At 36.5% G+C, this 270,858-nt stretch overlaps 7 protein-coding genes and 3 long non-coding RNA genes across 11 annotated transcripts; 5 read left to right on the top strand and 5 right to left on the bottom strand.

The window, feature by feature from the left end:
* The first annotated feature begins 38,055 nt into the window (after positions 1 to 38,055).
* LOC140749611 (putative fatty acyl-CoA reductase CG5065) lies at positions 38,056 to 42,719 on the top strand. Its single transcript, XM_073082717.1, has 7 exons — positions 38,056 to 38,157; positions 38,629 to 38,745; positions 40,057 to 40,179; positions 40,859 to 40,984; positions 41,353 to 41,500; positions 41,752 to 41,853; positions 42,436 to 42,719. The coding sequence occupies exons 1-7, from the start codon at positions 38,056 to 38,058 to the stop codon at positions 42,717 to 42,719; spliced, it is 1,002 nt and encodes a 333-aa protein (XP_072938818.1).
* A 5,286-nt stretch (positions 42,720 to 48,005) lies between these two features.
* Positions 48,006 to 174,378, bottom strand: LOC140749484 (putative fatty acyl-CoA reductase CG5065). 2 transcript variants are annotated; one of them, XM_073082548.1, is made up of 11 exons: positions 174,322 to 174,378; positions 81,875 to 81,983; positions 81,393 to 81,509; positions 79,851 to 79,973; positions 78,495 to 78,620; positions 78,081 to 78,228; positions 76,798 to 76,905; positions 76,228 to 76,414; positions 75,765 to 75,871; positions 48,557 to 48,686; positions 48,006 to 48,374 (listed from the first exon to the last, which is right to left on the bottom strand). In XM_073082548.1, exons 2-11 carry the CDS (start codon positions 81,974 to 81,976, stop codon positions 48,146 to 48,148), a joined length of 1,377 nt encoding a protein of 458 aa, XP_072938649.1. In that variant the 5' UTR covers positions 81,977 to 81,983; positions 174,322 to 174,378; the 3' UTR covers positions 48,006 to 48,145. The 2 variants fall into 2 exon arrangements, with proteins under 2 accessions (XP_072938649.1, XP_072938650.1); XM_073082549.1 differs by lacking the exons at positions 48,006 to 48,374; positions 48,557 to 48,686 and adding exons at positions 74,285 to 75,112; positions 75,255 to 75,384.
* On the top strand, positions 49,671 to 51,030 carry LOC140749486 (uncharacterized). Its single transcript, XR_012103103.1, has 3 exons — positions 49,671 to 49,765; positions 50,226 to 50,340; positions 50,879 to 51,030. It is a non-coding gene; the product is annotated as an uncharacterized LOC140749486 (long non-coding RNA).
* Positions 67,178 to 68,175, bottom strand: LOC140749487 (uncharacterized). The gene is made up of 3 exons (XR_012103104.1): positions 68,140 to 68,175; positions 67,736 to 67,792; positions 67,178 to 67,318 (listed from the first exon to the last, which is right to left on the bottom strand). It is a non-coding gene; the product is annotated as an uncharacterized LOC140749487 (long non-coding RNA).
* On the top strand, positions 93,526 to 249,682 carry GABA-B-R3 (gamma-aminobutyric acid type B receptor subunit 3). The gene is made up of 17 exons (XM_073082550.1): positions 93,526 to 93,784; positions 202,958 to 203,946; positions 229,548 to 229,732; positions 230,200 to 230,343; positions 235,024 to 235,136; positions 235,291 to 235,453; positions 238,901 to 238,966; positions 239,452 to 239,628; positions 240,961 to 241,200; positions 242,998 to 243,058; positions 243,370 to 243,598; positions 244,017 to 244,152; positions 244,466 to 244,554; positions 245,129 to 245,318; positions 245,683 to 246,001; positions 246,269 to 246,498; positions 246,668 to 249,682. Exons 2-17 carry the CDS (start codon positions 202,986 to 202,988, stop codon positions 247,574 to 247,576), a joined length of 4,212 nt encoding a protein of 1,403 aa, XP_072938651.1. The 5' UTR covers positions 93,526 to 93,784; positions 202,958 to 202,985; the 3' UTR covers positions 247,577 to 249,682.
* On the bottom strand, positions 100,700 to 105,439 carry LOC140749738 (uncharacterized). The gene is made up of 2 exons (XR_012103118.1): positions 101,228 to 105,439; positions 100,700 to 101,141 (listed from the first exon to the last, which is right to left on the bottom strand). It is a non-coding gene; the product is annotated as an uncharacterized LOC140749738 (long non-coding RNA).
* Positions 141,996 to 143,036, bottom strand: LOC140749609 (uncharacterized). The gene has a single exon (XM_073082716.1). The coding sequence runs from the start codon at positions 143,034 to 143,036 to the stop codon at positions 141,996 to 141,998; it is 1,041 nt and encodes a 346-aa protein (XP_072938817.1).
* Positions 153,804 to 154,916, top strand: LOC140749608 (uncharacterized). Its single transcript, XM_073082715.1, has one exon. The coding sequence runs from the start codon at positions 153,804 to 153,806 to the stop codon at positions 154,914 to 154,916; it is 1,113 nt and encodes a 370-aa protein (XP_072938816.1).
* A 175-nt stretch (positions 249,683 to 249,857) lies between the features above and the next one.
* On the bottom strand, positions 249,858 to 254,767 carry Dbp21E2 (putative ATP-dependent RNA helicase Dbp21E2). The gene is made up of 5 exons (XM_073082547.1): positions 254,160 to 254,767; positions 253,507 to 253,778; positions 252,849 to 253,021; positions 251,874 to 252,150; positions 249,858 to 250,215 (listed from the first exon to the last, which is right to left on the bottom strand). Exons 1-5 carry the CDS (start codon positions 254,668 to 254,670, stop codon positions 249,976 to 249,978), a joined length of 1,473 nt encoding a protein of 490 aa, XP_072938648.1. The 5' UTR covers positions 254,671 to 254,767; the 3' UTR covers positions 249,858 to 249,975.
* A 5,237-nt stretch (positions 254,768 to 260,004) lies between these two features.
* Positions 260,005 to 265,889, top strand: LOC140749606 (ecdysone oxidase). The gene is made up of 3 exons (XM_073082712.1): positions 260,005 to 260,143; positions 263,373 to 263,506; positions 264,351 to 265,889. Exons 1-3 carry the CDS (start codon positions 260,005 to 260,007, stop codon positions 265,887 to 265,889), a joined length of 1,812 nt encoding a protein of 603 aa, XP_072938813.1.
* The last annotated feature ends 4,969 nt before the right edge of the window (positions 265,890 to 270,858 follow it).

The raw sequence follows: 270,858 nt of genomic DNA, 5'->3' as shown, positions 1-270,858 counted from the left end.
CAGCAGTGGGACTGTTGATAGCTAACAACAACTGTTGTTGTAGCGACACATTGAGGACTTCCTACATTGATACAATGACGATTAAATGTGTGTCAAATTGTAAAATACATATACTCTAATATTGTTGTTCTTATATAAGGGTTAAAATAAACGAAAGTTAAGGTGAATTTCGTGTAAATCTAAAATATTTTGTTTTATTATTTTTTTGTGTTTCGTCCATTTCCATGTAGCTAGTACTATTATAATGAACACTTATTTCCAATAAATAAAATAAATTAGTCACTTATTAAAGAAAGATAAAGAAAAGTTTAAAATCGCCAAAAATGGGAGTCGCCATACAAGAAACCGCTATTTTTCGACGTTTTTCTCTTTATTTATTAAACGGATTACGGTTCTAGGCAGACATTCAAATTTTCACAATACATGTACCTACTTCAATGGCTGCTATAATAACAAATACTAAAAATAATAAATAAATGAAAAGTTTGGTGGTACGGAACCTTCCCTATGGGAGTTCGACTTGCACTTGGCAAGTTTTTAATTTGATTTTTAGTTTAATTATCTACTACGTTACACATGAAACAGTTACTGTTATACTATCAAAATATTGTGTCTATAGCGTAGATAAGTATAGATATCTCACCGCCTTGTAATTGAAGGAAGCCATTAAAAGACTTAAACGGCTGGCAATTCTGTCAGCCGTTTAATGGCTGTCATGTAATTTACACGGAATAATGCGCGGAATATGCGACATGCGCAGTTAAGACACGAAATCGAAGAAATATCGTTTCATTCGTAAATGATCTAAAAACTACATTTTTTTATATTTTTCAAACATGAAAGTAATTGACAGTGACAATTGTCAAAAGGTTACATTTTCTTGTTAGAAGCGAGTAATATTTACTAATCTATGGTATATAGTGATTCCTACTTACATGTTATGTTTAAACCATACCTAAATATTACTGACACATCACACTGATTCATGTACAATCCACATAATCGCAAAGTTTTTATAACTTATATCACTATAATAATAATAATAATAATATCTTTATTTGTGAATATAGGTATACAGGTTTTTTAAAGTATTACAAAAAGGTGCTCTACATTCAACCCTTATGGGCATACAAATATTTATCGTCATAACCTAAGATTAAATGCTACATAATTATTCATTTATTTAAGTCTAATAACAAAATAATAATAATAACAATAATATTCTCCAATGCAACACCGAATTAAATATTTATGTCAGTTAAAAATTCATTTATAGAGTAATAACATTTGTCAATTAGAAATTTCTTAAATTCTTTTTTAAATTTAGTAATATCATTTATATTTCGGAGCTCAGAAGGAACTTTATTGTAAATTTTAGGAGCCAGGCTAAACACACTTTTTCTTAGCAAGGCAGTCTTGCAGGGTACGGTACATAATTTTGATTTATGTCTTTTGTTTATTAAATAATTATTGAATATGTCAGAATTGTTTTTTATAAAAATCATTATTTCGTAAATGTATAAGGCAGGAAATGTCAATATTTTCAGATTTCTGAAATAGGTTTGGCAACTTTCAGTTCTTGGAATCCTCATGATAGCACGAATACATTTCTTTTGGGCTTTAAATATATCTTCTCGCCTTGTACAATTACCCCAAAACATTATGCCGTAGCGTAGATTTGAAGACACATATCCATGATACACAGTCAAAAGAGCTTTTTCGTTAACGACCTTAGATAATATGTGCAAAGCATACGATATTTGATTTAACTTTTTGCAAATATATTCAGAATGCGTTTTCCAACTTAAATCGTAATCAATGTTTAGGCCCAAAAATTTTGTTGCTTTAGTTTCTTATTAACATATTCACCGTTATGTTCAATGCTAAATGAGGGAATTAAAGGCTTACGTAGCTGAAAATTAACAAATTGAGTCTTTTTTAAATTTATTACTAGATTATTACATTTAAGCCATTTAATTATTACATTCAGAGTTTCATTAATTTCAGTCTCATAATTATTAATATCCCTGCTAGTAAATACCACTGAGCTGTCATCGGCAAAAAGAGTCATAGGAAAGTTTATGCTCTTTGGCAAGTCATTAATATGTATATATTAAAAATAGCAAAGGACCTAGTACGCTCCCTTGTGGGACGCCAAAATTTGTTTTTCGAGGGACCGATGAATAGACATATTCCTTTTTTGTTTTTGGACAAATTCTAGATATCTCAGTGATTTGAGTTCTATTTTCAAGATATGATTTTAGTAAATCTAACGTTTTGCCTCTAATACCATATTTGTACAATTTATTTATGAGCAGATCATGCCTTACAAAATCAAATGCCTTCGTAATATCCATGAAAAGGGCTGTTATTGGTTCTCTTTTATCAACGCTATGATATACTTTATGTAGAAATTCATATATTGCTATATTTATAGAGTTATTTTTACGAAAACCTTTTTGTTCTTTAGTAAAAATATTAAATTCCTCAAAATAAGTATAAAGTTTCTTGTAAATTACTTTCTCTATAATTTTTGAGAAAACTGATGTCATAGCAATAGGACGGTAGCAGCTAACGTCTTCTCTATTATCTTTTTTAAACAGTGGTTTTATAATCGTGGTTTTCAGAGCGTTTGGAAACATTCCATCTTGAGCACAAAGATTTGTCACGCAACCTAGAACAGGAGCTATTACGTCGGCAACTTTTTTTGACTTTTGTTGAAACGTCATCAAATCCAGTGCTATTAGTGTTTTTTAATTGTTTAATAATAGATATAATGTCATGGGATGTAATATAATTGAAAAAGAATGAATTGTAATTGTTATATGTCAATGTATTCGGATATGTCATGTCATTATCATTATTTATTAAGTAAACTTGGTCAATGAAGTAATTATTAAATGTTTGCGCTATGTCATTTGGATCAGTAATAAATTCATTACCTTTTTTGATTCGCGTTATGAAATTATTAGGCTTTGTGTATTTATAATTATTAACGATTTTCCAAGTTGCTCTGGACTTATTCTGCGAAATATTTATATAGTAATCATTTTGAGCTCTCTGTGTTAATTTTATAATCTTCTTTAATCTTATCGAATAAGTTTTTAGTATGTTTTTATTGATAGTGGTGGGGTTTTTTCTATAATTCCACAATAAATTTCTCTTGCGCTTAGAGCAAACCCTAATACCCTTTGTAATCCATTTTTGTTTTTTTTTCAAGTTGTATTCTTTTCTTAATGAGAGGAAAACACAAGTTGTAGAATAGTTTAAATTCATTATAAAAAGTCTGAAATGCCTCATCACATGTACTACTTGTATAAACCTCATTAAATTTTAAACTTTTTATGTAGTATTTAAATTTATCTAGATTTTCTGCGGAATAATCGCGTTGCATTACATACCAGTATTTTATTGTGGAGATTGTTTTAGTAACAAATCTAAACGTCTGGGCTGTGTGATCAGAAAGACCTAAATCCAATATATTGCTGTTGCCCTTCTTAACATTATGAATAATAGTATCTATGCACGTAGCACTACTTAATCTTGTCGGTTGATTGATTTCGAATTTCAAATTAAAGCTTTGCATTAGTTGCTTAAACTGAAAGGAAAACTTATTGCTTTTGATGGTGTCAATGTTGAAATCACCACATATTATTATTTTTTGTTAGTATTATAGCATATTTGATTCAATAGGATGTCAATTTTGTTAAAAAATAACTCGTAATATTGTGCGCTATTTTTGGGGCTTCTGTAAATACACACTATTATGATTTGATGATCATCAAGCTCAATAGCACAACATTCAAAAATGTTTGCTGTCGACAATTTATTTATTTGAGTTAATTCAATATATGATAAACTGTTTTTAATTAAAATACAGCATCCGCCACTCCGAGTATTTCTGGCATAATAAGACGCTAATTTATATGAGGGTATATTCAAGGCTTTAGTATCCAAGCTTATGAAGTTATGCTCTGTTATACATAACACATCAATTGATATATTAGTTTTCAACAAGTCATTCAGGTGAACAGTTAACAGATCTATTTTACTTATAAGTCCATTAATGTTTTGATGAAAAATTGTCAAATAATTATACACGAAAAAGCTCGTTTTGATTTACAATGTCAGTACCATTATTTGAATTATTAGAGCTATTTATAACAAAAGTGTCGTCCGTTTGGGTCGACTTGTCAAAACATGTTTTAGATACCTTTTGTAAAACTCTGTATTTTGTTATTGAGTGGTATTCCTGTAGTTTTCGTTGATATTCATTTCGCAATATTTCTCTGAGGAGAGAGCGGCTAATAAAAGTTGCGTAAAAATATTTATTGGGTAGAAATTGGTCAAAACCTATCTCTGCAAATATAGAGTTTTTATGGCGTTTACAAATGAATTTTAATTCGTAATTTAGTTTTTTCTCGATAAGAAGCTTATTATAAGGAATCTCGCATAATATAACATTAGTATTTGTTATACAGCTCAACCATGACTCTGTGTTACATATGATTTCTCTTGGATTTTTGTCATTTATCCCTCCTAACACTATAACATAATCCGTGCTTGTTAATGACATTAACTCTTGCTTATAAGAAGACAAAATATCACCGATTTTTGCACCCGGCTTCCATAAACATGTTACTAGAAACTCCTCTCCTATTAGATTTTGAAGGCAATGTCGCACTCCTCTGCCTTGCTGGTCTGCAATAATAAATATGTTCTTTTTTCTTCTCGGTACAGGTGTAATATTTATGTTAACTTTATTGGTGCTATATATCTATTGGTGCCATAGACGCCTTTTGCATGGGAATTAGTAACGGTAAAGGATTTTCTTGTGATAAACGGTTTTCTTGTGAGTTCCCAACAACTACCAAATCTTTTTCTTTTATAATACAATTAGAACTTTCTTGCAAAATATTAATGTCGTTGTTTAACTTTTTTATAGTACTTTTTGCTTCTCTCAATTCTTCTTCTAGTTTTTTTATTGTTTTCTCTAAATTAAATATTTGTGATAATTGTTGAGTAAGGTTGCTGGAGCTGGGTTTTACTGGAGAATTATCAGTTGAATAAGCATATCTAATTTTTTTTTATAGCCGGAGAGTTAATTTGTGGAATTTTCGGTAATGCCCAATTTTTTAAAAAGTTTTAAACTTTTTCCTTGCTGTTCTAAGGTCTGTTTTAGATCAGTATTTTCTAACAAAAGTCTTTCAATTTCTTCATTTGCTGATTCTACTTGTAATGCTTGAGTGCTAATTTTTTCTAGCAGGCTCTGCGTGTATTCATTGTCATTAATAGATGTGTTTGGTAGACTTTGTGTGGAACCGTTGAAACTGCTCGAGTTATGCGATATACTCGTATTGTGGTGTTCCAGTAAAGAAATATTTGTAATTGATTTCGATTTTCGCTTTCGTAAAGTAATGTTTGAGATCTCCATTATAATTTATTTTTTAAAATGTTCACGAAAAAATCTTTTAAAATATTTTTTTTCTGGATGGTGGGATTTGAACCTCGGATCTAACGTGCGTAGTTTCTTACGTATTACCGTTGGACCAAACAAGAGGTAACAATAATTATCGAATTTAGTGTTTATATTTTTCTATCGTAGTGTAGAGCAACTTTTTCTTTAACTTCTACCCTCTGTATGTTAAGAATTTAAAACGACTATCAACACTAATACACTTTGTCACAATCTTTTTTGGCCAATTAAAACGTTTAAAAGATGAAATTCATTTGATTTTCACTGCACTTTTATTGTCACTTGATAAGGTCACTGTTATTCTTTGAAGTTGTATAGGTATTAAGTCCATCAGATTGGTTATTCTTTACTAATTTAATTTAAAACTGAGGAGCACTTAACATACGTCTTTACATCTTTATGCAAGTACGGCGAAAAAAAATGTAAATACTTTTTTTTATTTTTATATTTTTGGACATTCAGTCTTGCTTTGCGTTATTGTTAGCTAATTTTGCAACAAAGATATTATAACCGCTACGGTTTATTTTGCAATGTCTTTGGTTTTTTTTTAATATATATAATATAGAAGTAGCAGACGAGCATGCAGTCCACCTGATGGTAAGTGGCTCCTACCGCCCATGGACATCTGTAATCAACCCCCAGATAGGACTAGATATTCCTACCTGAGGTCGGCCACAGATGCGCCGCTACCCCTGAAGACTGAGCTAGAACGCCTCGGAAAAATCTGTATCCCTTACCACACCCATCAAAACGGAACACAGCAGCGGCTAACACTGCTGTTATTAGGTAGAAATAGGTGTGGCGGTGGTGCCGCCGGAATCCAAACACAAAGAGTTCTACCGCCTTCCAAATTGGTAATGGAAGTGTGATAAATTATTATAGTGGATAAAGATTATTGTAAATGTTGATGATTATGAAAGTATATATTGTTTTTCTAGAATGAGAATTATTATAAGGTGATCTTCGTGACTTTATTTATAAATTAAACAAATTGATACAAAAACAGAAAATCCGACAGCTTAGACATAATTAACTGAAACGAGGAAATAAGTTTTATAATAATTGTTAATTAATAAATAATTAAATATTATTAGTGTTGCCAAAATTACCTCAATGACCAAGTCATTGAGGTAATTTTGGTAATCCTTATTTAAAAAAACCAAACTTAGGTGAATTTCGAAATTGATTCAAATCCAACCATACCTCAAATGCTTCTACCCATTTACCTTGAAACCCGTTAGGTCTTGTTTTTTAGATATACTTGTATTATATAGTAGTAATAGTAGTAGTAAAAGAGCATCCAGTACACCTAAGTAAGCGGCCACTGCAACCCATGGGTATCTATATTTACTTAAAGCATTCTACACTCACAGCCCCACACTAGGATTACCTGTCTCGTGGGTGCTATGGACACACACAGAGACAAATACACAAACACCTAGACCCAGAAACAGATATCTAAATTTAATATTTAGAAATCTGAGTGGCCGGGGAATCGAACCTGGTACCCTCTGCGCGTCAGACCAGCATGGTGACCGCTCCGCCACGCGGGTCGTCAACTCAATTCATTCATTCAACCTCAGATAAAATTATGAAGATTAACATGAAGGTGGTAGAACTTTGTGGTTCGGCTCCGGCGGCACCACCGCCACACCTTTTTCTGCCTCATAACAGCAGTGTTAAGCGCTGCTGTGTTCTGGTTTGAAGGGTGTGGTAAGGGAGACATACTTTTCCGAGGCGATCCACCATAGCCCCCAGGAGTAACGGCGCATTTGTGACCGACCTAATGTAGGAATATCTAATCCTATCTGGAGTTGATTACAGATGTCCAAGGGCGGCAATAGCCACTTACCATCAGGTGGAGTCCATACTCGTCTGCTACTCCTATATTATAAAAAAAGATTAGAGACCTATATGATTGGGTCGTGAGCTTACCCCATAAAAAGTTAAGTGCAATAAAAATCGTGATAAATAAAAAATAACAGTGATAAGAATAATATTTTTTTCATAAAAATAATACAGGTATAGGATGTAACTTCACCGGTACAACAAGTGATAATTAATATCTATTATGTAAATCACTTACAAAAATCAGTAGTGCGAGCTTGGTATCCCAACCTTAGACCCCTCGATTGAAGTGATGGACTCTTTTGTGGTCCGAAGTAGCTCCAGCTCCACATGTACAATTAGGTTGAGTTTGCCACTGTTTAAAACATTAGTTTTTAAAAAAGATGTGTGTTATGGAGTTTCTTTCGTCGCTTCTCTTCCAAAACGAAATACCTTGTGAAGTGGGGGTAGTTGTATTGACATTCAAAAAGTGTTCTGCAAAGGACCTATTTTAACCAAAAAAAATGATTTGAAGCCTTTCAACAACTAAGGCCTTTCAGCAACTAACTTGCGCCACAATATAAATAGTCAATACATTTACAAAGATATTACAAAGAAAAATACATTTCAAAGAAAGAGTTCACATATCATATTTTGATACTTAATGATTTTCTAGTATATTTTGTATTCTATGGTATTTAAAATAAGTTAAATGAATTATTGTAAATGACCTGTCTGTTTATACCTTATCTATGGTATCATAGATAGTTATAAAAGTAAGTAGTTATAAGTACGATATACGCAGCCCGGACTGCATTGTGTCTCAGAGTTTAACTTTTAGTGAAATTTGTGTTTAGTGACTAAAATGTTACGATTATTAAAATTCACTGTTGTATTCAATTCAAAATATAATCATTGTAACATGTTAAGTACGTATAGGTATAATTCCTCTTCGATTTTGTATAAGTAAGTATAATTCTGCCAATTAATTTAATAATTTATTTCACTCGAACTTTAGTACATACGAGTATTTTATTGTTACAACTGAAATAAGGGGTCAATCAAGAATCATTTAGTTTTTTTAATCCATCTCTCCTCCCCTGTCAGATTTAATCCACCTGTCAGATAAATTAAGCAATACTCTCCCTTCCTCTTATGCTTACCTTAACTAATTAATACTTAACTAATTAATTTTGCACTCATAGCCCATTTTTGACTGATTGAGATATTTTAAGTTCGTTTATCATTATTTAAAAAAAGAGCCCCAATATCGACCCTTGACTTACTCCTGAATGCGTGCGGTATCATAACACAGGAGGGCTCATAAATTATCTGATAAATATGCGCATAAGTAGTATCAGCTACAGTTTCATCAGAACTGGAGAAACTATATTACTAAGTTTCACTCCTAAAATAATATCGACAACTCAATCGAATGTTTTGCTTAAGGCAAAGCAGTAAAGTTTTTTTAATAATCAAAATAGTAGTGATTATATTTCAGCATCATAATAACTGTACTAAGTGATCCTTTGGTTGGTTACTTTGAGAACTAAGATGTAAAATTTCATGTAAGTTGCATGAATAAAATATATCTATAACCTTCGAACCAAAAGCAAGCAGCGCCTATTAAGCCGAAAATAGGCAGTAACGTCTTCACCATTGAACCAAGATGAGTTTAGCAATGTTGACTAAATTTAATTTATCTTTTTATTAGAGACAAAGTCCAATCTGATAAAACGAATCAAGGCACCGCATACCAGCCTGTTGCAGATTTCTATGCGGGGAAGTCTGTCTTTTTGACAGGAGGCACTGGATTCTTAGGAAAGGTACTTACTTGTCATTTGAGTTACCTGTTATTATTTTTTTCATAATGTTACTTCTTTAAGGCACATTAAATATATGTATAATTACAACTATAAATTATATGAAAAATATAAAATTATATTTAACAAAACTTAAATATTGTAATGATTATGTCGTTATATAAATGTTAATTATTTTATTACTTTAACTAATCACCGTTTTATTTAAATAAATTTAATTTTATAATTACATAATTATGCGTTTGCAAAGGATTTCTGTGCTAAGATAATTATGGTTTAGATATTATTTACTTTTAGGTTTTGATAGAAAAACTTCTATCGAACTGTTCAGAGATTAACAAAATCTACGTTCTAATACGAGGAAACAAAAATGCATCTGTAGAACAGAGATTGCAACATTTGCTTCAGAGTCCAGTGAGTAAAAAACTAGGAGAATCATCTCCAGTACATATTTTGAAACATTTAGGTAAAAACCTTTTAGAATTTTCCTCCTGAAGTACAAAAAGAGCTTTATTAATTTAGAACACCAAAGTTTCATCCAAATCAATCATTTTCTTCCCAAAATGTATCTTTATACGAAGTCCGTGGATCCATCCATAGGAAGTAATCACGATATACACGTCACTAAATATATACATATCTTGCAGGTCTTCACCAATTTGAGAAATACAAAACCAAAATATTTCAGTAAAGTTGTCGCGGTCGCTGGTGACGTAAGTGAACCCAAATTGGGACTTAAACCGGAAGACGAGCAAACTCTTATCGATCAGGTTAGTCATCTCAACCGTTAATGTCATGACGACAACATAGCAGTTCCATTATGTTTCTACTAGAAATTAGTAGAACGCTCTGCGAATCGACTCCACTGGCACCACCGCCTTACCTACTTCTACCTTACAATAGCAATAATCAGCGCTGCTGTGTTCTGGTTTGAAAAGTATGTAAGGAAGGAACACGTACATGAGCCAATTCAACTTATTCAACGCAGCCCAACTGGCGATCGCAATTATGCATTTCATAACTTGTATTCTTTAAATAATAAAATTGATAAGGTTTCAGTGGTCATGCATGCAGCAGCAAGAATAAATTTCACGGCATCATTACAAGACATCCTTGCAGTAAACCTCGAAGGAACAAGAAAAGTACTATGTTTGAGTCAACGGATGAATAAATTGGAAGTAAGTGAATCAAATGAGCACACACCAGTGTATACCAATATACACCTATTTCTGACTCATAACAGCAGTGTTAAGCGCCGCTTTGTTCTGGTTTGAAGGGTGTGGTAGGGTTGACATACTTTTATGAGGCGTTCCAGCTTAGTCCTCAGGAGTAGCGGCGCATCTGCTGCCGACCTCAGGTAATTAGTAGGTATAGAAATAGGAATATCTAATCCTATCTGGGGTTGATTACAGATGTCCATAGGCGGCAGTAGCCACTTACTATCAGGTGGACTGCATGCTCATCTGCTACTCCTATATTATAAAAAGGTACGAGCGACAGAATGTGATAGGCCAGATGGATCGTGTGGCGTGCTACGACTTGTTTCTCCAGACCATGACGCGAACAACGGTCGGGGGCGAGAAATCCACCACCAAGCTACTCGTACTACGCGCAATACCAATAAAAAACGCTGTGCTTCACACTTAATGCAACGTATTGGGCTAGTTGCGTTGAGACAGTTTTCGCAGTGGTGGCTCCTGGTTCATCCTGAGATGAACTCCCGAAACCAAGTCCCGAGAGCACTACTCAACGATTCAGAGGATTCAGAGGAACTACTCAACGACCGAACATATAACATAAGCTAGATAAGTTTTATCTACTTCGCATAATTATAGGTTACAAGTACTGTGTTATTTTATGTCACAAATTTTCCAGATTTTAGTTCATATATCATCAGCGTTGTCAAACTGCGATAAACTACTTATTGATGAGTTGGTATACCCTCCGCCTAAGAAATTAGAGGACGTGTACTATTTCGTCAAAAATCATGGAAATAATAAGCAGGAAGTTGCAAAATTTATCAGTAAGTAGACAGTGTTCTTCTGTCATTAGTAATTGGTCAATGTTATTCGGTTTATTTATTTATTTAATTAAGGCTCACCAACGCAGAAAACGCAATAACAATTCACAAAGATAACAGTAAAGAATAATAGGTCGTGTCCCCACAATTATAGGTGAGCACGGCATACGTAATAAATAGACGCCTAAAAAAATATACAATACTACATCAATTTACAAATATTTAGAATAATTCCATTTAAGTTTAAATTTACAAAAAATATTGAATAAACTTAAATTTCTCTATACAAGATTATATAATACAAAATATTAAAACAACAAAACAATTAAAACAAAAACACAGGTTTAGGTTAGGTCATTAAATTCAAGAACTGTTTCAGTAATAAATTATTATTAGGGTTCCGTAGCCAGAGGTTAAAAACGGAATCCTATTACTAAGCCTCCGCTGACACATACAATTAGTTGTCAACGTACATAGATCACACATCAGTATTATACAGAACTTCCAATAGATGGCGTTACTTGCTACATTTATATCGATACGGTGTATATTTCGTACGAATAATATTTTAAGAAAGAATGAAATAAATAAGCCAAAAAGTAGCGATAGCCTAGTGGTTAAGGAACACGGCCTCTCGATCGAGGGGTCCAAGGTTCAAATCCCAGGCACGCACCTCTGATTTTCAAATTTATGTGCGTATTAGAAATAAATTATCACTTGCTTAACGGTGAAGGAAAACATCGTGAGAAAACCTGCATACCTGAGAGATTTATAAAAAAAAATCTTAAAGGTATGTGAAGTCGTCCAATACGCACTTGGCCAGCGCGGTGAACTATGGCCTAATCCTTCTCATTCTGAGAGGAGACCCGTGCCCAGCAGTGGGACAGTAATGGGTTGATGATGATGATGATGACGGAAGGCTCCATGTGCGAGTTAGACTCGTACTTGGCCAATTATTATTGATATGCCTTAGTGTTCTCTTTAGTGTGCTAAGGGGCTGAGTAACGCATTTTTATTGGTTTTAGTTCTCAAATAGCAGTTCTTGTCCTGTTCTGCTACTAAGACTCAATAATTAATATAACAACCATAATTAATCTAATGTATTCCCTAACACGCCTCATATAATCAAGAAATTCTGATATAAAAATATAAATATAAATTAAAAAATATATATGACTGAGAATAACTGAGCACTATAATTTCACAGAAGATATATGATTTTAGACTAAAATGAAATGAAAACCCGTATATCATATCATAGAAATGAAAAACCGCATAATCTTGAGTACCCGTTACGTAAAATGTTCACAGAAGATGTCTTAATTTTTTAATTAACCATGTTATTTATCATTACAGATGGACATGCAAACACTTATACATTTTCAAAAGCACTCGCAGAAGCGCTCGTCAAGGAAAACCACGGAAATGTTCCTGCCATCATTGTCAGGCCATCAATTGGTAAGAAATTGTTTTGAATGATTTCTCTCCAAATCTATTATTTAAATATAGATTACAATTACAATAAGTTACATACAATCACTTATATGTCCGTCGGTGCCCAGAATAGCTATTTTTCGAAATCGATGGTTTACGGGAAATACTTTAAACATCTCATCTGTCATGTCGCTAGATTTACTTAATAGGAGTAGCAGACGAGCATGCATTCCACATGATGGTAAGTTACTGCCGCCCATGGACATCTGCAATCTACCCCAGATATGATTAGATATTCCTACCTGAGGTCGGCCACAGATGCGCCGCTACCCCTAAGGACTAAGCTGGAACGGCTCGGAAAAGTATGTCCCCCTTACCACACCCTTCAAACCAGAACACAGCAGCGCTTAGCACTGCTGTTATAAAGCAGAAATAGGTGTGGCGGTGGTGCCGCCACCTTCGAACTTATACAACGAACGAACGAATGATAAACAAACTTTATAAAAACTTTTTTCCTTATAGTAATACCAGCCCTCAAAGAACCATTGACTGGATGGGTGGACGGCTGGATGGGCTGCACGGCTATGTTCACCGACGTGGCCCAGGGTCTCACTCGGGTTGTATACGGGAACAAACATTCAGTACTGGACATGATTCCAGTGGACTACACCTGCAATTTTACTATTGCTGCTGCTGCTAAGTGTCCGAAGTATGTTTATGAAAGTTTCTGGAAGTAGAAAATGTTATAAAACAAAAAACACTACTGCTTTAAATTAGCATGTTACTTCAACAATTGGGACGAATACAACGAAATTTCGTCAGTACCTACCTTTAGTACGAGTTTTTACGTTTGCTCGAAAACGTCCATCGTTTACGAATTCGCCCATACAGCGCCCACGTGGATCGTATCAGAACTAAAATTCCACATAAGTTTCAAAAACCGAATTATAACGCTATCAAAATTAAATTAAAAATGTAAAAATAAATGCATTCTTATATTTGTAAAATTAAATGTCGTTGACTATTCAGTTTTTTTAATTCATAATGCAAAGTTTCCGTTCCGATACCGTTGAACGTTTTCGAGGTAACGTAAAACTCATACTGAGGGTACTGTTAAAACCTGTCAACCCATTTGAGCTGCAGTGGTTACTAAAGAATGAGACACACATAGATTCACTCGAAATATTAAATTCTGCAATCGGGTTAAAATATTCGTATATATAAATTACAATTTTTAGGGTTTCATGCGTAAAAAAAATAGAATCCTCATAAATTAGCAAATAAAACAATTTTGACTATAATATCATCTGACTTAATAAATTACGCTATGCTATGTTTTTGCCGTTGGAATGTACCTATTCTATAACTTTTTACATTATTTTACGTATTTTATAAGACGTACGGAATCACTCGTCTACGGTGCCAACTTGCACTTGATTGTTTAAAAAAATAGTTACAAAAATATTGTTTTGGTCTTACAACAAGAAAATTTTTTGATGACGATAATTCTTTACCTGTAATCACGTAATACGAGTATATGTAAAATTGAACATAAAATATGATAATTCAAGGATTTTAACATAATGTGTTGAAATCAGAGTTTCAATAAAAAAATAATTTATTTTGACCTAAATGACATTTATGTGTATTTTTCGATTTATATAATACACTAAGTACCTTCCAACTTTTAGTTACAAGAAACCTTACAATATAATGCGTTACTTTTATTTCTAAAATTTCGGGTCATTTTCAAATCCGTAGTATAAGAAAATATATAACGGTAATTTAGAACAGCCTCCGTGCATATACAAAATACATTACATTACATTTTATTTCAGATCAAAGGATGTTTTAGTTTACAACTCCTGTAGTAGCTCTGTAAACCCTATTACATTTAAGGACGCTGTGGATATGTACGTTGAGGAAAGCCTTAAGTCTGGATATAGTAAGTCATTATAATAATAATGAAGGATGTAAGGGAGAGATACGTATTCGAGACGTTCTGACTTAATCAAGAAGTCGTCGTCTCGGTTGACCTCAGGTAGGAATGTAATCTTATCTGTGGTTTATTACGAAGGCGGAAGAAAGCACTTACCATCAGGGGGCGTTCAATGCTCGTTTACTACTTCTACATTATAAAAAACCGACTGAAGTGTTTACAATACGGAAGTTCTTGAAGTTAATTGGTTTGATAGACCTACGACCAGCATGGTAGCAGTTCTATATGGTCGGTTACGGACGGCGGTATATGTCTCCGCATACCGTCGTACACACTAGATGGTTTGGCGAGTTTTATGCTCACCAGGGTAAAGCCCGACGAGGTAATACGCTTTGAGGACTCCGGTTGCGTTCCTTTGGAGAGCCCGGAGTCCTCAACGCAGCGTCGAGGACGGTCACAGGAGGGTTTTAGTACGGTAAGAATCCCACATAAGCCCCTGTCGCTCTCACGGCACCGGGTACCTTTGCAAGGTATCCCCCTCGTGAAAAAAAAAGAAAACAGAAAGTTACTTAGCATTGACTTGAAATCTACAGAAAAATTAGATCAAATTTAATATAACTTACCCTATTTCTTTCAGGAGAATTTCCTTGGCCAAAAATATTCGTGACGCACTCTCCCTTCGTGATGTCAACATTAACGTTCCTATTACAAACAATACCGTCCTTTACAGCCGATTTGTGGTTAAGAGCAACGGGCAGGAAACCAAAGCAAGTGTTTATTTTATACTTTATATGAATAGATTATTGTAATGTATACGTAAATAAATTCTTCTGTCTCAGGTATGATGAAGGTACATCGGACTCCTATCGACTTAAACTCGATAATATTTCTCAGGCTTTATTTTGTCGGCTCTAAGCTTTATTTCTTTAATCCTTTCAGAGGTAGCTTCAAAGCTCTCGGTATTGGAAATTTAGGGATATTTTTGCTAGTAATTATTACTATTAATATCATCAACAGTTGCGGTTGTTTCATTATTACCATGCTCAGTCAGCATTATAATGGTTGCGTATGGTTCGATTTGTTCCATACAAATTAAAGATACAGACTAATATAATATAAATGTTGTTCATGCCTATAATTGGCACTCATACGAACCTTATATTATTATTAATACTACTATAGTGTACTTCTAAGTACTATATAATGTATTGTGTGTGTTGCTGTTGGCATGTAAATAAATAAATAAATAAATAAAAATCTGAGTACAAAAAAGTGGTCGCTAAAAGCATTTGACATAATTAACCCATCTAATTAGATAGAGATAGTATCTCCGTAAAATAAGTCCGTGAAATATAAGATTAGCCACTGATTTTACTATGTGATGACCAGTGGCCGTAACAATTTGAAGTGGTGCGACATCTCGGGGCGACGTTTTTATTTTTTAGTTTGCACCCTATAGTTACAAGTTATATAATAGTTACAAGCCACACATTATGTATGTTGCAGCCAAGTAGCTTAAGTAGCCGTTTAATGAACAGCCTTTTTTTTGTTGACGAGGGGGAAACCTTCAAAAGGACCATGGGTTATGTGGGACTTTTACCGCACTAAAACCCGGTATGCGGTCACACATACCATCGTTCTTCCCGGGGTCGTTAGCCAGGCGGTTGGAGCTCCCACTCTTGCCGCCCGCAACCCCGAAAGCCCCCTTTTAGTCGCCTCTTACGACAGGCAGAGGATACCGTAGCCCTACTCTGATCCCGGAACTACAGGGACATCAATTAACAGCCTAGCCTCTTTACTAAACAGTGACGCCGGGTGTTTTCGGAGTCCCTCATACGACGGCGTCCAGTCGCACCGGCCTTTGGCCGCCTCTGGTGATGACCACGACAGACCAATTTGAAACGACCTTAATTAAAACTAAAGCAGTCTGATTTCGTCATAATGTCAGCATCTTAATAATTAAAAATAATTTAATTTAAATTTTCAGGTATATTCAAATACAACAGCGAACAGTTTTGCTGCGTAAAGTGGTAGAAAAATTTACAACAACGTCTTATTACATAAAAACAAACAATGCGGATTCGATAATATCGTCCATGGATGACGATGATCGCCAACGCTTCGCATGTGATCCCAGGACTATAAACTGGAAAGAGTGCATGTCTGTATACTGGTACGGTGTAAAAAAACATCTATTGTCTGATAAAAAAAGTTAATAGGATTTAATTTTTGTATTTTATTTCCAATCCTTATGATGTAACCCTCTTGATACACGGTTCTTTATAAGTCTTTAGTCGTCAGGGGTAGCGGTGCATCTGTGGCCGATCTCAATTACGAATCTAATCTTTTCTGGGATTGATTACAGATGTCCATGGGCGGTAGTAGCCACTTACTATTAGTTGGACTGCATGCTTGTGTGCTGCTCCTAAGTATATTATAAAAAATATTTAATATATAATAAATATAAAAATATATAATAATAAAAATATTTCAGTCTACATTTGGTAATCGTGTACTTACTTTTAATTTTTATTAATTATCGACGCCATGTTAGTCACTTTTAAGCCTTAATAGAATATAACAAATACTAAAAATAAAGAAGATGAAATATGAATGATGGTATTTCAACATTTTTTCATAGCTGATAGAAATTGAACTGAGTGCGTTTTTTATTCTTTAAATTTGTTTGTTTAAATTTGGAAATCACCAGGGGACATACAGACACAACCCACACTCACGAATGATACTAACACATAGCTATGAAACGTGTACTCTGATAACGTTAAAAATAAACAAATAAAACCGATTTCGCTAGAACAAAGTAGCTGAAATAAAAGTTGATTATGTACCTGCATACTCTTAGTTCTGAAGTCATTAATATAATTATTTTAAACACACGCTTTTAAATATTTTTAGGGTTCAATACATTAAAACCTTAAAACACCCTCATACGGTCACTCGAATGTCTCTCTGTCTATATATCGGTCACAACTGACTCGCTCCGAATATTTGTATTGAATAGTAGAAGGAATTTGGTTTAACGTGTAAATATTGAAAATAAAGGCAGCTTTAAGGTTTCAATGGTAAATTTAGGGATTTTTTGTTTAAGATTTGTAGTGAAGTGATTTTGAGAATTTCGTGTAATACTATGTTTAAATAAAAATATTTTAAAAAGGACTGAAATTGATTATACATGAAAAAAACGTTATAATATAAATCATAACATAACATATTTTAGTTTGAAAACTTTAATTTCAGCTTGAAGTGTTTATTATTTTAAATTTGGAACATCTTGGTGCGAAACCGACTTACGCTTGGCCAGTTTACTTTTATTATATTACGTCAACTAATTTTGTAATATTAATTTATAATAACTTAATAAGCAATGATTATAATTATTTGTCCATTATCGTTATAATACTTTTTTTTTACTCTTTAATTACCTTGTTTTCATAAAATATGTATACTTTGGAACTCTATGATTATCTAGCATTTTTTATATTCTGTGATGTTTAGCTCTATTGGTGGATTCATCTATGATTTTATGACGTTTCAGTCAGTGGCGGTCCTACCAAAAATTTTAGGTGATGCGACATCACATAGTGGTCCTGGCGACGTTTCTTTTAGGTCGCACCCTATTTTTACGCCACATAATATGTATATTGAAGCCAAATAGCTGAAGAAGCCGTTCTATTAAGATCCTCTTAGAAGGAGATCCCGATATAAGTCGAAAAAATTGTCCACCTAACGTTTGCCATTATAAGTCTTCATACTTTCGATTAGTATGTAGTTTTTCTATTAATGAAAAAAGTGAAATGTTTCAGAAAAAAAAACTATTCTGGACTGGAAATTTTTAGACAACCCATTTGCACTATACTTTTTGACATATTCAATTTGATATAAAAAATGCTTCATCCATTAAGCAGCTTGTGAAGGTCGTCTTTATCAGGATCTTAGTGCAATTTAACTAAACAGTGACGCTCAGGTTTTTTCGGCGCCCCCCTTGTGACAGCACCCGGTTCCGTCGCACCGCTCGCACCACCCTAGGACCGCCGCTGCATTTGGTTCATTTTTTTCAGGTTCCAAATACGCCCTTTATAATTTACACTCGTTTGCGCTAACTCTCTAGTTGCTAGTCCCCCAAAAAGTCCTAAGTTCCAAGATGACATAATTAAAAAAAATACAGACTTGTTTGGGGTGGTGATGTAAAGTGCCGTGGAGGCACTATTAACCAAATTAACTATCACGACGAGCTAAATAAGTTTCTACCTGTCTTCGTTATCCACGGGTGTACCGTTACAAAATATACAACTTCCGTGATAATATTAGTCTTAAATTATATTAGTGCTGCTAAAATTCGTAACACACATACTCTAGCACTCACAAATACACACACACACACACACACAAACACGCTCACGACACAAACGACAGACACAAGACACACACACACACGCTAATAACAGTTGGACACTGTTTTTAATAGTTATAATTCTTAAAACAACATGATGAGCGGGACACGGCGTTGTTTTTACAATTGTACTTTAATAAAAAGAACAATTTCTTTTTATAAAATAAAGTACATGTCTGTTTATAACTACTCTATGGCAAAATATTTATAAATGTTGTATGCGGACCGACTCGTTTAGTCTTCCTGAGTTTACGATCTTGTAGTGAAAAATATATTTAGTGATAAAATGTTACGATTATTGAAATGCAGTGTTTTATTTAATTCAAAATATATAAATAACCAATATAATGTGTTTAGAACTTGTGGTTATCATTCCTCTACAATTCTTTATGGGTAAGTAATTTTATTATTTAATATTTATCAGTACTTATTAATTATTAGTATTTCATTGAATTTAATTTGAACTTAATATGTTTTGTTTTTATTATATCGATTTTAATTTGTAATTCATTTAAATTAATATATCGGAGAATTAAAACTCATTAAGATATTAGGTCAAGTACACTAACGCATTAGGTTAGATGTATGATGTGAGTAAACAAATAAATAAATAATTTAATTGTTATAATTATTATGACACAATTCTGTTATTACACATAACAGTAAAGGCGGTAGAACCCTTTGTGGTTCGACTCAGGCGGCTTCACTACCACGTATCTTTCAGCCTAATAACAGCAATTTTAAGCGCTGCTGTGTTCTAGTTTGAAGGGTGTGGTAAGGGAGACATACTTTTCCGAGGCATTCCAGCTTAGTCCTTAGGAGTAGCGAGGCATCTGTGGCGGACCTCAGGTAATCTAATCTTATCTAGGGTTATTTATCACCTGATAAATTTACTATAGACCTAATATAAATGGTCTGCATACGCATCCACTACTTTTGTATTAAAAATACCTATTGTTTTATTTTTAGAGACAAAGTTCAATCTAATAAAATCAATCAAGGTACGGCATACCAGCCAGTTGCGGATTTTTACGCGGGAAAATCTGTCTTTCTGACTGGAGGCACTGGATTTTTAGGAAAGGTAGGTGATAAATTGGTTTGTACTTGAATTTATAACGATTATTGTGTGGTGCTCGTTTTAAGTACTTTTAAGGCATGTAAAATACACCTTAAGAGCCTATCAAATAATAATAATATGTATATTTTTAATATATATATTGACAAGTTAATTTTTTATACGGAGTTTTATTTGTAATTAATTGTTTAATTAATATATAATATTTTTTCTTTTTAGGTTTTTATAGAAAAACTACTATCAAATTGTTCTGAAATTGACAAAATTTACGTTTTAATACGTGGAAATAAAAAAGGCTCTGCGGAACAAAGGTTGCAACAGTTGCTACAGAATCCAGTGAGTAACTAGGAGATGCATCTCCAGTAATTCTGAAAAAAATCTGTGTTTGAAAAATCTTTGAAACTCCCATCTTTGTGGAACCTATGCATTAAGTTAAGTGGGTTAAGTTGGTATTGTGGCGCTCTTACCTAAAGATGCAAGTAGTACGACATGTAGCCTATGTCTGTATCATATGCCTTTTTCAAATTCAAATTCAAATATATTTATTTGCAAGAACATGGGTAAGACATAAAATAACAGTAATAGTATATAAGTTCGCCAAGTTCCACCTGTCAAGGCATGCAAATTTAGAAATTGTGATTACAAATAAACTCGAATAAATTATGTTTATAATTATGTCATTAATTATTATCAATTGTCAAAATTTACATTTCTAATTAGTCATCATAAAAATACCAGTCGTTTATTATTAGCGTTAATTATAATCGTTTATTACAACAGTCTTCAAAAAAATCTTTAATAGAATAAAAGGCTTTTTGTGTCAAAAATGTTTTTACTGATTTTTTAAAGTCAAAATCACTTTTACTTTTGATATAAATAGGTAGAGCATTATATATTCTAGGGCCTACGAAATATACTGTCGTGGAACAGCTTAGTCCTTGAGTACAAATTTAGTAATTTATTATTATGCCTATTAGATGTCAGTTTATCGTAATGTTGAATGTCATGTTTTACCATCAGGGCGACTTCATAAATATATAACGAAGGGAGAGTCATAATGTTTAATTGTTGAAAGTAAGTCTTGCATGATTCGGTTGATGATAGTTTACACATTTTTTTGGGCTTTGAACACGCCATCTACTTCCACAGCGTTGCCCCAAAAGATAACTCCGTATCTTAGTGTACTTGTAACATAATAATATGCATGATACGCAGTGAGAGTCGCATCAATATTGACAACCTTAGACAACATGTGAAGAGCAAACGAGTTTTTTTTATGTTTTTTTAATTTTTTGCCTGTATCATAAATGAGGTTTCATCCACATCTACTGGACCCGTGGCGGTCCTCTGCGTTTCGACGTACCTACACGTTCTTTTCCACGTGTAAGAGACCGAATTAGCTTCCTTGCGAGATATTCCCGGAATGTTATGAAGCTCTTCAAAAGGTGCAAATGAAGCTCAATTAATTTAGTCAACTAAAGTTTAATCCAAAACAATTATTTAGTTTCCAAAATCAGTCCATCCGTCCGAAGTATAACAACTACGACATACAAGTTATTATTTAAATTAATATTTTACAGATCTTCACCAATTTGAGAAACAAAAAACCGGAATACTTCAGCAAAGTTGTTTCTATCCCTGGTGATGTAACTGAAGCTAAATTGGGAATCAAACCGGAAGACGAACAAACTCTTATTAATGAGGTAAGTTTTACTGATCTGGACCTAATGACAAGACCACAACGGCCATTTAACTATGATTTCGTTATTATTTTACTTGATATTATAAGGTAGTAGAAGTTGCAGAACTCTTTACGGTTCGGTACCGGGGGCACCATCACATCTGCTTCTGGTCTGCTTAATAACAGCAACAAGGGAAAAACATTTACATGAGCCATTCTGACTTATTCAAGGACGGCCAAGCATCTGCTTATCTCAGTTATCCCTTCAATCCATCCATTTAGCATCAGATGAGCTCCATACGATCTTTAAAACAAAGTTCTCTAAGGTATGTGAAGTCTACAAAGTCGCCATCGCGTGGACTATGGCCTAATCGTTCTCATTCTGAGAGGAGATCCGTGCCCAGTAGTGAGACAGTAAAGGGTTGACGACAAGCTCCATACAACTTTGCTTGGCATTTTTGTGCAAATTTACTAACTGCAGTTGACTGATTTTTTCAAATCTGAAAATTGCTTAGGTTTCAGTGGTTATTCATGGTGCGGCGAGAATAAACTTCACGGATTCATTACGAGACGTCCTTGAAGTAAACCTCGAAGGTATAAAAAAAGTACTAAATTTGAGTCAACGCATGAACAAATTGGAAGTAAGTGAAATAAATTAGCAATAATAATATTTTTTCGTTGGAAGTAAAAGTTTAAGGTTTGAATCTGATTTTGTGTGGTCGAAATAGTTCAAAAGGTAGTGGAATTTTCTGGGGATCGTCACATCTGTCATTACAAGACAAGCTGTGTTTTTTATGATTTCTAAGGAGCTAATGACCATACAGTCCCCTCATGGTAAGTGGCTTCTGCCGCTCATGGAAATCAGTAATCAACTCCAGATAAGATAAGAGTCCTACCTGAGGTTCACATATCTACAATGTGGCCTATACTTACCACATTTTTTATAAAATAGGAATAGCAGACGAGCATTCAGTCCACCTGATTGGAAGTGGCTACTGCCGCCCACGGACATTTGTAATTAAACCCAGATAAGATTAGATTTCCTGAGGCCGGTCACAGATGCGCCATTGCCCATGAGGACTATGCTAGAACGTCTCGAAAAAGTATGTCTCCCTTACCACACAATACAATGTAAATAAAATGTTATTTTACAGATATTAGCGCACATATCAACAGCATACTCAAACCCAGATAAGCTGCGTGTTGATGAGATCGTATACTCGCCTCCTAGGAAATTAGAGGAGGTGTACTATTTTCTTAAAAATCATGGAGATGATAAGGAGGAAGTTGGAAAATTTATAAGTAAGTATGTCATCCGCAACTGTCCCACTGCTGGGCACGGGTCTCCTCTCATAATGAGAAGGATTCAGACCATAGTTCACCGTGCTAACCAAGTGCGTATTGGTAGACTTTATATACCTTTGATAACTATTACGGACGACAACGGCCTAAGAATTTAAATGTAAATGTTGATTAATGTAACTTGTGTATGTAATTAAGACTATGTAAATAAGACATTTTATTGCAATAGATATAAGTCCTACGTAATAAGAATAGATATGTAAGAGTAGGATAGCAATAGAGTGTAAGCATAGAATTGTAAGAGTAAGACAGGCTATGTTAGAAAGGGACGGCAATAGGACGCGGTTGCTGACTGAGCCTGCGCCTGTTGCGGTACCCAAAATAAGTACTTAAGCTCGCCTTTTTGTATGGAAAGGTGTGTACGCCTCGGAATAAAAACAAGAAGAAAAGAACTGAAGATTCAAGTTGGAGTTTTATTTGAAAACCCATAATCTACATTGGTCCTTCGAGAAGCCGGATTTAAAGAAGACTCAAGATGAATACGCCGATCGCAATGAACACAAGGGGTCGTGTTCGCTCCGAATCGGGGTACAGCGAGTCAGAAGCAGCCCCGGGCGCTAAGGGTGCGCCAGGGCCATCGCTACACCGAATTTATGAAGATTCTCCGCAGTCGCCGTCGACGGTCGCAGGAAATTCCCAAGAAAAAAGGATGGAGCACTCTCCGCCAGAAGGGGCGAGAGAGACAGCACCAGCGACGTCAACGCGGACGTCCGTCATGGGGCCACCTGCACGACCAGCTAGCACGCCACCAAGGCGTGAAACTTCATCGCCGGTGCGGAGACCTACATCGCCGGTGCGGAGACCTACGTCGCCGGCACACACCGCTCGCAGTAACACTTCAAAGCGAAGCATCGACGCACGTATGAAGATGGCACAATACGAAGCGGAGAAAGAACTCGCGGCTATAGAAGAGAAGCGGCTACTTATGAAAGAAAAGCTAATCAAATCGAGATTAGCCGCCGAAATGACTGCAATCGAAGCCGAATCTGAATATGCGGCGAGCTCATGCAACGAAAGGGTACAAGACTGGGTGGATAGAAGCATGGAACAACCAACGGCGACGAAATACAGGGAAGAACCGGAAGAGGTTCGCCCTCCCGTTAGTAAGCAACGGGGGGAGAACGCGAAATTCCAAGGCATTCAACGGCTAGCCGACACCTTAGAAAAACTAGTCGCCTCAAGACCGTTGCCTCGCCAAACAGCGGAACTACCTATATTCACGGGAGCCGTCGCCGAGTGGCTACCGTATAAGGCCGCCATGGAAGATTCTACAAGACTCTTTAAGTTCTCTCCAACGGAAAATCTCCTTCGACTGCGAAACAGCCTGCGAGGGGAAGCGAGAGAAACCGTGCTGTCACAGCTATTCACCGCATCTAACCCAGATATCATCATGCGCACATTAGAGATGAAATATGGAAGACCGGAATTCATAATAGATCGGGCCATGGAAGAGCTCAAAAAGATCCCGAAATTAGGGAGCGCGAGCACCGATCTGTATGAGTTCGCGGTGAAGATTCAAAATATTGTCTATACGATAAAAAGTATAGATAGAAGAGGCTACCTACGAAACCCGCTACTCGTTCGAGACGTAATGGACAAACTGAGTCCTCATCTCATAAGCAAATGGGCGGAGTACGCAGCCAATAACGAAGCACGCATCATGGAAGATAATGAAATGATAGTACTCTCCGAGTTTTTAATGGCCGAAGCGAACCTTATGATAAGGTACACCCACACAACGAAGCGAAGCGTTCCGGTACCCGTCAGAAGAGAAGTAGCACCAAAGCGGGTTGCTACCAAGGGCGTATACACTGCGGGGGAAAGTCAACCGGAAGAAAGAAAATGCTTCATGTGTCCAACTGGGGGACACTACACTACTGAGTGCGATAAACTCAAAGCACTCGACGTCAACGAGCGATGGAAGTGGGCAAAGGACAACAAGATGTGCTTCAAATGCATGAAAAGGAAGCACAGCAGGTTCACATGCAAAGCCAAGGCCTGCGGAGTCCACGGATGTACCTACCAACATCACGCGCTACTACATAAAGAAAAAGTAACGGAGTCTACGACTACAGTGAGCACTCCGGACGACGGCAGGGAAGACGAAGCAGCCGCGCTAGTAATGAGCGTCACGACAAGGAGGTCGCCTATTACATCAGTACTGCTCAAAACCTGCGAGGTGAAACTCAGCGGTCCACGGGGGGAGGTAAATACGTACGCCCTCCTAGACGAAGGGTCTACTGTGACGCTAATAGACGAAGAATTAGCGAAGCAACTCACTAACGGCGGACCGAATCGACCTCTGAACATAAGGGGTATTAACGATCAGAGAAGGATCGACAGCGAAGCGGTCAAGGTTCGTGTCAAAGGGGTACACGAACAAGAAGCCTACTTAGTGACAGCCCGCACAGTAAAAGGACTACAGCTACATCACCAACGCGTACCGCACAACTTAGAACGGTACAAGCACCTGCGAGTTGTACAAGATAGCATCAGTAAGGGAGAAGCTCGACCTCGCATATTGATAGGTGCCGACAACTGGCATCTAATAATATCGCGACAGCTGCGCGCCGGCAAGAGAAATGAACCCGCCGCGTCGAGAACGAAGTTGGGATGGGTACTGCACGGGTCGGTACCCAGGAAATCGATTTATCAAGACCAGGCGGCCGTACTTCACATCTGCGCGAGCGACGTCCAACTACAGAAGCTCGTCGAGTCACATTTCGACGTGGACTCGCTTGGCGTATCGACTAAAGAAAAAATTAATAAGCATGAGAAGAGAGCCAACGACATTTTCGAAGCGACCGCCACAAGAAAGGACGGCCACTTCGAAGTGGGTCTGCCCTGGAAGATAGATAACCTCACGTTCCCAGATAGCTACGAGTCTGCCCTTAAGAGACTACACACGCTCGAGAAGAGGATGACTAAGGAGCCGGCGTTTAAAAAGGAATACGCGGCTCAGATCGCTAACCTTATACAAAAGGGTTACGCGGTGCAATGCGACGGCAGCGAAAGGGATAGCAACGTAAAATGGTTCCTGCCGCACTTCGCCGTCACCAATCACAACAAGCCGGGAAAAGTTAGAATGGTCTTCGACGCGGCGGCTAAGGTGAAGGGAGTCTGTCTCAATGACTTCCTACTAGAAGGACCCGACCTACTAGCTTCACTCACAAGAATATTGTTCGGGTTCAGAGAAAAGAGAATCGCCGTCACAGCGGACATCGAAGAAATGTTCCTTAGGGTTAAAATCAGACCCGAGGACCAACCGGCACAGATGTTTTTATGGAGGGACAAGCCTACGGACCCTCCGAGAAGATTTAAAATGGTCTCCATGATATTCGGAGCCAGCAGTTCGCCATACCTCGCTCACAGCGTAAGAAACCGCAACGCCGTCGACTATGAAAGTAAATACCCAGAGGCGGCCACGGCGGTCAAGGAGCGACACTACATGGACGATTACCTAGACAGTTTCCCATCTGAAGAGGAGGCTATTAAAATGGTGAACGAAGTTACCTACATCCATCAACAAGCGGACTTCAACTTAAGAAGATGGAACTCAAATAGCAAGAGAGTTTTAGCTAGCATACCCGAAGATAAGAAGTCTGAAAGCGCGAATGTAAAGTTAGCAGCACACCAGAAGGAAAAGACATTGGGGCTGCGCTGGGACCCGAGCTCCGACACCCTCACCTTCAACACTGACATCAAGAGGGTTCCCGATGAGGTCAGACTGCGGTTGAGAGCACCGACTAAACGCGAAACCCTAAGCGCGGTTATGTCGGTGTACGACCCACTGGGGCTTATCAGTCAATATACGATCGTCGGCAAGATGATATTACAACGCTTGTGGCTCAAGAAGGTTGATTGGGACCAGGAATTGCCATCTGAAGACGCTAACCTATTCGACGAGTGGATAAGGCGACTCCCAGATGTCTCAGCACTAGCAATACCGCGGTGCTATAGCTACAACGTAACGCCGGAAACTCACATCGAGTTACACGTGTTTGTCGACGCAAGCGAGCAAGCCTACGCTACGGTGGCCTACTGGAGGATCGCACACGGCGATCACATAGAAACAATACAAGTAATGGCCAAGGCGAAGGTGGCTCCACTGAAGTTACTAACCATTCCGAGACTGGAGCTCCAAGCTGCGTTAATCGGGGCACGAATGGCTAACACTATAGTCAGGGAGCACAGCTGTTGGAAACCCAAACGAGTCATATACTGGAGTGACTCCCGCACCGTCCTTCAGTGGATAAGAAACGAGACGAAAAAATACACGCCGTTCGTCTCACATCGCCTAGCTGAGATCGCCGAGCTCACACATACAGAGGATTGGCGATGGGTGCCTACAACACTCAACGTAGCCGACGATGCGACCAGGCTTCAAACCGACGGGATCGACAGCCGGGACCGGTGGTTCACGGGACCGCAATTCCTACGAGCCACAGAAGAGCACTGGCCTACGGAGAACGGGGAAGGTGAAGAGACCGGGGAGACGTGTTACACCGTCTCAGAAGAGGACTCGGACCGCAACGACTCATTACCCGACATTAGAAGGTTCTCCAGTTACCTGAAGCTTATAAGGGCGACGGCACTTACTCAGCTATTCGTCGAGAAGCTTCGATCTAGAGACAAGACTCTACACTTAGAAGTGTCACACTTAGAAGCGGCCGAACGACGGTGGTTTCAACGCGCGCAGCGGGACTCCTTCAGCGAAGACTTAGCGCGGTTAAGTCACAACCAGCCGCTACAACGACACAGCAAATTTAAAAGGCTCGACGCAGTATTGAACGACGGGCTAATAACCGCAAGAGGCCGTATAGGTGCGCTCTATTCTACAACGCACTCTAATGAGCCGGTAATACTCGACGGGCAGCATCCCTTTACTCACCTGCTTGTCGAGCATTATCATCGCCGGGCGGGACACGCGAATAACGAACGAGTCGTCAACGAGCTTCGTCAACGATTCATCATACTGCGCTTGAGGCCTACAGTCAAGAAAGTAGCACGAGCGTGTCAATACTGTCGCGTGTACAAGGCGACTCCGACGACACCACCGAAAGGAGACCTACCTAAAGTGAGGTTGGACTCGGGGCACCGCGCCTTCACCTATTGTGGCGTGGACTATTTCGGGCCCCTAACGGTGACTATCGGACGAAGACACGAAAAGAAGTGGTGTGCACTATTTACCTGTCTCACCACAAGGGCCATTCATTTAGAGATCGTCCAGTCGCTCTCTACGGACTCAGCTGTTATGACGCTGCGAAGGATGGCCGCCAGAAGGGGTTGGCCGCGCGTCATATACTCCGACAACGCCACTAACTTTAGAGGGGCCGACGTCGAACTGAGAAATACATACGGAGCATGGATCGCAGCACTACGGGACTACGGTCTGCAGTACAACACCGACTGGCGTTTCATACCGCCGGGGGCGCCACACATGGGAGGAGCCTGGGAGCGCTTAGTGCGTTCAGTAAAAACCGCACTAAGCACCACGCTCAAAGAAAAGTCGCCAGAAGAAGAGGTACTGCAGACGTTAATCACCGAGGCCGAGTACAGCGTGAACGCGCGACCGCTCACGCACGTCTCCGTGGACCCCGAGGACGAGGAAGCACTAACGCCGAATCACTTCCTCATCGGCTCATCGACGGGGCTACCGCGGACGGGGCCATGCACCGAGGCGGACCGCAGCACGTGGAGAAGGGCGCAGGCACTGGCGGACCAGTTCTGGCAGCGATGGCTGCGAGAGTACCTGCCTACGCTCATTCCGCGGGGGCCGTCCAACGCACAGGCGTCACAACTGCGGGAAGGCGATCTCGTAATTGTGGTCGACTACGCCTTACCCCGCAATACCTGGCCGAGAGGAGTCGTCGAGCGAGTTCACCCGGGACCTGATGGCATCGTCCGGTCTGCAGACGTCCGCACAAAGGGAGGTGTGTTCCAGAGGCCAGCGACGAAGCTTGCCGTCCTTCAGATGGAGGAGGCTTCGAAGAATCTACGCCGGGGGGAGAATATTACGGACGACAACGGCCTAAGAATTTAAATGTAAATGTTGATTAATGTAACTTGTGTATGTAATTAAGACTATGTAAATAAGACATTTTATTGCAATAGATATAAGTCCTACGTAATAAGAATAGATATGTAAGAGTAGGATAGCAATAGAGTGTAAGCATAGAATTGTAAGAGTAAGACAGGCTATGTTAGAAAGGGACGGCAATAGGACGCGGTTGCTGAGCCTGCGCCTGTTGCGGTACCCAAAATAAGTACTTAAGCTCGCCTTTTTGTATGGAAAGGTGTGTACGCCTCGGAATAAAAACAAGAAGAAAAGAACTGAAGATTCAAGTTGGAGTTTTATTTGAAAACCCATAATCTACAATAACTTTTGATCTGATTTGAAAGGTTTAGAAAAGCTTAATTTTCTTCGAGAGAGTAATTATTGAAAAAGATAATCATAATATGACGCATTGTGACTTAGGGTGATAACACACGAATGACTAACACGCGTCGACAGTCTTCGTTGACCGTGGTCGACATTTAGTTTCGCTCGTATATTATTTGCCTTAGTCCTTAACATTATGTACATTTATTTTTTTATGAGCAATTTCTAATACATATTAAGAACATACGCATGCACATAATAAAAAAACAAACATGCATAAAACATTTAATTCAATAACGCCTAATAAACAACAAGAGCGCCTACATATAAATTAAAGCAATAGAATTTACCTCAGCATAAATGGAGATAATTTTACAGAATGACACTGTTTGTCCACCGCACACTCGTCACCGGAGCGTCGTCATCCCGGCGTGCCGATATTCCGAGTAGATCGGTGTGACCGCTAGATCGGCACCGAGATTTTGACGGGTCGATGTGCCGGCAATATAAAACACGTTAGAACTCGTCCGTACAGTGCTATCACATACGTGGCAGCTGGAACAAAATAAACCGCCGATATCGGTCGCGGTGGACAAACTATAGCCGTCACGACATATTAACGTCGGCCCGAAATAATATCGTTCTCGGTATCGACTCGCTGACGGTGCGGTGGACAAAAGAGCCTGACATTTGTTTTTACCCAACTACGGATGGTAATGTCGTTCAAGCGTACGTATGTATGTATGTATGTATCATTCTTTGGCCCTACAGCCCAAACGGCTTGATAGATTTTTAACCGACTTCAAAAAGGAGGTGGTTATCAATTCGGCCGGTATCTTTTTTTTTTATGTATGTACACGAATTACTCCGCCGTTAGTGGACCGATTTTAATAAATCTTTTTTTATTGTGTAGGGACGAGCTGGAAATTGGTCCCATTTAAATATGGTTAGAATTCATCGATGGGTTCTGGAGAAAATGGGAACTCCTCCACCCATGTAAATATAACAGCCATAACTTCGCCGTTTATGAACCTATTTTAATGCCTTTAATTTCGTGTGTGGACAATTGCTACAAGTTGGTCCCATTTAAATATGATGAGGATCAGAGAGGGTTCTGGAGACAAAATATGTAACTCCTCAACCGATGGGTATAATTGAGTTTTGTTTGACGATATTTGGTGTAGGTTCTAATGAAATTGCAAAACCAGTTTATCATTGACTATTAAAGGGTCTGATAATGTGGCTCGGAGTCAAAATATGTAACTCCTCAACCGATGCGAATAATTGAGTTGTATTTAAAGATATTTGGTGTAGGTTCTAATGAAATTACAAAGCCAGTTCATCATTGACTATTTAAGGGTCTGATAATGTGGCTCGGAGACAAAATATGTAACTCCTCAACCGATGGGAATAATTGAGTTGTGTTTGAAGATATTTGGCGTAGGTTCTAATGAAATTGCAAAGCCAGTTCATCATTGACTATTTAAGGGTCTGATAATGTGGCTCGGAGTCAAAATATGTAACTCCTCAACCGATGGGAATAATTGAGTTGTGTTTAAAGATATTTGGTGTAGGTTCTAATTAAATTGCAAAGCCAGTTCATCATTGACTATTTAAGGGTCTGATAATGTGGCTCGGAGACAAAATATGTAACTCCTCAACCGATGGGAATAATTGAGTTGTGTTTGAAGATATTTGGTGTAGGTTCGAATGGAATTGCAAAGTCAGTTCATCATTGACTATTTAGTTAGGTTAGGTTGGAACATATAAGATAATATAAAACTAAGCGAGCAGGGCGCGGTAGCGCCCTGCGAGCGGGCGGTTCCAATCAATGTAAATTCAGACCTTACCTTTATTCATGATCACGTTTTTGCAATTTTATATTGAATTAATATAAATGTTAGTATGTCATCACTAAAAAGGGTGAAAAAAAAATAAAAAAAAAATACAACCGACTTCTATGTCACTACAAAGTAAAAAATAATTGAAATAAATGTAGGTTTAGTACATATTTCTGAAGTCGGCGCTCAATATATTTAGTTGGATAACGATGTAAACAGCGTGTCTAATATGAGCGCCGTCTTCAGAAATATGTACTAAACCAACATTTATTTCAATAATTTTTTACTTTGTAGTGACATAGAAGTCGGTTGTATTTTTTGTTAATTTTTTTTTAACATATATTATTGATATCATTGGATTCCATAGACATTTTATTTAATTATTATTAGTTTAATCATGTTAATTATCTTTACAGAGAATTATCCGAATACCTATTCGTTCACAAAGGCGCTCACAGAAACCTATTTAATGGAAAACCATGGAAACGTTCCTACTATCATTATCAGGCCATCTTCTGGTAAGTTTTATATGATTTATCTTTAAATCTATAAGGTTTAATTTCTTTAACATATATTTTTTGTTAATTAAAGGTGGTAGAACCCTCTGTGGTTCGACTCCTGCGGCACAACTGCCACACCTATTTCTCTCTAATAATAGCAGTGTTATGCTCTGCTGTTTACCGGTTTGAAGGGTGTGGTGAGGAGGTGCGGGAAAAATACTTATCCTAGGCATTTCAGTTTAGTCCTCAGAGGTAGCGGCGCATCTGTGATCGACCTCAGATAGCAATCTAATCTTATTTGGGGTTTATTGCAGATGCCCATGGGCAGAAATAGCCACTTACTTTCCGGTGAAAAAAATATGTTGTGTAATATCATATCCTACTAGTTGATATAAATAAATAATTAATTTTAATTCTAAATAATTATAACAATTTAAATGATCAATTGTATTTTATTTACAAAAACAACTCTTAATTTTAAGTAATCTCCAAAAGTATGAACCCATGTATGGTTAAGTGCAAATTGGACTGATTTTAAATTTAAATAAATATTGGGGTCTTCATTTCCATTACGAAACAAAGATTATCAAATTTCACTACTATTAATGTATTGACAGTAATAGCAGCCCTTGAAGAACCCTTGACTGGATGGGTGGACGGCTGGATGGGCTGCACGGCTATCTTCACCGACGTGGCCCGGGGTCAAACTCGGATTGTATACGGGCACAAAGATGCAGTACTGGACATGATTCCGGTGGACTACACCTGCAATCTTACTATAGCTGCAGCCGCTAAGTGTCCGAAGTAAGTTTATGAAAGTTTCTGGAGTTAGAATTTAAAAAGAAAAAAATCACCACTACTTAAAATAAAGCCGATCTCACTTTAACAATTGTGACGAGGCCAACGACACCTCCTTCGACAAAATCTGTCATATGTCATCATCAAGGCATTATTATACCGTTGCTGGGCACGGGTCTCCTCTCAAAATGAGAAGGATTAGGCCATAGCGCTGGCCAAGTGTGTATGGGTAGACTTCACATACGTTTGAAAACTTTTTTTTAAGTTTTCTCAAGTATGCCGGTATCCTCACGATGTTTTCCTTCGCCGTTTAAACAAGTGACAATTAATTTCTAATACGCTCATAACATTGAAAAATTAGAAGAGCGTGGGATTTGAAGCTCGGACCCCTAGATCAAGAGGCCTAATTCCTTAACCACAAGGCTATCACTACTTTATATTGCTGTTTTCTCTGTCATATATTAATATGCATAACTCTTATTCCTTAAATTTCAGATCAAAGGAGCTTATAGTATACAACTCTGGTAGTAGCTCTGTAAACCCTATTACATTTAAGGACGCTGTGGATATGTACGTTGAGGAAGGCGTTAAATCTGGATACAGTAAGTCATTGTGATTATCATGAAAGGTATCGTAAGGGAGAGATACGCATGTGACGTTCTGACTTAGTCCTTAGTAGCAACGCATTTGTGACCAACCTCGGGTAGTCTTATTTGGAATTGATTCCAAATGTCCTTGAGCAGAAGCCATTTTCCATCAATTGGATTGCTTTCTTTATATTTTTGCTAATTCCTTATATAATAAATAAGATTTTCAAATAAGGAAGCACATGAATAAGCCAGTGGGACACCGTTGGTTTGACAAGGTAAAGGAACGGGGGAAAAGCTAATCAGATGCGGCATATGTCCAGCAGTAGCATTCTATAAAAAGCTGGTTACAGATGTCCAATTTTCCATGGACGGTAGTATTATCTATTATCAGATGGACTACATTTTTATTTACTACTCTAATCTTTCAAGGTGGTAGAACCCTTTGTGGTTCGACTCCGGCGGCACCACCGCCACACCTATTTCTACCTAATAACAGCAGTGTTAGGCGCTGCTGTGTTCCGTTTTGTAGGGTGCGGTAAGGGAGACATACTTTTACGAGGCGTTCCAGCTTAGTCCTTAGCCTAGCGGCGCATCTGTGGCCAGCCTCAGCTAGGAATAACTAATCCTATCTGGGGTTCATTACAGATGTCCATGGGCGGCAGTAGCCACTTACCATCAGATGGACTGCATGCTCGTCTACTACTCCTATATTATAAAAAAAAATCTTATAACAACATAGTCTTAATAAATTTCAAACGAAAATATTATGGAAAATGTTAGTGTCCAAAGTCTCTTTTGCATTCCATTTGCATGCAAATATACTTTATCCGATGTTTAAAACAATACATTCTAAAACAATCCACAAAGTGTAGAGAATATAAAAATAAATTTTAATACAACTTACCGTATTTCTTTCAGGAGAATTCCCTTGGCCAAAGATGTTCCTTACGCACTCTCCCTTCGTGATGTCAACATTAACATTCCTATTACAAACAATACCGTCCTTTACAGCCGATTTGTGGTTAAGAGCAACGGGCAGGAAACCAAAGCAAGTGTCTATTATATACTTTGTTATATTAATATAATATCTTATATATAAATAATATATATACAATTCACGTGTCACAGTGTTAGTTACCGCACTCCTCCAAAACGGCTTTACCGATTTTCACCAAATTTTATATGCATATCCACTAGGTCTGAGAATCGGCTACTATCTATTTTTCATACCCCTAAGTGGTAAGGGTTGTTCATCCTTGTCATTTTTTTATTTATATGGCAACACAACTTTTCCGGGTTAGCTAGTATACTTTATATAAATAAAATATTACATACGTAAGGAAATGCATACCTCCATCTCAGGCAGATGAAGAGATTACACCAAACTCCTGTCGTCTAAAACCCGATCATATTTCTTAGTACTCTGTTGGCCCTGGAGCCATTCCTCTTTGATCTGTCGGCCTTTCGTACGCTAAATAGATTATATGGAGATAGCTTCAAAGCTAGATAGGTACCCTAACTAGATTAACGACTTTGTCTCTACAATTAATAATGTTTGATATTGTGTGATATATGAAAAATAATGGTGGTTAAAGAGAATTAGCGACTTTTCTACACAGTTGGGTAATCTTGATCCATTCATCACTACATTTCTGAGCCAGGGACCTTTTTTGGGAGGGATGGTAGCAGAATCAATTTTAGTTACTTTTGGCATTATGCAACTGTGTTTCTAAGGCTTTATTAAACTATCTGATGAGAGTGGTACAGAAACGAGCCCCGTGATGTTCTAGGCTAAGTGAGGAAACACTCCTTGTATTTGAGTTAATGTCGATAACTAAAACTAGGAGAGGCTGTTCATGTTGGATAAATTTTCCTTTATGCATCATCTGCCTTCTGCGACTTAACTACTTCACAAAGGAGATTACCCTTCTTCGTTTCATGCTCTTTATAGATCAAACTTAGTGTCTGCAATAGGTAACATTACAAATCTGAAATCAAAATTTAGTCACCGATTTCTCTATGTGATTGAAAACTTTAAACAATCGGTTTTCTTCACGATTTAAGAACCGTCCTTCAATACCAAAAATACCTAATTTAATTTTAATTTTCAGATATATTCAAATGCAATAGCGAGCAGTTTTGTTACGTAAAGTGTTAGAAAGGTTTACAACAACTTCTTATTACATAAAAACAAACAATGCGGATTCGATAATATCTTCCTTGGACGAGAAAGATCGCCAACGCTTCGCTTGTGATCCCAGGACTATAAACTGGAAGAAGGTCATGCCGTTATACTGGAATGGTGTAAAACAACATCTATTGCCTGGTAAAAGTAAATAGAATTTAATGTTTGTGTTTTATTTATAATCCTGGTGATGTAACTCTCTAGAAGGCTAAATGGGGGCCGAAGTGGCGGCCCGTCCCGGGCCTCCGATCCTAAGGGGCCTCCAAACGCAGTTTCTAATTCCTCCGAACTAAAAGCAATTGGTTGAACAGTGTAATCAGTGATTGCACTGTTTATGTATGTAAGTTCGCAAGATCAAACTATCTGTAAAGGGTAAAAAACCAACACGAAAATATGTATTTTTCGGTAAATTTTTTCTATAACCCGGCCCGCGCCTCCAACGACCTTACCACCTACTTGGCGACGCCTGTTTTTAACACGCTTTTATTAGCTTGTGTTGTTTGTATGTATGTAACTTTGTAAAGGAATCTTTGAACCTGATTTCTATCCTCTTTGAACGTTCAGTTTAATTCAAAATTTTGAAGAATTATCAAAAACCGATGACAATACACGATTTTAATAATTTTGTACCATTGTCCTTAACAACATCCTCAGGATTAACGATTTTCGAGGCGAGATTGTTCGAGCACCTTAGAGAAAGTCCATCGCAAAGTTTTTAGATTGCAACAATTATTGCTTTTTAGTTTCAATAATTTTATTATAATTTATAAGTCGCACACGACCATTCAGTTCACTGGTATGTGGAATCTACTGCCCATGGATACCCGTAATTGATCCTAGATAAGATTACATGCTTATTTTTATTTATTTATTTACTCTTTATTGACCATGTTAAAAACAGTGTGGTACAAAAGGCGGATTTAATGCTAAATAGCATTTTCTCCCAGTCAACCTTAGGGATATGCAGAAAAATTGAAGGCTTATCTGAGGTCACCCACAAGTACATTGCATCCTTGAGTACAAAGTTAGGACGCTTCAGATAAATATGTCTCCTAATAAAAACTGTATCCAATGCTGTTGTGTTCAGGTTGAAAAGGTTGTAAGGCAGACATACTTTTCCAAGGCATTTCAGCTTATCAGAGTTGGCAATGCATCAGTGACCGACCTCCGGTAGGAATGTACAATGAATCTGGGGTTGCATACAGATGTCCATGGATAATAGCAGCTACTTACCAATAGGTCGACGGCATACTTATCTGCTACTTCTGTTATATAGTTTTATACGGTTTTATATAAAACTGTCATATTCGTGCACGAATTGTTCGACAAGCTACTCGGCGACTTATTTTCCCTAGTTAAAATGAATATGAAACAAAATAATATTTCAGGAGTTTGATTATTATTTATATATATTCATTCCATTCAATTTATTTATATTAATTCATAACCTAGCTGTTTAACCTTTTACGAGTACTCCTTACACCGTCGATAGTTATAAATTGTAAAAAAATGGGTGAAAAAACTGTAATGAAGTATTATTAGACTCACACCTCAGACCAAGAAAAGAAGACGTATCGGAAAATTACATTGAAACATGGTCATGTTTGCCTGCTGGCAATTCTGCGCAATAAAAGTATCCAGCTTAGTCCTCATGGGTAGCGGCGCTTCAGTGGCCGACCTCAGGTAGGTGGATTGCAACGGGCTATTGAGCCCCCCCTCCACGACAAGGCGCACTCCAACTTGGAAAGGAGGAATATCGTATCCTATCTGGGGTTGATTACAGACATTGTTTTAAGGAACTCTTAGGCGTGTAAAACTGTAGATATAGTTGTAACAAGTGATTACTAAAACGGAAATCATTTCTAAAAATCAGTAGTACACGCGTGGAATTCGAACCTTTCATCCCCGATTGAGAGGCCAGGTTTCAACCAGTACCTAGGCTCACTGCTAGGCTATTTAACTTACTAACATTTAGTATGTTTTAATATTTTGCTCGACAGGTTATGTTTATCTTGTTTATTCTAAGTTATTTTATTTTACTATAAAAACTGTATCTAATTACAATTGAGCCCTTTTAACCGCGGGCGTTACTATATTGAATTAGTTTATCTGTATGATTCGTGCAGAATCTACCTGTTCAGTCACTTGCGGTAAGTTAAGCAAAATAAAACAAACCTACAAGCGGCTGCTCGTAACGTTAAAAAGGCAGTGATAGCCTTAGTGGTTGGTACTCGGCCTCTCGATCAAGAACCGAGGTTCAAATCCCATACACACTCCTGTGATTTTTGCAAATTATGTCCGTACTAAGAATTAATTATCACTTGCTTTAACAGTGAAGGAAACATCGTGGGATACCTGCATTCCTGAGAAATCTTAAAAAAAGTCTCAAAGGTGTAAAGTCTACCAATACGCACTTGGCCAGCGCGGTGGACTATAGCCTGACCCTTCTCATTCTGAGAAGAGACGACTGCTCGTCTTGTGACGTGAGTCTTATATTGACGTTACAGGCGAATCCCTAGTGAGGGAGCGCATTAAGCTAATTCAGACAACGTAAATGCATAAAACATAATTATATGATAATGTTTGATAAAATGACTACAATGATATTTAAATATTACTTAATAAATGCATTTCATTTCAGTTCATGTCATCGGCCGCGAAGCAAGGGATTATTAAATAATATAATTATCATTATTAATACGTTTTTAATAATGATACCTTTACATAATTTTGAAACAAAGTACGAATCAGTCGAAGAGTTTTATTATGACAAATCCGTGTTTATTACTGGTGGATCCGGATATGTGGGAAAGGTACGTTATAGATATTTTTATTACATTACATTTACCCTTCTTTAGGGTTCCGTACCCAAGGGTCTAAAACGACACCCTCCGCTATATGTCCGTATGTCACAGAGCTCTATCTCGTGAGCCGTAATAAAAAGAAACTTGAAATCCAACCCATTTCTGTCCCATTGAGGGAATCGGCCATAGTCCACTGCGCTGGTCAAATGCACCAATACGGACTTCACTTACTTTTAAGATGTTTCTTATAGATCTGCTATGCAGGTTACTCGCGATGTTTTCCTTCACAATATATTATTATTTTCACGGACTGTGAATTTATGTAGTTTTTAAAATAAACGAATAGAGTAAAATATAAATATAATATCTCTTAGCATTACGTTACAGGTTTTTCAAAAATGGGTGATTAGGATTGAACCGCGGACTCCTGTAAAACCGCTAAACTATGGCTTTTGATTCCATAATACCTTTTATTTACAGGCCTTAATAGAGAAACTCTTGTACAGTTGTCCAAATTTGAAAAATGTCTATGTCCTGATAAGAAGAAAAAAAGATGTATCAGGTCACGAGAGAATGAAGAAAATATTGGATAGTGAGGTAAATCAATTAATTTTAATCCAAGACGCAAAAAAGGGCAAAGGTATACTTAAACTTTACCTTAACGATTATCCGCGGTATTGTAACTTAAATTAATAAAATAAATATAAATACAAACAATTCGATTGCTTAATAAATATTATTAACCGTAAAAGGAAAAACAATAAACAAAGTTACAGGGGGTCAAAAATGGGCTGAATTGCTTCGAGAAAAGAATAGTACGGCCGTGCCGCTTTTTTTGGCTCGACTTGGCGGAGACACTGCCGTGCCTCCAAATTTTTTATGTAATGTATAAGTAGCGACAATCATGCAGTCCATTTGATGTAAGTGCCTATTGCCGCCTATGGACATCTGCAACCAACTCCAGATGGGATTATATATTCCTAGCTGAGGTAGGCCACAGATGCTCCGCTACCCCTGAGGACTAAGTTGGAACGCCCTCGGAAAAGTATGTCTCCCGTACCACACCCATGAAACTAGAACAGAGCAGTGTTAACACTCTTGTTACTAGTCAGAAATAGGTGTGACGGCTTACTAAAATCCACACCTAAAATCATTACCCCTTTGGCGTAACCGAATCGGCTGATAAAAACTTTATTGCATGTTTTATTTCTTAACAGACGAATAAAAATTGTTATCTAAAAATCATAATACAATTTTACACTTTAAATATTATTATTTATATCTAATCTTGTAATAATTATGGCAATGGTAAATTATTTATGTATTATATAGTATCATCATATTTATTATTTATTTATATAACTGATATATAATATATATTTATATAAAAGGAACTAAATGTCTATCCGTCTATGTGTTTGTCCTTTATGCCTTATTTCACTATTTTTTCAGGCGTCATGCAATTTTAGGATAGTTAATTGTATCAGGCGTTACTTTGCGGAAATCCATACTATTAAGTTAAGATTAAAACTACTTCGCAACAATCCGCTACAAATATGTATGATCATATATATTTATGTACCACCCTCCCTCCCACAAAGGATGCGTGAAGATGCAAAAATTAAAAATATACACCACCATAGGTACATACAACCACCAACACGTGTTTCGCTCCAAAGCGGAGCATCATCAACTTACCCTGATGATTATTTGTAGCGGATTGTTGCGAAGCAGTTTTAATCTTAATTTAATACAATTTTAGGATGTTACTAGCATTTTTTTCGCGTTAAAACCTTTTAATGGATCCTCTAATATTCGCTACAATTACGAGTATACTTACTTCTAATAAACTAGTATACTTAGTACATCAGTAACCCATAGTAATATTTTTTCTCAAATTTCTTTTAGATTTTCTCTAGGTTGAAGGCGGATAATCCGGAAAATATGAAGAAGATTGTTCCTATCGTCGGGGATATAACTTCAGATGGCCTTGGACTATCCGAAGAAGATAAGATATTAATACAAAATACGGTAATAATACTTACATTATGTACAAAACTTTATGTTTGAACAGTAAATTAAAATATGTACCTAAACAATTTATTCTGATATTAAATATTTGTAAGTTTTCATTTTACTACTGAACGTACTACATTTAGCGATTACGTATAATTACCTATCTCTGGGTTTGAGTAGATGTGAATGGCAGTAGCCACTTACAATAAGATGAACCGTATACTCGTCTTTCATTGCTATATTATATAAAAAAAACTAAACATGAACCTATATGCTGGTCGGATGTTCTTATAACAAATTGCTCGTCAGATTGGAAACGGATTCAGACATTGCTCAGCGTAAGCGAAAAGGTAGCCTACACAACTATCGCGTGAGCAATATAAAACTACTTCGCAACAATCCGCTACAAATATGTATGGTGGTATATATTTTAAACCATGCAGTATATACCACCCTCCCTCCCTCAAAGGACGCGTGCAGATGCAAAAATTAAAATTAAAAATATACACCACCATACATACCACCACCAACACCTATTTTAATTTTAGTTTTAATTTTAAATTTTATTTTTTAATATGTAATGAATCACGATACGCGGTTTTATTTGCTTTATTGCCGATATTCCGTCCCAATTATATGGGTCGTGATCACGGCGCAATAATATTCGTCTAATATCATATTATTATCATTTCAGGTATCTGTCGTCTTTCATCTGGCAGCGGCGGTAAGCTTCAATCAATCCTTAAGCGACGCTATGAGGGACAATGTAGAAGGAACAAGAGCTGTAATACATTTTGCTCAACAAATTAAAAATTTAAAGGTCTGTAGATTTGACGAAGTAATCGAGTATCACACAGAATAAATGCAATCGGAGCTATAACTTCGTTTTTTGAAATCAAACATTTTTTTATACTTTTTCAAAATTATTTTTAAAAGCAGTTGCAGTCCAACTGCATATAAAACAAGGCTTCTACCTGACGTCCATCCCAGATTTGTTGCCACTCCTGATGATTAAGATGATAAGAAGATGATGTTAAGAAGAATATTTTTTTCTTGTTTGGAATTGATGTCTATGGGGACAGTAATAACTTTCTACCAGGACAGCATGCTCGTCTGCTACTCTTATATTACCAGAACTGCATTCCTCTTTATAATGGATTTCATAAAAGTATTATAATTATTTTTCAGATGTTCCTCTTCATGTCAACAGCGTTTTCTCACACTGACCAGCCAGCCTTAGAGGAAATCATATATCCACCACCGATGAAAATAGACAATGTTTACGAATTTCTGAAACAGAACGAGGTCGACACGAAGCGTCTTCAAAAAATATTAGGTAAGATTAGTCAATTACATCAGCCTTTTAAGGCGATAATTTTGAGACAGCGAGAAGAGGAAGAAAGATGTTTTTTTACTTGTGCTGACAAGAGGGAAGAGAAATCAAACGTACTTAACTTAAAATAACTAATTTTAACCTTTCAATACCACAAACTTGAGTACAAAATCGAGATTAGTAAATCTATGAAGTGTCCGATTCATAAGTTCCCTTTTAAAGAACAACTTATTCAAATTATTTTTCTGTTGCAGGAAATAGGCCAAATACCTACACGTTTACAAAGGCCCTTACGGAATCGCTGATAAATGAAACCCATGGACATATGCCCACTGTCATCATCAGACCATCTATTGGTGAATATGATTTAAAGATAATATACCTAGTTCTCGATTATATGACTGACTCGCAAGGCCGTGTTAAAGAATTCCGGAGACCCTGGGCACATAAGAATTCAAGGGCCCTAAGAAGTGGGCGTTAAGAAAAAATAAAAAAAACCCGACCACCAAGAAAATTGAATTTGTTAGATGATCCACATTTCAATTTAGAAAAGTTGAATGTAAATTTTGGCGCGTCATGTAGGCGAATATATTGACTTTTCGGAGCTTTCCTCTTATTGGTAAAGAAAAAATAGCTGATGGTTAAAGATTTTAAATTCCCTAGCAAATATTGTATTTTTAGTATTGGTGTCGAGTCGGAAGCTAGTTGTAGTAATCAAACGCTACATGATTGAGCCATTGAGCTCCTGTAGCAGCTGCTTTGGGACCCTCGATGCAGCAACTGCATAAAAATATGCTGCATAATGTGATGCTCCCCAATAAGTCCCAATAATAAGTCTTAAATTAGTCTTTGCATATATAAATAATAAGTCCTTTATAATATTTAATGACTTATTTTTATTTAATTAAAATTCTAAATTTGGTTTTGTTTTATTTCAGTTATACCCGCCTTGAAAGAACCGTACCGTGGATGGGTTGACAGCTGGATGGGATCAGCTCCGGCAATAAAAGCCATGGCAAAAGGCTATATACACGCGTACTATGGGAAAGGATGGTACAATTATTCCATAATCCCCGTCGATTATGTCGTAAACGCCACAATTGTCGCTGCCGCTAAATCTCAAAGGTATTTTACAACTGCTTATAGAAACTACCCTGCTCAAGCGGAAAGTACAAGGTTCGAAGCCCAGGCGCTCAGACGTGATTTTTCGAAGATGTTATAATGTATAATCACTTCCTTTAGAGGTGAGGAAAAACATTGTGAAAAACTTGTATGTATAGGTAGATATACGCCATGTTTCTGTAAAAAAAAATCTCCATGATGTGTGTGGTAGTTAGTCGTGCGACGGTGATTCTAATTCCCAGATTCTAACTTCAGCTACCTCTGATTTTAAAGACTACTTTAAAAGATTTAAAGGAAAACATTGCAATGACATTTGCACATCTAAGAATTCCTTAAAAAAATCTCAAAAATGCGTGTTTTCTAATACGTCATCGTCATCGCGGTGAACTATGGCCTAAACTCGTTTCACACTGCAAAGAGACTCTTGGCAAGCAGTGGGACAGTAATAAACAACGGGTAACGAATATCTTGAAGGAAAGTCGATCTGTGGATGAATGCGATCTACGATCCTTTCGTTAAGACCCAAACCCTTTTGTCGTTTGTGTTAAGGACCAAACCCTATATTACCTCTTTTCTCAAGTTTAACTAAACTTTCAGATCGAATAGAATAAAAGTATATAACTGCTGTACGAGTACACTAAACCCAGTCTCATTGCACGAGACAAGAGCAACTATCAGCAGAATAAGTGCGGAGAAGAAATACAGTAAGGAATTTTATCTCTTTATGTCATCTATGACTGCGCTGTTAATAATAAGTCTATCGAAGGTTTTGCCTACCAAAGATCGACATTTGACAATCAGTTCTGACCTCCGTTATTAATATTCAATCTACGTAATTCTTTGCCTGTCAAAGATTCGACATTTTCCGCATACTACTAAGAATTGATACATTTTGATCTTTAAAAGAACACGATCTTTGGTAAAATTTGCATGGATAGATTGAGTACGTACGGAGTACGTACGGGCGAAAAACTGCTTGCCTTGTGAGGAATTTGATTTAAACATCAGAATATAAGTGTCTGTTATGGATGTCTTACTTGTCTTTCTGTGTGATCTTGGCCCCCAAAACATTTATATTATAGAAGTAAAAACGAACATTAAATCCACTTGGAAATAAGCCTTCATGGACATCTAGGATAAAGTCTACCATCATCCCCCATAAATTCGTTGCCAAGTACTACTAATTACTAAGTTACCACTCCCTTCAAACCAGAACTCAGCAGCGCTTTACACTGTAGGCAGAAAAAGGTGTTACTATTCTAATATGCAGCTATTCTGAACTGAAAGTGGTGATAAGATAAATACGCGATTTTGTCTTTTTGATGTAAGCTACAAAAATATTATGGAAGGTGTAGTAAACATTTGGCACGAGTAAGTATTGCAATATCCGGCCACGTGATAGCTGTGATTACTTTTTGATTTTACTATTTGGCTTCATACCAAGTCATTTGGAAAAATCCGCATTTTTATCTGGGAATATTGTTGTAACTATGTTTTTTTATATAGCACACGAGCAGACGGTCAACCTGATGGTAAATGGCTAGTGCCGCCCATGGACATCTGTAATTAATCTCAGATAGGTTTAGATTCCTACCTGAGATCGGCCAAAAATGCGCCGCTACCCCTGAGGACTAAGCTGTTCCAGCTGTTCCAGCTTAGTCCTCAGGAAAGATATATGTCTCCCTTACCACACCCTCCAAACCACAACACAGCAGCGCTTAACACTACTATTATTTGGTAGAAATGGGTGTGGCGTTGCTACCGCTGGAGTCGAACCACAAAGGGTTCTACCACCTTCAAATGATATTGATTTAGGAATAAAGACGTTCATGGATGACAGTTGTTTCTACTAGCAGGATTACAAGCTCGTTCGTTTAAATTTGGTAAAATCTGCTGCAATTTGATGGTCAGAGGATAGCCAAGTAATCCCTCCTACACTTAATACTTTTGAAATCTAAAAACTAAATTAGATCTTTACATAAGCCGGTACAATGAAAAGCCTTAAAAGGTGTACAGCACAGCCAACTAAAATTAACTAAAATATATGCTTTTCTTTTTTCAGACGACTTTCCAGTAAATGGAGTGGTTATTACAAAATCACGTATCCTTATGTACATACTAGAGTTACTATTTCAAAAAATATCAGCCTATATACTCGATTTTATTCTAATTTTAAAAAGAGAACCAACTAGGTAAGATTAGTATATTTATGTATCAGTATATAATTTTTCCTTGACCTCGATTGTTGTTTCAAATACATTAGCAATTTAATAAATTATCATAATAACAAAAGTCGGCAGCGATAAAAATAATATTTTTTTGTATTATAATAAATAATTCATTTCATTTTATGTTTGTTTGGGTGCACGCAGTTAGCACGCTTAGCACGCACTACGATTTGCACGTTCGTAAGTCTAATAGCGCGCTTCCTGTCACGCGTTTCTACGCCCGCACGCGTGTGCCACACGCACACATGAATAACCTCGCCACAGTGCCTTTGCGACACGTATGAGTGTGTGTATGACACAATAGGATGCAAGTAGCATGTGTGCGGCATGTGTGTGGAACGCGCGTGCGTGCGTAAACACGCGCGACATTAATCCTCAAAATATAACACGCATAAGGTTAACCGCATTCGGTTTTTCTTTCGGTCTCGATGAGCGAGCAATGAAATCAATGCCACAACACATAATGTTCGCCAGAAATCCATGATGGCACAGAAATAATCATAAGTATAGAAAAGTATAGTAAACTCGGGATCTCTTGATCGAGGGGTCCGAGATTCAAATCCCAGGATTCAAACTTCTAATTTTTCAAAGTTATTTGCGTATTAAAAATTAATTATCAGTTGCTTAAACTGTGAAGGAAAACATCGTGAGGAATACCCGAGAAATCATAAAAAAAAATTTCAAAAGTATGTCAAAACTACCAATTCGCATTTGGCCAGCGCGGTGGACTATGACCTTATCCTTCTCATTCTGAGAGGAGACCCGTGCCCAGCAGTGGGACAGTAGTGAGTTGATGATGATGATGATGACTGAAATAAAATTAAGCCAAAAGCCAACCACATCGCGTGTTCGCGTGTTCGTATGCATTTTTGCTATATTCCGCTTGCGTTTAACCGCAGTGCGTGCTAAGCCTTCGTAAAAGTAACATAAGAACCATGTTAGCCACCCTCATTTAAAATAAATATTATATTTCTTTCCCAATTAAGATGAATCCACCGACATCTCATACATTAAAATCTATTAAGCCGTTTGGACTGTAAGGAAAGCCAAAGAATGAGACGTGCAAACATTTATTCGAAAAATATTACCCTCTTTCCGACACTGATTAAAACTGATTTACAGATACGTTAAAATGCAGCAGAAATTGTCAGAATATCTACATATAATGAGGTTCTTCACATCACGTTCATGGCTGATAATGTGTACACGTCTCCGAGACCTCGATGGAGACTTGGATCAAACGGATAGACAGAAGTTTCCCGTCATTCCCACAGGAATTCGTTCTAGCGAGTTCATATCAGCTTTCGTTGACGGTGTTTTCAAATATCTCGTATGAGGAAGAAAATAACTAAAGTTAATAATTTATCTTGTAAAAATTTGCACAAAGCAAATTAATTCAGATCAAAGCCAATCAAATTAGGTTAATTCCGATGAGATTAAATCAGATCGAACCAAATCAGATCAGAGCAAATTGAAACAAGTCAAATCATATCAAACTTCAAAAAAGTCTTATAAATCGGCAGGAATGAAATTTAGCTACTAATAGTTACCCTTCCGAGTTTTCCGACCCCTAAGCTAGTGATATACATATATCACTCCTTTAGCTCAGTAGCTCACTTTAGCTCAGTAGCTCTGTAACGATATAAGCGACATTTTTATCAGTATTTCAGAGAATCAGATCAAAATGGTTTGACAACATTTTTGATTCTTATAAATAATTCATACAACACTGGCAAGAAATTATATATGAATTTCACAGCCAACGCTATTTGTATATCCGTGTTTTCATATTCTTAGCAAAAAAAAAAGAAATTTTAATTAAGTGTTTACTACGTAACCGTAACTGTTATGTATATCAATCAATGCATTTGACTCAAATTATACTCACTCAGTCAGTCGCTCATTTGACTCATCACTCATACTCGCGAGCGAGTATAACACTGTTGAGTTGAAGAACTTGAGTTGACTTATATCCGGAATCGTATGGACCTATGAACTCAACCATGTGACGCGGATATAAAAATATAATTCAAAATCGTCGGAGTTGACGAGTGATTAGCTCTTTGGTGAAGATATATCTTTTATATCACTCACTCGCGAGCTACTCAATTCTACCCTAAGCGCGCCCAATGTTATGCTTGTGCTTAATATTTAACCGAAATCGAAAATACCAATTTTGGACCATAAATATTGTGGAGCACATATTTAGTAATAGAGAAATCAAACCAAAAACGTATTGTGTTGATGTATATTTTATTTTTAATTAAATGTACATTCTTAATAAATAATGTTTTTAATCAATATGTTTTGATTTCCTACAATATAATTCCCTATACCTTGTAAGAGAGATAAAAAGATAAAGAAAATAAATGTGTTAATAACATTTATTTTCTTTATTTGTTTTTTATAATATTGTATCTCTGTATTCCGTGATAAGAGGTTCTTGCCACACATATCTTTAACCTACTCTATATAGAACTACTACCACCTGACACCAACAACTGTCTGTTGAAGATCTGTTGCCCCTCTTCTCCGACTAAGGTTACTTCATAATTAAAGCACACTGCCAATAAGTAAATCCATAATCCATTCATAAGTAAATCCACAGCCTGCCACACACACCAAGGAACTGCTTCTAGAAATAGATGTGGCGATGGTATCATCATTCAAACCATACTGGTTCTACTCGTACCACCTTTTGAACTCTAAGGTATAGTACTACATGTTAAATCTTTCTCCCATAACTACTGCTACACGCTACTACAATTCGTATTGAAGAAGGAAAATAAGCGTCAGTGGCCAATTCAGACTTTATTAACTGAAAAATATTTACAATTATAATTAAACTTATAGAAAATTAAATATAATAAAATAAACTATAAGTAAATATAAAACAACTTATTTACAAATATACAAAAATGAAAAACAAAAATATAAAAACAAAAACACTACCATAAAAAATTGTCACCATCACTGTCTTTGGGCAAGGTTCCCAAGACGATGGCAGCATTTCTGATGTTCTCAAATCACCAATAATATAATACCAAAAAATACATTTATAGACTAAGACGAAATTAATATTGTATGATATTAATTTTGTGAGACCTATATAAAATAGATTAATTATTTAAACGTTTCTTATCATTTAAATACAAAATTTCATCCAAATTGTTACAGGCTGTTCCAAAAAAAAATGAAAAGTTTAAGTAAATATTAATACAATAATATTTTGGTTACTTTTTAATAATCAAGCTGTAATGATTCACAAATTCACTAAAGAAAGAAACTAAGTATAATATTAATTATTTTTTATGTCAAGTAAGTACTTCCGTATCCCGTGAAAGTAAGTGGGGATAAACTCCTCCCAGTTGATGTACTTAGCTTCGCAGGCGAATGTGCGTCGGTCAGTTGGCGATAGACTTTTAGAGAGAGCAGACGTGTTCACCGACTTCATCGTCCACGTGCGCGATGTGAACGGTTCCAGTGCTTTTCTGACTCCAGTTACTCTTGATTGCATTTTAATATATCTGTTTTAATTAAAATAACATGTTTTAACCTGAGACAAATATAAGTAACTGTTCTTAGTAACAAAAATAATCACATAGACTTTAAGAATCATTGGGGATTTAGTACAGAGTAATACAAATAAAGTAATATTTTAGATAAGTAATATTTTAGATATAGTAATATTTTAGATATTAAAACTTACTTTTGTTTTTTTCCCAAAAAAATCAATATGCAGTCACCAATATAGGCGGGCAATATTTCTAGAATAAATACTACGATGGCCATTATCCACCTCGACCTGATGAAAAATACTCCTGGTAGCGGTAACTCATCTGTAACAGAATCATTTACGTTTAAACTTTCATTGGTTTCCTCGTCAGCTTCTGGGTAGTTTTGCAAGTCACTGCAATGGTTTGCGGTAGAATAACGTGCGAGGAGTCATGCTTATTAAACTTATTCAATTAACGTACATTATAGGTACGTATTGCTTCGCAATTCCAAAAGTTTGTGTATATCCCACAATAGTAGTATTGTGTATAGTTTGTGTATTATAGTCCGCGCCAAACTGCTAGTCCGCTCTGAAGTTGTTGCGAGCGGATATAATCATACAATTTGCTATGGCGACGCGATTCATTTCTATATTCTGAGAGGACTAGCAGCTTTACGCGGATTATACAAAGTCTCCGCTGCCTGTCCGTCTGTCTCATGGCTCTATCTCTTGGACCGTAATAGAGAGTCACTTTAATTTTATTGTGTGTTTAATTTTAACAGTAGCCACTATAATAACAAATACGAAAAATAGATGGGAGTCGCCATAAAACAAAACGCTATTTCTCAGCGTTTTTCGCTTTATCTATTGAACGGTAATACGTGGACGGTTAAAAGTTACACAACGCACTTTCTTTTTTTTATTTTATAATATAGGAGTAGCAGACGAGCATGCAGTCCACCTGATGGAAAGTGACTACTGCCGCCCATGGACATCTGTCATCAACCCCAGGTAGGATTAGATATTCCTACCTAAGGTCAGCCACAGATGCGCCGCTGCCCCTGAGGAGTAAGCTGGAACGCCACGGAAAAGTCTGTCTCCCTTACCACACCCTTCAAAACGGAACAGCAGCGCCTAACACTACTGTTATTAGGCAGAAATGTGGCGGCGAGGCGTGGCGGTGGTGCCGCCGGAGTCGCACCACAAAGGGTTCTACCACCTTCAAAATGTCTATATGGTGCCGTTGGATTCATCTTAATTGTAGGATTCATATAGGCTATATGTTTAGGCAGTTAATTTTTTATACGATAATCCTTTATATTTCAAGTTGGTGTCTCAAGATTTGCATCGCGTGCAGATTTCTTGAAAGACGACATGTGGTTTGGCGCTGTCATAGCGGCGATGCCTACGGGAAATTTACTGGTAAGAATATATTCTTATATCATCTTAATGTTTTCATCATCAACCTATTATCATCCCACTGCTGGGCACTCTCAGAATGAGAAGTATTATACCATAGTACGTATTTTATTATACGTATTTTTCACATACCTTTAATTTTTTTATAAATCTCTTGGTATGAATGGTTCTTACGATGTTTTTCTTCAGCAAGTGACAATTAATTTCTAATACGCACATAACTTCGTAAAATCAGAGTTGCGTGCCTGGGATTTGAACCTCGGACACTCGATCGATTGGTCGAGTTTCTTAACCACTAGGCTTTTTTTTTTGTTACCGAGGGGGAACCCTTCAAAAGGTACCCGATGCCTTGGGAGCGACACAAGGTTACGTGGGACTCTTACCGCACTAAAACCCAACCGGTGGCCGTCCTCAGCGCTGCGTAGAGCATTTTTGTATGAATCCTCCAAACAAATGTTTGCAGATATGTGCTCCTCGGTGGACTACACCCTATAAAGACACGCATTTACTGGCGAATGGGGCATGTTACTTCCATGGGCAAAAAAGAGGACAGTGGCTGCTTCCTTTGCAGGACATGAGTAAGATTTCATGAGAAATTTATAAATTCACACGAAGGTATAGATAACTGTACATTATTCATTCAAGCCATATATTATATGGTTACCAATAACTGAAGATTGTTCAATTACTTAATTATGTCATTCTTTTCTTCATAAACGTCATAGTTATCTAAATCTTTTACATCACTTTAATCACCTCATTGACTACAAGTACGTATACAAATACGTACTTGTAGTCATCATTATCATTATACTATATGCCGTTATCTTTATTATCGTCAATATCGTCATCAACAATTTCGCCGAATCGTCAAAAAAAATCATTATGTTCTATATAACAACATTTGTTTTATTTTAACTGCTTTCATCATCCTTATGTTCATTATCATTATTATAAAAAATGTTGCGTGCTAATTACTCATCATCATTACTACGTATTCAACATCACCACCATGATAATCGTAATCATTATTATATCTATCATCATCATTATCTTCATCATCATCGTCATTAACAACATATTTGTTGACGCCAATGATGTCCATTTCGATTCCAGATCGCCAAGCCTATATGGTGGATGGTACACGCAAGGAGTATGGCGAATATGGACTCCACCTTAACTTCTACGCGTACGGCCAGGCTGGCATGTCGGCTAAAGTTACTGACAGTAATACTGTTATTATTGGCGCCCCTGGTCTGTTACAGTGGACTGGTAAGAAACCTGTTTCAGTGCCTTTGCGACACAATATAAGTATCAAAAGAAATTGCTGAGTATGCTGGTTATATTTATAAAAAAGGTGCAACCCATCGAACATGATAAGCTGATGTTGTCTGGTCACAAACGCGCATGGACCTATCTTCAGCAGACCTTAGGTTATCTATTACCTATTAGCTATTGACCTCTTATCTAATCTGGGATTGATGACAGATGTTCATGGGCGGCAACAGCCACTTACCATCAGATGGACACGCTCATTTGCTACTTCTGTATTATATAAAAATGCGCAAATTTGTGAACGAATTGTATGATAATTTTTGATGATGTGTTGAGCCTTCTATGTAGAACCAAAATTTAACAGCTACGAGCAAATGGTAAGTCCTGGGGGCCTACCACCATCTTTTAAAAACCATCATAGTTCAGGAAAGCTTTATTTTAATATTGTATCAACATTATTTTGTTTCGTACCATGACCTCCATAAAACAGTATTGTTTTATTTCTGCCGAGTGATGTAAAAGAAAGTCGAAAAATTTGTCGATTCCTTATCCAAGAGGAAACGAGACATCGAAACTAGTGTCATCTCTTTTGCACTGTCTTGATCGTGTTCCGTCATACGAAGTTGAACAAACTGTTACGCGGGTCCCTTCACGAGGGTTTTTAAAAAAGGAAATTTCGAAGACACAAAGAGTTTAATGTTTATTTAATTAATTGAATTATAACAATGAAGTGAAAATACGGAAATTAAAAGACGTGTGGCCGAATTGAATGATTAGATCTGACTCCCCGAGTGAGAGCCCACCTGCCCTTTTATATATTAGATAATGTATGTGCAGCACTAGACACTGCACTCTAGCTTACATAGGCCGGGCGTAACAACCCCCCGCTTAAGTGAAAACTTACACGGTCGAAGCGTGAAGTTTTCCACAGAAAAGAAAAGAAAAATGGAAATTAATTATCAACTCTTAATCGCGGTCTGAGTTCGATTTCTTCAGGGCTTGATTCGCGAGGATTTGAAGCATTAGAATTTACTTTAAATTTACGAGAAAAGACCACGCATCTTTTATAACAAAAGTAGTATATAAGAAAAATTACAAAAAGTATCCCAAACAAATAAGTAGAAATAGAATAAGGAGTTAGAACAGGAATAGAGTCATTTTCTGAATTTAGTTTCTGTATAGTTTTTAACAAATCATCAGATTTTACATCAATTTGACTTAATCTATGAAAATCTAAATTAGGAAGCTTGGTAACAATTTTATTGAAGTTTAACTTCTTAAATTTATCAAAATTACAACATGAATCATTTATTAAATTGAAATCTGAATGGAAGTGACTAATTTTATACATAGGATGTTTCTTAGTTAGTAATTTTACATTTCCACAATATCCAATACAATCTGGTTTTAAAGTTAAAATACCTGTTCCTGAAATAGTAAATTCTTTAACATCACTTCGGCATTCTACACTTAATTTTGAAGGTTCAGATTGGGTAAACACCCATCGATTGTTATCTAATGACTGCCAAATATTAGTATGACCATATAAAAAGTTAGTTTTACATTGTTTTGGCAGTATTGTTAACACTTTCGTTAATATTTCTGTTTCACAAATAGGATAATCTTGTACATTAAATTCATTAAGATCTTTACAAATATAAATATCGGAATTAATATTTTTACAATTAGAAATATCATTTAAAGTTATATATTTGGATTTATCCTGATTCAGAGCTACAAAAGCAGTTGTAGGAATAATTAATGCATAAGACTTAGAATTAACATCATCATGCGGTACAGGAATTGGAACATTCTTATATAAATCATATTTATTTATCTGAACAAGAGGAATCTTAAGGATAAACATTAATTTATTATCTATGATGTATGTTATTATTTCAGAAAGATTAATTAATACATTTATGTTATCTAATTCCAAGTTTACAACAAATTCTGTGTATTTAGGTAAATATTTTACATTGTTTACCAAATCAGTATATAAATCTCGAGGTTTTACAATTGACGGATGCAGAGTATTCGTTTTAGCAAATAATATAGAATTAACAATATCTTCTAATTTATATGATAAACTTAACATAGTAGACTGAAGAACGCTAAATGCACTATGAATAGTAGATTTTAACATAATTGAATTAGAAATAAGCGTTAAATTATTCACATATGAAGATAGATTTTCAAGCATAGTATTTAATTGCTTCTCATTTTTGTTTATCTCGGAAATAGAATTATTAAAATTAGTAATAGCAGATTTAGAAAACATAATATTATCTTTTACCAGATCTAACAGTTTTTGATTACCATGTTTTAAGGTTTGGATAGCGTTATCGTATTTAATAGCGTCGTCTTCGTCCATTGTGCCGAATACGTGTTTGAAAATTGTACCGACACCGGAAATCCATGCGGATCTCTTTGATCTAGCAGGAATTAAATGGGAAATAGAATAGTAATCTCTAGTGATCTCATTATACATTGAAACCAGCGGTTGAAAGGAATTTTGACATTCGTAATTTTTTAATGCATCAGTCTGAGTACAAAGATACTGCGCGGAATCGAGAGCGTTTTTAATGTTATCAACATGAGATTTTATGTAATTTATTTCTATTGGCATTAAAATATGCATATAATCGCTAATTAATTTAACAGAACCTGAGGGATTGAAATAAATTCCTGGACTCTTCGTTATTTGTTCGACGAATTCTTCATATTTGAAACCGTGACAATGTAATGCCAGGCTGAAATAGGATAGAAAAATAATAAGGAAACAGCAAAAGGTAAGTAAGAAGAATAGAATTTACTTACAATGACTAATACGAAAAAGTAGCTTAAAACTTAAAATCAATATAAGATAGTTAATATTCGGTTTTAACAAACCTTTAAAATGATATAGTAAAATAATAGTAGAATATAAAAGTCAACCTATATTTTAAAGGTTGAATAATGTTTTCCTTTTAAGGAAAAAACGATTAAAATGACATTGTTAATAATGAACAATGTAAAGAAACAGTGTAATAAAAAATTAATGATTATACCTTAATTAAAGTGTATAAATTGAAATAGCAAAAGAAATAGCAGTGTATAATTTGTGTAAAAAAAATAGAATTGTATAAGAAATGAAATTGTATAAATTGTATAATTTGAAATTGTATAAGAAATAGAATTGTATAATTAGAACTTGTATAATTAGAATTTGTATATATTGAAATTGTATAATATTTAGTCTACATTAATAGCGCCAGTGTTAACACTTGCTCGTTTGACTTGATCGTAATGGTGTCTGACGTGACGTCTATTAATGAGAAGGGATAGTGTATTATTTCCATGAATTTTGACTACCTTGAATGGACCTTTCCAAACAGGAGACAGTGACTTACCCTGCCTTGGATGATTTTTAAGGTACACGAAGTCACCAACTTTATAGCGTACAGCACGAGTGCGGGAATCATAATAATTTTTAGAGATGTCCTTGGATCTACGAATGTTCTCAAGGGCTTTGTTATGAGAATAGTTTAATCTATTCTGGAGCATCTTTACATACTCCGGATAGGTTGTACCAGGTGTTTCATCAAAGAGAGAGTTTGGAATAAATGGTTTGTGACCAAATATTAACTCATAAGGAGTATAATGGGTCGTGAAATGGACGGCTGTGTTGTATGCTAACATTGCCGTATAAACATAACGAGGCCAATCAGTTTGGTCATCATTGACATATGACTTTAGGTATTCCTTAAGAGTGGAATGACTCCTCTCTAGGGCACCTTGGGTCTGAGGATGATAAGGAGACGACCAAAGTTGTTTAATTTTTAAGAATTCACAAGTTTTCTTAAATAATTCTGACGTGAAGTTAGTGCCTTGGTCTGTAAGGATCATTTTCGGTATTCCAAAGACCGAGATAAAATGAAGAAGGCACTCACTGGTTTCCTCGGCTGTAGTGCTGCGAATAGGGTAGGCCATGGAGAATTTAGTTAGGTCATCCTGTAAGGTCAATATGAATCTGAGTTTAGCTGGTCCTGATTCTGGAAGGGGCCCTACGATATCGAGACTTACACGTTCACAAGGTGTAGTCGAAGTGCTAGTGATTTGCATAGGGGCGCGATTAGTCCTTCTAAGGGCTTTATTTTGTTGACAAAGTTCGCAACGTTTAACGTAGGATTCTATATCACTTCGCATTCCTTTCCAATAAAACCTCTCTTTTATTCTGTTATACATTCTGCCCATGCCTACATGACCAGCGATGGGTATGTCGTGATTTTCTTTTAGAATTTTAGGAATTTCCCTCGGAGTTGGGTAAATAATAGTATTTCTATATATTTTAATAATGATATCAGTATTATGGAAAAGGAAATTAAGAATATTATAGATTTTAGCATACGAGGGTTTTACGAAAGGATCTCTGAAGTCGGAAATAGCAATTTCTTTGCATGAATCATGCAAAATGATTAATAACTCATTACGGAGTTGTTTTAAGGATTCGAATAAATCTGGATATGGCACATCATCAAAGTGATGGACTTTACTAAAAAGGAAATAGTAAGATTTAGAACTTGTTTCTAGTTTCAGAAACGAATGCAGTCTCCTTTCTCTATTAAGGAATTCTGCGGTATCACTTTGATTAGCAAGGACTTCTTCAACGTAAGGATTTGATTCATCAAGATCAATAGAAGTAGGTAGAATAATGATTTTAGAATCTGTCGTCAATAAGCTATTCGTATATTCATGAATAGTAGTATTAAATTTAGCTCTAGGATTCGACATAGCTTTTAGGAATTCTGAATAAGAATTATCAGAGACATTTGGGCTTGGTATATCCAAAGGTAAGTTATTATTAGGACTAGTAGAAGGATTTAGAATATTATCAGAAATAGGAGGAGATGGAGTTGGAGTATTATTAAGGTGAGTATTAGGGTTAGATAAGTTTTCATTTTCAGGAATAGCAGGAGGACTTAGAAGTTCATCGAGTGTTGGTAAGTCCAAAGGAGGTGATTCATTATTAGATTCAGCGACGTTTTCAGGAATAGTATCAAGATTAGGTGAACTAGAAGGTAAGTTAACGTTTTCAGGACTAGGAGGACGAATTGGGAGTTCACCAAGTTCTTGGAGAGGATCTAAGAAAGGTAAGTTCCAATCATTAGGATTTAGCGGGCTATTCAGGAGTTCCATATCGACATGTTCAAGATTCGGAGGATCTTGAGAAGTAGAAGGAAGAGTCGATGGAGACGATTCAGCGGGATTTTGCATATTATTAGGATTAATAATAGGATTAGCACCAGTTCCGATTATATTTACAGGAACAGAAGAATCAGAGGGATAACGAGATAAGGCATCTGCTACAGAGTTAAGTTTGCCTTTTCTGTATATAATCTCATACTCGTATTCTTCGAGCTTGAGTCGCCAACGAATGAGACGGGATCCAGGGTCTTTACATTTAAAGAGCCATTGCAGAGGCTTGTGATCAGTAAGAATAGAGAACCGGTTACCATAAAGGTAAGGGCGGAATGTTTTAGTACCGAAAATTATCGCAAGACATTCTTTTTCTGTGACGCTATAATTGCACTCAGCTTTATTGAGGGTGCGAGAAGCGAAGGCTATAGGGCGGTCTTGTCCTATTGTGCCCTGGGATAGAATGGCGGATATAGCATAATTTGAGGCGTCACAGGTAAGTATGAAGGGTTGAGTGAAATCTGGATATGCTAGTATTGGCGAAGAAATAAGTTTATTCTTTAGGGATTCAAAGGATAACTGTTGGGTATTCTCCCATTTAAAAGGAACATCTTTCTTTAATAAACTTGTTAAGGGTCTCGCTAATTTTGAAAAGTCTTGAATGAAACGTCTATAGTAAGAGACGAGACCTAAAAATGATTTAATGTCCTTGGGCGACTTAGGAATTGGAAATTTTATAACTGCTTCTATCTTTTCAGGATTTGGTTTGACACCTTCTTCGGTGATGATGTGACCAAGATAGGCTACTTCTCTTCTAAGGAATTCGCATTTTTCTGGTTGTAATTTAAGATTAAATTCTCTTAACCTTTCGAAAACACATTTAAGATTTTGAATAGCAGATTTTAGATCAAAACCGTAAAGAACTATATCATCTAGATATACGAAACAGCGGGTGCCTTGCAGGCCTGATAGAGCGGTATTCATTAACCGTTGGAAAGTAGAAGGGGCATTTTTAAGCCCAAAAGGCATGCGAGTAAATTGGTAATGACCATGAGGAACAGAGAAAGCGGTTTTAGGTTTATCTTCTTCTTCGACAGGAATTTGATGGAAACCAGAAGAAAGATCTAATGTGGAAAAATATTTACTGGAGCCTAATTGATCAAGGATTTCGTTAATATGAGGAATAGGATAAGTGTCACCTATGGTGATGTCATTGAGCTGGCGAAAATCAATAACAATTCGCCACTTCTTCTCCCCAGAAGCATCTAGTTTCTTGGGGACTACCCAAATAGGGGCAGACCATGGTGATTTGGAAGGCTCAATTATGCCTTGGTCTAACATTTTATTTATTTGTTTTTGGACTTCAGCTTTATGAACTTCAGGAAAGCGATAGGACTTTACGTGAATAGGATTCTCAGAAGTAGTTTTAATAGAATGTTTTATAGCATCAGTGTGAGTTAGGTTGTCATCAGGAAGATGGAATATATCAGAAAAAGAGGAACAGAGGTCATAAAGAGCATCAATCTCTTCAGAATTTAGATGTGTGACTCGTAGTTGTTTTAGGACTTCTCGAGTTCGATGATAACTATTAGAATATTGGACATTGTTTACAGGATATTGAATTTTATCATCGTTATTAATAATATTGGAAGATTGAGAGTCATCACACGGAATAAGAGTTACATTTAAATTAGAATTAAGCGATATAGCGGATTCAGCAGTATTAACTACTGTAAGGTTAACCCTATTATTGGTTTTTACCTTAACGAGACAATTCGCAATTAAAAGATCTTTGAATTGATTTTGATTTAGCACGAGTCCTTCTTTAATATCAGGATTGGAAACAGAGCATTCGATAACCATTTCGGTTCTTGCAGGAATAGTATAAGTAGGCTCATTGAACAGAAGTTTAATGTTTGTTTTATCGATTCTCAATCGATTTTGATTATAGTCTATATTACAACCGAATAGATTTAGTAAATCTGTGCCGATTATACCATCATATGGAAGATCAATATCATCTATAACATGAAATTTGTGTGATATAGTTTTATTAGAAATATCGCAGATTTTTAATTTTAATGGAAAGTGTCCAGATGTTTTTGTAGTACATTTTACAGGATCTATACCTTTTAAATTTATTCTTTCTTTAGTTAGTTTCGGCGGATTTTGAATAGAACAGGATTTAATTAAGCTAACAACGGATCCAGAGTCTATTAATAAGGATAATGGAATATCAGACACAGAGGAATAAACAAGAATATGTGGAAGAAGAATTTTCTGAGGATTAGTTTTAATTTCGTATACTTTGTTTTCTGTTTCAGGTTCAGGAGCGGATACGGCGGATACGGCGGACTCAGAGGATACGGCGGACTCAGAGGACACAGCGGATTCAGAGGATACAGTGGATACGGCGGATACAGCGGATTCAGAGGTTACGGCGGATTCAGCGGATACAGAGGATACAGCGTTTGCAGTCGGTGCTGCAGATACAGTGGATACAGCAATTGCAGACGGGGCTGCAGATATAGTGGATACAGCGGTTGCAGACGGTGCTGCAGATACAGTGGATACAGCGATTGCAGACGATGCTGCAGATACAGTGGATACAGCGATTGCAGACGGGGCTGCAGATACAGTGGATACAGAGGTTGCAGACGGTGCTGCAGATACAGTGGATACAGCGATTGCAGACGATGCTGCAGATACAGTGGATACAGCGATTGCAGACGGGGCTGCAGATACAGTGGATACAGAGGATACAGCGGATGCAGTCGGTACTGCGGATACAGCGGATGCAGTCGGTACTGCGGATACAGCGGATACAGCGGATGCAGTCGGTACTGCGGATACAGCGGATACAGCGGATTTACAGGCGTCGATTTTAAGATTAGACTGGTGTCTCGCACGACACCGACGCGAGACTTGATTTAGTTTTTTGGAATGTCGACTTCGTCACGGCCATAGTCGTTTGTCTCATCTTCAGCCACAAAGTTAACACGCGGTTGTGGTCTGTATGAACTGGTTGATGGACGATTACGGTTATTAAAATATTCCCGTTTGCGGCATTGGTCAATAGTGTGACCTATATTTTTGCAATACCTACAAATTAATTTTTGATTGTTATTATTGTTATTCTGAAATTTGGAAACGGGAGGCCGTCGGAACGAAGTTTGTTCTGAACCTCTTGATTGTTGTTGCTGCTGTCGATTGAACGTAGATTGCATTATGCGTTCTTCACCTATGGCGATGCTTATTGCCTGTCCTAAGTTTTTGGGTGATTTACACCGCAAAATTAATGATAAATTGGGCTTAAGACCCATAATGAAATGATGTAGGGCTAGGTCTTCCATGGCCGCGTTGCGACCTAACACTTCAGAATGTTTATAATTTGACAAAGAAATTTCAGTTAACAATTGTGATAGACAGGTTTCAATTTTAAGTGAATATTGACTTACCGATTCATGCTGGCCTTGCCTGCTCTCTTGTAAATTAGTAAGTAGGTGGGAATAATGTTTCCTATCGGAAAACTGAGATTTTAGAAAATCCCTTAATTGGTCCCAGTTTTGGAATTCTTTAATTGAGCAGGCAAGCTCAGCCTTTCCTTCAAGTTGGCATAATATATATTTTAATAGAATTGGTTTCTGCACATCTGACGCTAGTTCGATTGCGTTGTTGCAATTTATTATGAAGGAATTGAGACATTCCCGATTGCCATCATATGGCTTAATGAATTTGAACAGTGTGTTTACGTCCATATCGAATTTATTTTTTGAACGAGTGACTCTAGGTAAGATAGGAGACTTTTCACTTTCAGCAGTATTTTCAGAATTATCTGTTTGAAGTTCACTTTTTGACATACTATGATGTTACGAATGAATAGTATATTTTTTGGCAACAACGAAATCGAAAGAAAAAACAAAATTATACACACACATACAAGTACACAATAGGATTTAGTTAAAGACTTACAGGAACACGGCGATAAGGCGTACTTGCATGGCGACGCGATGTCTAGATGTTGACACAGCGGAATTCGGTGTTATCTGAACCGAACGTAGTCTAGGAGACGGTGACGGGAACAGAGACGATTTAGTATGCGGTATTACGTTTTTCTTTCCAGGAACAGCGGCGACGACTTCTAGCAGAGAACGGCGTAGAACAGCACGGAACAGCGGAGAACGACGGAGAACAGCGGAGAACAGCAGAGAACGGCGTAGAACAGCACGGAACAGCGGAGAACAGCAGAGAACAGCGGAGAACGGCGTAGAACAGCACGGAACAGCGGAGAACGACGGAGAACAGCGGAGAACAGCAGAGAACAGCGGAGACACGATGTTGTAGAGATTCAGCGGAGAACAATGGAGTCAGAAGATACAGAGAGGATATCCGTGGCCACAACGATATGGAATGTCACTTTGTTTCCACTTCACTTTTGTTCACTTTTACACTTTCACTTTCGCGGAGACGAACCCGGGGATAGATTTGATATCCCTTTACGCTGCCACCAATGTTACGCGGGTCCCTTCACGAGGGTTTTTAAAAAAGGAAATTTCGAAGACACAAAGAGTTTAATGTTTATTTAATTAATTGAATTATAACAATGAAGTGAAAATACGGAAATTAAAAGACGTGTGGCCGAATTGAATGATTAGATCTGACTCCCCGAGTGAGAGCCCACCTGCCCTTTTATATATTAGATAATGTATGTGCAGCACTAGACACTGCACTCTAGCTTACATAGGCCGGGCGTAACAATCCGCAAAAATGGCTCTGTTCACCCCTTTACTATCCGTTACAACTAAGGCAGTCGCTCCAAACCAGTTGTCTATCCATCCACTCATAGGCTCGTCCTTGCATGAGACGACTGAAAATATTATAAGTTTACTAGCTGACCCGACAAACGTTGTGTTGCCATATAAATAAAAAAAAATGTTAAGGGTGAACAACCCTTATCACTTAGAGGTATTAAAATAGATAGTAGCCGATTTTCAGACCTACTGAATATATGCATATAAAATTTGGTGTAAATCGGTAAAGCCGTTTCGGTGGAGTACGGTAACTAACATTGTGACAAGAGAATTCTATCTATAAGATTATTACAAAAGTACTAGTAACAAAGGACCAAGCAGTTTCTAATGGAAAAAAGGCCCATGGTCTTCTGTGATTAAACCCTGATAAGATTGAAGTCCTCCCTAAGCTCGACCACAGATGCGATGCTCACCCTGAATACTAAGTTGGGACGCTTTTAATAAGTATCTTTCCACGTCCTTTAAACTAGAACAAAACAGCAGTTAACACAGTTGTTGATAATCAGAAATAGGTGTGAGAGTGGTTCCTTGGAGTTGAGCCACAAAAGGTTCTACCTCCTTCAAATTACTATTAAGTATCAGCTTAAAATAACATATAATTAACTCACAGAGTGCGTATACAATATACAACTTACTTATCGATGGCCGTACAATCACCGTTGGGATACCTGTTTGTTCATTAAACTTTACCACCAAATTTTCAGCAAGCGCTTTTGTGAAAGTGTATGTGTTTATTGATCCATCTGCAAACACATGAAATTAGAACATTTGACAGACAAACATCTACTAGTGTTCACCTGTACCCTTAGTAGTCGCTTTTAAGTTTTTAAAAAAAAATTGTGTGTGTATTGTGGTAATGTCTAATTTTCTTAATTTTTATAAATTACAGGAATTAAATCAATTTAGAGGAGATCTTATGAATTATGGACATGGGTATCAAATTAAAAATATAAGTTAGGAATCAAACTACTTTGTAACAATGTGCTACGATTATGTAAAACGAATCTCGGATATCTGCAAAGTACCGCCTGATACAATTAACTTAATAAAAAGCTTTTTCCAGAAGAATATAAAAACAAACTGACGTTACTAAAATGAAGATGGCAGGAATTTATACTCTGTTAATTTAGAAACCAATTAATATCAACTCTTTATGTTGCACTACTGGTACTTACTAAGGATTTTTCTTGTCTGTTCCTCAGAAAATGTCGTGTGTTCCAGTATAGCACCTGTGTCGCTGAGTGGTATTGGAGGAGGGTACACCACCTCCTCCACCACTTGGATGGATGGATTTGAAAACGCCGTAGATACGTATAGAAAGAGCTGAAAATACGAAAAAATGGATTTTTTAACATATCTAAATTATGGCTAATTAACACCAGCGTTTGAAGCAAAAGTCCGCGGTCGACTAGTTGTTTGTAGTGTTACTAAAAATGGTCGCGAAATTTTAAAGTGGTTGGTAAAATTGTAAGTAAATTACTCTACTAGTATTTTTTATACTAGTGTGGAGTGTGTGGAGTTTTTTATACTGCAGCGACATAACATTTTTTTCGCTGATCTGAGAAGGATCTTTATTTTCGCCGACATCTTTTAGAAACATATTATAGCAAAATTATATTTTTAGTCAAACGGCAAAATATGCTAGATGATAATTAATGGCAAGACAAAAAATGTGTTAAACGGCCCATTCTTATGAAAAGGTCTTGTTATGAAAACCCTTCGTCTAAGCCAAGTTGAGCTAAGTTCTGACATTCTGAAAGTCTATGCTACTTGTGAAACAAATTACAAAGGACACCTCATATGATAAAATCTGAAATGTTGCTTGGGTTGCAAGGCGTACCAAAGAGTGCGCAAGCACGCTTTTTTTCAACGACTGCGGAAGATAATTTTTCCCTTCGCAGTCGGTGAAAAAAATATATAGAGTAAGTGGTGGTTCGAAGTTGGTAGAACTCATTGTTGTTCGACTCAGGCGGCACCACCGCTACATCTATTGTTTGCTTACCAATAGTGCCAAGCGCCGCTGTGTTCTGGTTTGAAGAGTGTGGTACTGGAGACATAATTTTTCGAGGCGTGCCAGCTTAGTCCTGAGGGGTAGCGGCGCATCTGTCGCCGACTTCAGGTAGGAATACCTTATTCTATCTGGAGTTTATTACAGATGGCCATGAGAGGCAGTAGCCACTTACCATCAGGTGTACTGCATGCTCATCTGCTACTTCTATATTATAAAAAAAAGTAAATAAATAGTACTAATTCATGAAATGCTGTGGGGTATTCTAGTATATCTTTATTTTATTTCTTACCGGTATTTTCTTCATCTTGATAACTAAATCTAAGACCCGTCTCGTACCTTCTAAGTTCACATTAATGGCAACTTGTAGGGGTTCATTGAATTTGATTGTTGCGGCAAAATGGAAAACTAACGACACCTAAAAACAATAGTATTCAAGTTATAGATAATATTAATGAGGCGACTTCTCGCTACACGTCAAGAAATGGCCCCAGGAGTATTCTGAATCACGCTATCAAAGATTTTTATACGTCTTGTACATATACAAGCTCCGAACTGAGACTGGTGGAGCATGGCTGCTCCCCGATCACGATCACCTAACCCTGTGGGAGATCTCCCTTTGCCAAATTAATAATAACGGTTTCTACTCTTATAGCCCCACAGTAGGATTTTTTTCGGTCGAGTGTGGCATGAACAAACAATATATTGTATATATCACAAATTGTGGGTAGTATTAAAACTACGAAGGAAAGAGATTTGAAGGTAGAACCTTTTGTGATTCGACTTCGGAAGCTCTACCGCCACACCTATTTCTGCCTGATAACAGCATTTCTAAGCGCAAGCAGCATTTTTAACATTTTAAGGGTATCAATGGAAATATATTCCGAAGCGTTCTAACGTAGTTCTCTGGGATAACAACGCACCTGGCTAACGTCAGGTAGGAGTCTAATCTTATCTTGGGTAGATAGATTATAGATGTCCATGAGTGACAATAGGCACTAACCATCACGGACTACTTCTCCTGTATTCAAAAATAATCAAAAGGTTAAAATCCAGACTGATGAAGTCGCCGGGAAAAATTTGTTAAATCAGAATACTTGAAGAGACTAACATTTTCCAGCAATAGCTCCTCATCTTCTTGTTTGATCCCAAGATTAAGTTCAGATATGTCGCCAACGAGTGGTATTACTTTCTCTAAGTCTTGTGGTCTGTCTCTACGTAATCTTTCAAAGAGCTGTAAACATAATGAAGTATACTTCAGAACTACACTTTGACAAATTCAAATTTACCTTTAGTAAAAATCAATGTTTACCAATTTTACTTTCGAAGTTCGAAAATTGACAATTTTAGCCTATATAAATTGTGAAATTTGAAAATTCTACTGTCAAGAATAAGACCCCATTTATATCAGTATCCTTAGTATGAGTTTTTTAGTTTTTTACAAAAATGACTGTTTTTGTATTTCAATACCTTAATTCGCAAATCAGCCAACTCCACTTTTTGTTTTTTTTTTTTTATTTATTTTGATTTCGTTCAACGACATTTACTATCAAAATAAATAAAAAAAACATTTTGACAAAAAGTGGAGTTGGTTGATTTGTGAATTAAGGTATCGATTCGTTTACGTATTTATTATTCAGCGCTATTAAGTTAATAAACACAGCACATCAACACAAAATTAATACTACTAACTAATGAAGCTGCAGTTATTTCTAAGCCCCAACACCAATTATAATGATTTAGTTCCTCTAGTGCTCACTGGCGGCGCTGCTACTTTATGATTGTCTGTGCTCATATTTTTTTGACAACTTCACTTTTGAAACTTACGCGCAATAAACGGTTTTTGTTCAATCTCTTTTCGGTGTTAATTATTACTATTCCAAGAAGCGCCCCAACGAACTGTATCAGAACTGATTGGAAATATATATATAATACAAAAACAGACATTTTTGTAAAAACGTAAAAACTCGTATTAAGGGTACAGTGCCGTGATTAATGGTATCAACAACTTATTTAATAAAGTTCAAGCAAACTATGTCTACACGCTACTCAGGATGCTACTATGAATTTACTTTATCTTTGGATTCAAAGTTATGTCGTTTAAATCCAATCATTAACAAGTAATTAATTAAAAAAATCAAAAACCCGACTGAACCAAAAAGTAGAATTTCCAAAAGCAGAAAGCCAAATACAAAGTTTCGTAGTAGGTGTCTGCTTCAAAAACAAAAGATGTTCAAACAATATTATCCTATTTTATCCTCGTAGTGCTCATTTACGCTATATAAAGGACCTATGTGTAAAATTCCAGCACGCTTAAGTTCAGCGGTTTCCCTTTGGTTGTGTTGCCATATAAATAAAAAATGTTAAGGGTGAACAACCCTTATCACTTAGGGGTAAAAAAATAGATAGTGGCCGATTCTCAGACCTATTGAATATGTATATAAAATTTGGTGAAAATCGGTGAAGCCGTTTCGGAGGAGTACGGTAACTAACACGAGAATTTTATATATAAGATATATTATATAATGTATGTGTAATTTCCTCTTAAATTCCTTTATTTTGACACCCTACTCGATAGGTTCGGTTAACTTTTTTTAAAACGTGTTACTATTTCGTGACAAAATCTACCATTTACGGTCTATAAAATATATAACTTCAGTAAATCAAAGTTTCGGTCATTATTTTACCTCGTTAGAGGTAGAATTTCATTATTTTTATCCAACAAGCCTAATACAAAATTTCATAGTGTTTGCTTCAACATTGACGATTGTTCAAATGAACTTTTAACCCTTATTTTACCCTTTACGGGGTTGATTTTTCGGAGGGGGATAAATAAGTGCGTCCTTGTTCCTATCCAGAAAGCCAAATACAATATTTTATAGTAGTTGCTTCAAAATTAAAGGAATTCAAAAAAACGGTTTTCCCTTATTTTACCCTCTTAAGGGAAGAATTTCCAAAAGGCAATGTGCAAAATTTCAGAACTGTAAGGTCCTTGGTTTGGGCTTTACGTTGATTTCTGAAAAATGAAAAAGTCATTTATTTAGTCAGTCAGTTAGTCACCTTGCTGTTTTATATATATACAAATATGTTTTTATAATCTCCGTTTAATTTCCTTTCATTTGATACCCTACTCGATAGGTTCGGTTAACTTTTTTTTTAAATGTGTTTCTATTTCACGCCAAAAATCCGCCATTTTGTTTTTTTTTTACTAATACCTATCTAAGGATACTCGGGTCATTGAGACAAATATAATGACATCTTAATTGTTGAAATTCATCCAGCCGTTTGTTAGATCGGATCAAATAAAGAAACACAAACATACAAGATACGCGCGAAAAACATAACCCTTCCTTGACAGTCGGGTAAAAATATGATTTTTCATTGTTTTTCGTTCAATCTACAAATGTAAAATACATACAACAAGAATCAGTTTACAAAATAATTCACGAAAAAAACACGGGAATATCATAAATATTTAAATTATTTTCAGATTTTTCTGCGGAAGTGACTCCCCTTATTGAATCACCATAGTTATATAACAATAGATTTCATTGAACTGTACACGTCATTAACTAACTATTGTTCGGTTTACAAAAATATTTTACATTTCTCATTTTTTACAAAATTTATGTCATTGATTTTTTATGGGATATGCTTTACACATTTCAAAGTTGAATATAGACAAAAACATAAAGGTGTGGTGGTTGTGGGCCCGCTTTTGAACTTTGGAAAACTTTACAATATTATTTAAAAAGCAACGTAAAATAACTACTTAAAACTTGTTATACAATTAGCAGACAGGTTTTTGAATCGGGCAGAATCGGGCTCCCTGAGAGTACGAATTCAACCACTACGCTATCACTCATCATCATCATTAACCCATTACTGTCCCACTGCTGGGCACCGGTCTTCTCTCTGAATGGCCAAGTGCGAATTGATAGAATTCGCATACCTTCACGGTTTAAACAAGAAATAATTAATTTCTATTACGCATGTAAATTGAAAAATCAGAGGTATGTCTGGTATTTAAGTTCCATCAATCAAGAGGCCAAGTTTCTTTACCACTAGGGATTCAACCATTTAAAAAAGAAATAAAGAAACAACATGTCTATCAACACACACATTAATATGTTGTGAATATACTCGTAGAATACTAAAACAACATACAGGGCAATCCAGCATATTTTTAAATTTCTCCTCCGCGCTGATTTTCTCTGTCTCCCGTATTAAAACATAAACTTTTTCAATTTTCGGACATCTGTACAGAATTTTCTCCACGAATACCTAAAAATCGAAGAAAGACTCTTTATTTGCTTTACTGAATATGTTGGGGCTACGGAGCGGACATTGTCAATTTTCACACAAAAACTTTCATCCCACTTCATACACACCATCTCCGTTCGATTTCCGTTGTTCATTTTAAGAACAACCTTTTACCAATTGGTAATAAGTCGTGGATGAGTCTTTACCGCTCCATACCGGTCTATCACTACTAACAAATAGGGAGCAGGGAAATTAATGAAATAACTAATGCTAATAATTTCTGTAGGTACTTTGTCAACCGTAAAAGTCTGTTTAACGCAATAGTGCGTTATTTCAAATACCCTTCGTATTTGAAATAACGCACTATTTTTAGGTATAAGGTTTACCTTTCCCAAAAACCCTGTGCAACCAGTAACGAAAATGGATTTTCCCTCGTACATATCGCTAATAGGTTGGTACCGCCCTCCGTCCAGTTGGTTGGAGTTCATTTTATACCTGAAATATACATTTCTATAATAATATAGGAGAAGTAGACGAGCATGCAGTCCACCTGATGATAAGTAGCTACTGCCGCCCATGAACATTTGTTATCAACCCCAGATAGGATTAGATATTTCTACCTGAGGACGGCCACAGATGCGCCGCTTCCCCTGAATACTAAGTTGGAATGCCTCGGTAAAGTATGTTTCCCTTACCACACCCTTCAAACCAGAAGACAGCAGCGTTTAACACTGCTGTTATGAGGCAGAAATAGGTGTGGCCGTAATGCCGCCGGAGTCGAACCACAATGGGTTCTACCACCTTCAAAATGCGAGTATATTAGGTACTTTCAATGGACTTACCTTCAAATTAATTTAAACCCAGATGCCAAGACAAAGACTATAACTGACTATGAAACTAAGATACTCGTATTTATAAATATGTCTTAACGTTGAAATATTGACGTGATTAAATTTATAAACCACAGTAATTGGCCAAGTGCAAGTCAAACTCGCACACGGAGGGTTCCGTACCACATTTTTTTTGTTCAGGTATTTGTTATTTTAACAACCATAAAAGTACATAAGTTGTGAAAATTTGAACTGTCTACCTATAACTGTTCAACAGTTAGTTCGAAAAATATCGGTTTTGTGTATCTTGACACCTTTTTCAAATGGAACTTTTTTATTTGTAGTATTTGTTGTTATAGCGGCCACCGTTACACATTCTCTGTAAAAAAAACAAGTATTTATTACGGTTCCAGAGATAAAGCCCTGTGATAAACGGACAGACAGCGGAGTCTTAGTAATAGGGGTTTTATGGGTACGGAACCCTAAAAACGTATTTTACATGTCAAGCTTTAGTTGCATATAATTAATTACACTGTGACATAATTAATCACTGGAGAAACAATGTTCAACCACCAACGGTAACTTTGTAAGAATGTAACATTTTACATTACCATGTGATTAATTGAAGATAATCAATAGCAAATTACTTTTGAACAATTTTATTAAGTATACAGGTTTCAATTGGATCTTGATAACCAAATCTATAATATAAAGATAGAACCCTCTGTGGTTCGACTCCGACGGCACCACCGTCACACCTATTTCTGCCTCATAACAGCAGTGTTAACGCTGCTGTGTTCTGGTTTAAAGGGTTTGATAAGGAAGACATACTTTTCCGAGGCGTTCCATCTTAGTCCTCAGAGGTAACGGCACATCTGTGGCCGACCTTAGCTAGGAATAAGGGGCTCTACCACTTTCAAAATTCTGCGACTATATTAGTTACTTTTGATGGACTTACCTTCAAATAAATTCAAAGGCAGACTGACTGACTATGAAAGAAAGAAAGAAAGAAATATTTACTCGTATTTGTAAAAAATATTAAAACATTATTTATAAACTAGGTATCGCGCGGGTGCGCGAGATTCTAAATCAGGTCGCGAGAAAATGTCTTGTTTAGATTTGTGTGGAAGATTTATTTAAGTAATTCGATTTATTTGTCCGGTGTATAGCCCGCGAGGTCTAAGCTGATCTTTGCACTAGTGTGAGTGAAAACAAAAGTAGAGTCAGATAAAAAAAAATCAAAAATAAATTTTATCATTTTTAGTTAGGTACATAAGTTAAAGAGGTATTTTTCTTTAAAAAAATAGTAAAAAATGTTAATGAAATAAACTTGTAGTATTTAAACCCACCATTTTGTTGCATTGTACAATTTTATACTAAGAGCTTATCGCGTAATTTTTCGCGAAGGTCTAGATAGAATGATAGCTAAGTCTGTGATTTGAAAATTGTACAATGCAGAGAAATGTTGGATTTAACTACTAAAAAGTTTATTTCCCTTATTTTTTAATTTTTAGTTTGTCTTCACATTTGTTTCAATTTCATGAATTGTACCATGTATTAACATTTTATTTTAGTAAATTAAAAAAATATTGGTGTTATTTTAAATTACATTTCAACAAAAAAATATGTTTGATTTTTTAAATAATTCGCCACATTCACGTTTATGTATTTTGGATGCCATTTTACTAAAAAATCGAACACAAAAACAAAATATAAAAAATTAAACAATTCTTCTACCAGTACAAGAAGTGAGGAAGATGCACGATTGCCAAAAAGCAATATAAACCGGTTTAAATCAATTAGAATACGTATTCTGACTTCACACCTACACTATCCATGTGCACTCACACAAATGCAAAGCTCAGCTTAGACCTCGCGGACTATGGGTTCGTACACAAAACTGCGATGCGACGTCGCATCGCAAAAATCTGCGAGCTCCCTCGACGCATCGCAAGAACTTGCGAATTGATTCGCATCGCACAGTGGTTGTTGTTGTTGGTCACCCTGAGAGACGCTACGCCGCACGATATCGCATCGCAGCAATTCGCATCGCAATTTTCTGCGTTGCGAATTCGCATCGCGTCGCATCGCAGTTTTGTGTTCGAGCTCTTAACCTACATACTCGTACATAATTATATTACTTAAAACAAATTTACAAAAACATAAAACCGACTTCTATGTCACTACAAAGTAAAAAATATTTAACACATACTCTAGAATTGTGTAGCTCGCGAGTGAGTGATATAAAAGATATATATCTTCACCAAAGAGCTAATCACTCATCAACTCCGACGGATTTGAATTATATCTTTATATCCGCATCACATGGTTTAGTTCATAGATTCAAACGATTCCGGATATAAGATCTTCTTCAACTCAACAGTGTTATACTAGCTCGCGAGTGAGCGATGAGTCAAATGAGCGACTGACTGAGAGTGAGTAGTGAGCCTGATTCGAGTCAAATGCGTTGATTGAGATATATAACAGTTACGGTTACGTATTAAACACTAAATTAAAATATTTTATTGCTAAGAACATGGAAACCGGGATATACAAATAGCGTTGGCTGTGATAATTCATATATAATTTCTTGCCAGTTTTGTATTAATTATAGGAATCAAAAATGTTGTCAAAACATTTTGATCTGATTCTCTGATATACTGATATAAAATGTCGCGTATCTTTACAGAGCTACTGAGCTAAAGTGAGCTATTGAGCTAAAAGAGTGATATATATCACTGAGTTCAAAAGATATATATCACTCTTTTCACTTTAGTGATACATTTTGCGCAACTCTAACATACTCCAAAACGGTAGGTTTAAATGTATCACAAAATATTAATAATTTCAAGCCTGCAAGAGTTGTCTTATAACATTAAAGTTCTTCAAAACAAATATAACAATTGCTCATAACAACGGTACTGCCATTTTATATCTCGACTGTGTAAGTAAGAACTTCTAGTATTGTGTTCTTAAGTTTAGTATTTATATCAAAATAAGGTAAAATGAAAACAAAAACCCACCCAATCAAATTTCTGTAAAACGCCTGGCTAGGCTACTACATGTCTATTTAATAAACTCAGATAGCAAACTTAAGACAATCTGTGCCAACCAACATTTGTATCGATTCTTAATTTGTTGTATTTAAATATATCCAATAAATTAACTTACGCAGTTTTACGCAGGCGATCCCACTGGCTTAATTGTTGGGAGTATCTCCAATGAAAGACTTGAATCAAGCTAGTTATTTTAATTTAATTCCAAGACCTCCACAAACATCGTCCTTGACATCTGCCGTTTCCCGCCATAATACCCTTTTGTTTTTTTTTTTAATTAAGAGTACAGCGTTACCGCCAGTTAAATATGTGGCCAGCATAATTTTTCGAGTGAAATGTTGTAAACTAATTTTAATTTTATTTATTTTTATAATGTTGAACTTAAGCAGTAAGGTATAATAAATGTGAACTTACTATAAATATTAAGAAAAAATGTCAAATTGTGCCGGTCATCGTGGTGGTGGTCATTAAAGTGATACAAGACCCTGAAACATTGCATACAAAAATGCATATGTAGGAAGAAAAATATTTTGTTTGACAACATTGAAATATTTTTTCAACAAAATGTTCAGACTAATAATACCTATAAACACCTCATACTTTGTTATGATATCGAAAGAATACAAGTTTAAAATATTATATACAAAAATACATACTGTGCCGTGTGGTTCCGGCGGCGAATAGACCACCCCATGTCTGCCCGTGGGTGTCGTAGAAGCCGACTAAGGATATCTACCGGGTAGATGGGCAGCAGCGTCTACTCGGGCATTTAACACTGCGACGGTCCCACTGCTTGCTGGGTCTCACACTGCCTGGCGTAATTCCCAAAGGTGTCCCGCTTGGTGGTAAGATCTCTTCGTGGGATCTGCCTGGCTAGCTACCACCCTCAGGCCGGAGTCTACCGCTAATAACGACTCGTCGTGTTTCGGTAGTGCGCCTCGGAGCCAGTTGAAACGGTTGTCCGCTGGCCGCCCGCCGGTTAGTTGGGGACCCGAACCCGGGCAACACCGTCAACCTCTGGCCCGGGAAGCTGTCCCGCCAACCGGCGAAAAATCCCGTTGCACGATTACCCTGCCGGAGTAAGAGACCGGAGTGGAGCCGGGTAGTCGTGCACGGGGGGGACCGGGGGCCCTTCCGTCCCCCGCGCCAGCATCCCACATTACCACTGTAAGCACGGCGCTACGAGACCCGCACTTTGTCCCGTGGGGTGTCGGCGGAGCGCCGCAAATCCTTTCTAGTCCTTCATCTCTTTCAATCACCAATGAAACGGCAGCAAAAAAAGGATAAAGTATTCACAGCGGTGACCTCCTCCACACTTACTGTGGATATGTGCAACATCAGGGGGCTCCATTCCAATCTGGATGCTGTCCACCACCACCTTGAGACAGCAAAGCCGGCTTTCCTCTTTTTGACGGAGACGCAGATATCGCCCTCGGGCGACACGTCATATTTAGATTACCCCGGCTATAGTTTACAACATGCTTTTAGGCGTCGAGCCGGGGTATGTGTGTATGTTCGGGGTGATATCTGATGCCGCCGTCTCAGCTGCCTTGAAGACAAGGACCTATCTTTGTTGTGGGTGTGCGTAGATATTGGGGGGCAGACCCGTGTCTACGCGTGCATATATAGGTCCTATAGCAGAGATGTTGAGACAACTCGATTATTCGAGCACGTCCAGTGGGCAACTGACAGGATGCTGCAGCAGTGTCCTTCGGCGGAGTTGGTGATTCTGGGTGACTTTAATGCCCACCATATTGAGTGTCTGGGCTCCCGAAACACTGACTTTGCCGGAAGAACTGCGTATGACTTCTCTTTGGCATATGGGCTCTCCCAGGTCATACCCGGCCCTACAAGGGTACCTGATGTAGAGACCCATACTGCTTCTTTGCTGAATCTTCTGCTGACCAACCATCCTGAAGACTACCAAGTAATGGTCAAGGCCCCTATTGGATCTTCTGACCATTGCTTGGTAAGTTCTTCTGTGCCCTTGTCGCGTCCCATGGGGGCTCGATCCCCTGGGAAGCGACAAGTTTGGCACTACAGGTCAGCAGATTGGGACGGGTTACGGGAATTCCTGGCATCATACCCGTGGAGGCAGCTATGTTTCGTCTCGAGTGATCCTAGCACGTGCGCTGGCTCTGTGACCGACGTGATTCGGCAGGGCATGGAATGCTTTATGCCAAACTCTGACGTATCCGTCGGTGGACGGATTCAGCCCTGGTTTGATGGGTCTTACGCTAAGACATCTCGTCATAAGCAAGAGACCTACCAAGCCTGGACTACCACCTGACCTACCAGACCTACAAAGGCGTGATACATTATAACGTTATCAAAAATATACCACAACTTGAAATATGACATACAAAAATGCACATGTATGAAAATAATTATTTTTTATATGGCAACACTGAAATATTTTCCCACACATTTGTACAGTCGATAATTATTTTGGACCGTAAATATTGTGGAGCACATATTCAGTTATAGAGAAATCAAACCAAAAACGTCTTGTATTGACAATATATTTTATTTTTTAATTAAATGTACATACTTACGAAAAATGTTTTAATCAATATGTTTGGATTTCCTACCATATAATTCCCTATACTTTGTAGTTAATACATTTATATTCTTTATTTGATTTCTGTAATATTGTATCTCTTTGTTGTAGTATCTTTTTGTTAACTTTAGCACGGACTTCATAATAAGTGGTTCTTGCCACCCATGGATGTTTGTAACCCACTCTACGAGTACAACAAGGCTAACTGAAACTGATAGCTATCTGTTAAAGATCTGTCGTCACTCTTTTCCGGCTAAGGTCACCTCATAAGTAAAGCAGCCGGCACCCACAGCTTTCCATCAAGGATACATAATATACTATATATCATACTTCACACATAGATTAGTAAAGATACTTCGCCGCCTTGAAATTGAATGAAGCCACAAACGGCTTATTAGTAAGTTCTTTTTTTGAATTCTTAACAAATAAAAACATTTTTAAACAAAATTTACGAATAAATAACTAATACTGCGTAATTTACATAATAAAAAAGAAATTATTTTAAATGTTTTAGGGACATTTTAGCGTAAGTAGAGACGTGGCAAAACTTTTTTACGCAACTATTTCAATTCTCAAAACTGGGTACATTTTCTTGTTAGGAGTGAGTAATCTTTACTAATCTATGACTTCACACTAGAAATAGATGTGGGGGTGGCATCGACATTCGAAAGAAACTGGTTCTACCGCGTTTTGAACTCTAACTACTAGTAACTACTACTACAATTCGTACTGATGAAGGAATATATGCGTCTTTGGCCAACTCAAGCCAGATGTTCTCAAATGACCAATAATATAATACGATACATTTAAAGACTAAGTCCAATTAGAACCACTGGAATCGACTTCTTAACCTATTTTTGAAGCTCTGGCACTAGGCTGTCAAGTTTGTTACAATCAATACAATAATTACTTAAATAAAGTATGTGTGACATCGATTGTGGCATCTATCTTAAACCAAGTAAGTAAATATTTAAATACAAAATTAATAAATAATTACAGCCAAAACAGTTCCAAAAATAGTAAAAAAGTAAATACTTATAGTAATATTAATACAATAATATGTTGGATACTTTTTAATTATAAAGCTGTATTGATTCACATTCATTCACATTCATTAAAAAAACAAACTAACTATGATATTAATTATTTTTTACTGTCAAGCAAGTACTTCCGTATCCCTTGAAAGTAGGTGGGGATAAACTCCTCCCAGTTGATGTACTTAGCGTCGCAGGCGAACGTGCGGCGGTCAGTTGGCGATAGGCTTTTGTAGAGAGCAGACGTGTTCACCGACTTCATGATCCACGTGCGCGATGTGAACGGTTCCAGTGCTTTTCTAACTCCAGTTACTCTTGATTGCATTTTAATGTATCTGTGTTAATTAAAATAAAATTTTAATGTTCTTTAACCTAAGACGAATATAAGTGACTGCTCATAGTAACAAATATAATCAAATAGACTTTAAGAATCATTAGGGATTTAGTAGAGAGTAATATTTAAATGTTAAATCTTACTTTTGTTTTTTCCCCAAAACTTTCAATATGCAGTCAGCAATATAGGCGGGCAATATTTCCAGAATAAACACTACGATGGCCATTATCCACCTCGACCTGATGAAAAATACTCCCGGTAGTGGTAACTCATCTGTAACAGAAAATTTTCATTTTAACATTAATTGATCTCCTTGTTTTTTTCATTTCCTCGGCTTTTCTGAAACTCTTCTCCATAATTGTACATTTTGGGCTCAATGGCCCATTTATACGGAGAGAGTTTCTCGTCTCGAAGATACGATTATCGAAGGAATATAAAACATTTTGTTCGTCTACACATTTGCTCTTCTCGCTCGTTGCCTTGGGCGACAATTACCTTGCATGGGATATTTAAAAGATGTGATAAGAAAGAGAAACACAAGGCGTTCCTTATTAGTCCTTAATGGGCGACAATGCTCATTTGTTGTTCCATAACATAAAAAAACGATAATTCTATAACTTGCCTTATAATAGCCATATTAAAAAAAAACTTACAAGTTCTATTTTTAATGCTGTCCCTCGTGGTCAACCTATCAAGCTCTCGTAACGTGATTGGATTTACAGCACTGGAGCAGCTGTTGTACACTTGTACATTTTTAGATCTGAAAATATTAATACGAGTATAATGAAACTGTGCTTTTTTATTTTTTTTTTAAAGTTCTATACAAGAAGTGGTTTGACCAGCATTTGACCAAAGTTTAGATTTTGAACAGAGAGGCTAATGCGACTCCTATTTTTAGCGTACGCAACTCTTCGTTTGTAAAACATGGAGTATAGGAGGGTTGACCTGTGTTTGCAGCAGTTTTCTCAATCCTTAGGAGTTACAAGAATTTTTTGATCAGCTTCAACTGGAACTCTTGTTTTATATTAGATTGTTTTCAGTTGTTCATGGGGTACATACCATCAACTGGACAGTATGCTGGTTTAAATAAATAACAAAAATAAAAATTGAAATTACCGTTGGCACCTTGCAGCAGCAACGATAATCAGATTCGCGACATAATCAGCTGGGATGAGGTCAATGGTGTTTCTTCCATCCGCAAAAATGGCTCTGTTCAGGCCTTTACTATCCGTTACAACTAAGGCAGTCGCTCCAAACCAGTTGTCTATCCATCCACTCATGGGTTCGTCCTTGCATGAGACCACTGAAAATGGTTGTGTTTATTTTAAAGAAGTAGCAGACGATCAAGAGTTCACTTTATGGAAAGACCACTGCCGCAAATAGACTTCTGATCAACCCCAGATAAGATTGAAGTCCTACCTAAGATGGGCCACAGATGCGATTCTAACCCTGAATACTAAGTTAAGACTCTTTTAATAAGTGATCACACTTGCCACACTCTTTAAACTAGAACAAAGCAGCGCCTAACATAGTTGTTAATAGTCAGAAAGGCGTGGCAGTGTTTTCGCTGGAGTCGAGCCACAAAGCGTGCTACCTCCTTCAAATTACTATTAAGTATTAAGTCTAACATGAACTAAAAATAAAATATAAGCTTTCATTTACTCACAAAGTGCGTATACAACTTACTTATCGATGGCCTAACAATGATCGTTGGGATACCGGTTTGTTCATGAAACTTTACCACCAAATTTTCAGCAAGTGCTTTTGTAAAAGTGTACGTATTTGATGATCCATCTGCAAATACATAGAATTGAAAAATTTGCCAGACAGAAATCTGCTAGTAATAATAATAATAATAATCTTTCTCGTACCCAAAAGAAGAACACAAAACAAAGCATACAATAGAAGAGATAGAATGTGAGCATTCCGGCGAAGGCGAATTGGGAGCCACTTGAGTTTAGCACGATATTCTGAAACGTGGTCATATTTTCTTAGGCCAAAATTAAACCGTATACATAAGTTTTGGAGACGCTCAAGTTTATTTAATTGCTCCTCGGTAATGTCAGGATAACACACATCAGCATAGTCAAGTATTTGTAAGAGGAGGGACTGTGCAAGCGTATTTTTAGTTGGAATGGGTAAAACATATTTTAGCCTACGTAGCGAGCTCAATCTAGTGTTTATATCTAGGGAGTAATTACCTCTAACTTTCTTAAACTTTATAAGTAAACGGATTTATATCCACTTAGAGGGGATTTTATGGATTATGGTCCACCAAAGGATGCGTGCAAATGCTTGAAATAAAAATATACACTGCCAGACCACCACTAACACGTGTGTCGTTCCAAAATGGAGGATCATCAGGGTAAGTTTTCAAGAGATTCGTCTTACATATTGGTAGCAAAGTAGCAAATAGTTTAAATCCTAACTTAATAGCACGGATTTCCGCAAAGGACCGCCTGATACAATTAACTATACAATAAAAAGCTTTTTCCAGAAGAATATAAAAAACAAACTGACATTACTAAAATGAAGATGGCAGGAATTTATACTCGGTTAATTTAGAAACCAATTAACATCAACTCTTTATGTTGCACTACTGGGTACTGGACTCGTCATCAACCCATATATTGTCCCACTGCTGGGCACGGGTCTCCTCTCAGAATGAAAAGGATTAGGCCATAGTCCACCGCGCTGGCCAAGTGCGTATTGGTAGACTTCACATACCTTTAAGATTTTTTTAAATATATATCTCTCAAGTATGCAGGTTTCCTCACGATGTTTTCCTTCACCGTTCTAAGCAAGTGATAATTCATAGCTAATGCACACATAACTTTGAAGAATCAGAGGTGCGTGCCTAGGATTTGAAGCTCGGACCCCTCGTTTGAGAGACCGGGTTTCTAAACCATTAGGTTATCACTGATTTTTTTGCTGCACTGGACTACTTACTAAGAAGTATGAGTACTTACTAAGGATTGTTCTTGTCTGTTCCTCAGAAAATGTGGTGTGTTCCATTATAGCATCTATGTCACTGAGTGGTATCGGAGGAGGGTATACCACCTCCTCTACCACTTGTATGTTTGGATTAGAAAACGCTGTAGATACGTAAAGAAAGAGCTGAAAATTAAAAAAAATATATATTGAAAAAATCTAATTACATATCTAAATTACGGCGAATCAACGTTTATAAATCTATAGTTCGCGGACCATTAGTTGTTTGCAGTGTTACGAAAAATGTTCGCGAAATTTGAAAGTGGTCGGCAAAAATGTAAATAAATTACTCTACTCCTATATATAATATAAAAAACAAAAAGAAATGAAGTAAATAGTACCAATTTACGAAATGCTGTGGGGGGCTAGTATATTTTTATTTTATTTCTTACCGGTATTTTCTTCATCTTGATAACTAAATCTAAGACCCGTCTCGTACCTTCTAAGTTCACATTAATGGCAACTTGTAGGGGTTCATTGAACTTAATGGTTGCGGCAAAATGGAAAACTATTGACACCTAAAAACAATAGTATTTAGGTTATAGATAATACTAGCTGACCCTGCCATTGTTGTGTTGCCATATAAATAAAAAAATGTTAAGGGTGAACAACCCTTATTACTTAGGGGTATGAAAAATAGATAGTAGCCGATTCACAGACCTACTGAAAATGCATATAAAATTTGGTGAAAATCGGTAAAGCCGATTCGGAGGAGTAGGGTAACTAACATTGTGACACGAGAATCTAAATATATATAACTCAAAGGTGACTGACTGACATAGTGATCTGTCAACGCACAGCCCAAACCACTGGACGGATCGGGCTGAAATTTGGCATGCAGGTAGATGTTATGACGTAGGCATCCGCTAAGAAAGGATTTTGATCAATTCTACCCCCAAGGGGATAAAATAGGGGATGAAAATATTACTTCCTAACGCGAGCGAAGCCGCGGGCAAAAGCTCGTTTTATATATAAGATTAATGTGGTGACTTCCCGCTACTCATCAAGAGATGGCGCCACGAGTATTCTAAATCACGTTATCAAAGATTTCTAAACATCTTGTACATTTACAAGCTCCTGAGTCGATTGGAGCTGCTTCCCGGTCATGATCACCTAGCCCGGCGGGAGACCTCCCTTTGCCTAATTAATAATAACGGTTGCTACTCTCATACCCCCACAGTAGGTTTTTTTCTTTCGAGTATATCATGAACAAGCACTAAGAATATATAAAATATTCCAACCATAAAATTGCTACAAAATGATAAGGGTTGTTCACCCTTAACATTTTTTCATTTATATGGTAACACAGCGTTTGCCGGTTCAGCTAGTATTATATATTAGGTACAAATTGCAGGTAGTATTAAAACTAGAAAGGAAATAGATTTGAAGGTGGTAGAACTCTTTGTCGAATAACAAATTCCGAATGCTCCACCGCTTCACTTATCTCTGCCTAATAACAGCTGTGTTAAGCGCTGCTGTGTTCCAATTTGAAGGGTGTGATAAAAGAGACATATTTTCAAGCGTTCTTAGCCCTCAGGGGTAATAACGCATCTATGTATAACCTCAGGTAGAAATCTAATCTTATCTGGAGTAGATTACAGACGTTCATGGGCGACAATAGCCACTTACCATCAGGTGGACTGCATGCTCGTCTAAACACCTGTATTCAAAAAGATACAAAAATTAAAATCCAGACAAACGAAGTCCCCGAAAAAAATTGTTAAGCCAGAATACTTGAAGAGACTTACATTTTCCAGCAATAGCTCCTCATCTTCGAGTGTTATCCCAAGATTAGGTTCAGATATGTCACCGATGATTGGTATTACTTTCTCTAAATCTTGCGGTCTGTCTCTACGTAATCTTTCAAAAAGCTGGAAATATAATCAGGTTTATTTCAGAATTACACTTACATGAGAAATTCAAACTTTTTAATAAAAAATAACGTTTACCAGTTTTACTTTCGAAGTTGGACATTGGACAATTTTGGACTAAATAAATAAAATATTAATTTCAAACTCAGTTGTCAGGAATAAGGCCCCATATACGTGTATAATTGTGGAAAAAATGTGGGGTGCTTTTCGAAAATTGATAAGTGGCGCACTCCACGCTTTTTTCAGAATTATACAATTTACAGTTCCTTAATTGATTCCTAGATTGAAAATTATTTTCTACTTTTTAGTTGATTTTATCATAAAAGCGTGTTTTTTAGTTTTTTGAACTATATTTGTTTTAACTATTTATTTATTGAACACCAACATAATGTACATTTATACTGTTAAGATACAACATAACACATCAAAGGCTAACTTAATGCCACTATAATTATCTTTTGAATTAAGTTATGTCATATGAATCCATTAAAAATATGATTTTCCATTGTTCTCCGTTTTACAACGTACGTTTTACATACAACAAGATTAAATTTACAATATAATTGACGAGAAACCCATGTGAATATCATAAATATTTCAATTATTTTTTCAGATTTTTCTGGTGAAGTGACTCCATGGCCCCTTACCGTTGAATCGCCATAATTATATAACAATAGATGTCATTGAACTGTTCAAGTCATTAACATAGCTATTGTTCGGTTTTATGAATAAAAAATGGAGGTAAAAATATTTTACATTTCTCATTTTTTACAAAATTCATTCGTTTTTTATGGGATATGCTTCACACATTTCAAAGTTGAATACAGACAAAAAGGTGTAGTGGTTGTGTATACAGACAAAAAGATGTGGGTGCTCTTGAACTTTGGAAAACTCTACAATGTTATTTAAATAACAATATCATTTTTTTATATTTAAAAAATAACAAACACTTCTACTTATTCTATAGAAAGTAGCACACAGGTTTTTGAATCGGACTCCCTGAGCGGACAAATTTCAACCACTAGGCTATCACTCATCATCATCATCAACCCATTACTGTCCCACTGCTGGGCATGGGTCTCCTCTCAGAATGTGATTAGGCCATAGTCCACCGCGCTGGCCAAATGCGAATTGGTGAAAACTTTACTTTCCTCACGATGTTTTCCTTCGCCGTTTAAGCAAGTGATAATTAATATCTAATACGCACGTAAATTGAAAAATCACAGGTGGGTGCCTGGTATTTGATCCTCAGACCTCCTCCAGATTTGATCCTCGATCAAGAGGCTGAGTTCCTAACCACTAGGCTATCACTGCTTTCAATCATATAAAAAGATATAAAGAAACTATACAACAAAAGACACATTAATATCTTGTGTACACATCTATAATATCTCATGTGTATATACTAAACTAACATACCGGGCAATCCAGCATCTTTTTAAATTTCTCCTCGGCGCTGATTTTCTCTGTCTCCCGTATTAAAACGTAAACTTTTTCAATTTTCGGACATCTGTACAGAATTTTCTCCACAAATACCTAAAAAATCGAAGAAATACTCTTTATTTGGTTTACTGAATATATTGGTGCTACGGAGCGGACATTGTCAATTTTCACACAAAAACTTTCATCCCACTTCATACACCCCGTTGTTCATTTTAAGAACAACCTTTTACCAATTGGTAATAAGTCGTGGATGAGTCTTTACCGCTCCATGTCCGGTCTATCACTACTAGGAAATAGGGAGCATGAAAATCAATCAAATAAATAATGATAATAATTTCTGTACTTTGTCAACCATAAAAGTATGTTTAACGCAATCCGTATCTCGTAAGTAATAATGCGTTATTTAAAATACCCTTCGTATTTGAAATAACGCACTATTTTTAGGTGTAAAGGTTTACCTTTCCCAAAAACCCTGTGCAACCAGTAACAAAAACGGATTTTCCGTCGTACATATCACTAATTGGTTGGTACCGCCCTCCGTCCATTTTGTTGGAGTTCATTTTATACCTGTAAATATAAATTTCCATAATAATATAGGAGAAGCAGACGAGCATGCAGTCAACCTGATGGTGAGTGGCCACAGCCGCCCATGAACATCTGTAATCAACCCAAGATTAGATGAGATTCCTCCCTGAGGACGGCCACAGATTCGCCGCTACCTCAAAGGTAGCGGCGAATCTGTGGACTAAGTTGGAATGCCTCGGTAAAGTATTTCTCCCTTACCACACCCTTCAAACCAGAAGACAGCAGCGTTTAACACTGCTGTTATGAGGCAGAAATAGGTGTGGCCGTAATGCCGCCGGAGTCGAACCACAATGTGTTCTACTACCTTCAAAATGCGGGTATATTAGGTACTTAAGATGAACTTACCTTCAAATTAATTTCACACAGATGCCAAGACAAAGACTGGAACTGACTATCAAACTAAGATACTCCTATTTATAAATATGTCTTAACGTTGAAATATTGACGTGATTAAGTTGATTGGCCATTGGCCAAGTGCAAGTCAAACTCGCAAGTCAAACTCGCGGACGGTTCCGTACCACATTTTTATTTTTTCTTTCATGTATTTGTTATTTTAGCAGCCATTGAAGTGCATACATTGTGCAAATTTTAACTGTCTACGTATAACTGTTCAACAATTAGTTCGAAAGATACCGGTTTGTTGTATCGGGACCCCTTTTCAAATACAATTGTTTTTTTATTTTTAGTATTTGTTGATATAGCGGCCACAGTTACACGTTCTCTGTAAAAAAATTAAGTGTCTCTGTCTATCTATTATGGTTCCAAAGATAGAGCGGACAAACAGAGAGACATCGGAGTCTTAGTAGTGGGGTTCCGTTTTTTTCCTTTGGATACGGAACCCTAAAAACGTATTTTACATGTCAACTACTACCTTTAGTTACACATAATTAATTACACTGTGACGTAATTAATCACTGGAGAAACAATGTTCGACCTCCAACAGCAACTTTGTAAGAATGTAATATTTTTCATTAGCATATAATTAATTGAAGATAATCAATAGCAAACTACTTTTGAACCCTTTCATTAAGTATAAAGGTTGTATATTTCAAGTGGATCTTGATAACCAAATCTATAAAGATAAAACCCTCCGTGGATCGACGCCGGTGGCACCACCGCCACACCTATTTCTGCTTCATAACAGCAGTGTTAACGCTGCTGTGTTCTGGTTTGAAGGGTTTCATAAGGCAGACATCTACCACCTATGGCTGACCTTAAGTAGGAATATCTAATCCTATCTGGCGTTGATTACAGATGTCCATGGGCGGCAGTAGCCATCTACCATCAGGTGGCCTGCATGCTCGTCTGCTCCTATACTATAAAAAAGTCGTACCACAAGGGGTTCTACCACCTTCAAAATTCTCCGACAATATTAGGTACTTTTGATGGACTTACCTTCAAATTAATTCAAACACAGATGCCAAGGCAATGACTATAACTAATGGGTATTATTTAAACGAGTGACTGCAAATAAAAGTTTTGAATGACAAAAATAATGAATTTTGGTTATAGTATTACTAAGTGAGCGACTGGCTGCGAGTGACGAGAAATCAACAAAACAGCAACTTACAAACATTAATATGAGTTGGTTAAAATACGAAAATGAGAAGCTTCATTATATTTGAGAGACGTAATACTTGTCTAAGTGTAAACATTACGTCCTGCGTTTTATTCAATATTTAGCAATTTTTTTTTAATACTGAGCAGCATTTTATTTTAAATGAAGTGTTTCGAATACAAAAAACATTTTGAAAAATACTATAATAAGTAGAATATTGTGTGCTCATGTCATTGATCATGAATAAAGGTAAGGTCTGAGTTCATACAGATTGGGCCCACCCGCTCGCTGCCGCGCCCTGCTCGCTTAGTTTTATATTGTAATATAAGAACCCTAACCTAACCAAACCTAATCTATCTTAATACTAAAGTTGCCTCTCTATATTTACAGTAGCTCACTTAGTTATGTAGTCGCTCACTTAGTAATGTAGTCGCACAAGTTATTAAAACAGTATGTCATTATCAGTCTCTAAGTTTTTTTTATTCGATTGTTTTATAATTTCCCATAACTAATTATGGAACTAAGATACCTACTCCTATTTATAAATTTGTCTAAATGTTGAAATATTCACGTGATTAAGGGATTAAGAGATTAAGATGAGGTGTCCAATAGTTTGTTATTTAATTAACAGACAAATAATTATTTTACCTTTTCAATCCGGGAGTCTGTAATGGTTAACACAAGATCAGTGATTGAATATAGCCCATCAGTCGACGATATTGATATTCTGATCTCATTTTAAAAGTATTTACAGATGTGATAAGAATATAGACATGGCAATGTTGTGAAACGCGTGTCTTAAATCTGTAGGTTACCACATAATCTTTTGAATAATTGGCAAAGTGCGAGTCCAATTCGCATAGTGGGTTCTGTCCCACCACATTTTCGTTTATTTTTGGTATTTTTTATCATAAGAGCCATAGAAGTAAATACACTGTGAAAGATTACACTGTCTACCTATAACGGTAGCGAAAAATATCGAAAAGGACCCCTATTTATTTTATTTAAATACTTGATTTTAAGTATTTGTTGTTATAGCGGCCACATTAATACATAATGAGAAAAAATTCTTGAACCGTAATAGATAGAGAGACTGTCTATAGAACCCGGTTGTCAACAACAGACGGACGGACAGCGAAGGTTCACTAATAGGGTTCCGTTTTTACCTTTTAGGTATATGTATAGAGTTTTGGCTAAAAAGTAATTTACGAGTAATGACGGTTTTTTTTTCTATTTCATAAAAGAAAGGAAATGAGCACAGTTGTAATTGGCTACTAACGCCAATAGACATCTGTAACCAACCCTAGGTAAGATAATATTTTTACCTGAGGACTAAGCTGAAAGTCCTACGCTTAGTATGTCTTCCATGCCAAACAAATTTGAATGACTTATACAAATAAATAAAATGGTAATGCAGTGTCATATCTGACTAACATCAAGTCTATGAGAAATATTTTCCATTCATTTCTACAGATGCGTTTGCAACGTAAATAAAAATGCATACAATAAAAAGTTTGTAAATAGATAAATGAAAATATCAACAGATAGTTTCATATAGGTGAATAATATTTGTATAAAAATTAAAACACCCGTATCCACATCTTAAGTCTATTACTGTCGCACATATGGGCACGGGTCTCCTCCAAAAGAGTTTAGGTTAAGGCGTCTATCTCGCTGAGACGCCATGGCTACGTCACCAAGTATCGATACTAAATATACTTGAACATAAAAATAATCTCGCTCGGTGACGGTTTGGCAACATCACCAATAACGTACCTGCGATGTGTCTACAATTATGTTTTATTTGAATACGTGAGTGGCGACGTAGCTATGACGTCCCAGTGAAATAGGCGCCTTAGTTCATCGCGCTGTTAGGTACCAATTAATATACTTCACAAGCGTAGTAAAGATCATTTTCACGAAAAAGTCTCAGGCATGTAGATGTCCCTATGATTTTTTTACCATCTAAGCAAGTGATTATAAATTTTAAAAATACATATTTGAAAAAATCTGAGGTGCCGGGGAGTAGAACCTCGAACCTTAAAAAAATCAAATTTTTAAACATTAGCCTCTCTCAAAATATCGTTAACGATTCCTTAAACTAGATATTACATAATATAGCATCAATTGACATAATTGAGTTGGTGAAATAATATGCTTCACCACACTCCTCTCAAAGGTTAAATCAATTATAAGGGTTGGTAGGGTGGAAATCGAATCACATAGGGACACGTGATTGCTACTCATATTAACTGGATGCATTGAACAAATATACAAATGATTTTTATTTGTTTTTAGCAATGAGAAGCAGAGTTAGACGATCATGGTCAATAACAGACCAAATTCTGAAGGTGTTAGACTTCGGCGGCACCACAGCCACACCTATTACTGCCTCATAACAGCAGTGTTAAAGTTGCTGTGTTCTAGTTTGAAGGGTGTGGTAAGAGAGACATCCTTTTATGAGGCGTTCCAGCTTAATGCCCTGGTGTAGCGGTCATATCCATGGGCGGAAGTAGCCACTTAGGTGGACTGCATGCTCGTCTGCTACTCCTATATTGTAAAAAACGTCATGATTGTACTCCAACAGTCTCAGTTCAGAGCTTGTATATATGCAAGATGTTGAGAAAACTTCAATAACGTGATTCAGAAAGCGCGTCTCGACTTGCACTAAGTTACCACATACTTATTTAATGCTTAGACTCCTAGTAGAATAGAATGAAAATGGTGATGATGGTGGCAAAACCGTCGTGGTTCGACTTCCGAGGCACCACAGCCACACTTATATCTGCCGAATACCAGATGTTTAAGCGTTCTGTGATCGCGTATGAACTATTGTTTTAGATTACTATACATAGTTACTTCCTCATTGACATTTGTCATCAATTCCAAAAAGTCCTCTCCAAAAACTCCAAAACCAAAAATACATGAAATACATTCATCATCATCATCGGCTGGGACGGGTCTCCTCTCATAATGAGAAGGATTAGGCCATAGTCCACCGCGCTGGCCAAGTGCGCATTGGTAGACTTTACATACTTTTGAGATTTTATTTTATAAAGGCTCTCAGGTATGCAATTAGGGATTATTAATTTCTAATACGCACCTGGGATTTGAACCTCGGACCCCTCGATTGAGAGGCCGAGTTTCTTAACTACTAAGCTATCACTGCTTATATGAAATACATTGCCTACGTTGAAGAAAATAATCCGATAAAAGATAAAAATCATTAATCGATAAGTATATACCCATTAAACTTAAACGTAAATATATTATGTACACGCAAAACTTTGCTCGTCTGTCAACATAATTGAATTGAACTAACGCGACACGCATTATTTGTACCTTAGAAATTCGATTCAAGACTTCGTTAAAAGATTATCGGAGTTCATTCAGGGCAGGACCCGAAATAAATCAAATAAATGATGACGACAAATGAATTGGAACAATACATAATTGAATAACGTAGCGCGTAAAGTTTAAAGTTCCGATTTTAAAATACTGCGTCACAAAGAGATTTACGTTTTTAAATATAGTTTTCTTTATAATATTAAAGTAGTAATTTGACCATTTAAAGGTGGTGGAACCCTTTGTTGTTTCGACTCCGGCGGCATCACCGCCACACCTATTTCTACCTCATAACAGCAGTGTTAAATCTGGTGTGTTCTGTTCTGAAGGGTGTGGTAAGAGAGACATAGTTTTCCGAGGCGTTCCAGCTAAGTCCTCAGGGGTAGCGGCGCATCTGTGGCCGACCTCAGGTAGGAATATCTATCAGGTAGGAAAGTTTAAACCTACCTGGGGTTGATTACAGATGTCCATGGGCGGCAGTAGCCACTTACACATCAGGTGGACTGCATGCTCATCTGCTACTCCTATATTATAAAAAAGCCATGGTCTACCTCACTATCCAAATGTGAATTGGTAGACTTCACATACCTTTGAAAACATTTTTTTAAAGATTTCTCCGGTACGCAGGGTTGGTCACTGTTTTCCGTCACCGTTCCTTCAGGTTAATATATAATACGCACATAACTTTAAAAAATCAAAGGTCAATCAAATGAATCAAAGGCTTGAAATTCCCCTCAGACCCCCGATTTAAAGGCCGAATTTCAACCACTAGGTTACTATACCACTAGGTTATAACTACAGTTTGTCCCTGTAGTTCCGGGACCAGAATAGGGCTACGGTATCCCCTGCCTGTCGTAAGAGGCGACTAAAAGGGGCTTTCGGGGTTACGGGCGGCAAGAGTGGGAGCTCGAACCGCCCGGCTAGCGACCCCGGGAAGGACGACGGTATGTGTGGTCGCATTCCGTCGTATACACCAGACGGTGTGGTGACACAAAGTCACCTGGGCGGAGCCCGACGGGGCAGTGCGCTGAGAGGACTCCGGTCGCGTTCCTTTGGAGATCCCGGAGTCCTCTACGCAGCGCGGAGGACGGCCACCGGGGGGGTTTTAGTGCGGTAAAAGTCCCACATAACCCCGTGTCGCTCCCACGGCACCGGGTACCTTTTGAAGGTTTCCCCCTCGAAAAGAATAAAAAAAAAAAAAAAAAAAAAAGGTTATAACTACAGTTACCGACCGGCCAACGACCCCGGGAAGGACGGCGGTATGTGTGGTCGCATACCGTCGTGTACATCGGATGATGTGGTGATTCAATCTCACTTGGGCGGAGCCCGACGGGGCAGTGCGCTGAGAAGACTCCGGTTGCGTTCCTTTAAAGATCCCGGAGTCCTCTACGCAGCGCTGAGGACGGCCACCGGGGGGGTTTTAGTGCGGTAAAAATCCCACATAACCCCGTGTCGCTTTACATTGATTTACTATTTATATACTATTATATTTATGTTTATTCAAGGCGTAAATAGTTAATATCTTTCAAAAAGATTCCTTTTAACGCGATAAGGTACGCCCCAGCACATAAATTTGCATGAAAAATTGGATTCTTCTGCACACAGCAGTAGCTACATAATTCTTTTATCCCTCTTTCATTTCCATTTTCTCTAAAACGTCATAGTAATCTACCCGATGAAGCCTCAGTTTGGGATTTAAGGGGATGTTCTACTACCCGCGAAATACGAATAGCTCTATGTTTGTCTTCAGACATTGAACGAAACAAAGCCGTTGCAGACCATCTGCAACCAACCTCAGATAAGATTAGATCCTACCTGGGGTCGGTCACAGATGCGCCGCCACCCCTGAGGGCTAAGCTGGAACGCCTCGGGAAAGTATGTCTCCCTTACCACACCCTTCAAACGAGAACACAGCGCTTAACACTGCTTTTATTTCATTTCGAACAGGTTGTATATGAAGCCGATCAAAGATGCGTCGCTACCTCTGAAGACTGGATAGTCCACTCTTACGTAAACCTGCCGGCACCCTGCTATTGAGATGCCGAACTGTTTTATGTTACAAATGGGAGTGGCGGTGGTACTCGTTTGAAACATGCTGACTCTATCCAAAAATACTGAACGCTGATGTAGAGCTAATTCAACTTAATTTAACAATAGCTCACCACTTTTGCTATTTTTATACAATCTAAAAGTGATAGAACTCACTTTTAGCATTTACAGAATTAGCATCGCCGTTACAGATATTTCTGCTTCACAAATCTTTATCTGATACTTATCCAAGCCGTTTTAACTTAGTCCTTAGGGGTAGCAATACCTCTATGACCGACCTCAGGTGTCCTACATAAGGTCTAATCTTATGTTTATCTAGACTTTGAGTGCTAAAAATTATTGGCACTCAAAGTCTAACACATATTAAATTAGCTTAAGATGTTGTATTGTATTACATGACTGTCTGTGTCCAAAATACAATAAAATAAAATAAAATTACACATTATGTCCATGGGCGACAATGTCCATTGACCAGTACCCTTACCATGAGTTATTACGTTTTGACAAATATGACTGTTTTGGTATTTGTTTACGTATTTGCCCATACTATTTCCATTCACCGCCCTAGCGGATTGTATCAGAACTATGATGTCAGTAACGTAACATTAAATGTCTAAATTGACAAAATGGCGCTTTATGTTTTTTCTCTCTTTTTACGAATATGTAAGGTAGACAAAAAGACTAGACCACTTATTGTTAGGTTTCCTCAGTCTACTGTAGCAAACGGAACAGAATAATGGATTGAGTAAACGTAAGGTAAAATTGTGGGATTTTTAAAAACTCATGGTAAAGGTACAGATGTATATTGTATACTTTAGTACTCCAATCTTATTAAAATCAAATGAAGTGTAAGAAAGAAATAGGAAACAAACGCTAAGACAGCTAAATACATAACTCATGTAAGATGCAACCAAGTGTGACAACGAAAATGTGTTTTACGGATAAATAAGTTTTACGGAAAAAAGCTAAAAAGTGAATATCATTCCCATGTCATTCATATTGTTTAGAGGTTATTTCCGCGTGGCTTCGTTCTTCTCACCCTTCGCTTTTTGCCTCTTTTTGACTCGACTGACGGAGAGTAATGTTTTCGAGCTAATGTACGTATGTGTTTTTTATATAATATAGGGGTAGCAGACGACCATGAAGTCCACGTGATGGTAAGAGGCTATTGTCGCCCATAGATATCTACAATCAGCCCCAGATAGGATTAGATATTCCTACCTGAAGTCGGCCACAGATGCGCCGCTACTCCTGAGAAATAAGCTGGAACGCCTCGAAAAAGTATGTCTCCCTTACCACACCCTTCAAAACGGACCACAGCAGCGCCTAACACTGCTGTTATTAGACAGAAATAGGTGTGGCGGTGGTGCCGCCGAAGCTGAACCACAAAGGATTCTACCACCTTCAAATGTGTGTCTGATTCGGCCCGCACTGCAGCTGCGGCCTGACGGATCTTAACTTAAGTGTGGTCGTTGTATTCGTCTAAATTGTGTCAATAATATAGGCTTTATTTTGAAGCAGTCAATTTTTAGCCCAAATTTAGTTTTTAAAATAATTCCCTATTTTAATTAACTAACATTAAATATTTATTTTGTTGAAAATGAATAATAAAAGTCGAATATGAAGACAAGAATACAGACAAGATAGGAGAAGCCATATTTTTGAGTTCCGTAAACAAAGGGTATAAACGAAACTCTTACTAAGCCGCTGTCTGACCATTGGTCCGTCTGTCACTGAACCGTAATAGATAGACACTTGAATTTTTTATTTTGTCTGCTTATATTTTTACTGTAGTTTGTAGCTTTCTCTCTTGCTATGTGGCTCGTACCCAAGGTCGGGGTTAAGGGTGATTTTCATAAATATACTTTATCTTCTGTCACTTTGTCTTAAGATGAAGGAGCCTCGGATATTTCACAATTTTCGGGACTTATCTTCAGATAATCAATGAAACAAAGCATCTTAGACGTGGACCTATGTGGATTGTAACTTATAAATTATATGTTATATGTATAAATAACTACAATGCGCCACTCCATATCTATTTTTTGCAATCACATTACATTGATTTTACAGGTCATATAATTCCGTACCTGCAACTATTAGATATCTTTACTTATGATAAATCTGTAGAGAGGTCAATTCTGTACATGAAATATATTTCCAAAGTAACTATCAGGGGGTGATTAGGGATCGATACTGATGCCAAAAATGCAATCAGTAAAATTTTTGTCTGTCGGTCTGTCTGTCTGTCTGTCTGTCCGTATAACCGTTATAGAAACAAAAACTACTCGACGGATTTTAACGAAACTTGGCACAATTATTTTTCATACTCCTGAGCTGGTTATAGTATACTTTTCATCACGCTACAATCAATAGGAGCAGAGCAGTGATGGGAAATGGTGGGAAAATGGGAGATATTACCCCATTATTTAAGCTTTCATCGCGTGTGAAACCTTAATGGTTAAAGCTACTCAGAAATGATGTATCACGGAAATGTTCTCCTTAAAATTATATATTTTATGGTTGACTCACAATAACACGTGTAACTCCCGATAGCTTAGCAGTTCGAAGCTTTCTGATTATATTTGTCTACTCCTGCGTTTATAACACTCTCAGTCTTCCCTAATTAAAAAAAGTTTTGATAAAAGATAAGGGTTTTTTATTTATATGGCAACACAACGTTTGCCGAGTCCAGCTAGTCCTAAATAAAAATGTATTCTAAATCGTAACCGAATCCAGGACAAAACTATAATATAAAATAAAAACTAGCATAAAAAAATAAAAATTTGAAAGCTTTCGAAATTCCCTTGTGAACTTTTTTTACTATTATAGGATTCAATTGCGGAGTCGGGCTGTTTTCTGGGAATTTAATCTACTGCCGTCACCAACATGGACAGGCAAGCGGTGACACGTGAATCTACCTTTTTAAAAAGGAGACTTAAACGAGATTTTTCAAAGTAATGTGCGTCTTAGAAATTTACGATCACTTGCTTTAAATGTGAAGGTTCAGTGTGAGGAAACGTAAACCTCAGAAAGTTCTTTGAAAAAGTTCTCAAAGTTGTGAGAAGTACGAATTATATGGTCGATGTTCCTCTATTTCTGAGAAGGATTTTGTATATGAGGAAGGAGAAGGAGCTTGTATATATGCAAGATTCTTAGAAAACTTCGATAGCGTGATTCAGCAGCGCCATCTCTTGGCGAGTAGCGGGAAGTCGCTACAGTCTATAATAGTAACAACGCATGTGAGTAACAACTGTACGTAGGATCCCTCGTCTGCTAAGTTCATTGCAACTTTTTAAAGCTGGAACCTTTTTTGTCTTGCAAATCCCAAGTCTGTGCTTACTAGGATAGAATTTCTTAAAAAAATACTTTTAGCACCAAATAACATATTACTTAAAACCATCCCTATATTCATCCCCAATCATTAGTACACAATGAAATTGTTAGAATTCGTATTAAATTTCTTCCTTAACAATACCCTTACCGGAAAAGGGTTCAATTACTGCCCTAAAACAATTAGGCAACGGCCGAAACCGAAGACAGGGTCAGTAGTTTTGCCTAAAATAACATTTCGCTTTAAAATATACTATTTGAAGACCACACACGGGAACATGAACACAACAGCGCTTAACACTGCTGTTATTAGGCAGAAATATAGATGTTTTTTTTTATAATATAAGAATAGCAAACGAGTATGTAGTCCATGTAATGCTAAGTGGCTATCGCCGCATATGTAATCAAGCCCAAATAAGATTAGATTCCTACCCGAGGTCTGCCACAGATGCGCCACTGAACACCCCGGACGAGGCTGGAACGCCTCGGAACTGTCTTCTATACCACACAAAAGGCTTAGTTATAAGCGAGGATTTCTCCGGAGTCGAAAAACACAGCGTTCAACCACCTTGAAAAAAATTGAAATACCTCGTCTGTCACTTCCTTATAAGCCTTGTCATACCATGTCAAACCCTTAGTATGAGTTTTTACGGTTTTAAAAAAATGACTGTTTATGTTTTTGTTTATGTATTTCCCATACCAGTCCTGATACAGTCCGCTAGGGGCGCTTATTCGCACTAGGAGGGAAACAATTCTTAACATTGCTTTTATTAACCAGAACTAGATGTAGCTGTCCGGAATCAAAATCCTCAAACATCAAACAAACATTCAACCCATCTGATGTTAAGTGGTTACTGACCTTACTAGGTATCTAAATGAGGGTCTACTTACTACGCTCGAAATCTGTAATTTTGTCCGATTTTTCCGGAAATTCCGGCTTCAGTACACTTACCTCACTTACAACCGATGAAGAAACAATAAGTGTTCAAAATTAAATGCCATGGTATTAAAGTCGTTCAAAATGTTTCTGAGTAGTTCTAAATGTCTTTCTCAAAAATAAAATAACGAAATGCATTTAATATTAGTGACATTATGTTAATATTATCCTTACCGTCTATTACAAAAATCTTTAAAATTAAACTGTTAATTTGTCTTAAAATATATTTAAATAATTTTGCTCACGTCTCAATGATGTGTAGGGATGGTTTCGTAGCGTTCCCTCCAGTCGGCGCGTAGCATTCGTAGCGGTTGGTGCTACGCTCGGGCGCGCTATGCGGCAAACTTTGCTTGCATTTACGGAATTAAGTTAAATTCGAATTATTGAACACTATTAAATAATAATCAACTATCAATTAATTCACGAGTATGTAATTATTTTAATAGTAATAATTAACACAGTTTAACAAGTTAGTATTCTGGCCTTGTGTTGAAAATGTGATCATAAAGTGCAACAAACATTTTAAAATGTGAATCCACGGAAATTACGTTTGTTGGAATGGTAAGTTTCAATTCTTTTTCGATTTTTAACTTTATCGTTTATTTGTTTTTATGCAACTATTTTGCATTTACTAATAACCGAACTTTTTCTCATTTTAATAAAAAAGAATAGCCCTTTTCATAGAATTCCTAACTTTATTTTTGAAAATACTTATAAGTAACTATTCGTGTTAATTAATGTACTATAATCACTATAAACGTCGTTAACTTGGCGGCAGTCCAGTAACATGTATGTAATTACTCTTCTCCAGAATAGGTTTTTAAATCGTAACATTACATTATATTTAATGTACTGGAGTTTTAATGCACTTAAATAACAGGTTTATATAAGAGGTATAAAAAATGGCTTTATCAAAGCTTCAAGCAATGTTTACAAAAAACAACAACGGTAATTGTAATAAACTGAAAAATATTTTGATTTATTTTTACCGACAGATAGCTAATATTACTCGTATAAGAGACAACTTACACAATCTTTTTAGAAAAAGAATTAGGACTCCGGTTTACCACACGAGCCTTATTTATTAAAAATATTAAAAGTATTAATTTTTTAGGTAAAATATATATATCATGTTTTTAACGCGGATAAAACCGCAAGGCATAGCTAGTGAAACCTACGAATGCATAATATATCATTATCGGGAACGTGAAATTATTTTCAGTTCAGCAAGCAACCCGGATTTAATGATAAAATCGGTGAAATGTAAGCGAATCGACGTTTATCCTCGGAATATTCTGCCGCTGTGAATTCCGAAGGAAATAAGATATTTGTAGGCCTTCTTTGAATAACATTTTTGCCCCACATCCGGAATAAGATAAAGTGTTTCTGTGATTTACAAGTACATGTTCTCTTTGATAATTAATAAGGTATTTATACAGAATATAGCTTCAAAATTGAAGGGTTAATCGTTACTATGTTATCGTCAAATTATTTATTTATTTATTTATTTATTTATTTATGATCACCAACGTAATGTACACCGAATAAAGCAACAATCAGAAACACAAAGAAAAGAGGTAAGTGTCATTACAGTTAAAGGTGAAGACAGCATGCAAATACAGAAGGCGAGTAACATAGTATTATCATAATTACACTATTAAAAATCTAATATCACAAATTAAAATATAATTAATTATTAATATCAACACAATGTACCAACAGAACAACATGAAAAGAGAAGAAAAAAAAACATCGTTAATAAAAATAAATTAAAACATAAATTATTAAATATTCGTTAAGACATAAAACAAAATTATTAAAAATTTAATTGGTTTAAATTCGAAATTAAATGCTAGACTGAGTTGTCTAACACAATAACAAATTATATTGAATTATTATTATTAAACGGAATAATAAATTAATTAAAAAAGAAAAACATACATTAACAAGATAGAAGTTATATAAGACTTACTGTAGTAGTGGAGAACAGCATATAGTTTTAACAATTTCCTTCTTAAACTTGCGAATATTATGCGTAAATATGTCGATATCGCCGTGGTTTGAGATGCTCCTTAGTCCACGAACAATTCTGTTGAGGGGCGCATTTTGACCGAGATTTGAGTTGCAGTGTGAATTTTGGAATATGTTAAACCTTGATGCTCTGGGTAATTTAGAGTTATCTGAAAGCCACTGGGCTTAGATTCTCTGATCACCACGAGAAGGACTGTTAGATCTCACTCTGGTCATAGAGGACCTCATTAGTTTTTCTTTACGTGAGGAAACCCTTCATAGGTTCCTCACGTAAGCCGCGAGGGCAGCAAACTATATACCGGACTCCTACTGGCTTAAACCCCACGCTGTTTCTCTGAAGCTGTTTGTCGACATTTTTTGGGTACGGAACCCTAAAAAGATACTTCAAATATAAACTTATGTGTTCAGATAAGCGGCCTACGGTACCCTAAAACGTAGAGCTCTGAAATTGTTCTTTACGTGAGATTTGGGAGATAATAAATTCAGACGAGAATTGTAGGCATATTTTATTTTTATCCAGGTAATTTTGTTTCAACCAGGTGATATAAGGTGTATTTTTTCTAATTCAGTATGCTATTTTTAGAAAGTATATTAGAATAGGTTTTGGGGTACCGTAGTCATCAAATCTAATGCATTGAGACTTTTTTTTATAATATAGGAGTAGCAGACGAGCATGCAGTCCATCTGATGGTAAGTGGCTACTGCCGCCTATGGACATCTGTAATCAACCCCAGATAGGATTAGATATTCCTACCTGAGGTCGGCCACAGATGCGCCGCCACCCCTAAGGACTAAGCGGGAGCGCCTCGGAAAAGTCTGTCTCCCTTACCATACCCTTCAAAACGGAAACAGCAGCGCCTAACACTGATGTTATAAGGTAGAAAAAGGTGTGGCGGTGGTGCCGCCGGAGTCGAACCACAAAGGGTTCTACCACCTTCTACTTTTCAAAACTTTACTATTGTATTTTTATATGCCTGTTACGGTTTACGGGCGAGCAGTGATAGCCTAATGGTGAAAGTTATGCGAGTATTACGATTAGAAAATAGTTAGCACTTGCTTAAACGGTGAAAGAAAACATCGTGAGGAAATCTGCATTCTAATGTAAATCTAACCGTTCTCATTCTGAGAGGAAACCCGTACCCAGCTATAGGACAGTAATGTGTTGATGGTGATATACCTGTTACTGAATACACGTGAAGAGATATTTATACGAGATAGCCTCTAACTTGATTCTTAGGCGAAGCAGCGTATCCTTGCCCGATCTTTCGTAGTACTCCAATTGTATCTTGGATTGATTATAAATATCCGTACACGGCAGTGGCCACTTACCATCACGCTACATGCTCGTTTGTTATTTTAATTATAAAAAGTTTTATACAGGTGGTCTGAGATGCCACTACACTGAAGCCCCGGATTCGAATCTCAATTTTTTTCGAGTATTCAAAATTAATTGGAGGTTTAAACCACAACATCGTGAGACTATTGCCAAAATCCTTTTCTAAGAGGAGAACCATGCTCCACAGTAGGACAAGAAAATATTAATAATGATGATATTTCACTAGTTTAGACGACTCGTGTGACGGAGCGGTCACCATACTGTAGCATTACCATGAGTTGGCATAGAAACGCCACTATAGAAATGGTAAATAGAAAACTATTGTCATTTTGCTAGTGAATAACATAACTACTATCGTTACGGTATTTCTTGACAACGTCTGTCAAATTAATGACTCATGGGACCGAATTTGTATGGCAATAGATCATAATGACATTCGCTAGCGATTTGATTTCGATAGGTTTTTTACGTATCGAGTTACGTCACTACGGATTTTAGTTCTACGAGTAACCACCAGAGGCGCTGTACAATTTTTCATACATTTATTTTACGCAGTCGCTAGCGAGTAATACTTTTGTAAACTCATGGTAGTCCTACTGGTCTGACGCACAGCGACAGATATCTAAATAATGAATTTAGATGTTTGTTTCTGGGTCTGGGTGTTTGTGTATTTGTCTATGTGTGTGTCACCCACGCACTCACGACACAGAGAATCCTAGTGTGAGGCTGTGAGTGTGGAAAGCGTTTTGTTTTTACTTTCGAAAGTAATTTAAAAATTAAAGCATTCGAATAATTAACGCATCGACAATTAAATCATCGCTGCTTATAAAACAAACATTGTAGAACGAAAAACAGCTTTAAAATATTATGTTAAAATATTTTAACATGCAAACCGAAATGTTTGCATATTCAGTATGCAAATCAGATGCGTGGGTCTCTGGTAGCTTCTCAACCTTGTTTAGAATTTGAAATTTTGTAGGTACAGTTGCTGCCGGTAACATCAGTTATTTTTGCTGCGTTCATGCAGGCAGATATTACTGAACTCATTTTGGGTCAGGTATTTTTGCTAATGTGCCCATAGTCATATATTTATGTTCGTGACTGTACATGAAATACTTACCTATTTTGTGCCTAGTTTTTACGAAATGGGAGTAGTTAATGTGTTTGCAGTTCACCTGGTGTTAAATGGTCACCACCGTCCATGGTCACTAACGAACAAATCAACTTTATTTTAATAAGTAGTTCTATCTGTACCCTTACCATGAGTTTTTTGGTATTTGTTTGTTTTGGAGACTGTTTTGGTATTTGTTTACGTATTTGCCCGTACAAATTTCAATCAGCGCCCCTAGCGGATTGTATCAGAACTATAGTGTCAGTAACGTAACATTAAATGTCTAAATTGACAAAATGGCGCTTTATGTTTTTCTCTCTCTTTTGCGAACATGTGAGGCGGACAAAAATACTTGAGCACTTACTTATTGTTACATTTCAGTTTACTGAAGCAAACGGAACAGCATAATGGATTGCATAAACGTAACGTAAAATTGTGGGATGTTATGAAAACTGAAAACATTTAGTACATACGCATTGCTGCAGAAAACTAAAACGTGTAACCAAGTTCAATTTTTTTGAAAATTTATAAGTGTCTCCGTTACAGCACCCTTCAAATCAGAGCAGTGTTAAACGCTGCTGTGATTAGACCGAAATAGGTGTGGCGGTGGTGCTGCCGGATTTGAACTACAAAGAGTTCTACCACTTCAAAATTATTTTTATACTTAATAAATACAACTTCAAGTCACCGTAATATAATTCATATTTTTAATAAAATTTCTCAAATAGATATGTCTTAAGATCTGTGCCAACTGGTGGGACCTTTCCAAAGAGCTATTTGTTAAAATGAAATTCATTTCATCTCAAATTGAAAGAATAAAGGAATCTTGAAGCTTCAGGTCTCTATAAAAATGGAATGAAATATTGGCAAGACATCGAGCCAATTTCAACGTTTGGTGAATAAATAAATAACGATTTTTAGGGTTCCGTACCGAAAGGGTAAAAACCATATTACTACGCCACCGCTGTCTGCCGCCGTCTGTCGGTCTGTCACAGCTGAACCATAATACATAGACACTTAAAATTTTTACAGAGTACCTATAACGGGTGTCGTACAATAAATTGCTATTTTTCGACGTTTTTAGGCCTACCTATTGAACCATAATAGGTAGGCACTTCAAATTATTACAATGCATGTACTTCAATGACTGCTATAACAACCAATAATAAAATTTTGGTGGTACGGAACCATCCGTGGGCTCACACGGATGGTTCCGTACCACCAAAAGCGTTGCACTTGGCCAATTTTTATAAATCATATTCTCACACAAGTGTACAATTTATGAACGCATACAAGTACGCAGCCAGATGAATGACGTCTACCTGGCCGAGGATCGAATCTAGACCGTTATGTGGTTTTAAAAGATAGAAGTAGTCAACAAGTATACAATCTACCTTATTTGTGGTCGCTATCGCCCACGCTATCGCTTCTGTAAGCAATTTCATAAAAAATAGGGTTTATATGAAGCCGATCACAGATGTGATGTAACATCTGACAAATAAAATATATTCATTAAACCAAACACCCAACACATAATCAAGCGATGAAAGATATTTCCCAAACACAGCAGCACTAAATCAAATAAAATTAAATATCAAAATACATTGCAAACATTTTTACACAAGTAATATTCACACACAAATGTGTGTACACAAGTACACAATTGTACACAAGTAATATTCACACACATTTGTGTGAATATTACTTGTGTACAATCCTTTGTCAACGATCAAAAACAACCCATTTCTGGACGGAAATTATTTTCAGATTAACTGCAAATGAATCAGTAATTACATTTCAGCTTAGTGCTTTCAGGACAGTGAATTAATAATATGACATAGTCCAACCGCGAGCGAATAAACTTAATAATAATAAAATTTTCCCATTAAAATTCAACCGTTCAAGTTCGTGTTCCTTTGGTTTTTTAGGGTTCCGTATATTAAAGTAAAACGGATATCTGTTAATAAGCACCCGCTATCTATCCGTATGTCCATCTATAACGGGTCTCACTTCTTGAATCGAAATAGATAAACACTGCCAGTGTAATAACAACTCTATCTTTCTTCACTCTATAAACTAGAACATGTGTTTATTTTAAATCAAGACTGACAATGTAATAGTATTTCTATCTATCTACACCCTTCACACTAGAACATATTTTTATTTAAATGAAATACACAATAAATAAAATCTTTTCTTAGTGTTTGATGCGGATTTGCTATATATGTATTAGCAATTATCTAGTTAATCCAACTATTTGCAAAACCATAAATTAATGTTTCGTGTAATTCAATATTCACTAATTTAATATTCAATTACATGAATCTTCAAAAGTGTACATCGACTTCTTATTTCCCTAATTACTTAAATTAATTATTAATAAACATATAATTATTGTGCACAAGTGATAATTATTTGGAGTTAATTATCACATGCTAAATGGTAAAGGAAAACATCGTGATCGGAAACCTGCATACCTGAGAGATTTATAAAAAAAAATCTCAAAGGTATGTTAGTCTACCAATACGCACTTGGCCAGCGCGGCGGGCTATGGCCCAATCCTTCTCATTATGACAGGAGACCCGAGTCCAGCGGGTCAGTAATGGGTTGCTGATGATGATGATGATGATATAATTAATTTAGTGTACCAATATATTTGCAATGTGTTTTGCAAAGCAAGTTACCACACTAATTTACCAAAATGAGTGGATAAAGATGCAATATTATAAATATTGATGATTTTAGACGAATTGGTTGTATTTTTGGAATCCCTTCTAAACGTTTTAACACTTATAATATAATTGAACTAGGTACCAGCAAGGAAGAAACAATTTCATAGTTTGAAATAATTTAATCGTTCCTCTATTGTAGTGTTACAGCTTATTAGTTGTAATTATGAACAATGACGCCAAAGTACTCTGGTCCTTTGGTCTTTACAAGGATATATTCAATAAAATTCATAAACCGCGTGTGGGTAGGCGCGACTAACATACGCAAATTTGGTGTGCTTCTTGTTTTAATTAATTTAAAAATATCAAAACCCTAATTACATATCTGCAAATGTGTTAATTGTGTAGTGAACCCTACAGCACTCACTGCCTACTATAATTTTCCTGTTAATTTACCCTTAACCCTTTACTTGGCATACTATCACTTATACCAAAGTAACATGGACCTTCAACTGGCAAACAATCTGGAGGAACTGGAGAAATTGTTTTCGTCACGCATGGCTGATTACGAGGACAAACTGAACAAGTGTGCAGCTGGTGCTAGTCCAGTACATCCGGATATCACTTCTCTGTCACGTGAGTTTACTGAGTTCAAGTCCTTTGTTTGGCAGACTTTAACAAAATTAAAAACACAAATGAATCTCCTTGCACTTGGCTTAGACAGGCATGAAACATTTATGAGGAGAAAAGTTCTTTTATTCCACGGCTTGCCTGAAAAAGAAAACGAAAAGATACATGAACGGGTCCATCATATTATATCCAACCAAATGAAGGAGACTAGCGTATCCATGGACAACCTTCTTGTTTGTCACCGCCTTGGCACGTTCAATGGCAAGTGTAGGCCGATTCTTGTTAGATTCCATGATATCCAACATCGGCAAGCCATTTGGGAAGGCAAAACAGCCCTAAAAGGCACTGGAATCACCATCTCCGAATTTTTAACGCAAGCACGACATAAAGCGTTCATGGCAGCACGGAAGCACTTTGGGGTCAAGAACTCCTGGACTGTTGAGGGAAAAATAATGGTGCTCCTCCCAAATAAGTCCAGGCAGAAAATTGAATCTTTGGCGGAACTCGAGGCACTAGTTGCACAATATCCACCGGAGACCTCTGATGCAGCCTGTGAGTCGAACCAAACAGCACAATTGTCACCCAAAAATGCAGCGTCTAAAGGTGTTATTGCTGCCCGAAAAACCCGGCGCCGTTAGTTTCTTTTAATCCGTATTTCATACTGTTACAACACCTTTTCACTCATTCCACTTATTTGTTTATCAAACAAACCTTTTGTATTTGGTCGCGTAGTACTTTACGAGTGTATAATTGTATTTGTAGGTATGCTGAAATAATGTTTATCACTAAAATTGTCTTGTTTACACTTTTAAATCCATAAACTCGTTTATCCAACATAAGGATTAAATTTCCCTGCTCACAGCTAACAGCTTATCTGACATTTCTGACAGTATTAGAATTAGACATTTCATTTAATTTCGTTGTCATCACGAGTCAGTTGTTTTGACAATGACATTACGTTCCGTTTCACACGTCATGTTTTACTAAGTGACACTTAGTGTATTTTCTACTTTATTTTTTATTTTATTTATTCTTCATTGCCAAGACATTTATGTATTACGTATTGCAAAAGCTTTTAATATAAGTATTTGAATTGTATTTTCCTATATTGTTGACTGTTAATTGTTATATTTTTGTTTTATTTTATTTTGTTATAGTGATACGTATGAAATGTCTTTATTTTTTATTAGTTTTGTTTTGTGTTTTTTTCATGTTGTAATATTTGTTGTTTTAAAATAATTAGGTACCTATTGGGAATTTCTGTCAGTTTGCCCAATACTTTATTTTTATATTTTTTTCTTGTGAAGTCATTTACATGTATTACGTTTTGCAAAAGATTATAATATAACTACTGAATTGTATTTCCCTAAATTGATGACTATTAATTGTTATATTTTTATTGTATGCTCTTTCTGTGTAGTAATACTTATGAAATGTCTGTATTCCTATTTTTTCCATTATTATTATTTTTTATTTTTGTTTTGTTGTAATATTCTTTGGTTTGTCTTAAAATGAGTATTGTAAATCTCTTTTAGCTTGCCTGATTGTGAGTGATACGGGTTTGCGCACTAAGCATATTTAATATCGTTTTAATTTTTTTTTTTTTTGTAGTTATTGTTATTATTATAATTTTGTTATAGATTTATTTATTCATATATATTTTTTTCTTAGTATTTATATTAAATTATGAATAATTTATTTGACCTTAACGATAGTTTTTTCTCATGCTCTTCCTCTGTCTGCAGTTTTGTAAGTGCGGACAGTGACTCTTCGTCCGCTTGTCTAACCTTGCATGATCAGATCTCCAATACTTACTCCAGCTACTTATCCAATTTCAATGTTGCTCATATAAATGCACAAAGTATTCCTGCTCATTACCCCGATCTTTTGGCATCCTTTAGCACTGCTCACTTGGACGCGTTATTAATTTCGGAATCCTTTCTAAAACCCTCTCTTCTTTCCTCCCAGTTCGCGTTGCCAGGATACATCTTAATTCGGAACGATAGAACAGGTAAAGGCTGTGGAGGTGTTTGCATTTACTTACGTGCTGACTTGCCTTTCAAGGTAGTAAGTGCTTCTCCTTCTCAGTACACCGAATCAGCTGAATATCTGTTTATTGAAATTACTATTCACACCTCTAAATTGTTACTAGGAGTACTATACTGTCCAAATCTTAACATTGACTATTTCGGCACCTTGGATGAAATTTTAAGTGAAATCTGCCCTACTTCTGATCACATTATATTAATGGGAGATTTTAATACCTGTTTATTGAAAAATGATATTCGTAGTTCTAAACTGCAATCCCTATTAGCGTCATACAATCTCCATATTCTGCCACTTGGCCCAACTCATCATTTTCCAAATTGCACTCCGTCTCTCCTCGATCTCATGATTGTCTATTCACCTGGCAACGTCGATACACATGGGCAACTCACTTCTTTTTTTTCTTATCATGATCTTGTGTATCTATCTTATCGAATTCGTACTTCTAAGCGTAAGTCGCAGTATCTCTTACTTCGTAGTTATAAGGGCATCGACTTGGACGCGTTGCGGCGTGATGCTGATGCTATCGACTGGTCACGGCTCATCAATAGCACCAGCATCGATGACAAGGTACGTGAGTTCAACCTCCAGGTACTCAAATTATTTGATCTGCACGCCCCTCTCAGACGTGTTAAAGTTAGGCATGCTCCAGCTCCGTGGCTTACCTCTGATATCAAGGAGTATATGGGTCTCAGAGATAGGGCCAAGAGAAAGTTGAAACGTTGTCCCTCGGAGCGGAACCTGGCGGTGTTCAAGCATTTACGTAATCGCTGCAATCGTCTGTGTAGGGACGCAAAGAGACGCTATTTCCACGACTCTCTTGTTAATCGTAACTCCGCTGAGGTTTGGAAATTCCTTAAATCCGTTGGGATAGGCAAAACCTCATCTGCTGCTGATAGTGATTTGGATCTAAATCAGTTAAACAAATATTTTTCTCTATCGCCGTCTTGCTTGGATCCAGTCACTAAAAACAACACTCTAAGCACTTTATTAAATGCTCCGAAACCAAATTGTTCACCATTGAACCTCACGGTAGTTACGGAAGAAGACGTTAGAAAATCGATTAAGTCTATTTCTTCGACCGCGGTTGGAAATGACAATTTGTGCTCAAAGATGATCTCATTAATCCTTGAAAATATCCTTCCCATCATTTCTCATATACTAAATTTCTCCTTATCCACATGTACCTTCCCTTTAGCTTGGAAACAAGCAAACATAATCTCTCTGCCAAAGAAAGCGAACCCTGTTTCCCTGTCGGATTTTCGTCCTATCTCTATACTGCCATTTCTTTCTAAAGTACTTGAGCACATTGTCCACAAGCAACTCTCCTCCTTCTTAATTAATAACTCTCTTCTTAGTCCTTACCAGTCTGGTTTCCGGCCCGGTCATAGCACTGTAACGGCATTGCTAAACGTCACAGATGATATTCGGTGGGCGATTGAAAACAAATCTCTAACTGTATTGGTTCTGTTAGACTTTAGCAGTGCTTTTACATCTGTTGATTTCGATGTCCTTACGGGAGTTCTCAGATCCATTAACGTCTCATCTTCTGCCGTTTCTTGGTTTAACTCTTATCTTCGAGGAAGATCACAGCGGGTCCGTCAGGGAGAGTACTTCTCGGACTGGTGCGAGCTAGCTGCTGGTGTTCCTCAGGGTGGCGTTCTCTCTCCTTTACTTTTCTCTATCTTTATTAACTCCATTACAAAAATTATTTCCTCAAATTTCCATCTTTACGCAGATGATTTGCAGCTATACCGTCACTTTACTGTGCTTAACGCCCATAATGAAATTAAAAAGTTAAATGATGACCTTTGCAGAATATGCGAATGGGCTAAATCATACGGAATTTCCATCAATCCGAGCAAAACACAGGCTATTGTTATTGGCAGCAAGTACCATCGCAATATACTAGACCTCAGTACACTACCAAAATTAGCTGTCAATAACACTACCATTCCGTACTCTACAACAGTAAAAAACCTCGGCATCATTATGGATTCCAACTTATCGTGGGAAGCTTATGTGCGGGAGGTAAGTCGTAAGGTTCACTTTACTATGCACTCGCTTAAATGCCTCCAAGGTTTTTTGCCCTTTAAAACTAAAATCTCTCTTACTCAAACTCTCATTCAACCGATCTTGGATTACGCGGACGCATGCTATTTGGATGTCACAGAGGAGTCATTGAATAAACTTGAGCGCTTGCAAAACCTATGTATTAGATTCATTTTTGGTTTACGTAAATTTGATCGTGTTTCTCATTTTCGCAAGGATCTCAAGTGGCTCCCAATCCGTTCACGCAGGAATACTCGAATCCTCTGTCTCTTATTTAATATCCTGAAAAATCCTTCTTCTCCTTCGTACCTGAAGCAACGTTTTACGTATGCACGGCCCTCTCTGGCACCTTGCAGATCTCACCTTAAATCCCTTTTAAATTACCCTTCCCACAAAACCTCTCTCTATTCTCACTCCTTCTCTGTTCATGCGGTTAGACTATGGAATTCGTTACCACCTAATATTCGTCTCACTAAGAATATCTCTTTGTTTAAAAAAAGAGTCAAAGAGCATTATTTATCACTTTCATAATATAATATGTATGTATAATATATATATAAATAATATATATATATATATATATATATATATACATACGATATAAACATATAAATAATATATATTCTTTTTTTTCTTATCATGATCTTGTGTATCTATCTTATCGAATTCGTACTTCTAAGCGTAAGTCGCAGTATCTCTTACTTCGTAGTTATAAGGGCATCGACTTGGACGCGTTGCGGCGTGATGCTGATGCTATCGACTGGTCACGGCTCATCAATAGCACCAGCATCGATGACAAGGTACGTGAGTTCAACCTCCAGGTACTCAAATTATTTGATCTGCACGCCCCTCTCAGACGTGTTAAAGTTAGGCATGCTCCAGCTCCGTGGCTTACCTCTGATATCAAGGAGTATATGGGTCTCAGAGATAGGGCCAAGAGAAAGTTGAAACGTTGTCCCTCGGAGCGGAACCTGGCGGTGTTCAAGCATTTACGTAATCGCTGCAATCGTCTGTGTAGGGACGCAAAGAGACGCTATTTCCACGACTCTCTTGTTAATCGTAACTCCGCTGAGGTTTGGAAATTCCTTAAATCCGTTGGGATAGGCAAAACCTCATCTGCTGCTGATAGTGATTTGGATCTAAATCAGTTAAACAAATATTTTTCTCTATCGCCGTCTTGCTTGGATCCAGTCACTAAAAACAACACTCTAAGCACTTTATTAAATGCTCCGAAACCAAATTGTTCACCATTGAACCTCACGGTAGTTACGGAAGAAGACGTTAGAAAATCGATTAAGTCTATTTCTTCGACCGCGGTTGGAAATGACAATTTGTGCTCAAAGATGATCTCATTAATCCTTGAAAATATCCTTCCCATCATTTCTCATATACTAAATTTCTCCTTATCCACATGTACCTTCCCTTTAGCTTGGAAACAAGCAAACATAATCTCTCTGCCAAAGAAAGCGAACCCTGTTTCCCTGTCGGATTTTCGTCCTATCTCTATACTGCCATTTCTTTCTAAAGTACTTGAGCACATTGTCCACAAGCAACTCTCCTCCTTCTTAATTAATAACTCTCTTCTTAGTCCTTACCAGTCTGGTTTCCGGCCCGGTCATAGCACTGTAACGGCATTGCTAAACGTCACAGATGATATTCGGTGGGCGATTGAAAACAAATCTCTAACTGTATTGGTTCTGTTAGACTTTAGCAGTGCTTTTACATCTGTTGATTTCGATGTCCTTACGGGAGTTCTCAGATCCATTAACGTCTCATCTTCTGCCGTTTCTTGGTTTAACTCTTATCTTCGAGGAAGATCACAGCGGGTCCGTCAGGGAGAGTACTTCTCGGACTGGTGCGAGCTAGCTGCTGGTGTTCCTCAGGGTGGCGTTCTCTCTCCTTTACTTTTCTCTATCTTTATTAACTCCATTACAAAAATTATTTCCTCAAATTTCCATCTTTACGCAGATGATTTGCAGCTATACCGTCACTTTACTGTGCTTAACGCCCATAATGAAATTAAAAAGTTAAATGATGACCTTTGCAGAATATGCGAATGGGCTAAATCATACGGAATTTCCATCAATCCGAGCAAAACACAGGCTATTGTTATTGGCAGCAAGTACCATCGCAATATACTAGACCTCAGTACACTACCAAAATTAGCTGTCAATAACACTACCATTCCGTACTCTACAACAGTAAAAAACCTCGGCATCATTATGGATTCCAACTTATCGTGGGAAGCTTATGTGCGGGAGGTAAGTCGTAAGGTTCACTTTACTATGCACTCGCTTAAATGCCTCCAAGGTTTTTTGCCCTTTAAAACTAAAATCTCTCTTACTCAAACTCTCATTCAACCGATCTTGGATTACGCGGACGCATGCTATTTGGATGTCACAGAGGAGTCATTGAATAAACTTGAGCGCTTGCAAAACCTATGTATTAGATTCATTTTTGGTTTACGTAAATTTGATCGTGTTTCTCATTTTCGCAAGGATCTCAAGTGGCTCCCAATCCGTTCACGCAGGAATACTCGAATCCTCTGTCTCTTATTTAATATCCTGAAAAATCCTTCTTCTCCTTCGTACCTGAAGCAACGTTTTACGTATGCACGGCCCTCTCTGGCACCTTGCAGATCTCACCTTAAATCCCTTTTAAATTACCCTTCCCACAAAACCTCTCTCTATTCTCACTCCTTCTCTGTTCATGCGGTTAGACTATGGAATTCGTTACCACCTAATATTCGTCTCACTAAGAATATCTCTTTGTTTAAAAAAAGAGTCAAAGAGCATTATTTATCACTTTCATAATATAATATGTATGTATAATATATATATAAATAATATATATATATATATATATATATATATATATATATATATATATATTATTTATATGTTTATATCGTATGTATATATATATATATATATATATATATATATATATATATACTTATACTTAATTATTAGTTTAATAGTTTATAGTTTTGTTTTTATGCACGCTAAATTTGTTTTCATATGAGCATTCCGATCTCAGGGCTGCTGGAAGAGATTTCATTTTGAAATAAGCAGTCCTTTGTACTCTATTTTCATAATGTTTGCTGTTAATAATTGTTTTTTCCGTGTACAAAAACTTATAAAATAAAATAAATAAAATAAATAAAAAAGTATAAATTTAATCACTCTTAATACCATTGATCTAACATTATGAGGAGTAAATGAATATAGTTTTTGTTCTTGGTTTTTGTCTAGGTAGGGGTATTTTTCATTATACAGGCAACAGCACGACGAAAGTGTAGTCCACCTGAAGGTAAGTGGCTACTGCCGCGTCTACATCTATAATCAATCCCACATAAGATTAGATTCCTACCTGAGGACCGCAGAAGCGCCGCTACCCCTGAGAACTAAGCTGGAACGCCTCGGAAAAGTTAGTCTCACTTACCACACCCTTCAAACCAGAACGCAACGCTTAACACTGTTGTTATGAGGCAGAAATAGGTGTGGCGGTGGTGCCGTCGGAGTCGAACCACATAAGGTTCTACCACCTTCGCCTCGCATCTATTGAATAAGTAGCTATACACTCAACGCTACTTATTTCACCAAATAACTCAGAACAAAAGAATCCACGTACATACGAAAGTCAATGACGCCCGGAGAATTAATTACTGCAGAAACAATACAATACATTGGCAAAGCAATTGTTTATTTGATATAAGAGATTCAGAATAAATGGTGTCGCCTAGATATAAATCACTGCGTATTGAGTGGGGAAATAATTAATCCGTATTGAGCAATACACACGAATGGTAGAAACGCTTTTACAACAATAAATCATACGTATACAATTGTTTTTTGAAGCTTGAAGGTTGTAGAATCCTTTGTAGTTCGATACCTGTGGCACTAGTGGTAGCAAGGTTAAATGCTGCTGTATTCTGCTTTGAAGGGTTTTGATAAGTATTCCAGGAGCGTGCAGTTCACCTGATGGTACGTGGCTACTGTGGCTACTGTACACTTACCATAAGTTTTACGTTTTGACAAATATGACTGTTTTGGTATTTGTTTACGTATTTGCCTATAAAATCCAATCAGCGCCCCTAGCGGATTGTATCAGAACTATAGTGTCAGTAACGTAAACGTACATTAAAGGTCTAAATTGTCAAAATGGCGCTTTATGTTTTGTCTCTCTTTTTTGCGAACATGTGAGGCAGACAGAAAGACTTGAGCACTTACTTATTGTTACGTTTACTCAGTCTACTGAAGTAAAGGGAACAGAATAATGGATTGAGTAAACGTAACATAAAATTGTGGGATGTTTTGAAGACTCATGGTAAGGGTCTGTCATGTTTCTGTCATGGACATCTGCGTGACGGCAGTAAATAGGTGGGCGAATCAAATATTTGCTACAATGTAATAATAATAATAATAATTCTACTATTATGAAAGCTCATCAAACCATTACTATCTCACTGCTGGGTACGGGTCTCCTCTGAGAATGAGAAGGATTAGGCCACAGTCCACCACGGTGGCCAAGTGCAATGCAGGTTTCTACACGATGTTTCCCTTCAACGTTTAACAAGTGACAATTAATTTCTAATAAGCACAAAACTTTGAAAAATCAAAGTTGCGAACCTCGGATTTGAACCTGGGACCCCTCGATCAAAAGGCCGAGTTTCTTAACCACTAGGCTATCAACGCTTTTTACCTCTATGAAAATGAACCTCGTCGCTCCACTACTGTAAACGGTCTGAAATAGTTCCGTCGTATTTGAGTTTCGCCCTACTTAGCAGCACAGACGGGCTGTTTGCTGCCCGCCGGCGTCCGCAAACACACCGGACCGCATTGGGGAATAACGAAGGAACTTCAGCTTACTGATATTACTTAAGTTTAACTAAGTAAGTTGTCGTAATAAACATAGTTTTACTAACCTGGTTGTACATATATTAGCGTTCTTCCTCGTATTTTAAGAAATAAAGACTAATACCTAAACGTCGGTTGCTATTAATAATGTTAATAATGCGTGAATAATAATAATTCATTAAAACTCATTTACGATTATTATAAATCCCTGAGGAAATTCTACTTATTTGAGGCACTTTTTTGTTAACGAGGGGGTTCAAACCTGCACCATGGAAGCGACACGGGGTTATGTGGGATTTTTACCGCACTAAAACCCCCCGGTGACCGTCCTGAAGACCCCGCATTGAAGACTCCGAGATCTCCAAAGGAACGCAACCGGAATCCTCTAAGCATCTTGCCCCGTCGGACTCTATCCTGGTGAGTATAAAACTCGCCAAACCATCAAGTGTGTACGATTAATTCACAAGAATGGTCACGTACATTGCTGGCTACAATTTAATAAAAATAATAAGAAAATCTACCTAATATGGAAGTATTAATAGGTCTGGGATAGTTCCGTCGTATTTGAGTTTCTCCCTACTTAGCAGCACAGACGAGCTGTTTGTTGCCCGCCGGCGTCCGCATACACACCGGACCGCATTGGGGAATAACGAAGGAACTAGCTTACTAATATAACTTACGTTTTAAGTTTGTTGTGATAAACATTGCCTTTTATTTACGTCTTTCTGAAGGATAACTAAAACTATGTATAGTTTAAGAACTATGTATAGGTTAAGAAGCTAAATAAATTACTTATGATAAAATAACTAATTTGTAAAATTAAAAAAATATTTTTTAGTCACGTAGGTACTGATAAAAATCCATATTCCATCAGCTGAAATACAGATATCTTATTTATTTCAGGCATTGCGTTGACCACCATTCAGTTGATTAAATCAGCCCAAAAACAAATTATTTATTAGCACATCATTGTCAGAGCTGGGGGGCTAGCCAAGTTGACATTCTACAGTCGCTTGCGCTGTAGAAACGCTATAGAAACGCTAAAATGTATGAAATTATCAATGATCACGTGATCAAAATAGCGAAGTAGAAAAGTCGTAGCCAAGTTACACGATAGAATAGAACGCTAGCGATTCTACAATGCCCATGTCATTGCTTTTTTCCATACAAATGACAACCTTTGACAACCTATTGACAACCTTTTGATTTTTTTGTCAAATTTGTTAGCGAAGCGTATTCTAAGATAAATGTCATAGTGAGCAATCGCGCCGACCCTGTAGAAAACGTAAACGCTAATAAAATGGCGAATTCTGTATCAGTTGTTTGTCACTTCACTACGCGCTATCACTGCATTATAGACTTTAATTACTTTTTATCATTTGAAAATGTATACCTACTTTAAATTTGTTGAAATTTGAATATGGCTCTCTATAACTAGTGTATCCTAAAATATTATAGAAATGAATTGCACAGACGTTTTTCTATTTTAAATTAATATGAACATATAATAAAATAGATAAGTAGATAGGATAGAACTTAGAGTTATTCCAGTGCTTAAATAAAAATATTGTCTCAGTTTAACTGTTTTATTGAATCATTATTAATCCTTCTCATAATAAATTTACTTGTAACTAAACAATTTATTTAAATCTTAAAAGAAAAATATAAAATTAATATCCGTATCCTTTTTTTCATTATGATCTCCTGTTACTCTGCAATCTCCCTGTCTAGGCATAAAGCTGGTAGTTATGAGGTTTATTTGTTGAGATGGCATGTATGGTATACACCCAGTGACATACCCATTTATAATCATTGCCTCCTCGGAAGCCGCTCCTACGATGGGAGAAGATCCTGAGTAGCTCTTCTTTTGATGAGCTTAAAAATGCGGGTGGATTTCATAAGCTCACTAGCAAGCCCATTGGGGTGTCCTTATATGACGAGTATATGATTTTAGTTTATTTGTCACGTCCTCTTTCCCTGTTGTCTCTGCGGCATCAGCCATCATGCGAAGCATTTTCGATTGGAAGCGTTGTGTGATGTCCAAGTTTGAGTTGGATGCGGTTCTCCAAAGCTTAGATCCATATGACCATATCGGTTTTAGTATGACTTTGTAGTAGTCAAGTTTGTTGCTGAGAGACATTCGTGCCATGAGCCAGTTAATTTTACGAAGTTGGACGTCCAGATATTTTCTTTTGGTCACATCACAAATTACATGCAATTGCTGTTACTGTCATTAGTAATATCGCTATAAACAATAATTTGTATGCTCTTTGTAAACAATCACCAATCACCATAGTTACCGTTCATAGACATTATTAAGTTTAGTTTTTGCAAATAGTTTTAATTAACAAAATACATGTTCTATAAAATATGGTATATTTTTTATGTATATTATGATGTTATATTTTAATATTACTATTAAATAATTAATCATTACCATGTAGGTATTTTGGCTGGTGTAGAAACCAGACGATATTGTATTTGACGGCACATTGATATTAAATGTGATCGCTAACCATAGACTTATCGTGTATGTAGAATGAAACTTGCTAACGAATAGAATAGAAAACGAATAGAATGCAAAGTTTGTAACATGGCTAGCCCCCCAGATGTATTAATATTTCAAACTTCAGCTCAATCGGTTTAATGGAAGTGGTTAAAAATATATTTTTTTTATATTGTGGAAGTAGCAAATGAGCATGCAGACCATATGATGGTAAGTGGTCACTGCCACTCGTGACATTTTGTAATCAACTCCAGATAGGATGAACGTACTGTACCCTTACCATGAGTTTTCAAAACATCCCACAATTTTACGTTACGTTTACTCAATCCATTATTCTGTTCCATCTACTTCAGACTGAGTAAACGTAACAATAAGTTAGTGTTTAAGTATTTTTGTGTGCCTCACATGTTCGCAAGAAAGAGAGACAAGACATAAAGCGCCATTTTGTCAATTTAGACATTTAATGTTACGTTACTGACACTATTGTTCTGATACAATCCGCTAGGGGCGCTGACTGGAAATTGTATGGGCAAATACGTAAACAAATACCAAATCAGTCATATTTGTCAAAACGTAAAAACTCATGGTAAGGGTACTGGAGATCAGACAGAGACGTTACTCCTGAACACTAAGATTGTTGAACTACGATGTAGGTACATAAATGCAGGTCTGGCCCTTCCATTGAAATTCAAAAACTGCTTCACATTAGAAATAGGTGTAGCGGTAATCAAACCATACTTGTAACAATTTTCTAAAACAAATCTTATTAACTTATAAGATTTTTATATTACACCTCAAAAGGTATATTCCAAAGTCGATAAGAGAGCATGAAAAACCTGAAATATTGAAAACCGTATGATTCACGCAAACAATAAAACGGTACTCGCTGAAGCCTACTCGCACGGAAACCTTTATTAGCGCATCCAAGTGTCGCTACACGCTATCGATTAGTATTGTATAGTAAATTCTACGGCGGCCTTTTTTGTATTTTCTGGCTTATTAGTACATATGACGAGATTTAGAGGTGGTGTTAAGGTTTATATTAGTGAAATTTATTATAATCTATATATATATAAGAGATTTCCACGTATATAGTCACTCATCACGATATCTCTGGAACCATTAGAGCTAAAGACTTGAAATTTGGTAGGAATATTCTTTTCACCGAGTAGAGGTCAGCTAAGAACGGATTTTACGAAATTCCACCCCCAAGAGGGGTTGCGGGGGTGGTAATTAAAAACAAATCACATTTTAAAACTACAGCTCTTATAGGTATGAAACTTAGTCAGGATATTCTTTTTGGCATGTTTGAATTAACTAAAAACTAATTTTATGATATTCCACCCCCAGAGGGGAGTGCGGGGGCGTTGAAAATTAAAAAAAAAATTATCTTCCAAGGGGTTGACAGCTTATTTTAAATTTTATCATTTTGGAAGCCAGCACTATGAAACTTAGCCATTGCTTTACTGGTTAGAAATAATTGAACTTTAGTTCTACCGTTTTTGGAAAATCAACCCTTATGTGGGTTAAATAAGGGTTGTAAGTTTGTATGGAATTCCCCCAGTTTTGATGTAAACTCTATGAAAATCGGTATTTGGGTTTTCGATAGAAAATAATTAAACACCTATTTCACCATTTTTGAAAAATCAACCCTTAAGTTGGTAAAATAAGGGTTGACAGCTTAATTTAAAATTTGCCAAATTAAAAGCTAGCACTATGAAAGTTAGCCATTGCCTCACTGGTCAGATATAGTGGAACTTTAATTCTACCGTTTTTGGAAAATCAACCCTTATTTGGGTTAAATAAGGGTTGTAAGTTTGTATGAGAGTCCCCCAGTTTTGATGTAGACTGTATAAAAATCGGTATTTGGGTTTTCGATAGAAAATAATTAAACACCTATTTCATCATTTTAAGAAAATCAACCCTTAAGTTGGTAAAATAGGGGTTGACAGCTTATTTTAAAATTTGCCAATTTGTAAGCGAGCACTACGAAAGTTAGTCATTGCCTTACTGGTTAGATATAGTGGAACTTTAATTCTACCGTTTTTGGAAAATCAACCCTTATGTGTGTTACATAAGGGTTGTAAGTTTGTATGAAAGTCCTCCAGTTTTGATGTAAACTGTTTGAAAATCGGTGTTTGGGTTCTCGATAGAAAATAATTAAACACCTATTTCACCATTTTTGGAAAATCAACCCTTAAGTTGGTAAAATAGGGGTTGACAGCATATTTTAAAATTTGCCAATTTGAAAGCCAGCGCTACGAAAATTAGTCATTTCCTTACTGGTTAGATATAGTGGAACTTTAATTCTATCGTTTTTGGTAAAACAACTCTTATTTGGGTTAAATGAGGGTTGTAAGTTTGTATGAAAGTCCCCCAGTTTTAATGTATACTGAACGAAAATCAGTATCTGGGTTTTCGATAGAAAATAATTAAACACCTATTTCACACCTATTTATTGTTTTTGGAAAATCATCCCTTAAGGTCGTTAAATGGGGGTTGGAATTTTATTTCAAACTCCGTTAATTCTGAAGCAAGGACTATAAAAACTTGCATTTGGCTTTCCTGTTGGAAATAATAGAACTTTTTTAACACCAGTTATGGAAAATCTACCCCTAAGTGGGTAATATAGGGGTTGAAAGTTTGTTTAGAAGTAAGCCGATTATGAAGCAAAGACTATGAAAATTGGTATTTTGGTTTCTGGTTGTAAATAATATATCACTTATTTTTCCATTTTGTGAAAATCAACCCTTAATGTCGTTAAATAGGGGTTGGAACTTTATTTTATAATCCGTTAATTTGGAAGCAACCACTATGAAAAATTATCATTGACTCATTGAAGCATCTAAGTCACTGGTTTTTTAGATCAACCCTTAAGACGGTTATAAAAGGGTGTATGCATTATGCCTTTCTGTTTACACATCTGTTTCAGCAATTTTAGCAACTGAACAATCAATCCCATTAGGATACTATAAGTAAAGGAAGTTTCTTTAAAAATCGTTATTGAAGTTATATTCCTTTGGCGTGTCTGGAAAAAGAACAGAGTGCAGAGAGGTTTAGTGTAGGGCGAAATTCCACGAGCCGTCGTAACATATATTTTAACATGGGAATGTATTGCACGTGTTGAAGTGTAGAACAGGGGTTTTTTAGGGTACCTAAAGGATAAAAACGGAACCCTATTACTAAGATTTCGCTGTCTGTCCGTCTGTCCGTGTATCGCAGGGCTCTATCTCTGGAACCGTAATAGATAGACATTTGAAATTCTTACAGAGGATGCATAACGGTGGCCGCTATAACAGCAAATGCTAAAAATAAAAAAAGTTGAAAACAAAAAGGGGTTCCCATACAACAAAGTGCTATTCGATATTTTTCCAACTAACTTTTGAACCGTAGAGGTAGACAGTTCAAATTTTTACAATGTGTGTATTTTAATGGCTGCTGCAATATTAAATACAAGAAATTAAAAAAATGAATGAAATGAAATGTTGGTTGTACGGAGCCCTCCAGGTGCGGGTTTGACTTGCACTTGGCCAATTATTAGTAACGTGCAGACCCGCGGGCCACACGGGAAGGTCGCGGGCCACACACCACCCGTAGGTGTCGGGATGGCGACCGCTGGTGTTGAATATTAGCTTTCAGAAATTTGCTGATAACGTATTTATTGATACATATGTACATAGGAATGTTTTTGAAATTCTACTAAGGAGGTAAAAGAAGTGTTATATGTATGTATACGGGAATCTTTTAGGTTCGAAATTTCAGATAACGTCTATTCAGACAAATACACGACAACGTCGTCCACGGTGCAAATTTCATTTACGATAATGCGTAATTTTATTCAAATTAGTCTACATTTTGGTATACTGATTAGGTACATCGCAACTACTTTGGACACACTGCGTGCCAACATTTTGTCCTGCCGTGGGGTATGGTTTTGGTTATGCGTGGATTAGTGGTGGTGATGTGGTAGATACATAGACCTTGGATTAAAATTTTGGGCTAGAACAGGGCTACAGTATCCTCTGCCTGTCGTACGAAACTAAAGGGGGACTTCTGGAGTTGCGGGCGGCAAGAGCTCCCACTCTAACCGCCCAGCCAGCGACCCTGGAAAGAACCACTGTATGTAAGGCCCCATATAACATGGATGATTCCTATGGAATAGTGTAAATATCTAATAATTATTGTATCCTACATGAAACTTATATTTTAAAGAAAGTTTCATTACAGTCCACTAATTTGAGTTTTAGTGTATGTTTCTGAAGAAAGCTTGACCAATTTAGGTACACAGTGACGAAAAAAAAGCTTTTATTAATTAAATATTACTTCTCCTACTTTATCGTTAAAATTGTTAAAGGTACAAATTTACGATTACAGTTATTTGTATGTCATATCATATTTTTTTACGCGAGCGAAGCCGCGGGTTCTGCTAGTGTATTATAAAGGATCTTGGCTACCTTGGAAAAACACAAAGACGAATACACAAACAGACAGACATAGAACAAATCTAAATTCATCATTAAGATATCTGTCTGGTCGGGGATTGAGCCTGTAACTCACATTTCATCCAAACCAAAGGTTTATGCAAAATTGTTCAATTTTGCATAAACCTTTACTGACTTTACGTTGACTTTGCTTTTATTCAACCTGCTTTGTTTGTTCGTATACCTAAAATGACATTTTATACATCTATAGTCTGATTCATAATTAGGTGTCCAAAATGTAAACAAAGAAATGTCACTGTCAAAATTAACAAGAAATAAAAACTTTAACAAACTCAACAAAAAACGAAAATTTAACAAATATACACAATTTAACAAACGCGTTATGTAAACGAGAAAACATTCGAGTTCGATCACAATCACGAAATTAATTGAAATGAAATGAAATGAAATTAATAATATCAGCTACAAAACTTAAAAATGACAGCACAAGAAATGTCTTGGATTTCGGTTGTGTTACCATTATCACATTTTAATTTTCTACCATAAACTTTGTTTTTTATTATTATTACTGTATGGATCGAAACTGAGGTGATATAAATATTAGAAAATGTGAATTAATCTTAATTTATTTAGATTATTATTTTATTATTGTTGTATTACTTTAATATTGTCAAAAATAAGAAACTACTATTTCTAACGTATTTTATTGATAGGTCAACACCTTTGTTTACATTTTGGACACCTAATTATGAATCAGACTATATGTATACACTAGCTGACCCGGCAAACTTTGTGTTGCCATATAAATAAGAAAATGTTAAGGGTGAACAACCCTTATCACTAAGGGGTATGAAAAATAGATAGTAGCCGATTCTCAGACCTACTGAATATGTATATAAAATTTGGTTAAAATCGGTAAAGCCGTTTCGGAGGAGTATGGTAACTAACATTGTGACACGAGAATTTTATATACAAGATATATGTGATTGACCATCACACAGACACATAACAAACAAAGCAAGTTAAATAAAAGCTTGTAAAAAGTAGTAAAAATATATTTCTTTTGACACAAAATGTTAATTTGACACTGTTTTTATTACAGTCACGCGCGAGCAAACAATTCGTCAATTGACATTTTCGCATCGACGTCAAATTTGTTTTCGATTGTAATGTAAAACCTTTTCAATACCAAAAGTACAAGTATGTATGTATATATGTATTGTATGTAAATAGTAGGTGTTATTAAAGCGGCCTACATTTCAGAGGGAAGTTTTTCAGCCCGATTGGATGGTGTCGTAATGTCAGGCCGAAATTTTGCGGTGAAAGTACGATGGAATGAATGAGCAATGTGTACTGTTTTTTGTCTTTTTTCCCTGGCTGCTGAGAGTAATGTTTAAAGCGTAAGCGTGTGTGTGTATGTAGGTAGGTATTTTTGTATGTATGTCTCATTGTTTGACACACTTCAAACACACGCCAAAACGATATTAACACATAAGGTGTCGATAGAGTCTAAATTTTGGGTGTAATCATGGACCATATTTTAAAGCAGTCAATTTTTTTTTTCTACTAACAATATTTACTATACTAAATAATCTACATAATAATAATAAAAATATGATACTAATTAAATTAAAAATTAACTAATATTAAAAAATAAATTAAACTTATAAGATAAAGATGTCGTCCAAAACTCCAACTTGTGGCATAGTGCCCAGAACGCTGGCAGCGTTTCCTCGCTGTAAGGCGAGGCTAATTTTTTGGGCAAAATAGCTGCCAGCCCTCTGGTCACCCGAAGCGAGGATAAGCCGATGGGACAACTCTTTCATGAAAAGTTTCATGTCAGCCGACCACGGAACCAACGTCCCAGTTGCAAGAAAACGTCAATATTTTGTTTTTATAATAATTGCTAGTTATGAATACAGGGTATCCGACTGCTAGTCCACCAGTAGATTTTTGTTGCCCCGTACGGTGATCAACCAACATAAGATTGAAGTCCTAATTGAGGTTGATTAGAGAAGCGTTGCTACCTCGGAGGACTACTGCCAGTTATTTATAATGGTATTTGTAGGTGGTAGAACTCTTTGTGGTTCGACTCCGGCGGCACCACCGCCACACCTATTTCTACCTAATAACAGCAGTGTTAGGCGCTGCTGCTAGTGCTGTGTTCCGTTTTGAAAGGTGTGGTAAGAGAGACAGACTTTTCCGAGGCGTTCCAGCTTAGTCCTTAGGGGTAGCGGCGCATTTTTTTTTTTTTTTTTTTTTTTTTTTTTTTTTTTTTTTTTTTTTTTTTTTTTTTTTTTTTTTTTTTTATAATATAAGAGTAGCAGACGAGCATGCAGTCCACCTGATGGTAAGTGGCTACTGCCGCCCATGGACATCTGTAATCAACCCCAGATAGGATTAGATATTCCTACCTGAGGTCGGCCACAGATGCGCCGCTACCCCTGAGGACTAAGCTGGAACGCCTCGGAAAAGTCTGTCTCCCTTACCACACCCTTCAAACCGGAACACAGCAGCGCTTAACACTGCTGTTATTAGGTTGAAATAGGTGTGGCGGTGGTGCCGCCGGAGTCGAACCACAAAGGGTTCTACCACCTTCAAAATGCATGAGGGCGACCTCAGGTAGGAATCCTATCTAGGGTTGATTACAGATGTCCATGGGCGGCAGTAGCCACTTACCATCAGGTGGACTGCATGCTCGTCTGCTACTCCTATATTATATAAAAAAAAATTACACCATCCAATTCAATCCAAGCCTGAACGTGGCACAAGCTGAGTGTGTTCCTTTTTGCGGTCCTTGCAACACATATTATAGTAATAATTTAAATGTACATTTTTATTGTCCTTTTTTATCGTTTCTTTTGTTTTACTTTTTTTTTTGTCTTTTTCTGTTATAATATTCCATTTGTGTTGCAAGTATCCGAATAAATGTTTCTTTCTTTCTTTCAATACATTGCCTACAAAAAACATTTGACAATTCATGCCTTTTTCTTTTGTGGGGAAATCCTTCATGAGTTCCTCTCGGCTGCGGGGGCAATGGAGAGGATAGCCTGGACTTATCGGCTAAAACCCCACGGTGTTCCTCTGAACACCCTTTGTCAGGACCACGGGTACGCTAATAGCACTCGTCCGCGGTCAAAATTGACAAACATGCCTAAGAAATTGTCAAGTTATGATTATTGGTAAGCAAAAATTGATTGATTATCTATATATATAAAAGAAAGTCGTGTTAGTTACTCCACTTTTAACTCAAGAACGGCTGAACCGATTTGGCTGAAAATTGGTGGAGAGGTAGCTTAGAACCAGGAGACTGACATAGGATACTTTTTATCCCGTTCGACCGCGTTTCCTTGAAGTCATTTTATAACTCAAGAACGGTTGAACCGATTTAGCTGAAAATTGGTAAAGAGGTAGATTAGAACCAGGAAACGGACATAGGATACTTTTTATCCCGTTCGACCGCGTTTCCGTGAAGTCATTTTATAACTCAAGAACGGCTGAACCAATTTGACTGAAAATTAATCGAGAGGTAGCTTAGAAGCAGGAAAAGGACATAGGATACTTTTTATCCCGTTCGACCGCGTTTTCGTGAAGCATATTATAACTCAACAACGGCTGAACCAATTTGACTGAAAATTGGTGGAGAGGTAGCTTAGAACCAGGAGACGGACATAGGATACTTTTTATCCTGTTCGACCGCGTTTCCGTGAATAAATAAGAGTTGAAAGTTTGTATTAAAGTCCCCCAGTTTTGATGCAAATCTATATGAAAATTGGTATTTGATAGGATTTCGATAGAAAGTAATTAAATATCTATTTTACAAAATCAACCCTTAAGTTGGTTAAGTAGGGGTTGGAATTTTATATTAAAATCCGTTAATTTGGAAGCAAAAACTGTAAAAATTTGCATTTGGCTTTAGAAGACACTTCGTTTAGAAATCGGCAGATTTTGAAGCAAAGTCTATGAAAATTGGAATTTAGCTTTTTGATTCAAAATAATAGAACACATTTTTCACCGTTTTTGGAAAATCAACCTTTAGGGTCGTTTAATCGGGTATGGAACTTTAATTTAATATCCGTTAATTTGGAGCACTAAGAAAATTATCATAAGACATAATGAAGCATCTGAGTCACTGTTTGTTTTTTTAAATCAACCCTTAAGACTGTTATAAATCGCCTTTCTATTTACACACCTGTTTCAGCATTTTTAGCTATTCAACAACCCGATTAGAGTACTATAAGTAAATAAACTTTCTTTAAAAAAAACCGTTATTGAAGTTATAGGTACTTCTTTTCGCGTGTTTGTAAAAAAAATAACAAAAAATACAACCGACTTCTATGTCACTACAAAGTAAAAAATAATTCGAACGAAATATATTGAGCGCCGACTTCAGAAATATGTACTAAACCAACATTTATTTGAATTATTTTTTACTATGTAGTGACATAGAAGTCGGTTGTATTTTTTGTTAAATTTTTTTTTACCCTTTTTAGTGATGACATAATAACATTTATATTAATACAATATAAAATTGTATAAACATGATCATGAATTAAGGTACGGTCTGAATTTACATTGATTGGAACCGCCCGCTCGCAGGGCGCTGCCGCGCCCTGCCCTCTTAGTTTTATATTGTCTTATGTGTTCCAACCTAACCTAACTAAATAGTCAATGATTTGCAATTTCATTAGAACCTCCTACACCAAATATCTTCAAACACGACTCAATTATTCCCATCGGTTGAGGAGTTACATATTTTGTCTCCGAGCCACATTATCAGACCCTTAAATAGTCAATTATGAACTGACTTTGCAAAGAGAACTTACACCAAATATCTTCAAACACAACTCAAATATCCCCATCGGTTGAGGAGTTACATATTTTGTCTCCGAGCCACATTATCAGACCCTTAAATAGTCAATGATGAACTGACTTTGTAATTTCATTAGAACCTACAATAAAAAATAACACAATAAAAAAATAATTATTAAAATCGGTTCACTAACGGCGGAGTAATTCGTGTACATACATAAAAAAAAGATACCGGCCGAATTGATAACCACCTCCTTTTTGAAGTCGGTAAAAAAATAACAGAGTGCAGAGAGGTAGAGTGAATTTTATTTAATTGTATTTTTTATTTTCCTGTTCTCCTGTGGCCATTTCCTAATATTTACCAGTAGTTTATGGACATAATACATAAATTACACGAGTGAAACCACGAGGTACAGATAGTCACTCATAATTAGGTGGTACGAAGTTCACCGGGTCATCTAGTTAATAATAAGTATAAATTGAAACATATGACATATTTAGTTGAAGTGTCTATTATTAAGTTAAGATTAAAACTACATCACAACAATCCGCTACAAATATGTATGATGGTATATATTTTGAACCATGCATTATGTAACACCCTCCCTCCCACAAAGGATGCGTGCTAATGCAAAAAAATAAAAATATACACCACCATACATACCACCAATGATACGAGTTTCGCTCCAAAACGGAGCATCATCAGGGTAAGTTGACTCTACGACGGTTAGTCGTTAAGACCATTATATACAAGCCAACCCCTTTAAATCCGAACTCAACATTTGTTTACGTATTGGTCCATACAATTTCCAAGTTCTGACACAATCCGTATGGGGCGCTGGTTGGAGACAGTATGGGCAAATACGTAAACAAATACCAAAACAGTCATATTTGTCAAAACGTAAAAACTCATGGTAAGGGTACAGAACTTATAACAAAAAAGATATGACTTACCGTTATAGTTTTATATTAAACTAAGAAAACATTTTCCACTTCATTAGCATGAAAACCGTGGAAAAACTTAAAGTAATGCCATAACCGCATAACGTTTTCATAACAGCTACTGTTATCGTTATTGTTATCGCGTAACGTTGCGAAGAGCCGTGGAGCGATCCGCAGATGGTTTTTCGATGCCTTTAATAGGATGTGTCGAGTCGAGTATTTACTTTTTTTTTATGGCATTGCATTTTGTAACTATGTCACTTAGCAGAATAGCGTGGAGGTAGGAAGAATTAGACTCCTAATGGACAAGTATATTTGAAACATTTCAATAACAGAATTTACACTGACTTCTTCCTTCTTACTCGACTTTTCTATTAGTGAAATTAAGAACTACAGCAAATTTTGAATTTTTGAAAAAAAAAATGAAATTTTGAGATTTTTTGCGTGTTTGTCAATCGGTATACGAACCTGTGACCCTTAAGCAAACAGACTGATATGATAGCCACGTCGATCATATCATTATTTTTTATCACTATAGGCTAGTTTACACCAGGTAGCCTGCCGTAGTTGGCATACTATTTCGTTAAAGGACTATATCTGGTTACTTCTAATTGACTAGTACCGCGTGCTACTACATGATTTGGGTATATATTATTTCGTAATGTAAGATATAGGTTTTTACACACACGAATCATATTTTGTCGAGCAAACGATTTCGCTGACAATCTGGTACAAATGTGTGCTATGATCATAAAATAAACGTTGTAAGAGGCAATGCCCTAAAGGTCATTAAATTATGCAAACCAATTATAAAACAATTTGAATAAATATGTAAATGTGAAACAGAATAAACGCACTCGTATTGTCCAGAAAACGGAATGTGATTTACAAAGAACTTGTCAACCGGAGATAAAACAATACCGTTTTAAAAACACCAATCCTTTTCTCTTCATTTTCTTTGAAAGGTTCACTTCAAACAGTACCTAAAATAAGTCGCAATAAACGTTTTACATACAGTTTATTTTAAACGGTTTCAAAGAAGCAGAAAGGAAACGATTGGTGAAACGTTATTCAATAGTTACTGCATTGTTAAGGTGGGTACAGACTGTTGTAACGTAACATTTTTTTATAATATAGGAGTAACAGACGAGCATGCAGTCCACCTGATGGTAAGTGGCTACTGCCGCCCATGGACTACTCTAATCAATCTCAGATAGGATTAGGTATTCCTACCTGAGGTTGGCCACAGATGCGCCGCTACTCCTGAGGACTAAGCTATAGCGCCTCGGAAAAGTCTGTCTCCCTTACCACAGCCTTCAAACCGGAACATAGCAGCGCCTAACAATGATGTTACTAGGTAGAAATAGGTGTGGCGGTAGTGCCACCGGAGTCGAACCACAAAGGGTTCTACCACCGTCAAACTGCAATGTAACATGAGTTTGTTCTATGAGTGTGGTCGCGTACAAACTAAGCATGTACTTACTCGCATCTGTTTCCAGCATGCTTGCGGGGAACATACCTCAGTCTGTTGAGAACACCCAACAGAATGGATCGTGACGATCAAATATTAGCGACGACGATTGTTGATGCCCGATAAAACCGTCAAATGGCGGATCGCACTATTTGAAATGCTCTGTACCCTTACCATGATATATCAAAACATCCCACAATTTTACGTTTACTCAATCCATTATTCAGTAGCATTACCATGAGTTGGCATAGAAACGCCACTATAGAAATGGTAAATAGAAAACTATTGTCATTTTGCTAGTGAATAACATAACTACTATCGTTACGGTATTTCTTGACAACGTCTGTCAAATTAATGACTCATGGGACCGAATTTGTATGGCAATAGATCATAATGACATTCGCTAGCGATTTGATTTCGATAGGTTTTTTACGTATCGAGTTACGTCACTACGGATTTTAGTTCTACGAGTAACCACCAGAGGCGCTGTACAATTTTTCATACATTTATTTTACGCAGTCGCTAGCGAGTAATACTTTTGTAAACTCATGGTAGTCCTACTGTTCTGTTTGCTTCAGTAGACTGAGTAAACGTAACAATAAGTAAGTGCTCAAGTCTTTTTGTCTGCCCCACATGATCGCAACAAAGAGAGACAAAACATAAAGCGCCATTTTGTCAATTTAGACATTTAATGTTACGTCACTGACACTATAGTTCTGATACAATCCGCTAGGGGCGCTGATTGGACATCGTATGGGCAACTACGTAACAAATACCAAAACAGTCATATTTGTCAAAACGTAAAAATGGTAAGGGTACTGTTCGCGTGCGTAGTGTGCTCGGTTCGTGACCGTAAGGCGGCTACAGTATGGGAATTCTGTACATTGCATGATACACTGCGACAATGTGGACAGTAAATTCTTTCACTGTGTATTACATTTCATGTTACGTTAAAGCAGTCTGTACCCACCTTTAGCCGTTTCAAAGGTATTGTCCGTTTCAAGTTGAAATAGAAAATGTGTCAGCTTTTTCCATAGTATTTTGTTTATCGCAAACTGCACTACTCTCGATTGTCCATTGAAATGTTACATTTCGGTTTCAATTGTCAGAGAACGCATTTTTTTCTTATTTTAAGGGGAGTTAGTGAAAACCTATTAAAACAACTATGCTCGTCATTTCCTTATCTATCTTAACTTTAAGGATTCCTTAGGTACCAGATCGCAGTACCAGAAAACCACCGTTACAGTAAGACATAATTAATTACAAATTAAATAAATTATGGCCACTGCTTATTTACAAAGTGTTTGTTCGAGAAGCTATAAAACTTTAAATGGTGGTACAACCCTCTATACTTTAACTCCACCGGCACCACCATCACGCCTATTTCTGACTAATAACTGCAATGTCAGTTAATAAACTTGCTGTTTTGGTTTCAAGGGTGTATGAATATAAGTAAGAGGGACGTACCTCTCCGAGGCTTTCCAACTTAGTCCTTAGAGGTAGGTAGCTACGCAACTTTTGCCAACTACAGGCATGAATCTAATCATATCCAAGGTTGATCTGACTGACTGAGGTGGACTGTCTGGCTGACTAACGATGGACTGCATGCTCATTTGCTACTGCGCGCGTTTCGCGTGGCGGAGAGATCGCCATATCGGTCTGACGCTTAGTGTCCCGGGTTCGATTCCCAGCCAGACAAACATCTAAATGATGAATTTAGATTTCTGTTTCTGGGTCTGGGTGTTTGTGTATTTGTCTATGTTGGTGTCCATGGCTTCCACGACACAGGGAATCCTAGTGTGGAGCTGTGAGTGTAGAAAGCGTTTAGCGTTTAGCGTTTACGTTTACTACAATTAAAAAAAAATCACTTGATGTGTTTTCCTTTACAAGGTTTAACCCATCGCATCATGTAAACCAATTAAATAACATTAAAGTAATCCATACAACAGACGAGCCACACGACAAATACACACGACAGACACGAAAGTACAGTCACGTGCTAAAGTGGATTGGAACATCAATCGAGAACTTTTACCATTAACACTTTCCCCGATTGTGCGCTGCGGTCGTTTGCGGTTACAGCGTTTGTAAGCTTTTTATTTTAAGTGAAACTAACAACACACAAGAATTACATTAACCACGAAGATTTAAAATCATTTAAATTTATAATCACTTACGAAACACAACAAACTACAACGTTTTACAGTTCATTTTAATAGTCCTACAACATTTTCAACGATATGTTGTGGTCCATCACGACCTATAAATATTATTTCGTTACTTAAAAAAATATTTTCAACAATTTGTCGTTGCAACCGAATATTTTAAAACAACAACCATTGTATAATGATACGCAACCTACATAAAATCGGATCGTTAAAACAACTCGGTAACAACTTTTGTCATTAACACTACGTTCGGGACTGTACTTGTCTGCGGTACTTCCGAACACAAGACTGGAATACCTTTCAGTTGAAAGTTGTAAATTCGTTCTTAGGGTTCCGTGCCTAATAGAGGACCCTTTGCGATTCAGGAGAACTTATTGAAGGTGGTAGAATCCTGGTCCGACTGGTATTTCAGCTTAATAACAGCAGTGTTAAGCGTTGCTGTGTTCTAATTTGAAGGGTGTAGTAAGGGAGACATACTTTTTCGCGATGTTCCCGCTTAGTCCTCAGAGGTAGCAACCACTTCAAATCTGTGGCGATTTTAGGTAGGAATATCTAATCCTATTTGGGGTTATTTACAGACGTCCGTGGACGGCAGTAGCCATTTACCATCAGGTAGACCGCATGCCCGTCTGTTACTCCCATACTAAAAAAACCCGATTAGTACCTAAGACTCCGCTTACCGTCCGTCTATCACAGGAAGTTACTCTTGAACTCTTTTATTTTGTTACAGTGTGTATTACAATGGCGGCTGTAACGACAAATACTAAAAAAAAAAGTTATAAGACAATGAGGGTCCCTATACAGGAAACCGGTATTTCCGGCGTTTTTTTTGGGTTTATCTTTTGAACCGTAATGAAGACCCTTGAAATTGTCACAAAATTTTTATCACTATCGATGGAATAACAAAAAAGATGAATCTAAAATATATTTGGAAATCAAAAAGAGTCCGCCAAAAACGTTTTTTCAAGGCTGATTTTTTTATCATAAATTAAAGTTAAATTAAATTAAATCAAATCAAAACTTTTATATTCAAAATTGGTTCTTTACAGAGCACTTTTTGAATGTCAATACAACTACCGCCAGATAACACACATCTTTTAAAAAAACACATTCTTACAATGTCAAATTTATCCTAATGGTACATGTGGAGCTGGAACTACTTCAAATAATCATTTAGTTTACAGTACGCTTTTTACATATTGTTTGTTGGACGACATGTTTGAACTTTTTTCTGTGAGATTCAAAATGTGGTCGGGTATTTTTTGTAGTAGCGAATACAGTTACCCTAGCTACCTTACATAATCTATGATGCCAATTTATTTCGATTTCTAGTATTAAAGTTATGGTGGTGACTATTTTTTTCAAACATATCAGTGTGTTTTCTTATATACATAATATTTTCATAGATGTATTGACTATGTATTAGGGAATTATAGTTTAATGGTAGTACGGAACCCTTGTTGTACGAGTTCGACTCACACTTGGCCGGTTAACGGCACAAAGTCTGTCTAGCTAGCTGTTCTAATGAAAAAAATCAAAGTTCAATTCAATAAACATTGGAAAACAAGTTTCATGTTTTAACATGTTTCAATATTTTCATTTTAAAATGATTCTGCGGTGTGTTTGTATACTTCGCTTGTTTTTTCACGTTTTTGCTTCAGTTTCGATGAAGTGGAATGGTTTTCATGTTTTTTTAAGTCATTCGCAGATATCACATTGCAAATTTTATACAGTAAGAAAGTTTAATTAGCTCAAGAATGGTTCAAAGGTTAAATTTTAATGGTTGAGCACCCAACAGATATTTTTCTTTACTATCCGCGATCAACGATAGTGTAACTATTAATTATCAATCTAGGTATCCAATGTTTTTGTCCCTGTAGTACCGGGACACCGGGCTACGGTAATCCCTGCCTGTCGTAAGAGGCGACTAAAAGGGGCTTCTGGGGTTGCGGGCGGCAAGAGTGGGAGCTCAAACCGTCCATCAAGCGACCCCGGGAAGGACAGCGGTTTGTGTGGTCGCATATCGCTGTAATTACCAGGGGATGTAAGAGGAGCGTATATTGCCCCAGGGCATCGCGTTAGGAGGACTCCGGTTGTGTTCCGTTGGAGATCCCAGAGTTCTCCACCAAACGCTGAGGACGGCCACCGGGGGGGTTTTAGTGCGGTAAAAATCCCATAACCCGGCGTCACTCCCATGGCGTCGGGTACCTTTTGAAGGTTTCCCCCTTGCCAACCAAAAAAAAGGTATCTAATGTTTTGCCTACAAAATTTGAAATTTGCGCAAAAAATTATCTTTAGGCTGCTGCAACTGATAATTTCAGATGTGAATAAAAAAAACATGATTTCATATTATACTATTATACTAACATAATTATTATTCTTTTATCCCGAGTCAATGGATGTCTAATGTCTATCCATTGGTCCGCAGGTAAAGATATTACCTATAATTATATGAGTAGTATCGCAAAACTGTATAAAATCCTACGAAGCAAAAAAACTGAACACGATGAGATATTTTTAGACAGACAGACGGGCAGATGGACAGGCAGCGGAGGCGTAGTAATAGGGTTCCGTTTTTGGCTTTGGGTACGGAACCCTGAAACAGCAGCTTCTATATCTATCCCGACTAGGCAAATCTATATAATTTTATTATGTTTCTGGTTGTTTATGTATTCATCTCGAGTACCATCATCGTCATCATCAACCCATTACTGTCCTACTGCTGGGCTCCTCTCAGAATGGGAAGAATTAGGCCATAGTCCACCGCGCTGGCCGAGTGCGTATTGGTAGACGTCACATACCTTTGAGTTTTTTTTTTCATAAATCTCTCAGGTATGCAGGTTTCCTCACGATGTTTTCCTTCACCGCTTAGCAAGTGATAATTAATTTCTAATACGCACATAACTTTGGAAATTCAGAGGTGCGTGCCTAGAATTTGAACCTCAGACCCCTCGATCGAGAGGCCGAGTTTCTTAACCACTAAGGCCATGACTGCCTAATTAATCTCGAGTATACAATTGACTATAGAAACTTATTAATTAGTATAAATCTAGTTACAAAGTGGGTTACGCGTATGCATTTTTAATCACCATAAATCAGACTGGCTAGGGCTTAAATTAGTTCTAAGCCCTTAAGCCTTACTTTCGACTAATACCTAAGTTAATCCATTAAGTAAGGATTACGTAATCTTATTGTAATACTTAGACACAAGAAAATTACTATAGAAAATTAATGGGGAAATAATGGCGGATTTCTTTTGCCCGTAAGTTTATTATAATATTGAATGAAGCATGCAGTCCATGTGATCGTAAGTGGCTACTGCCCCCCATGGGCTTCAGTAATCAATCCCAGATAAGATAATAGTCATCCCTAAGGTTGGACACGTTGCGACCCTGAGGAATAAATTGTATCCGTCGAATAAGTGTCTCACTTACTCACCTTCAAACTGAAGGTCGCGTTCTGCGACCGCGTTATGCTCGCTAAAGAGGACGCCGAACGGGCCAGAGAGCGCGCCGATCCCGCGCGGAGAAGAAGACGCCGAAGGCGCAGATAGCGCTCCCCGGCGCGGTGTCCCTGTAGTTCCGGGACTAGAATAGGGCTACGGTATCCCCTGCCTGTCGTAAGAGGCGACTAAAAGGGGGCTTCCGGGGTTGCCGGCGGCAAGAGTGGGAGCTCCAACCGTCCGTAGAGCAACCCCGAGAAGGACGGCGGCATGTGTGGTCGCATGCCGTCGTAAACACTAACTTTAATTATCACCTTTCTTAAGCAACCACAGCAAACACGGTAAAGAAAAAGTTTCAGGTAAAAAAATATTGGGAGTCTGCAACCACCACTTCACACTTGGCCAGCGCGGTACGACATGGTCACTTTGAGAGTAGACCTGTACCCAGCAGTGGGACAGTAATTAGTTGACAACGATTAATTGGTTAATCAGTGGACTGATTGCTTAATTAATTGATTGATATAAATGAACATTTTACTGGAGAAGGCTTCACGTATATAAATTATATGAATCGGAAATTGGTTACAGCTTAATTATGTGGCTATTGCCGGGCGGAAGCATGATATAGAAATTAATAATTATTTACTGAAACGCTTAATTAACGGCTCTGAATGTAGATTCTACATAAAATCGAGGTTTCTTTTTGTAAACTGCAAACTCATCACAGTCAGGCCAGTATTAAGTTCGGGGCCCCTGGGCACACAAAAACTTGGGGCCCCAGGGGTCAGTAATGTAAGGAAAAAACAAAACCCAACCAGTAATTTTCAACATCCCAATGTAGACGTGGAATATAAATCCTATAGTAGCGTGTTGTCTTAGTGAATACATTGGGTTTTTGGGGCCCTTCCTTTAATGGGGGCCCTAAGGACGGCCTCTGTTCGCTTAGGGAACACGGAACAGACCCCAGCCTATAATTTGCGCCAGCTGTGAATTCTCAAAGTGTAAAATAATACAATTAAGTAGATATTCACTGTCATTTTCTGTAACAAGACGGAATCGTGCGAAGAATCCAATTTCGAGACAATAATAAAAATCTTCGGTAAAATTCGATCCAGTATTTAATTTACACAATTCAACAGATAAGTATTTAATTGTATAAGTTCTCAAACAAAAGTATTGTAAATATGCAATGGGCATAAGTCCATGTATTACGAGTATTTCAGATATAAATGATCATTTGATTTATGGTGAAGGGAAACATCTTGAGGAAACCTGCGTAGCTGATAAACTTTTAAATAAGTTCTCAAAGGTATGTGAAGTCAACCAATCCGTACCTGACCAGCGCAAATAACTATTGCATGAAGTCATCTCATTATAAGAGACCTTTGACCAACAGTGGGACAATAATGGCGGTGGTTCTTTCACGAACGAGCAACAAAAAAAATCACCATCATTCAAAGACAATTATACTTACGAATAATAAAAAATGTTTATTATTGATAGCATTCATCATTTTTCACCGTATTATAAAAATTAGTGTAAACACGTTAATATATTTATAATGTATTAAGTGATAAAATGAATATAAAGTTTATAAATAAAATCTTCATTACATATTTATGCATACAAATTGGATAGCACGTGATTGATTTGTTCGAAACTGTACTCTAATCAATGATGCAAGCACGAAGGCTTTCGAAACCGTGTCGATAGCGAAACTTCAAGTATTTTTTTATAAATATTAAGTATAATTTGAGTTAAGTATAGTTAATGTGTCCTACCAACCCATTACTGTCCTTTTTTTTTTTTTTTTTTGTTTACGAGGGGGAAACCTTCAAAAGGTACCCGACGACGTGGGAGCGACGCCGGGTTATGTGGGATTTTTACCGCACTAAAACCCCCCCGATGGCCGCCCTCAACGCTTTTTGGAGAACTCCGGGATCTCCGAGGGAACACAACCGGAGTCCTCCGAGCGCGATGCCCGATCGGGCTCTGCCCTGGGGGAGCACTTTGGCTCCTCCCAAACCGTCTGGTGTTTACGTCGGTATGCGACCACACATATCGTCGTCCTTCCCGGGGTTGCTTGCTGGACGGTTCGAGCTCCCACTCTTGCCGCCCGCAACCCCGGAAGCCCCCTTTTAGTCGCCTCTTACGACAGGCAGGGGATACCGTAGCCCTATTCTGATCCCGGTACTACAGGGACAACCCATTACTGTCCTACGGCTGGGCATGGGTCTCCTCTTAGAGTAAGAGGCGTCTAGGCCGTAGGCCTCATGAGGCCTCATAGAGCCTTCAATAATTTTGTAGATATCATTAAAGATATATAGTTTCTACGTATCCAGTATTTTTAAATTGTAATATACTCCTACATTAATTATTGAGCGTTTTTAAAATAAATTGTTTTTTAAAATAAAATAACTTATTTTATAAATACAATTTTATTATTAATAAAATGTACACGTGACCATGAATAAGTCATGGAGAATACTTTACTTCTGATATAAAAAAATCTCTATTAAAAAAACTTCTTCAGCAAAACAAGGAACCTCAAATACCTACTTATGTCCTTACTGAGTCGTGTGATATTATTTGCTCAGAAAAAATACTATCGTGTGTTAATCCCAAAAATATACGTCACGAGTATTTTTTTTCTTTCTAAAAACAATATTTCGATACGCCACGTTAACGTAATTACTTTCTACCAGCCTTGACCTAGTCGGGATAAAAATTACCATCTTTGACGTTCTACGTCCCTTGTTCCAGAATTCGGGTGTCCCTAATATCCCGTAACGAGTCGGGAACAAATTGCATTTAATACCAGGTGCGAGAAAGATGAAAATGTTTTTCACTGAGGAAATTGCTCAACTCCCTTTGATCATACACGTAAATAACCTATGGGAAATCTCGCTTTTGTAAATGAAAGGAAAAATCTATGAAAATTGTGTATACGATTCTATTTTTCTATACTCATACAGTTATACATGCAGCAAGTGTTATAGATAGTATAGTCAATAATCTTAGATTCCGACAGAAATTAGTTTTATTGGCCGTAGACGTCCTTCGGTTTATTACATGAATATTTCCTCTTAAATGAATACGTCCTCTTAAATGAATATTTATCTTTAAGCCATTGTAGAAAGCTGTTTGAAATCACGCGAATTATGTTATTATAACGAAAATAAGATCTAAGGCCAAAAACACACGGAGTAGTTTACAACTGCACGCGATTGCGAGCTTTGTAAGCGCAGAATATGTAAATATACATAAAAGATAGTGACTAATTTTGTGGCGTGGTTTGTCGAAACCAAAAACCACCTGAGGTTTTAACATACGCTTAAACATAGATATACTCGTCTTTATTAGTGGTATATAGATGCGCTTAAATGTCAAACTTGATGTTTATATATCCAGTAGCCATATTTGTGTCGGATAGAACAAGTTTTTGCCAAATGCAAATGCAATGTAATTTATTTAGCTTCTTAAACTGTTCTTAAAATATAAATAGTTTCAGTTATCCTTCAGAAAGACGTAAATATATAGATATATTTTTTATAATATAGGAGTAGCAGACGAGCATGCAGTCCACCTGATGGTAATTTTTTACTGCCGCCCATAGACATATGTAGTCAACCCCAGATAGGATTAGATATTCCTACCTGAGCTCAACCACAAATGCGCTATCCCTGGGGACTATGTTGGAACACCTAGGTAGTTAAGTAAAAGTATGTCTCCTTTATCACACCCTTCAAACCATAAGACAGCAGCGCTTAGCCCTGCTGTTATTAGGGAGAAATAGGTGTGGCGATGGTGCAGCCAGAGTCGAACCACAAAGGGTTCTACCACATTTGGAAGCTTTTTAACAGTGGACAATTTTATGACATGGTTTATCTGAAACTGTAAACAGCTGTAAATATCAAATTATATGTAAACACAGCCACGTTTGAATAGAAAACATGTTATTATTAAATGCATAACAAATTAGTTTTATTATTGAAACTGGAAGAATAACAAATATTATTATTCGTACAACACAAATAGTGTCATATCAATGGGTAATTTCCCAAATTCCCAACCAATCGGAAATATAGCTCATCAGGCTTACTGATTATTATAATCATAATATTACGAGCCGGAAAATTCCGGATCCAATTTTCCGCTTGCGGACTCGAATTACAAATTATCTCCGTTTGTTAAGGTATTAGGTATACAATTTCGATCAGTTGTTTTGTTTACAACCCCTATTTTGGTAGTAAAGGTTTATGTTTCGAAGGTCGGGATTTTGAGGGAGGTTATTAATAATCGATCTATCCAATGCTGGTAGGTAAACCAAGGATCGAAATATGGAAATTTGTACCTACTAGAAAGTAGCTAATTGCGGTCTTTGGAAAGTAAAATATATGCTATCTGAGTGCGGATTGGTAGTTTCTCAAACATGGCATTGAATTTATTTTTTAAATCTTAAAAGCATGTAATTGTATAGGTTTCCTCATATTTTATAACAGATCTAGCGATATCTTTCTTACAAAATTACATATTTTTATTAGAATTCTAGGATTCCGCACCAAAAGATTTACCGTCAAATGTAAACTGCGACTTTCCCATGATACATCTACTAAACCTTTTACATATTTTAACATAAAAACCCAGTCGGAAATCCGTTACGAACAAACAATCACGTTAATCGTCAAACAAGACTCATTACTGACGGATTAAACGTTAATTTCACGCTCAAGGTGCCTTCATTCAGAAGGGTTTCCATTTTGCAATTAAACATTTTAAATCATACTTTATTGCGAAGAAAACTATTCGTAATCAGATTACTACCACCATGAGTGTTTATGTGTCCACCTGTACCTACCCTTAGTATGAGTTTTTACGTTTTGACAAAAATGACTGTTTTTGTTTTTGTTTACGTATTTCCCGTATATTTCCAATCAGTTCTTATACAATCCGCTAATGGCGCTGATTGGAAATGGGCAAGTACGTAAACAAATACCAAAACAGTCATTTTTGTCAAAACGTAAAAACTCATACTAAGGGTACAAATGTTAAGTGGCCACTGCCGTCAGTGAACATCTGTAATTTAACCCAGATAAGATTCCTATCTTAAGTCAGCCACAGATTCGCCAGGACTAAGCTGGAATGCCTCGGAAAAGTCCCCTTACCAGACCCTTCAAACCAAACCACAGCAGCGCTTAACACTGCTGTTATTATGCAGAAATAGGTGTGGCACGGAAAGTTCTACCACCTTCATTTATATTTATATTGTTTAAAGTTATTATCGCCAAAAAAGTAAAGATTGCAGGGCTCTTAAGCCACCCTGCAAAACAGAGAAGTGCGCATAAAAACCACTAGGAGAGCCATCCCCATCCAACGACGACCGCCCAACAATGCTTAACTTAGTGTGTTTGTGTTTGTGTGTGTTTGTGGTGTGTAGCTAAAGCGTGTAATATATACCTTAGTGTTAGAGAATTATTAAGACAGTTATAATAAATACATTAACCAAGTAACACGCCTATAACTCGAAGCTGGCTACATCACTACATGGCGATCCTGCCAGCATCCACAAATTACTTGCGCTTAATAAAGTTAAGCAAGTCGGTCAGTTAAGTAGCGGTTCTAAAGTTACAATCTACTCATAGCTTTATGATAGATCGGTTTTAACTTTGTGTCAAAACTTCCAAATCTTCTAATCCTCTTAATCCTCTAAGTCCTTTACCTTTAAGGATTAAGTTTACGGATTTAATTATAATAAAGAAATTGAGGCTACATTAAGAATTCTTGTTTTGTTTTCGTTTTTGTATCGACTCGTAGTAGTAATCATCATCTTACGGACAATTCCGGGTATAGTCGTGACCGAGAAGATGTTGTATAATATACATTTTAGTTTAGATTTTGGTGTTGATGTCATCTTTGTGTATGTCCATGACTCCGTTAACCCAGGAGCTACTGGGTATAAGATTTATTTTTCTTAACTGCTCCGTATGAAGTTATCTTCTTGTTGCATTGATTGTCCAGGTAGTACTAAGTGATAAAAATCTACTTTTTTTGATTTGATTGCGGTGATGACGTCACCACACCTTACCACTATCTTATAACAGCGGCTTTTAGCGCTATGTTCTAGCTTGACTCAGCTCTTATTAGAATAAGAGCCTGTCTTTGGATAAGATGTTCAACTCCAAGTCTATCTGGAGTTGAACAGATATCCAAAGACCACTTACCATCAAATGGACTACAAACTTGCTACTACATTCTCATATAAAAAATAATTTAGAATTTTAAGTATATTGTATTGGATTAACTTGTTCCCGTTGGATCTTTCACAGTAGTTTACTATAAAACCTTATAACAAAAAAACGTAAAATACAAGCTAATTTTTCCAGCCCAAAGGACAGCGGAACCCAATTTACGTCATCTCCGCTGAACATCGCGTCAAAGGCATCAAAGACACTGACTACTCCTGCCCCTTGAAGTGTGAACCGAGACGAAAAGTTTTGTTTGATTTTATTGTTATTAAGTGCCTCCTTTTTGGTTCAATTTTATATATATTATTAGTATGCCCGCCGGCTTCACCCGCGTTAAAAATGTCTACTAATTTCATATACAAACAGACGATATATAACTATATTAATTTAGAAACTCCGATCTAAATGTTTGTGAATTTTTGAAATGGGCACAGTAGTTGAGTTTATTCATTACACACATACAAAAATACATTTTTTCCTATTTATTATATTCGTGTACCCGAATATAGTACCCACAGCCACAGAAGAGTTCAGGGGTCCAAACCTCCCTTTGCGTAGACGATAGAAAGACGCAAAAAATAGTAATGGTTTTTTTTCCGCAACTACTTACATTGGAATCCCAAAGCGAGAAGCCTTTAATAAAACTATTATAAGCTCATGAAATGGGAATATAAAATACATTTAGGAAACTCGCGTGTCCCCATATTTATAAAACCAATGATCCTTAATTTTATTAAAACACTAGCTGACCCCGCAAACGTTGTGTTGTCATATAAATACAAAAATGTTAAGGGTGAACAACCCTTTTCACTTAGGGATATGAAAAATAAATAATAGCCGATTCTCAGACCTACTGAATATGCATATGAAATTTGATGAAAATCGGTAAAGCCGTTTCAGAGGAGTACGGTAACTAACATTGTGACACGAGAGTATTGAATATAAGACTAGCTGACCCGGCAAACTTTGTTCCGACTCAAAATCTATTTATCAAATATATTTCATGCAAAATATAGCCTATGTTACTCGTGGATAATGTAGCTTTTGAATGGTGAAAGAATTTTTAAAATCGTTACAGTGGTTTTTGAGCCTATTCATTACAATTAAACAAACAAACAAAGTTTTCCTCTTTATAATATTAGTATAGATAATACGAAGAGTATTTTTTAATCAAATGCGAACTCACGTTCATTTTTTACTACCAAACATAATGGCAAACTGTCTCATTCTACCTGTGAAAGCCCATTCACTTGCGATTGAGAACAACGACAAAAGTAACTAAGTTAATTACAACTTAGTATTAATTCTTAACTATTCGCATAGTTCCGCAAACTCACTAACTTTCGCCAAAAACTTGCACAAACAACCAAATCCTTGAAAGTTTTGAAGCCAGTGAACAATAGCTTCAAAAGATTTTCCACGAAATTAAAATAAGTGGTTTACACTTTTCCTGGAAAATAAAGTTTTAATTCTCCAACTGTACCCTTACCATGAGTTTTCAAAACATCCCACAATTTTACTTTACGTTTACTCAGTCCATTATTCTGTTCTGTTTGCTTCAGTAAACTGAGTAAACGTAACAATAAGTAAGTGCTCAAGTCTTTTTGTCTGCCTCACATGTTAGCAAAAAAGAGAGACAGAACAGAAAGCGCCATTTTGTCAATTTAGACATTTAATGTTACGTTACTGACACTATAGTTCTGATAGAATCCGCTGGGGACGCTGATTGGAATTTGTATGAGCAAATACGTCAACAAATACCAAAACAGTCATATTTATCAAAACGTAAAAACTCATGGTAAGGGTACTGACATCACCTTCACCAAAAAAGGAAATCGTTTTATGAGTTTTAGTAACATTAGAAATTAAAAGCCACTTTTGTTAGTAAGACAATTCACTACCACTACACATCTTAATATGGTGTATGTATGATTGTACATGCGTAATTTTATTTATCGCTAAGAATATATTATATCGTTACGCCCCCACAAGATATTATGCCCCCACCTGAATCAAGCGGCAGATGCGTTATCCCTAAGGACGAAGTTGACGTTGAAAGGTTTATTTTCCTTACCACATCCTTTAAACCGGTAAACTTTAATAAGGTAGAGACGCTTGCTACACTTACTAACACACACATCCAGAGCAGCGCTTGAAACTGTTATTAGAAGGAAGTATTGTGGCAGTGGTGCCTCCGGAGTCGGACTACGAAAGACTCAACGCCAACTCATACTGTCACATTGCTGAGCACGGGTTTCCTCTCAGATTTGCACCTCTCAAGGCCTTTTTTAAAGTAGGCTGGGGGTTTCCTTGTAGTGATTTATTTAAGTTATAGTTTTAAAAATCCGAGATGCAAGCCTGGGTTTCACCACGTAAAATTCTACCACCCTTAGAATACTCCTAATATATTAAGTTAACTTTATTAATCAATGTTTTTACTGTATTCAAACTATGACAAGCTTTTCAAGTATTTTAATTAAAAATAATAATTACACTTTCATTAATTCGTATTTAAGTATTTTGGTTCTCATCAGAATTTAACTGCATAGTGAGGAAAACCGAGTGACTCTCTGAAGTGTTAAATTAAATGAGCATCAAACGGCTTCCTACTACACCCTTCCTTCCCTTTGATGCCCGCAAACGCAATCTCACCCCCAATCCGGTAATACAAAGTTTAATTTGGCTTAGCGCCCCAACTTTCTTTTCAACCCCTTTAAGTAGAATTAATTCCGCGTATTCGAAAGTTTTTAACCTTAAAGTATTTTTAAGGATTTCATGCGGTTTTTGAGCAAAACTGTGTTATGGTTTAATTAATTAATTTAGGGGTGAGTTATGACCGTAATTATTATGTTTAGACATTTTGTGGTGGGTCTGCAATTTTTGCCAAACTGCGGTTTTTTTAGCGAAAATATGTACGTATTTATATGTGTGTATGTACTTATATGTTATGTATGTGTATGTATGTCTTATTATTTGGCACACCCTGCAACCCTTTGCTTGACGGATTTGAACGTATGAGGTGTCCGAATGACATAGGCATTTCTAAGTAGTCAGGTCTTCAGTTTTTGGATTTATCACAGACACATTTAATATTCCCCCATTTTGTGTTATCATACATTCTACAAACGAAGTCTTTTTTAATTAAGAAATGTTGTAGTAACATTGATATACATAGTAACAATGAAATACGGTATCTGTGTAAACATAAATTATAAAAATAATTGTTGGTTTTTTTTTATAATATAGGAGTAGCAGACGAGCATGCAGTCCACCTGATGGTAAGTGGCTACTGCCGCTCATGGACATATGTAATCAACCCTAGATAGGATTAGAGATTCACTAACAATGCTGTTATTAGGTAGAAATAGGTTAAACCGATTATGTAAAACGCAAATTGTATGTAGCCATTTATATGACACAATAGCATATTTTCAATGATGTAGGTAGAAATTCAAAGCCAAAATAAAGTTACCTAATTAAGAAATATTTATATTTTTGGCCATTTAGCAACAAAATATTTATTATTACCCTAAATATTTATAATAACTTAATAAATTATCTATCCAATTTAAGCCTACCAAACACCGAAATTTAGCAATTTCTATTTGGCAGAAATAAACAATTTTCGATCTTTAATAGGCAAAACGTTAATGAATAACAAATATACAAGTACGAATTCTTTGTCCTTACAGAAATTAGCAGACTTTATAAACCCAACCCCATTTATGTACAAAGTTTATCGGCGGAAAACTGGAAAATACAACGCTCCCTCTTTCTCGTGGGACTTTTCAGATTTTCAGCATTTCAGGCGTAAAGGCTTCCCGGCGTTCACGTTAACACCGTTAGATTATCAGCCGACGTTTTCATTCTCAAAATTTCAACCTGTCCGCTACAAACTACGGTTCTGTTTTTCACGGCTTTGGGAACGAAAATGGGAAGTAAACAGAAAAGCAAAGGAGATATGAACATGGAAATTGTTGCGTATGGATGAGGTGGTAGATGGAGTAGTATGGATAGGTTCCGGAGTAGTATGGACCGGAGGAACCACCGTCATACTATCTCGGCCTAATAACAGCAGTGTTCATCGCTCCTGTGTTTTAGTTGGTGGTATAGGAGACATACTTATCCGAGGCGTTGCAACTTAGTCTTTATGGGTTCTCATTTTAACGGTGTAAAAAATGTATCGAATACTTACACTAGAGTTAGACGGATTTACGACCATCTGCGAACATAAACATAGAACCACGAAATTTATCGCAATCGCAAAAGTATCTGCCAAATACATAATTATAATACAGTCGAGTACTAAGAATAGTTTTTTGATAATGTTTCCGTATAAGAAAAGGGATGGAACCTTAAAATTAATAGTTTTCCGACAATTAACAGTTAAATATCTTAAATTTAAATTATCTTAAAATCTCATCAATTAGACACTACGTTTACTAAGTTAAAACCTGAATAAATAATTTTTAACATTACAAAAAATTATAAAGTTTTCTTTTGAGTTATTTTAACGACATGTTTCGCGCCGGTTTCGCGTAGTATGTAAATTTCCCTTCGAGCACTTGCCTGACCTGTTTCCCGAGTTCGCTCTACGAATTCCAGGTAAATCTGTCCGGTAAGTTTTAATGAATACTTATTATGCATTTCGTTTAAAGTCCGACAAAAAATCAGATGAAGTTACTTTACGCTCCATTTAAGATTAATAAGCGACGAATGTCTTTTGGATTTTTTTTACTGACTCCGAAAAAGGGAAGGTATTAGTTTTAATTTATTACTGCCAACAGTAGTGGTAGTCGCTGCTATGTTCTAGCTTGAAAAATAGGTTTTTGAAAATGTAATCTAGGAACTATAAGGGATAAATGTGTGTAAATGATTTAATCCATTCCATTCAATAATTTCCAATCAACAAAACAAATATAACAATTTCTAAAAAATCGGATTATTTAAAAGTCACATTTGATATGACTGTACGTTTGTAAATAAATACCTGAATAATTATTAACATGACAAAAAGTTATAAATGTTTCTTTTGAGTTATTTTAACGACATGTTTCGCGCCGGTATCGCGTAGTATGTAAATTTCCGTTCGAGCACTTGCCTGACCTGTTTTCCGAGTTCGCTATGAATTCCAGTTAAATCTGTCCAGTAAGTTTTAATGAATGAATACTGAAAATGAATACTTATTATGCATTTCGTTTGAAGTCCGGCAAAAAATCTGACGAAGTTACTTCGCGTTGAGTTTAAGATTCATATATACGACTGTAAATGTCTTTTGAAAACTTTTTACGGACTGAAAAGTAGAGGAGTTATAAGGTACGGCTGTATGTATTTTTATATGGTATGTTTTTAAGGTGGTAAAACCTTGTGTTTCGACTCGGAAGGAACCACTGTCTTATTTATTTCCGCCGTATAACAGAAGTGTAGCGTTGCCGTATTCTGCTGTGGAAGAGCACAATTAAACAAGGCATCCTAACATCGGTAATTCATGGAAGACTCTAATCTTATTAAGAAATCTTATTAAGAGAAAGGTTTGATTGCAAATGCTCATAGAGGACAGTTACCAGTTACCATCAGGTGGACTACATGCCGGTTTATCATCATCTCGTGTTAGTCCACTACTGTACACACCTCTCCCATAGCACGTCACCCTGTATATATATATTTGTTTAGTCAATCCATACTTATCTTCATACTTTATCTTTGAGTACATAACTATTATTAAGTGGTAAGTACGTCTAAACGAATATTCAATGTTAGTGTAATAGTAAAGATAGTAAAAAGGAGGTATTTAAATTTATTTATTTACTCCAAATAAATGATAAAAATAAATACTTCACGCCCCCATTTTTCCAGTTATACTAACAATAACACGCTCTTACATTTGTAACATTGGTAAGATTACATACAATATTAAAGACAGTGGCTGCTTAACATAAGGTAGAATGCATGGCCGTTTGCTATTTTGGTTCTATTCATCTTTTTCTTTATACACAAAAAACTTAAAAAACTACTTAGTTTTATGTTGATAATCCTTAGTATCTCCCCAATCTTCATGCATCGCATCCCAATACGAAGGTGGCTGACTAATCAAATGATTATCAAATTGTACAACACTATCGTGGATGTTATTCCCGATTTGTATCGGAATTTTCTGCACATAGTTCCTATGCGGCATTGGTAGATTTACAATTAATAACACAAAATATTCCCTGGAAACTATTTTCGAATGATCTAGCGACTCGCGATCCGCCGGCATGGTTATTTCAACTGACATCTCTTGCGTTCCTCCTTTTTGTATTGCTACTGTCTTTGTTTCAGTGCCCGGTACGTTTTCAGTGATCACTACTTCTCTACCACTTAGAGGATTAAATGTATACACTTCAACAACTTTAACTTCAACTGACTTAATAACAACATTAGTATCGTTAATCACTTCGTAATTTAACTCTATTTTGTCGCCGCATCGTAACACTGAATTTGGTACATTTGCCTTAATGTTTATATGGCTTTGTTTGCTTGAAAATAGTTGCGTCAACTTCTTGTGTCCATTGTAGATCGCGGGTGACGTAGGCAGTCTAGGAACTAACGCTGCTATTATAATGATTTCCTTTGTAAACTGTTTGGCGAACGTCATCAGGCCTGGTCTGCTAAATCTTATCCGCACGTGGTAGGATATCTTGCAAGTGACGTTGTGGATATTTCCGTATTTAACATATTTCGACGTCGGTGGTATGTCATGGGGTATTATCACTCTGAAGGGCAAATCATACGCCCCCACTTGAAGAACAGTTAGCCCACTTTGACTTATAGTATTCACGTCGATGTAGGTCTCTGTGCGTATTTCTGTTTCTGGTTGTTTTTGGTCGTCTCTTCTTAAAAGATACTCAACTTTCATAATACCTTCGCCCTTTATCGATGCAGTTATTTCAGTTATTGTTGTTGGAACATTAACTACATATCTTATAACTCCGGATACGACGTTACCACGAACTCCCACGAAGGCTCCATTTGGTGGCTTATGCAGATATATTTCACAATGGATACCCATTTTTAATTACAATAACAATTTGTCTAAATAATATAAATTATTTTCACACTAATATGAAAGTTGGTCATTCTTAAACTTTAAAATAGACACGTCTTATTATTATAAAGGCTTTATTGTGATTGAATTAACTAGAATACGAATGTTTATCATAGATATTTTAAGTGCCACTTATATGCCACTTGTATATTGCAATGAAAAATATTATAAATACCGTCATAGATATGCAGTCAAGTGCGTGTTGATGTTTATTAATGGGTTCTGTAGTAATATTTTATATTTTATTAGAAATATTGGATAAACAAAGATTACAATTTAATTTATGGAGTAATAAACTTAGAAGACTTTTTAAAACAAAAATGATTTAAGTTTCTAGAAAAATATATAGGAAAATTGTTTTACTTTCAGTTGTTTTTCACAGTGTTTGCCATATTTTGTTTGATAAGTAATCCCGCAAAACCGTATCAATGTTAAAATAAATTAAAAAAATCTATTTTGTTTTAAAAACATTCAGTCAGTAGTGGATGTACAAGTTATAAAGTTATCTCAGAACATAACTTACGTCGAATTTCTTCATAATTTCGAACAAAGTCATCAGTGCCTTCTAACAATTTTCTCCAGTCCTCACGAGAATCTCGAGTATCGTCCGCGAATGAAAAGCTCTTGAGTGTAAGTGCTTCACAAACTCGAGTCGTGAATCAGCTGAGATAAGCGAAAATATGTCATACAATAGCGCTATATCGGGGAGGGCAATATAAAACTTTGCTCAAAAACGATGACAATAGCGCTAGCAAGTAGGCATCATAAAAAATATTATAATTTTATAGCTGCTCTAATTGTAGCTGTTGTAAGCTGTTCTAATTTTAAATATTAACAAACATCACTCACTAAAGATTCTTGAACATTTGATGCTTATAGCTAAACCTCTTACCTTATATTAGGGGTCCGTACACAAAGGGTAAAAACGAAACCATATTATTAAGCTTCACATATCCGTATGGTACAGGGCTCTATCTCATGAACCATATTTTTATTATTTTTTTTATTTATTTACTCTTTATTGACCATGTTAAAAACAGTGTGGTACAAAAGGCGGACTTAATGCTAAATAGCACTTATTAGATAGACACTTAAAATTTTCACAATATGTGTATTGCTAAAATATTAAAAGTTATATATAACACGGGTACCCCGTACAAGATACCGGTATTATTCAACGTTTTTCGTACTAACTATTGAACCGTAATAGGATGGAAGGTAGTAGAACCCTTTGTGGTTGGACTCCGGCGGCACCACCGCCACACCTATTTCTGCCTAATAACAGCAGTGTTAGGCGCTGCTGTGTTCCGGTTTAAAGGGTGTGGTAAGGGAGACAGACTTTTCCGAGGCGTTCGAGCTTAGTCCTCAGGGGTAGCGGCGCATCTGTGGCCGACCTTAGGTAGGAATACTAATCCTATCTGGGGTTGATTACAGATGTCCATGGGCGGCAGTAGCCACTTACCATCGAGTGGACTGCATGCTCGTCTGCTAATCCTATATTAAAAAAAGGAAGGAACACTATAAATTACAATGCATTTACTGCTTTATCTGCTATAATTTTGACTCACACTTGGCCAATTATTTATTGTTATATTCTATTTATTTCTAAATTTCGAATTATTCCATCTATTTATTATCTTAGTTCAAAAGTTCAGAAGTATATGAAGAAGTGTGGTTTTATAAAAATCAAGTAGCAGCAGAGCCTGTTCTGTTCAGTTCACCCGGTAAGTGGTCACTGCACATACAACATATTTATCTGAAGACCTTATTTTGAACATACTAATTTTTTACAATGCTTTTGTGACCCGCGTGGCGGAGCGGCCACCACACCGGTCTGACGCGCAAAGGGTCCCGGGTTCGATCCCCGGCCAGACAGATGTTTAAATTATGAATTTAGATTTCTGTTTCTTGGTCTGGGTGTTTCTGTATTTGTCTATGTGTGTGTCAATGGCACCCACGACACAGGGCATCCTAGTGTGGGGCTGTGAGTGTAGAAAGCGTTTATTTATTATTTATTTATTTATTTTGTAAGAAGTAACATTTTTATTCATAAATCGGCAACTGGCAACCTTAGTGTAAAAAGGGTTATTACTGTCTAGAAATCCGAAGCCTCTACCGAATTGAAAGCCCTTGACTAGAGGTCCTTGTCGACCTCGAGTCCTGAATCAACTAATATGATCGAAAACACCATCTACTCGACAAACAACTTCTCGCCACTCTCGACTTTAGCCTATTTCGTCAGTAAACACATAAACTCTACTTGACGAGCTAGACCAGAGCGGTCACCGCAACAGTCTAAAACGCAGTGGGGTTCAATCCCCGGTGAGACAAACATCTTTTTTTTTATTGACGACGGTTTATGTGGGAATTTTACCGCACTAAAACCCACCCGGCGCTGCGTAGAGGACTCGGGATCTCCAAAGGAACGCAACCGGAGTCCTCTTAGCGCGTTGCCTCGTCTGGCTCCGCCCAGATGATCATGAAGCTCGCCACTCCTTGTGGAGCGTACGACGGTATGAGGTAAAACATACCATCGTTCTTCCCGGGATCGCTGGCCGGGTGTTTACAGCTTCCACACTTGCCGCCCGCAACCCCGAAAGCCCCCTTTTAGTCGCCTCTTACGGCAGGCAGAGGATACCGTCGCCCTATTCTGGTCCCGGAACTACAGGGACAGAGACGAACATCGAAATGATGAATTAAGATTTCTGTTAGAGGGTGTTTGTAAATCAACTAATAAGATCGTAAACACCATCTACTCGGCAAATAAATTCTCGCCACTCTCAACTTGAACCTATTTGGTCAGTAAACACAAACTCTATTCGACGGGTGATGAAGCTGGTAGCACCGGACAGGTGCGCTGTACGTTCCGGGTTCGGTCCCGGCCAGACGGATTTTAAATGGTAAAAGATTTTTTCTGATTTTGGAAATTTGTGTACATTCTATGTATATGAATGAAACTTATATTAAACCACTGAGTTTACGGTCATTATATTACGCGCAAATGAACATATTAGGTAGGATCTAATATATGGTGTGAAATCCAATTTATATTACCTATAAATTATGTAAGCATAATTAAACTAAACCACATTTTAAAGTAGAAATGTTCGCTACATTTATTCAAGACTCAGTGATATGGATAAGTCCTTATAAATTACGTTCGTATAAATACCTACGTAACGGAGCGGTATTTGCCCATACGATGTCCTAGTTCGGACACAATCCGCTAGGGGCGCTGATTGGAATTTGTATGGGCAAATACGTAAACAAATACCAAAACAGTCATATTTGTCGAAACGTAAAAACTCCTGGTAACGGTACTACTGGTCTAACAATCAAAAAGGTCCAAATTCGATTCTTCACAAGCAAACTCCCCAATAATTACTTAGTTTTCTAAACTTTGTCTTGGTATAAGTGTACTCGTATTTACGAGTAAAGAACGTTATACTAATTTTTCGAATTTATGTAACTTAAAAAATCCGTGGAACGTCCTGGATATGAACCTAGACCTCCCGTTTGTCAATTATTCTAAAGGCTACCACAGTTTCTTCAGTGCTTCAATATTGTGACCTCCCCTTTGTACTTTCATATTACAATTTGTTTATAAGAAGACACTCGTTTTTAAGTGTAATTCCTTTCAAAGTGCATATCCGAAAGCTCTACAACGATGCTAAGCGACCTCCGGTCACGAATCAGCTGACATGAGCGGAAATACCCTCTCCGTTGCACATTAGGGACGAAGCACACGAGCGACACGAGCGACATGCTGCGACCACCGCTCCGAAGTTAAACCATAGTAAAATAAGACTTAGGGTGGGTTGCATCGAAAGTCCGGTTGAAGTTTGCGTTAAAGTTAAATATAACAGTAACTTTGACGGTAGCGATGGAATGTAAGAATTCTGTGTTGCACCAATTGATTTGTCATTAACGTCACTTGTGTCGCTGTCACCGGAATTTTTAGTCGAAATTGCCAGATAGGGAAGTCGACAAATACAGTAACGATCGAAATCGAGCGGTTAAAGTTAATTATCAGTTATAATGTAATTTCAACCTCAACTAAAATGGTGCAAGGAATTATTTCATTAACCATGGATTTGACGGTTGGGTAGGCTTCTGTAAATGTTAAAGTTACATGATGCAACCCACCCTTACTTTACTATGGTTAGTATTTACTTTAATATGGTTTGACGCTCTGCTACGTAATCGCAACAACTTTGTTTTTATAATATCGTAGTAGACGAGCATACAGTCCACCTGACGGTAAGTGGCTACTGCCGCATATAGACATTTGTAATCAACCCCAGATAAGACTAGATTCCTACCTGAGGTGGGCTACAGATGGGCCAGTACACAGACCAAGCAAGATTGCTTCGAGAAAGTTTGTCTCTCTTACCACACCCTTCAAACAACACAGCAGCGCTGAACACTGTTGTTATTAGGCAGAAATAGGTGTGGCGGTGGTGCCGCCGGAGTCGAACCACAAAGGTATCTACCACATTCAAATGCCAAGAATTCAAAAAATAAATGATAAAATTATACTTTTGTGGCTTCATTAAATTTCAATGTGGTGAAGTATCTTTCCATTTCACTTATCAAAGTTGCAAATGTAAAATGTAAATACCGAACTATTGTTACTGGATTTATGTCGGGATCATGCGACATATGAGTGGATCAGGCTGGATTATCATATTGTATCTGCATAACAAACAATGATAACTCAGTTGTATTCAGGCTCCCACTCAACTATGAGTAAATGTGATAAGTGGTTAGTACCTCGGCATCTCTATCAAGGGTTTCGAATGCCAGGCATGTGGATTTTCAAAGTTGCGTATTAGAAATGTATTATCACTTGCTTAAACGATGAAAGACAACAACACAAACGTGAAGAAGTAAAATAAAAATGGCGCTTCAGGTTTCTGAATCACGCGGGTCGAACCACTAGACCAATTGCATCCTATCCGTAGTTCGTAGTAGATACTTGTCCCTTCATATGTGCCACATGGTTGCGGGTCATGAAAGTACTGTAGGGTTAATTCTCGTGAGTTCAGTAGGACACACGTAGATTCTCGTGACTTCAAAAAGAATTAGCCTTAGAATTTAAAACTGTTAGCCCTTATTTATATAAAAGATTTTTCCTAATTTAACTTTTAGAAATATAGGAACCGCAAACTCTATATTTTATGTCAATATTTACCTACATCTGGCGGCATAGATCGCGGTGACAGTTAATGCGTCTACTATGGCTATAACTAGTATTATTAGAGTAAAATCATAGACAAAAAATCTAACATAATTGACTTTCATACTTTTTCCATTTATACATACGAATATTATACTGTTATCACATTTGTTTCGAAACTCATATTTCATTAATTTATTTTCTTAAAATTCATAATACTCGTAGATTTACCTCAATTATTTCGTGTAACACAGCCAACTGTCGACCTGTTTCTAGTAGATTGCAAAACTGAAAAGCCGTATTTCAGGCGAGTTACTCCATCATGCCCCTCCGAGTGTGAAAGGTCAGTAGGTGAAACCTTAGCATTGTCAACGCGGCACAACGGAACTTTTGTGACGGAAACGCAGATGAAGATACTCTATACTTGGTTATAGTATGGTATAGACCTCGTTATATATTCCTCGATATTTCTCGCGTATTTCTGTGACTATTTTATAAATAAATACGTTACACTTATTCACTTGTAATTTAATTCAGTTTTGCTATGCTTTACGGTAGACAAAAAATATTTGCGCTGTCTTGAATGATTTTTTGTCTTGAAAAATATTCTGTTTATCTTTCTATATAAACTTCCTTATTTGTTAACTATTACACACAGTACAATAATATAAAATTTTAAAAGAAAAGGGTTCACTTAAGCCTCTAAACCATATTATACTTTTCCTTTTAACCTCTGGTATCTTGATTAGTTATAATTTAGTTATTTTTTAAGTTAACCATGTGGTACTGTAGGTGCTCACAAAGGAAATACAAAATACTTTATTCATTTAAAAAGGAAATCGAACTACCAGTAGTACTTGTCAACGGTTGCTCCCCGCTACCGCAATTTCACCGTGACCACGATCCAAGCCACTGGGTCGAAATATCCTCAAAAAGATATTAAAATCCACGCTTCATGAGTACCCGTTATATATTAGAATGGACGTAGTTATGCAAACTGGATCCAACCACAAAAACTAGCTTATGAAAACTAAAAGACCTATTTCTTTTAGTAAAAATTAAATTGCTTAATAAGCTTAATATTGGCTAGTATCACTGATATCTGTATTTTTCTAAAGAAAAAATGTACCATGCAATTGCTTGAATATTTTTTGCATATATGAAAGTTGATGTGGAGATGCCATTTGTGAAGTAACTAAAAAACGGTTTTATGGGTTGGATCTATTTTGCATAACTACGTCCAAATGTACTTTATTACGTCATTAATCAAGTCATTATAATTTGACTTAAGAACGAAAACAATATGTACATATTTATATACGGTTGTACTTTTTATAGCCCTGAAAATAAAAGTCAATGCGGTCAGTGTCAACAGCCTCATAACAATCTTCAAGGCACGAGCTCCCGAGTCGCGGACCACTCGAGTCTGACGTCATCAAGTTATACACTCGAGAAACAGCATTCTGCATAATTGACTAATTTTCAAACTTTATCTACTCGGCCTTGAAAAAGTACCATTTTATTACTAGCATATTAAATGCAAGAATAATGGATAATTTCCTATTTGGAAGTCGTTTAAGTAGTAGAAGTTAAAACGTTCTTATACATGGACGCGGTACGCACGCACTTATACATACTGCATGCGTATACATATGCATGCGAAAACACGTGGAGACACTACACTTTAGTTTGAACCAGCGGGCTTATTCAATACTTATTTATTACTTTAGCAGTAGGTAACTGTTTCAAAAATGCCTAAGTTTATTGATGATAATGACGATTCTCCGAGGTAAGTGGTTAGTAAGTAGTGGTGCCAGTAGTAATAGGATATTAAGTGGTTATTGCTGCCTACGAACTACAGTCTTTATACACACACAGTCACAATACCGCAGGTATTCTCCGAGTCTCCGCAGGACTCCAGTCTTTCCTGCGGTAACCACAGATGCGTTTCTACTTCTGACGTCTTTTTTTTTTTTTTTTTTTTTTTTATAATATAGGAGTAGCAGACGAGCTTGCAGTCCACCTGATGGTAAGTGGCTACTGCCGCCCATGGACATCTGTAATCAACCCCAGATAGGATTAGATATTCCTACCTGAGGCCGGCCACAGATGCGCCGCTACCCCTGAGGACTAAGCTGGAACGCCTCAAAAAAGTCTGTCTCCCTTACCACACCCTTCAAACCGGAACACAGCAGCGCCTAACACTGCTGTTATTAGGTAGAAATAGGTGTGGCGGTGGTGCCGCCGGAGTCGAACCACAAAGGGTTCTACCACCTTCAATTCACGTCTGAATTGGAACATCTCATACAAATATAGAACCTAATCTATCAAACCTAACCTAACCTAATAATCAAACCTAACCTAAACCAGAATAGAACGGCGCTTGTCACTTCTACTGTGAGGCAGTGAATACGAAGTGAAACCACAAAGGGCTTTACCTACAACCGGTACCGATGCGTCTGGGAACAGCTACCTATACTTATAATACAAGTCCATTATTACATAGTTTAGTCATATCGTCAAGAGTTAAATTATGCATGGTTGTACTCCGTAGTACAATGATGCATAATTGATCAATTTCACAACTACAACTACTTATGGCTATTGTTGCGAAGTTCCTGACACAGTACCACTTTGACCACTAGCACTACCATGAGTTTACAAAAGTATTACTCGCTAGCGACTGCGTAAAATAAATATATGAAAAATTGTACAGCGCCTCTGGTGGTTACTCGTAGAACTAAAATCCGTAGTGGCGTAACTCGATACGTAAAAAACCTATCGAAATCAAATCGCTAGCGAATGTCATTATGATCTATTGCCATACAAATTCGGTCCCATGAGTCATTAATTTGACAGACGTTGTCAAGAAATACCGTAACGATAGTAGTTATGTTATTCACTAGCAAAATGACAATAGTTTTCTATTTACAATTTCTATAGTGGCGTTTCTATGCCAACTCATGGTAGTGCTACACATCTAATATATTAATAGTATACTTATTAATAGTATAGTAATTTACTATTTATATCATTTGGCTTGACTGGAAGCCAAAAAAGCTGTTTTAAAAAGGGCTTAACATGTACTTCGAATTACGTATGCGTATAAGCACTAGTGGTCACCCATCCAACTTTGTCAGTCAACTACGATCAACACAAGACGAGCTCAAAACATCTTAAGCATATAGCACAAATATGTTATATAAGAGTCTTTTATAGAATTACTCTTATTTTGCCTATTTTTATGAATTTTGGGGGTTCGTTATCGGCTTTACCGTCATTTCTACAAAGCAGAAGAAATTCTAGGGTGAGATTAACCCAATTTAGCGGATTAGTGTGTCGAGACAACGAGATAAATCCGCTTAGCATTTTTTTTCGTTATTTTCCTCGGACTTAGTTTGAGCTTATACGCGTCAATTACGTAGCAGTGGAGACGAAATTAAACACGTTGTGGTACGTCACAGAACTCACAATAACGTACTGTAGTTTTATTAAAGGAACCTTTTCTTTGTTTCATATGTTGTAAGGAGTTTATGAACAGTTTTATTAAAAGTAAGTTTGTTTTTCTCATATTTTAAGGAGTTTATAGGGTTAACGGAACGAATTTTCGAAAACTAAAAGCATCTTACAGTCTTACCTGGCTTATTGTCCCCTGACGGTCGCCCACTCCCTAGGGAACTTCTAAGTCTTCTTCTTATCACCAAGTTTTAAACGGAAACTCAACTCAGGTCGCTTATTAAAACATATGATAAAAGATCTCCTAGCGGAAACTAACACCGAGTATGGTAGAACTTGGAAACTAGTTTCGTCTTATATACAACCTTACTTCATTGGCAACTCAGAGGATATTAGGCTTCAATACTACAAACTGGAACTTGATCCCGTACACTTCTTCATACCAGTTAGCAGGTAAAAGTATATTTACAAACGTGTATGCATTTTATCATTACAGCTAGCCAGCCTAGACCAACGATATCTAATTGGTTATCCTCACTATACCCTTTTCCATGTTTTTCCATCATGTTCCAGAGACCAAGCCAGCGAGATCGTGCTGTTTTAATTTCACCGAACGTGTTAGTCTCGGTAACAATCTTTATATATATATTTCTTATGTGCGTGTGTAACTGTGTATGTCACTGAACTCCACCTAAACAACTGGACTTACTTTGATGAAATTTGTTGTGTGTGTTAAAGGGGACTTGAGAATGGTTTAGATTCACAATTTTGTCCGTGGGAAAAGGTTTATAATTAATTTTTCATTCGTAAGTAGTTATTGATTTTGGAATGTTTCACGTTGGATTCGACAGACCTCGCTACCATCGCAGTTTCAAATATTGAATCTATTTTTCAAACCCGTAAGTGATAAGGATTGTTCACCCTTAACATTTTTTTATTTATATGGCAACGCAACGTTTGACGGGTCAGCTAGTATATTATATTTCTAAATATAAGATACTAGCGTCACAACGTCACATTAACCAAAAAACTTAAAATAAAAAAAAAAACAAATATACGCAAGACCCATATGTAATAAAGAATTTACCATTCTATAGTTGAAAACTTATCATTTAATTCAATATTCATTATTCGAATCAGTCCCCAATTACAATTCATACGTCAATGAATGGGGCATACTTGTGTGGAATCGCGGTCATCAAAGATGAATTACGTAGAGATGGGTACCAAGGGTCAGACGGGAAAAGAGATTAGGCAATAAAAACATATTCAAATGCCTCGGATGCCCATAGACCCGAAGATCAGGGCTTTCAGCACACAAATGGAATTTTAATGTGAACATAACATGAAAGCGTCCACTCAATCCGTTTGAGTATAATATAATTGCTTTGCATACTAAATGCGGTTGCCTTTCAATGATAAAGAGGTACGGATTAGATATGTTTATTGTGAAATTTAAAAGCGCTTCGTGCAACTTGGCGGCAACATTGCATTTTTTTTAATAAAAAATTAAAAATATATCAGAAAAAAATGTTATGCTGTTATTATTAACAGTGATCCTGAGAGATCCTAAGGAGTAGCAAGGTATTTGTAGCCTGTCTCTGGTCCTACCAGTACCTACTACCTACTGGTCTAATCCTATATAATATTGTTTTAATGTAGTAGACGCACTAATCTTATTGGATTACAGATGTCCATAGGCGACAGTGGCGACTTACTATCAGATGAACAGCATTCTCGTTGACTATATAAAAAAGTACATAAAACTATACATTACTAGGTAAATGAATAACAATACACTTCTTAATAAAAGTACCCCTAAATGAGAAACATTTTATCCCGGTGAGTCTAGAAGTAAGAAATTTAGCACAAGACTAACTTATAACACAATGTTGTGTAAGATATATTTGCACAGGGCCAACCGCAGGGAATATCTAATCTAATATTCGTCCGTTATCTTCTTTTTTCATTGATAATGTATAGATTCATCGCATCAGTCCGTATTTAAACATTCTTTATAGTACACGTGCATGATTATTAATGTAATCAGATGAAATTATACTAATAAAACTGATAATATAATAGAGTGAACAAAAATGGGTATTTATTGTGAAATTTACCTCCACAAACCAACCAACGGTGCGTATGTTGGAGCAGCTGGTACCATAATATCGGGAAATATAAAGTATGCGGTTGACGAAGAAACAGTCTTCAATAAAATCACAGTATCTTTAAAAGGCCACGGAACACTATGCATTGAAGAAACTCAAAATACGAACAAACATAATCATCGACGAAGATATGTTAAGAACGAAACGTACATTGATGTGGATAAATTAATACATAATGATGAAAAAGGAGCTGTTGTTCCAATTGGATCGTACGATACTTCATTCAGTTTTGAAATACTCTCTAACTTACCACCTACGTTAGCTTACCGGAGATATGTAAGTTCTTGCCATGTTAAATGTAAAATTTCCTACTATGTAAGGATCAAATTCAGCAGACCTGGGTTTATGAAATTTGCCAAGCGCTTTAAAAAAGAAATAATTATTACTTCGAGTATCATGCCACGACTACCATTAACTCCAGTCATTTATGGAGGGCAAAAGAAACTCACTCAACTATTTACAAGCAAACCAAGTATAGTGAACATAAAAGCGAATATTTTGAATTCTGTGCTGAAATGTGGTGATAAAATAGAATTAGTCTATGAGATAACAAATGACACGGATGTAGTAATAAAAGCCGTTGAAACTAAATTAGTTGAAGTCTATAAATTCGTTACAACATCAAAAGAAGTAAAAGCGGAGACTAGTGTCCCGGAAACTGATTCAAAAGCAGTTTCAATACAAAGTGGAGAAACGCAAGAAATGTCAGTCGTAATAGACCTGCCTTCAGACCGAGAATCGTTAGAGTTTTCGAAACTAGTAACAAGAGATTACTTCGTATTTATAATTGCAAACCTTCCATTGCCGCATAGAAACTATACACTTCAAATACCTGTTCAAATTGGCAGCATTATCGAAGAAAATACGACAGTAGCAGCTAGTGGCAACGAAAATGAAGCACCTCCTTCATATTGGGAGTGTATGAATGAATACAACAGTGAAAAGACTGAATTAGACGAAACGAATGATGATGATAATGCAGGGACGTCCCGAGATCATAATTTAGATAATGTAGAAGTTGCTAGTCATAAAAAATAAGTGCCTTCGTCATTATAGGAGGCTATGAATGAAAACAACAACTGATAAGATAAAATGTCCCACAAAATAGGGATTCCCCTAAGCAGTGATAACATTTTGTAGGAACTATTAGTCATGTAGATAAAGGTGGTTATCGCACGAATGAATATGAAAACCTACAATGGTTAGATGTTAAAATTTTAAAGTGATAAGAAGTGTATAATGTAATGAAAATCTACATAAATGTTCAATTTCGTCTTATATTATGTGATATTGCTTTTTTATATTTTTTATATAAGTAAATAATTTCAGCATTATTGCTTATATTGTTTGGTTGGTATTGGCTTATATAGATGTGTTATATAGATGTACTTTATTTCTGAAATAAATCATATTAAAACATGCCCAACTGTGCATTTACTTATACCTACAGACATCGTTGGAGTCAGACACAGACCGTGCCAAAACAAAATGATTTCAAACATTGTATAAGAACATATTTATGTCTTCCGTAACATGACAGCACAGACAGGTTGTGCCTGTCAAAATTTTGTACAAAAATATCATTTTATCTGACACGATACGTTGAATGTTTGAAAACATAAATGGGGCCTAAAAATTCCATATACTGCTCTGACAATGGTGTGAGGTTTAGTAACCATATTTTACCTAGCTGGTTGTGGTCTTAAACCTCCACATTATAATAAACCAAACATTGACCCAGTATCAATGATGAATATAATTTAAGTATTACATTGTCTATATTTAAAACTGCTATATCTAACTGAAAGACATTTATAAGAAATATAATACAAACCTGTCAATGTTCAACATACATTTTCACAAATAAATATATTCGATTTCATACTTCTCTTTCAACCACCATTCATATTATATGAGTACGTCTTTAACATTTTTGCGCTCAAAGGGTAACAAAACCCTATTTTAGCCATCTCGACTAACAAGGACTCAGATCAAAGACATCGCCACAACGCTCCCTTTAAATGCTCGTTTTACCCCGAAATTTTCCATACTCCTGTATTTTATTGAATTTGGCACTTTTTCGTCTTTTGTTTCTGTGGTGTACGTTTCTACACGTTGAGTTCTCTGGCACACTGTTATAATAACGGGTGCTACTTGTAGGTTTGTTTAATTTCTTTTCCGTAGAACATAATGTTTAAGGTGGTAGAACCCTTTGTGGTTGGACTCCGGCGGCATCACCGCCACACCTATTTCTACTTAATAACAGCAGTGTTAAGCGCTGCTGTGTTCCGGTTTGAAGGGTGTGGTAAGGGAGACAGACTTTTCCGAGGCGTTCCAGCTTAGTCCTCAGGGATAGCGGCGCATCTGTGGCCGACCTTAGGTAGGAATATCTAATCCTATCTGGGGTTGATTACAGATGTCCATGGGCGGCAGTAGCCACTTACCATCAGATGGACTGCATGTTCGTCTGCTACTCCTATATTATAAGAAAAATATAAAAAATGCTAGGGCTTCTTTAAAAATTATAAACAAGCATAAATTCTCAGTCTAAAAATAGTAAAATACATTAAATTGAATTAGTAAATGAGTACATATTCTATTTAATATAAGCGGTCTCTGTTGCTTAAGGCTTGTAATCAACCCCAGATAGGATTTGGACCCTACTTGAGGTTGGCCGTAGATGCGTTGTTAGGTCGTTACCCCTTAGAACTAATTTAAATGGCCTCATGTACAGTAGGTGTCGGCCTTACCACACCATTTAAATTTTAACATAGCAGCGCAATTAAGGAATCATACATTTGAGGCTGTTCATTCGAATTTCCCCTCCCGCTAATCTATAATGCGATACGCTAATTGAAGGACAGTTAAGACCAGATACGACGGTGGACCAAATGGTATACAGGCTATGTAGATCAGAGGACCTTAAAAAAAATTTTAACAAAAAAATAAAACCGACTTCTATGTCACTACAAAGTAAAAAATAATTGAAATAAATGTTGGTTTAGTACATATTTCCGAAGTCGGCGCTCATATTGGACACGCTGTTATCAAACGAAATATATTGATAAACGAATTATATCGGTTTTATTTTTTTGTTAAAATTTTTTTTTCACCCTTTTTAGTGATGATATGCTAACGTTTGTATTAATATTATGTAAAATTGTATAAATGTGATCATGAATAAAGGTAAGGTCTGAATAGATACGGATTGGACCCACCCGCTCGCAGGGCGCTGCCGCGCCCTTCTCGCTTAGTTTTATATTGTCTTATATGTTCCAACCTAACCTAACCAATTCAATACGAAACACTATAGGCGAAGCTTTATGAGATACTAATTATTGGCTAGGTTAGGTAGGAACAGATAAGTAAATAAATCAAACTAGGTGGTAAAACTCTGCGAGTGAACCGGTCCAATTTACCTTAATTCAATAGTTAAGAAAAGAAAAAGGAGTTGATGGTCAAATTTTTCATCATATATCTCTGTCTAGCTACTTCATTACAACAAATGTCTAATCTATATACTTTACATGGGAGGCACCTCTGCATCATCAGGATTGAAGAATTGAAGGTCATATCTTCCATCATATGTCTCTACTCAAAGACCTTATCATATATTCGTAAGCTCCAAATGCCTAAGTTGTATGGTTGAGGCAGGAGGCACTTCTGCATTATCAGAGTTGAAGAGTAGAAGGTCAAATTTTCCATCATATATCTCTACCTATGAACCTTATTGAATATTCATAAGCATCAAATGCCTAACTTGTATGGCTGAGGCAGGAGGCACCTCTGCATTATCAGAGTTGAAGAGTGGAAGGTCAAATTTTCCATCAAATATCTCAACTTATTGACTTTATTAAATATCCATAAGTTCCAAATGCCTAACTTGTATGGTTGAGGCAGGAGGCACTTCTGCATTACCAGGGTTGAAGAGTTGAAGGTCAAATTTTCCATCATATCATGATAACCTAGACACTCAATGTTCATTTTAAGTTTCATGAGAATTGAGTGGGCAGAAGGTAAGTTGTCATAAAATATGTAAAAAAGCAGGGGTAGTGATGATGAGTTCCACCCCATAACTTAAATTCTAATCATCAGAGCGTACTAATTTTAAGGTAGGAAAGTACCGCAACGAAACACCCTTTCATATGAAAAAAAGAAAATTAAAATTGGTTAAGAAACACTCGACTTATTCAAGTTTATATGAAATCGGGTTTTTCCAATTTTCCGGGAAAACTGGCGGAAATTTTCAAATTTCCTCGAAATGGGACCCCCTGTGAAACTAGCCGCATACAATGGTGTATGAATCATGTCGATGGGTCGCGGCATCGCGAAAAAATCGCCGAACAAACATAAAAAAAAAAAAAAAATATATATACGGTCGAATTGAGTAACCTCCTCCTTTTTCGAAGTCGGTTAAAAAAATATCGTCCAAAACAAATTTGATGTCTCTAAAGTCCCTCCAGGCTTTAGTCTACTTAGCCTACTGTTAAGTTCGTCAAGCATCAGTACTTAATAAGACTAAAATAGCCTACCAGTTCATAGGCACATCGTTAAAACCTTAAATCTACATGTAAACAAAGCACCATCTCTAATCTCTCAGATAAAAACAAACATAAAACGCATTTTACTAAATCCGCAACCTTGCAGCGTTTTATTTGAAACACTCGAGCCGAGCAGTAAGTCAGCAGTTTTCATGCAAAATTGGCCCATTATGAGCCACTCGAGGAAACTAAGGCCACGTCAACTTGGCCCGTGATTGTTATACAATGCAATGTAAATAGGAAACCTAGTTGAAAAGCTGATTTTAGGAAGATTTCAAGGAATTGATGTTTACTGTGGAGTATATAAGACTGGCTTTGTTAACAAAATAATCTTCGTTGTTACGCAATAAGTTAAAAGAAAAACTTTCTCCAATCTACTTTCTTACGAGACTATATATTTAGCAAAAATATTTACACTTCCTATGTGCTAATTTATAAATGCCACCACTACCAACAATCATTTCTGAGCGCTCATCTAAGTTAAAAGAAACTCCTTTGAAAAATCGGCTTTTGAAAAAATGGTGCGTTACTTGTAAAACGATGTTAGAATATTTAAATAGAATAAGATAGACATATTTGTAAAATGTCTAGCGCTGCTATTCTCCGATAATACCCACTTCTTAGGAAGATAAGTTAGAAGCAAGTTCTATACATAATTTCTTGCTTCCAGACACACTAGTTCAAATTGTGCGTAAGTAAACTTGTGAGGTTTCTTGCGGCTTGTTGGTATTTTTACATAAGAATATACCTACCACTTCCTAGGAAGAAACCATTTTGATTAAAATATATAGCTTTAATGCTCCAAAATCTCATAGCAATGGGATAGTAACAAGTAGATGATCATTTCATTTGCTCGTGTCTATCAAATAATATGTAGATCTACTGTAATTCGTCCCAAAAAAGGTTTCCAATACAAAACTTATTCACAAAGCCAGGAGGAAAAAATCAGCCCAATTCACACTCCCGCTACGCTTGACCGAATGTTCCTTTTTATGTCGTTGCAAATCTCTTTATACCTGTTTTATGTATTTGGATTTCATATTTCATCAGCGTCTTCCTACCGTTTTATGTTAACCAGTTATAATTCAAAAATACTAAACGTTAATGTTCTATGGAACTCTCTTTCCAATTGTACTTCACTGCATAGTCTCTTCAATGATAATGTTGACATGTAGTACACCGCCAGTCGCCAGCCTTGTGTCACGTATATTCAGAGCTAAAAACCTCGAATTCAAATAATTTAAAACAATATCCAACCTACTTACAGCGCCCCCTACCGGTAAATGTCATTATCGTTTTTCGTGCAGCCTGTGTACATTTATGATTTTTCAAAATAAGAAATAAAATAAGTAATTTATAGTAAAAATTGTTAATTTATAACAAATATTTCAATTAATAATTTATAAAAGACGTAGGTGTGATATATTGTGCAGAAAAGTTACAATGGAAAATAAAGAATTTGGACGAAATTATTCTGAAGATTTGTACTAGGCGGCCATTAAGAATGCCGTCGCAAATTGAAAATGTATTATTTTCATTTATTAAAGATAAGATGATAATCTTATATATTAAAGAGGAATGACAAGGTAAATTTTTACATATATATTTTTCCAAGCAAAGGATTTTTAGATTACCATATTGTTCTGTAGCAAGGAATTTGACGTCTTATGTTCATTAACTAAGCTTGTCACCTATTTAGGTGATCTCGCTTATTTAAATCCTTATATAAATCTCGCTTATATAAAGCTATGAACATAGAAATAGGGTGCTATTTAGCCCCGTGCATGGGTACTAACCCGTTTATACTGAGTATTTACTCACATAAAAGAATCTACTATTGAGTAGGATATACCTAATGGGTATTCACCCGTTCAAATAAGGTTATGACCCTTACATATTGGATATTTACCTACATTACAAGAAATAGGGTGCTATTTAGCCCCGTTCGTGGATACTAACCTGTTTATATTGAGTATTTACTCACATAAAATAATCTACTATTGAGTAGAATATACCTAATGGATATTCATCCGTTCAAATAAGGGACCCTTACATATTGGATATTTACCTATATTACAACTATAACAAGATACTACTATTAAGTAGACGGATACAACGGATATTCACCCATTCTAATAGGGTATTATGTCCTTTACATTGGGTAAATAACCTATATAACAAAATACTAATAATCAGTAGATAGACACAACTATTACCATCGAGTGGATGTAATGTTTTTAATGAATGAACATTTTATTGAAGAATCATTCAGATTAATAATGTACATGATACAGGATATAGAGATGACAATTTATATCCTTTTGTAATACTCTAGAAGAACCTAAATTTGGTTTAACCATTCATAAGAATTTGGTATCTAGGTAGATCAGCATATTAAAGAGTAATTTACTAAAGGAACTATCTATCTATCTAGATGGTGATAGATAGACTAAAGGAAAAAATAGTTTAAAGGACGAACACTAGCCTCTAGGAAACTGTGGGACGGATAACACATGATTAGACTTTAAAAGTTGCACAAGTCGCAGTTACTATTGTAGCTGTAAAGAGTCAAAAGCCATGCCACATCAGGCGAATGCTTACTGCTCTCGAGCATTTGATATGATTGTTTCTTAATAATTTTAAATTATTTGCCTTTATAAAGATAATTTGCTATCAATTATCTTATTACTGGTGCTGGTCATTTATTATGTATAATAAATAATAAGAAGAAATTTCATAGTACAAGTACTGGAACAAATGATGGGAAAAATGGTTTAAGAAACAATGATTGTTCAATTAATATATATATAGTACAATATTTTATAATAACAAATATAACGAAGATATTTACACTTCATCCTATGATAAACTTCATCCAAAAGTTTGAGATACTCATACCAAATAGGGTCATTATCTGACTTACAACAAGCCTCATGCACAAATACCTGTGTCACAGAAAGGCTTGATCGAAGTTTCCTTTGGAATAAATCTTCAATCACAACAGATTTTTAGGTGAGTGGTTAATAATGTGGTCGATTATAATTATAATTTTAAAGACCAGTTGTAACAAATAACTATTGACCCAAGCTTTGCAAGTGGTTAGCTTTAAGAGTCTATTTGTATAAACACTTAAACTCATTATTCTCAAGGAATGAAGATTTTTTCAAAATATACTCGGTATGTGTGTAGAAAGACTTCTCACATCAGTGGTAACATATTGTTTACTCTTAACCAATTTTTTACAATATTTTTACTTTACCAACACCTGATGATGGTGATATTGGTTTATATTGAATATCTTGGTCTTAATCTTGAGCTTTAAATAAAGCCTGGCATTCCACTCACTACTTGCTATTGTTTTCAAGAAAGCATATTTGGATACTAATTCATGATTACCTTAAACAGTGTTTACATGTCTATGGTTAAATGGAAATTCTATGCATTTCAAGTTCTTTCCTTTGGTTTGAGCAGAACACTATATTTATGTTTTTACTAACCTTTTAAAAGATACAAGACCATACATAACTGATTAAGATCTAGGGACATTGTGTCAGTTATATATTTATATAACATAGTTCCTATTTGAAATGTCATAATAATGGACAAGTAACAATAACGACACTTAGTAATTTAGGATCATAGACATAATAAGCTATATCATTCTTTAGGATTTATTGGTTATTTAAAAGATAGTTTGATAATTGGAAATAATACAACTGTTAAGGTTGTATTATACAAGCAATAAATAAATAAAAAATCAAATTGCTTTACCATTAGATAAAAGATTAAAAATCAACACAAGGGTGAAATAAAAAGAAAAAAAAATAAAAAATATATATAATAATAATATTAAAAAATAAAAATTATAATAAATGCAAAGATATGTATATATATATAACAATTTTAATAATGTTTATCAAAATACTATCCCTCTTACACATAGATATAATTACAGGTGGTAGTTGTCATATTATTTTTATTATCGGGACACAATCAGTTATGTAACATATGGTCATTATTCTCGGTATTTTTGTTATTTGATTTAAATAACAAATCCGATCAACTATTTAAAGTTAAATGCAGCGTTACTTGTGCTTAAAGATATTTTTTCAATAATCATCTTCAACACGGTGAAACCCTAATACCTGTAGGCAACTCCACAGTTATTTCATATAGATACAGCATGGTGTTTAATACCCACATTTAACCGTAATATCAAGGCACATATTGGATTTATTGAATACCCAAAAAATGTTTTTATTTCCCTAATTCATTTAATAATTTCAGAATGAATTTGCTATCACTAAATCAAGATTATACATTGCAAATTAACACTTTGAAGGTTTTTAAATAGATTTATTTACTAGGAAACCTACAAGAAGTATGACTTACATGTCATGACTAAGGTTATACTATTTAAATGGAAATATTCATTTTATTTCTAATAAAATAATTGTTGTTAAAGATTATCTCTGAACGGTTGGGGAGTTTGTGGTAGTACCAGACTGGTCCAGACAGTCCTAAAAAATAGTATTAAAAAAAATAATAATAATAATAAATAAATAAACCTTTCATTTTGGAAGGGTTGCATTTTGGGTCTCATATGAATTTAAAAAAAAAAAAAAAAAAAGATCTAAATCCAATTGTTTTTCGTCAACGCTTTACCCTGTATGTTACTCGCTTCCTCGAGGAGCGTTTCGTTTCTATACACGAATCTCAAGATTTTGTTGCTCTACAAGCAATGTTAGACGCAATAATGAAAACGTGATGCTGGTGCTTATAATATTTTGGCCTAAACAGTGTAAATAACTAGATCTATCTGTAGACTGGTTACAATATTCTTTTCATTTTGATATATATATATATCTAGAATTATTTTTGTTCTTAAAATGCATATTTAGGTTTTCTATCCTCCATATCCCAAGTATGCTATTACTTGGGATAGTTACATCTGATGTATAAATATTTTAGCGAGTTAAGTGTAAAATATTATATATTATTTAGTGGAGATGAAGAAAAAATACTATTTACTTTTTTTGGTTATTGTAATTACTCATATAGTAAAAAAAAAAAAAAACAATGATAATATATAAGTAATATATATATATATATATATATATATATATATATATATATATATATATATATATATATATATATAAGTAATATATAAAAACAATAGATATCGTATATATTATGACGTTCACTTGGTGTAAGCCCGTGAATGCCATTATTACTACCGATTCGCCTACATCTGAGTCGAGACTTCTAAAAAGTATACATAAACATAATAATAACATTATTGTATATTAACCAAATTGCTTTTCGGAAGATATTGTATATTAAATTGCCACATGAATTTAAACCTTACTATAACCAGTGTTCAAACAATCTAGTATTACCATTATTTCATAGTAATCATAGTATTTGTCCAGCACATCCTTAATAAAATTACCTAGATAGGCCTAGTAACACTTGAGAGTTGCAAGAATAAGTTTATTTCTTTTCTGTAATCTTATAATACAGTGACCTTCCAGACGACAGTTTCTAGATTTTATCAACCACGGAAGATGATGGCATTGATATATCATTTTTTACAATACATACCATTAGAGAGCACGCATTACCACGCTGCTACGCTGACGTCTAAACATATGAGTGTCAGTTAAGACCCTCTTAGAAGGATAGCTGAATGGATCAGATCTAAGTTCAATTTTGTAGTAGAGACGTTACATCAAACGTATACTTGATAACTGTAATTAATATTTAAATAGATATATTAAATTAGGAATTTTAAAAATAGTACGATTTAAATGTTTTCGTATTTTGTTTAATATGCTCGTTATTTTACAAATCTCTAAACATCTACATGTCAACATTATCATTGAAGAGACTATGCAGTGAAGTACAATTAGAAATTAAACGAACTTACCTAAGTGAAGTTCCATTTCAATTGTACGAACTGCATAGTCTCGAAATGATATTATAACCCACCCACCCATACTTATATACGATAAGTATTACCCATAATATCATCTATGTTGTAAAATAATCGAGGTAATGAACTTACATCTTGACCCCAGGATCTCTAAACTTAATGACATTTACCGGTAGGGGGCGCTGTAAGTAGGTTGGATATTGTTTTAAATTATTTGAATTCGAGGTTTTTAGCTCTGAATATACGTGACACAAGGCTGGCGACTGGCGGTGTACTACATGTCAACATTATCATTTCGAGACTATGCAGTTCGTACAATTGAAATGGAACTTCACTTAGGTAAGTTCGTTTAATTTCTAATTATATTATCTTTCATCATTATGACTTCATAAACGTTATCCATCAATGTCTCATTAGGTACCTCTTTACATTTTATAACAACTTGATCATTATAATTGACTATTTCATTTCTGGGTACGGTTCTCGTCTCACGTTCAAAAATATTTGAGACAGTCCGCCACGCTAGCCAAGTGCGAATTACAAGACTTGAAGTTATACCAGTTTCCTTCATGCGTCCCAGCGTAGAATTAGGGTCCTAGATCCTAAGCAAGATAAATTAACACCTTTATGGTACCTTTATGGTATTGTTAATTTATCTTGCTTTTGATAATATGTATCATTGCTTCCATTCCTTCAACAACCTTATAATATCACCACTAAATTTCGACCTAGAGTTTTGATATAGCCACTGCACTAAACTGTTCATGTTATTAGGAGGCAGGCTGCTGTCCGGCTCCTGGATTTTATATCTTTATTGCCTCTTACGATATTGTACGGATCAGGGAAAGAGAGGGAACTGTTCTATATGGTCGTCGTTAAATCATTTGTACTCCACGCAGTGAGAGTGGTTTAAGCGATAGTTTTTTTTTTATCATTCAGGGGTAGCAGACGAGCATGTAGTCCACCTGATGGTAAGTGTTTACTGCCCATGGACATCTGTAATCAACCCCAGATAGGATTAGATATTCCTGAGGTGGGCCACAAACGCGCCGCTACCCCTGAGGAATCAGAAATCTAGTGAAGAATAAAGAGCAGAACTAAAAGTATAACAATAAACTATGCTTCTATATAACAGCGCTTATATCTTAGCTACTTATCCCATAAAAAGCTGGAAATGAAGAAAAACTTATGTCCCTATATTTGCAGGTGCGAAATGTTTGATAAGTGACGCACGTACTAAACGAATAGGGTTGACACTTTTAAATTCGTTTATAGAGCAACCAACTGCTAGACTTTCATACCTTCGATACATAAAAAACAATAAAGTACTCAAAATAAGATCAGAAATGTAAAGAAGTAGTAGAATCTCCAAGATTTAATCGAAAGAAGAAATAAGAAAGAATGAATATAATAATTTATTTTATAACATTTTTTTATTTATTAGTCATAAACATATAAATTACGTTATAGCTGTTATACGATGATTGAGTAAATTTATTTTATTTTATATGTTTTTTAGTTTTTATTTGATAAAATGTCATTCAATGAAACAAAAGGAACATATGATTAAATAAAATTATTTCTATCACATTGAGTTTTATTACATAAGTAAGAAAACGTATTACTTAGCTGTTGACACAACCACAGAGCATTCTCACAGATTATTTGGGAGAGGGTAAATAATAAACGAAGGGAGAGTCGTACGTGACAGCCCTACGGCAGACATATGAGAGCTCGGAATTACAATGTAACGAGATCACAGGGCCGGACTTGAAAAGCCTTAATAATATTGCCAATTTCGTAATTTCCGTACTTTTAAAAGCTCGCTATAGTTAGCAGAAATAATTGTCCAAATAATTATAGCGCTTCCATATAAAATAAGATTTCAACAGATTCCAATTATTGATTTTCTTTTTAATTTCTTAATTGGAATATTAGTTTATCCATACTTCTTTCTCATTGGTGTTTTATAACTTCCATGTGTATTGGACTGTAAATAGAACACGAAATATATTTCTCAAAAAGTAGCTTATACAACACTTTTACATGTAAAAAAATGGTTTTTGAAATTCTTAGCCATGTAAACCAGACTTTATCATTTATCCTTTTCCAATTATCTATATCATAATTCATTTCGTACATTGGAATTATAACGTCAGTCCATTAATTTGTCAATCAGAAACTAATTACTAAGGGGACCGAGTATGGTACAATCTCAAAGATGGTGGCAAAATAATCGGTAATCGGTATATTTATAAAATTATATAATATATAACCGCATCATATGCCAAGTGCGTGAAATATTCCAAAATATATATCAACAAAGTTTCTTTTAATATTAATAATTCTAATCCAAATCGGTAATTACGAAAATGAAGATTGATGTCAACTCCAAACTTTTCTACACTTTCCAAAAGCAAATTAGACACACATTAACAAAACAATTGCCATAATTACGCCGTTCAAACTCCCGAGCTCTCACTCGTTCACTGCGAGCATGATGGCAAACAATAATTTTATTACCAAATCTTTGCCAAAAGTTTGCTGATCCTTCACGATACGAACTCGTGTTGAGAAATTGGAATTTGTTATAAACTCCTGTTTTGATTATATGAATGTGTGTTAGTTTTAATAATTTATTTACTTTGCATAGATGTCTATATTGCACCTTTTATTTGAAAAATCAGTAAATGTTTATAATAAACCATAACTGATTTTACGTATAAAATTATTTATTGTTAATAATAGAGGACTATGTTAAAAATTTATTGAAATGCGTACGTGGCACTTATAAAAAAAAACAAATTAATAAACAAAGCAAGTTTAGTAAATCTTTAAAATTATTAATATAATATTAAACTTATGATATTTTTACTCGTATAATAATTTTCATCCTTTTATTTTAAAAGTATCGTTATAAAACATCATCACATATGCCTTTATTAATCAATATCTCCAATTTCGTATACCAAGGATCGTTTGGCAGCCAAAACACTAGATAGATCGATTATTACTATCTACTTAAGCGTGTTCAAGTCCGTCCCAGCGATCGCGTGCGTGTCCATTACACGCGAGTATTTGTCGGAACCGCACTCCAGAGGCGTCCGGCGGGATGAGGTACTGCTCCCGACACCTGAATTATGTTCACAATTACTCCTGCAAATATTACCAGCTCGCGAACATGACGTGTTAAAAATACTGTCAAAATCGGAATTTTATGAATAGGCTTTATATTAAAAATGTATGTAGAACTACCAAGTAGAACGTGTCATTTGTAGTAACTTGAGTTAAAGTATGGATTTTCTTTGGTATATCTTATTTTGCATGAACGTTTATATATTTCAGCTAAATGTGTCAACCATGTCATACGTAGATAATAAACACCACTTTAATAGCAGAAACTTCAAAAAATTCTGTACATAAATACCTGCGAATTAATTTCGTTTTCCTAATAGATGGCGCTATTTCAATAAAAGTGTTGCTATAAAGCTGTCTACTTATGCCAGTTATTAATAATCAATCTGTGTAATGTTTTGCATAAAAAGATCGGCATTTTACACTCTGCTTTGAAATAGTCAGATTTTAAATTGACTGTTTAAAATTTATTTGAATAATAAGAAGACAATTATGCATTAATTAAAATTTTGCATACCTCTAAGAGGTGTAATATAGAGGACAATTTTGAGGATATAACAACTGTATACCTATATTAAGCAAAATAAATGATTTGATTTGATTTGATTTGATTTGATTTAACCCTTGGTAAGCAAACCATTGGACAGATCGATTATTAACAACGAGCATATATCTACTTAAGCGTATTCAAGTCCGTCCCAGCGATCGCGTGCGTGTCCATTACACGCGAGTATTTGTCGGAACCGCACTCCAGAGGCGTCCGGCGGGATGAGGTATGCTCCCGACACCTGAATTATATTCACAATTACACCTGCAAATATTACCAGCTCGCGAACGTGACGTGTTAATAATACTGTCAACATCGGGATTTTATGCTCTTCATACATTTTATATAAAACTGTACAAAGAAATTCATGCGTGTATTTTGTCGTAAGAAATTTCCTTAATCTATTTTTTGGAATGAAGTGAATGAACTTTTTTATATTCAAGCTGGATTTATGAGGATTCTGATTTGAAAGGTGCGGTAAGAAAAACATACGAGTACCTATCCTTGGTGTTTCAACGTCGTCAGAGCTAGTAACACATTTGCCAACCTTTTATTAAACCTCAGCTTAAACTATATTTCTGGGAGATTCGTGATAAAATATATTAAAGGTGGTAGAACCCTTTGTGGTTCGACTCCGGCGGCACCACCGCCACACCTATTTCTACCTAATAACAGCCGTGTTAGGCGCTGCTGTGTTCCGGTTTGAAGGGTTTGAAGGGTAAGGGAGATAGACTTTTCCGAGGCGTTCCAGCTTAGTCCTCAGGGGTAGCGGCGCATTTGTGGCCGACCTCAGGTAGGATTATCTAATCCTATCTGAGGTTCATTACAGATGTCCATGGGCGGCAGGAGCCACTTACCATCAGGTCGACTGCATGCTCGTCTGCTACTCTTATATTATAAAAAGAAAATATATATTACTACAGTACATTTGGATAGCGGACTATCACAATATAATTTTACCCTAACTTTATAACATGGATTTACACAAAATAACTGATTCTATTACCAACTTTACTAATTCAAATAGATCTTTATACAACTTTATTTGGACCTTGGGTTTAACAAAAAATATAACCACAAAGTAAAGGTCTGAAACATTTTCCACAATGATTAGATAGCAGGTCGCACGACCGCCAGATTAATTAGGGAAATCGTGACTTATCTTAACGCTTAATGACCGACTCATTGAAGTCATTAAAATACTTACTAGGCATGTGAGCACGAGTGAAAAGCTTCGATTAAAAAATCGATTTTTCTTTCTTTAAAATAAATCGATTATTGTACAAATAATGTATTTTATAAATCTGAATACAAAATTGGCCTAAAAAATGTCGTCAATATGTCCTGAAATATGACTTGGAAAAAATGATGTCACAAAATTTTAAATTCTAGGTGTTAAAGACCGCCCGTTTATAATAATAGATCAAATAATCGATTGGTAAAAAAATCGATTATTACTAATGTAAACATCGATTATTTTATCACATCCCTAAAATACTTATTTAAATCTATGAGAGGTTTAATGAAGGTATTTTAATTTAAGATTAAGAGCTTTAATTTAAAATTTAAATTGAAATGGAAGTTAATTGTATTTTTGTGCAACTTTAAATATACCACTTTTTATATAACACAATGTGTATATGATATTGATTTCACGTGGGCAACATAACGAATAAGCTGACTGAACGGCATGCGTTATGATTACTTCTTTATTATAAATAATGTAAATATATATAACTCAAAGGTGACTGCCTGACGTAGTGATCTATCAACGCACAGCCCAAACCACTGGACGGATCGGGCTGAAATTTGGCATGCAGGTAGATGTTATGACGTAGGCATCCGCTAAGAAAGGGTTTTGATCTATTCTACCCCAAGGAGATAAAATAGGGGATGAAAATATTATTTCGTAACACGAGCGAAGCCGCGGGCAAAAGCTCGTCTCGTATAAAATTCATCCATTCGCAGACACCCATCCAACTTCCGACGGAGCCCAACGCTGCTTAAATTTGTGGTAATGTGGTAAGCTGGTAGAGCCCTTTGTGGTTCGACTCCAACGGTACCACCGCCACTATTTTTGCATGTAACAACAAAGTCAAGAGCTGCTGTGTTCTGGTTTAAAGGGTGTGATAAGTCAGACAAACTTTACCGAGGCGTTCCAGCTTAGTCCTCAGGGGTAGAGGTGAATCTGTGGTCGATCTCAGGTAGGAATATCTAATCCTATCTGGGGTTGATGATATATGTCTATGGGCGGCAGTAGCCACTTACCATCAGGTGGACTGCATGATCATCAGCTACTCATATAAAATTTAAAAAAATACAATTTACTTAAGCAGACTTTACCATACTTGGTTATAGATGAAAAATGTCATAATTATTCATATACTAGTTTTTGCCCGCGGCTTCGCCCGCGTTAAAAAGAAAATAATATGACATACTAACTATACATAAAACTGAAAATTCGTACCTTCATTGGAATGGCAGTGGCGCCATCTGGCAAAAATTGGTCGTACCAACTCTGAAACCTTCGTGGGCTCATGGACAACAACTTTGTTAAACATCATCACTTGATCAAATGCATAGTTTCCGATCCAATTCTTACTAATATCGATTAAAATAATCGATCGTTTTGGTCCAAATAGATTCTCCGATTAATCGATCTTCGAACGCCATCCCTACTTCCCGTGGGATTTGCGGGATATAAACTATCCTATGTCCTTTCTCTGGTCTCAGACTATCTATGTACAAAATTTCATTACAATCGGCACAGTGGTGGCGTGAAGAAGAGACAACCAAACAGACAGACAGACAGAGTTACTTTCGGATTTATAATATTAGTAAGGAAGTAAGGATGAGGATTAGTAGGGATCAAATATATTCAACTTGTAATATTAAAAGACAAACATTCATGTTCGCGTTTCAAAACGGTTAAACTACACGCGTTAAGAGAACCGTTTTCGCCATTTTCTCCTTTATAATCACATAGGGTCTAAAGCTATCACCATGCTAATTAGTTATTAAAATGGCGGCCGACGACCCACAGTTCAATTACGGACCTCATGATGTCCCGCTTTCAAATGAACTCGCTGAATTAATTCTTCCTGATTTAAATATATTAGAGGGCTCACAAAATATAATTATACTTTGAAATATCTTTGTAAGTGTATCTTGCTTCACTTGTTGTCTCAATTGTTTTGGTGGGAAATTAATTATTTATAAAGACTCCTACTTTTCTTATTAATAGTAATATTTTTTTATTAATTTTATTTTTCAAATAAATAATTATCATTATGAGAATCGTCGATGGATATTAGATAATATGTAATGTTCTCTTACATCAATATTTTATTTAACACCAAATAAGATAATAAAAATGCGGATAGAACCAGTACAGGTCAACCAGGGAAGTTCTACAGCCACTTATTTTACAGCATTTGTTGTATTTCAGTGAAATAGTTTGGATGCTCACATTTGAACTCATCTCAGTCCTGAGGAGTAGCAATGCATCTGTGATTAAATACACACACACACACACACAATTGACACAAGGCTACAAATAAAACTCCTCTTCTACGTGAAGTTAGTTTCAAATGATCATCGGCATTGGCGGGAGTGACCACTTACCGTGAAGTGCACTGCATACTCGCTTGCTACCATTCATAACGCTCCAATAAATGATACATCGAAACTATGACGTCACTTTAAACTTCTGAACAAGCTTTCAAACTCAATTGCTTTAGACATTCCTTTGAAGCACACTCGCTAAATAAAAAGAAGAAAATAGTTCCCAAGATAAGGATTGCAATGAAAACTTAGACGTGTTGACAAGAAACTAGAACTTGCTACACGACGAGCTAGCTGAAGTTGTAAAACTAATTCTACTCAGTGCTGGCATTTAACTTATATTTATGGTTAAAAAGTTATGAAAGTATAAGGAAATAGTCTACAAGCAAAGACACCTGGTCTATTCGAAGGTAACACAACCACAAAAATACAACACAAAAAGCCAGATTGCTTAAAAATAATTCATTGAAAAGGAGAGTAATGTAGTATGTCCCTTCAACAATTTAGATGAATAACACCTCATATTATGTTGAAATCTGTAAAGCCCTTTGGGCTGTATGTCATGCCAAAGGTTGTGACCTACAAACACAGAAACAAACGCTCGAAAAAGATTGCCTTTCGCGCTTGCCAAAGTATGAGACCTACATACATACAAACATGCGCTCGAAAAACATTACCCTATGCGAAGGGTAAAAATTGTAACGTTATTTCAAACTTCGAACAAGTCTTTTCAAGCTTATTTGCATCAAACATCTCTTTGAAGCACACTCGCTAAATAAAAAGAAGAAAAAAGTTCCCAAGAAAAGGATTGCAATGAAAACTTAGACGTGTTGACAAGAAACAAGAGTTTGCTACACGACGAGTTAGCTGAAGTTGTAAAACTAATTCTACTCAGTGCTGGCGTTTAACTTATATTTATGGTTAAAAAGTTATGAAAGTATAAGGAAATAGTCTACAAGCAAAGACACCTAGTCTATTCACACTTACCACAACGACATCTTATCTAAAGGATAAGTAGTAATTATTATGAAAAAATTAGTAGGTGGGAGAACCCTCTGTGGTTCGACTCCGGCGGCACCACCAACAGACTTATTTCTGCCTAACAACAGCAGTGTTAAGCGTTATTGATTCCTGGTTTGAAAGGCTGTGGTAACGGAGACATACTTATCCGAGGCGTTCCAACTTAGTCCTCAGGGGTAGCGGCACATCTGTGGCAGACCTGAAGTGGTATAGTAATCCTATCTGCGGTTGATTACAGATGACCATGGGCAGCAGAGCCATTTATCATCAGGTGGACCGCATGCTCACCTGCTACTCCTATATATAATAATATGTTTAAATATGGTTCAGTAGTTCATTTGAAAAAAAATAGTGTCACCATAAGCCAATACCCTTTTATACAGAAAAAATACAAATTCTCATTCGTTATTCTGAAGTCCTTTGTTAAGTTTATTTTTAGTTTCTCAAAAAGAAAAGTTATCCTTCAACTCAAAGTTTTAATCAGGATTACTAAACCACAATAGAAAGGGTACTTTTAATCCTTTTTAAAGCTGACTTCACCTCCTCGGATCGACGATTTCTTTAAATTTGTTTTTTTTTTCATGAAATAGAAGAGATAATTATACAATCTATTATTTTACTATTTAAACAGCTGCCGCAATTTTCTGCATTCACACAGGGTTGACTAGCAGAGAATGATATCAGGTATTAAGTTTGCCCTTTTGCGACATAACTTATGTTGTAGGTGATACAATCTTATATACAAAATTCTCGTGTCACAATATTAGTTACCGTACTCCTCCGAAACCGCTTTACCGATTTTCACCAAATTTTATATGCATATTCAGTAGGTCTGAGAATCGGCTACTATCTATTTTTCATACCCCTTAGTGATAAGGGTTTACCCTTAACATTTTTTTATTTACATGGGAACACAACGTTTACCGGGTCAGCTAGTAAATATATAAGTAAATACTAAGGTATTTACTTATATTTTAAGGTATTTACATTATACTTATATGCCTCTTAACACTGCTATTATTAGGCAAGTAACGATGATGGTGCCACCGAATCACGAAAGATTCTACCTTTAAAACAGAGATCATTTAAACAAAATCACAGCATAGAACAATATTCGATGATTAAACATATAAAAACCATATCAAAGAGCGTGCTCAATTAAAAACGCATTGTTTAAGATACAAAGGAATCCTTTGTAGTGGAGCAGAATAAATGATTCCAACTATTTGTATTTCATGTTTTTTCGCTTCACCAATGCATTGTGCGTTTATATGTTTATAAATAAATGGTTATGAATTTACCTTTTTGTATGATTTTAGGTCGCTGGTTTTTTCCTAAATATATTTTTTTAGTTAGTTGTATCAGGCGTTACTTTGCGGAAATCCATGCTTTTAAGTTAGGATTAAAACTACTTCGCGACAATCCGCTACTTATATTTTAAACAATGCAGTATGTACCACCCTCCCTCCTATAAAGGATGCGAGCAGACGCCATAAAAATTTACACCACCATACATACCACCACCACCACGTATTTCGTTCCAAAACGGAGCATCGTCAGGGTAAGTTGACTTTACGACGTTTAATCGTTAAGTGACGCTGTCAATCTAATGCATGCCTTTTATAATTATATTTTTTTACAATTTCGTACTCTTGTGCACTAGTGATAATAATGCAGCTGAATTAACTGTATAAATACCGTGCAGTGATGCCGTCTGCTTCCCTTGGCGACCGGTCAGCCGTGAAGCAACACACACACTCGTCCTCAGTCCTCCCGTGGCCCTCCATTAAACATTATATTTATAGCTCGTCCCGTGACGAATTCCGAGTTTAGACTGTCTGTATTTTGAGTGTAATGAACGAAACATCAACATTTCAAATTTAGAATTTATTATTTTTTTTATATTTGTATTTCGGCCAGCCCGAAATACTGAACACTATTAATAAACATTTATTTGCGTGGTGAGAGATGTTTACACTATATTTCACCTCATAAAAGTTATAAAGTTCGAGTTAGTAAATATCATTGTTTAAGGAGTGGGCTAATTAAACACTTCGTCAAGGTTTTATTACAGACAAATACCACTTTCTACACTCATTACCACACACAAGGATATTTTCCTGTATCAATAATACCAGGGAGGGACACACAAAGATGAATACAAAAACTACCAGATCCAGAATAGATCTCTTATCTCCATTACATGAAGGTGGTAGAACCCTTTGTGGTTCGACTCCGGCGGCACCACCGCCACGCCTATTTCTACCTTATAACAGCAGTGTCAGGCGCTGCTGTGTTCCATTTTGAAGGGTGTGGTAATTGAGACATACCTTTCCGAGGCGTTCCAGCTTAGTCCTCAGGGGTAGGGACGCATCTGTGGCCGACCTCAGGTAGGAATATCTAATCGTATCTGTCCATGGGCGGCAGTAACCACTTACCATCAGGTGGACTGCATGCTCGTCTGCTAATCTTATATTATAAAATTAAAAAAAAAAAACATATGTATCTCGGTGTGCGGGGATCGAACCGCAACCCCTCTCTGACTGGTATGATGACTACTCTACCATGCGGGTCTTCATCATCATGCAACAGTGATCACTCACCATTACTTTCAACTCATTTGCTACTCAAAAATAAAAGGTAATAATTGTTAATTTCATCCTATATTTCAATAGTTTGTATACCTGTAAACTTCGGTATAGAAATGTCTACAGTTCGATTTCCGTCAATTTAACTTTTGAGTGCGGAAGGTAACATGGGTTAACTATTATTAGTACAACTTAGTTAACAAAATGTTACCTTCGTCAACAAAATGTCGACAGAGAACCGGAACTGGTCGAGAGTAGGCAATATTTCGAAAACAGGTCCAAATTTTGAAAATGGTTAATTTGCCCCGAAGTAATCTTAGTTAAGTTGAAACCACAAACAACTAAGCAAGATTGCTTAAGTTATCAATGCGGCCTATAGACTGGCTAATCTGTAACCGAATACAATGCGTTATGTGACAATAATTACTTAACAATAATAAATGATCTGATTTAGGCTGCATTCTCTTATTTCTGCCTAATAACAGCAGTGTTAAGCGCTGCTGTGTTCTGGTTTGATGGGTGTGGTAAGGGAGACATACTTTTTCGAGGGGTTCCAGCTTAGTCATTAGGTAGCGGCCCAGCTGTGGCCGACCTCAGCTAGGAATATGTAATCCTATCTGGGGTTGTTTACAGACGTCTACGTGCTTGATATTTAAAAAAAAATGTCAGTATCTCTTACTTTATATAATGTATTATCAAGTCAGTTATATGCGAGACCTATTTTCTTCTGGAACAATGTTTTAATACGAGTATTAATTGTCATTTCTAACATTACTTAGTATTCATATTAGCACTGAACTGTTAAATTAACACAGTAAGCCAAATGTTATTTTAACTACTCTACTACATAATTGGCCCAGTGCGAATTGACTCCTACATGGAGGGTTCCGTACCATCAAATTTTCATTTATTTTTTGTTTTAATTATTATAGAAGTAAATGTATTACGAAAATTTGAACTCTCTACCTATTTAGGTTCAATAGATAAAGAAAAAAACACCGAAAAATAGCGGTTTCACGTATGAAGATCCCGATTTTCAAGTTTTATTTTTTGTAATAGCAGCCACAGTTATATATACTTTGTAAAAATTTCAAGCGTTCAAGAGATAGAATATTGTAACTCACTGGTATCGGAGGCTTAATACTATGGTCTGTTTTTACCATTTGGGTATGGAATCTTAAAAATTGTTTTGCAGATATAGCATTATTCGTCTTATGCGACTATGTAGGTATACTACAATTTTATGGACGACAATTTTCACACTCTATTTAACAAGCAGTAACAATTAGCCAAATGCGAGTCGAACTCGCACGCGAAAGGTTCTGTACCACCAACATTTTCATATTTTTTTAATTTCTAGCATTAGTTATTATAGCAGCCACTGAAGTATATACATTGTGAAATTTAGAACTGTCTACCTATTACGGTTCAATAGATAAGCGAGAAACGTCGGAAATAGCGGTTTCTTGTTTGGTGACCCACATTTATTTTCAATTTTTTTTTTATTTTGAGTATTTGTTGTTCTAGCAGCGAATTTTATGAATATTCTGTAAAAATATCAAGTGACTATCTATTACGGTTCAAGAGATAGAGCCCTGTGACCTGTGACAGACGGACTGACAGCGGAGTCTTAGTAATAGGGTTCCATTTTTACCTTTTGGGTACGGAACCCTAAAAATCGTAAACACATTCGCGCGAACACAAAACGCCCCTAACCAAAACAGTTCAAAGTTCGCAATATTTCTGCTAACTGGGCCGATTTCCGTTTAACTTTCCGCTGCTACTATTAATACAAGTTTACCTTCAGAAACAACGGTCGAACACCGAGTTGGGCCAGTTACTCTGATTTACAACTATTACAACTCGAAGTATAAATTATTGTTTTGCGTTTAGTTTATACTCAACTAATAACGTTTAAAGGTCGATTTTGAAATGTTTTAAACTTTCAAACGGTATCGGAATAAAGTGGTTGATAAATTATTTGAATCTAAATTTCAAACTCCCACTCCTTTCAACTATCAAATTTAGAATAATTATTACATTTATCGGTAAAACAAACATTGCAAAGTCACATGTACTAGTACATACATAAGTTACTTATTAAGTTGTTGTTTTGAAGGTGGTAGAACCCACAGAGGGACCCCCTTTATTTCGGCGCAACCACCGCCACACTTCTGCCTAATAACAGCTTTGTTAAACGCTGCTGTGTTCTGGTTTAAAGGGTGTGGTAAGACATACTTATCCGAGACATTCCAGCTTAGTCCTCAGAGGGACGGCGCATCTGTTTCCGACCTCAGGTAGGAATATCTAATCGTATTTGGGGTTGATTACAGATGTCCATGGGCGGTAGTACTTACTATGCAGTTTACCTTGACTACATGTACTGTTCTGTGTCTGAATATTTGTGTACTTGAGTTAATAGCAGCAGCATGACACAAAAAATCCTATTTTGTTACAAAGAGTTTATAAAGCGTTATTAGCAGAATATACCCTTTTATGTCCCTAATGTATGTGAATCCGCCCTTATCGATTAAATTGGATCCCGATACTGCGATAGCCGCCGTCCCGTGGGAAGCGACATAATCTTGTATTATCCCTTCTCTTATTTAACTTTTCCTGTTACAGTTGTGCAAAGTTTTATCCCTGTCCGCCACAGGATGCGTAATTCGAGAAATTATTTAGTTTTAATAGTTTAGGAACTTGAATAGTTTGGGTCTAAATCAGTCTTATCAGACTGTACAGTTTGTAATATGACTAAGGTTACCAAAGCACTTCACGTGGCAGTCACGTGGCAGTCTCGTGGTATCTGCCAGAATAGATCCTCTGGATGTAAGTCTGGAAGCAATTATGGGATGAAATCTGACAGACGAAGTGATTCGAATTTACAGTATTTAAGTGAACACTATGTATAGAACTGGGGTTGTGCCTGAATAGAACCTTCTTCTTCAGCCCTTTGTCACCCACTGCTGGATGTAGGCCTTCTCACTCGACTTTCACAAGTCCCGATCTCGCGCTGTCCTCATCCAGCCTCTTCCCACCACTCGTATGATGTCATCGGTCCATCTGGCTGGTTGTCTGCCGACGTTTCTGTGGCCCGTCCGTGGTCTCCATTCTGTGACCTTGAGAGTCCATCTTTCCACCGGTAGACGGCTTAGGTGCCCTGCCCATCTCCACTTTAGTGTAGCAATGCTATCCCCTATGTCTACCACCTTTGTCTTCTTTCGTATGGTGACATTGGGTATTCTGTCTTTGAGGGAGATTCCAAGCATTGCACGTTCCATGGCTCTTTGAGAAATTCGCATCTTTTCCACTATCTCTTTCGTTAGGGTCCATGTTTCAATAAGTCATGGTGGGCAAAACACATTGGTTGTAAAGCCGGGTCTTAAGGCATTGCGGCATTTCTTTGGACTTAAAAATGTCCGCAAGCTTACCAAAAGCTGCCCACCCTAGCTGGATTCTCCGCTTGATTGGATGTCCGCCTCCCGAGTCTGATGAGATTTGCCAATAGAAAGAATGTGTCCCAGATATGTGTACTCTTTTACCCTTTCCACCCTTTGGTTACCCATGCTCAAGTTAGATTCTGAACCAAAATTTGCCATGAACTTTGTTTTGGTTTCGTTTATTCTTAAACCAACCTGTAGCGAGGCCTCTTTTAGTTCATTAAGCATTCCACTCAGATCTTCGGTGGTTTCTGCAAATATAACTATGTCATCAGCAAAGCGCAGGTGTGACAATCTGGATCCATTGATGTTGATGCCTCGGGACTCCCAATCTAGGGTCTTCATGAGGTCCTCAAGAACATTTGTGAACAGCTTTGGAGACAGACTATCACCCTGTCTTACTCCTCTCTGCACTTGTATTGGGTCAGTGGGTATATGCATTTGCACCTGAAGTGTTGCCTTATGGTATATCTTCCTGATGAGATCCACATACCTTCCGTCTATTTGACATCGTTGAAGTGCATCCGTGATAGCCCAATGTTCGACAGTATCAAATGCCTTCTCGTAATCAACGAACGCCAAACAGAGTGGTTTGTTGTATTCGGTGCACTTCTCGATCACCTGTTTCGTGGTGTGTAGATGGTCTATTGTGGAAAAGCCGCTTCTAAACCCTGCTTGCTCCACTGGTTGGTTGGCGTCCAGTTTTTGAGTCAACCTATTGCACACAATTTTTGCAAATAGCTTGTATATGTGAGACAATAAAGCTATTGGTCTGTAATTCGCAAGATTGTATTTGTCTCCCTTTTTATGCAATATCTTGACAATAGCATTGCTCCATGCATCAGGTATTTCGCCGGTCTCGAGGGCTTCGTTGAAGATGTGTTGTAGCGCTTTCAAAACAGGTGTGCCGCCAGCTTTTAGTACTTCAGTTGTTATCCCATCAGCCCCTGGTGACTTATCATTTGCCATTCCTTTTAGGGCGATTTTAATTTCGTAGAGGCTTATCTCCGGGAGATCTTCAGTAAGGTGTCTTTTTAATTTAGCCCTTTTGTCTTCACTGGAAGTTAAGACTTTCTTTGGTCGTTTGCTAGAGTAAAGCTCTGTATAAAACCTTTCTGTAATTTTAAGGATCTCCACCAGATTGCTAGTAACTTTGCCTTGAGTGTCTTTTAACTTGTTAATTTGTGAAGATCCACTTTTCAATTTCCTTCTGAACACTTTAGGTCCTCTGTGTTGTTCAATGGTCTTTCTAATTATTCGGGCGTTGTATGCTCTGTACTCTTGCCGAAGAGCTTTTTTAATACTCTTATTTAACTCACTCAGTTTTGAGCTAGCTGCAGGGTCCAAATTTCGTCTTTCTTCCAGCATCGCTTGAGTATTAGGAGATATTTTGCAGTTAGGTTTCCGAGTTGTTTGCGGTGTACACTCACGGATGATGGTACATAATTTTCTATATCGTTCAGTTAGGTTTGCGTTTGATGGTACCGTATTAAGCTTTTCTGTAAGTCGAGCTTCGTATTTGACTGGGTCTTCAATGTATCGGACTGTTTCCACACGTTTGATCTTTGCCAGTTTATATCTTTCCCCAAGTAAATTGATTCTGACGGTTGAGCGGACGAGACGATAATCGCTACCTGTTCTGAATTTATTCAGAACTGATACATCATGTACAATGTATTTTTTGTTGCTGATGATGTAATCTATCTCGTTCTTCGTTTTTCCGTCTGGGCTGGCCCATGTCCACCTTCGGCTGTCCTGTTTCTTGAAGAATGTGTTCATGGCGAACATGCTGTGGTGTTCTAGGAAATTTACTAGGGTTTGACCTCTCGCGTTCCTCTGTCCGTAACCATGCGCGCCCACCGCTGTCTCATCTCCCAAATTCTTGCCGATTTTTGCGTTAAAATCTCCCAGAATCATTGTGTAAAAAGATGGACTCTCATTGATGGCCTTAGTGACTTCCTCGTAAAAAATTCCCATAGTTTCCTCTGAATGCTGTGATGTTGGAGCATAGACTTGTATAATTTTTAGGGAATAGCGTTTACTTAGTCCAATAGTAAGGTAGCAGACTCTTGTTGATGTACTTTCAATTTTCTTTACCCTAGGCCACACTTTCCTGTTGATCAAAAATCCGACTCCACCATATGCTTTGTCCTCAGTTCCATTGAAGTAGAACATGTGGCCAGAATTAAGCTTGATCAGATCCTGTCCTTTCCTTCGAACTTCGGCGAGACCCAGGACATCCCACTTGATCTTTGCAATCTCTTGTTCCAGTTCTAACAACTTAATATCATCAGATAATGTTCTTGCGTTATACGTAGCCAAGGTCATCGTTAGGCAGCCGTGTCTCTTCCAGAGATTCTTCGCACCCTCTGCCCCACCGTTACCGTGGCCGCTGCCGGAGCCAGGAATAGTGGATAGTGGAGCTGCTGGGGACTGAGGGCCATTTTTTGGGGACTTTATTCATTGTGAGAGATTATAGCCATAAAACGCCACGCTGGCCATTGCGGGTTGGCGAGTCCACTCTTTATTGGCTTGTGGTAGCCATGGTCAAGGTTTTTTCCTCCAGTCTGCTGCCTGACTATCAGCGTTTGTCGCTTGTTTAGCACCACCCGGGGGGCACGTGTAGGGTGTTTGAAGATGGTAGTCAGTAGTTATGGTATGTCCTACGGACGCAAGCGACTTCACCCCCCTGAATAGAACCTATGATAGTCCTATTATAGTCTATATCAAGCGATATGAAATACTTTTAGAACCGTACAAAATAAATGTTTAACAACTTATAGAGTACCAACAGACCTGACATGAAGAGAGAAAATCCACAAGTACCAATTGGTAATAAGCTGTTCTGAAATATATGTCAAATATCAATCAATCAAAAATGATTTCAATGTGACGCGGGTGAAAGTTTTCTCCCACCTGTTTTCTCCCTTCCTAAGTCCTCTGTATAGCCTTTTACATAAAACCTCTTTGTACCATGTAATATATTAGTGAAACGAAGCAACAATAAAACAATTGTCAAAAACTTTGAGCTTCAAAGCTTTCGCAATTACGCTAAAACTTTCGCACGACGTTTTTGATTCAGCCATTTGATGTCGCAAATCGAATTGAGGCTGTTACATTTGGAATGAGGCTCTTTGATTTATGTACAAAAGACATATTGTAGGAGATATTTGGAAAATTGCTTTTAGATTATTTTTTATTGAATTTAGAAGTAGGAAAAAGTCGAACAGAGATGCTATTTTTTTATATTGTAGGAGTAGCAGACGAGCATGCAGTCCACTTGATGGTAAGTGGCTACTGCCACCTATAGACATCTATAATCAACCCCAGATAGGATTAGATATTCCTACCTGAGCCGCTACACCTGAGGACCAAGCTGGAACGCCTCGAAAATTATGTCCCACTTACCACACCCTGCAAACCAGAATACAATAGCGATTAAAACTGCTGTTATGAGGCAGAAATAGGAATTTGTAGGAGATATTTGGAAAATTACTTTTAAATTATTTTATATTGAATTTAGAGGTAGCAAAATGTCGAACAGAGATGCTACCTCTAATAGCTATCGCCTAATAACCGATCTATCCATTGTTTTGCTTACCATTTGACATTTCAAGGAGTAAGTACTTCATTGTAGAAGTTGTTTATTTTCGATCTTTTGTAATGTAAAATTTCGATAGATTGAATATTGATAATGGACGTAAGTCGCAATACCACAATCTTCAAGCCAGAGCAAAACAGCGCTTTTTGCTTTTTACCGGACTATGGTTCCAAGCTTATGTGTATTTGTATGTTTCAAACAGATGTATAACATATTATATGTCGTTGGATTCATCTAAATTCTGCGAGCATCATAGGTTAGATTTTTAAACAGTCAGATATTTCTTTTCATACTAATAAACAGTGTGAATTTCAGTTTGTTTCAATCCGATCAGATTCTATTTTCACACAACCAAAATACATGTTATTTGAACTTGAGAATAATCTCAAAGTGGAAACACGTACAAAATAGTCTGTTACAAGCGATTCGCCGTCTCCAGCGGTCCATTAGGAGCCAAAGTCGCGATTGCCTCAATTTGAATTACAAAGCAGATAGTTGTAGCAGACGCCGAGGGAAAGCTTATGTGTAATTGACATCGCAGTATTAGTATTACGGATATATTACCGGATTATATTATTATTAGAGACAGAGATACTACCTCTACTGTATTACGGATACATTATGAGTTATTGAAGATGAACCCGTTCTAATTTTACCGAAGACACCGTAGTCAAACTTATTGCTGCCTTTTTTCTTTTTTTTTCTCGAGGGGGAAACCTTTAAAAGGTACCCGACGACGTAGGAGCAACACCGGGTTATGTGGGATTTTTACCGCACTAAACCCCCCCCCCCCCCCCCGATTGCCGTCCTCAACGCTTGTTGGAGAACTCCGGGATCTGCAACGGAACACAACCGGAGCCCTCCAAGCGCGATGCCCAACGGGCTCTACCCTGGGGGAACAGTTTTCGCTCCTCCCACACCATGTAGTGTTTACGACGGTATGCGACCACACATACCGCCGTCCTTCCCGGGGTCGCTTGCTGGGCGGTTCGAGCTCCCACTCTTGCCGCCCGCAACCCCGGAAGCCCACTTTTAGTCGCCTCCTACGGCGAGCAGGGGATACCGTAGCCCTATTCTAGTCCTGGAACTACAGGGACAAAACTTATTGCTGCCTATCAAGCAGTGTTAAGCGCTGCAGTTATCCGCTTTGAAGGGTATGGTAAGGAATAAATATTTCTTCTAAGGCTTTCAACTTAGTCCTCAAGGGTAGCAACGTTCTTATTAGTGATCGAAGGTAGCAACGCATTTATTTATAGACTAGCTGACCCGGCAAACGTAGTGTTGCCATATAAATATAAAAATGTTAAGAGTGAACAAACCTTATCACTTAGGGGTATGAAAAATAGATACTAGCCGATTCTCAGACCTACTTAATATGCATGTAAAATTTGGTGAAAATCGGTAAAGCCGTTTTGGAGGAGTACCGTAACTAACATTGTGACGCGAGAATTTTATATATAAGCAATTTTGCAACGTTTGCCGGGTCAGCTAGTTATATATAAGATTATCCCATAATACCATTCAAGTGTCTAGTTACAGCAGTAACCACCTACCTGTAGGTGGACTACGTGCATGTTGTTATAAATTTTGAAGTTTTTTTACAAAATGATAATAAAATAAATAAGAAAATCACTTAAGTGAAGAAAAACTAAAATAAAATATTATCGAACCTGTTGCTTACGACCTTACAATAAATGGTGTGCGACAAAAAGTCTTTAAATTTACTTCAGAATAGCTGAAGCAAGTTTAAATATGATACAAGGTTTGATGGACAGACAGCAATGGAACTAAATAAAAAGTTCATAACTCTAAAAGACCCAATTCGTAATATATTTCTCGTGTGATTCAAATGTACAAAAAGTGTTTTATTAAATTCGTTTATTCGTTCAATATGTAAAAAAATCATCTAGATTTTCTTATTTAAAAACTCAAGCCAAAGGAAAGATAGACAGCCTCTCAAGAAAACTGTAAATATAGTATTTTATTGTAATCGTTCGCACTATGTAAAAATATCATCTAGATTTTCGTATTTGGAAACTCAAATAAGAGGAAAGATAGACAGCCTCTAAAGAAAACATTAAAATATATCAAATACGGCTAGTGTGTGTAATATGCATTACACACACACTCTAAGCATATCATCATAAAATGTTCCACTGCTGGGCGCAGGATCTCTGAGTAACAAGTTTTGTGGCATAGTCTACCATACTATGTGCAGATTGATAGAAATTTCTTTGAGAACTTTTTGAAGAATTCTCATAATATTTTCCTTTGACGTTAAATCATAGTAATTAATTTCTAATACACAAATGACCTTCAAAATCTGACGTGTATATCTAGAATAAGAACCTCAGACATTCAGATTAAGAGACCTTTCCAACCACTAAGCACTCACTACTTTTAAGGGCAAATTGTTCTTGAAAGCAGTTGATCTAGACTGTAACAATTCTGATTCTGTGAAACCTTCGACACAAAACCTTTTTAACACGCTTTTATTAGCTTCAGACGTATGTATGTTGGTATGTTAGTATGTAACGGAATCTTTGAACATGATTTTAACCCCCTTCAAAACGTCGGATTAACTCGAAATTTGGCATACTTATTAAGGACCGATGACAATTCAATATTTTAAACATTAATAGTTTTGTACCATTGTCCTTATCAACATCCTCTGGATTAACGATTTTCGAGGCGAGATTTTTCAAACACCTTCAGCAAAGTTCATCGCAACTTTAGATTGCAAATAATTATTGCTATTTAGTTTCAATAGGCGTAACTTTTATATCGTGATTTTTAGTTTAGAAAATAATAATGTTATTTCCCTATAACTCAAATGTTCTGAAACATATCTATAATGCGCTCTTGTAGAATGATTTTTAGGATTCCGTACTCAAAGGTTAAAACGAAACCCTCTGCGGTCTGTTCGTCTGTCGTTGGGCTTTATCTCTTAAATCGTAATAGATAGACACTTGATTTTTTTACAAACGATGAATAATGGTGGTCGCTATAACGAGAAATACTAAAAAATAATAAATAATTATAGTTCAAAAAACTAAAAAACACGCTTTTATGATAAAATCAACTAAAATTTTATGATAAAATCAACTTTTGAACTATAATTATTGATCTGTAACTTTAATATGAGTTTTTACGTTTTACAAAAATGCCTGTTTTTGTATTTGTTTACGTATTTCCCATACATTTCCAATCGGCTCTGATCAGTCCGCTGGGAGCGCTAATTGGAAATGTATAGGCAAATACGTAAACTAATACATAAACAGTCATTTTTGTAAAAACGCACAAACTCATACTAAGGGTACTGAATTTAAATCAAAACATGACGTACAAAATAACAATCAGCTGTTAAGTTTCGCATTCTTGTCTCGAATTGTCTGAAATATTGACAGCCAGGCCGTAGGGACGTGCCGGTGGAACTAAGTACGAAAAGGGCTAGATTCCCTAATGCCCTCACGAGTTCGTGAGAAACATTACAAATGTTGCGAACCGTATGAATAATACACAACATTGCGGGTTTTATAAGTTAAGAAAATCTAGCCGCGTCCGCTTGCCAAACCTTAACAAACCGTTACAAATTCAAAGGTGTGGATAGAGTGTTTATGTAGGTTTGCAAGCGCTTTTAGCTGATCCAATGGAATATCGGTATTTTAGCAAATCAAATAGAATTTGTCGCAAGCGCTTGCGATCTGGAGTTTATGCAAGTGTCAAGCATGTAAATGCAACATAATAGGAAGAATCTACTTAAAAGTACCCTCTTCCCGATTTCGTTTGAAGCACATATGCAGGGAGTTCCAGGTTCGATCTCGGGCCAGACAGATATGTAAATGATGAACTTAGATTTCTCTTCTGGGTCTGGGTGTTGGTGCCTTCATCTTTGTGTGTGTCCATGATATCCGAGATATAGAAAAAATTTATCGAGGGATTTAAGTTTATAAAGCCTTGTTTATTAAGATCTCCTCAGAGAACGGTAATTTGAACCACATACTATTCTGATTGTATATTATAATGACCAATTGTAAATAGTAATAGTAGTAATTGACCCCGCACAACTTTCATACCCATAATATGACAATGCATATGATGTCTTCCTTTGCCGTTATATCAAGTTTTTCTTTATAATACAGGAATAGCAGACGAGCATGTAGTACGCCTGATGGCAATTGGCTACTGCCGTCTATGGACATCTGTAAGCAACCCCACAGAGGATTACATATTTCTACTAGATTTTCTTCTGAGGACTAAGCTGAACGCCTCGGAAAGTATGTCTCCCTTATCACACCCTTCAAACAATGATAAAAAACATCAAAATCATTATTAAAACAACCTACTTATCGGGAATATGTGTAACTTGAACCTGTCGGTTCCGTGTGACGTTTCGCACGCGTTTAAAAAATTTGAAACAATAAGTTACGTAGACTACGTGACTGAACTTACAGGAGGTTCTCAAACTACTGGCGACCAATAAAGTTTCGGACATCTAACAAAATAAGACATAAACGTGTTACAGGAACTTTCTGTCCAATCCAATACTCGTAGACCTTCGTTCCAATTAGGGTTGTCAATATTATTTCGGATGATTTTAATATTTTTCAGGAAACTCTTCATAAATGTAAACTGCAAAAATATGTTTTTTTAATAAAAATAATAAATAATACTTAACAAAAAAACTGTTTTTTAGTTTTTTGCTAATCGAACTAAAAACTAGAAAATAAATCGATAAATATGAATGATCAATCATAACCGTTATGCCGAAGGAATAAAGGTTATGCCGGTAATAAGGGTAAGGTAATAAGGATTATGCCGGATTCTTACCGGTTATAACCTCACGGTGTACCTCTGGACGCCCTTTGTCAGGACCCTGGGTACGCTAGCACTCGTCCGCGGTCCGGACGGAGTTTACCCGCGTAGCTGTTGACAACCCTATTCCCAGCGGAACTTAGTCATATTACGGTCCACAGTAGAGATTCTTAACCTTATTACACCGTTAACCCTGAAGATAGAACAAGATTATATCCATTCTTGAAATATTATTGAATGTACATTTTACCTCAGCAGTTTTCGAAGTTCAATAAAAGAGATTGTTTTTCAAAATGACGGCTTTTCTATTATGTAAGTTGGGGTAATATTGCCGCTACAATGAAAACCGTTTTTCTTATTAAGCGGTTTATGCCCACGTGCGTTCTTGTCTGCATGCATACCACCCACATCCAATACTTTCAGACACTTTTACTTTTAAGTAAGTCGCACGCGAGCGAGATGCGGAAAAATTGAGGAGGCTTTTCCTGTCGTACGTGTTTACATACACGTGTCCAACACACACATAAATTATTTTACTGCAAATAGTAAATAAATGATGAGTCTACTTTTTGTAATATAACACTATAAAATAGGCACTAGATACCGCACGAACCTCAGTTTCGCAAATGAATTCTATGACCTCCCATCATATAGAAAATAAGAAGCATAATTAATAATATCTAATCAATGTATAGAAGAATTCGTGAGCGAAAATATGCCTGCGGACTGGATGTTCCTTAAAAAAATTTAACATGAAAAAAATAATTAAAAATCGTCCATCTCTATAGACTCGAAATCCCAATTGTATACTTTTATACGCGTCTCCTCCGCACTTCTTATATGAGAAGATCGTAAAACCCCCTTAAGGAAAAAAGGCGGATCTCCGGAAAATATAAAATCTGTACATTTTTGTGTAATCCGCCACTTCGTCCAATTTCACGCTTAACGCGCCTAAAGGCGGATTTCAAAGGCAACATTTGACATACTTCCAAAGAGGCTGTTCCTCAAACGGTTTAGAAATTTTCTGTGAAAATGTGTACATGTAAACATATAATACAGTCGTATTTTCCGCATTGAACTTTGATTTCCTTGATTTAATATTGGTGTAGAATGTGAGATTTTCCCTTTAAAATAAAATTCGATGTAGAGACACCATACGTTAATATCATATACATTATTGCCCCATTTTTTCACGCTTTACTTATTATATCCTGGTTGGTAGGATATGGTAAGGCAGAAATATGGCGTTCCAACTCAGTATTCTAGAGTAGTATCTTTAAAAACATCAGGTGATAAGTATTTATATATATATATCGTTTAGAAAGCGTTTAATTTATATACTTCAGTACCCACTTTGGCCAACTAGAGGGCATACTTTTTGTCCATTATGAAATCACTTAGTACATCGCATCTACAATTTCCATTACCGGAACAAAAAATCCCCTCTTCACGATACATTATTTACACTGCAGAATATTAAAAAAATGTTTTTAACAAAAATACAACCGACTTCTATGTCACTACAAAGTAAAAAATAATTGAAATAAATGTTGGTTTAGTACATATTTCAACATATTATACTAAATATTTAGTGACATAGAAGTCGGTTGTATTTTTGTTAAAAAAAATTTTTCACCCTTTTTAGTGATGACATACTAACATTTATATTAATACAATATAAAAATGTTAAAAAAGTGATCATGAATGAAGGTAAGGTCTGAATTTACATTGATTGGAACCACCCGCTCGCAGGGCGCTGCCGCGCCCTGCTCGCTTAGTTTTATATTACCTTATATGTTCCAACCTAACCTAACTAAATAGTCAATGAAAGCCAGTTCGCTTTGCAATTTCATTAGAACCTACACGAAATATCTTCAAACACAACTCAATTATTCCCATCGGTTGAGGAGTTACATATTTTGTCTCCTAGCCACAGCCTCAGACCCTTAAATAGTCAATGATGAACTGGATTTGCAATTTCATTAGAACCTACACCAAATATCTTCAAACACAACTCAATTATTCCTATCGGTTGAGGAGTTACATATTTTGACTCCGAGCCACATTATCAGACCCTTAAATAGTCAATGATAAACTGGTTTTGCACTTTTATTAGACCCTTCACCAAATATCGTCAAACAAAACTCAATTATACCCATCGGTTGAGGAGTTACATATTTTGTCTCCAGAACCTGCTCTGATCCTCATCATATTTAAATGGGACCAACTTGTAGCAATTGTCCACACACGAAATTAAAGGCATTAAAATAAGTTCATAAACGGCGAAGTTATGGCTGTTATATTTACATGGGTAGAGGAGTTCCCCTCATTTTCTCCAGAACCCATCTATGGATCCTAACCATATTTAAATGGGACCAACTTCCAGCTCGTCCCTACACAATAAAAAAATAATTATTAAAATCGGTCTACTAACGGCGGAGTAATTCGTGTATACATAAAAATAAAAAAAGATACCGGCCGAATTGATAACCACCTCCTTTTTGAAGTCGGTTAAAAACATTCCCATCTTTACCCAAATATCAACGTCACCCTACAAACAGAAACGTGAGGAAAATTAAAAGCGAAACGAAATACACATGTAAATAATACATGAAGCACTTTGTCGAACCATTTTTTCAGCAATATAACCATTAAAGAAATTATCGTAATAAATAACGAACACATTTCCTGGTATACTAATAGAACCCGCGGCTTCGCCCGCGTTTAAAAAATAACATGACATATATGTTTATTACTGAACAAAATCCTTAGAAAATTGGTCGTAACTCGTACCAACTCCGGAACCTTCGTGGACTCATCCACAACAACTTTGCTAAAGATCATCACATGATCTAACGTGAAAAATTAAAAAAAAATATTATAGCACTTCCTTTAACGGTGAAGGAAATCATCGTGAGAAAACCTGCATACCCGAGGTACAAATAAAAGAAAAGTTCTTGGAAGGTATATGAAGTCTACCAATCCGCACTTGCCCAGCGCAGTGGACATTCTGAGAGGAGCCCCGTGCCCAACAGGGACAGCAACGGGTTGTCAACAAACACGGTGACAACTAAACCTTTTACAATAGAAACCCATGCCTATTGATGAACTAAGGACGATCGGACGGACATCCCTTCATAACACGTATGTAGACGATACATATTTGTTTTGCTCAAACCTAGATTCGACCTCTATTTCCTGACCTGATTCAGTTCACAGAACTGATACATAATTTACGAGATTCTGTGACTGTTTCCTACTTTTGACGAATACGATCTACGAAACCGACCCAGGCTATATCCGCCATATGTCGGGTGGAAAGTGTAAGCTACAGGAATTTTTCATGAATTCAAAATAACTCAGACGTCAGATTTTGGAAGGTCTAGTCTGTACAACCTTTAGTGTTTTTAAAGGAGAAATACCTTTTGTGGTTCAAATCAAGAAGCGCCTTTGAAGGTGGGAGAACCTTTTGTGGTTCGACTCCGGCGGCACCACCGCCACACCTATTTCTGCCTTATAACAGCAGTGTTAAAGGCTGCTGTGTTCTGGTTTGAAGGATGTGGTAAATGTTTTTCCTAGGCGTTGCAGCTTAGTCCTCAGAGGTAGCGGCGCATCTGTCGCCGACCTCAGGTAGGAATATCTAATCCTATCTGAGGTTGATTGAAGATATCCATGGGCGGTAGTAGCCACTTACCGTCAGGTGCACTGTATGCTCGTCTGTTACTCCTATTTTATAAAAAATATTAATACACAAGCGTCAGATAACGTCGACAACACAAATTGCATTAGCTCGCTGCATCTCGTATGTTGCCTCCCTAAAGACCCTTCCTATTTGATCACTAAGTATCAGTTACCACTTAACATCAGGGCTTAAGGGCTCATAAGTACTCCAATATCCCAACCAATACACAATCATGACACTTTAATCCCGTCAAATCCCTTGCAAGGTAACGGGAGACCGTGTCTTATCTTAATAATCCCTAATCTGCCCTAAGGGATATCCCGGAATTCATTTTAGTTCCGGACAATGGCGCACTCGACCCCAGGATATTAAAGAGGATATAACCAGGAATTGGATAGATTGAACCAACTTTAAGGTAGTATAATCCAGAAAAAAGGAAAATGGGAGATAAGGGTTTTAAACGCCCTGATATTAGTAGGCGTAATATTGTGTCTGGTTTGAAATAACTTAAACATTTTTTTCTAATAATGACATAGCAAAGGAGCATACAGTTCACCTAATATCTGTCTATTGCCACGTATGGCTATCTGTCTCGAACCCCAGATTAGATGAAACCTGAGGTTGGCAACAGATGTGTTCGATCTCTTATCTAATGTCTCTCCCTTACCCCCTTCCTTACTCTCTCTCTCTCAAAACCAGAACACATCAGTGCTAAACTCTATATTAAAGAAGAAATAAGTGTGGTGGTAGTACTTCCAACGTCAAAGCAAAAAATTTGCAAAATTTCAATTATTTAGTTTCTGGTTACAGAAAAAGGTCATAAGCTTCAGTCATCAACTCATTCGTTAGACACGTGTCTCCTCGCTGAATGAAAAGGATTAAGCCTTAGACCACCGAGCTGGTCAAATACGTTTTGGTAAACTTCACCCACCCTTAAGAACTTTTTTTAAACCTCTCACGTATGCACTATTTCCCTTCACCGTTACAGCAAGCGATATTTAATCTCTAATACGCAAATAAGTTAAAAAAATACAGACATGCGTGCCTGGGATTCTAAACCTCGGTTCCTTCGCTCGAGAGGCTGAGTTTCAACCACTAGATTTGAACTGTCATCATACTATCATATCTATCATGGCACACGGAGTTTATATCTAAGCCAACCAGTGTTATCGACAGGGATTCAGTATTCAAATACGTTAATCGATCCACTCCTACTTACAATACGTACGAGCAAGAGAGGTTAATATTAATGTTCTAAATACCTACATGTAGCCATCTATTACGATCTAACTTATTCATGAGACGTATCTATGTTATCTATAAGTATTCTCATCTATTCTTTGTAGCAGACAGCAGTATATTGTAGTGTAGTTGATACCAGTGCATTATTTTTCTTTTATAATATTCAAGTAAAGGAGCATGCAGTCCATCTAATATTAAGTAGCCACTGCCGCCCATGGTCATCTGCAACCAACCCCAGACAAGATCCGATTCCCATCTGAGATGCACCGCTACCCCTGAGGACTAAGTTAGAATGCCTAGGAAAACAGCGCTGTTAATAGGCAGAAATAGGTGTAGTGGAGCTGGAGTTGAACCACATAGGGTTCTACCACCTTTAAAACCAGATGGTAAATGGCTAGTAACTAGTGAAGGGTGTAGTAAGGAAAACATATTTATCCGCGGCGTGCCAAATTAATCCTCAGGGGGATGCAATGCATCTGTGTCCAATCTCAAGATGGATTTAATCTTATCTGGGGTTAATTACAGATGTACATGGGAAGCAGTATCCACTTACCGTCAGGTGGACTGCATGTTCGTCTGCTACTTATATATTATAAATTTTAACGTACGGCTGCGCATGATGTGTGAATATCGATACTCTCTATGCATGCATACACTCGTTTAAAATATAAAAAGACACATTGAAAGACGCATGGCGGGGGTATAACCCTTTTTTCTTACGTGACAATTTCTACCAAACTCCTACCACAACACAAATTAGAGAACTACGTTCCAAAAAATCACAGCGTAATCAGAACAGGATAAAACTTTTATTGGAATATTTTAAAGACGGGAAAATTACTGACGAGACTAAAAAAAACTGTAATGAACTTTAGGCGTCGACTGAATGTAATAAAGGTAGCATATACCAATACCCTGCCTAAATCATTTCGTATGAGAAGTCTGATCTCATCCGAAACGCCATCTGCTGTCGCGATCGTTACACGATCCACGTTCAGCCTACGCGTTGTTGTTATTAAAAAAACAGTCAAGTGCGAGCAGTGTTAGCGGATTAAATTTAGTTCCATTGAACTATCAATAAGCACGGAGTGCGTTATCAGGCAATGTATGCAGTTTTTCCCCCTGTAATGTTTACGTCATAAAATGCTAACAACACTACTAAATAAACATTCAATTTTACAATTTTTGAATGAAAAGTAATAAATCACTTTTACAATTTATGAACTGTTACGACGCACGCTAAGACAAAATCAAAACCAAAAAAAAATACAAACACGTGCTCTGTGAATGCAAAACACATGCTGCGAATACCAATCAAAGACATAAAAATTCGATTTTACAATTTCTGAATAAAAAAAAAAAAAATGTGAGCCGTCACGGGACGCCTGGCAGATGTGAAACATCGACATTATTTTGTAAAAGTAGGTAATATGCAGAAAAAAACATATTAATTTTTTAATGTTCATATTTATAACAAATAAGAAAAAACTTTCGTGAGCTGCACGCCATCAGCTGATTTTGAAATACAATTCTGTCAGTCTTAATAAATTTATTCTCTGAGAAGAATGACATTAAAATTAATTAATAATTTAAAAACATTGTATGCAATGATTTTTATGTGAATTTTAATCTACCAAGATAGTAGATTTTACATTTGCTGGCGCTCAAAACACACCAAATATACGCGTGCTTAATGCACAGATAAATGCATACTTTAATTATAAAAAAATAATTAACTTACTGATGACTTGATGGTGTGTCATAGTGTGATTTTGCTTTCTTTGCAGAAGGCTGATCACTTTCACTCTCTAAATTATCACGGTCAGACATTTTATTATCAGAAAAATAAGCGGGCAATACTTAAAACATACAAAATACGTCAAGTGGTGTAAAACGAGTTAAAACGACTCCAGTCGCTCTCGCGCGGCGTAGTAATACACACGAATGTCACTGAACACGTTAAACGTCATTATTTTGAATTTTAAGCCTCAAAATGCCTTCTTGTGCAATGCATAAATGCAAAAATTATGCTCGAAAAAGAAACAAGATTCATGGAATCACCTATCACACGTAAATGAAGAGAAATTATTAAATTTTGTTTATTTTTCGTGTTCGAGCCGCCATGATTACATGAGTAACCAGAAAGAGACAAAGTATGTTTTTGTCAATGAAAGTGATAAAGACGCAAAATGCATGACCATGCATTTTGCGTCTTTATCACTTTCATAACTTCATTTTTCATTTTTCATAAACTTTCATTGTTGAATTGAACTGTCATAGATCAATGAAAAAATTTTCATTGATCTATGACCATAGATCAACAGAACAGAAGTGACATTTTATTGAAGCTCACGATGTTCATACGTGTATGTTATAGTTTAAGATCCCACTGCTTAATTTTTATATTAGTGTGTTTTAGTCAAAATATAACTTTTTATAGTTTATTTTAATAAAATAAAATCGATATATGGGAAATTCTGTATCCTAATCTCTAAATTTTCTTCGATATCTGTGGTAAATAATAAAAAATAATACCATAAAATTTATATAGGATAGTATACGGTATTTTAAAATTTCTTTAATTGAATAAATTAACCTAAACATAATTTAATAAACAATCTTTGTATAGCCAGAAATTAATCCTCAAAAAGACCACGGTAAGATTATATAAAATTCGCATGTCACGATGTTAGTTACTGTACTCCTGCGAAACGCTCTTACTGATTTTCATCAAAATTTATATGCATATTCAGTAAGTCTGAGAATTGGCTACTATCTATCTATTTTTCATATCTCTTAAGTGATAAGGGTTGTTCACCCTTAACATTTTTTATATTTATATGGCAACACAATGTTTGCTGGGTCAGCTAGTACATTTATAAAATGTACACAACTTTGCAATTAATGGTCGTGTGTAAAATAAAACTGAAAATAATAAACATAAATTAGTAAAGATACTTCGCCGCCTTGAAATTGAATGAAGCCACAAACGGCTTATTAGTAAGTTTTTTTTGAATTCTTGACAAATAAAAACATTTTTAGAGAAAATTTACAAATAAATAACTAATACTGCGTAATTTACATAATAGATAAATAATTATTTCAAATATTTTAGGGACATTTTAGCACGGAGACGTGGCAAAACTTTTTTACGCAACTATTTCAATTCTCAAAACTGGGTACATTTTCTTGTTAGGAGTGAGTAATCTTTACTAATATACGATAATAAATATAAACAATTTTTAAATCGTATATTTTAAACCAGTCGATACATCTGTATAGATACATTCTTTCATCAAATTATATATTTATATAATAATAATTTATTTAGTTAAACTGTACTATAACATTTCTACGTAAACGATGTACTAAAACTATTATCGACAGTTCTGGACATTTTTTACCTTCTGTTCCATTATTTCATTGTCTTTGACAAGCATGAGTATCAATGAGAAATATACGTCCATACGTCCCGTTTTTAACGGGACAGTCCCTTTTTTCGATGCTTCGTGCCGTTGTCTCCGAAATGAACCATTGCCATTGTCAATTAAGTAACAGTTAATATTATAATTGTGAAAAAAACATGGGGTGCTCCATTTATCAGTTTTCATAAAGCGCCCCACATTTTTTGCACAATTATACTATTTACTTTTCCTTAAATGATTCCTAGATTGAAAATTATTTTCTACTTTTTAGTTAATTTTATCATAAAAGCGTGTTTTTTATTATTTCTAACTATATTTTTTCAAGTAAAAAGTATTTGACATAAAAAAATCGATGTCCCGTTTTGACTGAAGTAATCATTGGTCACTATATTCCATGGTCAATATTTACGTTTGCGTACACTTGAAACGCAAGGTCAAACACTAGTTGTCTTTTTTTATCACATTGTTCTAATAGCTCTGTCCCTTATAGAACATTTGTCTATGTAGTTAAAGGTAATCGTCGCCACGCCAGAAATCTTTTTTACGTGCGGCTATAGATGTTTCACATCAAAAGAAAGATTCATTTTTAAAATTTATGAATATATTGACGACCCGCGTGGAGGAGCAGTCACCATGCCGGTCTGACGCGCAGAGGGTCCCGAGTTCGATCCCCGGTCAGACAGATTTCTAAAAGATCAATTTAGATTTCTGTTTCTAGGTCTGGGTGTTTGTATATTTGTGTCTGTATGTGTCCATAGCACCCACGATACAGGGAATCCTAGTGTGGGGCTGTGAGTGTAGCAAGCGTCTTTTAAAGAATGAATTTATGAATACTTAACTGATTTGTTCGCTAAGACAAAATCAAAACCAAAACCTCCAGCCACACGTGCGCCGTGAATAAATTACGCAAAATAATGCCACCAAACACCGCTGGGGAGGAAATTTATTCGCTCACAAGGAAATAAACCGTACCCTTGATTTGCAGTATTGAGCCAGGAATAAAATCAGGAGTACAATCACGTTTTTTTCGCCCACGTTAATAAAAGTCAAGGATGTTGCGATTTTGCGAAATTGTACGAAACAAACATGCAGTCTCTATACTGTTGTTTACCCACAGATATCTGTTGAACCCTAAATAAGTTTTTCCGTGTACAAAAACAAAATAAATAAATAATTAAAAAATAAGTTTTTTTATAATATATAGGAGTATATAGGAGTAGCAGACGAGCATGCAGTCCACCTGATGGTAAGTGGCTACTGCCACCCATTGACATCTGTAATAAACCCCAGATAGGATTAGATTTCTACCTGAGGTCGGCCACAGATGCGCCGCTACCCCTGAGGACTAAGCTGAAACGCTTTGGAAAAGTCTGCCTCCCTTACTACACCCTTCAAAACGGAACACAGTAGCGCCTAACACTGCTGTTATTGGGTACAAATAGGTATGGCGGTGGTGCCGCCGGAGTCGAACCACAAAGAGTTCTACCACTTTCGAAAGCTCGAACTATTGGAGTCTTACAGGAAAACTGCTATGGATGCATTGATTCTGTGGACGTTAAAACGCCTTGTGTCTTACCAAACCTATGTGTGTCTTTACAAAACTATTTTAGGCACATATTTGGTGAATCAATGTGTATTATTCTCGCTTCTTATCATGACTGAAACACCTGACATGCTGTAGAATATACACATTCAATAAAGTTTTGTAGTATGCACGTAAATATCTAGATTTTTAAGTTGTTAAATATACGATTAGGTTACAGAAGTCCATGGGGTACAGTAACCACTTACCATCAAGTGGACTGCATGCTCGTTTGCTATTCTATAATATAAAAAATAAACTCTAAAAATCAATTCCCATTAATATTGCAGCCGTCTCTGATGTCTGAACAAAGCTCTCTTTGAAATTTAAATTTATAAGTTCCTCTTCATGTCTTCCTTTCGTAGATGTTTCTTATAATAGAGTATTTTATAAGACAATTTCTTAATAAGGTCGTCTTGCCCGCCGTTTGTAGCAATTTATTTACATATAATCTCATTTAAGTACCATTTAACTAGGGATAATGTATTTAAATCTTCTGAAACACTACATTTTATCTAAGATACATTCACATCGACTCCACTAACAATAAGTCCATATACATTTATTCTAAAATGAAAATAATACCTTTAGTAATCCCGCTAAAAAATTAAAGCGTTTACCATCGAAATATTCCTAGAAAACTGCATCATTTCATTTTGGGAATTAAAAGCTAACATCGGAGCACAAATAGAAAATCGTGCTAAAAATCAATTCCGCTTAGCAGGAAATCACCGGGGCCGTCGCTTGAACGGATCCACTCTGCGGAGAAAATTATGTTATTCAAGTTGCGGATGGCCTACAAACTCTTTACCTTCAATGGGCCACTTTTATATTTTGTATCACATTTTGTACGTAATATTTGTTAATAGTGCTGTAGGACTACCATGAGTTTACAAAAGTATTACTCGCTAGCGACTGCGTAAAATAAATGTATGAAAAATTGTACAGCGCCTCTGGTGGTTACTCGTAGAACTAAAATCCGTAGTGACGTAACTCGATACGTAAAAAACCTATCGAAATCAAATCGCTAGCGAATGTCATTATGATCTATTGCCATACAAATTCGCTCCCATGAGTCATTAATTTGACAGACGTTGTCAAGAAATACCGTAACGATAGTAGTTATGTTATTCACTAGCAAAATTACAATAGTTTTCTATTTACCATTTCTATAGTGGCGTTTCTATGCCAACTCATGGTAATGCTACTTATGGCCTAGTTTGTAGCCTTTCGAAAAGTTCAGGGCTTGAATCCTAGGTACCTGAGATTTTTCACAGTTAATGCATATTAGGAATAACTTAATGGTAAAGTGTACATATTGCAAGAAAACCAAAAAATAACAAGACAATGGGCTTGACCAAGCCATGGCCAGAATTTTCCTGGGAGAGAGGTTAAATTCTTGTCGAGAATAACAAAGTTTGATACACAAAATGTTTCATTTTTTCTTGGCGTTCAAATTTTTCTTTTTGGGAATTTTTACTAAAGGCATGGGAAATTAATATCGATATCAGTAGATTACAGCCGACTTTGATCTTAAATAATTTCTCAAAATATTGACATCGATAACGATAAGCAGGAAATTACCAGCTTTCCAAAAGCGAAGATGAGATTTCCGTAATATATCAATCAAGTCTAAAATAAATTTGCTATCGTATTTATTTTGTAACAAATGGTTTTCGACTGTGCCTACTGTTTGTACAATGGGAATATAATCGAAGGTTTACATTTTACAAGGTTAGGGAAACGGCGGCTAGCAGTATCGAATGGTTTAATATAACTTTACAAATAGTTACTCGATATGTACAACTTCGAAATATGTACAACTTCGAAAAATCAACGGTGGCGTGGGATTCGAACCACCACCCGAGTCAGCCACCCAAATTGCAATCAAGACGGAAAACCAGCTTTCACAATCAGTACCCTTACCATGAGTTTTCAAAACATCCCACAATTTTACGTTACGTTTACTCAATCTTTTATTCTGTTCCGTTTGCTTAGTAGACTGAATAAACGTAACAATAAGTAAGTGCTCAAGTCCTTTTGTCCTCAAATGTTCGCAAAAAAAGAGAGACGAAACATAAAGCGCCATTTTGTCAATTTATACATTTAATGTTACGTTACTGACAAATACAACAACAAATACCTAAACAGTCATATTTGTAAAAACGTAAAAACTCATGGTAAGGGTACAGAGGTGACTAAGATGCAAATTTCGAACCAACTTTGACTAAAACACACATGTGCCAGTATAAGGTCAAACGGCGCCACACATCACACCCACACTACTACAATTAAGATATCCCGAGAGTATGAATTGAGTTGAAATTGAAAGCAAATATCAATTAAGCAAACGACGGTTGAGATTTCCATATCATAGTAATAGCAAACAGAGGAATTATCATATGTAAGTAAGCGTATTTTTTTTCTTTGTAATTAAGCAACATTTGTAAAAAGAAACAATTTCTGCAAAATCACTATAGTGTAAAGTGCTGCTGTGTGCAGCTTTGAAGAGTATGGAAAAGACACAAGATGCCTTCCAATTATGATGAATTTTAGTCTTCAGGAGTAGTAACGCTACTGTGGCTAATGTCCGGTAACACCAACACTTGCTGTTGATCTCAGATATCTTCTTACTACAGTAAAAGGGGGAGCAACGTATGCGAGGCTGCGGTAAATATCGAAATCTTACTGGTGGTCGTATCACTCGGTATAAAGTGGAACATCATGGGGTAATAGCTTATTCGAGTCAGATAAAATCACCCGTCACCCCATAACTAACGGTTATCAATAATGGATTTCCCTACGTAAAACATGGGCAGCAGTAATTGTATACCATTGCTTACGGAACTATTACTTCACTATTTCTTTAGTATTTCTTCATTTTAAAAATGTCAGTTCTAATGATATATTTTCGATTAACCCCATAAGGAGCTAAACGGGGTGATAGCCGATAGCCTCGTTTGAAACCGACGCTGTACCGTCAGATTCAATACCAGGTGAAACTGGATATGAAACGACAATGCAAAGGTCAAACACGTGTTCGCCCACGCGCTGCAGCTGAATATTCTACGGACAAAGCGAGGAGTACGAACACAATGAAGTCACTGCCGCCTGTGTTCAGCTGTGACCAACTCCATATAGAACAGATTCTACGTGAAGTCGATCACAGACTTGCAGTATTGTCACTTCTGAGGATAGCGACTATGTAAATCAGCTAGCATTTACATTCCTTCACCGAAACGCTAAACTGCTTCACGCTAGAAATGTCTGTGGCAGTGGAAGTATTTTCGATAATCCCCTAAGGGGCTACACAGGGTGATAGTCGATACTACCGTTTGAAACCAGACCTGTACCGTCAGATTCAATACCACGTGAAACTAGATATTAAACGAGGACAATGCAAAGGTCAAACACGTGTACACCCACGCACTGCAGCTCAATATTCCACACAAAGCGAGAGGGTAATTTAAACGTAAATTGTAATTTACATGAACATTTACTGAACGTGTATAACGGTTTATGAATTTCTTAAGGTTATGATATTAAAAAGCGTACCATAGGCTGAGTGATTGTTTAACTGATAAAACGCCACACCTGAAGTAGCCCCAGCTCCACATGTACCAGTAGGTTAAGAGCCATTGTATGAAACATTTTTTTTTAGAGATGTGTGGAGTGTTATGGAGTTTCTTTCGCCGCTTCTTCAGCATAACGACATGACATACAAAAAGTGCTCTGTAAATAACCTACATATTTTAAAAATGATTTGATTTATCATAGAAAGATTTTTAAATCAAACTAGAGTAGCAAACGAGCTCATGCTTCCTAATGGAAAGTAGCTACTGCCGTCCATAGATATGTGTAATCAACTCTAGATAAGATACTTATGAGTCACAAATGTGAGTCTATTCTATAAGGACTAAATTAGGAGACCTCCATTAAGTATGTCTACTTATCACACCTTTCAAACCGGAATACAGCAGCACTGAACACTGCTGTTATTAGGCAGAAAAGGTGTGGGGGTGTTGACGCCGAGGTCGTACCACAAAAGGTTGTACTACCTACAAATTATTTTACTACATACTTCTACAAATTTTACTACTAATACGGTAATACGTATGGTAAGGATATGTTTCTATAAACCTTTTTCCAATTTAGATTATCCTATATTGGTCTAGATTTAATTGAGCGAGTCCTTCGTTATCAGATAATCCTAACAATAGGTTTAATTTAACGATACATCGACATCAAAGCCTTGCCCATAGACAATGTCACACATCGCACCCTATTAGAACAATGTATTAAGGTTACATTAATTAAGGTCTTATGACGACCCTTCATACCAGAACACTGATATTAAACAATTAATTGTAAAAATAAAAAATCTCGAACGCTAAAAAATAATTAAGAGAAAACAAGTTTCTTTTATTAAAATATATAGAGATAAACGAGAATGCAGTCCACTTGATGGTAAGTGGTTACTGAGGCTCATGGAGATCTATAATCAACCCTATGATAATAGATTAGTTTCCTACGCGAGGTTGGTTACAGATGCGTCACTCTGTGGACTAAGTTGAAACGCCGTTGTTATTTGCAGTTTTTGCGACATATTTGCGCAAACGAATTTCTTATTTCTCGTTTGTTTTATATGATTTATTAAGTTGTTATGATATGTTCTCGGAAGAGTTGATTTCCTAGAACACGCGTGAATTCCAACTAATGTTTTGTACTTCGTTGTTAAGTAAATAGTACTAACCCTACCTTACTATTCTCACGTACCCTTAGTAGGATAATGAATATTCAAATTCAAATTGTCTGGCTTTACATTTCTGGTGACCTTTACTACGGTTGACAGAATATTGACACTTCATTAACAATATCATTTGCAAATAGTTTTAGATATCCACCTACTAACCTTAGTTTTCGTTATTAAGCAATTATTATTTTAGGTAAAATAATCTAAAACTAAACGAAGCTTATTCTAAATATTATGAGCTTAGAGAAGGCCTAGCAAGGATATAATGGATTTTGAAAACGACCTGTTTTTTTCTCAGACATATGATAGTCCTCGTCAACCCATCACAATCTGCTGGGTCAAGGGATGGTCAAATTGGTAAATTTCATACACCTTTGAAACCTTTTCTTTAAAGAACTCAGTTGTGCCAGCCTCCTCAGAATATTTTCATCCGCCATTATAGCAAATGAATATTAAATAATTTTGAATACTTATCATTCAAAAATCAAATGTGCCTGGGATTTGAACCTCAAACCTCCTCATTGAGAGGCCGATTTTCAACCACTAGTCTATTACTGCTTTTTTGTGCTAGCAATGTGTGGAAAAATAATAATATCTTCACTAGTGTAAAATTTAAACAAAGATAAACATTCGTAAGAAAACAAAGATTTACTTTGTCCTTAAGAAGACAAACAGAAAGTCAGATTACAGCCTCAGAAATTGAAAAGGCAGGTTATTGCATGCATATTTCATCCAAAATTGTTTCAGGTCGGAGTCTAGAAATTGCACAATCTAGGACGATACACAAAGGCATAACCGTTTGACCTTTCCCCCAACTCGTATTCGGGATTCTGATAATCATTCCCGAGTTTAAATATAATGGTTTATCTCCTGTATAATTATTCTGACAGCTCAGGGAATATCCCGAACAAATCTGAATATTAAAAGTAAAGTAAGACTTATAGAAAAGATTTTTCTTTTACATTTTACTTTACAACATCAAATTCACTTCTGACTTTCTGACATTATAAGGCAATTGAATGGATGGCAGTCACCGTCGCGTATGGACATTTGGAACACCATACGAGTTGTCATTACATCGGCTTCGAAAAAGAACTCTTTTTGCACCTTTCTTGAAAAACCCCTCGTCAGCGCTGGGAAAATACCTTGGAATTTTTAAATCAATAAAACTATACTTATATTAAACATATGCTTTATTTGTTTCAGCATAGTCGGCGCTGATCGCCGGCCTGGCATGAGGCGTCCGCCGCGGCAGCCTCCTACCCTATACCTTCACTGTTCACCCCTTCGAGAGCCTAACCTGAAGTTATCCCAACTCTCCCGTCCCTTCTCCCTTATTCTCCTCCTTATACCCCTTTACAACACACAAATGGTCGGAAACCTGTCCTACATATCAAAAACATACATAACGACAGACCTTCCGCAAACAATTAGTACAGAAAATATTAAACCAAGCGATGGATTTAATTATGTTGAAGATATACTCAAAACTTACGAAAGTGAGTTTAACACGAGTACGCTTAGTAAATACCAAATACTACTCGATAGGTTTAGAAGAAAAAGTAATTATGTTCCTGATAATGATACCAAAAGTATTAAGAGAGAATTAGAAAGTAATTTCGTCTCTACGTTTAAAAGTTACTATGATACAAGTCGAAACTTTCTTAATCAGACTAAAGTCAAAGAAAATAACATAGATGGTATGATAAATAATATGAAAGTTTCAGTAATTATTGATGAAGAGAACATTAAAACAACTAGGCCAACAAATTTGAAGAGCAGCGACTCTAAAATAAATTTACGTAATAATTCTTTAGAGACGCTAAATAATAATGATAATACAAAAGTAGTGAATACAAAAGAACCGATTGATAACGATCCCATGGCGAAGTACAAGGTAGACGATGCAACACGTACAAAGATATTTCACGATTACTTCACGACTGTAAACAAAGATTCAAGAGTGAATTTTACTAAAAAGGTAAATTCAAGTATCACAAAAGGTGACATTGACGGTAACGTAATACCTGCTGAAAATAATTCAACCGGAGGTGAAAATAGAGGTACAGTGATAGAACGCGAAGAGACCACGCGGGGGCGCTCCGCAAACGAGTCCATAGCCTATCCTTCTAACAAATCCCTTCATACTCCTCCAATTACGAATATTTTGCAATCAACAAGACCCACGTTAATCGGTAAGTGAAAACAAACCTTATTTTCTTCAAATAGAAGGTAATATTGCACTCGCAGGTATTGTGGGCACTCTGAAAGACCTTTTTGTAATTGGTTGAAGGGCGTGCGCCCTGGTAATTGGCAATAAATTGACCTACAATTTGTTGCGAGGCATTCGACACTCGATTGCTTGTCAATAATTTAAGGGGACTAAATATAAAAATAGCGTCGTTCAAAAAATGTTCCGTTTAAATACATTTTATAATGGGTATTGGAAATAAAATCCTTTAAGAGTCTGACGTGTGGAAACAAACCCATGTTGCGTTATAGTACGAGTATATGTGCTCAACCTGAAATGTCTATTCGAAGTCTATTCGAAGTCGAAGGTGGTTTGTCATCGACTATCAAAATGAAAGGGGTCAAGCATTAAGATTTGTGCACAATTGTCAAAAAAATGCGAAACATATTAAAATTTAATTAATCAATTACGTATTTAATAAAATCGTTACATAAGGGCGCCAGAACTTGATATAATCCACCTACAATATAATAATGTACCCTATTGATTTATATTCAACTCAATAAAAATCTAAATCTATGAGTTTATTTAATTAGGGCCTCTGACTGACAGAGAATATATAAATATAAAATATTTCACAGAACTTCCTTATTTATAACGTAAAATATTTCTAAAGAAGGATTTTTGAAAATTCAATTTAGCAAATAGGGGATGAAAGCTGGTTACATAATTGTATCATCCCTGACAACACGAAATTGAAGATTTGATTAAGCATTTCGCCCATTTCAACTCATTCAAAATATTATACTTGACTGAAGATTTTAATTGCAGGGAATATTTTTATACTAAAAACAAAAATCCGACTACATAAAAATATAGCCTATGTCATGTCATTATAATTTAGATGAATCGAACGACACACATGTTAAAATCCATCCATCCAACCCATGGACTGCAGGGCGTGCAAAGAATGGGACATACATAACTGCACGGTGTACAAGGGAGACATACTTTTACGAGGCATTCCAGCTTAGCCCTCAAAAGTAGTGGTGCATCTGTGGCCAACCTCAGTTAGGAATCTTATTTGGAGTTAATTACAGACGTCCATGCTCTGCATTCACTTATCATCGAGGAGACTGTATGTTCATCTGCTACATTTAAATATATTATTGCTACATTTAGAATAACATGCATATGCTTGAAAAATATTACCCTTCCCATAGGGTAAAAACAAAGCCGAACTCCAATTACACACAAACATTCACTACTGTACACTGTACACAAAATATTTTCTTTTAACGACGACAAAAATAGTGCTGTTGATTCAATTTGGCAGAACTCTGAATGTTTGACAAATCAAATACGAAACAGTTGAGTCGTCACGCGTCAGCAGCTACAGGGAAATCGCATTACGACGTAAACAAAACTCTATTTGTTTCCGTTATATTCGAAGCAGATTTTATTTTAAGGTGGTAGAGCCCTTTGTGGTTCGACTCCGGCGACATCACCGCCACACTTAGTTCTGCCTAATAACAAGAGTGTTATGCGCTGCTGTGGTCTAGTTTGAAGGGTGGGGTAAAGGAGACATACTTTTCCGAATCGTACCAGCTTAGTCCTCAGGGGTAGCAGCGCATCTGTGACCGACCTCAGGTTGGTATATATAATCCTATCTGCGTTGATTACAGATGTCCATGGGCAGCAGTAGCCACTTACCATCAGGTGAGCTACATGTTCGTCCGCTACACTTGAATATAGTATTATAAAAAAACATGCATGCTTGAAAAACATTACCCTTGCCATACGGGTAAAAACAAAGCCGAGCTCCAATTACACTCAGCCAAACATTCACTACACTGCACTGTACACAAAATATTTTCTTTTAACGACACAAAAATAGTGCCGTTGATTCAATTTGGCAGAACTCTCCGAATATTTGACAAATCAAATACGAAACAGTGGAGTCGTCACGTGTCAGCGGTTACAGGGAAATCGCATTACGATGTAAACAAAACTCTATTTGTTTCCGTTATATTCCAAGCAGATTTTATACAACGGTTATGACTGCCTTAGTATTGTTATAATCATAGTTGAAAAGCTTAGTATTTGACAGGTGGTTGAACAAAATACGGTTCTTCCGTGGGATACCACCGCCGCACTTATTGCTAGCGCAAAGCAGCTCTGCATTTCGGCAGAGGCGCTTTGTTTTGGCCGATTGTTATAAATTTATGTTTTATTTTATCATATTAATAAATAGTTTTCCTAAATTTAGATAGTAAATACGAAGCAATGCATGTTTATCTTCATACTACAGCAAATATTCATACGATATTCATACTGGTATATCACAGACAGCTCCAGTAGGACTACCATGAGTTTACAAAAGTATTACTCGCTAGCGACTGCGTAAAATAAATGTATGAAAAATTGTACAGCGCCTCTGGTGGTTACTCGTAGAACTAAAATCCGTAGTGACGTAACTCGATACGTAAAAAACCTATCGAAATCAAATCGCTAGCGAATGTCATTATGATCTATTGCCATACAAATTCGGTCCCATGAGTCATTAATTTGACAGACGTTGTCAAGAAATACCGTAACGATAGTAGTTATGTTATTCACTAGCAAAATGACAATAGTTTTCTATTTACCATTTCTATAGTGGCGTTTCTATGCCAACTCATGGTAATGCTACAGGTTTGATTCCTGGCAGCAAACGTCTAAAGGATGAATTTTCCTCTCGGTTCTGGGTTGAATGATTGTGTTGCCTTTTATAATAGACAGAACGACAGAACGGGATACTGTTATGAAAAATACGGAATAGCATTTTTTTTGTAGTTCCTTCAAGACCCTTAACATTTTATACCTTTAATCTTTTGGCCACATTTTTCAGACCCTTTAGTCACGATGTATATGAGCCTTTCTCTAAAACCCTTCTTCTAAAAGGAAACCCTTAACTGTACGGCAATAAAACAACAATAAGGTACCTTTACAAAGGGCGACTGTTGATATATTGAAAAACACACTCGCCCTATTCCAAAGTCTTTTTAAAATGCCGGATACTATTCTAGACTAAAACTAATAAAAGATAGAGCACTAAGTAGCTCACTTTAATACAAGCGCTTTGACCTTTATTTTTCGGTCTGACATTTTTATTCTCGCAAGAATCATTTATATCTAAATGCCTCTGCAACGTGAAACGAAAGGCTTTTATTGTAGTACCTTTGATAAAATTGAAAGTTGATTTTAAGAAATATAACTAAGAATTTTTTCAAATGCTTCTCTGTTGTTCAGATACGTTATGTGGAATAAAATATCCACCGATGTTTAATTATTTAAGTAGCATATGAATCCAATAAGATTTCTATAGGTGATGTAACCTTTAAATGGCTGGATGATAGGTAATAGATGGTCGAGACTAAATATCATACGAAATGTGTCTGAAACTTGGAAAAAGGAACGTCCAATAAAGTTTGACACCCCTTAAAGGCGCAGGAGACAAAAATTACGTTTTAATGATCTTCACGTGCAAAATTAATGTGAAAAAGTCGATTTTGCCGTCTCCAAACCGTATCGCCCACGGTAAACCTGCTCCTTTGCACCGGGCACGCTAAGGCTCTGGATCCGTTGGGCTATGGAACGTAATGGTTATACTATAGGTAAGTTATTTCATATGGAGACGCTGCTACCCACCTCTAATGTTCTTCTCTTTTTGCCTATTTCTAAGTATATTTGTACACTTTCGGAATGCATCGATTTCTTTGAGAAGCCGAGTCTCAACAACTAATAAACGATAAAAAAATGCTTATCATATTATGAAAGTACAGGCCTTGCCAAATTCAAATTCTCACTTACTTATTTCATTAAATATTAATAACCCTTTAACATCTACTGAGTAGAGCGACTACTGAGTAACTAGGTGCTTTCAAAGTAAATAAGTGAACATTAACCGTATTTTCACGTTAAGTGGAACTCCAATGTAACTAGTTTTAAAGTTACACCGATTTTAACGGTAGTCGTACAAAATGTCATTAAGTCTATAATTTTATTATTTTAAGATGATCACTCTATCTCTCCCACTACATCAACATAAGTTACTACATCAACTCATATTATCAGAATAAGTAGAGAAATAACTCTACAATTTCGAATAAAAACACCATATTAATAAGAATTTACACATCTTTTACATTTCCTATTAGCCAAAGTGAAATATTAATTTAGCTAAACATTTCTGCATAAACCTTCCTAAGGTTTCCTTATGGTTTTGCAGCAGCTAACATAACTATGCTATAGCATATATTAAAATTATATATAGCATAAACAGTCACGTCGGTCTGTCAGTTACAATTACACAACAATACATACGAAATGTTTGAAGATCATATCAGATGCCCTGGATACGAACCCTAGACCCTCAAAAAGGGTCCATAACGTTCACGGTCCGGTATGTCAATTTCCAGGTACATATCCGCGCGGACAGTGTAACGAGCTTCGACATAGAGCTTTTAAAAAAGGTAAAAGCTCCCCATCAAAGCTTTCAACATCGTGCTATTTAATTAAATAACTGTTTTGTGCGACTCTTTTTTATAAGATGGAAGTTGGAAATTTGAGCTTGCAGTCCGTTTGATGGTAAGGCACTGTCGCTCATGGACATCAGTGATGTTTCAATGAACAAATGATTCAATGACTGAAAGTATGAATGAATTATTAAATGATGGAATGTAGGCTAAAAGTAATGAATAAATTCATAAAATAAAGAATGAATGAATGTTAGAATAAATATAATAGAAAGAACCTATGATAGAGCGAACAAATTAAATATTTAATTTGCATAGGCCAGCGGAGACACTTAGGAATTGTCAATTACAATATTTTTTGTTATACTGCTACCGGATCAAAACAGGACCTCATCTAGAAGATCCGTTAAGAAACTCAGTGGGTTCGTCTTTTTCCATAAGAATTATTACTCTTTCTCTTTTAATAACATGCCATTATCGTTTTACATACTTATAATAATAATTAATAAAGATTCCTAAAATCTTTAACAAATAAATGAAGGTAAACCGAGGAATGACTAACTTAATCTATACTAATATTATAAAGAGGAAAACTTTGTTTGTTTGTTTGATTGTAATGAATAGGCTCAAACTACTGGACCGATTTTTAAAATTTTTTCACCATTCGAAAGCTACATATATCCACGAGTAACATAGGCTATATTTTTTATGAAATATTTTTGATAAATAGGTCAGCTAGTCCTTCATAAAGATGTCACAAAATGGAAACTTGCATCCCAGACCATTACGTCAATTGCGGCATGCGTCGTCAAATTACATAACGACAACTTGTGTTGTCGTTATGTAATTTGTACCACAATTTAAAAGCAGCTTGTTCATAAAGAGTGGTAACTTTATTGTTCCGTGATAATAAACTAGAACACAAACATGGCTGTAATGCAGTTGTTCTACACAAGCATTGTTCTGACTTAACATCAACTAACATTGCGGTATAGTTTATGACATTACTTGTGTTGTCGGGTGTACATTTTAAGTTTTGCGAACACAATTGTTGGTGTAGCTGTTTTTTATTCTCTTTATAAGCTTTTATTTAACTTTCCTTGTGTTGTTGTTACGGTCAAATCTTGCAATTGAATTTTTAACCAACTAAAACTGAAGGATAGAACTGAAATTTTATGTACACGCTTAGTTTGAATAACAACGCATGAATATCGCAGTGACGTCATTCTAAAGCAGTTTTTTTAAACTTGTACGGAGAAATTATAGTTCCGATACGGTCCACGGGGGCGCTGTGTGAATGAAAACGTAAACGGTGACAGTTTTCAAACAAACGTAAAAACATGAGTTTTTGCCCTTAGCATGAGCTAAGGGTAGTATGTCAATTGTAGCATGCGTCATCAAATTACATAACGACAACACAAGTACCACAATTTAAACGCAGCTCGTTCATAAAGAGTGGTAACTTTATTGTTCCGTGATAATAAAATAGAACACAAACATGGCTGTAATGCAGTTGTTCTACACAAGCATTGTTCTAACTTAACATCAACTAACATTGCGTTATAGTTTATGACATTACTTGTGTCGTCGGGTGTACATTTTTAGTTTTACTAACACAATTGTTAGCGTAATTGTTTGTTTATTCTTTTCACAAGCTTTTATTTAACTTTCCTCGTGTATTTGAGATTCAAATCTTACAATTAAATTTTAAGCCAGTAAAGCCCAACTGATTGTACTTTTAGGTACTTTGATAACGATACCTGATTAACTTACTGACGTCATTATACATCCAATATTTTTTTTTTATAATATAGGAGTAGCAGACCAGCATGCAGTCCACCTGATGGTAAGTGGCTACTGTCGCCCATGGACATCTGTAATTAACCCCAGATAGGATTAGATATTCCTAACTGAGATCTGCCACAGATGCGCCGCTACCCCTGAGGACATACAGAGACATATTTTTCCGAGCCGTTCCAGCTTAGTGGAACGCCTCGGAAAAGTATGTCCCTTACCACACCCTTCAACACGGAACACAGCAGCGCCTAACAGTGCTGTTATTAGTCCGAAATAGGTGTGGCGGTGGTGCCGCCGGAGTCGAACCACAAAGGGTTCTACCACCTTCAAATGGTGGCCGCCCTAAAAAGGCGGAACACTTATTTTTAATGCATCCCGATTATATGAAATGCTATAAAATGCAAGGGTTTACTGAGATTTACACGAAAAATAATGCATAGAGCCAAGTGACAGACAGGCAGATGCTTTAAAAGACTCTCCTTTTAACACCTTTTAACTCATTAAACATCGTTAATAAAACCATTTCTTTGTTATATAACAACATTAACTATAAACAACATGGGTACATACTACATAATCTGTATCAGTAACAAATATTTAATCGATAAATTAATACTGACAGTATTCTATTAATACAAAGTTGGGATAACCTACAAAGTTGACGATTAGCTGTTAAGTCGATAACAAGTCGTTCAACAATTAATTACGTTTTCATAACGAGATTGCACCGTGCGAGTATTAATTACTTGTCCCGATAATAGTTAAGTTCAAAGTTAAATCACGTGCAATGTATGTAGATATGAGGTGTAATATACAAGGCGTTTAACTTATGTCCGTAATTAATAAAATCAATCTAAAGTTTTGCAGATTTAAATTTAACAGTTTCTGCATACTAGAAATGGTCAAGAAACGATATTTTGGTAGACTAAATATGCATTAATTCCGGGACTAGAATAGTGCTACGGTATCCCCTGCCTGTCGTAAGAGGCGATTAAAAGGGGACTTCTGGGGCTGCGGGCGACAAGAGTGGGAGCTCGAACCGTCCAGTAAGCGATCCGGGGAAGGATGGTGTTATGTGTGGTCGCATACCGTCGTGAGCACCAGATGGTGTGGGAGGAGCGAAAGCTGCTCCCCCAGGGCAGAGCCCGATCGGGGCAACGCGCTTGGAGGACTCCGGTTGCGTTCCGTCAGAGATCCCGGAGTTCTTCGATAAGCGTTGAGGATGGCCACCGGAGGGGTTTTAGTGCGGTAAATATCCCACTTAACACGGCGTCGCTACCACGTCGTCGGGTACCTTTTGAAGGTTTCCCCCTCGATAAAAAAAGGCTACATATGGATAGATTGATTAACAACAATGATGCTTAATCCTCTAAAACAGCAAATTAACCTGTATGACCTGAGATAGGACTCCAATTTTATCTGGGGTTAATTATAGATATCCATGGGCGGCTATACTACTAGCCTTCACGAGGAGTTCTTCATACTCGTTTATTTTAGTCTTGTTAAAGAGGACTTAATTTACTCGTACCTACATTTACAGATTAAATACAGGCAAACATTTCTAATATGATTTTAATAACAATTTATTTCATTCACAAGCACAGTTCAAAATGAGCAATACCAAAGACAATGATGTGAACAAAATGCGTCTACCCGCGATATAACAATCGAACTCAGCTGCTCACGTGTTTCTTCTTACTTCTCTTCGCTGTACGCATATCCGTGAGTCGCTCTATGGGCTCACTGAAAATCAGCGCCGTGGTGCAAGTCACCATGGCATCAATGCTGAGTGAGTGCCTTTTCCGTATGCAATGTATACATACAAGCATAGGGATATGCTGTAACTTACCTAAATAAGTATTGTATTTTTATTCTGCTGTGTTTAGTATGTGTCATGAGTTTTATATGTACCTATATCCCATTCTTTTGTAATTAACTTAAGTAATTTGTAATTGATACGTGTGTGTGTACAATGCATTGAGTAATAAAGTTATTTCATTTCATTTCAAATATGCTAAATTTTCAAAAACTTACCACGACGAACTTATTAAATACGTCCGCGGTTCCGACATGTTGTAAAGTGCATTATCCGCCTAAAGCAGAAATCTTCAGCAACGCCCATAAAATACATCCGCGTGCAAACAACTTCTTCGTAAGAGAACTCCAAAATTACAAAGCTGTTCTAGAAATACGTATAACGTAGCTTATGCACTATTCATCCTTTATGATGCAAGGACTTAATGTGAAATCGAAAACACCCTAACCCAAAAATCATACTAAATTAAGTTATTTAATTCAGGAAAAATATATTTCTCAAATAAACATAACAGAAACAATCAATGACGACCCGCGTGATTGAGCGGTCCCATACCGGTCTGACGTGCAGTGGGTCCCGGGTTCGATCCCCGGCCAGACAGATATCTAAATAATGAACTTAGGTTTGAATGCCAATACATAAAAAAATCAAATGTTTACCTTTTACGGTTCAAGAGGTGAAGCCCGGTGAAGGACAGACGCAGTCAGCGGAGGGTAGTAATAGGGAGCCCTTTTGGTACGGAAACCTTTAGGGTTCATAACATCATAAAACGACCACTTTAGAGGTCGTTTAATGATATTTAATCAAAACAATGAACAAAAAGAAACATAGCTGTGATAGATACACGTAAACCACATAAAGTTCTACCTTTGTTATTAGACCTTACAATTGTTTATTAGATCTTTGGTAAATGTGTAAACCGCCTAAAAGTTTGCAAAACTTTAGACAAAGCGAAGGTTCATGAGCACGGCTTGCACTATTCCTGCTTGTTTTGCGCTTAATAACACATCATACTCAGTAGGGACACGAAAAAAGTATCGATATTTTGTGGCATCGAGTATTTTGCCTTTCGATCGAACACAATACCGATATTATTGTACTGGATACTTTGTATTCGATACTTTTATGTAACAAGTGCTTTTTGACAGCCTGTCTTATTAGAAATTACCTAAAAATCTGGATGTTTACGGCAACTTCATTTAGTTCAAGTCAAGGTATAAAATAAACAGTCCCTGAAATTCGACGGCAAAAAAACTGGTAGTGACGAAAATACTATTGGGCAGAAATACGCGTGACGGGAGGCAAACCACTTAAACCAAAGAGGGTTCTACCACCTTCAACCACAGATGGCTCTACCACCTTCAAAAGAAGTATAGATACTTTTTCGTACACGATATTTTTAGCATACTACTCATGAGTACAACAATAAAGTATCGATACTTTTTATTCGATACTTTGTCCCTACTTGCAAACTTCACCTCATGGACTACACGAGTCAACAAGCTTAGAACTTTACTGCTGAAAGAAACAGCTTTTTAATATTCAGAAGGTACACACTTCGCGGTTTGCCTACGGAGGCTGACCCATCTATTTCTCAACAGTGTTAAGCGTTGTTGTATTCTTGTTTGAAAGATTTGGTATGATAGAGAAACTTATGATTTAACTTTGTCAGGAGTGGCAAGGTTTTGAAGTTGACGTTAGATAGGATAGTTCAATTCTATAAGGGTTAAATTATGGATGTGACATAATTAATTGAAGATGTTTGCTGTAATAGATGCTGCTATTACCACGTACCACTATCAGGTAGTTTCGTGATCATGTGCCATTTTAATTTTATAAAAGTATAAGCACTAACTTGGACCAGGCGTTCCAACACAGTCAATCATACTGTTATAAATGTTATTGGTCATTAACTACCTACTACCTTACTCATCTAAGTATATTTGTCGCCAAATAATCAGTCGAATCTGAAGTAGATCGCATGTACACCCCCAAAGACAAAGACTGCATCATTCGAAATGTACCTGGCCGGGAATCGAACCCGGAATTGATCTCACACTCATATAGTAACTGCGCCAAAAACTCATAACAAATCTTAAAATGTAAGTATGTACGAGTAAGTATTGAAGGGGGTTTCTCTTCAATACTTACTCGTACATACTTGTCATGACTCGTAACAAATAAAATTGAAACGGAAGGCTTAAATGTTTTATCCAGTATGAGGGATAATAGTGGGATGCGGAGGGATCCAACAAGCTTTACCCCCGCTTTGTATTGAATTTAGAACAATGGGCTTAGCGTACAGAAAACTACATTCGTAAGCTAACTATGTAAATGGCGGTATCTTTGAACTGCAAAAATAATTAATCACATTTATGTATGAAAAGATTTCGGGATCTATTTTAAGATTGTAAAGTTTGACCGAGCACCATGGACGCCAACTTATGTGTTTCTTTAGTATAAAGACTCGTTTGTCAAAAATTCTAGACATGCCGTCGTGAGAGCCTATTTCTACCTAATAACAGCAGTGTTAGGCGCTGCTGTGTTCCGGTTTGAAGGGTGTGGTAAGGGAGACAGACTTTTTCGAGGCGTTCCAGCTTAGTCCTTAGGGGTAGCGGCGCATCAGTGTCCGACCTCAGGTAGGAATATCTAATCCTATCTGGGGTTGATTACAGATGTCCATGGGCGGCAGAAGCCACTTACCATCAGGTGGACTGTATGCTCGTCTGCTACTCCTATATTATAAAAAAAAGAGCAAAAGAACTCGTACACCTGTACCTCACGCAGTTTATTGTACGCACCTCCAGCCAATTAGTTTTGGTGCAAACGATTAAATAATTTCGTAACTTTGCTTCGACCTTGCTCGCCACTTTACTACCTCACACATCTGTAGTGAATAATTAGCCAAGTGCGAGATGAACTCGCGCATGGAGGGTTCTGTACCACTTAATTATAGCAAAACCCCCGTTTTTTAATATTTTTTAAAGCGGTAGTAACAATACTCTGTTAAAATATAATACACTATGTAAAAAAATATCTTTTTAAAGTGTCCGTCTATATATTACGGTTCAAGAGAACAATCCCTATGACGGACAGGCAGACAGCGGAGGCTTAGTAATAGAATTCCATCTTTACCTGAGTACGGAACCCTAACAAGCACCCTAAACCAGTGACTATAAACAGAGTTTACGAAAGAGCTTTTTTATATTAAAAGTCCTCCCGGTCCATCTCTCCGTAGGGCGCTAATTGAATTAGCGTATAATGAACAAAATTAGTATACTCCACCTTTGGGTAATTGCGCTATAAAACTTAATTCAACACTGCTTTATTACTTTGTTGTACTGTTATTCAATTTATCTTATTTTACAAGCGAATATTAATTTAATTTCGTAAAATTACTTCATGCAAATTGCAGTGGCTTATGCTATACGACTATAGTCTTAGATTTGATTCCCGATAAAAATTACAGGTGAATTTTATGTCACATTTGTAGTTTTGTAAAATCAAATCAACTTTCCGCCCCGGGCCTCCGACGGCTTAGTCTGCCACTGTACTTACGTATGTGTTTGTATGGAGACCCATAGTATAATGGTAGTTACTTACTACCTTGCACTGAGAGATTCGAAAACGAATGATCGGATTAAAAATATATTAAAGTAAATTGTTACATTTTACTAATGCAGATGTACCAATAATTATTGAAATAGATGTAAGTAATAAAATAAGTAAAATATATTACATTTGAATCGGTTTTTGAGTTTCACTATTACGCGAGCGTAAAATAACGGTTATATTGATTTCAATACTAACACTTTAATTTTATGTAAAACGAACCTACCAATAAAATAAACCACAAAGCCAGCTCCCATTAAAATACCACGTTATGTAAACCACATTCCATTTGATGATAACGTTAGTAGTAGATTAAATGTGTCTATAAATCTATTTATCGAAGATATCTACCCTCAAACTGGTTATTAAAATGTGACTATTTTTTTGAAAAAACGCTATATTTTTTATTTTTAACTAAAAACACTAACAGCTTATGACGGGAATCATGATCGTTTATCAATGTAGTTAAGGTACCACCAAATAGCGTACCAAAAAATAGCTTTGAAAATGCCAAATGCTACTGGAACGAGATCAGCCGCAGTCGTGTACGTTTTTACCATTAAGTGGAACATAACCGCAGTGTTCTGGCCCTGACACGTGTCGCCACAAGATGTATGATGTCGCTAATGGCGTGAACAAACGCCACGAAAGTATAGTTCTACGCCGTAGACCCAAGGAGGCTAAACTATCAAAAATAGCGTCGAAAATAGCAAACGCTACTGGAACGAGATCAGCCGCAGTCGTGTACGTTTTTACCATTAAGTGGAATATAACCGCAGTGTTCTGGCCCTGACACGTGTCGCCATAAGATGTATGATGTCGCTAATGGCGTGAACAAACGCCACGAAAGTATAGTTCTATTGTAATGCAATGCACCAAGAACATGTTAACCACTTGGTGGGTAATGGTCGTACAATTATTACAGATATCTCACCTGAAGTATAAAAAGGTAAGTTTAATTAAGAAATATTTAACGTCCTTATTGTAAAACTAGCAGTGATAGCCTAGTGGTTAAGAAACTCGACCTCTCGATCGAGGGATCCGAGGTTCAAATCCCAGGCTCGCACCTCTGATTTTTTTATGTGCGTATTAGAAATTTAAAATTATTATCACTTGCTAAACGGTGAAGGGAAACATCGCGAGGAAACCTGCATACATGAGAGTTTTATAATAAAAAAACTCAAATGTATGTGAAGTCTACCAATACGCACTTGGCCAGCGCGGTGGACTATGGCCTAATCATTATGAGAGGAGACCCGTGCCCAACAGTGGGACAGTAATGAGTTGATGATGATGATGATGATTGTAAAACCGTATGAATTCGTATAAAAACCAAATCTAATTTCAAATAAATAATATTTTTTTCTTCCTTCTAAAAATAGATTGCCAGAGATCCTTCTTGTACATAATATTTTTTTAAATTATAACGATCTTGATATTTTGAGATTCAGTTGGAACGTCTCGGAAAATAATCTCTTACTTTTCATACCCTACAAACCAAAAACAGCCCTTAACACTGTTATATGTGTGAAAATGGTGCCCGGTACAGTCAGACATTTATAAAAAAGTCCTGCATACAAAATCACGATTAAAATCACACAAAAAATTCCTGCTTTAGAATAGCAGTATATTAAACAAAAACCTAACGTACCAGTGTTACTGCAACATTAACCCACAAAGTAAAACTTTAATCAACAAAGCAAATTACACGCATTGTACCACCGAGATGACTTATCACTGGGGAGGGATATATTTCCCTCTTTGTTTGAGCTCTGATAACAATTACTATTTTAACCGCGTTTTTTCAATTTCAATACAACCGACTTCTATGTCACTACAAAGTAAAAAATAATTCAAATAAATGTTGGTTTAGTATATAGTTCTGAAGTCGGCGCTCATTATATTTAGTTGGATAACGATGTTGAAATGCCTCAGAAAAGAGTGTCTCCGTTACCACACTCTACATATCAGAAAACAACAGCGCTTAACACTGTTATATGTGTGGCGGTGATAGCTGGGTATAGTCCGGTATTTATATAAAAAACTTACATACACAGATACACTTAAAATCACACAACCAAATGCTGCTTTAGAATAGCAGTATATTAAACAAAAACCTAACGTACCAGTGTTACTGCAAAGTAAAACTTTAATCAACAAAGCAAATTATACGCATTGTGCCACCGAGATGATTTATCACTGGGGAGGGATATATTTCCCTCTTTGTTTGAGCTCTGATAACAATTCCTATTTCAACCGCGTTTTTTCAAGGTCTGAATGGAGCCATTATTACGAGAACTTACCCCATTTTTTTAGTCTTTCATTAGGGTTACCTTGAGTTGTTTTAGACAAAAGAGAAACGAAACCCTAACATATATCATTAGGATACATATATTTTTATCATCCACACAATTACATTATGTTTCTTATACGTATTTCACATAAAAAGCGTATAAAAACACCGAGTTTAAATTATTAGAAAATATTTTAAGTTCATTATTTAGATGTTTGTCAAGAAGGGTATCGAACCCGGAACCCGCTGTGTATCACATCGGTATAGTCAAAGCTCCGTCTCCCAGGAATATTACTACAAAACTACATATATAATAATAAAAAAGTAAGCATGGTAATCCAATGATATGATAAGCCTTCTATGACGAGGGTGTGCTGTTCGAAGTTCGCGGTCTTCTAATTCATTTACATAATCCTTATAATACACACATAAGTATTAAAAATTAAGGATCACTTAGAAAAATTATCATACGGAAGGAAGGAATGCCCTCAAAGTTCTATAATAAGTATCTCGTATGCGCGTCCAACTTCTACTACCTCTACCAATCCGCATTCAGTCGGCTTAGACTAAAATACCTTTAACTTTTCGAAGCCCTCCTAAGTAAATTAAATCCACCAATTCACACCTCGCCACACTTTACTATAGCTATAGCTATAGCCCTTTTCATTCACATGCATCAAACAGACACAATAATGTGTTAATACAATCCATTGTATTTGAACGTCAATCAGCAATTCGTATGTTATTCAATCATTCGCTCGACCGGCCATCAACAAACACTCGTCACTAATGTTGTCATCCGCACGACGATCGCTCATCGTTCAGTTAATCCGCCCGACACAGTAACGCTTTAGCTTGTTTCACTACCGGCGAGTAACTTAAAGCGACTATTTTATATCAAAATATATAACTCAGAGGTGACTGACTGACATAGTGATCTATCAATGCACAGCGCAAACCACTGGACGGATCGGGCTGAAATTTGGCATGCAGGTAGGTGTTATGACGTAGCCATTCACTAAGAAAGGATTTTGATCAATTCTACCCCCAAGGGGATGAAAATATTACTACGTAACGCGAGCGAAGCCGCGAGCAAAAGCTCGTTTTATAATATAGCGTGCGAAAAAGTACAGTTGATGGTGGCTACTGCCGATAGACATCTGTAGACAACTCGAGATAAGATTAAATTCCTATCTGAAGACGACCAAAGATGCGCTGCTCTACCCCTGAGGACTAAACTAGAATGCCTCGGATAAGTTCCTCCCTTACCACACACTTCAAACCGGAACACAGCAACGATTAACATTACTGTTATTAAGTAGAAATAAAGCCCTTATCATTCACATGAATAAAACAGACTTCAGACACGGAGACAATAATATGTTAATAAAAATCCATTGTATTTGAACGTCAATCTCTCATACAATATTTTCTTTTCTTTTCGTTTCGTTCTTCTGAATGAAAAATGTTCAGCTCTAAACTTCAAATTCTTCTTTGCCGAATCTGGATCAGGCACCGATTAAGTACGGCGGCGTTAATAAATATTAATCGCCATTCAGTTATCCAACCGCAGTGGGACATATCGGTCAACTATTATGTACGTCGATCGTTCAGTTTTAAACGATGAATTGACATAAAATTGCTCTAAATTTTATTTTACAACATAGCTGTTTTATGATGCGATAAAATGGATAACTTTAAAATCAATATTACTTATGCATCTAATTTAAGTATATGATAAATATTAGTTAATATATAACTCAAAGGTGACTGACTGACATAGTGATCTATCAAACGCACAGCCCAAACCACTGGACGGATCGGACTGAAATTTGGCATCTGCATGCCGTAGATGTTATGACGTAGGCATCCGCTAAGAAAGGATTTTGATCAATTCTACCCCCAAGGGTATAAAATAGGGGATAAATGTTTGAATATATATTCTTAGTTAATATTACTTCGTAACGCGAGCGAAGCCGCGGGCAAAAACTCGTTAGTTATAAATTTGCGTATTATAAATTAATTATCACTTGCTATAACGGAGAGGAAAAACATCGTAAGGAAAGTTGCATACCTGAAAAATGTTTTTCAAAGGTATATGAAGTCTACCAATTCGCACTTGGCCAGCGCGGTGGACTATGTCTTAATGTTTCTCATTCTGGGACCCATGCCCAGCAACGGGACAGCAATGGGTTGTTGATGATGATTATCGGTGACAGTATAATATAAATATATAAACTCGATCCCGGAAACGGCTTCAACGACTTTCATGAAATTTAGTATGTAGGGGGTTTCGAGGGCTATAAATATCTATCGAATATCTTGATAGCTTGATTTCATTTTTAGAAAACGTCGTGTTATCGAAAAAATAGTGTTCATCCCGGTAATTTTAATGTGCATTAACAATATAAATTAAATTCTAAGCACAATTTACTTCACAGGAAGAATTGCGAAACATTTCCAGCTATCCTTTTGTCACGATTATCTCAGAAACATGAATGTATTCAACTGAACATTCGGTAACAGCGTAAATCGCTCGGAATCGCATTCGGAGGTAAATGCAACGAGGTGTACAAGGAACAGACGAATTAACGCTAAACGCTCGAACGTTTGTAGCTAGGGTGTATAACTGTATACATAGGAATAGGTATAATTCGTTCTATAGAGTGACGGCTCTTTGACGGCTCTTTAGTCAAAATGTGAGCTTAACATCTACTCATATCTTTTAAAATCAGTTTGCTTTTACCTTTTGAAAGTTTTATCATATTTCATATCTTTGGAAGGTAGAGTCAATATTGTTCTATTGTTATAGATACAACCGTCTGTCTTCACCTATTTTTAACGTAACAATTCAACATTTATTACATTACAATTATATATGTATGTTATTACACGCTATTATAAAGCGTTGTTAATAGACGTTATTATGAAACGTTTTCAATCGACTTATTATTAAATGCGTTTGTTGTTAAATAGTGTCAATATATATAGGTATAAATCATCATTCGGTAACAGCGTTAAGCGCTCGGAATCGCATTCGGAGGCAAATGCAACGAGGTGTACGAGGAACAGACGAATTAACACTAAACGCTCGAACGTTTGTAGCTAGCGTGTATAACTGTATATGAACGCTACTGTATACAGCACAGTACTACTGTATATAGGAATACGTATGTCTCGGTTTTATAGAGCGACGGCTCTTTGAAGACTCTTTAGCCAAAATGAGAGCTTTCCATTTACTCATGTCTTTTGAAATGAAGAGCCAATACTGATCCGCCAGGGTAATACCGATTGTACGTCCCCGGTCTCCACCTATTTTTTTTAAATTTCGTTGGAAGAGAATTTTGAAGTTGGAAGAGCTAGTGTAGTTTGACCGAGGAGATACAACTATCTATTTCTAAAGTGAAGCAGCAGTAGGGAGGATGTGGATGCGGGCTGACGTGTATATGACAATGTCGTGCATAACATCTTAATCATAATCAACACAATTAGGCAGGAGATCCCTTTTCCAAAGGTCAATTCATATTGGCATTTCATGACCGAATAGGCTCATAAATTTAATGGTGGAATCATCATGGTTTCTTCTTCCATGAAATAAAAAGAACAGCATGGGTAAGTTTAAGCAAATATCCAGATTATTTCGATATACAAAAGTCCTTTGGGCAATTCAGTGTACTGAGGTGGGTCTGACTGCCCACAATGTAGACGAGAAATAGAAGCCAAGCACTACACGAGAGGAAGTAACAAACTGAGTTATATAACCTGACCTGGAAACCCACAAGCTGGAATGTCAAAGGTCACAGGATGTTACTTAGTTATACTGCACGTTGGAGCGCTGATGGCTTAGGGTGGGTTCCATCATGTAACTTTAACATTTACAAAAGTCTTAACAATCGTCAAATCCACGGTTAAAATAATCATTCCTAAAATCCATTAAATTAAGGTTGAAATTACGTCATGAACACTTAAAATTAACAGATTTCGATAGGTTAAAGGTTTTGTCAACTTCCCTATCTGTCAACGTCGACTAAAAATTGTGGTGACACCGACAAATGACGTTAATGACATAATAGAATTGTTATAATACGTCGCTACCATGAAAGTTAGCTATATTTAACTTTAACGGGCTTTCGTGTAACCCACCCTTAGTAGCGTGTTTACTGAGAACAATTAGAGTATTGAGTGATTCTGGTAATTGGATATAGTCGCTTAAGTTCTAACACCGCGAAATTCAAATAATTACCATTTTGAGTTTGCGTATCAATCGAGAAAGAAGAACACAGCGTATTGGCTTCGTAAAATACCTGCTGAAAACTACGCGTAAGTTAGTATTGTTTCATACTCAAAGGTATGACGAGCATGAGAATTAAAAAATAACTAAATGAGTCTGACTTTTTCTTTGCTCCCCTGAAAAGTTGATAATTTTAAGGTCCGCGGTGTTAGAACATAAGCAAAATGAAGCTTAATTTTAGAAAATTTACGGAGCTAATATGCTGTCACCGATTGTCTGCCGACTATCTCCAGCAACCTTCGATGTCGATTGTCGCCGACTGTTGTCGAAAGTCGTCGCCTGTCGTCAGCTACCGTCAGCGCCTGTTGTCGATTGTCAACGACTGCTGTCGTATATCGTCGCCTGTCTTTAGCGACTGAGAGCGACTGATGTTGACTGTTGTCAATGGTAGCCGACTATCGCTAGCAACAGTTTGACCGAAGCTATAAATGTACTAAATATGAAAAGACTATTGCTAATAAATACAATACGGACCACATACTCGATTGAACGCTAATAGTAAGAAATATATGTTGCGATTTTATGTACCTACCTATATGCGACAATTCATTAAAAGTTTTGATTATATTTTAGATTGCGATACAACTATTTGTAGTTCAACTACGGTGACCTACTTACGCTGTAGAAATGAAAAAGGAATCAAAGACGGAAAGATAGGCAATAATCAAATTTAAGTACTAAGGGAGCCTGCAGTCCACCTGATACAAATTTGATTATAGATTTCCATGGATAGCAGTAACAATATTAAATCAGATGACCTGCAGGGCATTTCTTGCTACGGCTTAAATAAAACGTTATTGTAATGCTAATGTCAATCGTTTATGAACGTTATCATTAAATGTTTTTGACGACCCGAGTAGCAGAGCGTTCACCATACCGATCGGACGCGCAGAGGGTTCCGGGTCCCCGGCCTGTCTGGCCGGAGACCGAACCTGGGACCCTACCTTCATTCATACCTAACTGTTTCTGGGTTTGGGTGTTTGTGTATTTGTCTCTGTGTGTCCATAGCACCCACGATCCAGGGAATTATATGTGGCTGTGAGTGTAGAAAGCGTGTAGAGGGTGTTTTATAATTATTGGATATTATAGAACGATACTTTTGAACATTACTATTACCTAACCGTTATAACCACAGAGGGTACAAAACAAATACAGTAGGACTACCATGAGTTTACAAAAGTATTACTCGCTAGCGACTGCGTAAAATAAATGTATGAAAAATTGTACAGCGCCTCTGGTGGTTACTCGTAGAACTAAAATCCGTAGTGACGTAACTCGATACGTAAAAAACCTATCGAAATCAAATCGCTAGCGAATGTCATTATGATCTATTGCCATACAAATTCGGTCCCATGAGTCATTAATTTGACAGACGTTGTCAAGAAATACCGTAACGATAGTAGTTATGTTATTCACTAGCAAAATGACAATAGTTTTCTATTTACCATTTCTATAGTGGCGTTTCTATGCCAACTCATGGTAATGCTACAGGTCTGTGGTTATCACGTTGTCGTTTAGGTATAAAAAAATTCAATAGACTTATTATTAAAGGCGTTTATTAATTTTTTTGTTAAGCTTTGTCCTCCTATAATGTATTTTCCGCCTGACAAATTAAATATATTACACATTTTACGATAAAGACAAGGGAATTTCCGAATAAATATGGGTGTGGGTGTAAAGATTAGGGTGTTGTCAACATGCCTCGTCGACGCATCATTTGTTATGATAAATGGGTTGTATTGCCTTCAAAATGGCGTTCACAAAAGGTCCAGAGAATTGTTAGGAAAATATGGGATGTACTTGTAAAATTGGGAAACATAGCGATATGTTATTTTTGTACATAGTATTTTATTTTGTATAGTAACCTTTGTTTTCTGTCATCGAGGGGGAAATCTTCAAAAGGTACCTAGTGCCATGAGAGCAACACGGTTATGTGGGATTTTTACCGTACTAATTAAAACCCTCCCGATGGCCATCCTCGGCGTTGCTAAGAGGACTACGGGATCTCCTACGGAACGCAACCGGAGTCCTCTGAACGCGTTGCCCCTTCGGGCTCCGCCCAGATGAGCTTCATGCGTCTCCACACAGTCTGGTGTTTACAACGTTATGCGACCACACATATCGCCGTCCTTCCAGGGGTCGCTTGCTAGACGGTTCGATCTCCCACTCTCGCCGCCCGCAACCCCGGAGCCCCTAACTAGTCGCCTCTTACGACAGGCATACCGTAGGGGATACCGTAGCCCTATTCTGGTCCCGGAGCTACAGGGACTTGTATATTAACCTATTAAGCGTCTGAGTGTCTGGTTAAGCGAAAGTGAAACTTAACAGCGATTAAGGTCGTCGATGTTGAATCTCACTTGAGCCTATAGATCACCTTAAATTACTCAAACTCCTCAAAGTATCTCAAATTAGAATAAATTGTATGGTACTTAGTACTCACTAAAATGTATATATGTTTTCTTACGCTCGAGGATTTAACTTAACCAACACGACAACACGATGCATGCTAAATAAATAGATTAACATACTCAAATTACATACACATATACATATGTACATATAATTATAATCAAAATTAATCCTTCTATCGTCGTCGTCAAGCCATTCCTGTCTCGCAGCTGGGCACGGGTCTCCTCTCAGAATGAGAAGGATTAAGCCATAGTCCACTGAGCTGGCCTATTGATAGTGTCCCCCTTCTGTCACAATCTGCTAAATAGTAATGTGTAAAGTATTGCGATGAAATGTTAGATATTCTAGTAAATTTGTCGTTATCATTGTCGTTTGTCGTACATTGTCCCAATGTAGTATACGTATGCGTACTAGTATACGTATCCTACTACATTCTGGCAATAAATAATTTCAATGCATTTGAAAGTCAACTCGCATTGAATGGAAAATGACGTTTCAAATTTGTCGGGCAATATTGTCGGAGTCGCTTGAAATGGCATTTCGCAGAATGTTTGTCACATATGGACCTTGTCTAGTTAGGGCGGTTACCACATCATGTATCGCTTCGGACCTATATAGGACGCTTTCCTTAAAATATTTTACACGTGTTCAAAATAAATAAAATAGATTATTAAACGAAATTGATGGATTGATGCGTCCAATCCCCAATTATCTGAATATTTTGAAGTCAATATTGCAATCCAGTAATCGTGATCTACATTGAACTTTACACAAATAGGTAGGTTCACACATTTGAAACTTTATGGACCACCTTCTAGACCAATCAATTTATTTTGTGCGCTGTCAATCAATCAGTGTCAGTGTCATTTATACCGCAATTAATTAGATTGCGGTATAAATATAAGGTCGGCAACACACGAGCGACAGCGAGCTAATATGCACACGATAGTCCGCAACTGCCTGTGACTGCGGTCGTCCATAGCTCGTATACCTAAAAAATAATCTACTTTACAAATAAAACGAATAAACGTCGGTTTGCACGGACATTCTTGCCACGGACGTGCAAGATGTGGAATGAACTTCCTTCTGAGGTATTCCCGGAGCGCTACGACATGGGGCTCTTCAAAAAAGGTGTAAAAAGAGCTCTCCTCCAAAGCCGGCGATGTATTGGCGACTCCTCTGGTGCTGCAAATGTCCATAGGCGACGGTGACTGCTTTCCATCAGATAGCCCGTCTGCCTCATCGTTTAGGTATAATTATAAAAAAAGAAGGATTATTAATTGTTTATATTATAGCTTCCGATGGCATACATGCTTAATTCATCGACACTACGTGGTACTGTTTAAACGTACCGTTGATTGCGTCCATGCTCCAGCATAAGTGGAACGTCAATTTAATCATCGAACTTTGCCTTTAGTTAATAAGACTTAAGAAAATGGGTTAATTTTTAAAAAATAGATACACAATAGACTTCGTAGGTCTCCGTAACAACCCTTGAAAGTAGATTGACTAGGGACAACCTAGGGACATCCAATTCCAGTTTTTAGGGCTCGAGATGTCGTGTGAGCGTTCCGCACGTTCATCTCATGAGGGACACCAGTGAGAAGGGCCCCTCCCTCTCGGGACATGGACGTTAACACCAGCGCCGGCCGACGTAGCCGGGCCGCGAATGTAATGCTAACGCTTCTCGTGACCCGGCATCGAGCGTCCAGAGGAACGCCGCGGAGTTTTAGTCGGTAAGAGTCCCACATATCCCTTTCGCTTCCCCGGACATAAGCGAAACCATGAGGATTTTTCCGCGTAACCTTTTAGTTTTAGTAACATTTTAGTCCTCCGAAGTGGATCGGCATATATGCTGCTACTTCTGACTACAAACTACAAAAGACTGTCCCAAAAAAAACAAAATATTTTATAACACTTTAAAAATCAAGACGAATATTTAACCAAAAATAAACATAATACCTGCTTAAGGCATTAATTTACGAATAAAAAAAAAACAAAGAAAAAATTTAAGTGTTCCTAATTAAAACTCCGTTGTTTTTAATTAAATTAGAAATAACGAACTGAGGGGCTAATAAAGCAGGGTACTGTCGCCTCCGCCTTTAACATAACAATTTTATTACGAAATTACAATTTTATTGCCTCTCAACGCGTAAATCTCATCGAGAATTTCTTACAGAGATTTATTTTTCGACTAAGCGATGCCGCTGTCTTTGTTTATATTTAGTTATACATTTTGTAAACTTTTTACTAAGAATTAAAGCATTTGTGGACCGATTTTTTACACTAAGTAGGGAAATGAATTAGGGTAGATATTTTTCCTATCACGCGTTATCTCCGCGTGCGGATTTGGTTCTTGCATCATATATTTCCATAGATACTTTTCCTTTCATGCATGCCACACCCACGCAAGTCAAGAACTCTGTAGCATTACCATGAGTTGGCATAGAAACGCCACTATAGAAATGGTAAATAGAAGCTAGTGAATAACATAACTACTATCCTTACGGTATTTCTTGACAACGTCTGTCAAATTAATGACTCATGGGACCGAATTTGTATGGCAATAGATCATAATGACATTCGCTAGCGATTTGATTTTGATAGGTTTTTTACGTATCGAGTTACGTCACTACGGATTTTAGTTCTACGAGTAACCACCAGAGGCGCTGTACAATTTTTTATACATTTATTTTACGCAGTCGCTAGCGAGTAATACTTTTGTAAACTCATGGTAGTCCTACTGGAAGAGACTACACGTACGTACGTACGTTCATTCACGCTTGCGAACATACACCCGCGTGACAAGAAAAGGCCCTTAAGATCCTTTAAAAACATTATTTTATTTAACACTAGCTAACCCGGCAAACTGTGTACTGCCTCAAAATCTATTTGTCAAATATATTCATAAAATATGGCCTATGTTACTCGTAGATAATGTAGCTTTCGAATAGTGAAAGAATTTTTAAAATCGGTCCAGTAGTTTTTGAGCCTATTCATTACAACTAAACAAACAAACAAAGTTTTCCTCTTTATAATATTAGTGTAGATAGTTAATATGGGAATCATACCCAAATAAATCTCTATTTTCAGAAAAAAAACAATTAAAAATCTATTAAGCATTTAGCGTCTACGATTAATGTGTCTAAGAATCTGTATACAGACATATTAATCCTTCTAATTACACCCTTTTATGCTGAATCTAAATAAGAATCTTAAAACGTCGATGTTTTTTGTCCTATTTCGGGCCGAAAATAGTCGTCCGTGGGCGGCAGGGATTTAACAGGGTGGGCTGCGTTTTATGTTACTTCTTCGAGTAATCGTGAATTAACGTGGCATGGTCCCACGACCATAACATTAGCGGTCCTCGTCATGTTCCTGCTGCGTTAAGCACTGGCATAATAAGGCTTAAAAGTGATAGATAAGACCTTTTGTGGTGAGACTTTGTAGGCATCACCACCACACAATGATAGTCCATCTCTATGGTATAAACTAGCTGTGCCTCGCGGTTTCACCAGCATGAAAAAAAACTATAAATGTTATATACAAAAAACGTCAAGACTTAGTCATTGAAATGTACCTTCCGGGGCTCCAAATTTAATATTAGGGTATTCCTATAAGAAATGCACATTAGATGATACAAAAACGCAAATTTTGCAGCCTCCCAAAGTTTATTACTATTGGCGGACCACCTCTATTTAACATTACAAATTATTAAACAGTCACTTTTTCTCAAAGTCTAACATCCTTGTTGATAACAAAACATTGTTGATACCTACTATTTTATAAGCTCTCAGCCTGTAATTCATTCCAGATTGTAGCGAAGCTGAAAAAATATTCTATCCGAAGATTTATGAAATATTAAAAGTTAATTTTCTTAATGGGTATTCTTTGTTCGTGTTACACGAAGTATGTTTTATGCCGTATTCTTTCACGAAGATTGAATGATTATTGCTTGCAAGCCATGAAATTGGAACGTCATTTATCTCTCAGTGCTCAAATATCATTACAAAGATACAAATTGTTATTTCAATAATAATATTCAAGGCAGCGCTGATTTAATTGGTTACAGCGCCATCTACTGAGCTTTGTGTACGAAACTGCTAACGCTATTAAAGGATTACAATAAATTTTTATTCGCTTAAGCCTTAAATCTCATCGTCTTTTGCGAAGCTGTTAAAAAGATTTCATCCGGTTTTATGGGATACTTTAAATCTTTTAAAGTTAATTTCGTAATGGGTATCCTTTGTTCGCATTATCTGAAGTTATTATTTTATGAAGATTGAATGATTATCGTCTGATAATGTTAGATTGAGAACCTTTCATATTGTTGGGTGCTTAGGATATTGTTCTAAAAAGATATTTTGCGCGCTATGTATGAAATAGGTGTATGTTTTACAAAGTTTATAATGATTAGAAGGATTAGGCCGTAGTCCACCGCGCTGGCCAAGTGCGTATTGGTAGACTTCACATACCTTTGAGATTTTTTTTTTATAAATCTCTCAGGTATGCAGGTTTCCTCGCGATGTTTTCCTTCACCGTTTGTAGGTGGACTGCATGCTCGTCTGCTACTCCTATATTATAAAAAAAAAAGAATTATGTAATACTTGACATAATTTTTTAGCTTTTATATATTTTTTTTAATTGAACTTTAAACAATTTTTATAAACTACCGTTCCTATATACTTGCCTTATATACGCAGTACATCAAATCCTTCTGTTGTCGTTTCAAATACCTGTGTGTTTACCCACATTATGACCAATTTATTTCTAATCCTCTTAACCTTCACTTTCTGAGTAGACCCATACCCAGCAATAGCACAGTACTCCTCCGCAATGTAAAATTATATTTTATTTCTATCTCCCTCAGATTTGCGGAAACCAACCACAAACCGTATAGTCTCGATCCTGGGCCTCTTCGAGCTGTCAGTTGGTGACGCCCCTCGGGCTGATGGCGCGTCAGAGCTGGCTGCGGCGAGGCTGGCGGTCCAACACGTCAACCAGCGCACCCTGCTGCCAGGGTACAAGCTGCATCTCATAACGAATGACACGAAGGTATGGAACTTATTCGACAAATTAAAAACTATTTATATATGTAGTTATTAAAAACTACATTATATCTATCGTGCACTATTTATTCTATCCATTAAAAGGAGGACTAACCTTAGTCACGATGCTATGTTTCTTGGAAGTAGATGAAAAGTTTTGCAAAAGGACGCTATGTATCTACCTGATTTAATCTTATGATCACTTCTTAGGGTAGAAGAAATGATTAGTATGTTTGGTGACCTTCTTTTAATTGAATTGAATTGAAGAATTAATTGAATTTAATTCTTTAGTCGTATCCTGGTATAAGTGAGAAAATGAGAAGTTGTTAAAAGATAGTTTATGACCAGGACTTTAAATTAAATCAAAGTTTTAAAATTCCTTTCACATCTTCATATCTACTAAATCTTAAGAAATGATGTCTGCAACTAATCATATATGAAGAATATATTATACCAAATTGCCATTATCCACAGTGCGACCCAGGCGTGGGCGTGGACCGCTTCTTCCACGCTCTCTACACTGAACGAGAGTCCAGGATGGTGATGCTGCTGGGCACAGCTTGCTCCGAGGTCACGGAGAGCATCGCTAAGATCGTGCCTTATTGGAACATCGTTCAGGTACAGATCTAATCTTTTATATTATTCTTCTCATCACATTCGTATATGAAATCTAGCTCTGAAAGGTGATAAAATCCGTAGTTATGATTCGACCGAGCAGGCTATACCTGTTTCTAGCGTGAATCCTGAAATTCGTACACTTGAGAAAAGTCTTTTATTTTTATTAATAAAGTACCAAAAATGTTGAAAGCCCACCTGACGTCAAGTAGTCACTGCCGTTGACCCAAACAAGACAAATTCCGTGAGTCAGACTTGATACTTTGAAGTTCCTTTCTTCAACTTTCAAGATGACGTAGACTTCGAATCAAACAAATCTGATCGTTACGAACTAAGACGGAATCTTGTCGGGGACACGAAGTTTTTGCCAAGAAATTCGTTAAAAGTTGTAGTTATAAGCCGTAATTACTGTTCCAACATTGTTCTCAAGAACAAAGGAACAAACAAGGGAACTTCGTGAACTTGTAAAGAATTTTGCTCTATCTCCGATAATTTGCAACTCACCGCAAAGTTCAGATAATTAACTCTTTTTCATTAAATTCAAACTATTGAATACCGTTCTAAGGAAGTTACAGAAATGCAACGCTATAAAAACTAACTCTCAATAAGCTAAAATTAAGAACTGTTTTTGACGTGCTAATAAATATGTAACTAAGATTAAATTTCAATAATGTACAATGGACTAGTTAACTTTAGAGAGGGTGGAAAATCAGGGGCGTAGCAGGGGTCTAGCCACACGGAGAATGTGACAAATAATAGCTAATATGTCAAGATATGAGATATCTATGTCCAGATAGATATGGTCAGAGAGATAGCCGAATAGTCTCTAAAATTTGTATTATAAAAAAACAAAAATTACTTCTTATTCTTAACTTTGCTTAATGTAGGACTACGGGACCCTTGCCTACCTCTCGCTCTCGACCGTGGGTCGCGCCATGGTCGTAAGTGACAGGTCGTGGCAGGCGGTGCGATCCTTCTGCAAAGCTGTGATGCTCGCGAAGGAGGCGGCGGAGAGGGCCAGGGAGAATGACGTATCTTCCCAGCCGCTTCGTCGCGGGCGCACGGGACGCCGTAGGGAGGCTTTCGCTGGAAGCCACCCTTTCCCCGTCCCCCGGATTGGATTCCCCCGAATCCGCCTCCATGGGCTCATGGGATTCGGGGGAATCCAATTCCAGTCTTTAGAGCTCGAGATGTCGTGTGTGTTCGGCACGCTCATCTCATGAGGGACAGCACTGAGAGGAGCTCCTCCCTCTCGGGACGTGGCTGGCGTTAACATCAGTGTCGGCCATCACGTTGCCGTGAATGTAATGCTAACGCTTTCTCGTGACCTGGCACTGAACGTCCAGAGGAACGCCGCAGAGTTTTAGTCGGTAAGAGTCCGACATACCCCTTCTGTTCCCCCGAGCAGAAAGGCATCCATGAGGATTACTTCGCGTTAAAAAAAGGGACTACGGGACCCTTGGTTTTAAATCAAGCTTCATTCCCGGTTATTCAAAATCTAATTAAGTGTGTGTTTGTTATTAATTTGATTTTAAACTGCAACCAAATATGATTTGAGGTTGTTAAACGCTGGTTCAATTAACGTCGCTGTAATGACGAGGGTAATTACAGAGACAATCAAAACCAATTCAATCACATCGGTCGTGTGATTGAAACGTTAATGAGATTTGGTTTATGCGTGTTTAGTATGTGGTGTGTGGTTTGAAATAAATTCGTGACCCGCTTTCCGCTCGGTATTAATAATCAATCTGTCCAATTGTCACCTACCGAAGATCGAATTTGACAATTTGTAATGACAGAAAATGTCAAGTTTCCATCTTTGGTAGATACAACGATAGACGTATTGATTATTTATAAGGATAAATAAACGCTTTCTACACTCACAGCCCCACACTAGGATTCCCTGTGCTGTGGGTGCCATGGACACACACGTAGACAAATACACAAACACCCAGACCCAGAAACAGAAAGCTAAATTCATCATTTAGATATCTGTCTGGCCGGGAATCGAAGCCGGGACCCTTTACGCGTCAAACCGCTATGGTGACCGCTCCGCCACGCGGGTCGTCAGAGAGCGTTTATAAGGGACGGACATGCGATAAGGGAACGTTTCTGAACGTTTACTGTAAATCTTTACAGGTTTATGTGAAGAGAGTCAAAAGCGAAGAAAATATTAGGACCAGAGAAAATATTGAATCTGCACAAGGAACAAAATAGAAAAACGAGGTCCATTCCGGTCCTTCCATCATAATGAAGTACCGCTCAAGCAAATATTCAACCAAAAGTCGTCTAAGTCTGAAAAAATAATATTTTCGCTCTTTGTATGACATAAAATTGATAATTTGTATTTCATTAAAATCCCTTGTCTTGTATAAACTTGAATTGGGGAACAATTAGATATAGGTGGACAAACCTAATATTTGGACGATAGAAAAGATAGTACTTACACAAGGTACAAAAGAGAAAAAACGAGCGAACTTAACTTTGGGGCTACAGAAAAGATTACCTCCTCAAGGTACAAAAAAGAAAAAACGGTTTTTTCCTCATAACCGCTGACAAAGTCACAGCGAAGTAGGCGCTCGAGAGGATTTTCAACTGATACTCATCAAAGTCCGAAAGCTCTTTAGTCTTCAAGGGTCCAAGATTAAACCCATTCTAATATCGTAATCTGAGGCCCATGTACACATATAAATAAAATTGAAATTTCTGTGTGGACTTGGTTCTTAAAAAAGGCTAAAAAAGCTAAAACATTTTGATATTCTATATACTTTTAGGACTAATGGTAATAGTTAATAATAATATTCACTATCATAATTTGGTTTGAAACGTTGATTATAATAAAAAATCTGTAGGTATTATTTTTTTATTAATTTAAAAATACATATTGCTTAAGAATATACTCAAACTATTTTATAGTATGTCACATTATAGAGAGTTTGTGACAGATACATGTTGCCATTTTAGATTACAATACTTATTGAATCACCGCAAAAACATTCGTTCCAAAATTTCCTCCACCCCTCGAATATAAATGTAAAACATCAACAAATTTCTGCAACCTACTTTTTCGATTTCCAAAAGCTTTTCCAAATCAAAAACAGATCGTTTGTTAGTGAGATTGATCTGAAGTTCCACAACCCGCTCAATTTGGCTCAACACCAAACTTTTCGAATGTCTACTAATTGCTTTCACCCAAATTGTGTTAGTTGGAACGACGTAATTATTCATACTGCAGCCACTTGGGACAAATCAGAGCCATTGAGACTAGGTCTTGATGGAATATATTAATTAGGATTAAGGTAACTAGGGAATGCAATCCCTTATAAAAATTTTAATCCCGGTATTTGTGGGACTGGACATTCTCAATACAATAATAGGATCAATGGTCATAAAGTCTTTGCTTCGCTTCTCTTACCCATAACCAAACCCATATAGGATCTCCTTTAATCCCTTTTTAGGGTTTCGTACGAAAAATCGTAAAACGGAACCCTTATTTTAATTGAATTGGATGTACGAGATCCATATAGCATGCGGAATCCCGGCATCCCGAAAAAATTTAAAATATTATTATTGAAATCTTCGAGGTTATAATGTGAAGTCATCACACTTATTTCTACGCAAGCAGTAAAGGTGCTGCTCGGTTCTATTTGAAGGATATTATAAGGTTCATATTAATACGTACACATAAGACATTCTCACTTAGTGTCTAGAATCGAGCTAGTACTCACGCCAAGCGACATCTATAACACCTATATTGTTCTACGGTAGTTAGATGTAGAACTTTATTAAGTGCCAAAACGCTCCAATTTCGAAGCATAATACAAATGATTACACCAATCACTCTAACTCACTTTAGACATGCAATTAGTATTGGTACCTACTTGGTGTGGAGCCAAGTGAAAGCCTTACGCTAGCAGGAAACTTCAGTTTATTATTGAGGCCGTAAATTCAAAAACTAGAATTTTGAAATAAACCAGCTGAAACTATGACTTTATTTTTCAAACATCATTGTGTCTCATGACAATGATTTTAAATTGTCCCGCATATGATTTTTTCAAATTAAAACTGTGATATTCACTCATTAGCAACTATCTCTTAAAGCCTCTCTCGTGAAGATCTGGAGTTAACACTGGATTTAAAAATATGCCTAATTTAACGGCAAAAGAAAGTATTTGAAATATTATAAAGAATGTTCTGAAAATCCTATGAAGTCTACAAATCCGCAATAAGTCTACACTGTAGTCTAAACCCTAATCATTTTGAAACCCATGTCTCCCAGTGTGACAGTATTGGGTAAAAATCTTTCTTTAATTCCTTTCCAAAACTTACTACGACCCAACGGTCGTAACATAAAGTCTAGGTCTTTTCTCAATGTATTTTGCTAATAGCCTATAATGCGTGTTTACGTCCGCACGCGTGTCTCACCCACACGAGCACCTTATGCATTCTACCATTTAAGTCACACACAAGTCCCGAAGAAACTGCAGCGAATTCATATGTACGTGTGGAACGTGCGCGAGAACTTTAACACGCGTGAAAGGAAAAAGTCCTGTATCGTTCCATACGCACACTCTCACGGGTCACGATGAGATAACAACTACTTAATCCATGTGTGTGGGTGGGACGAGCAGGCATAAATAGGTGCGTCGGAAAAAGAGCTCTAAATGTGAATATATTCTACAGGTATCCTTCGGCTCTACATCACCAGCGCTCAGTGACCGCTCCGAATTTCCACTCTTTTGCCGTACTGTCGCCCCGGACTCTTCTCACAATCCGGCCAGAATTGCTTTTATCAGGTATGGAGATACAAACGCAAAAAACTGGTGTCCTTCTTCAAATGTTGTTCTTTTTATTGTCTTTTTCTTTGGTCGAATATGCTTAAGCAAAGTTTCCTAACCTACTTATGATGATCACTAAACAAACATCATTATTAATTAATCTATTTCTCAGACAATTTGGCTGGGACACGGTGACTGCGTTCTCGCAGAATGAAGAAATATACTCCCTGGCTGTGAACGAGCTGGTCACACAGTTAGAGGCTGCCAACATCACCTGCGCAGCTTCTATCACCTTCGCCGAGTCGGATTTTAAGGAACAGTTGCAGCAGTTAAAGGTTTGTGTGTCTACTTTCTTACCTCACGAAGTTTTGATAACTTAGTGAGGTTTAAGTAGACTTCCAAGGGTAGAGTTTTCATAATCTTTACCCAGCCCCTAACTGACCAAATAAGACTACTACTATTATAATAAAAAATAGTGACACTACTACACTGATAGCAGTATATACGCCACTTACAATAGAGGAGCGATTTCCAATAATCATTAATTAAAGTAGAATTTATTTAAGCAAAATGGTACAGCAGTAGGCCTATAGAAAATAAAAAAAAAACCCCATACATATGTCGCAAATGTTCGCAGAAATTATAACTTATACCTAACATATTACGGATAGCTATTGAGTCCTATTACAACTGTTACTAACACATTTTCAAACAAAGAACATTTCATTTTAACCACACAGTAAAGGATTAATTCATTTGTTTATTTTGGTCTAACCCACACAGTTTAGGGCCTACCCGGGGTCCCTTATCATGCCGCCGGCATTTACGCTAACCGCATTGAACAGGTTATGGCTGAATTTATTAGGGCTATCCCTAATATATAGACCATTGGCCTACCAGCGGTCTTTGGGGTTGAGTTTTTTTTATAGTTACACCTAAACGTTAAAGCAGACGGGCTACATGATGGAAAGTAATCACGGCACTTATGAACTTTTGGGACAGTAGAAGAGTCGCCAATGTATATCCGGTTTTGGAAGAGAGCTCTATTTTGAAGAGCCTCATGTCAGAGCGCTCCGGGAATACCTCAGGAGGAAGTTCATACCACATCTTGCACGTTTGTGGCTAGAAAATCAGTGCAAACCGAACCGTGGACAACCGCCACGAATACGGTTGGCGTGGATGTAATTTCATACTTTGGCAAGTGTTACTATGGATAAATGGTAACTTAGGCACCAGGGAAACGTTAATAACGTTTTAGTGAAAGATCGTGGATATTGGCTTACATAACATTATAGTAGCATGGCATAAATAACATTGAAGTAGTTAACGAGCATGCAGTCGCCCTGATGGTAAGTGGGCATCTGTAATGTCTGTAACATCTGTGACGTCCATCTGTATTCGACCCCAGATAGAATTACCTGAGGTCGACCACAAATGCGCCGCTACCTGAGGACTAAGCTGGAACGCCTCGAAAAAGTATGTTTTGTATATTTTTTTATAATATAGGTGTAGCAGACGAGCATGCAGTCCACCTGATGGTAAGTGGCTACTGCCGCCCATGGACATCTGTAATTAACCCCAGATAGGATACCTGAGGTACCCACAGATGCGCCGCTACCCCTGAGAACTAAGCTGGAGTGCCTCGGAAAAGTATGTCTCCCTTGCCACACCGAGAGATATTCAACGAGTTCTACCTAAAGCTGCTATGCAGATGGGCCACCACTCCTGAGGTCTAAGATGGTTGCCTCATATTTAAGGTATTCATTAACAAATTTTGAAACATTTTCATTTTGAAAGCAGTGCACAAACCGTTTGTACGTATAAACTCAACCACAAATGCTGAATAGAAAATAAGAGCTACGTTGAAATATAAAATGAATCTCAAATTGAGATTCCGGCCATCAGGGGATTTGGTGGTATTAGCTGATATTTCAATACAATAAAATATAACGGAATTATTTCCGACCCTGCTATGATCCGCTTAAATGGTTTAGTATTATAATTTAAATTACTTATTAATATTTAGATGTCGCAATCAGCTGAAATTTTAGAACCCTTTGTGGTTTAATTGATATTTCTGACAACCCATTTTAAGTAATTTTAAGCATAATTAGGGATCTCTTATAGGTCGCAATGGTTTCTTTAACTCTTAAAGCATTTGAATCCCGGACCCCGAATGTGAGAGCCGGAATTCATAACTCTTTTAAATTATTCTCGCATTGTTTATTTATTACAAGAGAGAAAAATAATTACCTACCCATATTATGCAATATAATAATACGTGAATGGATTTTAAGTATGTGTTTATTGTAGTTCAGTACTTCGATTAATTTCTTTCTAAACACTATTAGAAAAGAAAAATAAATGACACCAAACAATCAAATGATGTAGACATAGTATTCATTATTCGTAGCAGAATCTACGGAGTATTAGCAAGTTACATTTATATGAGAGATTGAAAAAGAGTTTTCCCTATTTCTTAAATAAAGTACCTGTAACAGGATAATGCTCTAATCTTAAAGTTTTCCATCACAGATTATTTAGGACTTTGTAATTAGGTCTGAATTAATTTAGATCAAGTTTATGTTTCGGAACTTTGTTTATTACGCTAATTATTGTCGGCGAAAGTTTATATACGAGTAATTAAGCTAGTATATTTAAAGTGCTATAGTTTACTTCAGTATAAGTTAATAAAGTTATTTCTGATTATAAAAAACTGTATTAAATATTTATTTCGATATCCTGGAAAACTGATTTGGAATCATATTTTTATGTCACAGTAAAAAAAAGATTTTTAGACTTTTTTGAGATACGGGGTCTTCATTCATTCATTTGTTTTTGAAATTATCAAAGTGTAGAGTTATTTGAAAAAGCAAAACAAAGTATAAAGGCGCGTTTTTATACTTATGGCCAACAATAATGAGGGGCTCCCAGATTCAAAGTTACCTTCGATTAACAGTAGAGGACTTTTGGAAAGTCCCAAGTCATAAAGCGCTCCGGGAAAACTTAAGAGGAAATTCATGACTTTTACAGTCGTGACAACAACTATTTCATAAATATTGCTTTTTCCTACGATTATACAAAACAAATGAGGCATAAACCAGGCTTCCGACCATAATTGAAACATACGAAATCACGTCACGTTTTCCATAGACTTACTACACAAATCTTCCATCTAAAGTGTATTTGAAACAGTAGAATCAGGGTAAAGGTTAATCTACTGTCATACGGTCACTGACAATATTTAGATCTAATGTAGCATTTTTGGATTACCCTATGACTTATGACAATATTTAGCAGATGCAATAATTATTTTGGACGCTAAATACATCGACAGTCAGCGACTTACTTTGCCAACTTAGATAATATCTTTTATTATTTTTAGATCCAACTTAAAATTTAGATTAAAATAGCATTCACGCAAAATTGATTCCATACATATTAATTAACTATTTTAGCTAGAAACTGAAATACATACTAAAGAAATAAATATTGTTGACACACCTACCTCGTAGTCCCTCAAGTACCCATGTCATAGAGATAAAAACGAACTAAAGATTCCTCTTATATATCACACTAGAATCTACTAGTTCATTTACTTGGACATTACGTTATGAGTAAATAAACGGTCATGTGGTAAAATCTCAAAAATTACATCTAAGAATTTTATGACTGGTTATTACAAATATTATAAATATAATGTAGACTCTAATCAAATAAGATTCCTACTAAAACCTTCAGATTCACTTACGGTTAACAAAAGCAATATATCTTTGTTACAGAAACTAGACACGAGGATAATAATAGGCAGCTTCTCTCAAGAGATGATCCCGAAGATATTTTGCGAGGTGATTGTTTGTTCTTGCTTGGTTTATCATAAAAGTAAGATAGTGTTATATACGGTAAGGTTTTATATAGAACTCTTGTTTGATTGTCATGGCTTCACTGTCACAGCTGTTTCTGTGTATGATTTTATGACAATGGAAAGTCAGATACTTGTATGAAGGTAGGAAACGGGCATGCAGTCTGTAACACGACGTCTGTAATCAACCCAGATGAGATTGCCTACCTGAAGCTACATGCGGAGACGTACTTATCCGAGGCGTTCCAGCTTAGTCCTCAGGAGTAGCGGCGCTTCTGTTGCCGACCTCAGGTAGGAATACCTAATCCTATCTGGGGTTGATTACGAATGTCCATGGGCGGCAGGAGCCACTTACCATCAGGTGGACTGCATGCTCGTCTGCTACTCCTATATTATAAAATAGGTAAACTTGCCATAGTTCAAATATTGTCCTAGACATATATTTTAAACATTTTTTGTTGTCGGTCCCAGGCGTTCAAGCTAGGCATGTTTGGAGCGGAGTACGCGTGGCTGGTCGCGGGTGCTCCACCCCGTATCCGTGGCGGAGCACCCTGCGCACGCGCACAGCTCGCACGAGCGCTGGAAGGCCTCGTGTCGGTCACCGCGCACCGAGGCATCGTGGGGGATGTTGTGTCGTTTTCTGGACTTGTAAGTATTTTTATAGTGTAGAAGCGTTAGTAGAAAAATGCATTTTTTTTACAAAGATGAAGTAGATGATCCTGTAGTGGCTGAAAATAAATCACTGCCTCATCTAGGTCTACTTGTGAATCTTAGTTATGGCAAAAGACAAGTGTAAAGCACTGCTGTGTTCTAGTTTGAAACTATTAATATAAATACAGTTAACATGAGCCAACATATTCCTCGATAACAGAATATATTACTCTGCCTTGCCAATTATATTGACGCACTGTTCCACTATTATTAACTTCCACCATTATAAAGTGTACATTTTCACAGTTATACTAATTTATTTGATAGTTTTTCTCTTCCTTTACAAATGACATCGCAACGAAACAAATAACGACAACGAAGACATTTCATAAGTGTAAACCAGAGAGTATTACAAATAAAATAAAAAGGGAGAAAGAAATTAAATTAAATCTTCCAACCACACTCTTCCAAACATACAAAGAGCTAACACTTTTATAAAACAGAAATAATAACGCTGAAAACCTAATTGGCACTGTAAACGGAGAATCATACCACTTTAAGAAGTTTAAATACAATTTATCTAGAAGATTCTAAGCACGCTTCTAAACTTTAGAACTCCATACTTTTAATTCCCGGGAGTTAAAACTCTGAAGTTGATGCGGTAACATCACTAGCTGTGTACGGTCTAGTTAACTTGAATGCTCAACCTTAAAGTTAAATTTGAACTTAAGTGTTTAGCGCTCTTTAAAACCGTGGCGTGTGCGGCAAGCGGGGTTTTGATGTCATTAAAAATATTGCCTAACGTTTTAAAATAAGAGCGCTTTATACATATAAAACTCGCAACCATGGAAGGGTCTCCGATCGGTTAAAACTTAAAATATTTACGACGCAGAAGTAACATTTTAGGCTCCCGTAGACTTTAGTACGAGTAAATAATGGTGAGAGCCCCAGGAACTAATTAACGTAGTGTCTATATCACCTCACCGCCATGGTGATCTAGGCGATAGCGCAGAATTGAATGTAACCTACCCCTTGTGGCAACCGTTTGCGCCACCGACTGGCAGACATGACAGCATTCCCCAGTACCTATATTGCATTGGTTCACTGGGAGCAACTTCTTCTGTTTATGATGTCGCAAATGAATGAATAATGTAGTACAGCAGTGATAGCTTAGGTGCTGCTGAAACGGTGAAGGAAAACATCGTGAAAATTAATGTGTTTATTAAAAATAGTATGAATAAGATTTGATAAAATTCGATAGTGGATCATTAACAATGGGCGTGTCTTACATTATATTTCTTTTCCTTCTTCATGATTCACATGTTTCAGACAAACGAAATGTTCTACCGCGAGATGCAGAGTAAGGGACCAGTGTCGCCCTTCGCACCCCACACCTATGACGCGGTGTGGGCAATAGCACTAGCTCTGGGGAAGGCGGAGCTCCTCTGGCGAAGCATGGATGAGGAGAAGGGCGCCAGGCTGGGCCTCGGCCACTTCGACTATGATAGGAAGGACATGGCGGAAGAGTTCCTCTACCAACTCGGGAATTTGAGCTTTTTGGGAATATCGGTAAGTATTAAATCGGAAAGTGTTCTTCTTTGGAGGCATAATTAATTATGCTTAAAAACAATATGATATAGTGATAAACATTATGGCTTAAAGGTGTGGTAAAGAAGTTTACTCCTGGAATAAGTAAGTACTCATTCGAGGCGTTTCAAGTTAGCCCTCAGGAGTAGGAACGCTGGTATTTTTTGGGGTTGATTATTCATGTCCATGGGCAGAAGTCTACCATTTTTTTCTTTACCGGTATCTTCAGATGTCAACGAAAAAATAATACATTTAATACCTACATAAGCCAATCCAATTATCATAGTGTATGTTAGTAATCGCCATATTAACAAGAAAATATGAATAGAACAAAAATGTTAGCTAAAATCGATTACCGACTACACACACAGACAAATCACACACACATCCATTTAGCCTGAGCCTCAAGGACTATAATTACTGCCCACTGAATAGGCACCACTTAGTCGTCTCGTCCATTCAATCTTCAAGAAGGATCGTTGAATTGCTTCTAAAAGCGAACCAAACTCACAAAGTAACTGCTTAGTTCCGTAATCCAGTTTGTATTGAGACTGACAGCGCTAGAAACTTCGAGAGCAACTGAAATATTAATTCGCTTTCGATTTGGATCGACTGAAATAAAGTAGTGTAACCTAGTTGTTCATCGAGACTTAACTGAGAAGGTAAAAAATAAGGATCTGTCTACCTTCGTGAAACTTCATTAGTTTAGTTTTCGGTAAAATAATAATCTTAGATAGTTAAACAGATCAGAAACAGAGTGTACAAGTGTACGCTTTAGTCCGTAAAAAATACCTACTATTTTATGTTTATTATAACTTTGTACGATTTTAAAATATTATTATGAATTTAATAATACATTTAAAGAATCGATCCTATAAAACTATTTTGTAAAACGTTACCAAAACATTTAATTCAAATTGAAACTTAATTTTAATTCAAAACTAAATCCTTTACTTTCTTAGATATACTTTCTTATACGTGTTATGTACTTACTTAGAAACGGCACAAGAAACTCCATAATATCTATGTTTTATTAGGGATTTTTATGTTATTCTTAAAGTTATAGTATTATCTTATATATAAAATTCTCGTGTCACAATGTTAGTTACTGTACTCCTAAGAAACATCTCAACCGATTTTCACCAAATTTTACATGCATATTGAGTAAGTCTGAGAATGGGCTACTATCTATTTTTCATACCCCTAAGTGATAAGGGTTGTTCCTCCTTAACATTTTTTTTATTTATATGGCGACACAACGTTTGCCGGGTCAGCTAGTTTATTAAATAAAAATATATATTCAATGACGAAACTTTTATGTTTTTTATGCCAGCGATAGCGGAGACAACTAAGTGTTTTATAAAAGATATCTCTCAAATTTTAATCGCGTTCAATTCAAAAAGAGGTCAGTTGGAATGAAGAGGTCTGTAATTGAGTTGCCCTTTGAGACTACGTGAGGGCTGTAAAGGACGGAAAAAAGCTTTCCCTTTACGTTTCTGACTGGAATATTGTACATAAATAGAAATAAGGCGTAGAAAAGAAATATAGGATATTCGACGGCCATTAATAGCTCCTATATACATACTTACTTGGAATGAGTTTTACTTCGTGATTTGTATGAACATAAACGTATGGCGCGCGGTCGGGAGCTGGATGGGTCACCGCCATAGCATGTGCGCTTTCATCCTTCGGAAGACATGTTAAGACATCGTTGCGTGTTACTATAAAAAAGTCTCGCAGTCATTAAATAGTTATTAATATTTGTTTTTAACATTCCAGGGCCCAGTTTCCTTTAATGGGGCGGATAGGATCGGCATGTCAGCATTCTACCAAATACAAGGTAAGTAAATTAATGAATAATTAAAGGAGTTCATGATTAACTTTTTATGTCATACAAACATTGTTATGTTGTGATACAAATACGCCGAAACACACATGCAAGGTCAAAGTATTGCACAACTACATAATTTTTAATAATAAAAGAAAATAGTTTTCGTTAACATGAACTTTACATAACTATTCAAATGTACATAAATAAAGGAAATGCGAAACCTCACACAAATAGGCATATTATTCATTATTTCATAACTGTTATTGGAACTATTTCTGTTTCTACTTCTATAACTAATTTCTATTTGTTATTGAACTCAGGCGGTCGTCCCAAAGCAGTGGCTCTTTACACCCACGGCCGCGAAATGGCGTGTCCGGAGTGCTCGAAGCCGCAGTGGGCTGGTGGCGTGCCAGCCGCGAGGAGGGTGCTGGTGCTGCGCGTGGACTCCGTGTGGGCACCAGCCAGACTGGCAGTCGCGGCACTATCCGCTGCTGGTGTTGCTTTAGCTTTAGCGTTCTTGGCATTCAATTTGCATTATAGTAAGAGGAGGTAAGGATATGAATGTCATATGTCCCTAACATAAAGTTGATATAATAGCAAAAATACTTATTTGTTACCCTTTTCTAGATAAAAGCGATTTTGATTAACCTAATTTAATATGTAAAGGCTTTGTAAACGTATTCCAAAATGAACTCCTAATATAGAATTGATTAATCATATAAATGTCTTTAAAGATAACAATATGGTATTTAAATGTTAAAATGTATTAAGAAGAAAACAACTTTGTTCGACATAAAATTTACTCTTAAAATGTGAAAGATGCAAAGTTACGCAAAGCTAATTCAAAAGTCTCTTTAAAACGGTGAGAGGGTCAGAACAAAAGAAACTCAGAAGACTTATCAATAAGTCGACTACGTGCTGTTACTACTTTAAACTCATTTGACGTTCCAATTTTATGTGTCTTCAGGTCCATCAAACTGTCGTCCCCCCGTTTGAACAACATGACTCTGATCGGTTGTGTGCTAGTCTACTCCGCGGTGGCAATGCTAGGCATTGACAACTCCATACTACCGTCCTACATTCCATTCTCAGCAATGTGCACCGTAAGTTTCTAAGATTAGAAAAGGGGGTATAACCCGCTGTTGTTCGACTCAGCAGCAGCACAGAACAGCAGTGTTAAGCGCTATTGTATTCTGGTTTGAAGAGTGTGGTAAGGGAGACATACTTATCTGAGGCTTTCCAACTTAGTTCTCAGGGATAACAACTCATCTGTAGCAAATTTCAGGAAGGAATCTAATCTTAACGGGGGTTTATTACAGATGTTCATATACGGCAATAGCCACTTGCCATCAATTAGATTGCATGTTCATATTGTTATACAATGCCTTCGGATTTATTGTATTCTTGTGCTTGCAGGGTAGGGTCTACATTCTGTCAGCCGGATTCTCTTTAGCCTTTGGATCGATGTTTGCAAAAACTTACAGAGTTCACCGAATATTTATTAGGTATGTTATTGCTTGAAAATTGTAAGTAGATAATATGTAGTTCATCCACAGCTATATAGGCAATCGATTTCTCTGAAAATGGGGGTTGGTTGACTTAACAGTGACAAAATTTACATCTAACAATATTTTGGAGTATTGTCAGATGTGTTCATGCAATATATTTATGCATGCATTTTTTAGAATAACGTATCTTAGTCCAAATATCGACAAATATTGCCTAAAAAATCTACCATACACGATGCTACTCCATACTAGAGCTACTGAGTACCTCATCAATAAGAATCTTACTGGATTGAAACGATAGAATATCTTCTAAATATATATAACTCAAAGGTGACTGACATAGTGATCTATCAACGCACAGCCCAAACCACTGGACGGATCGGGCTGAAATTTGGCATGCAGGTAGATCTTATGACGTAGGCATCCGCTAAGAAAGGATTTTGATCAATTCTACCCCAAGGGGATAAAATAGGGGATGAAAATATTACTTCGTAACGCGAGCGAAATCGCGGGCAAAAGCTCGTATTGCATAAGTTCCAAAATAAAACCAATAACAGACCTAACATCACAGCAACAGAAGTGGCGTGTGCAAGACGAAGCTGCTTCAAGACACGCCGCTGATCTCGCTGGTCTGCGCGCTGGTGCTCATCGACGGCATGATCGTGACGCTGTGGGCCACCCTCGACCCCATGGAGCGACACCTCAAGAACCTCACCGTGGAGATCAGCGCGACCGACCGAAGTGTTGTTTATCAGCCGCAGGTATCTACATTTAATTTGGGATTTAAGAAAGATGGAACAGATTAGTAAGGATTTTTTTGTCTTGTGCGTGGAATATTGATAGCATACTGCTGAATACCATTTTTGGGGTGGTATCATGAAATGGGAAGGGATTAGAAATTAAGAACGTATCTTAATGACGCTGGCTCAGTTTATATTCCTAAACTTACAGAATATTAGAAGAAGATTATCAAGCATTTATGTAGGTTCTCTCGCAAGTAAATTATTCCTTACCTACTAAACCATAACATAATTATTCAAATAATATAATTTGTAGGTCGCGTTATTCAAGGCAATAAAGTAACTTATTAAAATATTAAATCTTAAAATAACTTTTTCTTTTCAGATAGAAATCTGCAAGTCCCAAAATACGACAGGGTGGCTCTGCGCCCTTTACGCTTACAAGGGTCTCCTGCTCATTGTCGGCGTGTACATGGCTTGGGAAACCAGGAACGTTAAGATATCAGCCCTTAACGACTCCAAGTATATTGGCATTAGCGTCTACTCCGTGGTCATCACCAGTACGAGTGTGGTTGTCATCGGAACCATCATCTCTGAGAGAGCAACTCTGGCGTACATTACGATCACGAGTTTGATTCTTGTAGCCACCACGTCGACTCTATGTTTACTGTTCTTGCCGAAAATTATTGCTATAAGGAGTAAAGGTAAATAAATATTCACGTTATACTTGAAAAAGGAAGTCATTTTTAATGTCTAGGAATCAATCTTTAAACAAAATCTTCCATTAGTCATAATTGTCGTATCTAGAAATATTTGTCTACTTGGCCGTTGTATTATTTGTTATGTAGAATCATAAGATGCCATATATGTAGTTAATCAAGAAATTAATTGCGAAGTCAATACATAATTTGAATTAATCACATAGATTACATACTTGAAATTAGATCGTGATATGTTTTTTCTAATTACAGCAGAAGAAGATCCTGTGATACAAAGCATGGGCCTAAGATTAGAATGTAAGACTAGAAGATTTGTTACGGACGAGACCCAGGAGTTGCACTTCCGGATAGAAATACAGAACAAAGTGTATAAGAGGGAAGTGGCTGCGTTGGACAAGGAGATCGGGAGGCTGGAGAAACTGCTGGCAGAACCTCTAGAATCTGCTAGTAGTTCTGTTGCGTCTATAGTTCTGCCCAAGCGGGTAAGGTCAATTTGATTACTAAAATCTACTGGAAATAGCGTCAACAATTATGATCATATCATACCATATCATATATTTTAAGTATTAAATTCAAATTTCAGAAACAGCATCCGTGCCACCATAGCATAGTAATGTATCGAAAAATAACATTCATCTAATATTTTTTCAGACGGAATTAAATACAGTAGAAGAAGAAGGTCTTGGCCGTTCAGATTCAGACAGACGGACTCCCAGCATCACAGGTGGACTACCAATGCTTCTTCTCTCAGTTCTCCCACCTGTCATTCCACGCGCAAGTTGGCCTTCAGCCGAGGCCTGCCGAGGACGCAACTCCGTAAGCTTCAGCTCCCAGCCAAAACTCAACTACAGGAAATCACAACCTTCAATAGATTTATATAATCTATGCTTGAATAAGCGCGAAGAAAATCATGGTCTACTAAAAAGACTAAAAAGCTTCTTCGGCAGTAGACCGACCAGCAGAAAAGCATCAACGATGTCTATAGCAGACCCAACTGGACAAAGCATTGCAGCAGCTCTAAAGATGCACGTTGGTATGATCGCTGGTCTTGTACCAGGCAACAGAAAACATTCTATGGTCCTTTCCTGTAACACACTCAACGTTCCACATCCAGAGATAAAATTGCGGCGGGAATCCTATGCTAGAAGCGGGCCAATTATCCGTATTACTGATGACGAACCAACGTGCTCAAGATACACATCAGATAGAAGCGTCTCCTCAGGAACACAGAAGTACGTAGCAGAGCCTGAAACTAAAGTCAATTTTGTGTTGCCAACATCGCACAAACCATCTTCTCATCAGAGCTCTTGTGAGAAAATCAGGGGCTCCCCGAGATTTCCTCACAGAATAGCACCGGCCACTTCTAGTTTAACCACACTAGATGGTAGAAGGAAGACAAGTGCAGACAGCGTATTCAGTATCCAACCAGGTGCTTTTGATGAGCAACGCAGGTTCAGTCACCAGAACGTGAGCAATCAAGAGCAAAGAAGTAAAGTCATTTTAGAAAGCAGATGGAAGTCAACAGAAGATGCCAGACCAGGACCTTCGAGGGGTAATTAGGTTAAAATAGTAATGGTGCCAAAGTAATGAAATGCCATTGTCTTTACTTATTGTAGATGTTAGGATGTACCTTATGTTTGTGGATATTTGTACATATGGTAGTGTAGTGCAACCTCGTATTAAACTGATATTAAATTTCAAATAAACTTTGTATCATACATAATTATGTAGGGATAAAGTTTAAATCTTATTTCAACGGTGCGTGATTTAAAAAGTATTAAATTATAATTTTGAGCGATTTTAGAAATACTTTTGTTATGGTCGAAATATCTCAAGTATTTTGTATCAAAAACAACGATTAACAAAACAACAATAGAGGACTATAAGATGATAATAATCAGAAATTGAAAACACGATACCAAAAACTGATAAACAACTAAAGGCTTACCCGTGCGCGGACGATGCTAATAGTGTAAAACATTTAGAAATATAGGAAATAGAGAAAAAGTAGAAAGGAAATACTGCGAAAGTAACTACTGAAGATTCTGTGGCGCTACTTGCACGCTTATACTTAAGTCATCAAATAAAGTATTCGTGTCCAAAGTGCCTAATCCGTCCGGATATTTCGACCGGGTAGTGAGACAGTATAAGGCAAATCACCCTCAAACAGTACATTTTGTCTATGGATATAACGAATTGGCAGAAAAAAAATGTTGACAAATGAAAAAAAATCCTTTTTATGTAACTACAACAATGTGAAAATTACTCCTAACTTAATATTTATACCATTTTCCTTCGTTTCGGTAGATAACTTAATTCTCTTCTATAAAATAATATATTTTATATGCATATTTCCCATAAAACAAGGAAAATTAACACCAAGAAGGTAGAATTAGATTAGATAACTCATAAAGGGAGTTGTTAGAAAATATAACTATTTGTAAAGTCCTAAATGTAGCTCAATAATAACCTCAATTATTTTTAAGAATATTGTAGGTACTCTAACTAAATATTAATTATAAGAAAGAGTCTAAAGAACGGCGATAATTTTCTACTATTTATTTCATATGACACTTATTAACACTTTCAATTTGGCGATTTATGAGAAAATTAATTAGAACGATTATTAAAATAATTATTATAATAACCCTTACCTATGTATCCAAAATTGCTATAAAACATACGACAGGGATCAAATATTTCATGTACTTAGGTCAAATAAAACAGGATTTCCCATATTAGAAATCTTAGAATATCTTAAATCATTTTTTACGGGTGTCATGTTTTCCTGATCATATTTCATAATTCATTTTTTATATAATGTTTTAATTTCTCCATGGATATGAATAGTAGCCAGATTGGCATTATTGTCATTTTTAAGAATTTCTGATAATGTACTTTTCCCAATAAATATAAAGCTATGTGACATATATTGTGTAGAAGAGTTTATTTTAAAATATAACCATTTTAAATATCATATCATTGTATTATGGCGTCAAAATCAAGATGTATTTTAAAGCAATATTAAGGAATTGTAATAAAGTATTAAAAATATAACGATATTTTTGAGTAGAATGTAATTTTTAGTCAAATTATATTATTGTGTCGTATACAGATAACGTGTGGATGTAGACGTGTTCATATTTTATAAATAAAAACTACTTCAATACAATTTTACAAAATAGCAGTTGCAAATGTTTTACTATTATTTTACGTAGTGAATATAATCATATTAAGTATATTTCTTACTAATGATTAAATATAAGTCAACATATGTTTAAACATTTAATTATTTGCATAATTAAAAAATAATAACTTTGAAAGTATTAGAGTTCTGTCCCATAATAAAAAATCTAGCGACGACACAGCAGACGACGAAGCAGTTTATCATTCCAATGATTGTTTACAGTCAGTCGCTGTCAAGAAAAAAATAAATTATTAAAAAATACTTGTATTAGGTATATATGGATCTGCATATTTGTGTACATATTTAGCACCCACATTACTTGGAAACTAGCGAAGAGGTATAAATATAAAATGACTATAAATTGTATTTTTAAAATTATCATCTAATTCTAGTCACAGTATTTTTCTTACATTTGCAACTGCTTTAAACTAGGTAATTCTATGCCGTGTGGAAAATTATGAATAAAATTTATTTACTAACTTGTGTTTTATTATACTTATGATAAACAAATATACCTTGTGTGCACACGTTCGCATGTGTGTACGCCGTAAACGTGCAAACATGCGTGCATGTGTGTATACATTTAAATAAACAACATTATTGAAACCTTCCCTATTTCCTGCCAAAATTTGACAAATAAATCGAACACAAAAATTACAATAAAGTTGATTTATTAACACTAACATTTACATATACTTTCCTAGAATAACTAGGATATTCTATCCTCAATACCACGCTCGTAACTGACGTTTCCTCATCCCGCTGCCCTCCCTCACGAGGCAAGCTTCACAATCCTATCCTCGATCTGCCGCTTGATATTGGCATTGACAGCGGGTAGTGGTTGCCCGAGGCGCACGGCCTCCTCCATGCGCTGCAGCAGCTGCACCTCGCGCGGCCAGCTCAGCAGGCTGCTCACCCGCCCGGGGGGAGAGCCCAGCCGCCCCACGCGACCACTACGGTGGATATAGTCTGACGTGTAGAGCGGGAAGTCGTAGTTTATTATGTGGCACGTCTGCAAACAAAAATTATTACAATTAGCAATCCACTTCTAACTGCACGACATTAATTCTATCTGACAGAGAAGATTTTGGGTCATAATAACCCATGCTGACCAAGTGCAAAATTGTTAGACATCACACACCTCTCACCTTCTTTTACTCAATTATTTAATGTACATCTGATTTTTAGGAAAACATTTTCCAAAATATAATTTTCATTCACCTCTTAGCCAATTCAAAATGAACAAGTAGAAATATTTAGACCTTAGTATAGTCCACGCCAAACTGCTAGTCCGCTCCGAATATAGGAACGAGTCGCGTCGCTGTAGCAAATTGCAAATATTACCAGGATGAAATCTGCGCAGGACCCTCTCGGCACCCGTGCGCTGCCCGTTCTCGCCCGTTGCGTTAGTGTGCCCTTACGCTACGGAGTATCAGCGAGAGAGCGTACAAGCAGTTTGGCGTGGACTATAATACACTAAAAACTAAACAGTTCATCTGACTTATATTTATATGTATTGAGTTAAATACATAGCTCAATATATACAGGGTGAATTTTTTAAACGGGCCTTCAGGGCCAAATCTGAAACTATAAGGATTAGCGAAAAATACTGAAAGGAGTTACGAGGCCGATTTTGATAAAAACTAAAACTGCATCATTACTTTTTTAAAATAACTTTTTCCCTAGCCGGGAATCGAACGAGTTCATTTAAAAAAAAATACACCCTCTATATTATTTCACTATCTGATAGTGTTGCTTATAAGGATCAAAATCTGGGAAGTAATGATAAATGACAAACTAAAGGAAAAGCCTCAATTTTAAGAAAATACATATTTTTTATATTAATTTGGCAGTTAAGTTCCCGCCATTCATCAATTTAAACATTTCGCGTGTTAACAATTTTTTGGCTCAATGTTTCAAATAATTTGAAATGGACGTTTTGTTCTTCAAGAATTTATATTTTTATGTCCGACTTAGTTAAGGTTACTTTTAGGACCATTATAATAGATTTAACTTGCTATGGACGGAAATTGACAATTTGCGAGAATGTCTTTTTCGAGTCAAATCCGAGTGATAACTAAACAAAGAGATATAGAAAATTATATTTACTGTTGAAACGTAGTTATAAATAACGAACATTAACAATTTACTATTTAATCACTTATCTATTTTTATTAAAAAATAAATCCTAAAAACGGCGGTAATTTACTTGCCAACATCGTATAATTAGTTGATTAACCAACAAATTCTTCAATGGTATGACTTACATATGTTTCTAAAGAAATACACATAATTCATTTGTTATGTATAATCCTTAAGGATTAGTATGGAATGTATGGAAAAATATGTATTTTCTTCAAAATTTTCCTTTTCCTTTAATTTGTCACATAACATTACTTCCCAGAATTTGATCCTTATAAGCGACACTATCAGATGGTGGAATAATATAGAGGGTGTAATTTTTTTAAAAATGAACTCGTTCGATTCCCGACTAGGGAAAAAGATATTTTAAAAAACTAATGATGCAGTTTTAGTTTTTATCAAAATCGGCCTCGTAACTCCTTTCAGCATTTTTCGCTAATCCTTATAGTTTCGGATTTGGCCCTGAAGGCCCGTTTTAAAAATTCAACCTGTATAATACAATATTATGTAATTTTTTGTATTACTTACTCTTACTGTGTCCAGTCCTCGTGACGCAATATCAGTGCACGATAGAACATCAACCGCTCCGTTCTTGTACATATCAAACTTCCCAAGCTTCAATGCAACAGCCATTTTCCCGTTAATGTTGACGCATTGGACACCATTCTCGTTGAGGAACATGGAGACGAAATCGCATGTGGACGTTTGGTTGGAGAAGATCATCACTGGACGCTTCATGTTCACGTCTGCTTGGACCATCTTCAACATCTCCATAGGTTTCTGAGCTTTGCCGAGACGGATAAACCTGTGATAATGCAAGCAATTAGAGTCGGCGTCAAACTGCTAGTCGACTTCGAATATAGAAACGAGTCGCGTCGCAATAGCAAATTGTAGATACTAGCGGGACGAAGACAGCGCAGGACCCCCGGCACCCTCCGCTGCCCGCTCTCGCCCGCGGGTACATAGGGCAGTTAGTGTGGCCTTTAGTTGCTACGTAGTATACTCCGTACAAGCTTATATTGACTCTCTTACTGACACTCGCGCACATTAACTTCAGCGCGGACTTTAACAGAACATGTTTTGCTTGCCAATAATATCCCTACATAAATGTTTTCTAAGACAACTTTATATTTAAACTTGTAGAGTATGAAATAGATTTTTATAGAATAGAGAATTTTAACAAATCATATTAGTAAGTAGCTTATCCTTAGCTTATGCCTAACTAAACATGGTTTTGTCTTAAGTATTTTCCAACCCAAACCCTCAATATGAAACTTCATAATATTATACTAATATTTTCTTAGATAGAGATCAACCACAGATTTGTGACTAACCCAGTGGATCAAGTTTTATTATAGGTAAATGTCTCCCTTACCATATAATATGCTCCAAAAAATCCCTCGTCATAGAGAGGCCTATGTTAAGCATTAGGATATTTTAGAGTAGTAAAGAATAATAACGTAGCCTCCCAACCAACACAAAAGACATACATTAAATACTGACTTGTGCGGTACATTTGGTAACAGCTGGTGTATTCTTGACGTGGATACTGTTTTCAGTGATGTTGGATCTACGAAGGAGCTGACTGCTTCTGGCAACTTGTGGGGCATCGTCGCGCTCACTAGAGTCAGCTGGCAGCCCACTGGTGGTGACTGGATGGTAACTTGGTGGTGGAACTGAGGAATACAAATAAAATTGTAATAAACAATCTAATTAATATATTTTTTATATGGAAATAAGGAAATGATTCATAAATGCTATAGGGTCATACAGATGTCCATTAGAAGGATTGAAGAGCAATGTGACCATGCAAGTAAGCATGAAGCAGCTTCGAATATACCTGAAGCTACTTAGGGCATATCACAACTGTTCCTCAGGACCCTTAGGTCCCTTGGGAAATCTCTTTTTAGCAACTTTAGCATGATAAGTGGTTGATGTACTTCTATATTTAAATTACTGAGTTTCAACAATCAGATGGTACTTTAGTGACCATGATAAAGCACAAATAATAATGGATTTTATGCAATTTAGAATCAAACTGAAATCAAAACATTTATAACCTATCACATTGGAACCAAAAATCTTTATTAATCTGTTTCTTAAAATCAAACCCACTTAACTTATCTTACATAATGTAATAATCATAAAAAACTTCACTCACAGAAAACTTCCTCATCAAATTCGTGACCTTTCCCGTAAAACTATCATCCAATAGAGTATCCGCTTCATCCAGCACCACATGGTGTATGTTGTGTATCTTCAGGATACCCGTGGTGACCAGCTTACTGTAGGCTCCGAGGGTGGTTATCAGGATATCACTGTACTCGATTGGTGGGTTCACCATCTGCTGTTTGGTACGCCCTCCGACTAATGTTGAAACATTTATGTTCAAGTTTTCAGCTATATTTTGAGCTACTTCGCTGATTTGTGTTGCTGTAACGAAAATGGGATTATTAACCTTACATTGCCATGTAAATAAGTATAGTCATTTATTTTATATTCAGGTGTATATTCCAGTGTATATTGATGTAATGTTAAATTAATTTTCACAAGAAGGGGTAGAAAAAATTAATTGGTTTATTAAAAAACTTTAACTGTGAGTAATCGGACTTATAAAAAAAAAATAATAAGTCAATTAATAAATTATAATAGAATCGTTAATAAATATGACTAAATTAATTTATGTTCATTAATAATGTTATTGAGTATTAATACACTAACTTAAAGAATGACTAAAAAGAACATTTAATATATTTTTATTAGAAAAAATAGTAATTGTTTTGTTTAAAACTACCATGATTCAGAACTACTCACCTAACTCTCTACTGGGCGTGATAACCACCGCTAACGGACTGTTAAACTCCTCCGTCACACTGGGTTTCCATTGCAAGATGTGCTGGAATATTGGCAACAAATACGCCAACGTTTTGCCACACCCTGTCTCCGCAGTCATCACGGTGTTACAGCCCTTCAATATAGACGGTATCGCCTTAGCTTGTATTTGTGTTGGTGACGAGAACCCTTGCGCCAACATGATCTCCTCCAACTCTTTACAAACGCCAATTTCTTCATAACTCTTCTTGTAAACTGGCTTTTCTTCCTTTTTATTTGCACTCAGGTTAACTATGAAGTAATCGCCCTTCGATTTAGGGTGCAACCAGCCCTTCGAAGCTAGCTTTACACCTTCAAACTTACTGTAACTCTGCCCTTCATAATGGTTGAACTCAGGTCGCTTACACGTTATTATTGGCAGTTTCTTCTTTACTTGTTTCGTGCAATAATATCGGCAATATGATGTGTTTATCAACTGCCGTAGTTTAGACATTTTTTTGTGTTAAATAACAATATCATAGTTTATAGGTTATGAACAATATGAGCCGCTTTTGACAGTCAGACAGTATGACTTTGACAGTTGGGAATGTTGGCATGTAATCTGTAAGGGATTAATCGAATAATCGATTTTCCGGAGCAAATATATGAATATTTTTTATTTAAAATAGAAAATGTACTCAGATATCCGAAAATGAAAATTTGATTTTTTTGAGTCGTAATTACATAAAACGGAAAACTTTACTTCTTTTTTCGTGTTCGTATTCTTGTTCGTACAGTTTTTCTTGTTCAATGTTGGCACCACTCTAAAGTAACGAAGCGCGGGAAAATACAAACTGAATCTATATTACAATGTTTGCAACTTCAATTTAATCAGTTTAAGAGATTTTGTAAATTCAAAAGATGTAAGCGATAACGGTTTAAGCTGAAGTTTTTTTTTTATTTAGACTCAGGTACCTTCATCCTGAGCTGGAAGTAAATGTACAAAAATATGGTATTTAAAGCTAAACCTTTACCTAACCTAATTAGCTAAGATGCTAAGATAAAATCCTTGACCACAACGTATTGTTATACAATATATGTGTCTGAATCTGAACTCTGATACCCTCACATGCAGCCTTAACACTGATCCACATACACGGCCTCGTTGTACGTAGAGCGCAAATGCCACGGAGAAATCATGGATTTCGCTAAAGACAAATAATTTAAATTAAATCCTGAATTTTTATTTCATTTATTTACTTACCGATATTTCTATAATTATCCAATATAATAACCTGAAATATTTTTTTATGATATCTTGACTTATTTCCAGCTGGCACACGCAGCTTCTTATAAAATACGAAACCCATTTTTCCGCTACCTCTGTTTTCAACATTTTTCTTACATAAATCTAACAGTAGATTACTATCGACTGACTAGTCCTGGAGGACTTATACCTTACTTAATGTCCTAAATAACTAGAGACTATGAGATGTTTACTTTGTGCCCTAAAACAATTTATAGGTATTGGACTGATTGGATCCATTTTTCAAATATAAAAGTTATCCGCTGTAACACTGAGTTTTATGGCGAACGTTAAAAACATCTTCAGAATTTATGGACATTCGTGTATTTCGTTACTGTTATTGTTTTAAGGAAAATATAAACTCCTGTGACACCACCGCCACACCTATTTCTGACTAATAATAGTAGTGTAAGTGTTTTGGGTTTAAGAGTGCGGCTGTTGGGTTTGAAATCATAATTTCTTGTGTGTGTACCTTAGATTAGAATTTGGGATCTTTAATATAGGACGTAATCGCTAGAAATCTGTACCACCGAAATAATTACAAGGCAAGGCACACGCACGCACACACAACACACACCCACACACCTTCTTACCCACCCACACACACACACCCACACACACCCACCCACACACACAAACGCACGCACGCAAGCACGCACGCACGCACGCTCGCTCGCACGCACGCACGCACGCACGCACTCACGGACACACACACACAACCCATTTTTTAAATGCTTACTAGGATGGCATCAATCACTGCATAAATAGAAAATATACAAAGAAATGTTTAGTATTAACCATGTTTTGTTATACCTAGTTATAAGCATTTCTTGAATCAATTTTATTTTATTTTTATTTATTTATATAATTTTGATTATGGATTACATACAGAATGAATACTAAGTCCAAGTGGATACATCCAAATTATCATATTTTAAAATAGGTAATAACAATCATACGATTTAAACCAAATGAGGTCTTCAGTTAGCTTTATGTACATCGTTTAGTCTTTAACAAAATCTTACAGTGTGCGGAAGTCAGCAATTGTAAAAAGCATTCTATAATAGGCTATTTATACTAGGTATTTCATAATAAGGTGAGTGTTTTTCTATTTCTATCGTAAAAATACAATAAGGTCTCAAAAACAAAAAGGTGTTTAATTATTTACGAATTTAAGTAATATTAATTTTATAAATGCTCTTTAATCAAAAACATTTTATCCATGTAGTGTATTTTATCGAATATAAAATAATTATAGTCGAAAATCTTAATGTTTTTTTAAATACCGGTTATGCTCGTAAAAGTGTAGGGCTCTTTGTGGTCTGACAGCGATGGCGCCATCGCTATACCCATCTGTATATTTATGCCTTTCAAAGTAGTGACTTCGAAAGTTGTAGTCAGGGTCAGATTAATAAAATAGTAAGCGGGTCTACTACCCCCACAACAGAGGGACCCAAAAAAGGGGAAAAAAACCCTTAGTGACCAGTCGAATTTTTTATTTTTATTTAGATAAATATAGGTTAGATACATTAAAAACCAGAGTGCGTCAAGAGGGTAATGTTTTTCAAGCGTAATATATGTATGAATGTCACAGAGATTTTAGTATATAAATTGAATTTGTCCCAATTGAGAGTGACATAGACCATATGAAGGTGGTAGAACCCTTTGTGGTTCGACTCCGGCGGCACCACCGCCATACCTATTTCTACCAAATAACAGCAGTGTTAGGCGCTGCTGTGTTCCGGTTTGAAGGGTGTGGTAAGGGAGACAGACTTTTCCGAGGCGTTCCAGCTTAGTCCTCAGGGGTAGCGGCGCATCTGTGGCCGAACTCAGGTAGGAATATCTAATCCTATCTGGGGTTGATTACGGATATCCATGGGCGGCAGTAGCCACTTACTATCAGGTGGACCGCATGCTCGTCTGCTACTCTTATATTATAAAAAAAAAATACGTGATGGGCTGGGCTGAAATATTATTTACCATAACAAATAATGAATATGGGTAAATTAAACGAATTAATTAAACTTATCATATTAAAAACACCCTATTGCTTTAAAATGATTAATTAAAAATGAAAAATACGCTAAATAAATTGAGTACAATATTAAAATACAAATTGAATATTATTATGTTGCAGAACAAATAAAAGTTACAGCAATTTATTGTTACAAATTAAAGTAATTATTTATACAAAAATTCAACTGCTTAATTAGTCTGTATATAGTATTTAACTGGAAAGGGAGAAATTAAGTACTACAGTAACTGTTTATATTAAAATGAAAATTAAATACATATTTCCATATTTATTCATATTATTATACATACATATTAGATAATATTATTTTTTTATCATTAATCATTGCATTAATTTCGCTTTCGGTGAATAAGTAATATCATTATTTTTCTATAATTTTGGTTTGTTCGCGTGTGCTAGACCTTATCCTATTTAATTCTGGCGCAGTCGGGTAATACCTACGAAAGCTACATAGGTAGTAGGAAGCTTTTAAAGGTAATAGAACCATCTGCGGTTCGATTGCGGCAGCACCACCACTATACCTATTTCGTAGGTGTTCTTGTTCGAGGCATTTCAGCTTAGTCCTCAAAGAGAGCAACGCATTTGTGGTCGACCTCAGATATCTGGTCTTGTATGGGGTTGATTGGAAATGTCTATGGGCAGCAGTAGCCACTTCACATCAGGTTGATTGCATGCTCGTTTGCTACTTCTATATTATATATAAAAAACCTACTCTATAAACGTAATTAAATACGAGAACATACCATTCATTTATGCAGAAAAAATATAAACGTGCGCATTACTTAGGTATTGCTTAGTGCTTAGCGATTTAAATAAATGCCTTCCTAATTATCGTATGAGCTGAATTATGAAGCAATGATCATTTATATAATGAGTATAATAGTATTTATATATTTTATCAAAATTGATCACTTAAATACCATTTGTAAACTTACGTTATCAACTTTTAAAGAAAATTAAACTTACATAGTTAAAATAATAATATATTTTCATATTCATGGTGATGAAATTTGGTTAGGTAGGTATGTATATTATTATTCAGGGTCAAATCCGAAACTATAGGTAAGTATTAGCGAAAAATGGTGAAAGGATTTACGAGGCCGACTTTATATAACCGGCCGGAACAATAATGACCAATTATTATAATATTTTACATAAGTATAATGAAAATTGAGATCCTGCCTGTTCGTCTGATTTATTGTTAGCATTTATTCAATAAAATAATTATTACTTGGATCCAAAAGAATCCCTGAAGCAAACACGATAACTTAATTCAATGTTCTGTGTTAAAATTAGCAATTAACTTATTAATATGCAATTAATCATGTACTTATCTATCAGTATTAAGTAAGATCATACATAATACGAAAAGTTAAGTAATGTCGAATACGGTCAACAGTTGCATAGGTGACCGCTAGTGACAAAATTTAATGTACCATGCTTTGCTATTGCTTGTGAAGCTATTTATTTATATTTTTCTGAAGGTGGTAGAACCCTTTGTGGTTCGAGTCCGGCGGCACCACCGCCGATGCTCAAACATGAGTAGACTCGATTGAAGGCAAGTGAGAGTAACAACGCCTACTAGTGGAAGCCACGCCGCGCCTTTGCACTTCCACTTGTTTTTTCTGTTCCATGGTTTCAACTTAGTACTCAGGGATATTGGCGCACCTGTGGCCGACCTCAGATAGGAATATCTATTCCTATTTGGGGTTAATTACAGGGTTAATATTAGGTGGACTACATGCTCGTCTGTTCCGTTATATCCTGGTAAAAATCCTTTGGTAAAAAAAGGTATATATCCTGTTCACACGTAGACCAGTTATTGGACACAAAGAGAGATACAGATAGCCTTTAATGGTAGGGAAGCCTTTCCTCACTGAAGAATTACAGGCGTAGGCATAAAGGATTTTTTTTTATAATATAGGAGTAGCAGACGAGCATGCAGTCCACCTGATGGCAAGTGGCTACTGCCGCCCATGGACATCTGTAACCAACCCCCAGATGAGATAAGATATTTCTACCTGAGGTCGGCCACAGATGCGCCGCTACCCCTGAGGACTAAGCTGGAACGCCTCGGAAAAGTATGTCTCCCTTACCACACCCTTCAAAACGGAACACAGCAGCGCCTAACACTGCTGTTATTAGGCAGAAATAGATGTGGCGGTGGTGCCGCCGGAGTCGAACCACAAAGGGTTCTACCACCTTGCTAGGACTATCCTATCCGTCCATCCGTCCGTTTCACTGTCATAGGTATCTATCTGTTGAACCGTAATAAGTACATAGACATAGTAGACAGTTAAAATTTTCATAATGCATTTACTTCTATGGCTGCTATGAAAACGAATATTAAAAATAAGAAAAATAAAATTTGGTGGTATGGAACCCACCGTGTGTGAGTTCGACTCCACACCTCATCCTGTCCCACGACAGTAAAAAGGCAGTACAACGCACATGTACACAAATTTTGAAAAATTGTAATTATTTTATGTAATCTTATTTTCAACAGGATGTCGTTCCAGTGGATGTTCGCATACTTCCAAATAAAGGTGGCCATTCCGATTATAAGTTATCTTCAGGCCTTATTGGTGCTACTCAGTTCGACGCTCATCCATCATCCACACTACCCTGGACAGACAGACTTGATTGGTATGTATATTATGTTTTTTTATTGCATATACGTATTACTTACTTATGTCCTTTTAACCTGCCATGTATTATTATTCTGTGAATGACAGAAAGTACTGAAGTAGGTACAAGAGTACCTACGTAATTTATTATTTATAGGTACACATATATACATAACAAAAAAGAGAGGTTATCTATATATACACGTATCACGATGCCGCGACCCATCGACATGATTAAAACACTATTGTATGCGGCTAGTTTCACAGGGGGAATCACCCATTCACCACATTTCACCGTTCACCCATTTCGAAGATAATTGATGATTTCGCAAGTTTTCCTGGAAAATTGGAATAACCTAATTTCTTTTAAACTTGAATAACTCGTGTATTTCCTAACCAGTTTAATTGTTTTCTTTTCATTTGAAAGGGAGTTTCATTGCGGTATTTTCCTACTGGTACAGGATCCCTAGTATAGTTTTCATCATGTATTAATAACAAGCTGATTTTTCGTGAGTAGCTTCGTTTCGACAAGACGCCCAACATTTTTCCTTACAGCAATGTTGGTAAATGGTAGCTTGATGGGGCAGCAAGGATAAAATATGTTGACCGGACGAATTCTAAAAATTTATTACTAACCAAATTTTTCTTTGTTTATTATCAAGATAATTATTTAAATAACGTGAAAAAATATTTGTCCTACAAAATATAAGGTTTTTATTAAGGCGTCCCCCCTCTCCAACATGTATCATAAACAAGGTCATGAAAAATAATTACTAACCAGCTGATTTTTTTTTATTGGCTGTCTACCATTTACATAGTCTACCATGCACATTGTCCTACAAATTGCATGGTATGTCATCTCGGACCTACGCTGAAAAGATGTTAATTCCGCAGGATTATTTTTTTTATTAGTAACTGTAGGACAAAGGTATCACGTGATAGGATAATATAATTTTTATCTAAATAAAACAATGTCCTACAAAAAAAAGGGTAACTTTTATTAATCCTACAAGATTTGTAATTTAACTATAATATAATATAAATAAACTATAAAACTGGCGGACTGGAATAACGTACTTCGCAATTTGTAGGACAATGTGGGTAGTAAGCTGTGTAAATGTTAGACAGCTAATAAAAAAAAATCAGCTGGTTAGTAATTATTTTTCATGACCTTGTTTATGATACATGTTGGAGAGGGGGGACGCCTTAAAAAAACCTTATATTTTGTAGGACAAATATTTTTTCACGTTATTTAGATAATTGTCTCGATAATTAATAAAAAAAATTCGGTTAGTAATATTTTTTTTTGATTCGTCAAATCAACATATTTCATCCCTATTATTTTAGTTATAAACCACAATCGAGAACTTTCGTACGAGAATTTGTTGGGCGTCTCATTGAAACGAAGCTATTCTGGAACACTCAGCTTGATACTAATTATTTTTACATTAAGTATTAGTACTACAACTTTTAAGTGTAGGTCCGAGATGACATACCATGTAATTTGTAGGACAATGTGCATGGTAGACTATGTAAATGGTAGACAGCCAATAAAAAAAAAATCAGCTGGTTAGTAATTATTTTTCATGGCCTTGTTTATGATACATGTTGGAGAGGGGGGACGCCTTAATAAAAACCTTATATTTTGTAGGACAAATATTTTTTCACGTTATTTAAATAATTATCTTGATAATTAACAAAGAAAAATTTGGTTAGTAATAAATTTTTAGAATTCGTCCGGTCAACATATTTTATCCTTGCTGCCCCATCAAGCTACCATTTACCAACATTGCTGTAAGGAAAAATGTTGGGCGTCTTGTCGAAACGAAGCTACTCACGAAAAATCAGCTTGTTATTAATAAATGATGAAAACTATACTAGGGATCCTGTACTATACCTTGACATGAGTACGGTCTGATGATTAGAACTGTGATATTATGAGGTGGAATTCATCATCACTACCCCATGTTTTTAACAGTGCATTCTGCCTTAATAAGGTTGATAGGCAAAGAATGGTTGTACAACGAAATATATTGAGCGCCGATTTCAGAACTATGTACCTACTATACTAAGATTTATTTGAATTAATTTTTACTTTGTAGTGGCATAGGACTCGGTTATATTTTTTGTTAATTTTTTTAACCTTATTCTGTTGTATCTATATTTACTTCATTAAGAAAATTTACATAATACAATGTTCTTCTAACATAAAAAGACAAACACACTCATTAAATTATTATCCTCTGAACTTAACGAAACGATTCTATGATTTGTTTATGTTATTGTCATAACTCATAATTGCATTTACCTATTATTTATTATACTACTTACAAGTGTATTAAGTATAGGTATACCCTACAACAGTGGTTCCAGGACTTTTATTTCGTATGTATTGAACTATTGACGTAGCGACGTGTGAAACTTTGTCCATTTGATCTTAAATGGTGACTGCCGCCCATGGACATCATCCTCACTAATATTATAAATCCGAAAGTAGCTCTGTCTGTCTGTCTATCTGTCTGGTTGTCTCTTCTTCACGCCTAAACCACTGAACCGATTTTAATGTAATTTTGTACAATGATAGTCTGAGACCCGAGAAATGACATAGGATAGTTTTTATCCCGGAAATCCCCCGGGAAGTAGGGATGGCGATCTAAGATCGATTAATCGGAGAATCGATCTTTTGGACCAAAAGATCAATTCAATACTTACTAATATCGATTATTTTAATCGATATTAGTAAGGATTGAATCGTAAACTATGCATTTGATCAAGTGATGATCTTTAGCAAAGTTGTTGTCCATGAGCCCACGAAGGTTTCAGAGTTGGTACGACCAATTTTCGCCAGATGGCGCCACTGCCATTCCAATGAAGGTACGAATTTTCAGTTTTATGTATGTTAGTATGTCATATTATTTTCTTTTAAACGCGGGCGAAGCCGCGGGCAAAAACTAGTAGTAATATAAAATAGGTGGGTGGGGTTCCAGCTGAAGCCGATCACTCTTTAGGACTAAGATGGTCTTTTCATAGAGACTGACCTGCTTCACGCCGGAAATGGCGTGGCAGTTAGACCTCCCTAGTCAGACTATTCCGGTCCAACCAGCTATTCTTTTAAGCTGATAACACCACCTGGGCGAGTGTGGTGCAGTGCGTATACCCTAAAGCAGAATTTTTTTCATAGAGGTCATTCATCTGATTGTGCTCAAATATACAAAGCCTTATTACTAAATCGATTGTGATTTCCCCAGACGGCCAGAGCTTCGACTTCGTGATAGTGGGCGGGGGTACCGCGGGGTGCGTGCTGGCCAACCGGCTCACTGAGGTCGGCAACTGGTCTGTGCTCCTCGTGGAAGCTGGGGACGACGCGCCACCCATTGCCAATGTTAGTAACATCCAGATAGAACAGACATACAAGAAAGTCATCTCGTAATGTAGCCAATTCGCGACAATACAAGGAGAAGGGGACTGGTGTGTGGAATGGTGGTTTTTGCATCTTGAGGGGAAAACAGCTGTCCCTCTCTATGGGTGACCATTGTTTAGGCTAAGGTCTGCCACGATGCGGATTGGTAGATTTGACACACCGTTTACATTTTGCTTTTTTACACCTCTAGGCTGAATGTCAAACCACTACCTTTAGGGGTAACCTTTACCTTTAGGGGTGGGTAAATAATATAAATAATCGTAATGTAACTATCATATGGGCCGGCCACATCGCTCGGAGGACCGATAACTGGTGGGGAAGGAAGGTCCTCGAGTGGCGACCACGCATAGGCAAAAGGAGTTCAGGCCGCCCCCCGACCAGGTGGACCGACGACCTGAAGAAGACGGCGGGAAACCGCTGGCTTCAAAGGGCATGGAACCGGTTGGAGTGGCGCCAATTAGGGGAGGCCTATGTCCAGCAGTGGACCCCAAAAGGCTGATGGATGGATGGATGGATGAATGGAACTATCAAATAAGTTTTCTAATATTCCCAATACGTTTCTACAATTAAATTTACGTGCTTCTGCATTTAACACTTGAGACGAATAAATATAATGTAACACAACTTTGACTACATTATGAATTAGCTATAAATGTGTGCTAATTTGAATCTGGGCCTCGGACGTCGGAGACCAAAATCTGTCTCATACATTGATGTACCACAATGACCTCATAGGTAGGTACTTATTCCTAATTACAAAAATGTGCCAATAGGCACTCATTAAAATTAACTTCCATTGTTCTAGAACCCTGGTCTTTCTGTATTGGTGAGCAACGCACTACCAGATTGGAACTACTACACTATAAACGATGGTCAAACAGCACAGGAACATTCATCAAAAAATATTCACGAAATCAAAGGGAAAATGTTAGGTGGCTCCAGCTCTATTAACTATATGTATTATGTGAGGGGAAATAAAGCCGATTATGACCAATGGGTGTCTTTAGGGAACCCTGGCTGGGATTGGGACACAGCCACTAAGTATTTTAAGAAAAGTGAGCATTTAATAGATCCAGATATCCTAAATAGTAGCTCAAAACCTCTCCACAACACAAATGGATATATGGTCGTTACTAGACCCCTTTGGGAGGAAACTAAGCTTTATTTCGATGCGTTCAAAGAAAATGGACATGATATTTTAATCGATACGAACGGATACAAACAGTTAGGATTTTCTCCTCCAAGCTTCAATATCGATAAGTTTATCCGCCAAAGCTCTGCAGTTTCTTTCCTAAACCCGGTTAAAGATCGTCCCAATTTACACGTTGCTACGAAAACATTTGCCAATAAAATAATGTTTGATGATAACAACAACGCAATTGGGATCGAAGTAAAAACTAATAAGGGAGAAAATATCAAAGTCCACGCGCATAGAGAAGTAATTTTGTCAGCTGGCAGTATCAACAGTCCTCAACTGTTGATGCTCTCTGGTATAGGACCAAAAGACCATTTGGACAAGCATAGCATCAAAACATTGGTGCAATCGCCAAATGTCGGTGCGAATTTGCAGAACCACATGTTGGTACCAGTCGTTTTAACGGGAAAGACGAACTTCGCGTCAATTATGAACACATTGGACACTTTCACGAATTTAGACAAGTTTCCTGCACCGTCCATGATGGGACTCGTTGCTCTCGACAAGAACCAGTCGTACCCAGACTACCAAGTGACTGCGCTGCCGCTGCCCATGGGGTCACTCTTGCCCACTTTGATATGCTCGAATGTATTCACGTACGCAGATAATATTTGCACGCCAATGGTGGCAGCAACACAAGCAGGAGAAACGTTCTTCGCGCTAATCAGCTTCTTGCATCCAGAGTCGAGAGGTCATATTCGTCTCCGGAGCAAATATCCAGAAGATCCGGCTGTTATTGAAACCGGCTTCTTTTCTAACGTGTTGGATTTGGAGCAATTCGCAAGTTGCGTACACGATTACACCTCAGTGATCAACACGACATACTTCAAAAGTGTAAAGTCGCACGTCGTGGATCTCAATGTTAGAGCTTGCAAAGACTTCGCCTTCGGTAGCCACGAGTACTGGAAGTGCTATGTTTTAAATTTAGTAGGATCCCAATACCACCCTGTAGGGACGTGTGCTATGGGTCCTACTGGCGTCGTGGACGAGAGGTTAAGGGTGAGAGGGGTGAACAGGTTAAGGGTGGTAGATGCAAGCGTGATGCCAACCATTCCTAGCGGGAACACCAATGCCCCAGTCACTATGATAGCCGAGAAAGCGTCAGATATGATCAAAGTTGATAATGGAATCTGTGAGAACTTATTGTAAATACGTAGCAAGACTAAAATATGGTTTATTACAAATAAATTATTTTTGTCATTATTCCAATATACGTCCAATTTAAGTTAATTTATTTTATCTTAAAATTTCATTAATTATAATGATTGATTCTAGAAGATAATCATAAAAATACCAGTTACACTGACATCATTACTGACAACAATATATGTTGAAGACTATTAAGAACTTATTGTAAATACGTAGCAAGACTAAAATATGGTTTATTACAAATAAATTATTTTTGTCATTATTCCAATATACGTCCAATTTAAGTTAATTTATTTTATCTTAAAATTTCATTAATTATAATGATTGATTCTAGAAGATAATCATAAAAATACCAGTTACACTGACATCATTACTGACAACAATATATGTTGAAGACTATTAATTCATGACTGTTTAATTTAAGATAATGTGACATGGAAATGTTAACTTCGGAAGTTAGTCTTCCTCAAAACGAAGAATTTAAAGCAAAGTCTGTGCACACTGTACAAAGTGGTGGCACTCAACTTAATTCGAGAAACAGTTAACGAGCGGGCACCCGCTACGTGCAAACGCGCGGTTAAAAAACGCCGCATGTGCGCGCGCCTATAACGTCACCCTTTTCTTTAACAGACGCAAAAACATGCAATCGTGCCCGCTTTAGCGGACATCCTAATGCCTTGTAACCAATTAAGAACGCTCATCAATAATCAGTATAGTACTCGCCAAACTACTAGTCCGCTCTAAGTTGTTGCGAGCAGGTGTAGTCATACAATTTACAATGGCGACGCGATTCATTTTTATATTGAGAGAGGACTAGTAGTTTTACGCGGACTATACCTATGTTCACAGTCCACACTGAGCGCCAAAAACATTTACTATTGAGTCTGATCAAAAGCATGATATTCGAATAAGCATGTCCAAATTTATAACAAACTGTAATAGTGATGAAAGCGAGCCCAGCGGTGGGACAGTAACAGAGATTAAATAAAAGTTGTAAATAATTTTGTAAGCTTTATTTTACCACCTGTCCACAAACGTAATGCCACATAGAAGTTTAATACATAACTAACACCTATATAATAACCATTTGTCAGTATAACTTGATTGAATAAAGTTTGTAGTGCAATATGGCACCATTTCTATGTCTCACCCGTTCTTTCTCGATAATGTATGAAAGATACATAACCTATTACAGTACATAACCCGCCATTTTGGACTACAACCTTTATTGACTCAAGTTGTATTATTGTATTGTTTGATATTATAACATTTATAAGTATTTACAATGAGATAATGCAACGTTTTATATTATCACAGTATACACGAAGTTTAAAAATTATGAGTATAGCTATAGATATAATAATATAATCTGTTTCGATAAAGGTTGTAATCCAAACTGGCTGCTTTCGTATGTTTCTCGCTCACACACTATAGAAAAAAAAACGTATCAACCAATGCCATTGTAGATTACAATCTTAACGAAACAAGTTATACATTAAACTAAATTATTTTAACCGACTCCGAAATGAAAGAGGTTCTATGTTCGGCTGTATACATTATTTTTAGTTTACGAGTACATTATGTAATAGTAGACGAAAAAACAGAGAACGAGTTTACAGCCTATCTCTGTTTCAAGCAGTTCTATCTCTATCAGTTCTATCACTGTTTCAAAGGTGGTAGAACCCTTTTTGGTTCGACTCCGGCGGCACCACCGCCACACCTATTTCTGCCTAATAACAGCAGTGTTAAGCGCTGCTGTGTTCCGTTTTGAAGGGTGTGGTAAGGGAGACATACTTATCCGAGGCATTCCAGCTTAGTCCTCAGGGGTAGCGGCGCATCTGTGGCCGACCTCAGGTAGGAATATCTAATCCTATCTGGGGTTGATTACAAATGTCCATGGGCGGCAGTAGCCACTTACCATCAGGTGGACTAAATGCTCGTCTGCTACTCCTATATAATAATAAAAAAAAAAACAGTTTTTTTATTTCGGTGGAAGGGTGTGACCAAGGGTCTGAAGGGTGTGACCATCTTAATCTTTAGGAGTGCCAACATCTTTCAGCTTCAGGGTTTATATGAAACTGATTGCAGATGTCCATGGGCGGCAGTGACCACTAACTGACCTTACCATGAGTTTTCAAAACATCCCACAATTTTACGTTACGTTTACTCAATCCATTATTCTGTTCCGTTTGCTTAGTAGACCGAGTAAACGTAACAATAAGTAAGTGCTCAAGTCTTTTTGTCTGCCTCACTTGTTCGCAAAAAAGAGAGACGAAACGTAAGGCGCCATTTTGTCAATTTAGAAATTTAATGTTACATTACTGACACTATAGCTCTGATACAATCCGCTAGGGGCGGTGATTGGAAATAGTATGGGCAAATACGTAAACAAATACCAAAACAGTAATATTTGACAAAACGTAAAAACTCATGGTAAGGGTACAGAGAGACTGCTTGCTCGTTTGCTATTATTATTTAATTTTTGAGACTATACCACGATACGGTACAAAAAATAATAGATGAAGATCATCTAGACCCATATTTCTAAACCAATGGTCCTCGTAGAATTATTTTTGAATGAACTACCCGTAGACATACTATATTACATTTTTATATATCTACTTAAATGTGTTAAATGATACTTTATTTTTACTGCCACATCGATAAAAACTGAATAAAATAATATTACAAAAAAAATGCTTATATTATGAAATATTACATTTTATCTTTGTGAATATTACAATATGAATGCTCAGCCAGCACATATATCTGTCCATCAATAATTTTCGTTTTTATCTTAACTACTGCCCATAAGTTAGATACCTATTTATTAATATTATGCGCCTTCGTATATTAAGGCTGACCGTCCACTGGATACTATCGCTTGGGCGATAAGCGTAAGGCTATTTTTGATGCTTAAGCTACTAAAGAGTTGCTTAGGCTACTGCTGCTCTGGCAACTAATTTGTCGTTAGAGCGACGAACGGTACTGTGTTCATTTTAATCGAAAAACTGTAAACCGTCGATTGCATGCACATAAATGCATGAGCTACTACCGCACGTTATATAACCAATTTATTAATTTTTTGACAACCAAATATCAAAATTTGATCATGTCTAATATCGATGGGTCCTATGTATATGGGCCAAACTAACAATTTGGCCATTTTGACTTTTTTATGGTAAACGCATCTTATCGATATAATTAATCATATGAGCTATTAAAATAAAACGATATCTGCATAGAAACACGATTTTTTATCACAGTATAACGGCATATGTAACATGAATTTAAACGTACAAGGTCCTAAGCGTAGCTAGAGACTTATACGCGGGGAGTTCCCCCGCGTTTTTTCTATGGTTTGGACCAATCAGCTAATTTGACACTTATACGTTGAACGGAGCAACTGCCGCACTGTGACGAATACATAATAATGATTAACGAGTTTGGAAAAAGAGATTCTAGTTTCTTTTTTGCGTAGGAGGTTACATGTGCCGACGTTCTTGTAAAGTTGGATAAATTTAATTTGAATTCAAAAAAATAATCACGCCAAATAAATATAAGTTTTTGTTAATTTATCAGAAAAGGACTTTGAAATGCAAAAATATACTAATATACTCGTAACTATTGGACAAAAACGAATGGATTTAGGGCTTCACTCAAAAATGTCCGAAATAAAAGCAATATAAAACTCAAAAATGTTACAATTTCCAACCTGCAACGGATCAACTATCAATAACGCTGTTTAGTAAAATTAGATTATGCAAAAATCCCCACAAAAGGAAAAAAGATACTTAATTCATATGAATGCATATGAAACTATTACCTAAAAACCGTTTGGCTTTCAAAGCAACCCCTTATTTTTGCATATACTTGAAGGTGGTAGAACCCTTTGTGGTTCGACTCCAACGGCACCACCGCCACACCTATTTCTACCTAATAACAGCAGTGTTAAGCGCTGCTGTGTTTCGGTTTGAAGGGTGTGGTAAGGGAGACAGACTTTTCCGAGGCGTTCCAGCTTAGTCCTCAGGGGTAGCGGCGCGTCTGTGACCGACCTCAGATAGGAATATCTAATCCTATCTGGGGTTTATTACAGATGTTCATGGGCGGCAGTAGCCACTTACCATCAGGTGGACTGTATGCTCGTCTGCTACTCCTGTATTATAAAAAAAAATTGTTCAATTTTTCATAAAATTCATGCAAGTCCCGAACTCCATTTGTTTACATGACCTATATACAATATCTCCAATATACAATATTCACTTAAAACAAAACTAAACAATACACATATACATGAGAAGTAAACATGAAACTATTTATCATTCGAATAACATCACTACAGGACTAAATAAGTCGTCAATTTCATTCAATTTCAGCGCTGTGTGCGTTTGTATGCTACATTAAAGATGTGTGTATAATTGTATATGTATACTGTGTATATATTAATAGGTATTTACAAAAAAAAACTACATATATGTTTCTTTACTTGTCTTATGTAGTAAATAAATTGGAGATCATATATTACATGGTCATGCACACAGCGAAATATGCACATAATAAAAATCTTCAGTTTTATATAATAAACTTTTAAAGTGTATTAATAAAATATAAATAAGTATACGTTATACAGTAAACGAACAATCTTAATTAAAACAGTATTAGTTCTTAGAAATTAATTATCACTTAAACGGTGAAGGAAAACATCGTGAGGAAACCTGCCTTACCTTTGCAAATATTTTTTTTTATTATTTCTCAGAAAAATATTGAGTAATAATAAAAATAAAGTTCTCAAATGTATGTGAAATCTACCAATACGCACTTGGCCAGAGCGGTGGACTATACGGATGATTAACTTTTAAGCTATTAAAAAGTTTTTAAGCTTTGAAGTTATTTAAGCTTTAAAAAATAAATAATAAATATTTCCCAAGTATAATAATGATTATAGATAACACAAATCTTTTGAGGACTA

This window comes from Epargyreus clarus, unplaced genomic scaffold (assembly GCF_041222505.1).
Source record: "Epargyreus clarus isolate Ecla_fem2 unplaced genomic scaffold, WU_Ecla_fem_2.2 ptg000018l, whole genome shotgun sequence".
Classification (NCBI taxonomy): Eukaryota; Metazoa; Arthropoda; class Insecta; order Lepidoptera; family Hesperiidae; genus Epargyreus; species Epargyreus clarus.
Note: the sequence above shows the minus strand (reverse complement) of the source record. Positions and strands in the feature narration are given on the sequence as shown.

What these genes read in the sequence shown, in the direction of transcription:
- LOC140749606 (XM_073082712.1), top strand. Translation starts at nt 260,005, where the DNA reads ATGTCGTTCCAGTGGATGTTCGCATACTTCCAAATAAAGGTGGCCATT. An exon ending in TGGACAGACAGACTTGATTG is followed by an intron (nt 260,144 to 263,372) that starts GTATGTATATTA and finishes TGATTTCCCCAG; the next exon opens with ACGGCCAGAGCTTCGACTTC. An exon ending in ACGCGCCACCCATTGCCAAT is followed by an intron (nt 263,507 to 264,350) that starts GTTAGTAACATC and finishes CCATTGTTCTAG; the next exon opens with AACCCTGGTCTTTCTGTATT.
- LOC140749611 (XM_073082717.1), top strand. Translation starts at nt 38,056, where the DNA reads ATGATACCTTTACATAATTTTGAAACAAAGTACGAATCAGTCGAAGAG. An exon ending in GATCCGGATATGTGGGAAAG is followed by an intron (nt 38,158 to 38,628) that starts GTACGTTATAGA and finishes TTTTATTTACAG; the next exon opens with GCCTTAATAGAGAAACTCTT. An exon ending in AGAAAATATTGGATAGTGAG is followed by an intron (nt 38,746 to 40,056) that starts GTAAATCAATTA and finishes AATTTCTTTTAG; the next exon opens with ATTTTCTCTAGGTTGAAGGC.
- Dbp21E2 (XM_073082547.1), bottom strand. Translation starts at nt 254,670, where the DNA reads ATGTCTAAACTACGGCAGTTGATAAACACATCATATTGCCGATATTAT. An exon ending in TTACCAAATGTACCGCACAA is followed by an intron (nt 252,151 to 252,848) that starts GTCAGTATTTAA and finishes GCATTATCACAG; the next exon opens with GTTTATCCGTCTCGGCAAAG. An exon ending in GAGGACTGGACACAGTAAGA is followed by an intron (nt 250,216 to 251,873) that starts GTAAGTAATACA and finishes TTTTGTTTGCAG; the next exon opens with ACGTGCCACATAATAAACTA.
- LOC140749484 (XM_073082548.1), bottom strand. Translation starts at nt 81,976, where the DNA reads ATGAACTCCAACAAAATGGACGGAGGGCGGTACCAACCAATTAGTGAT. An exon ending in GCACAGGGTTTTTGGGAAAG is followed by an intron (nt 81,510 to 81,874) that starts GTAAACCTTTAC and finishes TCGATTTTTTAG; the next exon opens with GTATTTGTGGAGAAAATTCT. An exon ending in ACAGACAAGAACAATCCTTA is followed by an intron (nt 76,906 to 78,080) that starts GTAAGTACTCAT and finishes ATGTATTTGCAG; the next exon opens with ATGGATCATCAAATACGTAC.
- GABA-B-R3 (XM_073082550.1), top strand. Translation starts at nt 202,986, where the DNA reads ATGAGGCGTCCGCCGCGGCAGCCTCCTACCCTATACCTTCACTGTTCA. An exon ending in TATTGCTATAAGGAGTAAAG is followed by an intron (nt 246,002 to 246,268) that starts GTAAATAAATAT and finishes TTCTAATTACAG; the next exon opens with CAGAAGAAGATCCTGTGATA. An exon ending in CTATAGTTCTGCCCAAGCGG is followed by an intron (nt 246,499 to 246,667) that starts GTAAGGTCAATT and finishes ATATTTTTTCAG; the next exon opens with ACGGAATTAAATACAGTAGA.
- LOC140749608 (XM_073082715.1), top strand. Translation starts at nt 153,804, where the DNA reads ATGGGTATTTATTGTGAAATTTACCTCCACAAACCAACCAACGGTGCG.
- LOC140749609 (XM_073082716.1), bottom strand. Translation starts at nt 143,036, where the DNA reads ATGGGTATCCATTGTGAAATATATCTGCATAAGCCACCAAATGGAGCC.